Source organism: Ochotona princeps, chromosome 30, assembly GCF_030435755.1.
Source record: "Ochotona princeps isolate mOchPri1 chromosome 30, mOchPri1.hap1, whole genome shotgun sequence".
Classification (NCBI taxonomy): domain Eukaryota; kingdom Metazoa; phylum Chordata; class Mammalia; order Lagomorpha; family Ochotonidae; genus Ochotona; species Ochotona princeps.
Window position 1 is genome coordinate 19,173,711 of NC_080861.1, and position 286,259 is coordinate 19,459,969.

The window sequence follows — 286,259 nt, forward strand, 5'->3', positions numbered from 1 at the left end:
AGTCCTCGCCTTGAACGCGCCAGGATCCCATATGGGCGCCGGTTCTAATCCCGGCTGCTCCACTTCCCATCCAGCTCCCTGCTTGTGGCCTGGGAAAGCAGTCGAGGACGGCCCAAAGCCTTGGGACTCTACACACGTGGAAGACCTGGAGGAAGTTCCTGACTCCTGGCTTCAGATTGGCACAGCACTAGCCGTTGTGGTCACTTGGGGAGTAAATCATCAGACGGAAGATCTTTCTCTCTGTCTCTTCTCTCCATATATCTGACTTTGTAACAAAAATAAAATAAATCTTTAAAAAAAAGAAGCAACCTTTCAAAACCTGCTGCAATCTATGATTTAAAAAAGAAATCTATATTTATTTGAAAGGCAGAGTTACAGAGAGAGAGGTAGAAATCTTTCCTGGTGGATTCACGCCCCAAATAGCCACAGCTGTTGGAGCTGGGCCAATCTGAAGCCAGGAACCAGGAGCTGCTTCTGGGTTCCATGTGGGGCCAGGGGCCCAGGCATTTGGGTCATCCTCTGCTGCTTTCCCAGGCCACTCAGCAGAGAGCTGGATGGGAAGTGCAGCAGCTGGGACATGAACTGGTGCCCCTGGGGGATGCCAGTCCTGAAGACAGAAGCTGAGCCTACTACACTATGATTCGACCCTGCAATCTATGCCTTTTTATTTCCTAAGAATCACGCACACATTTGGACGTATAATTTAGGGAGAGTCTATTAGTTGTGTATTGCTGATGTAACAAACTATCACACATACAGGGCTTAAGATGACATTTGTTAGTTACAGTTACTGTGGGGGAGGGGTCAGCAAGTGGACTTGCATCTGAGCAGCTTACAATCACGGTGTTGTGGAGCGATGTGCTTTTCTGGGAACACTAGAGGGGTGTCGCCCATCGCAGTGTAGCTATATATTTTTCTGCCAAGGGTCATTTAGAGATTCACGGCATCATTTTTGGGCCATCCAACATGATCAACTTCAAAATGAGCCTGCGGTAGCACGATTGAATCCCAAGTTCCACCTGTGGCTGTCCCGGCAGGGCCAGATCAGATGGGATGCCCCCCAGTGCTGTAAAAGAAGCTACCATATTCGTTGACTCCTGGATTCCTTTTTCAACTTGGTTCCCAGCTTTCTGACTCCAGGCAGCAAAGGGATTCAGGCTGTGGTTCATGTTGGTGCCTGTAAGTGTTCCTGTGAGTGTGTGTGTGCGTGTGTGTGTGCGCGCGCGCGTGCGTATGTGTGCTGGGGCGAGGGGGTGGGGACGTCGTTCTGATATCCCCACGGGGCTCGGAGAAGCTCTGGACCTGCGCGCAGGGCAGCGGAGGCATTTGTTTCAGATTCCTCCCCGCAAGCTGGGTGTTGAATCCGCAAGGAATTCTCTTCCCTGCTGGGATGGAGGAAACCCTGGGAAAGCAGTCTCTGTTTCACGCTTTCTTTTTCTCACCGAGTGCGAGGTCCCAAGCAGGGCAGCCCACGCTGGGATGCTGACCGCTCCAGTCTCTGCTGTTCTCTCTGCTTGGCTTGAGCGCAGCGGCATCTCCACCCCTGACTTCGCGGTTCAGGCAAGAGGGCAAAGCGAGAAGGACCAAAATCAAGGACCGCTGAGTCCCTCTGGCTTTCACCGCACCCACCTCCAAGCCCCCATCCCTGCCCCAAGCCTCTTCTTCCCCAAACAACATACGCTGCTATTTCAGGTCCTGGTTGTGGTTCCTGGAGCATCCCAACTGCCTAAAGGCCGGGCGGGGGGCGGGGGGGAATCACAAGCATTTGCTATTGACATTGAAAGCAAGGCACATTGATGCTCCTAGTGTCCCGGGCTTGTGGGCTTGTTTGTATAGGGAATGGGAAGTGTACCTGTGGCTATTGGGCACACCTGGTGATCTCCCCCACCTGTATCCTAGAATGCAAATGAATCACTTCCCACCTGAACAGGTCCACAAACCAGAGGAGGCTAATTGTCTGTGTCAGAATCCCCCCTCTCCCACAGGTTTTCTTCAAGCCTTTCATTCATCATTTGGTGCCTGACCCTCTCCTCTGTGGGCTCTAGGGGATACCAAGCTAATGAGGGCACCCCTGTCCCCCAGAGTCTCACCTGGGGTTTTCGACCAGGGCCGTGGCAGCTCAGGAAAGGGGTGAACCGAGGGAGGCAGAATGGGAGAGATCTCGCCCTGAGGCTGGAAGATGAGAGTGGATGGGATTCCGCAGATCAGAGAAGGGGCAGGTGTTTGTGAAAGACAGAAAGGCCACGAAGAAGGGCCAGGTAGTGTTGGCAAACCATCTGTAGGCTCTTTGTGGCCAACCGCGCTGTAGGGTTTGGGGAAGGGAGGAGATGGCTGGAAGTGCAGATGGGGCCTCCCGGGCCTCCGCTTGCAGCCTGCCAAGGAGCCGAGGTTCCAACCCAAAGATCTACTTTGCAATACTAGCAATCTTTTGGTTTCTAAAAAAGGTTTAACTGTTTGGAAGGTAATGTAACAAAGAGGGGGGAGAGAGAAGAGAGAGATCTTTGTTCTGCTTATTCCCTCCCAGGATGCTCACAGAGCCAGGCCTGGGCCAGCCTGAAACCAGGAGCTTCTTCCGGGTCTCCCATGTGGGTGCTGGGGCCCAAGCACCTGGGGCCATCTTTCCCTGCTTCCCCAGTTGCACCTAAAGGAAGCTGGATGGGAGGACTGCGTTTCTGGCAAGGGCCCAGGTGAGTGTAAGACCACACCCCGGGAAGCCCTTGAATTAGTCCCAGGAGTAGTACTATCTATCACCAGCAAGAGTACTTGCCGCGGTGTGCGGAATGTCACCCCATCCCGCACCCAGGTCGGGGCCTCTGAAGCCCTGAGGTGCTGAGGGCGGGAGGAGGGGACTAGGTCATTGCTGCCATCCTAAGTTCCCAGGGGACTAGGTCACTCCTGCCATCCAAGCTCCATCCCCGTCCCCATAGCGCCCCTGCGGGTCCAGTCCTGCATCCGGGCGCTGCGCCGGGGGCGCGCGGCCGTCCGTAGGGGGCGCTGCCGCACCGTCCAGCCGGGGCCAGCCGGGCCGCCCACCCGGCGGGCGCGCCTCTCTCCTCAGTCCAGCGCCGCCCGGCCCGGGACCGCTCTGGCTCCGAGCCGCGCAGACTGCTCCGTGGGTCCCGGGACGCCGCCCGTGCTGCGAGCTTCCCGGGCGCTGAGCGCTCAGGCTCCCCGGTGCCGTCCGGTCCTCGGTGCCGGCCCGGCGCCCGCAGCGCGCCCACACACCCGAGCAGTGAGCTCCCTCCCGGGGAGCCTCCGGCCGTCGGCGGCCCGCGCGCGCTCGGCGCCCTGCTCGCGGGGCAGAAGGGGAGGCGGCGGCGGCTCGGCCGGGGATGGGCGGCCCGGCGGCGCGGAGGGGCGCCGGGGGGTTCCCCGCGCTGCTGCTGGCGCTGCTGGCCGCGGGCAGCCCCGCGGACGCCTACAACCTGGACCCGCAGCGTCCCGTGCACTTCCAGGGCCCCGCCGGCTCGTTCTTCGGTTACGCGGTGCTGGAACACTTCCACGACAACACGCGCTGGTGAGTGTCCCCCCGCGCCCCAGCGCGCTGCCGCCGTCGCCTTTCCGGCCTCTTCCGCGCCGCCGTCCCGAGGGGGCGATTTAAATGTCTTGGCGGCGCGCGGCTCGGCCGCCGGTCCCCGGGCCCCGCTGACGCCCCGCCGGCTTCGGCGGAGTCGGACACTTCCCCGGCGTCCAGCCCCGGAGGGAGGTCCTGGGGCGGTATCCTGGCTCGTCGGGCGGGACTCGGCTTCGCAGTGGTCGGCAGAGTTCCCCAGTCCCCCCGCTGGCCCCTCCTGCCTTCTTGGGGCGCGCCAGGGCTGGCCGGGTGAGCGGCCACAGCCTGCCCCGCGGCTCACCCCTGCCTGCTTGAGGGAAGCTGGGGTCGGAGAGCGCAGCTCCAGGGCTGGATGTGAAGGCTCCCCACAGGGTCTGCCTTGCTAGGGGAGTCCAGAAACCCTGGGATGCCTGGAAGGACCGCCAAGCCTCTGGGGCTCCGTTGTCTTCATCTCACCTTGGCCATCAGATCTGCACGCCCCAGGTGCCAGAAATTTAGAGGGAGCTGTTTCTGCAAAGGTCAGGGAGTCTGTTTGCCCCCCAAGAGACTTGAGGAGGGACGGACTCCCATACCCAACCTCAATCTATAGAGAAAGACATGGTCCATCAGAGAGAAGTTAGGATGTGGGTGTTCTCCCACATTCAGGGTCATGTCCCTGTCAGCCCCTGGTGACACTGAGCTGGAGGCTGTGGCATGATCATCATTGGGGTGCCAGGCTGGGAGATGGGGACCTGTGGTGCCCTGGTTTTCCTGGAGAGTCCTTGGCTGTGGATGGAACAGAGGCGGATGGAAAGGAGAGGTTTGTGCATCTCAGCATTCCAGGAGGTGGGAGTGTTAGCGATCCTGCTGCTTAGGATAAAGCTGCTTCTAAGAAGAGTACTGGGTTGTTGAGTCCTTGTGCAAAATCCTGTCTGTTCCTGAAGTTGCTGAGTTTAAGACCAGACCACCTCTTCCTGCCCTCGCCACTCTCTGCCCTCCCTCCATGAAACAAAAGCAGTGGGACTCCTGTCCTGGGTTCCCCCAGACTGTACTATGCTGGGCTCCTAGGCCGGGGGAACTTGGCACCCAGCATGGGCAAAGGGAGCTGCTGCAGAGAGGCAGGTCCCAGGCACCCATAGCCTCGGGTGGAGTTTTTTGGTGGCTAGAGGGAAAGCATCCATGCCTCGCCTGGTGGGTTTGGGTGGATGACGGGTCAGAGTGCCCCCCACCCCTCAGCTGGGAGTGAGGCTGACCAAGACAGGTGTTCTGCCTGCTTTGTTTTGATAAGTGGATGAGGAAGAGTTGTGTGCTGTGGATAGATTGGCCAAGGACAGGCAAAGGCAGACCACCTTCGGCTTGGCCCCCAGGGTCGTGAGGCACGCGTGGGGGCAATGGGCAAGTTGAGCTGGTCCTGGCAGTCGCTGCCTGAGTGTTTCCAGGGTGTGAGATGCTGGTCCCAAAGTGTCCCCTCTCGTTCTGCTCCGGAGGCTGCTGCGCGTGTCTCCCTGCAGTCCTCCAGCACTTGATAAGCCCGGATGCTTTTTCCGTGTGCAGATCTCTACCAAGACCTTGGCTCTTGCTGTTGTGTTGGTTTTCTTAAACTAGTTGCCCTGCATGGGTAAGCTTCAGACCATGTGGTCCTTCGTTCAGCACTGGAGTTGCTTAATTGTCTCAAAGACGGGTGCCTTTTCTCCCTTGTTAAAAACAAAGATTTATTTATTTGAAAGGCAGATTTGGAGATAATGTATCTTCCATTCACTGGGTCACTCCCCAAATGGCCACAGTGCTGGTGTTGGGGCTGATCGAAAGCCAGGAGCCTGGAGCCTTTTCCTGGTGTCTCAAGTGGGTGCAGGGTCCCAAGGGCTTGGACCATCTTCTGCTGTCTTCCCATTTACCTTAGCAGGGACCTTCAGCAGAAATGGAACAGCCGGAACTTAAACTGGTGCCCTCGTGGGATGCTGGTATCACAGAGGTACTAGCATGCCACAGTACTGGCCCCAGTTGTTGGCTTCTTCCTAGTTAGTCTCCGAGCCCAAAATCTTTGAAAGATTTGTCTATTTTTACTTGAGAGATAAATTTACAGAGATCAAGAAAGACAGAGAAGATCTTCCATTTACAGGTTCGCTCTTCAAATGACCACATGACCAGAGCTGAGCTAGTCTGAAGCTAGGTGCTGGGACCTTCCTCTGGATCTCCCATCTGAGTGCAGGGTGCCAAGAACTTGGGCCACTCCTCTGCTGCTTTCTCAGACCATAAGCAGAGAGCTGGATCAGAATTGAACTAGCAGGGACACAAACCGTTGCCCACATAGGATACCAGCAGCACAGGGTAGAGGATTAGCGTGTTGAGCCGTGGTGCCAGCCCCTGAGCATGGTCTTCCAGCTTCACTTGAGATTCACGCAGGTTTTCCGCACTTACTGATGATGATAAGGAACAGCATGGGTAAACATCCTCACAGCTAAGTCCTAGCGGACATCCTTGATTATTTCCTTAAAATAAATCTGAGTTTAGAGTTGCTGGGTCAGAGAGGATGGAGGTGAAAGACGTGCCCTGTTGGATTCGGCGAGTGCCAGCATTCGTCTCTCTAGCCGTGGGACTTGGCAGGAGTGTAGTGAAGGGTTGCCGTAACACAACGGAAGAACGTGGGCATTTCCACGGGGGTCACCCTAGCGGGTGGAAGTCTGAGTGGGCAAGGGAAGGGCAGTGGAACAGACCGCAAAAGGGACTGGGGTGTGGTGACGTTTTGAGAAGCTAATCAGGCCGATTGTTAAGCTTTGCATCTTTTTAAAATTGTTTACTCATTACATTTACCAGGAGGAGAGAGAGAGCGTGTAAGCAATTTATTTATTTATTTTGCAAATGCCACGACAGCTGGGGCTGGAGGCATCAGGGACCCATCCATGGGAGCTGTCCCCTGCTACCTCCCCCAAGCTGGAACTTCAGCTCCAACCCAGATTCTCTGCTGTGGAAGGTGGGCGTTTCTTAGGGGTGTCTCAACCACAGAACCCAACAGCAGCGCTTGTGTCCTTCTTGGAGGAATTCTTATAGCTTCTTCACGTGATCATTTGTGACTGGAGACATCTGCTTCCTGCTGCCCACCTGTTTTCCAGGTGATGAAGGGATGTGCAGGGAGGGGGGAGCCCAGATGCCAGGTGGCAGAGCTGTGGGTCCTGTGTGTGTCCACCTGCGTGCTGTGGACAGGCTCAATGCAGCAGAGCGTCCGGGGGGGACTCTGTCTCCGGTAATGTTTGTGTCAGTTTGTTTGCAAACACGCAAGTGACTCAGTTTCCTTTTGTATTTTTTTTTCTAATGACACCCAGAGGGTGTCTGTGTGCCCAGAGCTGGCTTCCTCTCCTGTGCCTCCCACCCCTGAATCCTTGGCATCATTTGAACAGCAACAGGAGTGCCAGGGACCGTGGACAAAGCCCATTTCTGTGCTCTTCTCTAAGACATGGACCAGTTGCTCAGCTTCAGGCCCCTGACTGTAGCATCCTGTGTTAGAAATAAGTGCAGCCAGCTTGCATTCCCCCCCCTTCTGCTTCCCTCCTCACAACCCCAGTCCCGCAGCCCACACCCCTGGTGTTCGGGAGTCCCACAGCGGCGGGGTGCACTGGCTTCCTCTCTGGCGCCATGTTTCCTGCCCCTTCTCCGGGGATGCGGCAGGATGCTGGTCCCTGAGCTCTCGGAAATGGAAAGATGCTCTTGGCCGTTTACTTTGTTGAGATTGTCAGAGCATCCTTCAGTGAGGCATAGGAGGCAATTGACGATTCAGAGCCAAGGAAACCAGGGCATTAAGGCTGAGGATGAAAAAGAACCAGGCAGACAGTGCTGGAGAGCTGCTCAAGGTCTTTGCCACCAAGCCAGATGTGTTGCTGTCTCAATGAAAATGCTGAACAAGTGGAGACTTCAGTCCCCCGAGTCCCCCTGGCCAGCGCTCAGCAGCTGCGTGTGGCAGTAGCTGTTGGATCAAGCTATACAGAGAGAGCTGTTGGAATATCCATCAGGAAACAGGAGTGCTTTGGTCTGATGAGAATGCCTGGACCACCCAAGGGGCTGCTTTCTCTTTTGCCCACAAGACCCTAGAGGGTTCCCATCTGTGTGCTGAGCTGAGGGGCAGGGATGCGGGAAGGTGATGTGTCTCCTCATCTGATGGCGGTGTGAGTCTGATGTCTCAGGACAGGTGTAAGACTTGGGCTGCCATCTGGAAGGCTTGTCCCCACGTGGGCAGGGGTGGAGGAGAGATTCCTGGCAAGGGAAAAAGGTACATTAAGGGGGCTTGCTGCCCTCCTCCCACCCCCCAGCCCTGCCAGGAAAGCCTCCAGGGAAGGTGGTGGCCGTCCTGCCTCCTTGTCATGGCTGTGGTGGGGAGTTTGGTGCCAGGTTGTAGGGAAGGCAGTGGGGGCAGCTCTGCTTTCGTGCCTGGATTTTGGATATGGGATTGGCAGAGCTTGCTCCCTGTGCATTCCGCATATCCCACACAGCCTACTTTCTCGGGTTGTTTGGGTGGGGGTAGTACATACTTGAGTTCCAGGCCTAAGGGAACCCAGAAGCGTTTTCTTGGGACTTGGGGGCATGGGGGCGGCTTCTGGTGTGGTGCTGTTTTCTGAGCTGGTGCTGAACTCTGGGGAGAACCTTCCAGGGCCAGAAGATAGACGCTCGTGAGCCTTGAGTGTGAGAGTGTGAAGGGCCAGCCCTTGGCCAGCTCTACTCCCTGGTGACAAGCTGCTGTACAGGAAGCTGTGTCCTTCTGATAACTTGTGTCCTGATTTGTCCCAGCAGAACGTGTCTTAAATTTAATAAAAGCAATCCCTGTGTTCTCAGAAAGCATTTACTTTCAAGGGATGTGGGTGTAACTGTTCACAATCAACATTAATTGCACGTGATGGAATCTGTTTGGTGTGTACCAGGGGCCAGATGCTTTCACAGGGGGTGATGTTCTTTAGTTGGAGCTTGATGACAACCTGGGTGTGTGGTTTCCAGATGGCTGGTGTGGAAACCGAGGTGTACACGTGTTCAAGCTCATTGCAGCCTGAGAGACTAGGACACACTTCTTGGTACTTGCTGAGACAGACCGGGAGCAGTTACAAGTGGTTGAAGTCTGTAACAGCAATAGGGGAAGAAGCAGGGTTGAATGGGAGAGTGTGGCTTTAGCTCCGCCCGCAGCAGCAGCGAGCGGAACCTGAAGGGGCCAGTCACCTGACTGCCTCTGCACAGCCTACTGGGAGGTAGGTGATGTCTTGCAGGTGTGATGGAGGCCGGCTGTGCCTTTGCTCCTGGCTCCTTGTGGGGCATTGGCCTTGCAGGTGGAACTGGGTCAGAAACAGCCCTGCTGATGTCTCTTGCTGGTGGGAGAATAACGATAGGGGAAGGAGCTTGCCTGAGGTGGAGTCCCCAGTTCTCTGATACCGCGGACCCTCATAGCTGAGTGAATTCGGTGGCTGACCGATACAGAGTAAGATGTTTTGTCGTGACCTTCCTTTTTGCCAGAGGGGGCCATGGACAGCGAAAGTAAATCCAAGATTGGGGAAAATCCAGGGGCCTGAAACCATCTGTCTCCATGGTCCCTGATACCTGCTTGTTAGGACTGTAGGCAGAACTTCTGCAGAATTTGTGGGGGTGATGGTGGCACAGCCGTGTGTGTGTGCGCGCTGGACACCTGCTGTCTGCTGTGTGCTCTTCTGTATGCTGTGCCCACATTGGCTCATTGACCAGGGCATCACAGTCCTTTCCAGCTGGAAAGGACAGGGGCTTTGGGGGGGGGCTTACACTGGGCAGAACTGGATTTCTCATGGTTCTGCACTCCAAGATGAAGGTGACTTCTGTGTGCTGTACACACCTGCATTTTGGCATGCAGGCGACACAACCTCTCTCCACTCTCCCATGAGGTACGTGGGCATTCTCTTTTTCCCCCAAGGGCACCTGTCCCATGCATGAGGCCTTCACAGGACCATCTCATTGCCCCCCCCCACAAAAGCCTGGTCTCCAGATCCTGTCACCTAAGAGTGGAGATGCAAATGTTTCATCTATGACTATTGGCAGAGACAAGCTGGGGTCCAGAGGTGCCATGGTCACATGGCTGTTGAGCAGTGGAGTGGGGCCCACATCTTTTTCTACCCAGCTCGACTGCCTGTCAGCAAGGTTGAACTTGTGCCCAGGCTTTGTTCTGTGAGGTTCTGCCCTGCCTGAATTTGCTGGACATGTTGCAGAATCCCAGTCATGGTGATTCCCCTCAGCTCCCTTGGGGAGACTTACCTGTGACCCACTTGCTACATTTTGGGGTTCTGTCTGCCGGAAATGTATGGTCATGGAGTGAAGGGGGACTCTATCATGATGCGTGGGATGGTGGAACAGTCTGCACTCATACCAAGTCCATCTGGCGTTATGGCAGAAGTGTTCATGGGAAGGTAGAACATTCTGGAATATCCCACGTGTCTACCCCACCTCCACGGGCTGCCTGCGTTACCATCCCCATTCCTCTTCTCCAATTTGCAGTGACAACTCCTAGCTTTCATCATTCACTTAGGAGAGCAGCCGAGGAAGGTAGCCAGGCTGGCCAGGGTCTGGGCTCCACTCAGAATCACACTGCCTGCACCAGTTGCCAGTAGGATATGAGAGGATGATTTTTATCCCCAAGCACAGGAATATAAATAAAAGCTTAAGACACCTGCATCCCAAGTCAAGGGTTTGATTCCTGGTGCTGGCTCCTGTCCATGCAGACCCGGGGAGGTCATGGTGAGGGCTCAGAGAGCTGATTCTCACTGTCCACAGTGGGAGTCCTGGATGGAATTCCTGGCTCCCAGCTTCTGCCTCCCTCTACCTTGTGCCATTGTGGGCATTTGGGGAGTGAACCAGCTGATGGGAGTTCTGTCTCTCTTTGCCTCTCAAATAAATAAATAAATGCTTACTTATTTGAAAAAGTTAGAAGGCGAAACATAGATCTTCCATTCATTGATTTACTCCCCAAATGGCTGCAGTAGCCAGAGCTGAGCTGACCTGAAGCTAGGAGCCAGAAGCTTCTTCTGGGTCTCCCAAGTGGGTGCAGGACCCCACACACTGGGACATCTTATAGTGATTTCCCAGGCACATTAGCAGGAAGCTGGATCAGAAGTGGAGCATCCAGGACTCCAGCTGGGATGCCAGGGTGTGCTAGCCCCATTTTTTAAAGGCATGAAACCAGGCTTTTCCCAGTTCATCCACAGCATGTCTCTCTCTCCAACCTCTTCCTAGCTGTGTAGTGTTGAAGTGTGACTAATACAAGCCCGAGGAAACTTAATGTGCCGGGCTTAAGAAGATAGAGCTGCGGATAGGGTCTTGGCAGCTCTTTTGCAGCAGACTGGGTGTGGGAGAATGCCTGGCTCCCTAGCCATGACCAGATCTTTGATTTCTGTGCCTAAGGGGAGGCTGCCAAGAAGGACAAGTCCCAGGGGCAAAAGGGGTGGCTCCAACACCAGCCCTGCCCTCGGACTGCTTAGCTGGTGCCCTCATGAGAGTTCTGTTATCTAAGCAGGTTGCTTCCTGCATTTGATCCTTAGTTTTCCCTTCTGTCTATTGACAACAGGACTCCCTTTGGGGGCAGGCAGTGTGATGGTTCTGCCAAGCCTAGCACAAGGCACAGGGAGCCTTGACGAGATAAGAGCGCTTGCTTCTGTTGTTGCCTTGGCTTCATTCCTTTTCATCCTTTAAAAAGATTAATGTATTATTTGAAAGGCAGAGTTACCAAATAAGAGAAAGAGACATGGAGAGATCTTCCATTCATTTACAATTCATTCCCTGAATAGCCAAGCAGAGAACCAGGAGCCTGGAACTCCAGCCAGGGCTTCCACATTGGTGCAGGGACCCAAGCACTTAGTCCATCCTTCTATGTTTTCCCAGGAGTTTTAGCATGGAGTTGGATCAGAAGTGGAGCAGCCAGGACTCTAGAGGGTACCCATATGGGATGCTGTAATGGCAGAGAGAGAGATAAAGAGAGAAGGGAGGAAGGGAGAGAGGGAGGAAGGGTGGGAAGGACAGATTTTCCATTCACTGGGGCTGGGCCAGGGTGAAATTGGATGCCTGGGATGCCATCCTAGTCTCCTACATGGGTGAAAGGGACCCAAGCACTCAGCTCTCATCTGTTGTCTCCCAGGTGCATTAGCAGGGAGCTGACTTAGTTGTAACAATTTTTGAACTAGGTACTCCAGGATGGGGTGCAGGTGGCTTACTCACCACTGCTTACTGCTTTGGTCTAATTTTTGATGCTGATGGTCTTTTAAAATTCGGATTGATACACCCAAAAGTTTTCTTGTTGTACATTTCTCGAATTTATTCATTCATTCATTCATCACATTTGGAGTACCAGTACTCAACACAGGAACCAGTGAGATGTTCTACACTTTTCAGGGGCCAGTGCTCCGGCGCAGTGGACAGAGCCACTGCCTGCAGTGCTGGCATTCTGTATAGGCACCATTTTGAGTCCTGATACTCTACTTTTGATCAAGTTCTCTGCTAACATGCTTGGGGAAACAGTGGAAGGTAGTTCAAATCCTTGGGACTCTGCACCCACATGAGATACCTATAAGAAACTCCTAACTCCTGAATTCAGATTGGCTCAGCACTGGCTGTTGCAGCCATTTTGGGAGTGAGCCAGAAAATGGAAGATCTTTCTCTCCCTTGTCTCTGTGTTACTATTCTTGCGCCTCAAAGAAAGTTTTTTTTTCCTTTGAAGAAACACTTTCCATCATTTGGTCATACTCTACGACTCTATGTAGGTCTGCATTTTCATGCATCTGTTGACACTCTGCCTGTTTCCTAAAAGGAGCTGGATAGCTCCTTTTCTTGGCAACCTGCTGGATTAGAAAGCCCATGGTCTTACAGGTATCCTTCTCCTCTCTTCTCTTGCAGAGCCAGGGAGCAGGTGAGAGACCACCCTGTTGTGGGGAGTCCTAGGTTCTAGACAAATGGTCTCCAGTTTGAGAGTGCAGAACTCACTGGCTTGCCCCATTTTTTCTCGAAGAGAACCATCACCAGCGGCCAACAAGAAGACAACAAGATTTCCAGTTGGACCTTCGTGAGGTCCGTGGCTAGGGTTTCATTGCTCACGCGGTGCTCCCAGTTCTCGTGGCTCCTTCAGCAATTGCCTCCACTCAGAATGTCTGTGAAGGCCCCTGCTGCAGGCCCAGGGCAGCTGCTGGAGGCTCCTTCACTTCCTGACAACCCCATCGTGGTTCATCGCCTGTGCTTCTGCTCTTGCCTGGTGTACATGGAGCCCACCTGCTGCATTCTCTTGACTTTGGCTTCTGCTGGGGATGGCACCTCTGCCATGCCTTTGTGGACTCAACCCAAGGGAATCCCAGGGGGTGAACTGGTGATTGTGGCCAGCCTTTTAGAAATACTTTCTGTGTGCTGAGGGTACTGTGCTCACAGCAACTGTGATGCAGTCGGGGTTGCTATTGAGAGACAGGGAGAAGCCACGGTTGACCAGCAGGGAAATGGCAGAACTAGAATTCGAACCCACATGGGCCTGATTTCAGGCTGAGCTGGCTGTTCCAGGGTCAGACTTGCTGCCAACCCTACCTTTGTCCCCTGTCCAGCATGTCACACATTCCTTTTTGCTGCTCTTGGCCTTGTAGACGAAAGACTGAAATGCAGACATCCTGGCCCCATTGCCGTTCTGCCATGTCCTTTTGTGCTTTAACCCTGCCCTGGAGTTACCATGCATTTGTTATTCTGTTTGTTTTAGAGATGAGGAAGAGGAAGGCCTAAGAGGCTGGGAGACTCATCTGAGGTCCTACAGCTGGAGTGGAGCCACCCTGCATAGGAGCATGACTCCCAGCACGCTCTTCAGGGATGTGTCTAACAGCCTCAAAACAGGGCCCTAAGTACAAGTTGGTGAACCTGGTTCATGATGAGATTCCTTTGAGGGATGGAAAGGAGATGAGGTAGCCAGAGAAGCCCTGGCCATTGTTCTCTGCTGCAGGATGGGTGATTGCTCTGGTTTCAGGAGCCAAGTGGTGGGTGATGGCCCAGTTCCTTTCAGAAGAGGCACGCCCTCTTTTGGTGACTTGGTGTATAGGATCCATCTGGTGTTGGATCTGTTACCATAAGGTCTCTACGAAGCAGCCCTAAAGTTTGTTGCTTCAACCAACCCCCATTTGTCAGTGTGCGATCCTGTGGTTGGCAGTTTAAGGTAGGCTCAATCAAGTGGTTCTTTTGTATCCAACTGGGCCTCACCATGTGGTCAACTTCTGGGTTGGCTGGTGGGTGTAGGCTGGCTCATCCCAGCTCACCTGGGCTGTGCCCATGGTGGCTGGGGAGGGTATCAAAAGGACAGTCAGGAGCAGTTGTAATCTCTTGAAGCCTTGGAAGCCAAACTCTTTTCTTTCCCATTCAATTGGTTAAAGTTACAGAGCCAGCACACACCAAGAGGAGCGGCCGGAAACCTGCACCTCTTGATAGGAGCTGGAGAGGGAGGGCAGGGATACACACAGGGTTGAGGTGGTGGCCACTTTTGTAATCTACTGTTGGATGGGACAGCATCCTGGTCACCCCTGGATTTTGGAGAACATATGAAGAACCTTATCCGAGGTCACAGAGTTTGTGACAGAGGTGGAGTTTGAACCCTTTGTTACTGCCCATGTTTCTTATGTTTCATTACCTAGGATCCTGCATTGCAGGTGTAACTGTGACTTGAAACCCCTTAGGAAAGATCCACTGCTTAAATACCTAATGTAAGAATAAGAGTTTTTAAGCTGTTCGGGGTCTCCAGCTCCATGGGGTAAATGTTCGTCCCTCTGGGAGTGAAGGGCTTGGTGTGGCTAGGGTGGCCCTCCTGTGTGCGAGTCTTGGCTGGTTTCTACCAAATGGGGAAGCAAGTCCCGGGGTTTCCCCACGGTGGACACACAGGGGTTGACGTCACCGTGGGTAACCAAGATGTGAGTGCCTGGGGGCAGCCCTGGCTTTGGAGGAAATGCACAAAGCAAACCTCAGGGGTTTCAAGGTTGTCATCCCCTGTTGCTGTCCTCGGTTGGGCTGTAATTTTGCCCTGTGGAATGGCTGTGGTGGCATTTGTGGGGGAAGGAGGGAGCCGTTTAAGATGCTGTCAGTCCCCACTCTTCCCCACCAAGGCAGCTGTGGTTCAGCGCTGCTTTGCTACCTGTTCTGCTGGGACTTGACCCACAGATTGTCCTCAGGTTGGGAGAGAGATTTAGCACCAGGAAGGCAGCAAGGGTGGGCATCAGAACAGAGCCCTTGTGGCGAGCCTGAGTTTGGATGTGGTGGTGGTAGTGGTGGGGTGCATGCCTTGGGACACAGACACCCTGAATTCCACCCCAGCTCTGTCACAGTCCAGCAGTGAACTCAACCCCTGATTGTAGAATACACAAAGGGGCTGCCTGTTAGGGTTGCCTGATGCAAGGAATCAAACTCTTGGGGGTGTGACTTCCCTGGCAGATGCACGGATGGGCCCACATGCCCCAGGCCAGCTATGTCCATGTTTTGGAAAAGCAGGCAGGTGATTGAAACTGACACCTTGGATCACTTGAGCTCCGAGGAGGGGCAAAAAGGCTTCCTTTATATCCAAGACCTCAGTCTGTGCTTGGGTGAGGGGCAGCTTCCAAGTCAGGATTCCACAGAACTGCAGTTGGGATTCCTCAGGCAAGGTCGCAGGTGTGAGCCACTGGCACTGGGACAGACAGTGGGCTCTGGGATCCTCTGGATTTCCTCTCTTTTCTGGCTTTAGAGGTGCATTGACCAAGGGCACTACTACAGGGCATGGCTCAGCTGAGGCTTTTAAGATGAACTGTGGGCTGGGACAAGTCCCATAACCACTTCTGCCCACCTGCTCCCCTAAGTGGGGATAATATTGGTCGTCTTTGATAGGATTGCTGAGGAAACTAAATTAGATTCTGCCCATAATGAACCTAGCCTGATACCTGCATGCTTCATGTGCCTGCTGGTGGCCTGATGAGAAGTCCAGAATCCTGAGTTAATCAACAGAAGTGATACAGCGTCCTTCACTGGGGATGGATTGGAGGAGTCAAGCATTTCAAGGGCAGTCTGTTCAGCATAGCTCCAAATGAATAGATTCTTGCTGTCAGGGCAAGTAGTTGTGTGATAGTACTAGAACATGGTAAAAAGCAATCTGACCAGTTTTGTAGCTCAGCCCCACATGGGCGAAATCTGGGCTTCCAAATGTGGCTATCTCTCCTCCCTGGGGTATTGTTGTGCCACCATGCTTTTGGGTAGAGCAGCCAAAGGCCAGCAGACCACCCCCTGTGGGAGAGTGGGGCCATGTGGTCTGTTGGGAAGTCTGTTACTGAGATTGCCAAGGGGTTGTGGGTGCCAGCCCTGCGTCTGCTTGGCAGCGGTGCAGCTGTGCCCACCATGGTGAGGCTGAGGGTTTGAGCTACCCAGCAGGAATCTGCAAAGAACTGCCCTGGACATTATGGGGGAGCTGCAGGGCAGCCTCTGTGTGTGTGTGTGTGTGTGTGTATGTGTGTATGTGTGTCCTCTAATGGGGGCGTGGCTCCTGTCATACTCCAGAAGAGTATCCTACCAAGACATCTTAGTGTCATTGCAATTGAGTGCCACATAGTCTTCGCCAAGCATAGGTGCTGGTCTCTGCTTGGTCCTGGGCAGGGCCCCCTTCCTGCATCACAACATGGGGAGGGTTTCACATGCAAGACGGAGCCAACCGCTAGCTCAGGTTTCTCCAGCATGGAGGCTCCAGCCTTGTGAATTCATCATTTTCTGATAAGCTCCCAAAGGCCCCACGTGCAAATCTCATTAACATGGGAGTTTGGGGAATAATGTTTCAGCACGTGGATTCTTGAGGTCACATAATTAGATTGTAGCAGTGCCCCCAAGGATGCTCTGGGAAGGGGTCCTCACAGAAGGCCTGACTTTCCTGGATGCTTTGTTTCCACAGAGGGTTTGAGAAGTTGAGCTCAGGGACAGTGGGGGGATTTCTTACAAAGATTTCTTTATTTGAAAGAATTGGGGAGAGAGAGAAAGAGAGAGAGAAGAGGAGAGACAGGAGAGATCTATCTTCTAGTTTACTCTATTGGCCAAGGCTGGGCCAGGCAAAAGCCAGGAGCTTCCTCCAGGTCACCCACATGAGGACAGGGGCCCGAGCACTGAGGCCATCCTTAGCTGCCATGCTAGGCACCCGAACAGGGGAGCTGGATTGAAAGTATCGTGGAAAAGGTGTCCTGTTCTAGGACCCATGGGAAATGGTCTGTTCTTGCAATGTATTACATTCCCTTATGGAGTGAATTCCATCTCCCATCTAGGCTGCTTGGGACGGGGAGCAGCCCGTGTGCTCATTGGGCAGTGGTTTGGAATTTTTCTCTTGGAACCTCCATGTGGATTTTGTTTAAAGTCTCCTTGTACCAGACCTTTCCACTTGGCTCCTGTCTCAGCACAGACCCTGCCTGATTAGTGTTGCTGTGTGTTCTCTGCTGTAGATCTTTGCTTGATGGCTTTCCAGAAACGGTGTAGGGCTGGAGAGTTCTTGAAGCATCTGGAAGGGACCCTGCTGCCATCACCTCCCCCCTCATCCCCTGTACTCCGCATCCCTTCGGGCCCAAAGCCTTCTTGGCATGTCTGGCTCTTGCCCTGTGGCCAGGGAAGGCACCTGCTCGGGGTGGGGCAGATACATGAGGCAGAGCTTCATCCTTGTCCCAAGACCAGCTCTAGCTCCATTTCTGCGTGGGGATGGATGTTGCTTGTGCTGTGGTGCTGCTGTGAATTTCCTGTTTTCTCATAAATGCACACATTGCGCGTGTCGTCTGGTGGGGTGTGATGATTAGAAGGGAAGTGGGAAGCAGAAGATACTTGGTGCCTCCAAATTTCCTCTTGAGATTGATTTATTCGGAAGGCATAGTGACACAGGGATTGATTCCATTCTCTGACTGACTTCCTAAATCATCCCAGCAGCCAGGTTTGGGCTAGGTGGAGGTCAGGAGCCAGAGACTCCATCTGGGTCTCTCATGCATGTCATGTGTCGGTCAGCTGCCATTTTTCCAGGCCAGGCGCAATAGCAGGAAGATGGATTGGAAATAGAGCAGCTGTGACAAATACTGGTACCACAATATAGAATGTGAGTGGCTGCTCAACCCACAACACTAGCCCCTAGATTTCCTGTGTGCATGGAAGTGAAGCACATATCCAGCGAAGTGCTCTTATCAGGTGGTTCAGTGGATTAGCGCAGATTCGGAGAAGCACCGCTCAGGTTGAAAGATGGCCCCTCCTTAGCCCTCTGAGGCTGGTTCTCCCTTGTTACGCTTCCTGCTCTTCCCAGCCGTACTTATGGTACAGGCCATTAACACCTGTTACTTTAGATGAATGGACCAGATAGCATAGTTTTCTCTTTGTGAGGTCTGTCTGTGTGATTAAAGGCGACTGGTGTTCACCGTATAGAGTTCTGCTGTGTTACTCTAAGGTTATATTAGGTTATTATAGGATTCTGTGTTGTTACTCTAGAGGTTTGTTATGTTGCTATAGAGTTCTGTTGTGTTACTAAAGGATTCTGTTGTATTATTATAGGGTTCTATAGGGTTTCTGCAAAGATTTACTTTGTTGCTATAGAATTCTGTTGTTGTTACCATAGGGTTCCATTGGGCTATTCTAGGGTTCTGAAGTGTTACTGTAGAAATTTGTTATTTGCTGTGGAGTTCTAGTGTGCTTACTGTGGAGTTCTATTGTATCGCTATATCCCACTTATCTACTCTACCACTGATAGGCCTTGGGGTTTCTTTTTGTTTTTGGCTTTTAATTGATTCAGCTGTGAGCAGTTGTGTATATTTCCTGGTAAATATCTGTGTGTTTCTGGTGGCTGTATTCCTAGAAATGGAATTACTGGGCCATGGGTAGGTAGGTATGTATGTGTGTAGCTTTATTAGAAAGCACTGCACAGCTTTCCAAAGTGGTTTTGACAGTTTATACTCTTAAGAGCGGTGGATGAGCTATACCCTGCCTCCTTGGCAGCACTTGGCATTCCCAGTCTTTTAAGTTTTGGAGTCCCTGTGAAGTGGTATCCGTTTGGATTTCTCAGATCACTGATGCACTTGAGTACTTTCTCATGGATGTGTTGGCCCTTTGGTCACCTTCCTTCTCAAAGTACTTAAGTTTTTGGCTCATTATTCTATTAGTTTTGGCTTTTTCTTATTGATTTGTTAGGAGTCCTTTACAGATTCTGGAGTGGAATCTGTGATAGGTTGTATGTTTTCCCAACCAGGTTTGGAACTTTGAATGTACTTGCAGATGATCTAACAGGTTCCGTGGAGGACCCCTTGCCGCCTCCTGGCAAATATTCACCTGGCCTGTCCATGGTTGGGTGAGGATTTAATGACTTGCCTCCTATTCCCTTGTGCTCGGTTGTCACAGATAATTCTTTCCTTTTGATGTGCAGGGTCCTTGTGGGTGCACCGAAGGCAGATTCCAAATACAGCACTGCAGTGAAGTCCCCTGGGGCTGTGTTCAAGTGTCGAGTCCACACCAACCCTGACCGGAGATGCACTGAACTGGACATGGCTCGAGGTGGGTGCTCAGTGCTGTCCAAGTGGCAGTGGCTTCTGTCCTCACACATCACTCCTTTGCTTCTCAGAGTGGCCTGATCCTGCTCATTTCTGTGCCCATCCATCCACCTGTCCATCCCTGCCATGCTCCCTCTGACATTAGTTTATGAAGCACTGGGGTGTAGCTGTGAATAAACACATTAGGAACCTGTTATCCTGGACCTTGACACTTGAGTGGGCAAGAGAGATATTCAGGCAGATAATTGAGTGGGAACAGGCCAGAGGGAAGCCAGGTATTTGATGTGATCTAGATTGCAAGGCCTGTCTGGGGACCTTGCTACAGGCCTGGAAAGATGCCTAGTAGTTAGCCCAGCAGGCCCAGAAAGTGGAGCATCCAAGCAGTGGTTTCCACTGGGAAGGCAGAATAGCCAGCAGTGGGCGGGGGGCAAGGAGCAGAGGAGGTTGGCCAGGTAGTCTGGGCTAACTAGGGGGAGGCGTTGGGGCCTTATTTTTTGCACGGTGGGGAAAGACCATTAAAATAGATGTTAGTTTTTGTATTGTAAATAGGGGACCACACGATCAGGTGAAGGGTTTCACTTTGGTCTGGGGGAAAGTACCTTCTGGTGAGTCAGCCCAGGTTCAGAGTGCAGCTGAGACATATCCAGAATGTCCCGCAACCTCCCGTGAAGTCCAGGTTGAGATTACCCACTGAGCAGGGACTGGCTAATGGGGGAGAGGCAGCTAATGGGGGACTGTGCTTTGGCCATAGTAGCTACTCAGTGAACAGGGGCTGTTTTTTACTGTTGTCACTTCAAGTCCTTGCTTCCTCCTGAGTCCTTGCACATGTAAATCTTTTAGTGACTATTTTAAGAGCAGGTCTGTTTATTTATTGGAAGGCAGAATTAAGAGAGCGAGTGAGTGAGCGCTGTTCCATTTGCTGGTTCACTCCCCATATGGCAACAGTGCCCGGAGCTGGACCAGGCAAAGCCAGGAGTCAGGAGCCAAGAGCTTCACCCAGATCACTCGCATGGGTAGTAGGGACCTGGCACTTGGGCCGTCTTTCGCTGCTTTCTCAACACATTACTGACATGGAGCTGCATCAGAAGCAGATGAGCCCAGACTCTGCACTGTCACAGATGGTGGCTTAACATGCTGTGCTATACCAATGGGCCCTAATAATTTTTTTCCTAAGATTAATTTATCTAAAAGTTAAGAGTTTGAGAGAAAGAGAGAGAGGCCTTCTACTGTTGGTTCACTGTGTAAGTGGCCACCCAGGCCAGCGCTGAGCCAAGTTAAAGCCAAGAGCTGGGAGCGTCATTGTGTCTCCCACATGAGTAGCAGGGGCCAAACACTTGGGCCATGTTCTGCTGTTTTTCCAGGCACATTGGCAGGGAGCTGGACTGAGAGTGGAGCAGCTGGGATTCACACCAGCCCCCCAAGGGATGCTGGTGTTGCAGGCGGCAGCTTTGCCCACTATGCCACAGTGCCAGTCCCTTAGTGGTTGTTTCTAAAGCAAAGATTTGTGTTAGTTCTTTGTAGCAGAAAAAGACAGGTGTCTGTGGTGTTCTCTGGTGCAGTTCAAAGTCTGGCTGGGAGCTGCCTGTCCCTGGAACCTTGCAAATGGAGGAACTGCAATAGAGCGTACACCCTTCTCAGAGGAAGTCTTGCTCCAAAACACACATGGTGCAGTCGGTGGCAGAGTGATTGATGTCTTGTGGCAGCCATTGGGGGCAGTGGGTCATCCTTGGCAAAGCAGTGAGCATCCTTTATCCACCTATGCCTGACTCTCCTCTTCTCCCTCCAGGAAAGAATCGAGGCACATCCTGTGGGAAGACGTGTCGGGAAGACCGGGATGAGGAGTGGATGGGCGTGAGCCTGGCCCGACAGCCCAAGGCTGATGGGCACGTGTTGGTAAGGCCCTGGGGTGCGCGGGGTGGGGTGGTGCTCTGAGAACCGATGACCAGGACCTGTAGGAACACTCAATGGCAGGGGAACAGTGTGGCTTTGGCACTGCTTAGGTGCACCTCCACTTAAAATCTGACACATGCTCATGCCTTCCCAGGGCACTGGGATATGACTGCTGAACCGTGACAAGTGATACATGCTTTGTGCATCTCATGTGTCGCATGCATGTTTTTGCCTTCTTTGTGTCAAGGAATAATTTATATCAGATACACAGATCTTCAGATTACAGTGTGTATTTTGACAGCTGTGCACACCTGCGTACACCCATATTTCCAGCATCCCAGTTCTTTTTGGCCCCTCCCCAGTCACCTCCTTATACTAGAGGAGGCCCATGTCGTAGTTCGTGTTGCCATCATGATTTTCCTGAAAGTTTTCCCTGAAAGTTCGTATCAGTGGCATCACACAGTGTGTGTGCTCGCTTGTGTAAGTCTGTTTTTCATTCAGAATTCTTTTGAGAGTAATCTGTAGTATGTGTTTCAAAAGTGCATTCCCACACATTCCTGTGCAATAGAATGCTTAATGGAATGTTTTTTGTTATTTTCTATTTGAGAGTATGCTTCTACCCACTGGCTCACTTCCTGCCTGGTTGGGCCAGTCCAAAGCCAGGAGCTTGGATCCCCATGCAGGTCTTCGCGTATGAGCTGCAGGGACCCAGTGAGTTGAGCCATGGCTTAGGATTTAATCAGCAGGAAGCTGGCTTAGGGAGTGGAGTCAGGAATTGCAGGCAGGTCCTTTGGGAGCCACGGGCATCTGAATTGCTGGGCTAACCACTCACTCTCAGTATGTTATTGTTAATTAGTCATTTGTCTGGCTTCTGAAGCATACGTGATGTGTCTGACCCATTGGGTGTTCTGAGGGAAAAACCAGGAACCAGAAGGGCTTGACTTGGAGGCTCTCACCAGCTTAGAGCTGTGCTACACACATCAGCAATGCAGATGAATTTGTTTCTCCATGTCAGCTACTTGAGCCATGCCCTGGGTTGGGGAGGCCGGGGCTCAGGAATCCGGGATGGTACTGGCTATTGTGCAGAAGGCACATGGAGGATGCTTTTGCCCTTGGCCTCAAGTGCAACCAAAGAGGCCTTTGTTACGGCTATTGCTAAAGTTTTGATTGTGTCATATTTTTTCATCTTCCTTGTAATTTCTTTTCTTTTACTCTAGCCCCAAAGTGATTAAGCAGGAGCAGCTGTATGGCTTGGTCGGCCTTCTCATATGTCCCCACCAGGCCCTTCCCTGGTCACAGCTCTGGGATAGTTCCTGTTGTGACTTCTTACACATTTGCTGCCTTTGACTTTCCTGGGAAGGTTTAGTTCCGAGAGAACGAGACCGAGAGAGGAGACTGGTGCTGGCTGCTCTGTCTTGGGTACTCTGTCTTGGGGCTGTTGTGAAGCTGAGTTTTCGTAGGTTCCATTCCCTGGACCTGGGGGCAGGTTTTCTGAAGCAATTCAGACCAAAGGTTGCTGTCCCCTCCCTGAGGGAGCTCGTGTTTGCATCCACTGACAAGTGTGCTGTCCCCTTTGGCCTCTGGGGTTCCTGAGGGGCCTTGTGAGGGGCCCTGGTGGCTGCCGGCCTTCAGGATGAAGAGCAGGGATATTTAAGTCCCAGCTGCTCTGCTTCTAATCCAACTCCCTGCTAATGCTGCTGGTAAAAGCAGCCGAAGACAATGCTTGGGGCCCTGCCACCCATGTGGGAGACCCAGTGGAAGCTCTGGGCTCTGGCTTCAGCCTGCCACAACCCTGGCTGTTGGGGCCATTTCAGGAGTGAACAAGCAGATGGAAGATTCTCTGTCATTCCTCTCTGTAGCTTTGACTCTCGAGTAAATCAATAAAAATTCTTAAAAAACAAAAACAAAATCAAAACAGGTGCAGTAGCCTGATGGCTAAAGTCTTTGCCATGCATGCACTGGAATCCCATATGGGTGTAGGTTCAAGTCCCAGCCGCCCCACTTCCCATCCAGTTCCTTGCTTGTGTCCTGGGAAAGCAGTTGAGGTTGGCCAGTTGGCCTGCCCAGGGCACTGGGAGCAGCAGTGAGTGGGCATACTCGGAGGAGGCAGAGGCCAAGCCAGTTGGCTCCCCTCTCCACAGTGATGACTGGTGGACGTGCAGACACATATAGGACAAGGGTGCCTGTCCTTCTTGTTGTCTGGGACACAGGGCAGAACCAGGTCTTATCCAGGCTGCCGTGGGCCTTGTGGTACTTCCTGCAGAGTTTGGCCCCTCGGGAGGAGAGGTCTGCCCTGCCCTGACTGGTACTAAACTCTTGCCCACCCCAGGGTGGCCTCTTCTCAGGGCTCTCCCTGTCAGGCATGGGGAAGTTGGCCACTTTGAGTGGGAAGGAAATGCGTCTTGCTAGGGGTTTGAAGATATGAGTCTGTGCATTTGCAAAGCTCAAGTCAGGCACTCCTTGAGATTGTGATGTTTGCTATCTATCAAGTTACTTCCAGAAAATAAAATAATAAAGTAAATAAGGAACTGTCAGGGTCTGGCCTTGTGGGACAGTGAGTTAGGCTGTTGCCTGTGACACCAGCATCCCAGATGGGAGCACTGGTTTGAGTCTGGTATTGTGGCTTGCAGGTCTGACTTTCCTACCTTGCATTCCTTTGTTCCTTTAGGCCTGTGCCCACCGCTGGAAGAACATCTACTATGAATCAGACCACATCTTGCCCCACGGCTTCTGCTACATCATCCCCTCCAACCTGCAGGGCAGAGGCAGGTCGCTAATCCCGTGCTATGAAGGTGAGTCTGGATGGAGGGGCCGTCACCCCCTACCTGCCTCACATCCTCCCTACATCACCACCTGCATGTTCCCTACTCCCCCAGCTTCCCAAGTGCCAAGAGTGGGTAGCACTGCCCACATCTGGATGGCCTTCTGACGTCCCTCCCAGACTCTGTTGAGCCGAGAGCAGGCACAAATGCGGTAGTGGATCCAGGCCTTTTCCAACTTTACCTGAGCCTGCCCCAGTGGTCAGGGGCCCTGCCAAGCTTTCTGAAGTCTTAAAGTACAATGTATTGAGCTTGAGGCTGCAGGTCTCCTGCCACTCTGGATGCCTAGTGGCTCTAGGAAACACACTTCTCCTCTTTGCAGCAGCATTTCCTTGCCTGACTGTCCTGGGGTTGGCCAGAGTGATCTCCACGGCTCCAGGCAGCTCCCTGTCTAAGGACAGGACTGTTCATTTTTAATTGCTTACGCCCACCCCAGTTAGTTTGGACAGAATGACCACTGTCCCATGTCCACGTTGCCTCAGCCTCCCTGGCTTCACATGCGGCCCCTGGAGTGCACTCTGAGCACTGCTGTTTGGACACTGCATTTTTCCTGGGGCCTCGGGTGGATTGAGCAGGGTACTGTGTGCCGTGACCCCGTGGCAGAATCCCTGCCAGCGGCACAAGCCTCTTCCTGTGGCTTGCTTTGTTCTGTCTATCAGCATTTGATCAGCTCTGGCTGGGCCGTGTGGGGAAATCCGACTGTGGGCTTTCTGTATCTCCATGTTGTTTCAGTCAGCAGAAAACCACCCCCATTGTCAAAACAGAGGATAGTACGAGGGCGCTCTCTGGAGTGTGGGGAGGAGGCTCCGTAGCTTGGTGCAAAACAGCTTTGAAGTCGGGTGTAGTTTTGCCTTAATGCACACATCTGAGAGATAACAGCTGTGTGTGCTTGATGGAGAGGAAAGGAGAGTGGGTTCCCAAGGTTCATGTCTGACTCACTCTAACCTTTTCCGCAGGAAGAGACGGGAAAAGACCTGGGCCGACACAGGGGTAGTTCATGGGGCTGAAGCAAGGGTGGTTCCCCATGCCAGTGGGGGGGGAGTGGCACATTGGATGGCCATGATCACTGACCCCAAACTAGGCCTGCAGTAGCCACAGGGTGGCCCGACTCACTGAACCCAAACCTGTCATCTAGTAGCCATAGGGTGATGAGGCTTACTGACCCCTAGCTTGACCTCCAGTTGCCATGGGGACACATAGCTCTCCTCTGTGACCTCGCTGCATACCCCGTAGGCATTGGAAAGCAAAGGACGGGCTCGGCAGAAGGTGCTCCTGTCTAGTGCTCGTGCTTCCGGTCCTGGCTGTGGCTTGTGCTGTTAAATGACCTTTATTGACCCCGTGTGGAATCCATAGTGGTCCAGTGTTGCAGTCTGGCAACTCTATCTTCTCATTTCACCATCATCACCCAACTCCAGCAAAGCAGATTTGGTTTTCCTGTGCATTTGGTTCCAAGAGCTTAGGTTAGAAGTTTTTCGGGAAGATACCCATGGGGCAGGGAGGAAGTGGGAAAGGGAAGGAGGGGGATCCCATGAAGGATGTGGGTGACTGAGACACAGTCCCTGTGGGCCTTGGTGGAGGCCAGAGTGGAAACCACCCCTCCCTCTGGAGCGTGGAGCTTGGGCTCTCTTCATTCCCACCCCACATCCTGTCCTGCCTTGACTTAGGCCTGGGAAGCCTCTGGGCGTAGAGCAGGTGGGGAAGGGTGGTGCACCCAAGGTAGTATCGCTGTTGGATTTGTATTGGTTCTTCCCTGGGGAGCTATAGCAGGGGCCAGCGCTTGATGCAGAAGTGGGGTTTGTGTAGCTCACGGGCGCTGGCAGCTGCTGGGGACTGGCAGTGCCCTTCTGTGTGCCTCATATTGTGGCATCTGGGGTGACGGGGGGAGCTATGGACAGATGGGAGCAGAAGGGGCTTTGTGGCTCTCACCAGGCAGAGCTGGGCGAGAGCTTTTTCGGGATGTGTGTTGCTGAGAGTCACTCATTCAGTGAGAGAGCTCGGAGTTGACATCTCCATCCCTGTGCCTCGATGGTGAGCAGTGATTTTTGTTAGTTTGTGTATTCAAACGAGAGTTCAATGCACGGTGGTCGGCGGCCCTTGGAAGGCAAGAAAGGGAGCTGAAATCTCAAATGTGAGTGTGAGTAGGTCAGGGCCAGCTGCCCGTATGGGGTGCTCTTCATGCAGCGTCAGCCCTGCTGTGCTGAGGTCTAACTCAGGTCCTTCTCGGTGGCTTCTGGCCGTGCAATGTGCCCATTGCAGCTCAGGGGCTCCAGAGAGCAGGTGCATGGAGCAGAACTTTGAACTGAACCCGTGGCCAGAGCCCAACACGGATCGGCTCCCCCCTGGCCCATTGTAAGTGCTAATGTTGGCTGTGGTGATTATGTGAACAGAGCCAGTGGCACAGGGCTGGTGTCAGGAACCCAGTTCTGTGGGTAGTGGTGGCCATTCCAGAGAGGGGGCACGGAGGGGGCGGGGGCCCTCAGGCCTCTTTGTTCTGATTGCACCCTAACTTTACAGTGATCCAATGCAGCCAGCAAGGAGATGAGCAAAGTGGTTGTGGCCTCACCTGCTGGTAGTTTGTTCCCTTCCCTCTGTGGACAGACACACTTGTACACACATTCCTCTCGCTGCTTCTCAAAAAATTCATTTTGGTGCAAAAATTTTGAAAAGGCATGCATGTTTTTTTATACCACACATTTTCTATGCCTCTTCTAATATTTCGTTTTTCAAAAATGTAATGGAAAGTTAGTGCGACAGAGTGTCGGGGGAGATAGTTCCATCCTTTGGCTCACTGGTCAAATGCCTGTAGGAGCTAGGACTGGGCCAGGTTGAAGCCAGGAGCTTAGTTTGGGCCTTCCTGCAGGCATTTATGTACTTGAGCCATCAAAGCTGCCTCCCAGGATATCCAGGAGCAGGAAGCTGGCTTGGAGAGCAGACTTGGAGCTTGATAAGGGCTGCAAAGAGTCTATTGTGGTGGTTTCATAACTGCAGCAAGGCCCACCTCCCCATGAACTTATGAAGACCCCCTTGTAGGCATAGATTTCATCGTTTTGCACCAGGAGAGTCTAAAGTACTCTGGTGTCTCTTGGGCACCAGGTAGACATAACCCCGGTGACATAGTCACCGTTGCTAAGAAGTTCCCCACCTACAGGGGGCAGCAGAGAGGAAGCAAGGGGCTTCCTGAGGGTGGGCTTGCTGTGTGGGGAGAAAATTGTCCCCTTTCGCGTGCACTAGCAGGGGGCCTCTTCCTGAGGAATCCCATTGGACGCCAGGACAAGGTTGCATTAAGGAGTTATTATAGTTGATAGTTCAACCTGTGGAGCCAGGATGTATGGAGCAGGGGAGAGTTGTAAAATCGCTGCATCAGTTCCAGCGATTTTTGTGCCACTGTTGTCCCTGGATGCACTTCCGGAGCATGGTGGAGAGCCTGTGGGAGGGGTCAAGCGAGGTGTGGCCTCAGCAGTGGTCTTTCTCCCTGGGACTGGGAACTCACTGGGACCCGCTGTGGGACAGATGTTGTAAGATGCCTCTGCATCTTACCTCTCTCTGAGCTACCCTGAGCAACTGGTGAGAAAGCTCAGGTGTGCATGTGCGGAAGGAACACCCATTCTGCGCTTGGAGTCTCCTTGGGGTCTCCATGGTGAGGGGATGCTCCAGGGCTGGGGTGCTCACCTGTCAGCAAGCTTGGCTGGGATGGATAAAAACTGTGAGCACCTTGCCAACCACACCTTTGGAATTCTTAAACAGCCATATATATATACACATATATGTATGTATATATATATATAAATCATATGAATTATATATATGTATATATATGTATATATATGAATGAGAATGTGGGAGCGACAGCTGGGTCAGGGCAGCTCAGGTGCTTCCTGTCTCTAACTGGGTGGGGAAGGCTACCAGAATTTCCTGTTGGAACCAGGAAATGAGGAGAGGATGGGGGTGGGGATAATAGGAGGTGGGCGGGCAGAGCACACCTTTCAGTCACACAACCCATCTCACTGTGCATCTGATGCGAGCATCACTCACAGCTCAGAGCGTGGAGAAAGAGAGCTTCAGAGACACGACTGGGTTGTTTGTAAATTGAAAATCATGTACCATTAAACCTTGGTTCCCACTACTGGCCACACCAGGGCAGTGGAGGACTCCCGACAGCTGGGTTTGTGTGGGCATGAATGCCCAGGACAGAGGTGGCTTTTGTCCTTCGTGCCTGAGCCTGGCTGAGCAGTAGGCAGTGAGTCCTCCTTGGATTGTGACAGAAAGAACTCTGGAGTGTAGGGTAACTTGGGAGCAGCTTGTTAAGGAAGTAAAAACACTTAAGAGGAAGCGCTGATGAAGAAATGCAGCGAGAAGTACCCACCTGGTACTGCAGACCTAACCAGAACGCGCCTCTGCACCTGCTCTTTCCTGCTTCCTGTGTTGATGACCTTCATCTTTAAGAGGAGCAGAGTAAGCCCTTCCTAAGAAGTGTTTGTCATCAGGAGCAGAAAGTGTCGACATAGTAGGCAGCTCGGAGTGTGTACCCAATAAATGGGAGTTTTTCAACAATCCCCTATTTATTTATGACATGGAAAGATCATCCACCGCTGGTTCACAGCCCAGATGACCTCAACAGCTGGGGCTGAGCCAGTCCAAAGCCAGGAGCCTGGGACTGCTTCTGGGTCTCCATTGTGGGTGGCAGGGATCCAAGCTCTAGGAACCATCTTCTGCTACCTTCCCAAGCTCCTTAGCAGTGAGCTGGATCAGAAGCCAAGTATCCAGGACTGGAAACTGCGCTCTAATATGGGCTGTTAGTGTTGTGGCCAGTGGCTTAACCCTCCAAGCCACAGCACTGACCCCAAATGTGAATTTTCTAATTAACTTTCTGGTAATAGCATTCCTAAACATTCCCGTAATGTGACTAACACATCCTGTTTTAGTAATAGATAATGGAGGGTAGAAAACCAAATATTATTAAGATGTATTTTAAGAGCTCCTTAAAAGATAATTTCTTGAATATCTTTGAAGGTCCTATTTACATCATTTATTTGCATGGGAAACTTGCCTTCCCTTTTTGGGAACATGATCTAAAGTTTAATTCCTGCTATGTTTAAAAGTTCTCCAGCTTGGAATTGTCCAGGCATGACTTGATTTGATTTTACTGTGCTTTAAAATTGCTGCATCAGTTTCCAGTGATTTCTGTACCCTTGGTGTTATTATCGAGGAATGGCTGGCTTTTTCTTTCCCATGTATTTTGCATGTCTTCTAACAGTGATCATTTCAAGGTATCATTCAAATGTGCAGATATGTTTTCCCCTTGTAATGTTGAAGACTCGGGCTCCACAGGGGATAAAAATCAATCTAGGTCCATTTCCAAATGAAAAGCAATAGAGGTTTTGTTGTGTTGTGTGTTTGCTTTGGAGAGAACCTTCAGAGGCCAAGATGATCTGTTTAAAGATTCACGAATAGACCTCATAACATTTTATTAAATAAAAACATCCACATTTGCATAGGACTTTATGGTTTCCAAAGAGCTTTCATAAACATTATCTCACTTGAGTAAAACACAGCACTTTACAAAGAGGATGTGGTTCTGGAGGTCCTGGCTGGGGGACAGAGGGAGAGTGGCCAAGGAGACAGCCGGGGGTGGGGGACAGTGTGGAAGGAGGAGAAGAGGGGGTGACTGCTGGTGGGGTCTCCCCTGGGCACTAGGAGCCGCATGGAGCCTTCCTTTTGGAAGCAAAGAATTGAGCCAAACTGTATTCTATGTTGCCTGCATGATTCCATGCATTGTGTAGAATTGCCAATGACTTAATGCTGTTTGCTGTTCTGATGTGTTCCTTAATCACGTCCTCTTCTGAAATGCTGTGTCTGTGTGATGTGTATCTCTTTAAGAACGAACAGACTCAGGGTACCCTAACAGAGCACCTCTCAGTGCTGTGCTAGGTACTTCACATCAAAGGCCTTCCTGAGTAATTGCATCATGTCAGGGCAAGCATCCTCATTCCTCTTGTTTGAATGAAAACAACTGGAGCCCTGGATGTGGGTGAAGGTCACCCGCCTGCTAGGCAGGAGTGAGGTTGGCGGGCCTCAGGTTCAGAGTAGCTTTCTGGGTAATTGACTATTCCGTTGGAATTTTCTGTGATTACTGGGGTGTACCCAACACAGAGAAAAATACCCTGTTTTTAATGTTAGAATTTTGGGGGCCATTTCAGTATAGGCTTTTAAAACCAGGTTAAAGCTTTACCCACAATACGGACAGGCCCTCGCGTGTCCAGGGGTAGACCTGGCCCCTTGGTCAATCAGCTGTAGCCAAGAGGTTGGTCTATTCTATGTCCCAGGTCTGTCCCTACTCCAGACATGTGGTTTTAATTTCTCAAAAGCAGTTTGTCCAGGTTTTCACACCAGTTTTGTTACAATATTGAATTCTACCCAAATCTGAACTGGAGTTTTTGCTGAAAAGTGGCTTTCCTGTGTCTCAGGTCACTTTGTTTATTTAGGAAGGACAGACTGACAGCGTGTATAGAATATGAAATATAAGGATGCCGTCTGCCTGCAGCATGGCTTGCTTTCATATCTGAAACAGAGTCGGCAAGATGGGTTGTTAGATTGTGGGTGGGAGGAAATTTTAAAAAAGATTTGTTTATTTCAGTGGAAAGGCAGATATACAGAGAGAGGAAGGGATACAGAGAAAGATCTCCTGTCTGCTGGTTCACTCCTGAAGTGGCTGCAACAGGCAGAACTGAGCTGATCCGAAGCCAGGAGCCAGGATCTCCCACATGGTGCAGGGTCCCAAGGCTTTGGTCCATCCTTGACTGCTTTCCCAGGCCAAAAGCAGGGAGTTGGAAAGGAGGTGGAGCAGCCGGGGCATGAATTGGTGCCCACATGGGATCCTGGTGTGTTCAAGGCAAGGACTTTAGCCACTAGACTATCACATCAGGCCTGGAAGGAATTTTTTAAGGATTGTATCACACACAATCTCTCTCGCATGCACACACACACACACACACACACTCTGTTCACTGGTTCACTTCCCAATTGTCCACAACCTCTGGAGCCCGGCTAAAGCCAGGATTCAGGAACTCCATATGGGCTCCCATGTGGGTGGCAGCTACGTCTCCAATATGGGATGCACTTGCTGCCAGCAACAACTGAACCACAGTGCTGGCCTCTTAAGATGCGTTTTACGATTGTAAAAGATGTATAGCGTTACATTGACCTTGCTAACTGTGCTAGGGATAGAGCTCTGTGGAGTTAACTACACTTGCGTTGTGCAACCTTTACCAGCATCGTCTGCCAATTTTTTCCCAGAACATTTTCTGATTTTCTATCACCCCAAACCTGAATTCTATACCCAATCAATAGTCACCTTCCTTCCCTGGACACCCCAGGGAAGTCTTACTTTCTGTCTCTGAGTTTTACCATCTTTACTCCCTTCATCCAAAAATCGAGGCAGACGGCAGGAGATGCCTGGGCACTGGCTGTGCGTGATATCTGGGTTGTAGCAGGTGTCAATGTTTCCTTCCGTTGTAAGACTGAATACTATTTCCTTGTCTGTGTTCCATCTTGTTTACCCATTCATTCCCCAATTGGAAGTGGCTTCTGAAGGACAAAGAACAAAGCTTAAAGGTATTTTAGGAAGTAGGATAGTGTGGCACAGTGTATGGGGACAGACCGGCCCTGCTCTGGGCCCCTTGGCCAGTGGTGTTGGGGAACCCTTGCTCTGTCAGGGACTGGAGTCCTCACCTGGGAAAGCAGTGGGTGGGTTAGACTTGTGACACCTTCTCGGAAGATCTGTTCCTCATCCAAAATTCTGTTTCCTTGCTTAATTAGATGGCGAATTTCTGGCTCTGTGCGCTTCTGCTTTTAAAATTCACCATGACTGAAGCGGACATTTAGATCAAATGTTCTACCTTTTCCTCTAGCCTAGCCATTTAGCTCATTCACTCTGCTTTCCTTTTTATTTATTTTTCATGTTACAATCCCCCACCCCCGGCTCCACTCAAATGTGGCCTATGTCAGGAATTCGTGTGTCATTCTTGCACAGGTGCCATGCTGATCATCCGGTGCCAGCCCAGTGTTAGCGTCTGTGCTGCGTGGCCACTTGGTGCGGTTTCCTGTTCTCTTCGTTGTTGCACAGCCACCTGCCCAAATGCATTGCCCTCTGAATAGCTGTTTGAGCATACAGTTTTCAGATTTATTTCATAATAACTGGAAAAAACATTTAAACCTCAACGAAACAGGCTGGGTTTGAAAGATGCAACTTTCTCCAGTGAGCAGTCACAAGAAAGATGATTAGGAAGGAAGTATGTTAGGCTGTGTGTAAACCTTGGTTTCCATGTGGCTTAGTTCCAGTCCAGCGTTTTTAGGAAGGGCAGAGGAAGTGGTCCCACCCAATCAGTGGCCACCTTGAACGCATTAAAACTTATTAGTGGAGTTGCAGATGGCAAACATTTGGAGACCAATACATTTTTTTTTCCTCTCTGAATTGCCTTCTGTTTAGAGAGGATTAAATAAAAGCAGTGACTACATCAAACATAATACTACCATTTTTAGAATGGAGGGGCCCTGTGACTTTATGAAATAACGTGTGGCGCAGGCCTCGTAATTCAAACCCACCCGTGACTGGGATCTCCCATCTCTGCCCAGTTCCTCCTGGTGGTCTCTGGGTGCTTCCTCTCCAGCCTTTGCTTCCAAGGATCCTGTCTGTGGATCAGAGTCAGGCGAGCCACAGCATGCCTAGGAGTTGTTACCCTACATCCTGGAGCGAGAGAGAGAGCCGGTGTGCTGTAGCTCTGTCTGCCTAATAGGTCCTGGCCTCTGTGGGGGCCATGGTCTTGTGAGCATTTGGGATCGTGAGTGGACAGGAGGCACTCATGGGCCTGGTCTCAAGGCCTTTGTATTTGCACAGGAAAAACGATTCCTGGGGATGTGGGAGGCTGGGTCCCTCCACCTTGCACCTCCTGACTTCTCTATGGAGGGAGGGCGAGTGATGCTGGAATCTGGGGATCGCTGTAGGGGCCGCCCCTGGCCTCTGTGCCTGCCTTGCTTCCTGCAGCTTTGTGGTTCAGGCTGCCTGACTGGCTCAGGTTGAGACTGTCAGCATCAAGGTGGTTTTAAGCCCCCTAAGTTTTTTTATAATCAAGTGTTTTAGGGTATAAGTGGTTAGGTTGACTGTGTGTGCAGTTGCTGCCCCCCAGTATCGGGGAGCTGTGGTAGGCAGTGTGATACGGCATGTTAATCTGCCACCTGGAATTGCCACATCCCAAATGGGAGAGCTGGTTCTTGTCCCGGATGGCTGATCCAGCTGCTTGTAATGGATCCTTGCAGGCAACGGGGGTGATTAAAATGCCAACACCCAGCGGGAGACCCGGGTTGTAGTTCCTGGCCCTTGGCCTTCAACCCCGTATGTGCCTGGCTGTTGAGCCGTTTGGGGAGTAAACCAGCAGATGGAAGATGTTTTTGCTCTCTCACTTTTCTCTGCTTTTTAAATTGATCGGTCTTATATGGTGTTGTAACACAGTTGGATAAACTGGAAGGTGAGCCAAGCGCTTGGGCTCCCGCGCCCATGTGGGAGACCTGGGAAAGCCTCCCAGGTCCTGGTTTCAGCCTAGACTTGGCATGGCCATCGTGAATGCCTGCGGAGTAAATCAGCAGATGGGAGGCTTTCTCTTTCTCTTTTTTCTGTGTGTGTGTGTGTGTGTGTGTGTGTGCACGAGCGCGCATTGCGCCTCCCTCTCTCTGAAGCTACCTTTCAAGGAAATCAGTAAATCTCAAAAAATAAGCCTTAAGGTGATATTTGCGTGGGAATTAGTTCCACGCTCGTTCTGCATTTACCCCAATCTGAGGATGCTCTGATTCTTCATGGGACTGGGCAGAATATTTGTGTAGGAGCTAGGTACACCCTCTCATGTATGTTCCATCATCTTGGGATGACTTGTCACACGTGAAATGCAGTGAGTGTGGACAGCCGTTCAGCTGCATTGATTAGGGAACCAGGTCAGGAACATGTGCGCCTGTCCCACACAGATGCGCTGTCTGCTCCCAGGTAAGGGATATGTACACCTGTCCAATGCGCATTGCTGTCTGCCCCCAGGTCAGGGATGTATGCACCTGTCTCACACAGATGCGCTTTCTGCTCCCAGAGTGTATACTGCATAGCTGGTTGAATTTGCAGATGTGGGGTACTGACTGTGTATGCCTTTGTGGGAGGAAAGGCTCATGTGTGGGCATCTTCCAGGTCTCCCACCGAGTACAGGGTCCCACACACTTGGGGAATGTTCTACTCTTTTTCCTAGGCTAGTAGCGGGAATGTGGATCAGAAACGAAGCAGCCAGGAGACAAACCTGTGCCCATTTGGGATGTGGACATTGTATGTGACAGCTTAACTCACTGTGTCACAATGCCCGCTCCAATTTTTATGTTTTTTTGTGGGGGGGGTGATATCATATTTACAATAGCAAGGGTGTCCCTAGCCCAGGGGATTAGCATTCAAAACTAAGAAATATGTATAGGGCCTGGGGGAATCTCTCAGTGTGTCTGGGAAAGCCCAGAGCTCTGGCCAGTCGTGGGTCAGTGTAGAAGCCCAGGGATTAGTTCACCTGTGGTGCCTTCCTCACTTTCCTCACTTTGGCTGACCGTTAACCCACTTGGTCAGGGTCAGTGGACATTGAGGGCACAGCACAGTGAGCATGGGTGTGTGTAGATGGTTGGTGTATGTGTGTGTGTGTGTGCATGCTTGCACGTGTGTGTGTAGATGGCTGGTATGTGTATGCATGCTTACACATTGTGTGTTTGTGTGTGTGTAGATAGCTGGTGGGTGTGGTGTGTGCCTATGTAGAGTTGTGTCTGTATGTCCCTGGTCCATGTGTTTGTAGATGACTGGTATGTGTGTGTCTGCATGTACACGTGTGTATGTGTCTGATGTGTGTGGTGTAGGCGCATGAGCGTGTGGTGTATGGAAGAGGAGAAGGCTCTCTGGGCTAGGAGCTGGGGTCTGGGCTGCTGTGGCTTGTGTGATGTCACCACAGGCTGAGGGTTATAGGGACGATGCTGCAGCACCATGCCGAGGAGGGCAGGCACTGAGGTCCCCGGCAGAAGTGCTGTCCCGGGGTTGGGCAGAGTCAGAGAGCCTCAGTGTGGATGCTCAGTGTTTCCCCTGCTCCAACCAGCCTATGTCAGGCCTCGACCACCCGGGAGGCCCATCCTGTGGGCTCTTGGTTTGTGCCATCATTCACACCTTAGGCCTCTGGGAGGTGCAGAACCCACAGCATGACTCTTTCATGCAGGGCTGGGATGGTGCTCAGGGAGCCTGCCAGACCTGAAGTGACACGACAGGGCTGGAAGGGTGGGGAGATGTGGGGGGGATCCCTGAGAGGAAGACCCTCCCCCTTGTGTGTGTGTGCTGAGTCGGCTCTGAGCGAGGAGGAGAGAGCGGCATTCGCCCTTACCTGCATGGTCTTCTGGATGAGAGGTTGAGCAGCTGAGTCTTCTTGGGGTAGAATATAGAGGGTGGGGGAGGTGGAGGAAGCAGAGCAGCTGCCTCCTGCTTCATGTGTAGGGGCTCATGACAGAATCATGAGGGGTTGCAACAGCCCTATCTTCCCACGGGGACGTGTAGGTGGTTGGTACCATCCAGGGACCCCACGTTGTTGGTGTGCTTGCCTGAGAATGCCCCAAGAGGGCACATGTGCACCTTGGCCTTAGAGAACACCAAGGCTTGGGATGGTGACCACTTCTCTGTGTGTCCCCCAGCACACAGCACAGCTCATGTGGGGGCATCCTGGCCGGGGCGGGCTGGGCCCCAAGTGGTGCTTCCTGCTGACCCAGGCAAGGGTGTCCGTAAGGGCCTTGAGCTTGGGCCAGCAGTGGAATGCTCCCCGCTCCCTAAAGAGGCTGTGGTTGCCACAAAGCTCCTTGATGCTGTTCCAAGGGTAATGGCCATGGCAGTTGGAGGAGGAAGAGGTTTGGAAAAGGCACTGGGGTTTGATGTCTTGAGTGTTTGGTCACCATGCACTAAGAGACCTTGAGATGGTTTGTTTAGAGTGGTTTTTAAAAAATTATTTTTAAATATTTCCTTCATCCCCCCTCCCTCCATCCCTCCCTGTTTTCCTTCCTTCTTTCCAAAGGCAGGGTGAGGGAGAAAAAGAGGATGTTTTCCATCTCCTGGTTTCCTCCCAAAGCAGCCACAATAGTCAAGTATGGCCAGGGGAGGAGCCTGGAGCTCCATCCAGGTCTCCCTTGTGGCTTCCAGGACCCAAGGACCTGGGCCATCTGCTGTCTCCGTGACACACTAGCAAGGTGTTGGATGGGGATCAGAGCATCTGGGACTCAAACTGGGGCTTAGAAACTGTGCTCAGATACGGGATACTGGTAGCGTTTAACCCACTGCACCATATCACCAACCCAGAGACTGTGTGCTTTAAAGATGGGAGTGCTACTGAATTCCTGTGAGGCTCGGTTGCTAAGGTGGCCCGGCATAGCCGTTTTATTCAGCTTTGGGGATCCGAATTTCTGATGTTAACGTTGTTCTAGAGAGGCAGTGGGATAGATGGGTTTTGTGCCAGACCTCCCAGGTCTAGTTTGTAGTTGTGTGTTGGGGTTGGGACAGTTTGATGCTCACAATCATGCAGTTTGATGTGGGAGGTTTATAAAATGGTTTATAAGCCCTCCCTTCCCCTCTCTCCAACCTACCCATCCCTTCCCACTGCTCTGCCCACTCCCCTGATCCCGCTCCACTCCCAGCCCTGGCATAAAACCTTGCAAGGCACAAATGAGTTCTGTTGGTCACTCACTGGGCTGCTTCAGGTAGGCAAGGAATTCTTAGAACACCAGAGTGGGGCTGGAGGGACTGAGTGCCCTCCCACGGAAGAGAACTCACCCGGTCGACATTCTGTTGTCATTCAGCGGCCAGCTAATGGCCACTTACTGGAACGTGTTACTAGGTCTGCGGGGAGTGTTGTTAGAAACTGAATTATCCTGCATCCCTAGGGCCCTCTCTCCCTCAGCCTGGAGTAGATTCTGAGCCGCAGGAAGTGGCGCTGTGTTGCAATTGCAGTTGCATTGTTCCTTTGTATTATTTATTTTGTGTTTCAAAAATAAACGTGTTGCCTTTGAAGGGCGCTATAGAGACTGGCCAGCAGCCCTGGGTGACTGAGTGACCCACACACCAGGGCGTCCTAGGGAGGAAGCTGTGCAGCCTTGAGCTGTACCTGTCACCTCACCAAGCCTCCCCATCCTCACCTTTTTTTTTTTCATTTTATTTTTTTATTTATTTATTATTTTTAATTCATTAATTACATTGTATTATGTGACACAGTTTCATAGGTACTTGGATTCTCCCCACCCCTCCCCAAACCCTCCCACCATGGTGGATTCCTCCACCTTGTTGCATAACCACAGTTCATCCTCACCTTTTAATCTGCGGATGGATGTGATTTCCCAGGCACAGGGATAGGATGCTGAATGAAATGGTATGTGTAGAAACACTTAACGCAGCGGCCAGCACTTGCTAACTTTTGTCACAAGCTTCCTGCTGCTTCTTGACCAACTTAAAAATAAACAGCAGTGACCCAACATGTCTGTGTGGTAGGCGGGAATGTTGAGAGTCAAGAGATGCTGGAAGAATGCAGTGGACCCCTTGTTTGCTTCTGGCCTTGGGACATCCTATCACCTTCCTCCCACACAAGAAGGAGGCATCAGCATGAGGCATGGCTGGGCAATGCCATCCCTTGTGCAGCCATGGGCTCCTGTCAGCCCGCCCACCTGCCCAGGCAGCCCTGCTTCTAAAGCTCTGATGAACAGTAGTACCCTTCTAGTTGGCCAGAGGAGGTATGGCACCTGTGACTGAGTCAGGTGTCTTCGGGGAGACAGCCACATCATTCCAGTTCTGCATCATGCTTGTAGCTCAATGGGCTCTATCCTTTCTGAAGTCAGTGACACAATTGTCCCCAGCCCTCCCGCTTAACTGCTGTGGCTGCCTCCCTTCCTCCCCTGCAGGATTGGAGAGTAAATGGGTCACCTGCCAGCCTCCCTTCCTGATGGCACTGGGGCCCTGGAGTTTAGAAGTCAATTGACTTCTTGACACTTCCCTTCCATGCTGCTCCCAGGCTGGACGACATCCTGCAGTGACCGTGGGGTGGTGGCCAGCTGCTCATGTGCGACTGGCACACACTGGCATGCTGAGGTTTGCTGTCTTTCCTCCCTCCCCTCTAGAGTACAAGAAGAAGTATGGAGAGGAACACGGCTCCTGCCAGGCGGGGATCGCGGGCTTCTGCACCGAGGTGGGTGCCAGCACTGTGGGTGCGTCTCTTCCCTTGGGGGTGCTTGTTTCCTGGCCTCGTGTGTTTTGGGCCAGCGTTGGAGATCTGGCTTCTGTTCTAGACACCCGAGACCTGAGTGGGCATATTGTGGTCCTCACACGTTGGGGAAAGTCGTTTATCCATGTGTGGGTTGGGTGATGGAGGGAGTAGGGGAACCAGCTGGCCAGAGACCACTGGGTAGAGTGGCCTGGGCCAGCTCATTGGGAGATTTCTATGGGGACATGGAAGGAGTTGAGCAAACGAGGGGCCCAGGTGAGCCTAATGCCTGGCTGTGGGCAGTGTGAACATGAAGCCTCACCCTGCTTTCTGTTCTTGCTCTGTGCCTCTGATCCAGTCCTATGTGCTGAAAACCTGTGCGGGCCCCTGCCCCTGTGCCTTGGCAGCAATAGCCTGGCCTTGAGTTGCACGGACATTTTTAAAATGTTTATTTCCCTCTGAAAGGCCTGTCCCAGGGAAGGGAAGGAGGGTTAGAGAGAGACAGAGAAGGAGAGAGATGGACTTTCCATTCATTGGTTTGCTGCCTAAATGCTTGCAACAAGCAGGGCTGAGCCAGGCCAGGCTGAAGCAAGGAGCCAAGAACTCCGTCTGGGTTTCTCACGTGAGTGGCAGGTGTTTAAGCACTGGAGTTTTCAGCTGCTGGCTTGCAGGCGGGTTAGCAAGGAGCTGGGTCACAGGTCAAGCAGCCAGGCCTGGAATAAGGGTTCTGATAGGGGAATGCTGCATCTCGAGCCGCAGCTTAGTTCACTGTGCCACAGTGCCCACCCTTGGAGAAGTCCCTTCCTTCCTGTCTTTCAAGATTCAGTTTATTCTTTTTATTTGAAAGGCAGAGTTACAGAGGGAGAGAGAGAGAGAGAGAGAGGTCTGCAGTTTGCTGGTTCATTTCCCCAATGCACCCATAAGGGCTACTGCTGGGACCAAGCTGCCCGTTGGGCATCAGAAATGCTGTCTAGGTTTCTCATGTGGGTGGCAGGTATTCGATCACTTGTGCCAGCACTGGCTGCCTTCCAAGGCCTACGTTAGCAGGGGGCTGGGATTGGGAGCTGAAGCTAGGTGTGCAGTGGGTGGCCTCTTCACCCAGATGCCCACCCAGGACTGCTGCCCTTCATTTCACCTGTCATTTCTTAAGATTTCTGTGACCCTTGCTGCATGCAAAGTGTCAGACTAGGCTTCTTGTGACACCAGCATCCATTTAATTATGCAGAACACAAGAAGATGCTGTTCACTCCTCCTCTAGTTCATCGGCAAAAAAAGAGAGGCTGCTTTGTTCCCCTGTTTTCAATTTTATTTGAAAGCCAGAGTTATAGAGAGAGAAGGAGAGACACACACACAGAGATCTTCCATCCATTGGTTTACTTCCAAAATGGCTGCAATGGCTGGAGTTTAGCCAGTTTTGAAGCCAGGAATCAGGAGCTTTTTCTGGGTCTTGCAACTGGGTGGAGGGTTCCAAGGACTTGGGTCATCCTCCACTGCCTTCCCAGGCCACAAGCTTGGAGCTGGATAGGAAGCAGAGTAGCCAAGACATGAACTAGCACCCATATGGGGTCTTGGCATTTGCAGGTGGAAGGTTACCTTTTTGATTCAAAACTGTGGCTCCTTAAAGTCTTTTTTTAAATAAAGATTTATGTATTTTTATTGGAAAGCCAGATTTACAGGCAGGAGAGACGGAGAGAAAGACCTTCCATCTGCTGGTTTACTCCCCAAGTGGCTACAATGATTGGAGCTGAGCTGATCTAAAGCCAGGAGTTAGGAGTCAGGAGCTTCTTCTGGGTCTCCCATATGGGTGTTGGGTCCCAAGGCTTTGGGCCATCCCTCACTGTCTTCCCAGGCCTCAAGCAGGGAGCTGGATGAGAAGTGGAGCACCCGAGACACAAAGTGGCAGTTGCAAGCCAAGGATGCAGCCGCTAGGCCATCACGCCAGGCCCTAAAGTCTTGTTTTTTAAACTTCCAAAACATATATCCCCCCACACCCTGTACCCAGCTTTTGTGACCTCATGACTTTGATTGTCAGCAGTCTTCTTCCAAAAAGGCTGTCATCATCAACATCATTATACACTGGTCCCCAGCCTGTCTCCTGTAGTCCATTTAAAAACAAAAACAAACAAAATGCGCTGATAGAACATGCCCCAGCGTGACTGTTTTATGGTGTGTGGCTCCGTGGTGTTCTGTGCAGACACAGCATGATTGCTGTCACCCCCGCACTGTTTCAGAATATTTTCATAATCAGCCATTCCTGACCCATGCGCCCATTCTTTGCCCTTGCGTCTTGTGCACCATAGCCTAAGAGATCTTCCAGCATCCCTCGTGTTACTCTGACCCCAAGCTTTCACAGTCCATGGACGATTAAAAGCCCCCACTCCGACAAGCCTCGGCCTTTGGGGCTGGCTCTCCAGGGTCACCGCTTGCATTCTCTGGTGTGAGCAGAGCAGAGGAGGGGCAGGGGCTCATGCCAAACAGTGAGCTGTTGTCCCAGCAGTACCTGGAGGATGCTACTGTCTGCCATTTAAGCTCAAGGAGGAGGAAGATGGTGGGTGGGTTCTCACAGTGTCTTCAGCAGCTGCAAGGAGAGGGTAGAAAGGAGACATTTGCCATCATTTACTTGCAAACCAAGGAGTGTGACAGACCTCCCTCTCAAGTGCGTCCCTCCCTATCAACCATTCTTACTGTTTCCATTCACTCCCAACTCATTTCTGTGACATTCCGCTCTGCTCAGAATTCCATGCCAGGCCCTGGACATGGCACCTCCTCTCATCCTCACTGTTGAGACCAAAACCTGACCCTTTGCCTGCCTTACTCTGCTGCCAGCACCCAGCAATCCAGTCCCCTATCCTGTACCCACCACACAAATTTTCTGTCCATGTCCTCTGCTACCCCACATGTCTCTGTCACATCATGCTGCCGCCAACCCATTGCAGAGTCCCTGTTGCTGCTTCCACCTTACTGGGTTGTGGACAGGTCCCGCGTGGTGGCCAGCAGCATCCCTGAGAAAATGAAAGTGAACTCAGGGCCCCTGTGACTTTCCATCCCACTGGGAGTAAAGGTTTGACACCTGCCCCGTCGCCTCGCAGGCTGTCCTACCTTTTCAGTCTCAGCTGTTTCCTGGCCTCGCCAACCCTGTCTGCTCACAGTCTCCAGTCCCCGTGACTCGGGGCTGCTTTTGGAACAAACTCATTGGAAAAGCTAGGGATAGAGTTGTGTGTCGGTTGGAGGGAGGACACATTATCTGCTGGTTCACTTCCCAAATGGCCTCACTGGGCAGGCCTGGGTCAGCCAGGAACCTGGAGCTCTGAGCACATCTCCCAGGGACCCATCTCCCTCCGCGTTCTGTGGCATGTTAGCAGGGGACTGGATCAGAAATGGGGCAGCCAGGACTTGGGCTGCTGCTGTGGTCCGGGAAGCTGGTGTGGTAGGTGGCATCTTAACTCCTCAGCTGAGGAGCTCTGAAGTTGGGGGGTTAGACCCCCCCCACTGGCAACTTGCATACCAGAGAGAGTTCCCACTTGGCGGTTTTCCAGTTCATCCATCGCGTGTTGTCTTATGACATGTTAACAGTTAGCTCTAATGTCCTACTCCCTGATTAATAGTATCGTCTAATATCCTTATCAACTGTTAGTCGTTTGTGTTTGGCTTTCTGGAAATTGCTTGCTTATGTTCTTAGCTTGTTGTAGTTTTGTGTTGTTGTTTCGTTGTTTTACTGATCTGTATTTTATATTCTGGTTTCATTTGTTTTTTAGCACTGGTCACTGACTCCTTATGTGTGTTACAGATTTTCCATTGGTGTATTTCTCGTCATTTAAGTTGTTCATGTCGTCTTTATGGTGCTGGTATGAAACCTTTTGGATTGGTTGAATCAGTCCTTTGGGATTCTAGAAACTTACTTGACTTAGGAAGGGTACTTTCTCCTTGACAACAAAATATTCACCTGTATTCAGTGGACGTCTGCAGACCCCATCACTTCTGGCCCTCAGCTCCTGCCGGCCTCTGCCATGCTGCCCAGCCCAGCCACACCTGCGCAGCATCAGCAGGGTTTCTCCCTAAGTGCTGTGCCTCTTTTCCTCTGTAGGGTTGGCCTGGGGGCTCCTCTGGCAGGTGGCAGTGGGGTTCTGGCCTCCCTGAGGCGACAGTCACCATCCAATCACTGAGGTGGGGCCGGCACAGTGAGGCCTGAGCTAGGGCGAAAAGAAAGCAGCCCACAGTGAAAAGGGCTCCAGGAGTCCAAGGGTAGAGGCACTCAATCCGTCCCGAGGGACTCCCCCAGCCCAGTCCAGTGATGGGAGGTGGGGGAGCAATCCGTAGGGTGCTTCTCTCTTGGAGCTCTTGGCCAGGACCGATCACTTTTTTAAAAAAAAAATTTGCATTGTTAATTCTTTTGGAATTTTTTTTTAACATTTAAAAAAAATATTTACTTATTTTTATCCGAAAGATTCACAGAAAGAGAGACAGAAATATCTTCTGTCAGCTGGTTCACTCCTCAAGTGGCTGCAACAGCTGGAGTTGAGCCAATCTGAAACAAGGAGCCAGGAGCTTCTTCCAGGTTTTTTACGTGGCTGCAGGGTCCCAAGGCTTTGGACCATCCTCTGCTGCTTTCCTAGGCCGCAGGCAGAAAGCTGATGGGGAGTGGAGCAGCTGGGACACAAACTGGCGCCCATATGGGAGGTGGTTCCTTGAAGGTACTTAGCCAGTTGGCCCCTAGACTTTTTAAAAATATATACTGTATGATGTAAAGTAACCTCATTGTTTCACTGGGTATCTAGCTGGGTGGTCAGGTGATTTTTTTCTTCTCATCATGGATTTGAAACTCCATTGGCCATGCGCAACATCTGCCTGGTTCCCTCTCAGGAAGAATCAGGTGGTATAACTGGTGCGGCTGTTGTTCCTGCTGTGGGAGCAGTGGCCCAGTGTGCCTGCAAGTGACTGATGTAGTGGACAGCAGTGTGGTTGGGAAGGCTTTTGAAGCTGAGCCTGCCTGGCACTTGGGGAAAGGGCCAGGCCAGATTGGAGGCTGTGCTGTGTCCCAGCCATGCACGTGGGCAGGCTAGGCTGATGCTTCAGGGACACCTGAATGATGGATGAGGGATCAGGAAAAAGGGGGCGGTGACTGGAGCTCTGGGGAGCAGGGGAAGCAGGCTGAGAGCCAGGTTTCTGGAGAGTGCTGGTTGCCTTGAGAAGGAGCTACAGGAAGGGATCTGCTGCAGAGTGCAAGATACCTGATACTGGAGACTTGGCCTTCTCTGAATGCGTCTTCTGAGTGCGGGAGCTTAGGGCTGACGCTTGCTGGAAGCTCTCAGAGGGGTATGTGCCTAGACAGGGCTGGGGGTGTGCATGTCTTTGGAAGGAGCAGAAGGTGGGCTCTCCGTAGAAATTGGGACTGAGAGGTACTGGTGACATAGCACCTGGGAGGGAGCTGTCACTGTGGCCCCAGCCCCTGGCAAGTCAGTGAGGCTGGCAGGAGGCTTGGAGGCATCGGGGAGGGGTGGTGTGTGTGTGCGCACGTGCACGTGTGTGTTGGAGGAGGGAAGCTCTGAGAGGTGCAAGGGGCCTGCTGGAACTCTAGCACCTAGCAGAGGTTTGGGGTATGCTGATGGGACCCTGTGGATGCAGAAGCCTAGGGCTAGGCTGGGGTGGGATAGGGTGGGAGGGGAGGCAGTTGGTAAGAAGGCAGCCCCTCGAACTGCTGCCCCATCGGTTGACCCCAGACCACTGTCTCCTGGCCCAAGTGGCTTTGGTCTCAGCTTTGGTTCCCAGGCTTTTGGCCTCCTTGAACTGGAGGTCTTTGAACTCGTTGTCTCCCTCCTCCCAATTCTAGGACTTCAGCTGAGCAGAAAATGTGGCTGCAGGGGTTGGGAGCCAAATGGGGGATGCTTCCCTCCCCCTTGCCCTCTAGCTGACTTCCTCTTATGGGCCTGCCTTTGCTGGGAGCCAGTCTGTCCATTCATCAGGCCATACAGTCATTGGCCTCTCTGACCTTCTGGCCATGACCATGTTGCCCCAGAGTGTTCTGGCATTGGGGAACTAGAAGGTCAGTGCCCCAAGGGTCTCAAATCTCTCTGGGTTGTGGGGAGCCCCAGGAGCAGGGCCAGTATCCGGGAGCTTTCTCTATCAGACTGGAAGGACAGAGTGATGTGGACACTGCTGCTGGCATTGGAGGAGCCTGGAGACCCCAAGGTGGACGCTGGGGGTTCACCACGGCCTAGGACCCCCACTGCCAACTCCCATCCACTCGCAGTACCTTGCTGAGGTGCCCCTGCTGTGCAAAGTCTGCTCTTAGGGAGAAGCCTTCCTGGTGACCGCTGGTGGGGACTTGGGTGGCGTGGTTGTGACTCCAGTTAGCATTTCTATGTGTGACATTTGGGCAGACGGGAATATGAGGTGGCCAAAGTTGGGAGCTTTCACAGGACTGAAAACAGATCGGAATTAAGATCTTCCATGGCCTTCGAGAGAGCATCTTTCAACTTTCGTTCTGCTCTAATCTGAATCCTCACACAGCAGCTTGTCTGTCAGCAGCCAGCCCACCTTGACCATGCCCCATGTCACCTGAGAAGCTGGGCAGAGCTGGGCCTGGCTGGTGCTGGGATTGATGAAGATGTCAGGGTTCCACATCTACGTCTTGCAGAGCCCTCGCTGTCCTGTTTAGGCTGAGGCTTGGAGCTGTGGCTTGTGGACAGTTGCAGGTGGAAACTGCTGGCCCCACGTACCACTGGTACTGGGTGCGGATGCTGTTGGTGTCCAGCAGGGCCCCTCATCTCTGCACCCTGACTGCAGAGTCCTCTCCAAGCTTAAACTTCTGAGGCACTGCTCACTGTCTTTGTCACACCCTTCCAGACACAGTGGTGTCCCTCACAGGTGACAGGAGAACAAATGAATGCCCACCCCCAAGGCTGTATGGCCTCCCTGTTTTGTCATTTCAACCCTTTGGGATAAAGCTATTTATGTCATAGTTTGCATACTCCCATGTCACCACACCCCAAGGATGTCACCCAAAGGAATGCTTTATCTCTGTCCCTATGGTCTCATACACAGTTGCAGGGTACGTTGTTGGGTGAAATATGAATGATTTTCATTAAACAAATGTTGATGCATTCTTTTTATTGCGCTTGGGGAAGGAGGCCCAGAAGCCTTGGCCAAAGACATTGAGCAGACCTGGGGGCTTTGTGGCCTGGGCCTGGTGGGGGTTTCCTTTCAGTGTTTGTGGGACATCAGCTTCACCAGCTGCTCTGCAGTTGTGAGATGATGTTCTCATTTGAATGCTGATTTTTTTTTTTTTTTAATAACAAGCTTGTTGAGGCAACGCAATGGCTCATCAGGTTGATCCTCTGCCTGGAGTGCTGGCATCTCATATAGGTGATGCTTCAAGTGACGGCGGCTCCTCCTCTGATGCAGCTCCTTGCTAATGGGCCGGGGAAGCTGTGAGAGCTGACCCAAGTGCTTGGGCCCCTGCACCCACATGCAAGCCCTAGGAGAAGTTCCTGCCTCCCAGCTCTGGGTCAACTCAGCTCTGGCCATTGAGATGATGTGGAGAGTGAATCAGAAAATGGAAAATCTCTCTCTGTCTCTGCCTCTGTGACTTTCAAGTAAAATAAATCATGTTTAAAAAAATCAACCATGTTACAGTCAGTAAGTCGTACAGTACAAGGCAGTATGTAGCATGCAGAGGTGGGTAAGCTTTGACAAATGTGTACACCTGTGTGACTGCAACCTCAGTCAAGACCAGGACATTCCAGTCATCACTCTAGAAAGTTCCTCACACCCCTTGGCTGGCAGTGCCCCCCTCTGAACCCCCAGAGAGCATGGTTCTGACTTCTGTCACCATAGATTCTTTTTACTCATTCTGGAATTTTGTATAAGCAGACTTGCCATATGTTCTCTTTTCCTCCGATGGCACTTTGTGTAAGATTCAGCTGAGTGTTGCAGATTGAGAAAAGATCACAGCGGCATCCAGTGTGGGGGCATTGCAGCGAGGGCACAGGGAGAGCGGAGTGTGCGTACAAAACTAGAGTCCGCTGAGAGGGTCGGGGGCGCAGTGGCAGGAAGGGAACTTTGTCTAGCTGGAAGAGTTGACATGTTGGGTTTTTGCCAGAGCCCTGTGCTCTTGGGAAACAATATGTTCTAGAATTGCAAAAAACACAAATAAAATAAACTTTGGGGGTAGGAAGCAGAAAGGATTCCTGTAATCCCATCATTCAGTGTGAGAAGCGCATCCATGCCATGGGATTTATCCTCCAGGTCTTTCTGTTCTCACTTTTTAAATAAGTGATTTATGTATTAGAAAGGCAGAGCTATGCAGAGAGAGCAGAGACAGGCAGAGAGAAAGATCTTCCATCTTTTGGTTTACTCCCTAAATGGCTGCTACAACCAGGGTTGGGCCAGACCACAGCTGGGAGCAAGGATGTGAATGCAGGGACCCAAACATTTGAACCTCTTTCTTCTGCTTTCTCAGGCACATTAGCAGGTAGCTGGGTTGTAAGTGCAGATGCCAGGACTCGAACCGGTGCCCATATGGGATACTGGTTTTGTAGGTGGCAGCTTTACCTGCAGCGTCACAGCACCAACCCCACATTTTTTCTTTTCTTTCACAAAACGTGATTGTAGCACCCATACTGCTTGGTATCCCTTTTGAACTTGAAAGCACTTTATGACTGTCCCTCAGTGCTGTGGATGGGCTGCAGAATTTTTGATGCTGCATGGATGCTGAGAGGGCTGTTTAGAAGCCCTGTTGTTGAGTCTTCAGGATGTTCTCAGCATCTCAGCTGTGAGTGAAGTCACGCACATGTCTGCGCCAACTACTTGAGTCATGAACTCCTGTGGGGGCATTTAGGGTTATCATGCCTGTGGTCATCGCATGGTTTGCAATGTAGTGTGCTTTCAGGCCTGTTGACCGTCTTGCCCACATGTAAACATGGAGGACCTTTGGTGACATTGAGGCTGCTTGTAAGAGTCCCGTCTTATAGCCCGTGATTTATTTTCATTTCATGGACCACTCTGGCCTCTGGACCTTTGTTCTGAGTCTGCAGTGGAGCAGGGAGCCCCTGAGCTGTGCTCTGGACCCAGGTTCCTGGAGGATGGTCCTGTGTGGACTGCAGGGCTTGCCCTGGTAGACTGTTTTGGCACCGCTGACTGTGCTCACTGGCTCCAACTTGCTGTGGGGTAGGCAGGTGTAGTTGCTGGGTGATAGCTCAGGTCCAGGCCATGGGGCATTTCCGCCTTTTTTTTTTTTTTTTTTGAGCATAGTTCCTTGGAGTTTTGATATTCTACAATGCCATGTGTTTTCCATTTCCTCTTTGATCCTGGTGTATAGTTGCAGCAGTGTAAGTAGGTGTGGCCTCTCTGGGTCAGAGAGGGAACCTGATGTGTCACCCTGCCACCTTGTTCAGTCCTTGTTGTATCCTCGGCATCAGTAATCCTGTTTGTGTAAGAGAGTCCATAAGAACCTGGTACGTTTGTTTTTGAATTCTTGCTTGGTGTAGTGTCTCTGCTTTTGTTCAGGGTTGGCTATGCCTGAGTTTCTCATTGCATCCTGCCTCTGCTTTTGTCCTTGTTAACCTTTGGGTTCCTTGTTTGGCAGGAGTTGGTGGTGATGGGTGCCCCGGGCTCCTTTTACTGGGCTGGGACAGTCAAAGTGCTGAACCTGACGGACAACACCTACTTCAAGCTGAATGATGAAGTCATCATGAGCAGGCGGTACACCTACCTGGGTGAGTACCAGGAGATGACAGGGAAGAAGTAAGGGAAGAGGAGCGAGTTTCTCCATATTCACAAATGAGTGCGTTGTTGGCGGAAGGAAGAGCTAGTTTTGCACCTCTTGTTCTACTTAGCAATGCGTTTGTCGTCTAGTCCCCCGACACATGGAAAGTAGAGGGGAAATCATCAGCTTTGGGATCATCTCAGATGAAGTTTCTTTGGAGATCCCTCCAACTGAGCTGCTGGTCTCAGAACCCCAACCATGAAGAGACTATGTCAGCCAGTGGATTCTGAATAGGTTTCATCGCGATTGGAATGGCAAGATTGACAGCAATTCAGAACTGTTGAACTATCAAAACTGCTTGAGCAGGACCCTCAGAGCAGGATCCTCAGAGTGTGCCTCGCATCGGGGACCTGGGATGGGTGGGAGGCTGGATGGGGCTTCTCCCTTTGTTTCTCTCCTGACCCCAGATACAGGGGGAAAAAAACTGATGATATTAGTATGAAAACAATGCCATTACCCACTTTCCTGTAGCCCTTGACCCTTTGTACCCCAAGTAACTAAGTAAGATTATTAAAAATAAATAAATGAAAGTAGAGGGGGAGTCATAGGAGGGAACCAAGTTAAAACTTGGAAGTTCAGTGAAACGTCCAACACTTACATCTCAAGAGACGCGAGCATTTTATTATTTCACTTCCTTATTTTAGCAGTTACTCAGGTTCACTAAAGGAATACAAGAAAACCCTGGCTTTTTGGGGGAGAGTGGGGGACAGGGTCTCTACTTCCTGGGTACAAGACTCATTATCCTAAGACTCGAAATTGTCAGGACAGAGGGCAATCTAACGGTGAAGTTGAAGGAACAGATCGGAAGGGCGGTGGTTTGGCCTAACATTTGAAGTCACTGGTCATGTACACCATATTGGACCTGAGTTCGATGCCCAACTCAGGTCCTTGGCTCTCGCTTCCTGCTAAGTCAGAATCTGGAAGGCATCCCTATTGGCTGCAGTATCTAAGTTCTTGCTGCTCATGTGGTTTCAGCCTGGCCGATCCTGGCTGTTGTGGGAGTTTGGGGAGTGAACTAACAGGTGAGAGCTCTCCTGGTTGCTTCTCTCTGTCCAAACACACACACACACTAAACATGGAAAGATTCCTCTAATTTTTCTCTACCTTTCCAAACTGCTAGAAAAAGGAAGACATAGTGTAGCAGTCCTTCCCAGTGGTGAGGCAGGGACCAGACACTGCCCATTTAAGAACAGAGATGAGCTGCCTTTGCTTGTGTCGGTAACGGAGCCTCACAAGAAGTTTCTAGTTAGGTGGTGGTAGGAAGTAGCTAACTTCCTTTGGCCTGTTCTGTGGGGCCCAGTCATGAGTCTTCCTGTGAATCTTTAGGGTGCTGGCTACTCCCCCAGCTCCTGCATGCTCGGATTTACTCAGCATCTGCCCTAGGTCAAGCTATGCATCTAAGCACAGTTCCTTTCACTTCCTGTGCCAGCCTTAGATTCACCTGTTGTACTTAAAGAGACTGACCCGGAAAGAAGCGTATCTTGCTGATGTTTCGTGGCTTGGTGGTGGCAGACGGTGGTCCAGAATCTGAAGTGTGGAGTTCCTCTCGACTGGAGGAACCACTGAGACAGCACCTGTGCCTGTGGCCCTGCCCCTCCCAAGGGTGGGTCTCACATTTCCAAGGCGTGGCGTGTAGTGGGAACTCCGCACATGCCCACTGAGTGGCAGTGAGGAGAAGGTAGGAGGAAGGTGATTTGAGTGACAGCATAAGACTCTGTGACCCAGCCTTCAGCCCTCCAGGCCAGTGGCTTCTCGCAGCATCATGGAGGCCACACTCTACTGTGGGGACTGCTGGCATCCTCTGAGCTTGGCTGAGGCTCTCCTTGCCTTCGGCACTGAGAGCTTTGGCCTGAGGGTGGTCACGGGCATGTGTTGTCATCCCAGCTTATCAACACAGCGTGGAGTGTGGGGAATGCGTGGCAGCCCGTCTAAGGCTGACAGGAGCAGAACTCCCAACAGGGTGCTTGAAAGCAGGAGGCATACAGATCAGGTGCTGCTTTTGCTTTTGTTTACGGATCTCTTTTGCCTTTAAAGCCTGTGGCTGGCAGTCTCTCTCTCCCCCTGCGCATCCAGCCATCCAAAGGCTTATTTGCTTGTTTATATTAGAAAGGCAGAGTTATAACAGAGAGAGGATAGACAGAGAAAGACAGGGATTTTCTGTTTGCTGGTTCACTCTCCAGCTGGGCACAATGGCCAGATCTGTGCTGGTCCAATGCAGAAGCCAAGAGCTTCTTCCAGGCTTCTCACATAGGTATAGGCTCCTAAGGACTTGAGCCAAGCTCTGCTGCTTTTCCAGGCCATCAGCAGAGATGCTGGATCAGAAATGGGGCAGCCTGGACATGAACCTGTACCTGTATGGGTTGCTGGCGCTACAGACGAAGACTTGGTGTGCTGTGCTGGCCCTTGTGTTCACCATTGCTTTAGAATGAGGATGAGAACATGGTTATCAGCCAGGGCTCTGGAGGGCCACTGGTTGGCTGTGAATCTGCTATGTGATTCTGGGCATGCTGCTTAACCATGTGTGGCTCTTCTAAATCTAGAAAAGAGGAGAATCAACCTCCTTTTTACAGCTGTTTGAGTGAAAGAGATACTGGCATACAAAGACTTGTGCATAGCAAGTTGACTCTTAGCCCTGGATTCCATGCAGCGTACCTGAGTGCCCAACAGCAGGAGACTAAATGCTGCACCATGGTTATCTCCTGGAGCACGCTCAGCAACAGTGACACCGACTGCTCAGCAGCATGGAGAAAAGCACAGATGTTGTGTTACAGTTCCAGCAATAGCAAACCTAACAAACAATAATAGAGATCATGATAATGGCCACCAGCATTGGTTGTGGCAGGAGGGAACCTTTAGGGATAGTGATTCTTTAGTTGCATCCCGAGGGGCCCCCCAGAAGGTGCTCTCTCCTGCCTCCGAGGCTTTCTCTGCAGCCGGAGAAGACGAACAGCTGCCCTTGGTTCCCCCAGGATGGGCGCAGCATCACTAGAGAGAAGGATACACTCAGACACTTCTTCCTCTGATGGATGTGTTTCTTCCCTGACTTTCTTTCCCATCCCTGGTTCCTGCCCATCCTGTTCAGGCTACGCGGTGACGGCTGGCCACTTCTCTCACCCATCCACAACCGACGTGGTAGGAGGTGCCCCGCAGGATGAAGGCGTGGGAAAGGTGAGGGCCAAGGGCTGTGGGGTGGCTGGTGGGGTTGGTCCCCATGGTAGAAGGTTGCTCAGTTTCTCCAGCCTTACCTTGCTGCCAGTGACTGCTAGAAAAGCGAGACCTGTCCAGGATGCTCTGCATGTAAATGCTGCTCACACTCTCCATTCTTGGCTGAAGTTCCTCACTGCTGACTCTGTGTGTGTGTGTGTGTGTGTGTGTGTGTGTGTGTGTGTGTGTGTGTGTGTGTGTTAGAGAGAGAGAGAGAGAGAGAGAGAGAGAGAGAGTCATTAGACTGACCCCTGGCATCATGGCACCCTTCAAGAGATTGATGTTTATCACAGTCCAGGTTCAAGGCCCTGTCATCTTCCAAGTCTTCCCCACATTTGGCTTTGTCTTCTTGGGGCCAAGTCAAGCCCAGAGAGCCTTAAGGACTGTAGTTATGGCCTCAGTTATTCTCACACTTATTTCTTCCAGATTTTCAGAAGGAACATTGGAATCCCAAGACTGGCTCAAGACTGGGCTGAACTGGGAATGTATGGTTGGGTTTTCCCTAGAGGAACCACTTGAGTATTGGACAGCCCTCATAGATCTATGGCCATCTGAGACCTTGCAGGGAGAGGGTCCTGGCCTCCAGCGGCTGGGGTGACAAAGAACCGTGACTACTGAGTTTTTATTTCAGCATTCAGGGGTTCAGAATGGGGTGGGCATGCACAGGCTAGGCATCTGTATTTTTAACAAAGTCTCTGGGTTGTCTGTTGGGAAGAGTCGAGCAGAGGGAAGTGCTTCAGGCCCAAGCTGGGAGGGATAGATGTGTTTTAGGGTCTGGCCATATCTCCCAGGGCTCACAGAAGTGAACTCTGGATTCTGGGGCAGCCTGGATGGCTGAGAGCACCATGAACTGGAACCATCAGGCAGGATGTAGGGATGATGAGGCAGCGAAGTGAGGCCTGTGCGTGAGGCCAGTGGGGCTCCCCCCAGACAGCTGTTGGGGTCTGCAGCCCACCCGTCTGCATGGAGCTGTGTGCATCTTCCTCCACGCTCTGGCAGGCTTTGTGAAACTAGAATCTTAGGAAATGAAGCCAGACAGGGAACTGAGCAGAGAGAGTTGGGGTGTGTGGGTTGTGCAGATGAACTCCAGGAACTTCAGGAACAAGGCAGGGGGTCCGAATCCTGGAAGACAGGGAGCCGAAGGCTGTCCCTACATTGGTGGTGTCATCCAGCACTCAGGGGAACTGTGTGTTTCTGGGCATGGCTCTGGCCCTGGCCAGAGTGCTTGGCTTGGTAGTTCCCAGCATGGCCAGGAGTCCCACCTGTACTCTTGTTTTCTGATGATTGAGCTGACTGTGTCACTGCTGTTGGTCTCAAGGCCAGAGGTGTGTCACTGACTGAGCAAACCCCAGGGGACCCTGAGTCCAGGTTTATCAAAGAACATGATGGGCAAGCCAGTGGCTCTGGGAATGTGGCCATCAGGAACTCCAGAGTGGAGAGTCCTCCTCCAGTTCTCAGGGGACCTTTTTCTGTAAGATGTTACTTGAAAAAGAACTTCTATGATCCAGTACATTCAGGAAGTGGAACACAAGTAGCCATTGGTGAAACAGAGAGTTTTAAGTTTGCACGTACTCAGTAGAGTGATGTGAAGACCCATAGCCAAGTGGCTTATCTGATGCTTACCTCCGTGTTTCCCAAACAAGTACACACCTTTCCATGTACTCCTCTACCAAGGGCAGAGGGTCATTTTGGAAAACCACTGTCCTATATTGTGATACCTGAGAAAGCTCTGCCTAGTGGGAATGAAGCAAAGAGTTCAAGGTTGAATTGTGCTAGTGTTGTGGAAGCATCCAAGGGTCTCCTTGTAGGTGGCTTCCATACAGGTTGTGATACAGGAGCAGGGGGCCCCAGCCTCAGGAGTGAAGGAAGGAGTTGGGAACATCAGACCAGGCTGCCTTTTGCCTTGTGTAGCAGCTGCAGTCCACACACCTGCCTTGTGCCTGGCTTGCACAGAACAAGCAAGAACAAGCTATTGTTGCCCATCTTGGCTTCCATCCTAACTGGATCTTTTTCTTCCTTCCCTAGGTTTATATCTTCAGAGCTGATCGAAGGTCTGGAACCCTAATCAAGATTTTTCAGGCGGCGGGCAAAAAGGTGAGCTTCTTGGGAGAAAAAGAAACTGGTTTTTGTTTGAGGGCTGGGACCAGGTGGGAGTCAGTTACCGCTTTCCCGGAGTTTGATGCAAAGGTTTCAGGTTGGTTTGGTGGTCTTGTCCGTGCCGACCTTCTCAGCAGTGTTTTGAAGTCTGCAGGTTTCCTGGGGTGCCTGCTTCTTTTATGAGGTGGTGTGTAGGAAGATGAGTCCTTGGACTATTCAGCCCCATCTTTATGGGCTTATCAGCCAGCTCGCAGTGGGTGTGAACCTCAGGATTGCTTGGCTGAAATTGCCTGGTCCTCCCTGCGTTGAGGTTTTCTGGTTTGTTGGGCAGGAGGGAGGACTTTGGATGCTTGTCTTAGTGGAGACCTCAGTGGGCTCTGGGAGGAAGCACAGGATGCTGACAGTGTGGAAGGAGCCCGAAGCAGACAGGAGAGTGCTGGGGGCTGCTTTGTCATGACACTGCCCTCAGACAGCAGGAGAGAGGCTGTTCCTTCCCCAGGCCCCCATCTGTCCCTGTCCGTGCATCGTTCCACGTATTCATGTTGGGTATGCCGAGTCACTCATAAATAGAGCTTTGAGCACTTTTCACATCCTTCATCTCTAGACTTTGTGGCTAACAATAGCACCCTTGGGAAACTCCTCTGTCGGGACACAGTCCCTACAGGTGAGCGCAAAAACCATGATAGGGAGCAACCCAGACCAGGCCAGAGGGAGAAACCCACTGGCATACATTTGGCATAGGTGGGGGGCAGAACAGGCTGAACCCATTCATATCACCCGCTGGGTGTCTAAAACCGTAGACCTTTCTCTAGAAGGTCATCAGTGGGTGAGTGTGTATGGTGTCAGCAAACTCCACTCCACAAATGTTTCCACAATGGGAGGTGTGAAGTGAAGGGTTCCTTACAAAGCACACACCTGCTGCTCCTTCCTGAGCATCTGTGTTTAGCTGCAGCTGTGCCTCCTAACCTCCATCTCCCTGCCTGTGCTGGGTTCAGCCCAGTTCATACCTCCTGGTGTCATTCACAAGGTGGACTTATTCCTTCTTGTCTTCTTAAGATCTGCTTGGTTTGAATACTCAATGTGTCTCCTGCCCTCCCCAACCCAGGCTGTTCAGGATCCGTGGTAATACATGGGAGAGAGGGTGATGTGGAGTGGTCGGGGGACCCTGGAACCTACCTGTCCCAGCTTCTTGTAGTTCCATGCCGGTGAGTGTCCGTGTTGGGGCAAGACACCGGGAGAGCCTAGCCATCTTATCAGGCTCCAAGGCCATGGGGCCTCTTCTTGGGGGTTCCCACCCCAACCTGAGGTCACCCTTTGTTTTTGCTTTTCCCTCATGACTTTCTCACTTGCAGGTCCTTCCCACAATGTCTCCCAGAGCACCCCCATACCCCGCCACCCCAACATCATCTTTCTGAAACAGGCCATTGTCTCACTTTCTGTTTCTGGTTCTGCTTTCCCCCGGGGGCGAGGGTGGAAGTGAGGCAGTCTGAGTTCTGACTTCTGTATTACCTCTTAGGGAGAGGACGTGAGATACTTCGGGTTACCAGGATGCCTTTGCTTGCCCTGTATCCGGGATGGCACACAGAAGGCAGAGTTTTAACTCAGCAACCCCCAACTTTCTACTGGTATTCATGTCGGCTTTCCTTTGGCTAGAATTTGGCCACATGATTCTGTATCCTGGTTTCCACCTAGGACAAAAAAAAAAAAAAAAAAAGAAAAAGAAAAAAGAAAAAGCCAACCAAATGCAAACTACCCAATTCTGAACTTTTCTGGTTGATGTCCTTCAAGCAGTGTATATGAGGGATCACCAGTACCTGTACCACTCCCACACTACCTCAGGCACACAGCCCATACTTCTAGGGTGGTCGTGGGGAGCTCTGACCAAGGCACCCTCTCCTAAGAGCAAGTTATTGCCATCCTGGGGTTTTATGGGATTAATGGGCTTCAAAAGCAAGATAGGAAGCTTCATGTTTGGGAAGTTTTGATTTAACATCACTAGTGATGCCAAGTTAAATAGCCCATTGGAAAGAAGCAAACAGTTCCACAATGCCCGGCCAGGGAGAGCAGCCATGGATTTGCTTTTAAGGACTTTGTGGTTATTTTTAATGAAAGCACCAATGTGGGTGAGGTTGACAGGGCCACTGAATGGGTGGCTGGCCACTGGGTTTGTGTCCTTCCTGGCCTTTGTGATGCCAAACCTTGCCCGTGCTCTTCTTGCGCGGGGCCGAGCAGCGGCTTTGGCACATGATGGGCAGCTCGGGGAGGAGTTCCGAGCTGCCCCTACAAAGCCCTTCTGTGCCAGGGTCCCTGCAGGAAACAGATTATAGCAGTCCCTGCCTCTCTCTGCGTCAGCAGCTAGCTCACTGCAACAATCAAAGACAAGCTTGTTCGTCTTCACAAAGCCAGAGCCCTCTTATCTGAAAAGATTTATTTTAAAAAGATAGCACTTAAGCATATTTAAAGAAAAATTAGAAATGGCAAAACTGGCGAAGATGGAGCCTGCAGCATGTTGCATGTGTCCTGTCAGTGACAGATATTAGCATTTAAAAACCAGGTACTTGCAATAACATGTTAGGTTTGGAGGTTCCCTGGGGAAGTGGGAGGATCGGCTGCCTCCTGTTTACTCTTCCCCTTGGGTACGGCTAGCTGAAGTTGGTTGTGCGGCACTGCTTGAGCAGGGCCTGTGAGCTGCCATTTGCCAGGATCTCTACCGTTCTCTGCTGTCACTCACGGTCCACCTGCAAGCACGCTTGCACCACTATTTCTTTTCTTACACCTGCTGTATCACTTGTTTGGCTGGAGACCCCAGATTCAAAAGAATGAGTGTGCCATAAGCTATGACGACAAAAGAACCAACACAGATGCTCCCTGTGTTGCCCATTGACCCATTGTACACTGCAAGTACTGGGAGGTCCAAGATGCATTTACTGTACATTATGTCCAAACGTGGGAGCTCACGAGCACAGCACACTGGAGCAAGCAGGCTTTCCCGGTGGCTGTGCCACCAGTTGGCATTGTGAGAGCTCCTAGCCGCTGTTCCTGGCCTGAGAATAGAGCGAGGTGCAGGGTGGCGTGTACGCTGCTACAAATCCATTTCACTTTTGCACCTTGATGAAGTGGAAGACTCAGGAGCTAACCCCTGTAGCTTGGAAAGCCTTGACATCCACCGGCTGTGAGACCTTCCCAGTTGTTTTCCTGTCCCTTCAGCTCCTGCCTCCTCAGACCGTCTTTAGCTGCTGTGCCCAGGCTCGGGAGAGAATCTGTTTCCTCCTGTAATGTTTATTTTCGTGTGTGTTACGTGAAGTTCCCTGTTACTGCTTGCTTGGCTGTGTCAGTCGTCAGATATGTGGTACACTTTCCTTACAGTTGTGACCTGTGTGTGCAACCTCAGCTTAGATGTTTAATAATAACGCCTCATTCTCTGGGGAAGGGATTTTTTTTAATCTTCCCCTGGAGGGAGCTCCAGGGATCAGGAGCCCTGAGCCAGTTAGCTTGGGTCTCAGGTTGGTTGGGGCCCTGCCTGCTGCTGGGGGCCCACCGAGGCTGGGTGTCTGCCTGGTTGCCCGGGCAGTGTTCCATATGGGGCTGGAGTCTAGATGTGGGGATGAAGGTGATGGGGAGAGGAACCGGAAGCTTGCTTGTGTGAGGGCACACACGGAACACTGTTGCGACTCAATTCTTTGCAGATGGGATCTTACTTCGGCTCCTCCTTATGCGCAGTTGACCTGAATGGGGACGGCCTCTCTGACCTGCTGGTGGGGGCCCCCATGTTTTCTGAGATCAGGGACGAGGGACAGGTCACCATCTACATCAACAGAGGAAATGTAAGTACGAAGCTGGGCAGAGTGGGCATGAGTGTGTGGGTGCGACAGGGCAAGCACGTTGGCCTGCACTGGGTATGCAACTGGGTGTGCAACTGGGTGGCCCGAGACTGGAAAGAACCAGGGAACACTGGAGCTGCTGAAGTCTGTAGGTTCGTCTGGAAGGTGGCTCTGAGACCTGGGAGGGAAGACACTTCTCTGTTCCTGTGGTGGTAACTCCTGGCACATGCACTCCAATTGACATTCCAGGAAACTGTGAGCAGGCAATGACAGAGGGAGGAATGAGGTCACCATGTAGCTAAGAGGGTTGGGCATTCAGTGTCTGCAGGAGGCTTGCATGGGTGCTGGACAGAGCAGTGTGTGAGTCAGGAGTGGACTTGGTGAGCACAATTCCCCAGACCCCCTCCATGGGCACAGTGCCCCTACACATTGTGCTTTCCTGACCAGCATGTCTTAGTGTTCAGTGCTTCCTGAAGGATGGGGGAGTCCTGGCCTGTTTGAACAATGATTGCAAGGCAGAGGAGAGGAATGGGAAAGCTGGGTAATTTTGGAGCTGGTTAGGAGCTTGAATCTTGGTGTCATGGGCTGATGAGAGCACTCTTGGTTCTTATCTCACGTTGAAGAATTTCCACGTGGGCAGAGACAGGGAGCAAAGCAAGATTTACTGAAAGCGAGAACCCTCCTTCCACTGCAGTCAGGAGGGGGGACTCCAAGGGAGGAGTTGCCAAAGAAGTTCACCAGTGCTGGCTCTTGTAGAAATACAGTGGCTCCCTCTGATTGGCCCCTTTCTGAAAAATGAGTTCAGTTTTAACCAATTAAGGGAAGGGGCAGAATAGCAACTAATCAGAAGGCAGGGATAACCACCAACCAGGGACCTGAAAGTGTGTGCAAATGAGACGGGCTGCATGAACCAATGAGGGAACCGACTTTGGAGTGGCCAGTTTGGCATGGGCGGGTGCGGAGTGCTCAGTTGAGTCGCTTTATTAGACTCAGCAACATCTGAAGCTTACACTGCCCCCACCCCCACCTGCTCCTGCTAACAGCTGTTTCCTCAGGGCACCCTTTTCTGTTTTCCTTCCCTTTCTAGGGGCCTCTGGAGTCCCTTTCAATGAGTTTGGCTTTTCCTAGTATGTCTGACATGAGAAGAGGGAAGAGTTGTGACAGCCCCCTTGTGGGCTCATGGTGGATTTTAAATGAGGAGATGGCCCTGCAGCACCTGCTGCGTAGGTATCAGCTGCAGGTCCCTCTTCTCTACTGTCACTGTCTCCGGTTTGTCTCCAGTCAAACATCCATAGGCACGGGTGCCCCATTTACAGATTCAGATATCTGTGGATTGAACATGTTCAGGGAAAGATTGCACCTGTTCTGAACCTGCACACTCACTGGTGTTCCTTAAGCCACCCAATGCCACTGGGGCTTAATGTGCCATTTATCTTGTGTTAGGCAGTATCCGTCACCTGGAGGTGACCAAAGGCATTCAGGAGATTGTGTCTAGGTTGTATACACATCCCGCAGCGTCTTGCCTAAGGGACGTGAGTATCTGCAATTTTGATACCCACAGGGGGTTCTAGAAGCAACTCCCTTCAGGTGCAGAGGCCACAGCATTTGTGTTTCAGAGGGGAGAGATTTCTTGACCCAAGAACCATCAAGTCAAGTTGCAAGCTAGGTTTATGGTGAGAAGGACTTGGTCCTAACAAAGCCAGACCCTCCTGGGGATGGCACAGACATTCTGTCTCAAAGCACCACCTTGCATTTTTGTGCCAGCTCTGGTGTTCACTCGTTGGTGATTTGGGGAGAGAGTGGGTATTCCCACTTGCTTCTCTGGTCCCCTTATGCCCTGGAAATTCAGATCTAAGCCAGGCGTGATAGGGCTCCACTCCAACCCCTGGCTGAAATGTTTTGAACCGATTCTATCAAAGGGACTAATACAAGGGTGTGTTAGAAGGTTCATGGAAAAATGGAGCTCAAAGATGAATTTATTTAGGGTGCAAACAAAAATTAAAACCCATGCAAACACGTTTTAAAACAGTACACATTTGCTTGAGTTTTTTGAAGACCCATTGATCATGTGCCTTGCAAAAGCATCTTCATGAATTTTTATCGTAAGGTGGAGGAGAGAAAAAGTAGAGAAATATGTGCCCCTTCAGAACAGCTTTGGGAAACCTGCTAGGCCATTGGGAGAGCAGAGGGGCTGATGAGACAGGAGAAGAGCTGGGTGGGCAGAACAAGGGGAGCTGTCCCCACGTGCTGCTGTGAGCATGCCACCTTCCAAGGTGCACCACTGGCTCTGGGGACTGACTGTTGCCAGTCAGGTGGAAGGAGTTGTTGGCCACCAGGAGAGGGAAGCTTGGGTGCCTCTGATGCCATCCAGGTGTTTCCTGGCAGAGGGAGTGCTCTCAGAAGGCATTGTTAGAGCTCGGGTTTTTAATTGTTATTTTTTGGTTTGTTCATTTGTTTTTCTTGCTTCCTTCCATCCTGTTTCCCAGGGAGCCCTGGAGGAGCAGCTGGCTCTGACCGGGGACAGCGCCTACAATGCACACTTTGGGGAGAGCATCAGCAGCTTAGGGGACCTGGATGACGATGGCTTCCCAGGTGAGCTGGCCTGCCAAGTTCAGCTGACTGCCCATATCACAGCCGGGTCCCTCCCACCTGACTGGTTCCTGGGTCTGCAGCTCACCCTGATGCCCATGTGTGTCCTGGGGAGAGGATGGCTCTTAGGGCTGAGCTGCATGCCCTCCGGCTTGCTCTCCTGTGGGAGCCCTGTTTCATCAGTTCAGTGTTCTCTGATAGTGACTGGCAGTGCAGGTGGGCTGGTCCCACCTTCCGCCCACCTACTCAGGTTCCTCAGCCTCTGAGGCTGAAGGAGACATTTTGCTTCTGACATTTTGCAGCATGCAGGTTGACTTAGTAAAATGAGATTTGTTATTCAAAAATTTTAATAGATAACAATTTGCATATGTATGGGGTACCATGTGATGGTTGGTTACATTTGTAGCTTGTATAATAATCCAGCCACGGTAAACACACTTATCCTTTCAAGCACTTAACATTTTTTTTGTTGTTGTTGATAAAAGCATCCAGCAGCCTGTCTCCTGAAATGTTTTATTGGAGAAATACAGTCACCCTGCTGTGCAGCAGCACCTCAGGACTTCTGCTGTACTGTTTTCTACCATGGCTGTAAATTTGCATCCCCAACGGTGTGCAAGGGTTTCCCTTTTCTCCATACCCTGGCCACCGCTTGTTAACTTTTGCCATTCTCCTACAAACCACTGAAGGATCACTCATTGTGGATTTGACTTTCATCTCCCTGATGGCTAATGGTGGTGTTGGCCATTGGTGGCCCCTTCCCTGGGAAATGTTTGTTTAGAACTATTGTTTGTTTTTCACTAGATTATTCCTTATTGAGTTTTATCCAGTATATTCTAGATGTTAACATAGTTATACTCAGACATTGACTTAAATTTGAATTTGGTAATAAACATTGTTTTTCGTACTTTACATATTAGCTATCACAAACCAGAGAAAACCTGATATTTGTATTTTTGGATTTCAGTTATTTTGGTGAGCTCAGTGGTTTCTAGTTGCATCCATTTTGTTGCAAAAGACAGGCTTTAATTCTCTATGGTAGAGTAATATTACATTGTGTATTTATATCACATTTTCTGTTTAAAGTTTTCACATGTTTTTATTGGAAGGGCAGATTTACAGAGAGAAGGATAACTAGAGAGAGGTCTTCCATTAGTTGGTTTACTCCCCAGATGTTTGCAACGGCCAAAGAATAGCTTATCTGAGGCCAGGAACCAGGAGCTGCTTTTGGGGCTGCCACATGGGCACAGGGTCCCAAGCCTTTGGACCATCCTCTACTCCTTTCTTGGGCCATAAACAGGGAGCTGGATGGGCAGTGGAGCAGCCAGGACATGAACCAGCATCCCATTGTGGCCATTTGGGGAGTGAACCAGCAGATGGAAGATCTTTTTGTCTCTTCTTATCTGTAAATCTGCCTAATAAAAAAAAGTCATTTTTTTCCGAGAAAGATCTGTTTATTCTGCTTTCTCTTTAACTCTGCCATTAAACACACACACACACACACACACACACACACACACACACACACACACACACTTCTGAGGACTATCCATAATCTTTGCCCCAGGTTGTATTCCTACCAACACTGTATTATGGTACATTTTGTTCTACATACTCTCCAGTATTCATTAAAAGAAAATTTTTTTTTGGACAAGAGCCATTCTAACTGGGTGAGGTGAAGCTCATAGTTTTTGTCTTTTCCTGATGGTGGGTGACCCTGATTGTCTTTTCATGCGTCTCTTGTATTTTATCGTCTGAAAAATGTTTGTGCTCTTTGTTTTTTCTTACTGGGTTGTTATGTTGCAGGTGAGTTCCTTGAACTGTGTAGCTTCCAAGGTTTTTCTTGTTATTGATTTCTAGCCTTTTTACATAGTGATCAGGAAAAAAAAATTTTTTGTTGTTGTGATTTCCATTCCTTTCAATGTGCTGTGGTTTGTTTGGGGACCTACTTGGAAAGTGTTCCATATACTGTTGGAAAGAGTGTGTATTCTGTAGTTGTTGGATGTTGTAGTATTGCAGCGGGTTAAGCTACCTCTTGATGTGCTGGCATCCCATATCAGTGTGCAAATTCAGCTTCCTGCTAATGTGCCTGGGAAAGACAGTGCAAGATACATCCGTGTTTGAGGGCCATGATTGCCATGTGGAAGACCCAGGGTGGGTGGTTTCATCTTGACATGATCCTGGCCATTGTAGCCATTTGGAGAGTGACCCAGTGGATGAAAGACACTTTTTCTCTCTGTTTCTCCCTCTCTGTCGCATTCGGTCCTGTGGATAGCAGTGTCTTTCCTACTTCTTGTCCCCTTCCTTTGGTCTGTGATCATCTTTCCTGCTATGATGCAGATCCTTAGAGCTGAAATGGGCCAATTCTTCCCAGGCTGATGACTTCTGCCAGCTGCCACAGAGGCCTTGTGAGAGAGAGAGAGAGAGAGAGAGAGAGAGAGAGAGAGAGAGAGAGAGAGAGAGGATTTGCTGCTGGCCCTTGGTCTCCTGTACATGCAGGATTCTATTAGAAACCAAGGGGAAAGGAATGATCCAGGCTTTGTTCCAAGAGTTGTCAGTTGGTGAGCGTGATGTCGACTTGGGAGTAGAGGGAAGCAAATGCCCTCTGAACATTTCCTGTGTCTGCAAGTGGACTTGACTTTCTCATTTCTGTGAGAACCGTGATCCATGGAATTTCCCTGTCTTGACTGAGATCAGGGTGGATAATTTATCTTTGTGCTTCTTCTGCTGGGTGATTTGGGGATTTTTTGTTCAAGGAGAATGGAGTAAACTCTTTGCAGTTTTTGTAACGTTCTGTGATTTTGTTGTTGTTGTTCAGTGTAATGCTTCGGCGGTCAGCAATCGGGAATGTCCGGTATCGGGAGACTCAGACATAACTAGGGAAGACAGTTACATCATGCCTTTTCTAACCCGTAGGTGTTTCTCTCCCCAGATGTGGCCATTGGTGCGCCCAAGGAGGATGATTATGCAGGTGCAGTCTACATCTACCATGGTGATGCTGGAGGGATAGTACCGCAGTACTCAATGGTAAGTGGCAGGACCACGGTGGGGCTTCTTCATGATTTCTTCAGCAGACAGGTGTGAATCCTCAGGATGCACCGTATCCAGAGAGCACAGGGAAGACATAATATTGCTCTTGCTCTCAGCCTGCCTGCCTTGCAGCAAAAGATACTGCATTCAGAGATGCCTTGTGCCTACACGAGATAATATGCCAGTTCTCACCCTGCAGGAGAACTCTTCCTATAGGAACAGAAGTGGCTGATTTCTTCCTTTGGGTCAGTCCTGCGTCAAACATGTGAGCTGAGCTGAGGGACCGTGTTGTCCCACATAATCTAGAAAGACCATGGTCCATGGAAGGGGGGCCTGAAGGCTGTCACAGGCTGTTGTTATCACAGTGCTGTCAGGAGCAGCATTGAAACCAGGAGCCTTGGACTGAGCCCCCAGCTTAGGGAAGGTGGAAGTGGAGAATTCTACTTTTTGCCTTATCAGCGTGCTGTTCAATCTTGCTGATGGAGTCCCGCCCAGCCCCTGGGAAAAAAGGAAGTCATGCTGTCAGTGAGAAGCAGTGTCAGGATGTTTGCGCGTGCTGCGACAGTGGCACTCGTCTCTCCCAGGGGGCTGGGACAGGAAAGGGCAGCATCCATGCAGCCAAACTTCCGATCTGCAAACATGGATTTGTAGAACACTTACTATGTGCTAGGCACTTCCTGCTCATGCGAGTGTGTGTGTGTGTGTGTGTGTGTGAGAGATTGTATTCTAGGTTTCAGAGGTGGTATGTAGACGCACACAGCAGGCTCATTGGTAATTGTTCTTGCCCCAGCAGATGCTGATGGACAAGTCGAGGGTTCAGGGCTTGCTGATGTCAGCTGAGGCTCAGGTTGTCGTCAGGTCAGAGGCTCAACTGTATGAGACAGGTGCCTGGGGAGATGGCTGGGTCAGAGGAGAACCAGGGCTTGACTGCCTGCCTGCCTGCCTGCCTGCCGTGTGTTTTCCTTCTCTCCAATGCTCATGACACCCGTGTGGGCTGGGGACCATTTGTCATCTACCTTTTGTCTACAAGGCGACTTCGGCTCAGCAAGGTCAGTGGCAGTATGGCTGTTCAGACTGCTTAGCTGAGTCTCAGGTGTTCTTTCATTTATAACCACTACCCTCCTTCTAGCTGCATGCTGCAAGAGGAAGCTAAATATGGAAACTCATTGGGCCAGCAGGGTGGGTGTATCCCACGTAGTACAACAGTGACCTCTTAGGTGATTCTGCAGGCCTAGCAGGAGGAAATTGGACAGTTGTGGTGCTGCATCCGGGTCACAAGGGCTGTGCTAGATGGAGCTGGAGGAAGCTGTGTGACAATGACAAACTGCAAGCAGGTCTCCACCCCCTGTGCCCCTCCTTGGGCAGGGAAGGGTCATTCCCCATGTATCCTCCTGGAAACTTGATCAGGGACCTCTGAGGCTAATCACACAGAGAGGCCACCTGTGAGAGACCCCTGCTTCCCCTCCCGGGGCCCCCACAGTGTTTTTGTTTGGTTGCTGGGTGGGTTCCCCTGCCCAGAGCCGCAGGGGACGCTTGCGGTTAGCTGCAGTCTGCCGGCTCCCGGGCTGCACAAGGAGAAGTGGTTTGGGGCTCTTAAAAAAAAAAAGTCAGAAACAGCTATGATTATACTTTTCTAAGCTGCTGATATGTGTATGAGAAGGTCAGTGATTTTTAAAGGGGGCGGGGGAAAGCCCAAATCCTCTAACGATGGATTCTTCCGGGCCCAGGTCCCGGACAGAGCGGGCATTGTGTGTGCGGAGCTGGGGGAAGAGATGGCTGTGGCCAACGGCATGGCTTTTCTTTGGCCCTGCTCTTTGTTATTTCTGCTGGCTACGCCATGAGCCCTGGGGCCCGAGGGCTTGCACGTGATTCTTTAACTCCTTCCTCCATTGCTGCTCCCATCCTGGCCAGCCTCCTCCCTCGCGAGCTTACTGCGGGCACAGGGCTGGCGGCCCCTCTGATCCTGCTGGCTGCTCGTAAACCCAGTCCAGCGGAGGGTCTCCGGCACTCCTGGCTTTCATTTAGGGTTATTAGCGCAGAGCGGACTTATCTTCCTGGCTTTGCAGTGTAATGGCCTGCAGATGTCTGTGGGATAGCGTAAGCCCGCTTTGCTCCCCGCCCCCAGCCCCCCAGAAGACCACCCGTTCTCTCCTACTAGCCGCCCTGTCTCAGCCGCAGCCTGCCTTCGAGAAGAGCAAAGCTGGGACGGGCTGCGCTGGGTACGCCTGCACTCACCACTAGGCTTTTTTGGAAAACGCACAGGCGCGTTCTGCATTTGTTTAGACAAAGCTGTGTAGATGGCGTGGCTCCGCTGTGTGAACAGGAAGCGATTCTCCCATGTCTGCTGTAGCAAATGCTCTGTCCTTGGGATGGCTGGAGTAGGGATGTCCCTGGAGTCTCTCTCTGTGGATCCTATGGAAATGCCCCCAACCCCACAGGGTGCTCCTGACTTCCCTGCAGGATGACTCTGTAAGGAAAATGATAGGGAAGGCAGATCCATGTGGTCCCATGGCAGCTGCTTTGGGCACGCAGATTTTGCTATGAGAGTTTGACTTGTTATTCCGCTAGGCATCTGTAGGGGAAACAGGCTCATGTGAGCTCCAGAGACTGGCACTGGTCTGGCTTAGGAATTCATGGTCCCTGTGAGGACTCACATGGCCCAAGGGGTCATGGCAACATTCAGTGTGACCAAGGTTGGGTATAGCCCAGATGTTCCTGAACCACTATCTCCGTGTCTACACAAGCAGTCAACTTGATGCTGAATGAAGAGTCAGAATTCCAGGTGCTGTAGGCTGCTGGGGCCCTGGGCTATGCCTGACTGGCTGAGGAAGGAGGCTTTGGATGGTTCTCGGAGAGTTCTGTCAGTTTCTAGAAGCTTCCACACCACAGAATGATTTGGCAAAACAGTCTCCTCTTGTCTTGGAAGCCCAGTGCATTATATGGAACAGGGTAGATAGGTTGGTAGAATTCCAGCCAGCCTTACCTCTGTGAGAAATGGACTTTATCAGTTTTGAACTTCAACTTCTCAAAACGTGATCACCCTGGTCTTGGTGCTTTTCTATTGATCTTGGTCTTAGAAAAAAAAAAATTAAAATGCTGACACCTGGCTGAAGCAAGCCATCCTAAAGGAGTGTGTGGCCTCCCAGTGCCTTCTCGGGAACCCCTGGTCAAGTTCTATGTCACTTTCCCCCCTTGTTTATGCCTGTGGTCCATTCCAGTAACTCCACTTCCCCATCATCTGTTTCAGAAACTGTCTGGACGGAAGATCAGTCCGATTCTGCGGATGTTTGGCCAGTCCATATCAGGAGGCGTTGATATGGATGGGAACGGCTACCCTGGTGAGTTGCCTTCCTCTAACGGAACATTTGATAAGCACAGATAAAACGGGGGTAGTGTAACTTCCAGCCTGCTTAGCAGTCATCTTAGCATTTAGACGGTTCACAGCAACAAATGGGGAGTTCGGTTTCTGAAATGGTATAGACATTTATGTGAGATTTTCTTTTTCAGAAACTTTTAGGTGAATCTTTTGAAAAAGGTTTATTTATTTTTAAATTGGAGTGGGGCCTGGCACAATGGCTACATGGCTAATTCCCCACCTTGCCAATACCAGGATCCCATGTGGGTGCCAGTTTGTGTCTAAATTCCTCTACTTCCCATCCAGCTGCCTGCTTAGGGCCTGGGAGGGCAGTGGAGGATGACCCAAAGCCTTGGGACCCTGTACCCGTGTGGGAGACCCAGAGCACGCTCCTGGCTGCTGGCTTCGGATTAGCTCAACTTTGGCCATTGCAATCATTTGGGGGAGTCTACCAGTAGATGGAAGATCTTTGTCTCTCCTTCTCTCTGTAAATCTGTCTTTCCAATAAAAATAAATAAATCTTAAAAAAAAAGAGAGAGTGGCGTGAATAGGGAGAAAGAGAGAAATCGAACACCTGCTATTTCACTCCCCAAGTAGCTACAATAGTTTGGATTGGGCGAGGACGAAACCAGGAACTCAATATGAGTCTCTTATGGTTGGCAGGGTCCCAAGTAATTGGGCTGTGCTTGGCTGCTTTTTCAGGTACAGTAGTAGGATCTGGATCAGAAGGAAGCCAGGACTCAAACCAGTGCTCTAATATGGGATGTGGGTATAGCACACAGTGGCTTAATACACTGTACTGCAACACTGTCCCCTAATTTGCACGTTTAGAATGAACTTCTCCAGGGGCCCGGCGGCATGGCCTAGAATTAACTTCTCTGATGGGTTTTATCACCAGAAAATTTTTTTAATAATAATTTCTGTAGCAAAAGTTCTTTCTAGTAAAGGAGAAAAGTTGCTATCCACATTTAAAATGTCCGGAGTAATGCCTAGAGCTTTGCTTGAGCCATCACCTTGGACAGGGAAGGGGGCAGCACCCTGCCTGCAAGCCAATGGTTGAGTGAAAGAAGGAGTGAGAAGAAAGCCATGTTTTCTTGCTGATAAAGACCCTTGCCACTGCAGATTGCCTGGCTGAGCCTCAGGCCTAATTAATGCCTGTGTCACTGAGGCTAATTGAATCAAACGTGCAACTCCAAGCTCCCACTCTGAGTGATACCGACTGGGTTAGAGCCAGTTTAGTAGACAGTGCATTATTAGTACTTTGGGTCTTTGAATATGGAAAGGAAGGAGATTAGGAAGTAAAGAATTTTAAAAAATCCAAAATTGTCTTGGAATTCAGAAAACGCTTGCATGTCTGTCTGGTTATTTTTCTTTCGAGAACATCTCTCTCTCCAGTTGACATCTGGGAAAGCCAATGTCATCCTTGTATGGGGCCACCAGACTTTGCCACTCTGGACACACAAGAGTTTTGAACATCCATCAAGAGGAGGAGTGGTAATGGGTAGAGAACAGGGTTGGAATAGAAGGTTTGATTGATCCTCAAGGGTCTTTTTGAGCCTGCAAAAGCAGTTCTTTTTGTTCTGGGACAACTACCATGAGTGCCTTCCATGAATGCCTTCCATAAGGTTAACACTTGAGGAATGCAAAATAATTTCACTTGCCATGTCAGTCTCCTAGGAACTGCTAAAGGTAGGGGTGGGAGTGCCCCCCTAGACACACACACTTTAGGACAATGGGTCGGAGCTTCAGGGAGAATGAGAGTGGAATCCTAGCTGCCTAGTGGTTCAGCTGTTTTTCTGTAAATGCTTGGTGTCTGCTGTGTTCACATGTCACGATGACAAATTGGCATCTGGACAATGTAAGAAGACCAGTGAAGATGAAGCAAGTGAAGCCACACACCTTTGTGCAAAGATTACAGGTGCTCTGCCTAAGTAAGGACCTGGTGTGGACGCTCTCAGTTGCTTATAGATAACAGCAGATGCTCCTAAGCCATATGCTTGCTCTGGGCAGTGGTAATGGGACCCCGAGGTTAGGGGGCTCACGTTAGGGGGAGAGGAAGGCAAAGCACTCCAGTGTTGAGTGGATCCTTCCTCCATTATTTAGGAGTAAACATTGCCAGCTAAACCGGAGCCTCAATCTGCTGTTTAGCAAGTTTTATCATGAATGTCTGACTTCAATATTTGGTTTAGCATATTGAAAGTGTTTGCGTACTTAACATTTATTATGTTTAACTCACTGATAACAGGAAACACTGGCAGCTTTTCCTTCTTGTTGAATTATTTAATTTTATTGGAAAGGCAGAGTGACAAAGAAAGAGAGACAGAAATTAGCCACCTGCTAGTTTATTCCCCAGATGGCTGCAATGGCTAGGACTGGGCCAGGCCAAAGCTGGGTGCCTGGAAAGTACATCTGTGCCATTTTCTCACGTGGGTGACAGGGATCCAAGTACTTGGCACATCATCTCTGCCTCCCCATGCACACTGGTAGGAAGGTGGGTCAGAAGTGGAGCAGCTGGAACTGCAGTGCTGTAACAGGATACTGTTGTTGCAAGCAGCAGCATAAGCCACTGTGCCACCATGCCTGGCCCCCTTTGGCCGCTGTTGAAGAAGGTGCTGTGGACAATGATTCTCATTTTACAGAGGATGCTCTGGCATGGGAATGTGGAGGATGCATCCCATGCTGGGTGACATTAAGGCATTCCCCAAGAGTTATTGGACCCTAGAGACCCCCATCTGCAGCTCACTGTTGCACAAACACGTTGTAAGGGGAACCACCTGTATAAGTGAAACTATTCTGATAACTGCATAAGATGGTTAAAAAGAAACAGCTAGGTTTCATTTTCAGCACGCTATGATTTCAACGAGAGAGAGCTCATGGTTTTTCTAGGTCCTTGAATGCTGGTGTGTCTTTTGCACTTGGAGCACACCTTGGTGCCAGGTATCCACATGTGGTCAGTGGCTGCCGTGGGGGGATGCTGTGGCTCTGTTACTTGCACAATCACTGCATGGCCCTTGTGACCAGTGGCTCGAGCATCGGCCCTGAAGACTGATGAGACCCCTGCCATTTTAGACCCTCGGCCGCTTTAAAAAAGTTGCTTTCCCCTAGGCTTCAGTTCCAATAAGTTTTGGTTTTGGTTTTCCTTATGTTTTGGTTTCAGTTTCATTTCTGTAAAGCTGGGGCTCTTTAGTTCCATACACTATTTTGTTCCCTGACAGCCCTGTCCATCAATCCCTTACAGCCCTGTAGCCCTGATCCCCTACCCCACTCTTGTGTGCCAATCCCCGTGACACTGTACTCCCGAAGTACCCACCATTATGCTATAAAAGCTGCTCCCTCCCATCCCCCCCGACTCCTGCTGCTTGGTACTGCCATTTTCCTTTGGGAAAATAAAGACCTCCTGTATAACTCACTGTGTCTGGTACCCTGACAGTGGGTGCCAGAGGCCCCTCCAACTTCAAGGCCAAGTGTCCAGGCACAGCCTCCCCTAAGTTTCTGAGCACTGTGTACTTGTTGTTTCAGATGTCACCATTGGAGCCTTCCTGTCAGACAGTGTGGTCCTGCTAAGGTGAGACTCGCACCTCGCATCCTCCGTGGCGGGAGGGGTGGGCTTGGGTGGGGGAGGTACAGGTGTATTTGTCACCATTGCCCAGCTGTACTGTCCATCCTGGTCCTTGCTGACAGAGCCCTTGCGCCCATGCTTCTTGCCTTCTGTCTCAGTGTTTCCTGCTGGGCTTTTAAGGGTGATGGCATCCCTGGCTCCTCAACAAGGTTTGGGATAACCTCACCCCTAAGCCCTAAAGACCTGGGTGAGTGTTCTCTATAAACTTTCATCTCCTGTGGGCGCAGTTAGGCTCCTAGGGCTGGGAGGCACTACCTGTCCTGTCCTCCCATCTCTGTGCCAAGAGGGGTCCTCACCTCTACTCAGTCCGCCCCCCCTTAGGGAACATGAGTTCAGACGCAGTGCTTCACAAAGCCCATGCAGGCTGCATCCCTCTCCCAAGGCCAGTGACCTGCTGTGCGTGAAGTGTGTCTGAGTATTTCTGCTGGATGAGTCACAGAAGGCAGGCCGAGTTACATCTGGAACGGGAGCCAACCCTTGGATTTGTTAATAACCTCTGATGGCAGAACTTTCTGAAATAGACCCGGAGGATCTGAGAGCTGGAAGGGGTCCCAGTGGCTGTGCAAGCCACACCGCACATTGCTCCCATTTAGCAGGGCCATCTGAGCCCTGACTTGGGGCCACCCAGCCTCTTCTCTGAGGAGACCGCCTGGAGGCCACCTGGCTGGGGGCTTCAGGAAGCTTTAGTGGAAGCTCCCCCAACTAAGCCTCTGGGTGAAGAAGCCCTGAGGTTGATTGTGAAGGTGGGCAGAGGAGGGTGCTGAGTTCAAAACCCCCCAACTCCACCCTTGCTGAGTGAGTTTCCTGGACGAGTCCCATGACCTTTCTGCTCCAGGATTCTCCTTTGTTAAAACACGATAAAGGACTTGAGAGAGTAACGGAGAAGTAGAATTCAAAGATTAGTGTCTTTTGGTACAAGCATTTTTGAAATCCATGCGTGTTTTTCTTAGAATACGCACTTTGAATAGCCCCTGTATGTGTGGATTTTGCTTCTGTTTCTTGCACCCGAATAAACTCATCTTTTTTTTTCAAGATTTTATATTTATTGGAATACAGACATATTTCACAGAGACCCAGAGAGAAAGATTTTCCATCCACTGGTTCGTTCTCCAAATGGCCACAATGCTTGAGATGAGCTGATCCAAAGCCAGGAGGAAGGAGCCCCTAGGAATTTCCCATGGGAGTGCAGGGTCCCAAGGCTTTGGGTCATCCCCTGCTGCTTTCCTAGGCCATGAGCCAGGGAGCTGTGTTGGAAATGGAGCAACCTGAACACACACTGGTACCCAAATGTGATGTTGGCACTTACAGGGCAGATTATCCAGTTGAGCCATTGCACTAGACCAGTAACTTATCTTTTAATTCCATTGTGCTTGAACTTTCAGAAAAAGCCCTTGTACTTATCTCAGTTGATTCCTGTAAGAACAAGGATCTGTGAAATGCTTTGTTTGGTTTAGTGATATAAATCGGGTTTTAAGTCTGCATCCCTATAATTCTTCCCCCTTCTGTCCTTGTATCTCGCACACAGCCCGAAGGCCACAGCTGGGTCTCCACCAGGGAGACAGCTGGAAGTTAAAACTTCCCTGGTTCCTTTTGTTGCACTTGAACTTTCTTCCTTACCCTCAGCCTCACTCTTTTGGGTTGATGGTTCTTCTCCTGGGGGGCTCCCAGTGACTTAGGACTGTGAAACCAGCAGCTCCCACTGGACCCTGCAGGATGGCATTGTGGCTTTCCTTCCCGCCTCAGCTTCCCAAGCAGCGAGCAGTGTCAAACTCCTTACCTTCTTCCAGATAGATGAGACAAACCTTGCAGGACTTGGCTTCCAGCACCTTGCAAGGCTGGCTGTCTGAGCCTTCTTGTGCTTGATTGTCTCTGGCTTGTTGATCCCTCTCCTTTTCGTGGTTTCCCTCCATGGGTAGGATGTGCAGCAAGGGCTTATGTGATGGGTGGAAGATCCCCAGGCTCCAGTGGAGGCTTGGACTGGGCAGGTGGTGACTTCACAGGACAGGCAGAAAGTCTCTTGATGAGAGTGTTAGGAGATCTCACAGAAGAGTGCTGGAAGGGAATCCCTGCTTGAGTGAGGAGACTGTGAGAGATGCCTCGGGGTCTGGTCGGCTCCTGCCACCCTGGTCACAGCTGGCCATCTGCTGACCACACTCCCAGCAGGTGTCGAGCCATTGGGTTTTCTCTTGGTCATCGTGGACCCTGTTCTTGGTGGGCAGTGGGGATGGGTGGTCACTGTACACGAGCGAGCCCAACTGTTCTAAGACCATAGATGCCCCCCTGAACCTTGGGATATCACTCGGTGGCATGATGGCTGTGGCTCTTTAGGGGCAAAATGGCCGCTATGGGTACAGGAGACTGTCAAGTCACAGCTTAGGTGAAGCTTCCCTGAGTGACGGCCAGGGCTGGGATTTGCCCCTGGTGTGATTCTCCCACATGTGAGAGGTCATCCATCCATGCTGGCTGCCCTCCCTGCCCCAACAAGAGGGGCATGGATGTGTGCATGAGGCCAGGAGAGTTCCACTGCCTGTGCTGGGACTCCATGCCTCAAGTTCTTGGAGAAAGAAAAAAAGCCTGCATGAACTGAAGCACGCAAAGTTGAGGGGGCAGGGTTTGAACCACTGGACGGGGCTGGAGCCTTGCGTGGCAGCTGTAAACGCTTTAGGGGGAAGGGGGTGGGGTGGGGCGGGCGCCGGACCCTGAGTGTGCATCTTGTTCTCAAATCCTTGTATATGCTACAGGAAGTTCTCTTAAGTATATCCGTGTCCCCCCAGTAAAATGGAAATTGGAAGTTAATTGGTGAAATTTTGAATAATCACCCGGCATCTGGTGGTGTGCTCAGGGCTTCCCCCAGATGTGCTTTATTAGCAATTATTAACTCACCCTTAGGACTGGGACGCTAACCATGAGCTTATGAGGAAGGGCGCACCTCCTGCAGCCAGAAAGCCCTCACAAGGCACCTGGGCCTCTCCCCCAGGCACTGCTGTGTTCTAATGAGGTGCTGGCTGCAAGCCCAGGGCTGCCCCATCCATCTGGACAGTGCTTGGTGGGTTTGGCTAACTCCCTGCCCCTTCCCCTTGCAGGGCGAGACCCGTGATCACCGTGGATGTCTCCATCTTCCTCCCAACTTCCATCAACATCACGGCGCCCCAGTGTCACGATGGGCAGCAACCTGTGAACTGCCTCAATGTTACCGCCTGCTTCCGCTTCCACGGCAAGCACGTCCCGGGAGACATAGGTAAAGACCCAGCCCCCAGCCTTTGTCTGTACCTTCCCCACCCCGATTGGGGCTCAGGGGTTTCACCTGAGCGTATGTGTATGGACTTTCGGGGTTACGGGCAGTGCCTGGGTGTCTTGGATGGTCCCTTTTAGCGGCTGGATCCCTTTGCTTCTGAGGTGGCTGCTCTTCTGTTGGGGACGGCCTGGGGGACCTGGCACAGTTATTCAGCTGGAGCCTGGCAGGTGGGACCTGGAGGTTTTGGCATCAGGCAGCTAGATGGCAGAGTGTTGGAGGCCGAGGATGGAGCTGAGTTGTACTAAGGTGTTGGTTTTCAGAAAATTGGCATGGGGAGGGGAGGGTACTTTGGCAACTCTTGGAATCGAAACAGGCAGGATTTTGGCTCCTGATGGTGGTCATCTTTGCTGGCATGTCTCTGACTGGGGAGGTCCACCCAGTAAGCCCAGCTCCAGAGAGCCAACCCAAGTGTGGGCCCGTGTTGAAGGAAATTGATCCCAAGTGTCATGCACATTAATGGAGCTTTTACTTTAAAAGCTGTCTGCATGCTAGAAGGTAAGATTGCCAGTAGACACATGGTACCACCCATGGAAATCTGGGCCCGTGTGCTGATATCACACGTGACTACAGGTATTGATCCTCAACTGGCCCGATCAGCGTCCCCTGGAATTTTGATAGAAATGTCGATTTTAGGCTCCAGTCTGGCCCATTCGGCCAGCATGTGCACAGCAGCAGGGTCCCTGTGGGAGTCATGTGCTGTGGGGCTTTGGAATGGCATGTCCACCTGTGCACATGGGCCCAGACATGCAGCCACGACCTGGTTCTGCACTCACTGGTTCACCTCGCCCTTGCATCTTGAATGTGCTGCCTTATTTAACAACACAGTAATCCTTCTCAGCTGGCTTGCTGGCTGCTTACCTTGATCTTCAAGTGGATTGAATAAACTCAGCTGTTAAATCTCAGACTTATTTATATAGCTTTTATTTTCTTTTAAAAAGAGCTTAGAAGTTTCAACAGGGAAGGTAACCGCATGATAAACTTGGGAGCTGGTTAGTGAGGGCGGATTAACAAAATTTTTGTGTGTAGTCCAGAGAGAGAGAAAGTTGTTCGAGAAGCCAGGGATTGGATTCTAATCAGATGACACTTAGTTTTGCTTCCCAAGAACTTTGGTTTTTTTTTTTTTTTTTTTTAAAGTTTGTGGATGTTTAAAATGGGCTTATTTTAATCTGTTTGAAAGGCAGATTAGCCCAGAGCCAAATCTCCCATCTATTGGTTCACTCCTGAAAGGCGTCCAACAGACAGAACTGGGGGCAGGCTAAAGCCAGTAGCCCCAGAACTTCATCTGGGTCTTTGAGCTGCATGGCAGGGGTCTGAGTAGGTGGGCCGTGTACTCAGCACGCAGTAGCAGAAGCCTAACCACAAGTGGAGGGGCCAGGACTCAAACACCAGCTCTCTGATATGGACTGTGTGCATCCCAGCTGTGGCTCAGCTTCCTGCACCACAGTGCCCACTGCCAACAGATGTTCTTTACCACCTTCCCAGCTCGTTCAGAAGGCACAGTCTTTAGGGGAAAGCTTTCTGATGTGTTGGAACCCCTCCCCCACTGATAACATGATCTGTCATTTAAATAAGAGCTCATGCTGCAATAAGATCACAGAGAGTTAAAGAATGGTTGAGTAAAAGATTTAAATTTTAGTGTGCATCAACAGATGCAGAACTGTTCTAGAACACGAGAGAAGCAATTATGGGATTCACATTGTGGCACAGCAGTTAAAGCCGCCACTCACAGCACTGGCATGCCATCTGGGTGCCACTTAGAGTCCTGGCTTCCGGATTTGCAATGCAGCTTCCTGCTAATGTGCCTAGGACAAGCAGCGGAGGATGGTCCAAGTGCTTGGGAAACCAGGAGCTTCTGTTCCTGGGTTTAGCCTGGCCCAGCATTGGCTGTTCTGGACATTTGGGAAGCAAATCAGCACATGGAAAATTTCTCTTTTTATCTCTCTCTCTGAATCTTTAATTCTGTCAGTATGTAAATGCTAAACAATGAAAATACAAGCAAGCAGTTGGTAGTCGGTGGTACGCTCCTGTGATGGAGCTGCTCGGGGCGTAGTGACGTCAGCTTGCCGTCATGGAACTACTCCTGCTTGGGTCCTTAAGCGGTGGATACCGGATCCTGTAGAGCCGAAGGAAGTGAGGTGGCAGCCACAGTGACGGGGGCATCTGCACTTGAGCAAGCACGGAGCACGCCTGCATCCTCTCTCTGTGAAGGTCTAGGCCAAGCCGTGGCAGGATGACCTGCCTGCCAGGAGCTGCCCACATCGCTCTCTTGTCTGTTTGGTTTCTGGCGCTCCACAGTGGGATCCCATGGGGGTCGCGCTTGCGTATGGAGAAGGGCTGCCGGTTTCCTGCGGTCTTAGCCTTGGGAAACTGCAGCTGCCACTGCTCTCTGGGGCTTTTCAAGGCTAGGGGGCAGGGAAAGGAGTGGCTCTGATGCCTTCTAGATGGAGGATCTGTGGGCTGTGAGCTGCTTTAAGACAGACCGCACCTGTTACTTTGACCGACAGGTTTGAATGTTGGGACTGGGTTCAGCAAGTCACGGGGAGCCCTGTGGTGATACACGAGCCAGTGCCAGCTCTCGGCGTGTACAGGTCGGTGTCCAAGTGTGAGCCCCCACCAACTGCATCGCCAACATGCCTTGTTGGAAGTGTGAATTCTATCTAAATTGGACTCAGTGGTGTTGTAACCAGGTCCCTATATAACCCTGGGCAGGGATATGTTCGGGGTGAGCACTTTAATGGGGGTATCAGAACCTGCAGGTTTGGAGAAGGGTCCCGTGAGGGCTGCTACCTAACCTGCCTAGCATGGATGGATTACTGGTCCATTGATGGGATGTAGTTGGGAGCAGAGATAGAAGCATGGACTTAACAGCTGTTGAGCTGGCTGACAGGGAGCAGGCAGCAGGCCGGAATGCACAGCCCCCAGTCGTGCCAGGCTCTCTATGTTGGCACACCCTTGTAGGATGCCCCCGGCAACACAGAAACAAGATATATAGGGATCCCATCCCTAGCACCACAGCAGGTGGAGAGGGGTGGATTTGTAGCACTCCAGGTGGCCAGTCCTGGGGAGTAACTCTCGGAGAGTAACTCCCTGGGCTGGCTAGCCAGCAGAGTAAGGAATTGTCTGCTAAATGCTAGACGTGGGCTCAGCCCCGGGTGCAGAGTTGGGGATAGGGCAGGCCTTGTCCTCATGGAGCAGGGAGACTGTATGGTTGGCTCCTGGGGCCATGTGCGGAGCCTCTCTCCCTCCTGGTACAGTTGGTGCCATGCTCAGCGCTGGGTTGTGAACATGCAGTGCTCACGTTAATGGAGCCTCCAAGAACAGACTTCCCATGTACTTCATCACATTGCGAGAGTGCTGCCCGTCCAGAAGGGGATCCGTCTTTGATCTTGGACTGGGGAGCAGTCTGGCCCCTAGCAACCTTCTTGCTGATGTAAGTGGAGGGCTCTGATCCTTGCCTTGCCCTGAGCATTTCTCACTGGGCATGCTCACTGGCCAGGCTGAAGCCTGCACCTGCTGACAATAGGACTGGCCAGTCTGGACTCTGTCCAGCATGCTAAACAACAGCCAAGAGGGGATGAACCCAAAACGGTGGCATTTTGTGCTCTGAGTCGATGTCCCTGTGTTTCTGTGGAGCTCAGGCAGAATGGCGGACTTGTGAACCTTAAGAGACAACTGCCGGGCCCGGCGGCGTGACCTAGTGGCTAAAGTCCTCGCCTTGAAAGCCCGGGCATCCTATATGGGCGCCGGTTCTAATCCCGGAAGCTCCACTTCCCATCCAGCTCCCTGCTTGTGGCCTGGGAAAGCAGTCGAGGACGGCCCAAAGCTTTGGGACCCTGCACCCACGTGGGAGACCCGGAAGAGGTTCCTGGTCCCAGCATCGGATTGGCACGTACCGGCCCGTTGCGGCTCACTTGGGGAGTGAAACATCGGATGGAAGATCTTCCTCTCTGTCTCTCCTCCTCTCTGTATATCCGGCTTTCCAATAATAATAAAATCTTAAAAAAAAAAAAGAGACAACTGCTCAACCCTCTCATCCCACACCTGAAACAGTGGAGCCCAGGTCCTGAGAGGTGGTGCTGAGGTCACCGGTGCTCAGAGCAGAAGCAGGGTTACAAGCAGACAGCATGTCTTTCCTTGCGTCCTTAGGGTGCAATTGTGTGGAGAGAGGTGTTTGCATGCAGAACATTCTCTGAGCTTCTTCAGTTCTCTTGGGAAGCTTGGTGATCAGACCGTTGGGCAGATCCCTACTGTGTGAGGAGTGGGGCAGGTAACCTCTAAGCATCCTTTGCCTTGAGGAGTGACAGAAGCCTTAGGACAGCTGGGGAAGTGGGAATGGTCCCTGTTTCCCTTGTTCCCTGGGGAGAATAGAGTAACTCTGGAAGGAGAGGATTTGTTGCATTTCCAAGCTGAAATCCTGTTGGAGAATGGGGATGAATCAGTGCTCTGCGAGAGACCAGAGGCAGCGCTGCTGTGAAACTGCTTGCCTTCCTCCTGGCCCAGGCCGGAGTAGGGCTCCGGGGAGCCAGCGGGGGGGCAGGGAGAGGGGGTGGCTGACTGCATCACTGAGGCCACTCAGCTTTTCCATCAACATGACATCATTCGACATGGCGTGAACATGCCTGCCAGCAGCCGAAATCTGAGGATGTGCAATGTGCCTTCTGAGCAGGCCCTAATCAGAACCAGCACCCTGCGGGGATGGGACGAGGGCTGGCCCTGCTGGCTTACATTAGGGGCCAGACACACCCACGCTCCTGAGGGTGGGGCTGGGCTGCCCAAGCGAGCAAGCCGATTGGCTGCTTGGCTGACACCCCCCCTCTGTTCCTAGGCGCTGGCTTTTCCAACGCACTTTTGGGGCGGATGCTGTTTAAAGAGCCTGAGAATGTTGTGTGTCTCTTCTGGCCACTCCACAGTCCGGGACATACCTCACTCAGGTGGACTTTGTCCTTGCTGACCTTGCTTTCTTCTAGAAGAGTGTGATACAAAGCTGACTGCTTTTTGAGTCATTGAAAACGTCAAAGTAAATTCGCAATCAAGCAGAAGCACTAAGTGGGCAATTGAAGAGATGAACTGCTTCCTTACTAATGATGCTCGCTGAGCCCTCTCTGATCATGGGCTCACACGGGCTAGGAAAGCCTGACAGGCGATGTGTTGGCACGCTGCCTGCAGGTCCTGGGAATACGAGTGATGGTGCCCCGATCTTGGGTCACAGGAGCGAGGCATGAGTTTGATTCTGCTGTGAGATGGGAGTCGGGGGACTGGAGCTGGTGTTTGTCATAGCACCTAGCACAGTGCTAGGCACACGTGCAGGACACAATCCACTCCTCTTAATTAACGCACTGTCTTTTTTTAAGTTTTATTTGTATTTGAAAGGCAGATTTTACAGAGAGGAGGAGAGACAGAAAGAGAACGTGCTTCCATCTGCTCTTTCACTCCCCTAATGACTTGAAACTATCCAAATTGAGCTGATCTGAAACCAGAAGCCAGGAGCTTTTTCTGAGTCCTAAAAATCTGGACCATCCTCTGCTGCCTTCCCAGAGGCATTAGCAGGTAGCTGGACGGGAAGTGGAACAGCTGGGACACAAGCTGGAAGCTGGTGTTTGCAGGTGGAGCATTAGCCCATTGAGCTAGCACGCCGGCCTCATGATGCATGATGCACTGTACTTAGTGGGTTTGCATTCTCTCAAACACAGCAGGAGTGAAGGATCCTCAGGTCCAGGGTTCATGGGTGAATCCAGGAAGCACTTGCTGAGAAGGTGAGGTGATGATGAGCGGTAGTGGTCAAGATTCTGTTGGTGGACGGGAGGGGGTGGAGTAAGGTTGGTTGTCTGTTTTCTCGGTGCTAAGACCCACGGGGGTCTGTCGTGTCTGTTGTGGCTCAAAGGCTGTCTACCAGCTCTGTTCCTTCCTTTTGGGGAATCCCTGCCTTTTGTTTTGTCTCTAAAGGCCGTCTCCATTTAAGATGAGTCCCATGCTTGTCACTAAGAGGTCATCTGCTTTGTGCAGGTGGCTGATGGCGGATTTGACCTTGGGGAGAACATTTGGCCTAGTGATTTACATGCTGGGTGGGATGCTCACTTTCCCCATGCAGGTGCCCAGGTTTGAGTCTCAGCTCAGCTTCTCATTGCAATTTTTTTTAACATTTAAAAAAATTTAATTGCAAAGTCAGATATACAGAGAGAAAAGACAGAGAGGAAGATCTTCCGTCCAATGATTCACTCCCCAGGTGGCCTCAACAGCTGGAGCTGTGCCAGTCCAAAGCCAGGAGCCCGAAACTTCTTCTGGGTGTCCCACGTGGGTGCAGGGTCCCAAGGCTTTGGGCTATCCTCGACTGCTTTCCCAGGCCACAAGCAGGGAGTTGGATGGGAAGCGGGGCAGCAGGAATTAGAACCGATGCAAGGCGAGGACTTGAGCTGCTAGGTTACCATGCTGGGCCTTCGTAGCAGTTTCTTAGTGCCATGTTCCTGGTGCTGATGGTTCAAGTGCCTTGGGTTCTTGGTACTCACTTTGCTGAAGTTCCAGCTCCTGGCTGTGACCTGATCTGGCTATTTCAGACATATGGAAGTGATCCAGAGGATGGGAGCTCTCCCTCTGCCTCTTGAAACAAACAAAAATAAATGTCATCTGAAAAATTCCTCCTCAGTGACATCTAGGTTGGTGCCTGGCCAAATATCTGGATGCTATGGTCCAGCCAGGGAGACATGTGGCGTGAGCCATCCCAGCAGCCAGATGGGGGCGGGGGCTGGAGGATGTTAATGAAGCCTAAACACCCCGGGGGAGGGACGGGGGAGACCTTGGGTGAATGAGAACATGCCTTAGGGTTATCCCTCCTAAAATCCTGCACTATGCACTATGGGAGTGCTGCCTTGAGCTCTGGGCCTCCCCTGCTTCAACCCCCTCTCCTGCAAGCACAGTGGGCATAGCCAAAAGGGTACAAGGCCTCAAGAGAAGGTGTGCAGGTTAGGCCAGACAGCAGAGAGGGCATGCCTGGGTGTATTGAGACCACCTGCTCTGTGGCTTTCTTATAGCTCGCTGGCTCCTCCAGGACGTGGTGGTGTCTCAGTCCTGCTGTCCCATTGTCAGCCTTGGGAAGGGCAGTAGCCGGGGCTGGCTCATGGAGGACAATCAGTAACTTAGCAGCCAGTACCCTGTTTCCCCGGTTTGGACCATATGACTGGTCTTCCAGCCATGCATGTCTTTAGCCAGACCCTTGCTGAATGTCAGTGGGGTGTGGGCACTCAATGCCATTGAAGCCTGGAGCCTTTGTTCCCGTTGTGCTGGGGAGATAAGATCAGCAGAGGGTACATGAACTGGAGTTCCATTCTAGGTCTCTGTATTTGTTTGCTTTTTTCTGTTTGCAAGTTCAAAAAGCAAGGGCTTTTCATTAGGAAAGGTTAGGGGGCAAAAGGTATTGAGAACCAGTGCCAGGTTAGGAGATTTCTTGATTCAGCTCTGGGTGGATGGCACTCTAGCCTGGAGCAAACACTTGTTGTCTTTGGGGGCCGGCCTCCCTTCCCTGTCAGTTGCTGGCAGTGTAAAGGACCAGCCCCTTTGTTGCTTTTTCCCCACTGGGACCAGTGTCCTCTAGTCCCCACTGGCACCCGTGTACCCTGTTGGCAGCATTTCCCCTTCAGACACTCTTCTGCTTAGTAATAATGTCTCCTGGGCTTATCTTGGTTCTGGCTCCATCCCAGAGACCCAGCCTTGCCTTGGGAGGGACAAGCCGGGGCAGACAGTAGGGTACTGTCCCTGCGGTGGCAGTGGCCCAGAGAGTCCATTAGCTGTCACACAAATAAGCCTGGGACAGCCTCACCAGGCCTGCCTGGATCAGCTGCTTCTGCCCTGTTGGGTCTCCCCCTACCCCTGGCAGCCATCCTTTTGATGTTATTAAAAGTCACACCCCATCCTGCTGCCTGACATTGCGTGCTTCATGCTAGCAGGTGTGGGGAAGATGGGCTCATCTCCCCACCGCTTAGCTTCCTTGTCTGGTCCTTCTAGGGACAGGCTGTCATCAAAATGCCATGTTCTCCTGAATCCACCAGCCAGTTAAAGCCTAAATAGGGTTGTGCAGGGGCCAGCCTCCAGCCTAGGAAGGTTTGGGGGAAGCACAGCTGGTGATACCAAAGCCACCAGGGAGGGGGCAAGGTCATGGCATCCTAGCAGGATGAGCCCTCTGCTTGCAGTGTTAGCATTTCATACAGATGCCAGTTTGAGTTCCAGCTGCTCCACTTTTGATCCAGTTCACTGCTTATGTGCCTGGGAAAGGCAGTGGAGGATGGCTTAAGTGCTTGGGTCCCTGCAGTCGTGTAGGGAGACCTGGAAGAAGCTCCTAGCTCAGCCACAACCATTTGCGGGATGAATCAGAGGATGGAATATCTCTCTCTCTCTCTCTCTCTCTCTCTCTGTCTCCCTATCTCTCTTTCAGATTATTGCCCAATAAAGCGTGTTGTTGTATATATATGTACAGTCTTGTAAACTACGGAAGTGGGGCTTTTCTGATTTATCCAGAATGGGTATTTTTAAGATTTGGTTATTTATATGGAATGAAGAGAGAGAGAGAGAGAGAGAGAGAAGTATCTTTCATCAGTTGATTGATACACCAGATGATCGCAGCATCTGAGGCTGGGCCGTGCCAAAGCCAGGAGCCACCATCTTCACCCAGGTCTCCTGTGTGGATGTCTGGTGTATAAGCATTGGAGACAACATCTGCTGCTTCCCAGGCACATTAACAGGGCCCTGGATTGGAAGTGAGGCAGCCTGGATTCAGACCAGCCTGCTCTACCACAACACTTCCCCCCACTGTGGAATGCATGTTCAACTCACACACGTGTCGCAGAGGATCTGTCATTGGGCACTACACATTTAGGTATCAGGGTGAAGGGAGTTTAGCCCAGGCCTCAGCAGAGTCACATTTTGCTGAGAGCACAGTGTTCACAGCAGTTGACTGCCTGGCAGTCTTGTGACCCATGTTTGTGCGGGCATAGGATGTGCCATGGTGGTAGAACAGAATGGCTGGAAGTACCACTTCTTCAAGGTGGGCATGAGTCAAAGTGCTTGATTAGAGTGAAGAATACAGGATGCCTTGCTGCTCTGCAGCTTGTGGCGGAGGTCCGCGGGTTTGCAGAGATGTGTGCTTGTCACAGCCCTGCCCTGTGCCGGGCGACAGCAGGTTGATACTGTGTGAGCAGGTGGATTTTGCCATCTATCGCAGAGAGAGCTGTGTCATGGGACACAGAGCAATGTTGTAAGGGCTGACGATGTCCTTGTCCCCTTGGATGCTGTGAGCTGGCAGCAGAGGTGTCTGGAGGAGGGTGTGCTCCGGGCCCTGAGGGGCTTGGCATAGTGTGCAGTGCGGCCCTGACACTGAGCTCATGTTTTGGCCTCTCGTATCTCCACAGGCCTGAATTATGTCCTGACTGCTGATGTGGCCAAGAAGGAGAAGGGTCAGCTGCCCAGGGTCTACTTTGTGCTGCCGGGGGAGACGGTGGGCCAGGTGGCAGAGAAGCTGCAGCTGGCGCACCTGGAGGAGGCGTGTCGCCACTACGTGGCCCATGTGAAGGTCAGTCCCCCACCCCCGTTCCCAGCTTCTGATCTCTGTCAGGTGTATGTTTGGAGCTGGGAGAAGTGTTTTTATCCATGTCTTTGTTGTTCATTTGCCTTATCTTACAGGTCTCAGCTTCTGAAAGGGGCTGGGGACCAGGGTTGGGCGCCGGCTTGCACGTGATTTGAGGGATAAGGTTTGGGGGAAGTTTCTCAGCCCTAAATGAGGCTCAGAGGTCCTTACAGGGTTAACTGAGTCACACTATTCCTGATGCCCGTCTCAGTGGCCCACCACACCTTAGCTGGTAGTCCCAGTTTAGGCATGTTAAAACTGGTTGGACTCGATTTTTTTTTTCCTATTTGATTATTTTGTTTATTTTAGGCATGCATTTTTTGGCCCCTTCTATCCCCTTTCTCTAAATAAACTTTCAAATGTTTTTCTCTTCTTGAAATTGTTTGTTAAATACACTTTGCTGCTAATTTGGGAGGCTGGGCTCTGAATAGCTACAGGGAGGGCCCCACTGTGGAGGAAAAATGCTGAAAGGGTTGAAGGCTGGAAGAGCCTGATGCTGCAGGAACACTGAACCCCCAGGCAGGGACCCTGAGCAAAGGAGGCCTCCATGAAGGCTGCACGATGCAGGCGATAGGTGGGTGCAATGAGCTGTGGGGTTTGGAATCCTACAGACCTTGGTGTGAACCAGTGTGTGGTTACTGTGTTCACTGTGTGTCTTGGTCTGAGTATCTCTAAAATGGACACAATACTATTGACCTTGAAAGGTGGTTGTGGGAATGAAACATTCTATGAGGAATGTAGAGGAACCGATATTTGATTGGACTGCACGTAACTCCCTACCGTGTAACATCTTTGACTTAGAGAAAGGATACATTCAGCCAGTGGATTTCTGACTGGTTGTAAAAATAGCATAATAAAACCATGGCTAGATGATGCCTTGTTGCTCAGTGAGTGCATCGTGCATGTCAGAACAGGAGTGTGACAGCTGCTGTTGGATGTTTCTGGGCTGTGAATAGGGGAATGGCCACACATCCACGAGCCTTGCGCAGCGCTCCGGAGTCGATATCTCAGAGATGCTTTCTAGTGGGGCTGGGCTGTGTCCTCTGCCAGGAGTCATGCCAGGGCCTGCCCAGCCCAGCTGCCCAGGGCTTGCGGGGTTGGCTCCTTATGCACTTCTCATGCTCCCATTAAGCCCCACCTGCCTCTTGGATTACATGGGCTCAGCAGTGTCACCGGGGCTGGGGAGGGGTCCTGGGCAGTCCCTGCCAGCACCTGTGTGTGGTGGTTGCACACTGGCTGGGGACAAGCCTCCCTGTTGGGTTCCTTTTGGCTCAGTCTATCCTGTAGATGCTTCAGTAGGGTCTTTTGTGACTTCCAGCTGTGGCTGGGAAGTTGTCTCTTGTTGGTCATTACCAGAGGTCCTTGCTGTGAGACAAGGGTCCCCAGGGGCCGGCAAGCCTTTACAGAGTGGGCCCATGCCAGTGGCATGACTGCTGCTATGCTGGTCAATGAGCAAGGCTGCCCATGGGATTGGTCCTGCTACCCCTGGATGTTCATGGTTGCTGGATTTAAGAAAGACTAGTAAGATTCCCAGTGAAATTTTGATTCTGGATGGATGAATCTTTTTTTTAGAATGAAAGAGAATTTGGTTTGGTATGAATGTGTGCCACATACATAGTATGGGATAGGGAGCCAGGCCTGTTTAATGGATAGAAACCTGCGGTGACTTGAAATTGCTTGGGCTTTTCTCCTATAACGAGATGGCTGGTGGTGTTGCCTGGGAGATTGAGAATTCTGAATCCTCCGGGGTTCAAGAGGTGATGTCACCTGCAAAAGGGGCTGATGACACTTTGGGACCTGTGTTGTGGATGGATAGATTATGCTGCTGCCTACGACACCAGCATCCCCCATGATTACTGGTTCAAGCACCGGCGGTTCCACTTCCTATCCAACTCCTTGCTAACACATCTGGGAAGGTAGCAAAAGGTGAGCTGGCTGCTTGGGCCCTTGCATCTGTGTAGGAGACATGGATGGGGTTTCAGGTTCCTGGCTTTGCCCTGGCTCAGCCCTGGCCATTGCAGCTGTTTGGGGAATGAACCAGTGGAAGGAAGAATTCTCTCTCTCTTTCTCTCTAACTCTTCAAAAACATACATGCAAGTTAAAAGAAGAATGTGGGGCCACTACATTCAGCAAAGCTGTTTGCTGTCCATGATTGTCCAGGCCATGGGTGAAGCCCTGGTGAGTGCCTGTAGGGTACTGTGAGAACCCTGGTGAGCTGGCCCCAGTGTGGTACTGTGACTGTGCACTGTGGGAAAACAGCCATGAATGCTGCAGTGGGTGTGGGGGCCCGGCTAGCAGCAGCCGTAGGGGAGGGAACTGGCAGATGGCTGCGGCGGGAGCCAGACGGGAGAGCACGCACAGCCTGTGTCTGGCCCGCATGATGCGTCTCTGGCCCGAGTGGAGCTTTTGCGCAGTCTGGCTCTGGGCTCCTTGGCCAAGTCATGGTAGACAAATAAGGGTGCTGTGGCTTATCACACACCAGATGGCCAGCAGACAGCGGGGGTTGCCACGGGGGGGCTGGTATGTTTTGTTTAGGCTATCTTTAGGTATTTTTCTTTCTTTCTCTCTTTAAACCTATTCCAATCTTTTTTTTTCCCCCTTTTTCCCTACAAGTTTTCATGCCATATATGGTGCTAAGTGTGTATATTGCAACAGGCTGCCTGGCTGACACCTGCCTTCAGCCTCACTCCTTTGGTCTGTGTCCATCCTGCACCCCAGCTGGATGTCCAGGAAGCATCATGGGCTTTGTGATGGGTCACACACCCCCGAGGGGCCAGGGTGTTCCCCAGGCCTCATTGTGCTAACAGGGCAGCTGCTTCCTCAAGTCCATGAACCCCAACCCACCTGCCTCCCCCTCTTCCATAACCCAGCCTACGGGTAAAGGATGGGCTGGAGAGCACTGCTGTCTCCAGGTTACCAGCCAAGACCTGGGCATATCCCCTTAGCCTCATGGCTGTCTGGGCCTTGGTCTCGGTGTCCCTTCTATCACGTGGTCACACTGGCCCTGGGCCTTGGCTCCTATCCGGAGTCTTTTCTGTCCTGGACCCTGCCTTACTGGGCCCTCAGGCTCACCCTGACGTCCCTGCTGCCTCGTTCATCAGAGCCCTGGTTTCTATCACATCTGGACTGAAACATGCACCACCTGCATGGGTTTTGCTGGAAAAAAAAATTAATGGTAGGCACATAACTCCTGCAGTATTTTATTGCATATTTGCTCTTCAAGTCAGCTGACTTCTAGCCACAAAGAAAACCACTGAACACACTTGGTATCCTCTTGTAAACAAAACCAGCAATACATGCCACAAACAGAAAGCAACCATAACAATAAATGCCAGAGACATGTTTACTCTGAGGACCCAGCAGTGACACTGAAGTCCAGCTGTGTTTCATCACTGGCCAGAGACTCTGGGGAAACCCCTGCCTGCGCTGTAGAGGACAGAGGGAAGTGGTGGTGGCTCCGGCCCTGCACTGGAACTTTCTCTGCACCAATCAGAAGGGCAGAACTGAGGCTGCTGCTGTGGCGTGTCTGGTAAAGCTGCCGGCCGTAATGTCATCATCCCATATGGGTGCTGGTTCAAGTCTGGGCTGTTCTACTTCTGATGCAGCTTCCTGCTTATGGCCTGGGAAAGCAGTGGAGGATGGCCCAAGTCCTTTGGCCCCTACATGTCCATGGCTCCTGGCTTTGGGCCATCCCAGTTCCAGCTGTTTTGAGCATTTGGAGAGTGAACCAGCTGAAGCAGGTTCCATCCCACCTGCTGAGGGCTCAGTTAGCCCCAGCACTTGGACCTCCTCAGTGCCTGCCCTGTCTAGGCCTTTCTTTGTGTCCCCCAGCCCAGCGCCTGCTCGCCTGCCATACAGCACTGTGTTGGAGCTGCTCGTTGAGTTGGCCACAGTGCAGGATCATTAATGCTTACGATCGAGCGTGGCCTACTCACTGTGGGGGAGTGAAGGTGTGGGATGTTGGAGGGGGTCTTGACGTGTGGCCTGGCGATGACTGTCCATTCACAAGTCCCATGTGGTACCCTGGGGACTTCTGTGTGATAGGCATAAGAGCTGCCTCCATGGAGGCTGGAATCCAGGGAGATAAGGAGTTTAAGGAAGGGGGTTCCCCTGCCCCCTGCCAAGCTGAGCTGGGGGCAGCGGGATGACTGCCCGCTCTGTGTCACAGACTCCTGCTCAAAAACTTCTGGAAGCCTTGGCTGAGCAGAATCTTGTGTTGTGATGCATGTTATAACACAAGCAGGTCAGCACTCTGATTCAGCCAGGGAATGCCCACACGGTGCTCATGAGGTTGTTCTTTGTCCTTCTGGAAGGCTCTTCAGGGGCATTGGAGTCTTCTGGTCCTGCAGCTTCTCCGTTATCTGTGTGGGACAGGTACACGTAGGTCCTGTCCTGGCCAGGGGCAAGGATTTGTGGCTTCTTGGACATCATGTCCTGGGCTCTCACCTCTGAGCAGAGGCCTGGGTGAATTCCCGGTGGGTGGGGGAACCCCCTGGCTGCCAGGTGTCCTGGCATTTTTTTCTGCCTTCTTTAAGTTTAAGAAGCAGATAGTCAAGGAAGGGAGACTTAAGCCAGCGTTCTTGTAAGAACTCCTTGTGAGAAAGGAAACCCACAACGCTTCTTTCCTTACGTGACAGATAGCACGCTGAGTCTCCTGGTTATCTTGATAACGTAAGAAGGTTGTGAGCTTTGACCAAAAGGGATGTGAACTTCAGATACTGGAGATAGTATGAACCACTCTTTTTTTTTTTTTAACTTTTAAAAAGTTAGTAGTGTAGGCTGTCCCTTCACTGCTGCCACCCAGGTGCACGTTAGCTGTGAGCTGAAACTGCAGCTGGAACCAGGACTGAGCCCAGGCACCGCAGAGCGGGGTGTAGGCAGCCTGAGCAGTTCCTCACCCACTGGGGCACATGCTCCAGCTCATGTCCTTTTCTAAAACGTGAGTTAATAGAAATACATGGAACAGTCACGGTGCTGACATGCTGATGGTTTTGTCTTGAGCTTCCTGATAGTTAAGAGGATGCAACATGGTGAACGGTTGTGGGCAAAACTTTTATTTTGGGAGGCATCTTGCTGTTCCTCTGAGATGATCTCCCAGTGCAGAACTCGTGCTCTTCCGTGCCTTAGAACATCAGCGTCCTTCAGAACCATGCAGTCACGTGCTCTTGTGTTGTTGGGGTTGTCATGATGTTTGAGGGCATGTATAAAGGGTTACAGAGTCAACGCACGTAGTCATTACAAGAGGGATTCTCTTCAAAGCAGTCTCCTTCTGGTCGTTTCTGTGTTGGAACCCCATCTTCATTTTACTTGTTCCTTTTTAGCTGTGGCATGTTTTTCATCTGTCGAAGCGCCGTTCGACCTGGGGAGCAGATTGATAATAGTGTGGGGAAAGTGGAGTGTGATAATGCTGGACAGACCTTGTTGTTCAAGGATTTAATAATTACCCACCCTCCTGTGGAAGAGGATTCTAAAAGAATTCTGGCATTTAGGGTGATACAGAAGCTGCTGACACTAACGAAGCTTCTAGTGTTTGTTGGTGAATGTTGGGTACTCCTGGTGGGAGAGTTGATATGTTCCCCCTCATTTTGCTCTTTGGAAACTATGACATAGAGTAACTTGCTCCTGCAGGTCTCCCTTGTGGATACAGGTGCCCAAGGACTTCAGCCATCCCCCACTGCTGTCCCAGGCCATCAGCGTGGAGCTGGATTAGAAGTGGGGCACCTGGGCCTTGAACTGGCGACCATGGAAGATGCTGGTGCCGTACATGGAGAATCAAATTGCTACACTACCACACCAGGCCCCTACCATAAGCATCTTTGAATCACATTTTTCATAAACATTTCAACCCTTGCAATCCAGTGGTAGTTTAAACTCCTGAGTATGGCTTCTCAGAGTTGGTTGCTATTCCCCAGTGAGGGATAGTGCTGGTTGTGGGAGGGCAGCTTGCTCTGCTGGTCCCTGGAGTTTAGCTCCTGGGAGAGTGGGTGTGTAGGTTGTGAGTACGGCTTTGAGTGCCAGCCCCTCTGCTAGATGCCACTGGAGCACTGCTTGGGGGCATGAGGGTGGGGCTGGGTGCCAGTGGCAGGGGCAGGGCAGGGGGGTGGGGATGTGATGATGCCAGGGACACATTTGTCAGCTGTGTTAGAACTCAATGTTGTTACTTCGGAGGGTGCCAGAGTGGATGAAGGCAGCAGGCCCGGTGGCTGTTGAGGGGCTTCCTGCCTTGAAGTCAGGGCAGAAGCATTTCCTGTGAGCCACAAATAATGCTCTCCACCTGTAGGGGATTCCTGGGAAGCAAAGCACTGGCCTGCCTTCACTCCCCCGCCCACAGCTGTTCTGCTGGCTGCCAGCCAACTTTTCCCCATTTCACAGCAGAGGACTGTGAGTGGGGGAGGGGCGCCAGGGATGATAACAGGCATATTTCAGCTCTGGTTCCCCCCCCCCACCTCACCTGCCCCCCAGCCCGTGGGACTCTTCCGCTGTGTCTGGCCACCCGTCTAGCCTGGCGTGGCCTCAGCCACCCGGAAGCCCTTCCTCCTCCTCCTCAGAAGTGCATCTCTGTGCCTCCCGCCCTCCCCTCCTGTCCCCTGCTCCACCCCCACTTCCTCCTCCCCCAGGGTTGGTGCCCCCCTCTCTCCTGGGGTCTCCAGTTTTGTTATTTCATCCAGCAGTCAGCCTCGCTTTTCTTCCTCCACAGCTGACCTTTCTAGACATTTCTCGTGCTTCCCCTTGCGTAAGGTTGGGAAAAGTCAGGGAGGAGATGTTCCCAGACAGCAAGGAAGACAGCGGAGACAAGGGAGATGAGGCAGCTGTTTGTTCTCCTTCCCGGTTGCCTGTTTGGCCCAGGTGGCTGCTGCAGTACCATCCCTTGGCTCTGCATCTGACCGTGATGTTCGTTCATGGTGCACCCCCTTATCTGGCATCTGCTGTTTCAGCCTCTGCTCCCCCTGGACCAGTGCCTCTCAATGTGAGGAGAGACGGGAACACTGGCCCCGAAGACTGCTAAGAGCCCTTGCGTTTTGGACTAGGCACCATTTTAAATATCTGCTTCCCTTAAGTCTTAAGGTTCACATCCTTGAAGTTTTGTTGTCCGCCAGTCTGCTGTAACCTCACAACCCTGTGTTCTCCACCGGTCTGCTGTAACTTTGTAATTCTGTTGCCACCAATCCACTGTAACCTCAGGCACTGTACCTGACGGCCCTACCCACCAATCCCTTGCAGCCCCACCCCAAGTACCATGTGGCCTGCCCACGGCCCTATCTGCCAATCCCTCATGGCCCCATGATACCCACCCCGGTCATAAAGGCTCTCCTGTGTGTGTGCTCTCTCTCTCTCTCCCTCCCTTGAAGCCCCCTCCTATCACTATGGCAGAGCAAGAGACCTCTCTCTCTCTTTCTTTTTCTCTCTTTCTGCGTTCACTCTCTTCATTGTGGCCACCTCTCCCTGCATTAAATAAAGACCTTCTGTGTGACTTGCTGCATCTGGCATCTTGTGTTAGTAGTAAAATTTCACAGCATTCATCCAACCAGGCTTGTTAGAGCAATTTTAACAGCAGGTAGATTGCCTCCTGACTTGATTAATGAATGAGTCCCAAGTCCCATGAATGTGGACTGCAGCCAAGGCAGCCCTGGAAAGCACTATGTCTGGAGTCGTAGAGGTTCAGGGTCATTTTGTAAGTGATCAAACCAACCAGGGCTTCCGGAAAGATCCTCAGATGCTGCTGTTTGTCTCCATTCTCCTAGCACCACACTGAGTGCTTCGCATTGTTCGATTGCCCATGAGTGTCCAAACGAGCTGGGACCTGTCCAAGAACACGTGCTCAAGGCATTTTGCTAGAAGTCCTTCATGCTAGCTCTGGATCAGCAGTACATTTCTCGTTAGCTTCTTTGTGTTATCCAAGCTATTCTTGAACGGTTGTGGGAAAACATATTGTTTACTATCATGAGCAGACTAATGCCTGTCAGATCACGCCATCTGCTCATCAGCTGGGAATACTCAGCTACCTGAGGACACTGTCCTATGTCTTAGAGCTGGCTGGCTTTGGAAGGCACCATGCTCTGAACTGGGGACTATCTTAGGGCCATCTGGGGGCACTGTTGGAGGTGGTCCTGAATCCACACTTAACTGCCCTGAAACGGGTGTGTGGCACAGCCAGCTGCATCCTCATTCTGGGTGTGCCAGCCCAGGCCCGCTTGGTCCCAGTTGTGAAATGTTGAAATTCTTAATGTCCCACTGCTCTGATGTGCAGTGAGCATCTTTGGGCACCTGAGTGTTGTCTCTGCAAGACAGGATCCCAGCCAAGGCATTGGCCAAGGCTTTGCTAGGCTCTTGTGGTGGCTGCTTGTGTTTCCTGGCATGCAGCTTCAGCCAGTGGTGCTGTTCTACTGCTTTGTCCCCAAATGAAGTCCTTCTTAGCTCCTCGCACCCCTTCTGTCAGTATGTGGAGCTTCGTCATCCCACGTGGCAGCTGCAGTTGCACCTGCTGGTCCTTTCCGTGGAGCAGGCCTTGGTGAGCCTCAGGTCCCTTGTTTTCTGCACTCAACAACACGAAGAGCATCATTCGTTGTGCTGGCATCTCCCAAGGTTGCATCACGGAGGATGATCACAAGTGCTACTTCAACAACAAAGCAAAGCTTGGTCCTGCACAAGCTTTGGCTCCTACTGCGTTTAGCAAGCTGCATTTAACTTTGGGAGATTTTCTTTACTACTGACCTCAGAGAACTTTAGAAGCTGAGGTGCACAAGCGGAACATGGTTTTTGTCATCTCCCTGGTGGACTTGACCTTTATTCTCTTGGTGTCTGGGAGATGTTGCTGCAGTGTGGACTGTGTTCTGTAAGTCACTTGGTTTTATGCTTTTTCTCTCTGTTTACACGTCAGTTGTTCTTTAGTTAAACATTGCAGTAGTGGAAGGACTTTGTGAAATTTCCTATCTAGAGGTTTTTTTTTTTTTTTCTCTTGAGAGCCTTCTCATTACTGAGACGTGCTAGAAGATATTGCAGGTTCTAACCCCAGTCTCCAGAGTCCCCACCGTTTATAAATTTTGACTTCCATCAGTCCTTTGCGACTGAGTTGTTCCGTTCTATTTGTTAGTGGCCTCCTACACCATGGAAGACTTTCTGAAAGACTGTATCATGCTAAATTTAGCTGGGTTTGTGGTAGCCTTGACCGACTGCTCATCTTAATGGAAGAAAATATGATCCTCTCTGTCCCACCCTCGTCATTACGTTATGACAGGTGTATGTCCAGATGAAGCGGCTACTGGATAAGTGAGTGTCTTTTTAAAACTGTGACCCGTCGTTGCGATGGATGTACTTGCTTCCATATGCAACAGGCTCATTTTGAGTGCTTGTACTTGCTGACAGTGAGCTGGGCTGGGCTCAGGCAGCAATGTAGCCACAACCAGCTGTATCTAGACTTAGGCGAATGGCGCTTAAAGGGGCCCGACGGGGTTAGCAAGCACCCTAGTGACAGGAATAGAAATGGGAGCTCCAGTGAAGGTAGAAGCGAGGTTGGCAGGTTGTAAGAGAATGGGCCTGACCTGAGGCCTATGGCTGCCCAGCAGAGTGCAGATGTGACTGAGGCATAATTCCACACCTGTGTTCCACAGCCAGACCCACGTGTACTTCTCACCTCCTGAATTTCTGTTTTCTGTGATGTTGAAGTGAGGGTTACTGGGATGGTTTATACAGAGTACCCCAGAGCTGTGCAGAGCCATGGCTGGGACTCTTTGTGAACCCCTTTATTTTGATTTACCTGGTTTCCTTGGGAGTCCCCCATGTTACCTTGACTGCGTGGTAAAGGCTGGGTTGGCAGGTGCAAGCAGGGACTTGTCTCATATTGCAGGCAGGAGTTACTGACAGATAAGACTGTAGAGGTGGAAGGTGGAGAAAACTGTTGTGTACCTTCTATGGCCAGTGAGTCTGCCCCGTGCCCCTGCTGTTGAGTGCATCCGGGGTAGGATCTGAGAATCTGCCATGTGCCATTGCTGTGGTCCCAGGTGACCACCCTGAGGCACCCCTTGCTGAATGGCCACGGGCTTGGTCTTGGCAGTGTTTTGGCAGGGAGTCCTGGAGACCCTTGGGCGGTGATGGAATTTGCTGTTGTATCTTAGTGTGTCTTCCAGGATTCAGGTCTGAATTGCTGAGGAGAGGAGTGAACCACAGAAGGCATCCCTGGTGGAGGGATGTGTGTGTGTGTGTGTGTGTGTGTGTGTGTGTAAGGGGGACATTCCAGGGAGAGAGGACAGCTCGTGCAAAGGTTCCTGGTATGGTCTTGGTCTTAGCTATCTAGGAGGCGTTGTGAGATAGCGGAATGACAGCTGGAAGATCTCTTGGGCCAAGCAGTGGCTGAACATGAAGCCAGGTGAGAAGTGGGTTCCAGCTCACTTCTACTGGTATCTGTCCAAGTGCGGGCACTGCCAAAGCTGCTTTGAGAGTGTGTGCGTATCTTAGGGTTGTGTCAGGACAGTTTTAAATTCTCTGAGGATCACATGGCCCTGGAGAACCACATGGAAGTCATGCTGCCCAGCAGCTGCCCTTATCCCTCAGGGCCCCAGCATTTCTTCTTGGGGTTGGGCCACCTGTGACCTTGGCTAACCTCCTTCTCAAAAGTGCAGCAGAGGGCCCAGGAGCATGCCCCTCGCAAGGGCTTGGCAACTTCGGCCAGCCAGCTTTAGAATCCAGTGGGCGGTTCTGGTTGTTTGCTATTCTTGACTGTGAGTGTGCATGGGTTGCATCAGTGGCACTCAGGCTGGCTGGGACCATCTGGATAGGAGTGTGTGTGTATGTGTTAATGCCTCTTTGAATCACAAAGGAGCTTGGGCATCAGGCTAGCTTGCAGGTGTGTGTGGCACCACAGGAGGCTTGGCACTTCTGAAAGAGGATGGATTTGGATAACTTCTGTCACAAAGCATCTGCCTTCCCTGGCCAGCGGCCTCCTTGTGTCATCCTCCAGGCTCACAGGCTGCCTCTGGGGCTGACCCCTGGGGACACGTGTGCCTCTCCACATCTGAGAATTTTCTCCCTGTCCAGCAATGCAGAGGCTTTACTGTAATGATCTTTTTAAAAAAACTGTTTAATTGCAAAGTGAAAATAATAATGATGGAGTAAATACAAGGAAGAGAGAGAGACAGAGACAGAGGAGCAGACATTAGGCAGAGTCCAGAATTATCTCTGAATGAGAGCCCAGGCTGTGGAACCTCCTCAATGAGAGGTGTCAAGAAATGAAAAGCTTTCGTGTCATGGCCCAGAGCAAGACTCAGATGAGGTTGCTTGCGTCATCCGCTTCTGACCTCTTGTTCATTGGTGCCGTCGCTTGCTGGTTGCTGGAGGGGCAGAAGCTCGTCGGAACCGAAGCTACGGCTTGGTTTTTCTGAGAAGGAGCTGTAGTCCGTGTGGGTGGTGACTGAAGCCCAGCGGGTCATCCCTGGCAGGGGTGGCCGTGGGACGTGGGTGGGAGGGAAGAACGGAGATGGTGTGAGCACAGCCTTGAAGCACCAGGTCAGCTGCTGTGGAGTGAGTGCGTTTGCTTCCTGTGTGCTGATGGAAGCCCTTGGTAACTCTTCCTGGTGTTTCCTTCCTGGATCCTGAGTGGGAAGACATGACTAAGAGCTCACTTTGAAGTTCCTGGAAATGAGATCCAGAAGCCAACAGAATGTGAGTCTGCATTTGGCCCCCTAGGAAGCAACCTTAGGGAGGCTTAAAAGGAACGAGGGACACGGGTTCAACCGCCTTTTGTCACCGCACCACCAGCAGGTCTTGAGCCAGGGTCCCCTATTCCCCAACTGCCGTCCTTCACTTTCCCCACCTGTTAGGTCAGACAGGGGCTGGTGGTTGGCCCGTGGCCAGGAGGCCTGCATCCCACCTCTGAGTGCCTCGGTTTGCTTCCCAACCCTGGTTGCTCTTTCCAGCCTCCTGCATGCTGTGTGTCCTGGGAGGCCATGCTGTTGACCCAGGTTACGGAGTCCTTGCCGGTCACATAGGAGACCCACATTGCATCCCTCAGTGCTGGCTGTAACAGGCCTGTGGGAGGTGAACCAGCCTAGGGGAGCATCTCTCTCTTTCCCTCTGTCTTGATCCCTTGTTGGCGCTCTTTCTGCCACTCCAGGAAATAAGGTAAATCAAGTTGGGAGAATCCTGGAACCTGTGTGATAGGATGCTCTGAGGATTTATAAGGTACTGCATCTTATGTGATTCCACTGGCCCCTGGCACTTAGGTCCACTGGAAACCTTAAGGTGATGGAAAATCTGTGAAGTCTGATGTTACAAATAGAAGCCTGCATTTTTCCAGCCAACCTAAGATTACATTGTGTGGAAGCTAAAAATGTGTATTCTAGAGAAAATCAACTTGAGCAAGCAAAAAAAAAAAAAAAAAAAAAAACCCAAAAAACGAAACAAAAGAGTCCTAAAACTTTTAAGTCTCATCAGGGTTTTTTTTTGTTTGTTTGTTTTTGGTTTTGATGGTTCATTGTCCATGCTCATTCCAGTTTTTCAATATGCATTAAAAAGCCTTATATAGTCATAAATGCATGTATTTAAGATGCCAGGGTATGGGCAGGAGTGGCTCAGAGGCTACTTGCAGCATCCACAGCCTGTATCTGAGTGCTTGGTTCAGTCCCAGTTCCCCTGTCAATTCTAGCTTCCTGCTTGTGTGCACCCTGAAAGGCATCTGTGGTAGCTGAAGTTGCTGGGGCCTTTGTCACCCACATGGAAGACCTGGAAGCAGTTCTGAGCTCCTTGCTTCAGTCTGGCCAGACCCCGGCCGTTGAAATATCAGGTGGAAGATCTCTCTCATTCTCTCTGCCTTTCAAATCAACAAAAATAAATAAAATGAAGAGGAATGTGATGTTGGAAGGACTCCACGCATGACCTCACACTTCTTTCCAAGGGCCCTGGTGTGTGCTGTCTCATTTGATTTGCACAGTGGCGTTACTGGATTCTGTGAGTGCCATTTATAGTGTGTGCAGTGATGTCATTGGCTGTCAGTGGACGAGGGAGCTGGGACGTTAGCCTCATTTCCTGCTTCTGCGCAGTGTGTATGCTACCCGGCTTTCCCGCTTTGGGTTCCTGTTCACATGGGTGATTCTATATTTTGGATGGGTGCTCTCTCAGTTACTATGTGCTTGCTGTATAACAAACCACCCCCTAGATCTTGGGGGTGAAAGCCACGGTTTTGTCTTGCTCATGGGTCTGTGGGTCTTGCACGTTGAGGGCGCATGCAGGGGGATGGCTGAGTGGTGTTTCCTGCAGCCGCATTCCTCTGGGGCGTCTACACTTCCGAGTGCACAGGACCAAGACCTCGGATGGGCTGGCGGCCAGAACACTTGCAATGGCCTGCCTGTGTGGTCTCTCTGCAGGGACTGGTGTGGGCTTCCCGTAGTGAGGGTCTCTGGAAAGCAAAGTGCAGAGTACGTGGCACCTCTGGTACTCATGGGGCCACCACAGGCTGTGTCCGTGTTCAAGGAGAAGGTATCCAGACCTTCCCACTGGGGATGGGTGTGATGCCTCTTTTTTGAAAGGAAGATGACTTTAGGATGGAGGGATATGCGTTCTCTACATTTGAAGGTGAGATGAGTGTACAGGGAGTTCAGTGGAGGATCTAGAATGGGGTGCCCGGTGAGGATGAGGGGACCAGTTGTTGATGAGCCCACAGGTGTTGATTTTACTTTGCCCTGTGTTGGTGGGGGGAGGGGGGCAGGCTAGTGGCCTGTGCAGAGCATCACTTTCTGTGGAAATCCCGGATGCTCTCCGTTTGGTTGAGAATCTGACCTGCCTAAAGGCAGCGCGAAGATGTATTTCGACTTACACAGGCCCTTGCAAGGTTCCATCCCCCAGCTAGAAAGTGAAAAGTTCATCTCAACCCGTGTCCTGTCTTGCTTCTATCTTAAGTCAGACGGGAAGGAGGCACTCGGCACCAGGAGAAGGTGGGCCGTCAGAGTTTATTTGCCAGCGAGGTGAAGTTTATTTTCAGTCCTGGGATTCTTCCTGGCCGGGGAGGGTTTTTCTTTTGAGGCTGTTCATCACGTGTTTCCTTTCCTTTTGCCATTCCCCACCGCCTGTGGGAGCACTGTCTTATTTTTGAGTGTCTCCGTCCTCAGAGTCTTATTTTAAATAATGACTGGAGAGACTCCAGGCTAAGTAGAGAGTAAATTCCTATCATGTTGTGACCTTTGGCGTTGGATCAAGTGTAGAGTAATAAAACACCAATCCCCAGAGTTACCTTTGCTATGTGTGTGTGTGTGTGTGTGTGTGTGTGTGTGTGTGTTCCTCCTCGTATTCTTTCCTGTTACTCCATATCCACACAAGATCTTGAAGCCAAGGATTGTTACATTAAGATCCAATCTGAAATCAAAACTTACGGTTTTCATCCATAAGACATAAAGCTGTGGATCTCCCCATGGGATGTAGTTACCTTTCCCTAAACTTCCTGAGCCCCACGCTTGACTTCTTATGAAGTCTTTGGAAAGTTCCCTGACGTTCCCCCTGCCATTTCCCCTCGGAGGAAGGGGGGATATTAACTGCACAAACCTCTGAAGGTCATAGACTCGCAGCTGCTTTCCTGCATTGCTGGAGGAGGGCTGTCTGGGTGGGGACTGCTTCCAGGTGGTGCTGGGGGAGTGCCACCGACTGCCTCCCAGGGGCATGCCTTAGCAGGAAACTGGAGTCTGGAGTGGAGTGGGGAGTTGAACCCAGGCACTCTGCTGTGGGATATGAGCACCTCAGCGAGCAAAGGCTAACTGACGGCAAAGGCTGTGCTGTTGACTTTCATTTCCTTCATGATGAGTAAAGTGGTTTTTCTTTCATCTACCTGTTAGGCCTTGTGTATCATTCTCTGGAAAAGAAAAAAGAAAGGGTGTTCAGATCCATCGCTCATTTTTTTAAAAAGATTTATTTATTTTTATTGGAAAGGCAGATATACAGAGAGGAGGAGAGACAGAGAGGACGATCTTCTGTCTCTTGGTCCACTTCCCAAGTGATTGCAACGGCTGGAATTGAGCCAGTCCGAAGCCAGGAGCTCTTCTGGGTCTCCCATGCGGGTGCAGGGTCCCAAAGCTTTGGGCTGTCCTCGACTGCTTTCCCAGGCCACAAGCAGGGAGTTGGATGGAAAGCAGGGCCACCGGCATCTGTATGGGATCCTGGCGCGTACAAGGCAAGGACTTTAACCACTACACGATCGCGCCCAGCTCCCATCATTCATTTTTAATGCATTTTTCTTCATTTCAGAGATACAGACAGCCTGAGAGTGCTCTGGATTTGAGCCTGTCATCAAGTGTATAGTTTGCAAATATTTTCTCCCATTCTGTAGGTTGTCTTCATGCTGTTGGTTGTTGCTTTTGTTCACAAAAGTGCTAGTTTGACAAAAATCCCATTTCTTTATTTTTGCTTTTGTTTTCTGCACTTATGAGGTCTGTCCTAAAAAAAAAAAAAAATCTTGTCCATTCCAATGGCCTGAAATGTTTATCCTGGTTTTTCTTCCTAATGTTCTCCTAGTTTTGAGTCTTTTTAAAGGACCTTTATTCATTTTGAAATTAGTGGTTTGTGGTGGGGTGGAGAAGGGAATCAAATTTCATTCTCTACACATGTATATCCAAATTTCCCAGAAAGTTTTGTTGGAAAAAAAAAAAACTGTCCTTTCTCCAGTATGCAAGCAAGCAAGCTTAGCAGCTTTGCCAGGAACTTGGACTTACCTCTAAGCTCGGAATTCTGTTCCATTGGTCTACATCTGTTTTGATGCCAGTACCATGCTGGTTTAGTTGCTGTCACTTTAAAAAATTTACATCTGGAAGGCAGAATCACAGAGATATGGAGAAAGATCTTCCATGCATTGGTTCCATCCCTAAATGGCCTCAACAACCAGGACTGGGCTAGTCCAAAGCCAGATATCCTCCAGGGTTTCTGACATGGCTGGCAGGAGCTCAGGAACTTGAGCCACCTGCTGTTTCTTTCCCAGGTGCATCAGTAGGGAGCTGGATTGGAAGTAAAGAGCAGCTTATACTGCTCTGCTAAGATGCTAGTCCCTGTTGTCACTTTATGGATTCTTTTATTAGAAAAAAAGACGTTAAAAGATTTATTTATTTTTAGCTGAGAGGGAGATTTACAGAGAAAGGAGGAGAGACTGAGAAAAAGATCTTTCATCTGCTGGTTCACTCCCCAAATGGCTGCAATGGCCAGAGCTGAGTCTACCCAAAGCCAGGAGCCAGGAACTTCTAGTTCCTTGTGTGAGTGCAGGGGTCCAAGAACTTGGGCCATTCTCCATTGCTTTTGGTATGCTGGCACCACAGGGCAAAAGATTAGCTTGCTGTGCCATTTGTTTATTTAAAAAAAAAAAGATTTATTTCTATTTGAGAGGTAGCTTTACAGAGAGAAGGAGAGAACCAAGAAGGAAAGATCTTCCATCTACTGCTTCACTCCCCAAATGGCTGCAGTGGCCAAAGCTGAACCAGTCTGAAGCTGGGAACCAGGAGCTTCTTCTGGGTTTCCCATGTGGGTGCAGGGTCTCAAGGACATGGAACATTCCCTGCTGATTTCCCAAGCTGCAAGCATGGAGCTGGATCAGAAGTGGAGTAGCCAGGACTCGAACCCACATGGGATACTGGCAGTTCAGGTGGAGAATTAGCCCGTGAGCCACCCTCCGCCCCCCAAACCCCTATAGCTTATTTTCCTAATGGCTTTGATAAGAATACTGACATCCTTCCTGAAGCTGTAATTCCTGTGAAGAAGGAATCCTTAATTATTTATTTTTTTGGACGAGACAAAGCTGGGTCTTGGATGAAGGATCCACACCTAGGTAGTGAGAACTTTACTTTGTCCCAGAAGTCGGATCAGGACATCACAACTGGGGGGGTCTTTGCCATTTAGACAGGTGCCATGGAGGGACTGGGGTGGGGAGGGGCCCCCAGGGAGCAGGAAGGCCCCAGGCATGATTTCCCTTCAAGAACTTGTGCGGCAGAAGTGGCAGTATGGAGTCAGTGGGGCGCCCGGAGTGCGGAACCCCAGTGCTGCCTGGATGTAGTTCAGAGGGACACAGGCTTGCCCTCACCCTGCCTGCTTTCGTGGGTACAGGCCAGGTACTGGTGGCCCAGTGGTAATGAAACAGGAAGAGTGGAGCACCGAGGGTCACCCAGAGAGGCCATTTCTTTGCTTACAGGACAGTGGAATCCCACACGCACCTGTACCCTGAACCATCCCACTGGGAATGCCTTGAACCTTGGTCGGTTGCTGCAAGTTACCCGTTTATTTGAAAGACAGAGTTAGAGAAAGAAAGGCAGAATTACGGATGAGCACAACAGCCATGGTTGGGCTGGTTTGAAACAGGGAGCCAGGAGCTTCATCCAAGTCTCCCACGCGAGTGGCAGGGGCTCAAGCCCTTGGGCCATCTCTTGCTGTTTTCTTAGTTCCGGAAGATGTCCTTGCTGGAGCCCAAGTGACTGCAGTCATAAAGCACAATGACACTGTTGGCTGCATCCACACTAAGTGGTGAGCTCATCCTTGTGACAGACAGCTCTGGTGGTGCTGGCGTAGTGTCCTTCAATGCTGAAACAGAGGAGTCCTGGGACCCCCCAGTGGGACTGATATACCCAACAAGTGGGTTTTACTTGCAAGTTTCTATTGGGTTTCTAACTTTAGAAGGATTTCAGAAGGGGCTGGAGTGATATAGAGTGTTAAGCTGCTGCTGTAGCATTGGCATCCCTTAAGACACTGGTTTGAGTCCAGGCTGCTCCACTTCTGATGCATCTTCCTGCTAATGTGCCTGGGAAATCATCAGAGAATGGTTCCAGGTACTTGGGCGCTTGCCATCCAGTTGGGAGACCCTAATAAACTCCTGGCTCTTGACTTTGGCCTGATCCAGCCCAGGCTGTTGCAGCTATCTGGGGGAGTGAATCAGTGGATGAAAGAGAGAGAGAGACAGAGAGAGAGATCTTTTCTCTCTGTAACTCTTTCAACAAACGTAAACCTGTGGAATAAAAGAGAAAGGGCTCACAGAAGTAGCAGAAGTAGGTTCCTTTAGTTTTGGAGTAACTACCCCCACAGCCTGGACCTGTTAGCAACTTCTCTTGAATAATCTTTTCCTTCTGTTATTAATTAGGTTGTGGCACAAGAGGAGAAATTAGGGAAGACTTGAGTTCCCACAGCTACGGGGATGCCCTCTCCATGCCTTCTCGCTGTGCATGGGGCCAAGGGCTTGGAATGCGGACATCTGAACAGCTGGGGCTGGTGGGGGAGGGGACACAGCGCTTTGGTCATCTGTATCACTCAGGCATCCGCCTCTCTCCCCAACCCCCCATCATGATTCTGAGCTGTATCTTCTCCCCCAGCAAGGGCCTCACAGCATCTTCTGCCGTCAGCTCTCCGTTGTATTGGAAAACTCAGATTCTTTTTCCCTGGGTCATGCTTTCCTTTCTACAAAGGCATGGAGTCCCAAGGAATTCTTGGTGTTCCATTGCAAGCCCAAACATGGTTGCCAGTGAGGAAAAGATATTTAATAAGTTTGGGTATTTTTAGTTCTAGAAAGTATTTTTTGGAGAGCTAGGATGGACTGGGCTGGGCTGCAGCTAACACGTAGGGAAAGATACTGTGACTCCGACTCCTTTTCATGGAAAAAAAAAAAGAGGTTTGGCTTTGGAGCTTGCTCATGTGCATGCTGGTGTTGCTAAATTTGATTCGGCTACTGAGACTTTGTGGGTGAGCTCAGTTCACAGAAGGCCACGTGCTGGGGTGGGGAGTAGGAACAACGCCCTCGTTCAGAGGGGCTCAAGTCATTTTGGGGGTTGTGGATGAACTGCTTCTTGGGGCAAGCGGGCTGGTTTTGGGGTACACTTGGAGGTCATCAGCTGCTGTGCCCCTTCGGCCTTGCCCTGGAGCTCTTCCCTGCCCAGCCTTCATCCCCTGGCCTCTGTCTTGCTTCCATGGGTTGCCCGCCAAGCTCAGCTGTTTGATTAGCCGAGCACCTGCTGCCCTGGACAGCTTCCTGGCCCACTCAGTTCTGTGTCAGGACATGAATTGTACTTGCTGTTCTTGATTCTTTAAGAATAAAATCAGGATGGGCCTGGCACAATGGCTCAATTGGCTAATCCTCCCCCTTCAAGTGCTGGGATCCTGTGTGAGCACTGGTTAGTGTCCTGGCTGCTCCACTTCCCATCCAGCTTCCTCCTTGAAGCCTGGGAAAGCAGCAGAGGATAATCCAAAGCCTTGGTACCCTGCACGCACATGGGAGACCCAGAAGAAGCTCCTGGCTCGTGGCTTCAGATCAGCTCAGCTGTGGCAAATTGCAGCAACTTGGAGAGTAAGCCGCCAGCAGATGAAAAATCTTTCTGACTCTCCTTCTCTGTTGATTTACCTTTCCTATAAAAAAAACCCACAAAAATTAAAAATAAAGTCAGGGGCTGGTGTTGGGGTACAGCAGGCAAAATCACAACGTGTGACTGTGACATCCCCTGTCAGGGCACCGGTTCAAGCCCAGCTTCCCCACTTCCCATTCAGCTCCCTGTTGATGTACCGGTGAAGGCAGCAGAAGATGGCCCTGGTACTTGGGTCCCTGTTAACTCACACAGCTGCCTGCTACTCCACAAGGGAGACCCAGATGGAGTTCCAGGCTCTTGGCTCTGGCCTGGCCCATCCCTGTTTGTGGCAGCTATTTAGGAAGTGAGCTAGTGGGTGGAAGATCTCAGCATGCCTCCCCATAGTCAAATGTGTAAATAAGACTTTATGATAATGATAATAATGATGATAATGAAAATGAACAGGGCTGAGAGGAACCTATCTCCCATAGTCTTTAATCTCCCTGATAAATCCCCACCTGTTTTGTTTGTTTGCAAAGTAAGATATACAGAGAGGAAGATCTTCTTTCCGATGATTCACTCCCCAAGTGACTGCATCAGCCAGAGCTGCGTCAATCTGAAGCCAGGAGCCTGGAGCCTCTTCTAGGTCTCCCAGGCGGGTGTCCTCTCACATGGGAACCCAAGGTTTTGGGCCGTCCTCAACTGCTTTCCCAGGCCACAAGCAGGGAGCTGGGTGGGAAGTGGAGTTGCCAGGATTAGAACTGACTCCCGTATGGGATCCCAGCACGTTCAAGGTGAGGATTTTAGCCACTAGGCCACCGTGCCAGGCCCCCCCCAACTTGTTCTTATGTCTGGGGATTAGGCAGGAGTCTTTTATAGGTGTGAGGGGTGAACAGAAGTGGAGGGAGGTGGTGGGAGGGCAGCTTTCTCCCTATTGCTCTTAAGGTGGAGCTCTGTTAAACAGATAAACAAAAAGGTGGAACTCTATGTGGCTTGTGCTGGGCTCTTAGGGTAGAGAAAAGGGAGTGAGCTGAGAGAGTATGAGAGGCAGGTGGGGGTTGGTTTGTAGCTGATGGAGGACCTTGTACCTGTTCAGCTTGGGAGCTCTACCCATGGCTCAGTATCATCGTCTCCGTCAACGTTCAGTAGCTCCTCTTTCCCGGGAGCAGTTCTCTGATAGGCAGTCCTCTGATTTCTGGGCGATGGCCACAGGAGCAACTTCGACTGACCCTTCTGGGCCCATCCTTTCCCATGCCTACATGTCCCACCGCTTGTCCAGACTGTGTGTAGCAGGAGACCCTGATAGGAAATTTACAGTATAGAGGATAGATTATCCTTCAGCAAAGTTGTTCAGAACTGCTCTGATGACTCCATGGTCCCCGTCTTCTGGCCGAGGATACTGGGAAATGTTGTTCTTTAACTGGCCACATGGCAAACTGGCATACGGCTGAGTTGGTTAAAGGGGCAAAGTGGAGTCTGAACGTTGGTTGGGCCAACAGCAGTCTCTGCTCATGAGATGAACCCAACAACTTCTACCAAGCATTCCAGTTGTTCTGTGACATCCCATCTCCCCAGCAGATCCAAGGCTGTATGCAGGCGGTGAGCTCACACCCTCTGCCCCACCTCTGCCTCGCCCACTGCCTTGTGCAGCCCATGACACCCACAGTGACCTCAAAGCTCAGCCTTACTGGATTGCATCAGACTCGGTTCCTGACACCGTCTCCACAAGGATCACTCTCTAAGCCTCTCGGAAAGTCCTTCCCAAAGAGCGTTTGTGTGTTGTCCATGGTGACGGTTGTATCGTTTCCCAGTAAAGCTGGAAAATGTAACCCTGGAGCATGAAAATCAGCAGCTTGGGAAGGGGCCGGGGTGCATGAAGACATTGTTACCTGATTCCAGATGTGTGGTGTGTGCTCATCCAAGGCCAGGCTGCCCCATGCCAGATGTTGGGGAGCAGACAGAAGGCATTCCCCGCTGCCCCCCTGCCACTTGTCCCTGGATCCTTAGGGGCAGTGATTCAAGGAGCATCTGTCAGCTTACCGTGTTTTTCTTGGCATTAAGAATTAACCATGCAGGGCGATCAGAGATGCCCAAGAGCAGGGAATCCAGCTGGGGATTTGGTGGCATAGATTTTAGTTCCACCATGGCCATGGGTGGGTGGTTTCCCCGGGGATCTGCAGGAGGGAAGGAAGGGCTGTCCCGAGTGTGCTTTGAGGCTGGAAAGTTTGACAGTGCCCCTGGCAGCCTAACGGAAACAGCCTCAGGCGAGCCCAGACCACGTGGCCAGCTGAGTCACTTGAGTCAGTGAGTCCCAGGAGAGGTGATGTAACGGGGGAAAGGGAGCCTTCGCTGCTGGCTGGCCTCTGCCTTGGGAAGTGAGGCTGAGCCCTGGTCAGAGGCAGCCAGTGGTGGCCGAGTGTGCTGTACTTCTGATGCTCTGGTCAGCAGGAGCATCTAGGGTTGCCTCCTCTTTCCCTTCCTCCTCCTTTTCCCTTCTTCCTTCCACGTGTGCCCTCTAGGATGGCCTGCTGTCCCCCAAACAATTCAGGGCTGACCTGTGTAGTTCCCTAGCCTGAAGTCCAGCCTCATGTTTGGTTAGCAGGAATAGGGGATTGAGATGGAGCAAGTTGAACTTCAGAGTCTAGCTGTACTGCTACTGACAGCTGTGTGACCCCAGGATAGTTACGTCACACCTCTCTATACTGAGGTTAGTGTTTATGGGGTCCTAGGAAGAATGTGTGGGATGATCTAGGAAGAAGAACCCGTTGTGGCACAGGGAGTTAAACTACTGCCCGAAACACCTGCATCCCATATGAATGCTGGCTCTGGGTCCCAGCCACTCTACCTGTGATCCAGTTCCTTGCTAACGCACCTGGGAAGGCAGCAGAGAATGGTCCAAGACCTTGGGCCCCTGCACCCACGTGGGAAAATCAGCTGAAGCTCCTGGCTCCAGCTGTTTTTGGCCATTTAGAGAGTGATCCAGCAGACAGAAGATCTCTCTGTGGCTCTTCTCTGTAACTCTGACTTATAAGTAAATAAAAATAAATCTGAAAAACTGAGAGAAGGAGGTGGAGGCCAGAGGGTGCTGGGCCTCAGACGCCATTGGGGTTTAATTGAGAAGCAGGCTGGGGATGTGAGAGAACCAGGCACTTTTGGAAGATTCCTCTGGCTCTGCAGAGACAGGGGTTGGCTAAGGGCCGGGCAGGATGGCACCAGAGTGGGCAGGAAGTCTGTGATTGCACTGGTGGGTCTGGGGATCTTTGGGAGGTAATAGTAGTGGGACAGTCAAACTGTTCTATATAGAAAGGGGCAGTGAACCAAAAACCAGCAGGAAACCTAGTCTGGGGCTTATGTGCATGGGGGACTTTGGTACCTGTTCAAGGGTGCCACCGAGGATCATGAATGCAGGTGTCATCACCTCTGGATGCCTGGCTGGCTGGATCTGAGTTCCTGCAGTCAAGAAGGGGGGTGCATGTTTGGGGATGTGTATAGTGGTTGCTGAACATGATAGGACAGGCTCCTTTCTGCTCCTGCTTTAAAAAGGTTATTATATGCCAATCACCCACCCTGGGTAGAGATGTAGTTTCCAGAATCAGGATGGGTTGTATTCAGCAAGGCTTGGGGAGCAACATCTGTGAGCTGTAGAGGTGTCTGACACCCACACTGTTAACCCCAGCAGGTGCTTCCTCCAGCTGCTGAGGTTAGCAGAACGACATGAACAATGCCAGCATTGGACTGGGTCTGGATTTGGGCATCTGAGCAATGCTCTCAAGATCTGCTTGCCAATCAGAATGCCAACCCCAGGCAATACCAATTGGCTCCATCTGGGAGGCAACGCCCTGGATCTCTGGGCCTTGGACCGTTTTGAGAAACGCTTCAGGGGGCCTTTCCACATGCCCCTGTCCTGCAGTGTTCCTCCCTCCTGTTCTTTTTTTAAGATTTATGTATTTTTTATTGGAAAGTCAGATATACAGAGAAGAGGAGAGATAGAGAGGAAGATCATCTGTCCGATGATTCACTCCCCAAGTGACTGCAACAGCCGGTGCTGCGCCAATCCGAAGCCAGGAGCCAGGAACTTCCTTCAGGTCTCCCACGCAGGTGCAGGGTCCCAAGGCTTTGGGCCGTCCGTGACTGCTTTCCCAGGTCACAAGCAGGGAGCTGGATAGGAAGCAGGGCCACCGATATTAGAACTGGTGCCCATATGGAATCCTGGCATGTTCAAGACGAGGACCTTAGCTGCTAGGCCACTGTGCCGGGCCCCCTCCTTCTTCTTTTTTGAAAAAGAAGCCATGATTGGTGGCAGCTCCCAATCCAGTCTTCAGTTGCATCTGGAGACTACCTCCTGTTCCTGAAAACAATGACCGATAGCAGCGTAGCTCTGCCATGGCGATGACTTTGTGCTCATAGAAGTATCTTCATGGACTGGAAGTCTAGATAAAAGACTCAGGCAAATCTATAAAGAATATTTCAGACCAAAAGCGAGGGGGAGGCCAGAATTTACAGGAGCTAAAAATAGCTGTTGAAGTGCAGCTGTGTTTAGCTTGTCAGAAAACCTGTTGAGTGCAGGCAGGCTGGGACTTTATTCCTCTGGCCATGAGGTCATTTGTCTTGTTTAAGAAGGGGCAGCAAACATTTCCAAATAGGGGTTGGTTGGAAGGGGAGGACGATGGTTGGATGTGCATGGTGTCCTGAGTTCTCCGCTCTCGCCGTCCCTGTTCCAAACTTCTTCTGGAGTTGGGGTTTCTTGGGAGGACACGGGGGAGCTGCCCAAGGAGTGTTGATGACGTTGCTTGTAGAAGGTGCCTGTCTGGAGAGGGGTGGTGCTCGTGTGGCCCTGTGGTCCCTGTGCATCCTGTAACAAGCTGTTGTTTTGGAAGGAAGCCCACGCTTGTGGAAGTAGTGGCATGATTTCTGTGAGATGGCGCGGCTGGTATGTCACGCCATCTATGTCCCATTTCCATGTAGGTGTCTGTCTTCTGCCTGCCCCTTGGGTAATGAGAGGGGAAGCGTCCCTTCTGCCTGTGAGCTAAGTCAGTCTCAGACCACTGTAGGCATGGTCCCTGACTTACTGGACGTGCCATTTCCAATTCCAGCACCACATGAGAGCAGTGCATGTCCAGTAGAAACTATGTTGCAAGGGTTGAAGTTTGAATTTGGATTTTTCCCATGCTAGCAGTATACGGTCCAGTCCCTCTTCTCCTGCTGGGCAGCATAGGGAGCCATGTGTGCAGTCATGCGTGAGGGCCACTGCCAGCCACACACCGTGTTGCTGAGCTGTTTCACAAATTAGATGTCACGGGTGCAGTATCAGCTGCTGGTGATGGGTTTTTCAGATGTAACCCTACCCTAAATCAAGGAGTACCTGTCCTGAGCCACGTTGGAGTGTCCGCGTCCCTGGATTCCACGTTGTAGGACTTCCATCCTCTTGTCCTTCCGTGTTTATTGCGGCTTTGGTTGATGAGTTCCATGGAGGCCAGTGTACCTGGAGGTTAGGCCATCCTTTGTTGTGGAGGTGGAAATGGAGGACTGGTACCCCCCCAGGGCCAAATTATCATCACAGTCGTGCTGTGCTTTCCTGTCCCAGGGAGTCCTGTACAGTGGACGAGAGTGATAAAACCGGAATATTTTGTCCAGAAATCATAGCCTGTGTTCCTGGAATGCCTGCACCTGCTCAAGCCCTGCGTCTTGTTTCTGTTTTTCATACTCAGAAGCACCTTTGCAGGCGGACGTGCCTTGGGGTTTCTTGAGCCCTGGTTTCACATGCCATGATTTTTCTGGTGTGTGTACTTTTTATGTTTTCCTTTTTCATTTGCTCCTTTCACCATGGCCTTTTGGAAAGGAGCCTTAAATCCTGTTGGAACAAGGCTGAGCGAAAGGAGGGAACAAGCAATGAAGGTGATCTTCTGAGAAGGAGGGGGTTATACAGTCCATGTGAACTGGCCACCGCATCAGGGCACGTTTCGTGCCTGAGCCTTGGGACTCAGCGTGGTCTCTTCCCACCTCCAGCTGCCCGCCGGACACTCCAGGACAGAGTTCTATCCCTTGTGCTCATTGTCTTTAATCTTCATAACTGTAGTTTTCATCACTGTGCTTACCTGAGTGCCCGGTGTATGAGACAGCTCTTGTGGCATCGCAAGCTGCTCCCAGAGCTCTGGGACACACAGCAGGAATCTTCTGTACTCCCAGGCACCTGTGCCAGACCCAGATCCTGGAAGCCTGGCAAGTTGGCTGCAGGAGTTCTTCTCTCTTGTCTCTCTTCTTTCTAGAACCTGCAAGCTCCTTGGGCAGATTCTTTCTCTGGTGATGGAAGAAGTACAGGGCAAGTGAGCAGAAACTTGAGGCCTCTTAGGACATGGCTTAGACCGAGCATGCTCACTCCTCCTCTTGTATGGCCCAGTCCAGTATCAGTGGGGTCTGAAGGAGTTTGCTGTTAGCAAGAGGCAGAGCAGAGGATGGCTGGCAGGAGTCGCAGGCAGGTGTAGGGGCTGCAGTGACTGCCTGTACTGTCCATCACAGACAGGGTATTTTCAGACTGACTTTGGACATGTTGCACATGTGGCTGGCTCTCGGTGTATTTGGCATTTTCCTCTTCTCTCTGTTCATTTTCACTGCCTCTGTACCCTGGGCATCTGACCCTCCTTGGGGCTTTAGGTTGGAGAAAAGAGGGCACAAGAGTGTCCAGCTGCAGGTGGGCATGGCCGTGAGTCTCTGCAGTAGGTCACTGCTTCTGGCAGAGCCCAGTGCTGACAACTTAGTGGCTATTCCCTGGAGACCTGGGCTAGCAAAGGCTCCCTGATCCTCCTCTTGGAAATACACCCTTTCTGTGAACTCTTCCCAGTCTGCCTCTTTGCAAGAGAAGCACCTGCTGTTGGCCATGGCCTTCGTAGGTGACCAGCAAACGCATGGTTGACTGCCAGGCCTTGTTCTTTATCTCCTTTGGCCTTTGTACCTCCAGCTTGTCATTTATAGCCTGAAAACCTCTTGGGATGTATACATCAGGCACCTGTTTCTTTCTTCCCATTGAACCTGAGGTGGGGCCTGGCAATCTGCATCCTGGGTTATTTGTGTTTAAACCATAAGGCAAGCCCTGGATGTGGCTAATGATTCGTGTGCCCCAGGTGCCCTATTGACGTAGAAGTCCAAAGGCAATGACAGCAATCATGATGGCCCGAGCAGAGTCACCGTCCAGGATGGTGAGATCCTGTACTGCCTTGGTCCTCTCAGGCATTGTTCTTGTCCGCTGCTCCCGGTCAGGGTTGCATGGTGGATCTGGCATCACGTCTCATGACTGAAACTAAAAGCCAAGAAGTGGACATGTTGTTCCTATGACAGCTGTGAGCACACAGCCCTTGCTTTGGGATATGTCCCTTGCTAAGAGTCGTTCAGCTCTGCTTTGTGCTTGGATCATGTAGGAGGTATTTCTAGAAGGTTCTCCCAAGGATTTTATTTGCCTGGCACATCTAGGCAAGGGGAAGCCACAGTGCATTGCCGTGTGGAGAGGAGCGTTGTGTTCCCTTGCAGAAAAGCCACGTGGAGCTTCTTCCTGCTTCGAGTGGTGGTGTCTCGCTTGGAGAATGCCGTGGTGTGTGTCCGTTTCACTTCTGCACATTGCTGTGCCTGGGAAGCTGGGATGCCTCTGCAACCTTCGACACCCAATGTGCCGTGACTGTGCCCTGGCAATCCTTGGAGAACGTCACAGTTGATCACTGAACATCTGGGGAACCATCTGTGTGATTGGATTTTTGCGGGGAGTTGCCAGGCTGCCCCGGCTGCCTGTTATCTCACAGCTCAGCTAGCTTTTGTATGGCCCAGAGAGGAACAGAGTGTCTTGCTGGCAGAGCTGAGCTCTTGGAGGGTGTTGCCTATTTTTCTGTTGCCCTGTACTTGCTGTGTGGTGACTCTTTGCTCCTTCATTTTTTTTCCATCCTGTCTACACCCTTTCTTCTGTTTTGTTTCTGTTTTTTGTTCGTTTTAGCAAAATCGGAGTCAGTATGGAATGTGTCCTGTGAGTTCAAGGTGTGACACAGTTTCCATGATGACCATGGGGCAGGCGTTTTCCCTTGCCCATAGGGCCGCCTTGGGGTGAGGATGCATTGCTTAGCATGCATTGTATGGCGTCTTCCAGGAGTGGGCCCAGAGCAGAGTGGGACGGAGCAGAATTTCTTTTTCTACTTCTAACAGACTCTTGTCTGGGCACCATGGGACACATTGGGGTGGAGAGAGAGATAGAGACAGAGAAACAGAGAGAGAGAGAGAGAGAGAGAGAGAGTGCGCACAAGCAATGCTCTCACCTTTCTGCTGATTCATCCAAATGGTTGTAACAGCCAGAGCTGGGCCTGTCCAAAGCCAGGAGCCAGGAGCTTCTTCCAGGTCTCCCATGTGGGTGCAGGAGCCCAAGCACTTGAGACAGCTTCAGCTGCTTTCCCAGGTGCCTTAGCAGGGAGTTGGATTGGAAACGGAGCAGCCGAGACTCTGGGATACTGGTTGTGCAAGCTGCATCTTAACTTGTTATGCCACAGTGCTGGCCTCAGGCTGTAATTGTGAATAGGACAGTCAGCGTGGGTCTCCCGAAGGAATTTTTGAGGAGGAGAGAGCCGTAGCATTCTGGCCTGTTGCTGCAGGCCAGCAGTGTGCAGCAGTGGCTGGAGTAGAGTGTGTGAGTGTGGATGTGTGTGTGTCTGAGGAGATGAGATCAGAGATGTGATAGGCCCTGCAGGCCCTTGAAAGGATGTAGCAGGCTGCTGCAGGTGCAGTGACAGGGCCTGTGCGTTTCTGCCCCAAGCTGCAGGTCCTCGGGCTGCCTCTGCGTCGTTAGGTGTCTGTACCATGGGTCTCTAGACCTCACCCATCACCTGACCTGTGTTGTGTGCCCTTCCCTGGTTCCAGCCTTAGCTCCCTCAGTCTGTTCCCTGGGATCTTCCATGTGGGTTATGGGGAGCTGCTTCTTTTTTTTTTTTTTTTAAGATTTATTTATTTTTACTGGAAAGTCAAATATACAAAGAGGAAAAGAGACAGAGAAGAAAATCCGTCTGTTGGTTCACTCCCCAAGAGGCCACAATGGCTGGAGCTGAGCCAATCCAAAGCCAGGAGTCAGGACCCTCTTCCACACAGCTTCAGGGTCTCAAGGCTTTGGACCATCCTCAACTGCTTTCCCAGGCCACAGGCAGGGAGCTGGATGGGAAGTGGGGCCACCAGAACATGAACTGAAGCCCGTATGGGATCCCGGCGCGTTCAAGGCGAGAACCTTAGCTACTAGGTTCCCATGCTGGCCCGGGGAGCCCCTTGTTTACAAGGCATGGCTGGTTGGGATTCAGAGATGGGGCAGGGCTCAGATGCCTGCTCTGTGTCCCAGAGGCTATCGGGGGCACCCTTTCGTGCCTTGCGTTTACTTCCCATGGAGCTCAGGGACCTGTCCTTAGGCTACCCCAGGGCTGGCTTTGTGTGTGGAGCAGTGACACCAGATAGGAAAGTGAGAGGCGGATGTTCCAGGGCTGGGTGGAGGCGCAGGGCGGAGTGCAGTATGAGGGTGCCTATTAGGAGCCAACAGGAAGGAGGGCTGGGCCTTGGCTCGCCAACTCGTTCCCGGCCCCAGCACTCCTGTGGAGTTGCCAGAGATGCTCGGCTGCTCAGTTCGCACCCCTGCCACCGCCTGCCAATCCCTGTTGTGTCTACATCCGAGATGCAGGCAATTCACATGGGACATCTGTGCTGTCTAATAATGTCAGCCAAGGCAACCTACCTTTCGGGCCAGGAGGCTCTCCTAGTCCTTGGCCAGAATGTCCTTGTCCCCTCTTGGCAGTCCGGGGCAGCAGGGAACGGAGATGGCCAAGGTCTGCCTCGTGACCCTGCCCAGGGTGGCCCTGGGTTAGAGCATTTCCTATTGAGTCAGAGCCTCCATGAGGCGTACCCTGCCCCTCCCCACAGAAAGGCAGAGCCCTGGAGCCCATTTAAGGAAGAGCTGGGTCCATGGAAACCCTGTGTGCGGCCCTGCCCCTTATCAGGGCGGCTCAGGTGCAGGACCTCCGGTACTGCCTTCCTCCTCTGCCCCAGCCAGCCCAGGACAGCTGCTTTTCCCCTCTCTGGCATTGCTAACCTCAAGGACATTTTACTGCTGCCCCTGGCCCTAGGGTGCTGGGTGCTGGAGGGAGGGACCAGGGACCCAGCTTTGCTAAGGAGTAGCTTTGTGGTCTGTGCAGAATATGCTTCTCTCTCTGTCCCTGTCTCTCTCTCTCTCTCCTTCCCTCCCTCCCTCTCCTACCTCTTTTCATCACGTCTGTGTGAAAGCAAAAGCTATTGTTTATTTAAAAGGGGCCATTTGCCTAATGCCCCTGGAATTTATTTTGCTGGAGTGCTTTCCATTTTCAGATTCACTCTAGCCCTTGGCTTTAGCCGGAGGTTGTGTAACCTGGGACGTAGGAGTGAGTGAGCCCGTTGGTATCTGGGGCCCCTGCTGCCCCCTCAGCGCTGAGGCACTCTTGCCAGGGGATGCCCTTCGGAGAGTCAGAACTGAAGGAGTTGCTAGGGGAAGTGGGCTGCAGTGAGGAACTTGGAACCTTGGGAGGGGATGTCGTGGCCACCTCCTTCTCCACCAGCTGTGGTTGTCCAAGCCTGAGGAGTGCAGTCCTTTAGTCATGTCCACAGCCTGGGCTCTCCTCTCTGTCTCTGGACCAGAGCATAAGCTGGAACTAGCTGTGTTGCTTAGGCCTTGGCAGAGTCTGGGGAGTGCTCTGGCGCTCTCCCTGTTGGCTGGCCCATGTGATCTGTCTGCACAATCCCCACCCAGCCCTGCTGTGCCGCCCCAGGAAGCCACACATGCACTGCTCACTCCCAGCCCCACGTCCATTGACTCTCCTGCTCTAAGTCCTCGTCAGCTTCTGTGAGGAGCTATTCTGTCTGGACTCAGGAGGGGCTGCTGGGTTTTAGCCCTCCCTGCAATGTCACAGAGGAGGCTTTGGGATTTAGGGGTTGAAGGAATGAGCAGTAGCCAGTCGCTTGTGGACAGCCGCCTGTTGCCATGTCTTCTTGAAGGGGGCTGGTGCATGGTGGGGCGGACAGTCTTCCTGCAAGGCAGCGTGAGGCTCCACTCTCATGAGCGCTTCAGGACTTGGTTTAGTGCACTGGTCACAGAAGCACCAGGATGCATGTGTTGCGCATCTGAGTGCCGGGGTGGGGGTTCCAGCTCTGCCTCTCGATGCAGCACCCCGGGAAGCGGTAGCAGATGGCTCACGTGTTTGCACCCTGCCACTCATGTAAGAGACGTGTCTTGAGTTCTGGGCTCCTGCTTTCAGTACCATCACAGTGAAGGCTGGGCTTTGGGGAACTCAGTTCAGTTGGCAGTAGTACTCAGCATGTCTCCCCAGAGACTGGGCCTGTCCGTGTCTCTCGGAGGCGGGCCTTTCGTGTTGTCCAGTGTCGCTGCATTGCCATTTGTGGCGGGTGAGCCCAGGCTTGAACTCAGATGAGGAGAACTGTGGGCAAGCGAAAGTTAGTCAGGGAGCCAGCCATGATCGAGAGATGAAGAGAGGAAGCTGCCTGAAGCCCGGTGGGTTGGAGGCAGCAGACAGTGCCTGGGGTGCACAGATAGGACCCTGGGGCAGGCTGCCTGTGCCTTAAAGGCTGAGCAAGGGTTGGAGGATGGGGGGAACAGAGCAGAAGGGGCTTGGGGTTTAGGGATGAGATGAGAAGATGTAGGAGCAGGAACACAGTTAGGTGGACGAAGAGTGCTTAGAGGAAGATTGCAAATGCGCACTTACTGCTTCAGGTCCTGTGCAGCACTAGACTGGAGCTCCCGTGCTGTATTGGTAAGTGATTCCCCAGGACACAGCTTTCAGCAGTCTTGCCAGTGTGGTAGGGTGATGCTAGAAGTTCTCTGCCGTATTTCAAAGATGGAAGACTTAAAATCTTTGTGTGTGTGTGTGTGTGTGTGTGCCTTTTATTTGAGAGACACAGAAATCTTTCACCTGCTGGTTTGTTCCCTAGATCCCCACCATGACTTGAGGTGGGGCAGGTAGGAAGCCAGGGAGCTGGCACTCAGGCTGGGTCTCCCATGTCAGTGTCAGGGTGCCAGGCACTTGAGTCATTGTGGCTGCTTCCCAGAGTGTGTGTTAGCAGCAAGCTGACACCAAGAGCAAAGTTGGGACTTAAGCCCAGGCACCTGGATGTGGATTGCAGGTGTCTTAATAGTGTCTTAGCAACCATAGTAAACACTCACCTCGGAGCTGCTGATGTGTGTCGTTCCTTAATTTTTATGTTGTTTGAAAAAGAGGGAGAAAGAGCAAGAGAGAGAACACTCCTGTCCCCTGCTTCACTCCCCAAGTGCCTTCAATGGCTGGGGTTGGGTCAGGCTTGTGCCAGGAACCAAGAGATTAATTCTGGTCTCCCACAAGGATGGTAGGAACTCAAGCCCTCGAGCCGTCTTCTGCTGAAGCAGCAGTCAGAAGTGGAGCTGGGACTCAAACCCAGGCACTCTGGCACAGGAATGCAGGCGTCCTAAGCAGAATCTTAGCTGCCGTGTCAAACACTTGCTTCCAAAGTTGGAAGGTTTCTGACATCAGGAAGAACACCTGCATCATCGCAACTCAGAAAAGGCTGAACTGGAAGGAGGGAGGCAGGCGGGCCTCTGGATGTGGGACTGGGAGGGTGGAGGGTGGCAGAACCCTGGGCTGAGGGGCCCAGGCTGCAGGGCAGCGCCAGCAGCCCTTCAAGCACCAGTTCCGCCTGTAGACAGTACCCTTGGCCACCCAAGGATCAGATTGGTGATGGATGGGGGAAGCGGGAAGCACAGTAAGGAAGGGCATGCCCATACGAGGAGCAGGTGGCAGGGAGTTCCAACAGTGACTCCTTAGCGTCTCGGACACTGCATAGTGGAAATTAAAAAAAAACAAAAAACAGCTCGAAAGGAAAGCAGACAGTGTGAGCTGAGAAACATGTTCCCAGCCTCTTGAATGTACAGACTGCAGAAAATGCCATGAAGCATGAACATGGCCAGACTCGACTCCATCTCTGAGCTGGGAATGCAGGTAGCAGTGGAGCCCGGCACTCTTGACCTCGCAGGGTTTGTGCTGCGTCTGAACAGCGTGTGAAGTCGGCCTTTCCATTCCTTTCCTGACTCAGGCCGCCCACTGGCCTCTGGGGCCCCTTGGGGGAGCACTCTCCTTGGTCCTGTGGGCGGCACTGGGAGCCTGGTCAAGTACAGGCGGCAACAGAAAGGCTCAGCTGGTGCATCTTCCATTCGTCCGTGGGTCCTTTGACTCATGCAGCAAGCAGTCGTTTCACGCCTACCGTGGTTGCGCTTCTCTCTTTTCCGTTTCTGCTTCTGAAGCGCAAAACATGATTGGTGAATGAATGTTTCCGAGTAAGGCGGAGTGAGGAAAAGAGGCCTTGGGTTTAGTTCAGTTACTTCAGCAGTCATGCTGTGCGAGCAGTTCACAACTCCAGCAACACAGAAGCATCTTCAGTTCTTGTGGTTTGGCTCAACGTGGCTGGCAAGGTTTGATGGCTTGTTCCAGTGGCCAGGGGTCAGCTGTGTGTTATCCTGTGCTCGGGTGACTTTGGCAGCCTTGCCCAGCTCCACACGTATCTCATTATCCAACAGGCTAGCATGGACGTGTTCTGCAGCAGAGGCGTGACAGTGGGACTGGGGTCATTGGTTCTAACACATGGTAAACATGAGTTTGAGTGCTTCCCACAGCACTCTGCAATTGTGCCAACCCTCAGTGTGTTCCTTCACATGTTGTGGCTTGATGTCTTTATCTGTAAGACGGGGTTAAGAAAATGTATCGCAGGACTAATGCTGGAGGGTATCAGGTTAAGCATCCCCTAAAGGGCACTGGTTTGAATCCTGGCTGCTCCACTTCCCGTCTGGTTCCCTGTTTGTGGTCTGGGAAAGCAGCAGAGGATGCTCCAAGTTCTTGGGCCCCTGTACCCACAGAAAAGACCCGGAAGAAGCTCCTGGCTGCCAACTTCAGTCTGGCATAGCTGGTTGTTGCAGGTGTTTGGGGAGTGAACTAGCAGATGGAAGATGTCTCCCTTTGTTTTTGTAACTCTTTAAATAAGTAAGTAAATCTTTAAATATGTGTGCGTGTATATATATATATTTCAAATATATACGAAAGGCAAATTTACAGAGATTTTTCTGTAATTTTGCCTTTCAAGATGAATCTTTTTTTAAAAAAATGTGTCACTGGGCAGTGAGTAGTAAATACTGGTAACAGTACCTCCTTTGTAGTATACTCATCACAGGCAAGTGATTCTGCTAATAATCAGACGTAGAAGTGGGGAAGATAATGAAAAGATGAAGAAGAGCTAAAGACTCCCCGTAAGATTAGGTGTTTGAGGGTATTGGGGTCCACACTTAGTGGACATTGTGTGGCGCATGCATAGAAGCATCGCACGGTGTTATGGACCTCACGTTTCTTCCTGGGCTCTTGCCTCTCACTTCAAAAGCATTTTAAGCACAGGCACCAATACGGCTTACAAAGTGAGGAATTCACAGATACGTATGTGCTGTGGCCAGGAAAGGAAAGGTGGGGGAGGCAGATCTACCTCCTGTCTGCTGTGTCCACGGGAGGAGAGAGAGAGAGAGAAGAGAGAACGAACCTTCCTTTTGCCAGGCTTCTTATGAGCTTAGAAAGGGGTGTGCCTGCATGTCATGACTCTTCGCCCCCTCTCCAGCAGCATACTCCCCCACCCTCAGTCCCAGGTAAGAGCCAGTCACTGCTTGGTCCCAGGTAAGAGCCAGTCATTGCAGGTAGACAGAGAAGTGTACATAGGGCAGGGGTGAGGATGTGGCTTCCAGCTCAGGAGATTAAACTAGCTAGCTCCCTACTCCATATTAATGGGACTTCCATATGTGAAGTACAGCTTTTATGTGTCAGGGAAGAAATGAAGAGAGCTCAGGAGAGAAGGGAGTCATAGGAGTCATGGGCAGAAAAATGCACAGTGAACCAAGGCAGGGTGGGATGTCTCTCTGGGCATTGGGGTCTCAGAAGGGAATGGTTTATTGAGCTCAGGAACCATTTGCTGGGTGCCTTCTATGGGCAAGATATGCTTCAAGATGTTGACAGTAAAACCACTATTCATGCTGGTCCAGTGGGAGAGAGAGCCAGGTGGAGCTTGACCCAGAAGGAGATCGGAGCGAGGGCCAGCCTGGTTGGCTGAGAGCTGCTACTACATGAGGTTTCCCTTCAGCCACAAGCACAGGCTCTTCTCTCAAGTTCAAGCCTGCAAGGAGCTCCTGCCAACAGTGGTCAGCTTCTCATGACCAAAGTAGGGTCGTCATGGTGGGCCAGGGAGGAAGCAACCACAGAAGTCTCTGGAATAGGACTGGTCTTCACTCCGGAAGCCATCCCGCCTGAACCCCAGTGCCTGGACCTCTTATTGGCATGTGGGTGTGTTCTTGGGCATGGCTGCTCCAGGGACCAGGGAAACACTGCGAAATGTGTGTTGTCTTGCTTGGTTCCTTAGGCCAACATCTGGGAAGAATTTGTTGGGGGTATAGCAGAGAAGGAAGTGAGGTGAAGGCAGATGTGTTGAGAGGCACCTTGAGACTGAGAAGCCAGCGTGAGTGGCTGATGCCAAGAAACTCATTCTCAAAGGATAGACCCAGCTCTGTCCCTGAGCAACAGAAATGTGCACCTGCATAGCCCAGAGTGTTGCATAGCATCCACTGAGTTCCCCACATCCCCCAGGCTGCGTGGCTTACATGACAGCATCCTACATCCCACCCAGACTGGCTGGGTGGCTCTTGGCTGGTCCGGAATGGGCTGTTGCATATGCTGCTCTCTGCTTCTGCTCTGGCATGAGGCTGGTGCACTTTCATGTTGGATTTGCTAGGGTGACAGGGGTGATAGAGCCACCATCTCTCATTACCCAAGCAAGCTAGCCTGGGTGACAGAAACCCTGATGGAGTCACTGATGTATAGCCATGCAAGTTGTCCATCAATCTCTCATCCAATAAAACCTTGTGCCATCATGTGTGTGAACTGTCTGTTTTATTGGATGACGAGATTGTATTTCAGATCTTAGAAAATTTAAATCCCTGCTTCAAGTGGCACACAAAAATACATTCTGCACAGATCAACGACCTAAGTGTGAAGGGTAGGGCTGCAAAATTCTTAAAAGAGAGCAACGAGTACCCAGCACGATGGCTCAATGGCTAGATCCTCGCCTTGCAAGCCCCAGGATCCCATATGGACACCAGATTGTGGCTTGATTGTCCTTTCTGCTCCCAGGCTTGTGGCATCCATGTCGTTCTGTGAGAACCAACCACTCACTCTGAATCTCTGAAGGGTTGGGGGTTACCAGCCTCCCTTGTAGGCGTTCACCCTGTAGCCCTCGTGGTGTGGTGACCCAGCTGTAGACCAAGTCGCTGTGACATACCCTGGCTGTCAGTCCACCCATCCACTTCAGTTAATGTTGCTCGGCATCACCCAGTGGAAGGACTCTTCAGGTCTTCTTGTAAGAGGGAAGTAGAGTGTGGGTTTCCTGAGAATACTGCGCTTTAGATACAGCTCACTTTCCTGGCTCAGCCTTGGCACACTGGATTAATGTATCACAGAGGATGTGTACAGCTGGCAGCATGAGGTGCCCATCTCAACTCCCACACCACTACCCTTGCTAGACCAGGAAACTCACTCAGCTGACGACACCCGAGAGCCCAGCTGACTCCCCCTGAATCCTACTGCTGCCATTTATTTGCTCTTGTTGGAGACAGGGAGAGCGCGAGGAGGGTGCCCACTGCCCGAGGGAAGGGCAGTTGGCATGCCCTGTTCCAGGGATGTCTGAGCCAGTCTTGGCCACTGAACTTCCTTAAGACCTTTGTGCTGGAAGGGAGTCAGATGACCCGCTTCAGCCATGGGACAAAAACACAGAAGGCGGCCTCATATCTGTAAGATGTGGGCCTTGACCTGAGCAGCAGAGATGGAGAGAAAGTAGCTGGGGTTGTAAAGTGTCTGAGGTTTCAACGGAAAAAGAGCAGGGAGGATCCAGTGGCTGAGGCTAGGGGTAGACAAGTGAAAGCTCTCATTTTTGTCTGGCAGAATTTTCTAGTTCTCCACACTTCCTAAGCTTGGTTTAATGCAGTGGAATACCAGAAGCAGTTTGCTCTCCAGGAAACCACACCTTGGGTGTGTGTGGGGAGCAAGCTATTTGTGTTGAGCCTCCTTTCCAGCTCCACCTGGAGGCAAGCCTTGCGGGTGAAACAGAGGCTTGTTCAGAGTGTGTCCACACTGCCGGCTTTGTGTCACTGTGGAAACTGTGCAGAGACCCCGTTGCCTGCTCTGCAGTTATGCTTCACCCCTCCCAAAAGGCCCCTCTTCCCTTCACTTGCTGTCGAACGGAAACTTCGGAAGATGTAGGTTTTGGCAGGCATCCTCGGGAGGTGGTAGCGTTTGTTGCTCCATCTCCAACTGTGCGAGGAGAGTTGGGGGGCAGTTAGACATTGAAAGAGGTGGCCTTGTCTGACCATCTCTCCATCCGTAGAAGTGCTTTCCGGCCCGAAAGCAGTGCAGGCAGGAGATGACACAAGCAGGGAGGATCCCGTTGGCTGGGGTACAGTGGGCCGTGACGGTTTCAGAAGCAGATTGGCCCAGTTCTTGTTGGGGGGAGACGGGGAGGGGCGAGGCACTCAAGAGAGCAAGCGGGGAGCAGGTAGCTTTGGCTGGTTCTACTCCAGCAGCCAGCTGTTCATCCAGAGTAAAATAGGGAGCAGTGCTTCTCTCATGTGGCTTCTTGAAGTAGTAAGTATTCATTCATCAAGTGCTCTATGGATTGGGCTATGTGCTTCTCTGAGCTTGGAAGGAGGTGGGCTCCTGCTATGCTCGAAAAGCCACCTAGCTGCCCCCACGCCAGCAGCAGTTCCTGACAAACCAAGGCTGACATGATGCTTTTGTGTCTTTACTGCCATCAGCGTGACTTTAGCAGAGGATGTCTGAGGGGGGTGGGGAAGGGCTGTCCTCAGAATCACTTAGTGTGGTCATTTCTATGCAGTCATTTCCTGGAGTCAGCACTTGGCATGGTGGGGCCCTTTTTTATTTCCTCTTTAAGCTTCCCACACCATCTGTGGGTGACATCCTGTGCAATGCAACATGCACATGTCTCTTTCTCTGAGTGTGACGGGAGCCCCATTGGGCAGACCCATCCACCTCTCCCTGGCAGGGACCGGTGTGCCTCTAGGGTCAGTTTGTGCCCTTGGGCATCTTCTTCCTTCCTCCAACCCTTTGCTGAACTCTTGGCCCCCCATCCCTTACCTCTGTTGTGGGTACAGTCCCAGAGTGCTCATTTGGGCTTTGAACCAAGCCACTTCCGTTGTTCATCCTGTGTGGGGGTCATTCAGAACAGAAGAGATCCTGTTAGTGATGCAGGCTCTACTGTGGCATGGAGCAGGTGCCAGAATTTGTTGCCCTGTCCCGTGAGAGTCTCAGGGTTTTCCCGAAGACCTGCTCACAGATGTTCACAGCAGTGGGACCGCAGTCAGTACAGGAACAGCTAGCTGCTGTGGCTACCAGCCAGCTGCTCAGGATGAGCTGGAACAAGGGAAGACATGACATTTAGATCATTTTAATTTGTTGCAATGGGCACATGTGGCTAATGGCCATCATGTGGAACAGAGTACTTTAGAAGAGTGTTCTCTGCTCCAAGCCTCAATGAGGACAGCCATCTTTGAGCTCACAGATGCCTTCCTCATGGCCACCAAGGCATTAAGGCTATTTCTGTGTTCCCATGTGTTGGCGAGGCTGCAGTACATGCTCTGTTCATGAAGGCATAGGGGCTTTCTTTGACTGTCGCAGCTCTTGGCATGGATAGAAGTGATGCTGAAAAGGCTGTCCACCTGGGGGCCCTTAGTATTGTGGTGACCACTTGGACTCCTGGGGAGCACAGGGTGGCTGGGGAGGGACAGCAGGTGCCCAGAGAGGTGTTTACTGCTGTCCCCTCAGGCACAGATGCTTGAAAGTCACTGCTTTCTGGATATGACCCTCTTTGGGATAGTCCTAGAGGAGCTGTGTCTGTGGGCTGGACTCACACAGCAGCAGGGCCTGTGGCTCCCCTTGAATTCCATAGAGGATCTGGAGTTTCCCGAGAGGCCTCTGATGAGCAACAGGCAGGTGGAGGGGCAAATAGTCTCCCGGGTCAGAGAGATTCCCGGTCAGGAATTGGGTAGCTATGGAGGGGTGACATGGAGCAGGACTCCAGTGCAGGTACAGAGTAACAAAAGGATGGAGTTGATGGGCTCAGGGAGGAAGGGAGGAGCAACCGAATCCTCACACCTGATGGTGGATGAGTGTTAATTGTGAGAGATGTCTCACTCTCTTCCCGCCTCCCACATCTGGGAAAGCCCCACCTCCCACATCTGGAAAAGCCCCGCCTCCCAGGTGCAGCTGTAGGCATTCAGCATGAGGGCGTGGCTCCACATTCAGCACAGGTGAGGGCTCTTGAAAACTAGCAGGTGGACACTCCATGACAAGTCTCTAAGAGGGGAGACGGGTCCAGATGTGTGGGCTGCCTGTCACAGCCTGCAGGTGACACTGTGGAGGTAGCTCTACTGACCACCCAGATAAGAGAAGTCAGAGAGACAGGGCAACTTGGATGTGTTTCTGTGGCAGAACCAAGGGGTCTTTGTAAAGAAAAAACATCAGGTTAATCAGGACTCGTCTTTCATTTAGGAGTGATTCTGTTCTCACCACGAATGGTCATTCCTTGGACCTATTTTTGTCCTGGCCAGGCCTGGATTTACAGGGGACTGTAAATTAAAGGGTTTATCCAAATTGCAGCTGGGGCTGCTTCTCAGTGGCACATTTTTTGTTCACACCGTGGACTTGAGCTGATCTCCCTACATAGGTTGCTTGGGGGGGGGGGTGCATGTAGTTTTCTGGGTACTTGTTCTGGCTCCTAGCTCCAAGATAATGCTTCCTAAAGTTTATGGTCACATTTCCCTCATTTGATAGAGTTTGGTGATTTGGCATAAAAGCCTTAATCATCCTTCTTATCCTTTCTGACGTTAGAATATGTTGTTAATTTGTATACTGCAAAGGTTAAGACAAGAGAGATCATGAATGCTGTTTCCTGAGCGTAAAATCCAGCTCTTCCCGGAGACAGAAGATGCTGATGTGGAAATGAAAACAGTGCAAGCACAGAGCTGCTGGAAATGGCTCAGCGCACGGAGACTTGGAAAGCAAACAGGATGGTTGGTGTTATCTCTGCATCCGGCCACATCGAGAAGGCTGGGTCATGGGCTCCAGAGGGTTCCTGGCCACTGTGCAGATCATTTTGGACAGGTTCACCTATGGGACCCAGGCCATCCAGTAGTATTTGTAAATCTAGATGACTTTGCCCTTGGTGCCAGTCATGTTGCGTTTAAAGTTTCTGGAGTCGCTAGCCTTTGCCAATAAAAGGCTTTCACTGGACTTTGCAGTGACGTGGTGCTGAAGACATAAATACTGTTTTATGTAGTGAACAGGACCAGGTCTTTTATAGTGTGTTTTACAAGTCTAGAGACTTTCTGTATTTTTTCTTCGAGGCTTTCTTTGAGCTGCCAGCTTTAGGTAGCATTGAAGCAGAGGTTGTATGTCTTTGGAGTTTTTCTGACTCTAGAAGGAAGAAAGATGGACCCCAGAACACCAGGGTCCTGCCCACCAAGCTTGGTATCTGGTGTTCTTTGCAGGGGCCTTTCCCCTCAAAGTCTTGTAGCATGAAGGTACAGCTCACCATCCCCCAAGTGTGTGGCTTCAGCAATGTGAATGTGTTGCACCCTGACTTACATCCACAACTGACAGCACACCACTTGTCCTTTCCCCAACCTTGCTGGGAGCTGGGAAGTGTGCCTGCTTCTTTCCGTGTGCAGTAGGAAAAGCCTCCTGCGTTTGCACTGGCTGCTCCCAACTCTGCCCCTCCTACCCCCCATCAACCGTTGAATTGGAGAGAGAAAAGTGTTTCTCCTTCCTGTGAATTTTCATGGTATCTGTTTAGGTTTGTATTGGCACTGTGGGAAAACAGGTCCTGCCTTACCTGAGCAGACATCAGAGCTTCCCCAATCCCCTGAGGCTAGAAGATACCCTCATCACTTTTATAAACTCACAGTCTGCCCCACTCAGAGTACATTCTAGAATGAATGAGAGTTGTTTTAGCACCACATCGTTGTGCCAAAAACTATTAACTAACGATACATTACAAACATGTGTCTTCTACTTACTTGAGGCCACAGCCCTTGCATCACACTTACAGATTCAATTGGCCAGCAATGGACAGGGCACAGGCCTGGACTCTGTTGTCCTGGGACCTCTGCTGGGTGCCTGGGATACTGGGCACTCAAAAACTCAAGCAGTACCTTGGTGGGAATGGCTGGGGAAGGCTGGGCTTGGCACCTGCAGCATGGAAGTCCCCTGAGGGGAGAGGACTCGACTACATTTCAGTGAGAGAAGTAGTAATATGGAGAAGGGGGTGGCTTGCATCCATTTTGGGAAGATGCAGTCTGCGACAATAAGGAAGTACTCAAAAGAGTGCCACCGACGGTGCTGTCTACTGGGGCGTGAAGAGGTACTTGGGGAAGCTGTCTTATAGGCGAGGACGCTTGCCTTATTCACCTTCAACTCTAGCATGTATAGGGGTGGGAGAGAGCCAAACAAGGTTCATGAGTAGGGATGAGCAGCTCTGTTTGGGGGAGGAGGGACAGGTCTGGAATTGAAAGGCTGGGTTGAAAGGCGTGTTTGTCTCATGCATTCAGTTTTAGGTTGTTGATTACAGGCCCATTTCATTCCATATTTTTTAAAAAAAAGAGTTTTTTTTTTTAAATTTGAAATGGAGAGAGAGAGAGAGAGAGAGAGAGAGAGAATATGAATGAATCTGCCATCTAGTTGGAAGTAGATCAGCTGGGGCTCATACCAGCACCCGTATGGAATGCCCTCACTGCGGGCAGAAGATTAACTGGCTACACAATGCCATCAGCCCCTTTAATGCCTTATTTATTTGAAGGGAAGACAGCTTTTTCTTTCACCCTGTAAATTAATTAAAAATCACATTTTATCTTAAGCTTGCACAGTTTGTGTCTTGTGGCCAGTTAGGGAAGAAAACAAAATTTACTAAATACAAGAGGGAGAAATTAGATTGAGACATGAAGAATAATTTATATTTCCTTTATTATGTTCTTGCAAAAATTCCAAAATGGAATGAGAGTTTATAATATTGCTCGATGAGTCCTATGATTCCTCTAATATCCTCCTGGGATCGTATCAGTAAGCATAAAATGATGCAAATATAGTTCATGTGTTTTAGTCGAAATGTCACCAACAGATACACATATGTTGAGGTGATACCAGATAACCTGTTGAAGTGTGTGTGTGTGTGTGTGTGTGTGTGTGTGTGAGAGAGAGAGAGAGAGAGAGAGAGAGATTGATTGATTGATCAAGGTTGTCTGGACCCAGGATGCTCTGTCAAGGCGGTGGATGTGGCAAGCAGTGAAACAGTGATCCACGGCCCAGTTCTTCAATCCTGGGGGGCACTGGGATGGCTCTGAGCCCAGTCCTGGAGCCTGTCATAATGGGCAGTATTACATTTTGTGAGGATTGAAGCACTGTGGTGCTGAGGCATACTGGGATGCCTTCTCATTGTCCTTTCTTTGTGGGACAATTCTTAACCGTTTCTGTACAGGGACCCTTTGACAGTTGGGAGCTGTAAATGGATTCTTCCCAGACTGATGGGTTTAGGGACACACTGTGAAATATAGCTGTAAGCATCTTTCTTATAAGCTACATTTGTGATAGGGCAATATCCCTGCTTTGTTTGTTTGTTTGTTTGTTTGCATTTATTTTATTGGTTAGTGTATCTTTTTTTTTTTTTAATGCCAGGACCACGTTGTTTTAGTTACAATATCTTTACAGTATGTGTTGGATGCTGAGTGTAATGCCTCCAACTTTGTTTGTTCTCCCCCCCAAGATTGCATTATTTGTCTCCCTTCTTATTTTGAAGTTATTTCTATACACATTTTATCTTCATAATTTGAGTGGTAAGCTTCTTGAGGTCAAAGCCTGTATAGATGAGTCTTTTCTTCTCATTATGCCCAGCATAGCCCCTTTCATGTAGTAGCTCTCCATAAAACTTTGTTGAAGGAGTTTGTAAGCTAATTGAGGGCAGTTAGGTTGCCTTTAAAAAGTAGTCATCTTTAAACAGATACATGAAGGGACTGATAATATATGTAAATCTTATAACGTTAGTAATGTTGAGTTCATGTTTTCTTAACAAAGGGATACTGTTTTATTGCACTGTTTAAAATTTTTTGTCCATTTCAGTGGCATTGACTCACAGAGAATATCCCTGCTTTTTATTGATGCCTTACATACTGAGATCTGCTGAAATGTTGACATACTGATCAATTTCAACTACAGGATATGAGCGTATTTCAGCTCTTTATTGGTGAGAGTTGTGGGTCTTCCTAATATTTCTGTCTGCATTTATAATGGAAGAAAAATGTTTCATCTCAGCATTTAATAGAAATGAAATGTAAAATTGTTTTCCCTGGTCAAGCTCACAGAGCCCTGAATTCTCTGTGGGGTTCAGAACTTCTGGTTTAAAATATAATTTGGGGGCAGCCATTTTGCCTGGTTGTTAACCTGCCAGTTAGGATATCTGCATCCCATATTGGGGGATTCACTTTGGATTACTGGCTCCAGCTTCCTGCTAGTACTCACCCTATGAGGTACTTGTATTTGGTCCCTGCCGCTTGCATGGCAGGTCTGGATTGAGTTCTTGGCTTCAGCCTCAGGCCACTGTGGGCATTTGGGAAGTGAACACAAACTTAATTGATTTGTGATGACACTAGATCACTCAGAGGGTTAAGGACCTCAGTTTTAATTTTGTGGCTCTTCCAACTTAGGGCCTTTTTCTTGCAGAGTTTTTATTTTTAGTTTTTTTTAAAAAAGACTTGTTTATATTTATTTGAAATATAGTTACAGAATGATGGACGGAGAGAGAGAGAGAGAGAGCGTGCACTTCCATCTGTTGGTTCACTTCCCAAGTGGCCACAACAGCCAGGGTTGTGTCTGTCTGAAGCCAGGAACCAGGACCTTCTTCCAGGTCTTTCACGTGAGTGTGGCTCCCAAAGATTTGGGCCACCCTCTGCTGCCTTCCCAGGCACATCAGCAGGGAATGGAATCAGAAGTGGAGCCGCCAGGACTTGAAAGGGCACCTGTGGGATGCTGATGCCACAGGTGAGCGCTGAGCCAGGGGCTCATCTGTATCAGTACGCTGCTCCCTGTGACTGAAGACCCTATGCATAGAGACCTGACTCTGCTCTTTGGAGAGTAATGAGAAAGGCAGTGCCAGCCTGTGGGTAAAAGCCGCGGCCAGCAAAGGCAAGTGTGAACATTGCATGTCATCCCCACTCTTGTCCAGTAGGGCTGTGGAGCTCCTGGTATTTTGGGCCAGATGTGAGCTCTTGACCACCTTCACACTGGCTCCAGCTTTTTCTCATCTCTTTAAAGAGTATTTAAGCCCACACTCAGTCTCAGTTTGTCACTCTGTGTCTGACATCTGTGCCCCAGAAGCTGATTTGGAGAGCTGGAGAATTTTTGTCTGGGATTTGCTAGGCAAGTGCTGGCAGAAGTGAGGGCACAGAACTGGGCAGGAAAAGGAGTAGAGAAGGGATGCGGTCACAGGAGAAGCCTCACCTGCACCTAATCACAACCAAACATGTCCTCAGAGCTCAACTGCAGGAATGACTGCCCAGTGGCCCACTTTGAGGCCCCCTTGGGGTTGGCCTGGGGAAGGGCAGGTGTCTAACTTAGTTGATGTGGCTACCATTTTGTCAAGTCACTGCACTGCAGAAGAGGCAGTTGTGTGCTCATGGTACCCACCATGTGGCTGTGTGGTGGTGGGGACAGTTAGGGTGGAGCAACTCTGCACAGAACCTGCCCTCCTGTCCCTTCTCCCACCCCATCAGTCCTGAGTTCTTCGCCTGAATGAATGAAGTTCATGGTGGTTCTCACTGTCACAGTATGGGAGGTCTGCTCCTCCTCACTGGTTGCTGAGACCCGGAGACCCAGTTCCTCCCTACCCCTCCTCCTGTGGACCTGCCTCCCAGCCCTCTTCCCAGGTGAGGTGATGATGTTGGTGATGTCCACCACGAGGTTTGTCCAGCTTGGAGCTGTCCAAGGTGCTTGCCATCCATTGTCTCTAACCCTCCCCTCACTCTGCAAGGTTGGTTCTCACAGCCCATTGTGCATCTGGCAGGTGCAGAGAGGTTATGAAATGGCCATTGTAACATGGTTTGCAAACCTGGAAGCTGGAACTTTCTCAGACTTTGGCTGCTGACATTGGAATCCTTGTTCTGCCCCTGTCCCTCAGAGGGGAGCTGTCAGACCACTTTGCCACCTTTCCTAATTCCATGGTGGCCCTCCTCACCATTCCCACAGCTGTCTACTGCAGGACCCCCTCCTCTCCAGGGTCCCTGATGCTCCTGCCCCTTTGTCCTCTGTGTCAGGAGCGACTCCTTCCTCTCCAGAAAACTCATTCTTCATCTGGGCCCCTGCTCACACTCTCTTTCTTTCTTTCTGGTTCTCTTATATCGTGAATGGTACCCAGCCCTGACCTGTCCAACAACAGCTTTCTCAGTATGACTGGGGAGCCTGAGGCAGGGCTAAGATCCAGCCTGGCTCACAGGCTCTAATACATTTGTAGGCCATTTCCCAAGTGTTCAGCTGGTTGCTATTAGATAAAGCAAGGCATCCATTGCAAGCTTAGGTGGCTGTGACTGTGATAAGACATTGTGTCCAAGTCATGCATGGTCCTAATTAAATCTCAGATCTCATTAAGAAGCTTTCAGTTTGCTCCCATTGACCCCTGCTACCATGATGGGACTCCAGAGCTGAGCTGTGCCTGGGAGCCATCAGGGTCTGCCCAGTGTTTGTAACTGGGAGCCATCAGGGTCTGCCCGGTGTTGTAACTGGGGGCCATCAGGGTCTGCCCAGTGTTTGTAACTGGGAGCCATCAGGATCTGCCTGGTGTTGTAACTGGGGGCCATCAGGGTCTGCCCAGTGTTTGTAACTGGGAGCCATCAGGATCTGCCTGGTGTTGTAACTGGGGGCCAGCAGGGTCTGCCCAGTGTTTGTAACTGGGCACATGGGGCACAATTGGAGAGCAGCCTTAGCATCTTCTTTCCCCCAGGAGCCCTTGTCTTGTAGTCAGCTGTGTTTTTTAAAATAGAGTTTCGTTTCAAGTGATTTCTAGAATTGTCTGCCTTGGTTTAGTTGCAGTTTTTGCTTGTTTCCTTTTCAATGTGCCAGGCTAGAAATAAAACCACACTTGGCTCCAGTTTATTGTCTTAGAAAATGGGAAAGAGCTTCTAGCTACACCGGTGGAGTTTTTTCAGTTACCAGGCAGTTTGGACAGACTTTCAAAGCAGAATTGCTATTTCAGAGTGATGGTAAAGATAGTGATGGTTCCCAGTCATTGTGCCAGATACGTGCTGCAATTGTGAACATTATTTATAATGTTAAGGCATGAGATGTTTCATATATGTATATTTTAAAGATTTTATTTATTGGAAGGCAGATTTATGGAGCGAAGGAGATACAGAGAAAAGGATCTTCCGTCTGCCGGTTCACTCCCCAAGTGGCTGCAATGACCAGGGCTGAGCCCTTTTGAAGCCAGAAGCTTATTCTGGGTCTCCCATGCAGGTGCAGGATCTCAAGGCTTTGAGCCGTCCTCGACTGCTTTCCCAGGCCACAGGCAGGGAGCTGGATGGGAAGTGGAGCAGCTGAGACACAAACCAGCACCCACATGGGATCCCAGTGCACGTAAGGCGAGGACTTAGCCACTAGGCTACCTCGCCAGCCCGGTGTGTTTCTCCATTCTTTTTCTTCTGTCTTCCCTCTGGGCATTTCCTGTAGATCTTTGGAGTTGTTCTTCTTTTCTGCATATCCAGTCTCTACTTTAAACATATTTTACCCCCCTGGGAGTGTTGATCCCAGTGCTTAAGATGCTGCATTGGGGAACCTGGGTTCAACTCCCTGCTCTGGCTCCTGACTATAGCTTCCCTCTAGTGCAGACCTGTCAAGCGGCAGGTGGTGACATAAGTACTTGGGTCCCTGCCACTCCCCTGGGGCATCTGTGCTCCTGATTCTCTTCCCAACCAAGCCCAGTGTCGGTGGGGTTTGGGGAGTGAAGCAGTGGATAGGAGCCCTCTGCCTTTGTGACCATTCGCTTTTCTTCTTGCCGCCCTAACCACTGGCTCCTGCCTGATCTCTGAGCCTCAGTAGCCCAATACACCTGTGGAACCTGCTGATGCCCTTGAGGATGGGGACATGATGCCCACGGTGCAGTTCACCTCCCGAGTCTGCACAGTGTCCTGTGGTTATTGCAAGTTGAGCTTAGAAACTAACGCTTGGCTTCAGCCACCACTTCCTGATAGCAGAGCCGCTCATCCCACCACTGCCTACGAGTCTGGGAATACTTCCGGGGCTGTGTGCCATTACCTCTGGAGGTTTTCTCTGTGCCCACTTCTTATGCCCATGACCCCAGACTGTGAAAAGCTGGCTGTCTTCACAGTCCCCTGATGCCCTGAAAGAGGTGTGTGTGTGTGTGCGCGCGTGCGTGCATGCTCACGCATACGCGTATGCATGTCTCCAGCATTTGTGTTGTTGATGGGTAGGTAGATCTTCCACAAGTTTCTGTGTTCTTACTGCACATGCATACTCTTTAGTTTAACTCTCAAAAAAAAATCTTCCAGCTTGACACTTTGACAGTGGCAAATTTTATCTTCCCTGCTGTGCTAGTGATTCCTAGCAGAGGAACGAGAAAAAGGCCTCCATTCCAGAAGAGCCTTCAAGGTCACCGTAGGCCAAAACCGGGCCAGGTGCACAGAAGCACGGGGTCCAGGCAGGACAGGAGCTGAAGAGCACGTGTTTGGACAAAGACGAAGTAAAGAGGCTTGCTTCAAATAAGCTCCTAGGGTTTTTCTAAAACCAGCGAGTTGAATGCATGCGAACTGCTTGTTTGCTGGTCTGTGTTACTTGCAAATTTAAAGTGAGCCTAACCCTTCCTGTTTTCATTTAGTTTGCCGCTGTAGGTTCTGGAAAAACAACTAGGAGGTAGATTTCTCTGTCACGAGATGGGTGAGGGCTTCCACAGTGCTTAGGTCCAGCTGATTTCGCATCAGGAAAATGAGCTCCCCCACCACCTAAGCACATCTTTTTCCCAGCCCGTGATGCTTGCCTTGCATGGGTTGGCCAGCTGGATCCCCTTCTCTCTCCCTAGTTCGGGCCCCTTGTCTTCCCCTGACCCCCTGTGGAAGCTTCTTCCTGTCCTGCCTCCCTCCGCCTATGTCCACCTATTTCATCCAGGCCTTCCGTAACTTCTGATCCAGGCAGCAAGAGGGCTGTTCCGCAACACAGCCTGTAGCGCTAGTGACACTTGGAGGATGACCCGCACCCATGCCACAGGCCCCTTGGACTTGACTTCAGCATAAGCCTCCACCCTGCCCCTGGCGGTCACTACCTGCACCTCACACACACCCCCTACATTCTCCACTTGTGCACTTCCTGTGGGAAGCCCACCGGCTTTCATTGCAAATCCTGCATCCTTCCCTTGTAGCTCTGGTGCATGGCACACAGTGTCAGCAGTACTTGCCCCTTGCTCCTCCCAGCCCTGCCCACTCATTGTCCCCCAGAGGTCTTTGCATCTGTCTCCCAGGGGCACAGCACATTGCCTGGCATAAAGTAAGCACCCAATAAATTGCAGACAGAACACATGTTGGGTTCCCTTTCAAAGCCTCAGCCGCGGCAGGCTCTGCTGCCAGTCTGGGGTCCTGGCCCCTGGGGGCGTGTTCTCTTTTCAGAAACTGCCGATCCCTAGGGCTTCCAGCAGAAGGCAAAGTCAGCCTCGCTAGCCTGGCCCAGTCCACGTGTGTCCTCCTTCTAGAAGCTTGGCTCATAGTGATGCTTTTCTTCTTTCACTCAGTGACGTCTCACCGACTGTGGTCCACACGGGAATCTCTGTCTGCCTCGCCACTGCAGAACTGAGCTCTGGGAAGCTGTACTTTTACAACTGCAAAGGAAACTTCTAGGGTCCTGCTATACTTGCTTTGCCATGCAGAGAAAGCCAGGGCTCCTGAGTACAGCCCCTCCCTCCCTGGGGTGTGGGTGCCTCCCACCCAGAGCTACTAATACAAAGCAGCTTTTCAAAGTTCTTACTTCAAACATGCCCATGTGGTCGTGGCCGGAGAGCAGCACCCATTTCCTCAGTGTCGAAATGGGTTACTCATCCCCAGTGAGCTCAGTGTGGGCTGCCCTTCTCGGCAGCCAGGGCTGCACGTTTAGAAACAGCTGTCCCTTGGAGCCCCGCTCTCCTGGTTGCTTGTCAACTGTTTGCAGCCCTAGTGCCCGGGACACCCCTCCTGTTTCTTGGGATGCTCTACAGAAAAGCAGTCATCCTTTGGGGCGGAGGTTGAGGGGTGGGTGGGTCACCAGAACCGACTGTGGCTGGGCTTTTGAGTGTCTGTGGACCTCCAGGAAAGCAATTTTGCTTCTGGCTCTAGGTGTGAGTGTGGGTCACCTACACAGCTAAGGAAGGTGTGAAGGTTGCTTGAGCTCTAGGGCATCTGTTGTGGCCTCTGTAGGGGGGCAGTAACTCCTCAGACTCCTCAGCACAGGTGTGGCAAAGATGGCAGCAAAGTACTTGGAAAGAGCTTGGTCCTGGGCTAGGGGATTCATGTATTCTAGAATATTCTTGCTTGTCTGGTAACTTGCATCTCCATAACAACTTGAATTCATGCAATGGGAGGCATTTAAATCCAAAACTTCAAGGCTTTCAGCCTTAAGGAAACACAGAGGAATTTTTGTGTAAACATGCTAAGTTTACATGTGTTCGTGAGTTTCTATGCCATCAACAATCATGAGCTTTTGGTTTTTGGTTTTTTTTTTTTTGATGAGGCAGAGTGAGAAAAGAAAATCAGTATATTTTAATCCTCTAGTTTATCCAACAAATGCTTGCAAGCCCAGGGGCCAATGCTGGGACCTGGGAGCTGGGCTCTCGGGGTTGCTGTCACACACGGATGGCAGGAACTCAACAACCACTTGCAGTGTCAGCTTCAGCAGAAAGCAGGAGCCGGAGCTGGGAAGTGAAGCGAAGTAGTCCAGGATGGGCTGTGGATGTCTTCACTGCCCAGTTGAATGCCTTCCCTCACCCACAGCCTTAACTTTCTGGTGAGTGGAGTCTGCAGGCGGGGAACATCTGGACCCCAGGTGTGCAACTCATTCCCAGAAAAGACATGGATATGGAAGATCTGTTCCTGAAATACTGAGTTTCAGAGGATCTGCTGGAAACGGTCTCTCTGCTGTGTCCCACACCTTCCCTCTGTACAAGTGTACAAGTGACTGAGTCTGCTCCCAGCTGAATGCTTTATGACACACAAGTAAAAATCATCTGCCTGTCGTGCAACCTGCCCCCTCCAGGCATCTCACCCTGCACCCCAGTATAGCAACTGCAAGGTGCAGCCATCTCTACCTCCCTGGCCCTTGCCACCTTTCTCCTTTCCTGGGCACAGCTATAGCAGATTCTTGACCTGCTCACTGGTATCTCTCATTGTATCCCCCTCCAATAACCTGCACCCTAGGGGAACGTTAACTCAGAAAGCATGAGGCATTGCCCTTTTCTGGGAGGCACTAACGTTAAAAAGAGTAACCAGGAACTAGTACGGTGTTATAGCCAGCTATCTTCCATCTCCTGTACTGGTATCCCAAATGGACATCAGTTTATGTCACAGCTGCTCCACTTCTGCCCCAGCTTCCTGTTTATGTCCTGGAAAAACCCAAGTCATTGGGCCCCAGCACCTTCTGGTTGGCTCAGCTCTGGCCATTGTGGCCGTCTGGGGAGTGAACCAGCAGGTGGAAGATCTCTTGCCCTGTCTTTCCATCTCTCTCTATAACTCTGCCTTTCAAATAAAAATAAATTCGTAAAAAATAAGTAACTGTAGAATGTTGACTAGGGGGTCCTCCCCCCCTCTTCATCACAACCTCGTTGTTATTAACACCTCTCTCTTCTCCGGTCTGCCTGAGCCTCACAAGGGGGAGCCCATGACACTCTCAGCTGTGTACCCACAGCCCTGAAGCTGGCCTCTGCCTGCCGACGCAGCCTTTTCCACTCCTTGGTGGAACCCCTCCTGCTCACCTGTACCCCTCTCTTTACCTATTCTAACTCATACAGGACCTGGAGTCCCTGAAAGTCAGTAGTGCTCTGTGTAGAAAGGTCAAGACCTGTAGAGGCAAGCAGGTGCAATTCAAACTCCTAGGGCCCTCGGACCACAGTCCCATGCTTCCCTTGTCCTTTGCTGTCATATCCTCTCCTGCGTGGCTCTCAGACGGCCATTCCCTTGGTTCTTGATGTTTTCAGGTATCCCAGTCCAAGCCCTCCCTATTGCATGCAACACCGGGTCCCCTGCTATGTTTGGGTCCCATTGCTATAACATGGAAATCTGTGTTTGTCTCAATACTAAGAGCTCATGCCATTAAAACACCATGGATACAAAGGGTTAATTAGCAGTGTGAGTGCAGACAGACGCTCCTCCACCTGCCAGCTGGCTTCTCAGAATATCTGGAACATGAGAAAAAGTAATGGCTTCCAGATGCTGAAGAGATGATAGCGTTGTGCAAGGTAGAGTGCAGAGACCGCCCCCCCCCACAGAGTGGCCTGGGACCAAGCCCTGCAGCCTGCCCTGGGGCTGGCTGACCCACGCAGGGTGCTTTGAAGGTCATGTGTGGACGAGGTGCCCATGGGGCAGGACCTTGTACATCATAGTAGAATCCGAAATTCACACCTAGTTCTGTTTCTCATTGCAGCGAAGGGTGCAGGACGTCATCAGCCCCATCGTGTTTGAGGCAGCCTACAGCCTGGGCGAGCACATCACCGGTGAGGAGGAGCGGGAGCTGCCAGCCCTGACACCTGTGCTCCGCTGGAAGAAGGGACAAAAGATTGCCCAGAAGAATCAGGTCAGAACCTGCGTGTCCATGGCTGAGACCCAGTGGGACTGGGACCCAACGGGGCAGGGCTAGTGGCCCAGCATGAGGGCCTACAGGCACCTCCTCTTGAGCTGCAAAATGGCATATGGGGTGGTTTTCATGGTTGGTTCTGATCACTGCAATCTTCAGGCACATTGAAACTGTTTTCAGTGGTTAGAAAACCATCATCTTCCAGAGCCCCAGCCTGTGTGTAGAGCTTAGTCTGGTGTGTCTCCCATGTGCTCCGTGCATGTTCTGGTGTTGGAGGAGTATGGTGAAGAGGCAAAAACTGCAGTGGCCCAGTTGGTGGTTCCGCTGAAAATGCCCAGCCCAAGCACCCCTGTGAAAGCCCCAGCATGCTTGTTGAGGGGAACTCAGACCATCCTCAGATTCTAGGCTTCCGGTTGGACTTCTGAGGGATGTGGAGTATAAGCCACAGGAGAGAAGAGCAAGCCTGTGCCTTAATGGTGGGCTGCAGGTGCTGTGTGCGCTGAGCTGTGCGTGGGCTGTGCATCACAAAGCGCATTGCACTCCATTGCAGGGAGTTCACGACCCCAGACTGTTTGCTTTTTTGAGATTTATTTATTTACTTATCTGGAATTCTCCGAGAGAGAGAGAGAGAGAGAGAGAGAGAGAGAGAGGAAAGAGACAGAGAGAGATCTTTCATCTACCAATTTACCCCCTCAGTGGCTACAATGGCCAGGGGTAGGCCAGGCTGAGGCCAGGAGCCAGGAACTTCTTCCAGATCTCTCATGTTGATTGCAGGGGCCCAAGCATTCTTGTACCACCTTCCATTGTTTTGCAAGGCACAATAGCAGGGAGCTGAATTGCACGTGTAACAGCTGGGACTTGAACTGGTACCCAGAAGGGGTGTTACTGGCATTGTGTGTGGTAGTTTTACCTGTTATGTCATAACGCTGGCCCCATGACTCCCAATCATTCCTCGAGAGCCCAGATCATCCCTCGATCAAGGGTGGTTGGGCTGGTCAGGAAAGGCTCTTTTCCTACTGAGCAAGATCCCTGCACATGGGTGAGGCAAAGCTGCAGACCACCTGTGGCCTCCACCCTACACCTCTGTTCTGATGACTGCGTGGTCTCGCCTTATGGATGAGAGTCATGGATGGAAGTGCAGTTAACTCTTCAGGGTCGGAGCAAAGAGTGAGATCCTTATCATTCTCACCTAGACTTCTTCCCACTTGGTCTTGGGTCAAGTTCCCCTAGAGATGGGCGTTGGAGACTCATGGTACAGTGAGGCTGTGCTCTTGTAGGGGACTGTAAGGGGAAGGGTGTGGTCTCAGCATGCCCAGTGGCCTGGCCTTTGGTACTCATATTCTGGCCTCTGGTGGACCGTGGGTAGAGAAGTTGCTCTCCTTGGAGAAGGATCCCCAAGTGACCGCAACAGCCAGTGCTGCGCCAATCCAAAGCCAGGATACAGGAGCCAAGAGCTCTTCCGGGTCTCCCATGTGGGTGCAGGGTCCCAAGGCTTTGGGCTGTCCTCAACTGCTTTCCCAGTCCACAAGCTGGGAGATGGATGGGAAGCAGAGTTGCCGGTATTCGAACCAGTGCCCATATGGGATCCTGGTGGGTTCAAGGCGAGGACGTTAGCCACTAGGCCACCATGCCAGGCCCTTCTCTTATTCTTTTAATGTGAGTCAAGTGACATTCTAAAATTTGTTGAAATAGCAAATAGTTGTTTACATCCTTAAAACTGCAGAGCTCACCAGTAACACAAAGATTCTTGGCCCATGAACTAGCAGATGAGCTGCTTTGAACGCTCATGGGAATGGATGGTTTGTCAAAATGAGGGAAGAAGAGATCTTTGTGTGTGGGTGAGATAAGTTCTTCTCTGTTACAACAGGCTTAAGATAAGATTTCAATCTTAGGAAATCAGAGAGGGGGAGGAGCAGCATGTGTTGTAGAGATAGACAAAACCACCCCAGACACCCATGATGGTGACAGGGCTCAGGGATGCGAGGGGTGCAGAAAAAAATGAAGACTGTTTTTCTTAGGTTGGGAAAATTGTTCAGGAGCTGGAGAAACATTCCAGGAGAATGAGAGACAATCCCTTCCGCAATGGTAGGGATGTGAGGGGTAATTTAGTGCTCAGGTTCCCTGCAGGAAAAGGAGTTTGACCCTGTGCCAGAGTACGCCAGGGCATTCCCAGAGCAGCTCGCAGGAAGCAGTAAACTCAGCATCACGGTTTGGGTTGTGCTGACCAGTTCCACAGGGGCATAGCTGTAGTCCATGCCTGAGTTCTTTTGTGGAAGGGCACCTGTGGGTCAGTTCAGGGTGATCATTGAGACATGAGCTGTATCACAGTGTTAGAGTGAAATGGCCCTGCTGACCGCCTGTGTCACAGGGAGACTGATAGGAACTTGTTCTGTACAAGCCAGCTAGGGAGTCAATGTCTTCTGTAGTGGGCTGGGAGAGTGCCATGCGTGTAGGGGCCATGCGCTTCTCTGCCATGTGAACAGCACTAGGAGAAGCAGAGGCTCCATGCCAGCTTTTGGTTGAGGCTGTGTGAGTGGAGAACAGGATCTAGAGGATGGGCTGCCTGGGGGACACATATTTCATCTTAGAAATGTGAGGAAGTGCTCTGATGTGGTAAGTAGAGCCACAGCCTGCAAAGCCAGCATCCCATATAGGTGCTGGTTCAAGTTCCAGATGCTCTGCTCCAGCTCCCTGCTAATGTTCCTGGGGAAACAGCAGAAGATGCCCTGAGTTCTTAGGCCCTTGTACCCATGCGAGAAACCTGGAGGAATTTTCTGGCTCCTGGCTTTGGCCTGGTCATTGTGGCCATCTGGGGAGTGAACCAGCAGATGGAAGATCCTTCTCTATCTCTCCCTCTCTCTCTCTGTAACTCTGCCTTTCGAATATATAAATGAACCTTTTTTAAAATGTGAGCAAAGTAAAGCTATGCTCCTCTGTCTTTATAGGAAAGCGAACACCAGTCTCCTGTATTCATTAACCAGGAGGCAAGGCCTGTAAATCTAGGAGCAGTTCCATCAGTTGTGTTCCCACTCCACCTTGGTGAATAGGTGAAGATGGAATGGGGCATTGGCCGGAGTCTGAAGGGAGACAAGGAGGGTTTGGATGTGACGGGTTTTGGGGGAGTTTGGGGACAGCTGGCTGCTGAAGCTCTTCCATGTGATTGAATGCCCAATGAGAGGGAGGGGGCTGGGCTTCAGACCTAAACCCATGCCCTGTGGGACCCCTCGGTCACTGATCAGTGAGTTGGGCTATAGTGCTCAGGCCGCCAGGAGGGCTTTGGGAGCTTGGCAGTAGCAGAGGCATTGGTCTGCCTGTGTGTTTAGGGCAGCCAGGAAGGGCTCATGGCAGTCTCCTGGAAAGGGTTTACAGGCCAGTCCTTGAAGGTTCTGTCTGCCCTGCCGGAGAGGTGATTTGTTCTTAGCTACTAATTGGTCTCAGCTCCTGAAACAGAAAGAATGGGACTAGCTGAAAGGGTCACACGAGCCCCCAAGCTGGTCGGTGTATGTGTCAGGAAGGGAGAAAGGCTGTCATTGAGAGGCCACCAGAGAACCCTTCTCTTTCCTCTGTTCCTGCAGGATGGACTGCTGGCTATGACCGAGGCTGTGTAGACAGAGCAGAGCTTTGAATGTTACTGTCCTTGTGCTGCCTCAGGAGGCCACCAAGAGACCCAGCCAGGGCTTGACTTCAAGGTCATTCAGAGATGCAGGCAGGACGGCCCCCAAACAGGGCCACACCCTAGTTCCCCGATGCCTGTGATTGCAACAGTCCCCTGGTATAGGGACTTTGTAGGGATCTCGGGGAACAGTAGCTCAATACACAATCCCTGTTAGGGGGACTGTTCTCTGCCTAGAGGCAAGAGGTTACATGGGAGGTTAGAGGAAGCAAGATGGGAAACATTTCCTGCTGGCTCTCAGGATGGAGGGCACAGCGGGACAAAGAGTACAGGACTGAGAGAGGATCCTGAGTGTGTGCCAGCCAGCAGGTGCTGAGCCCTGCATTCCTGGCTTCTGCCAACAGCCTGGGCAAGGCCCAAAGCAGGTTGTCCCCTGGGGCCTCCAATTGAGAGCTCAGACTCGGCCACGTGCTGAGACAGCCTGGAGCAAACACGCGCACTGCACCCACAGAGATGTTTGATTTGGGTTGTCCCAAGCTGCTGAGTTCATGCTGATTTTCTACTGCAGAGGTAGAGGTCCCTTGGCCTGCTTTTTTTCCCCACTGGTGTCTCTGGGGAAGGGGCGCAGGCTTGGGAGTGAGAAGATCTGGGTCCCAGCCCCAGGTAGCATGTGCTCATCCACTTGATATGGGCCATGACCATGTTCATTTCCAGCCCTGGATTCTTGTCTCTTACGGGGGCACCAAGCACTAAGCAGAGCCTAGTGTCATGAGCAAATAGGAACATGAGTTATCTAGCAGGGAGGGAATAAACATGGAGAGCTCTCTTGCACCCTCATGAGGAAGGGAGTGGTACAGCCAGAGCAGCGGGGAGAGGGTCTGAACATGTATGCCCAGGTCCCAGATGGGACAGATGCGTCCCAGGAAGGTGAGCACGTCCAATTGATCATTACAGAGAAAGTGCCAGTTTACAATGGGGCAAGCATCGCAGCCTGTCCTAGTCGGTACCTCAATCACCTAAAGCCTCTGCCTCTGTTGCTCAGGCTTGCCTGCCCATGTGGTGTGGGATTATAGGCAATAATGCAAGAGAAATGTGCCAGTGGTACTTCAACACTGGCTTCTCCTCCTGGGCAGCTGGCTTGGTGGCATTGTGAGGGGACGGTGAGGTGGCCCATGGGACCGAGCATAACCCAGGCAGGTGTCTGACGGGCACTCTTACCCTCTAAAGGTGTGCTGATTCTCAGCTGTCTGAAGGTGGCTTCCTGGGAAGGAGGCCTCCAGGCTGCCAGGGGCTGATCTCTGTCCCGAAGTGCCCCATTGAATCTGCAGATTTCCTTTTTTGGTACCGTGTTTGATCTTTTCTTTTTTAAAAAAATGTAGCAGCAATTCATTTTCATTTCTGAGGTCACATATTTCTCATGGACATGATAGTTATGGGCTCCACTCAATGAAGAGTTCAGCAGATAAAAAGTCAGAAGACCAGAGTCCAGATGGAAAATAGGCCAAGGCCGTAAACAATAACCAGAGGAAAGGATGTCCAGTTTCACTCCCAGAGAGTAAATTTGAGGTCAACCCAGAATCATTGAAATGATAAAAGACTATCATTCCTGCCCATTGGTATGACAAAGATTAAACACGAAGTTGGACAAAGTTCTGAGTTTGCTGCGAACCTGTTCTACTCGGGCCTTTCTCTTTTTCAGTCTTTGTAAACGTGTTCTAGTCTTTGAGATACTTCTCAGAAGACAACGTTTTTCCCACCATGCTGTCACCTGCCTGTTGCGTTTTCTCTCCTGTCACCCTGTCTTACTGAAATACGTCTCACAGGTTGTGGGCCATGTGTGTGTCAACAGTGAGAGGACGGGTCTCTGGCTGGGGGTAGCACCAGCTTATTGCTCTCAGCTCCTATGATGACTTAGGAAATCCAATGTGAGCCGTTTGCTAGCTGCAGTTAAGCCTGGGACCTTCTGTAGGGCGTGCTTCTGAGCAGCTGCAAGAGATCTTGTTGGGGCCCTTGGAAATCTGGGGCCATCCTTCTTACTCTGGCCTTTAGAAACATGGTCTGCCTGCTCTCACCTTTTCTCTGGCAGCATTGGCCTCCATGTTTGACCTTCTTGACTCTGTGCCGGGCCATTTGTTATAGCAGTGAGAAAATCTTTGAGACTGAGTAATGGGTAAAGAAAGAAGGTTTATATTGGCTGGTGGTGTTGGAGGCTAAACATGCAAAACAGCATGGCAGTGGCTCCATGGCTGCATCACAGGAGGGATGACATGACATAATGACAGGAGCAGGTGTGAGCAGGAGCAGGCACACAGCGAAACAGGATGCTAGAGGCCAGGGTGGGCCATACCAGCTCATTTACAGCAGCTCTGATGAGAGCCAATCAGGAGCCTGCAAGGTCTGCACAAGGGTGATGCCACACTGGCCCAGTCGCCTTACACTGGTCTTACCTCTCAACATTCCCAAACAGAGCAAGCTTCCAGCACAAGAACCACATCCAAACCATAGCTTTCTGCCTTTGCTCGGGATTTGCGGTGACTTTTTTCCCCCCTTTCTCCCATAAAATGGAATGTGAAAGATTCTAAGATGAAAAAAGCAAAGAGGTTTTCCAGCCTCAGGAGGTAGAAGGTCCTTAGAAAAAAAGTCGATGGTGGATGTAAAAGGCTATAGAGGGACAGAGCTTGGAAGGGCACTGGGCTGGCATGGCATGTGCACCAGGGCTCCTGGTTCATTCCCCAAATGCTCAGAGTGGACAGAGCTGAGCCAATCCAACACCAGGAGCCTCTTCCAGATCTCCCATGTGAGCACAGGGGCCCAAGGCTTTGGGACATTCTCTACTGCTTTCCCACAAGCAAGGAGGTGAATGGGAGGTAGAGCAGCTGGGACATGAACTGGTGCCCATACAAAATGCTGGTGCTTCAAGGTGGAGGTTTAGCCTGCTGAGCCATCATGCCAGTCCTGAGATACATTTATTTTTATTTGAAAGACAGAGTTAGATAGAATGAGACACAGACGGAAAGAGAACTTCCATCTGCTGATTCACTCCCCAGTAGCTGCAATGGCTAGAGCTGAGCCACTCCAAAGCCAGGAGCCAGGACCCTCTTCTGAGTCTCCCGTGTGGGTGCAGTCTTCCTAGGCCATTAGCAGGGAGTTAGAAGGGAAGTAATTAAGCTTGGACTTGAACCTGTGTCCTGATGGGATGCTGGCAGCCACAATCAGAGGCTTAGCATACTACGCCACAGTACTGGAAGAAGTAACTAATACGGAAATATTCTAGAACAGGATTCAGTAAACTGTAGTCCATGGTAACAAATCCGGCTATTGCTGGTATTTGCAAATAAAGTTTTATTGTCATCCATCCACACACAGTCCTCTGCGTGTTGTCTTCAGCAGCCAAATTGAGTGGGCGCCATGAAGATTGTGCTGCTCACAAGCTCGAAGTAGCCTCTGTCTCCTTTCAGGCAGAGTTTGCCCACCTTGCTCTAAAAGACATCGAGGAGGCATTTGGTGAGAAACTAAGGAACGCATTTTCACTCTCCAGGAATACCTCGGTAAAGGCCAGGATGAAGAAGGAAGCAGGCCTTAGCTCCCCAAAGCTTGCGATGGGAAGCCATTGTCTACCAAGAGCAAGATTCCCTTATGCAGGGTACGGTGAGGGATGATGGCTTCTTAGGCCCATGGGTGTGGGCTGCGAGGGATGTGAGTGGATAAGCTCCTGGAGGCTGATGGCGGGGGAGAGGCTGCTTCGAGCTGGGTTTGGCTCTGTCTGATTCCAGCGGCCAAGCTGGTCCTCCACACCCGGAGGACAGAGGGGTGCATTGGGTGAAAGCAGTTGGTGATGCTGAATGTTGGAGTGGCCAGGACCGTTTCCTGAGAGGTCCGTCTGGGCATTGTCCTGGCATCATGGGTCAGAGAAGTCACCCTGCCTTGCCCCTGGGAACTCTGGGTTATTGTCCTGTGTTCTGAGTCTCTTCTGGCTGTTCCGCCTCCTTCTTTAGACACACTTGTCAGTTCCTTGGCAAACCGGCAGGTCAGAGATACCTGTGCAGATATAGAACCTGGGGGTTCCAGTTTCCAGCCACCCAAGGCTCAGTAGGGTCCCATGACTGCCACTTCCTTGGGGTGTTGCCTGTCATTCCCTGCCTGAAGGCAGTCTTGGTTGACCTAGAGATTTACCAGGGTTTGGCATGAACAGCCCATTTTAGTCCATTGCATTGCCTGAGTTAGCGAAGGCAGAGGATTCTGACAGCCTGTTGAGGGTTAACAAAGCACCCAAAATTGCAGTGAATTGGAATAGCCACAGCTGTTGACTTTGTGAATTTTTTATTGTACATATTTGATGTGTACAACATGCTTTAATGTAAATTTGCATAGCGAAACAATTATCATACATAACCCCCAGGATTCTGCTCCCTGTTTCTGCATGTTTCGTTTTCTCAGATTCCACACATAAGTGAGATCAGGCTGTGTTTTTCTTCCTGTGTCTGGTTTATTTCACTTTGCATAATGTCTTCCATGTTCATCCGTGTGGTCTGGATTGGTGAACTCTTTGTGTTCCAAGACTAGAGGCTGAATAATATTTCATCGTGAAGAGTGTGCAGCGCAGGTCCGTTGCCCACTCACCTGTGGGCAGACAACTTAGGTTCTTTCTGGATCGTGGCTATAGGGGCTAGAGCTGCATGAAGATAGGTATGCAGATGTCTGCCTCCCTTTCTGCTGGTGGGTCCTCACAAGAGATGGGTTGCTGGTTCTTACGGTAGTTCTGAGTTTGATTTTTTGAGACACCTCCTTCTGAAAAGTTTGCCATAATGACGCTACCAGTTTATAGCCCCATCCATCCACGGGTAGTCTTTCTTCCATATCCATGCCAATACTTGTCATCTCTGCTCTTGTTAAGAAAAACCATCCTGGTAGGTTTGAGTTGGCAGCTTACTGTGGGTTGTTTGGGTTGCTGCATTTTCCTGTTGATTAGGGATAGGCATTTTTTTTTTCAACAGAAGCCTTGTGGGTCAGAATGATGCTCTCAGGATGATAAGGGAAGAAAACATTGCCAACCAAGAATATTCTACCCAGCAAACTCCTCCTTCCCTGCATAAGGGGAAAGATGTTCTCAGATTAACCATAAGCAAGGGATTTGTCACCACCAGACCTGCCGTAGAAGAAAAACTCAAGGAAGTTAAAAAAAGAAAAACAAGAGGGAATCAGAACATGTAAAAACAAAGCAATGAAAAGGAAAAATACACAAGAAAAGAGAAAGAGGGGAAAAGCCAGGAGAAGTACAAGACCAACAGAGAGCAGCTGAGAGAGCTCAGCACAGCCTGCCCAGGCAACACTCAGTCTAAGTGGAAATGGAGCAAACTTGCAAATAAAAAGGGTCCATAGTGTCTGAATTATGAACCAAAGCGAACAAGAAAAAGCCAACAGAAAACCACAAGATCAAACTGCAAGAAGCTCATGAACAGATCCAAAGGTACAGGTAGCGATGGACAAAGATGATATTCCAGTTAACTAGGAACAAGTAAATAAATAACTAAACACATGAGTAACAGTATTATACCCGACAGTATAGACTTAGAACACAGACTGTCTCAACAGGAGCTGAAGGTGAATGAAGTCTGTCAGACCAGAAGATACAGCAGTTGCTACACATATACCCACCCAACAGCAGAGCTTCTGAGTGAATAGACAGTTAGTGGCAGATCTGAAAGGAGAAAAGTCACACTTATATAATACTAGCAGATTTCAACAACCTCTTTCTAGGATGAATGCAATACTTGGAGAGAGAGATCAAATCTGTGCAGGAGCAGTAGACTTGAACAACTCTGCCAAGGGCATCTGGGTATTTAGAACATCATCCGTGGGCTGTATGAGATGACCAGCTGAAAAATCGTCTGCTATAGTTTCATGGAGTTTCTAGCCCCACCTTCAGTTGCTTTGGATAAGCGTCGTCTGGTTCCTCTGTGGATCTTATTTACCCTGACGGCTGGACATTATCCATTCCTGCATAGGCTAACACATACACAGAAATTTCCACTCCACCACAGCAGAATATCCATCCTCAAATGCATGTGAAACCTTTTCCAGGATATCTTACATGAGTTCCCCACACAGACCTGTACAAATTTAAGATGATAAAAGTTGTACCAAGTGGAAAAATCTAGAAATCAGTAATAGCAAGTAAACGGAGTTATGCTTTGTGAATCCATTTGTGAATGGACAGTATTGGGGTGGCTGAGAGGGGTATGGTCAGAAGGGCCCATCTCTATTCCAAGCAGTATCTGCCAGCTGGGTCATCTCTTGGGCACTGGCATACCACACTGAGGGCTCCCGGGGACTGGCTCACCTGCACATTAATGTTGGGTCTGCTCTTACCTCACCATCAGTCCTAACTGATGGTACATCACGGTGCTCACTCCTCTGCACCCTTGATGCCACTCATGGTTGCCAGTGCAAGCACTGAGGCATGGTGTTCAAAACAGAAACAGCATTAGAGCTGCAGGCTCCTACTCCTGGCTCAGTGCTCACCCGCATCCTCACAACAGGCTGAGGAAAACAGCCTTGCAGAGGGAACAAGCACATTTTCCTAATGGAACAGAGTGAAACTGGGGGGTTGGACTTTGATTTCCTATCTAGTGTTTTATCTATTCAATCGAGGTCCTCTTCATTTTACTATTTATTTATTTTTGTTTATTTATTTAGAAGGCAAAAAGGCCAGCACTGTGGCACAGCCTGACACTGAGCCATCTCTTGTGACAGTCACACCCCATATTGGAGTACAGGTTCAACTCCCAGACACTTCCCATCCAATACAGCTTTTCAGCCTGGGAAAGCAGTGGCAGGCAGCCCTAGTATCTGTGCTCCTGCCATCCATATGGGAGACCAGGGTGAAGTTTCTGGGTCTTGGATTGAGCCTGACCCAGGCCTGGCTGCTGTGACCATTGGGAGATAAGCAGAAAATCAACCTGACACCTCTCTTTTTTTCTCTCTCTCTCTCTCTCTTTCTCCCTTTTTGTATTTCAAATAAATAAGTGAAAACAAATTCAATAAAGACAGAGAGTGGAGATGTTTCAGCTGCTGTTTCACTCCCCAAGTGCCCTTCTCAAGCTTCAGTATAGGACTTGGTTGCCACAGGAACCCTAATAAATAATGTCTAATCTGTGTTAGTACTTTTTTTAAGCAAATAGTGTCAAGTTCAAGAAACTAACACCCTCCCCTCCAGCCAGGTCTGCATCAGACTGAAAGCAGGATCCAGGAGCTTCATCTGTCTCGCACATGGGTGCCAGGGACCTAAGTACTTGAGCCACCACCTGTTGGTTCCCAGGGTGTATGTTGCAGGAAGCTGGGATTGGGAGTGGAGCCAGACTCAAAACACAGATGTTCTGATATAGGATGCAACTATCCCGTCTTAACCACTACAGTGTTGCCTGTCCCATGCTTCATTTGAGCTTGTCATTGTAAGTCTTATAACTCACACATTTGGTATGCATATACATGTGTGGGGTATATCTGTGTATACCTGTGTACACCTGTGTGTGGCAGATTCAAGTGCTTGCTTTTGGAGTGTGGGAAGTCAGAAGCACTCGAAGACTTAGGTGGTGCAAAAGCAGTTTCTGGAGCCTGGCGGCGTGGCCTAGCAGCTAAAGTCCTCGCCTTGAAAGCCCCGGGATCCCATATGGGCGCTGGTTCTAATCCCGGCAGCTCCGCTTCCCATCCAGCTCTCTGCTTGTGGCCTGGGAAAGCAGTTGAGGAAGGCCCAATGCATTGGGACCCTGCACCCGCGTGGGAGACCCAGAAGAGGTTCCTGGCTCCCGGCATCGGATTGGCGCGCACCAGCCCGTTGCGGCTCACTTGGGGAGTGAAACATCGGATGGAAGATCTTCCTCTCTGTCTCTCCTCCTTTCTGTATATCCGGCTTCCCAATAACAATAAAAATTAAAAAAAAAAAAAAAAACAGTTTCTGGAACACAAAGTGGAGAGTAGAGTTCAAGGGGAAACTGGGAAAATGCACTTGAAAATGCAGCCTGTTGCTCACTGGGGGGGAGGCTGTGATGGTCCTGGCTGAGAGATAGATGCTGTGGTCAGGGCTACTGCTTTGGGTCTGATGTGGTTTCCCAAAGCTGAGGTCTCCACATGGCTTCGCCATCTGAGATGTTACCCCTGTCCCAAAGCTTGCGTGGTCTTTCAGTGTTATGTCGATACCCATGAGCCTCATCCTTGGGGGAGACAGACCTGGACCATGTACTCACGGTTGGGATGACAGGAGGGATTAGAACATGAGACCTAGAGCTTCTAACAGGGGCCTGAGCCTGTGGAAGCCTCAGCCATGGTGCCTTGGCTTTGCTCAGTGAATGATGGGAGATCAAGTCCTGGGTGAACTGTGTGAAGATACCTTGAGGTTGCTTGTTGGGAGGGGGAGATTGGGATAGGAAATTGTAAGGCCATTCCAACAGACAGCTGGCACAAGAGAGCCAGGCTTGCAGAGATGGGCAGCTGGTTACAGAACCTGGTTTAGGTTCCGTTCCATTCTTCAGCCCTTACCCTCACTCTGCCCTCCGGCTTCCCACCCAATCCTAATCTTAACCCCCCAGAGCCCCGGATGTCAGCATCTCTTACCTGTGAAATGGGAAAGGCATTGTCCAAGAGAGACTGACAGGCATACGTGAACTGGGCTTTGTGGAGCCTGAAGCTCACATACTCAGAGCTGGGTGCAGGCCTTTGGTCTGGCCAGATCAGAGAAAGAAACTTCAAGGTTGAGTTTGATGAGCTTGCCAAGGAAGTTACCTGGCATGCCTTTGTCCTGTTCCAGAACTCACAGAGCCCCTCTTCTCATCTGGACGGAGACACCCATGTGCCCTTGCACCCCCCTGCCTCTTGCTTTCTTGGCTAAGAAGTCAAAGAAAGCACCAATGTCTTATGCTAAGAGTGCCTGGAAATTTGACTGCCTCTGTGCCTCCAGTGGTGTCCAAAGGAACATGGGAATTTCCTCTTTTTTGCCCGCCACCTCCAAGACTTCCCGCCCCGTAATCAAGGAAGAGAATGTTGGCCAAGTCTCTTTAATTCTTTTGGAACTATGGCCAAGGAATATGAATTTCCATAGGCAGCGTTACTCTGTCTGGTTGAGTCTAGACTGTTGGCCAACAAGGCTGCCTGAGTCCACACTTGGTGCTCCAAGAGACTGCCTGGACTTAACGTGTGGGGTGAGATCAGATCACCTGGAACAAGGCTGTGTGCACTGAGAAACTCACAAACCGAGAGCAAGTTTAGCCATGAATGGATTACAGCAAATTGGCAACAACGCGCTTCTCCAGATCTCACTCCAAAGCCATCAAACCCTAGAGAAGAGAACAGGAGGATCAGGCTGCCGTCCATAAGGGACACCAGAGGTGGGACCCAGGGAAAGACCAACAAGCCCTCTGTGAACCACAGAGAGAGAAGAAAGCTCTAATGCCTTTGCAAAGCTGCTCCATAGATGAGCTCTCTGGACGGATGTGAGTTTGTCATCAAGCCCCCAGTACTGGAGTGGGGATCGGGAAGGGGGCAATGTTCCTGATTAGAGGCAAGTCCGTGTGTCCCTCCTGAGAGGTGACTGCCCAATCAAGAAGCTAGAAACCACTTTCACTCTGGGGTGGGTAGGCCCTATTGCTTTTGACTTTTTCCTTTTTACTGAACATTGTTCAGTGGGAGAAAGCTATCTCGCATGTTCTGCCTTCCTGCGAAAGTCAGGTGCCAGCTGGTATCTTAAGAAAGTATTGCCAGTTTGCATGGCTCTACCTATGCACTGGAACACACTGAAGACACCAAGGACACCTGTTATGGAAACCACTGCTCATAGAAGCTCTGTGGTAGACCAAGAGATTAACCCAAGAAGAGTATGGTTATGAAACTCCACCTAGTGATGATTTGGGCCCCCAGAGGCCTCAACAGTGCCAGGGAGCTGGCTTTGTGGTGCGGGGAGCATCAGGTTTGAAGGGCCCAGGAGAACTCATGCCATTTTTGGGTAAGGGAATTGGCTGTTGTTTGCTGTTTGGCCATCTAGTGCTCTTCCAACCTTCCTGTTGTTGTCTCCCCCGTTCTCTCTCTCAGACTGTGTTTGAAAGAAACTGCCACTCCGAGGACTGTGCCGCTGACTTGCAGCTTCGGGGCAAGCTGTTGCTATCAAGGTATGTGATGTGCCTGTCCATGTGCTGCTCTGGGAAGCCCCCTTGTCTAGACGACCCCATTGAGACCTGAGGGTCAGCAGAGCTAGTGGTGGTGATGATGTTCTGTGATTTAAAAATGCAACAAAGGAAAAAACAAACTGTACTATGAAGTCATGTACAGCAGCTTTTGCTCTGGTGGGATAGTTTGGCTTTGTATTTCACATGTCTTACCATTTAGCTTTGATTTCCAGTTTCTGTGAGTACTTGTGTGTACATATTTTGTGTTTGTACATTGCAGTCAGTTGGACCATGTGAGACTGTCACTGTTTGGCCTGAGCTTATAAGATCTGTCCTTCCTCGCCACTACACAGGGATGCCTGCCCTAACAGGTCAAGTGGCTGTGTGAGCCCCCAGGGTCCTGGGTGGAGTGGCTGCCCTGAATCCAAGCCTGGTGAACACACAGCCTGTCTGTTATTCCAGGACTTCCTCCCACAGCCCACGATCTCCTCCCCAGGGGCTAACGGTGAGCTGTGGGAGCCTGCTGGCTGGAGGACAAGACCACAGGGCTCAGGGCGATTGCCTTTTGAAACAGTTCTGAAAGATGACTGTAGCATTGGGCCAGAAACTCAAGCTCAATTGCTATTGCTCAAAACCAGTCATCCCTTTTGATCATTATTCTCAAAAATGCATCACACCTGTGATTTATAATAATGAGAGTTTTGTTTTGGTGGAATACCAGATATAATCCATCATGAACAAGTGACGACGCCAGGGTATCTATCCTTGCAATGAAAATAATCTTTTATTCATCAAACGAGAGTAACTCGAGGATACTTTTTCTAAAATGTGTTTATTTTTACTTGAAAGATTTTGCGAAGAGAGAGATCTTATTTCACTCCCCTAATAGCTGAAATGGTTCAGAAATGAGCCAGGAACTTCTTATTGGTCTCCCACATGTGTGCAGAGGCCCAAGCATTTGAGCCATTCTCCACTACTTTTCCAGGTCATATGTAGGGCGCTGGATTGAAAGTGGAGCATCTGGGGCCCAGCGTGATAACCTAGCTGCTAGAGTCCTCAACTTGTACGCACTGGGATCCTGTATGGGCACCGGTTCTAATCCCGGCAGCCCCACTTCCCATCCAGCTCTCTGCTTGTGGCCTGGGAAAGCAGTCGAGGACGGCCCAAAGCCTTGGGGCCCTGCACCTGCATGGGAGACCCAGAAGAGGCTCCGGGCTTCTGGCTTCTGGCTTCTGACTTTGGATCAGCTCGGCTCAGCTCAGCTCCAGCCAGTGAGGCCGCTTGGGGAGTGAATCAACAGATGGAAGATCTTCCTCTCTGTTTCTCCTTCTCTCTGTATATCTGCCTTTCCAATAAAAAAAAAAAATAGATAAATCTTTAAAAAGAAAGTGGGGCATCTGGATCACAAACGGGCATCCATATGGGATGCTGACAGTGCAGAAGTTGAATTGGTCTGCTACAGCAACTTCTGGGCCCTAAGGGTCTTTTCTGTTTGAGTTTATTGGAAGAAAGTGCCATACCCTCTCTTTGACACAAAAACACATCAAGCTATTCAAAATATTAAGCAGGATTACTTTTATACTTTTTACCTGAAGTAGCTGATATTTCACCAAACTTAGAAAAATCACTTAAAACTCTTGGGGAGGGCATTGGACTAATTTCATATTAGTCAGAAGGACCTCCTGGGCTTATGAAAGAAATGCATAATGAATAAGGTTTATAAAGGACCAGATCATTACTTATTTAAATTAGTCTTTCAAAACATGCTGTAGGAGAAAAAGCACCAAGAAATAGAAATACATGGATTTTTTTTTTTTTGTCTTGAGGCAGACTTTCAGTACTGGGAATTTATTTTGGACTCAGAAATCTTCATGTGGTGGGAAAATATTCAGTTGGTGCAAGGTTAAGTATTGAATTACGAAAATCCTGGTGTCTTGCTACCCATTAGCAGCTGGTCAGCTTGCTTCTGCTGAATTGTGTTTTGTGTATATTATGATGTACAGTTCAGACCTGGCCTTTCAAAGACTGTGGGCAGGTTTGCCCTGGGGGCCAGCAGTCAGTAATGTTAGAACAACTGGTGTGGTGGCCAAGGTCCGTTGCCACCAAAATGGGCAAAGGTCCTCAATAGACTGTTCTCAAAAAGAGAGCTGCAGATGGCCAACAGGTGTGTGAGAAAACGCGCTCAGGTAAAGGCAGATCAAAACCACAGTGAGTTATCACCTCACCCCTATCAGATTGGTTAGTATCAAAAAGGCAAATTAACAAATGCTGGTGAGGATGGAGATAAAAGGGAACTTAATAAAGATTTATTTACTTAGGAGTTAAAGTTACAGAAAGGGAGAAAGAAGAACAGAGAAATGGAGATTTTCCATTGGTTGGTTCCCTTCCTAGATGACTTCATTAGGCCAGCCTGAAGCCAGGAGTCAGCAGCCCCATCTGGTCACTCATGTAGGTGACAGGGGCCCAAACACTTGGGCTGTGTTCCACTGCTTTTTGGCAGGCCATTGACAGGGAGCTGGATCAGAAGTGGAGCAGTTGGGACATGAACCAACACCCATATGGGATGCAGGTGTCATAGGCACCAGCTTCATTTGCTGTACCATAATGCTAGCCCCAAAGGGTGGAAATGTGAATTGATACAGCCACTAGGGAAAACAGGATGGAGATTTGAAAAAAAAAAAAAAGTTGAAACAGAGCTGCTGTATGAACTGTAAAGCCGACCACTGGGTATATATCCTAAAGACATTAAATCAGTGCATTGAACAGACCCCTGTTCTGTGTTATTTATTGCAGGACTGTCCATAATAGCTAAGGAATGGACTTGACAAAGATGCCCATCGTCAGGTGAACATACAAAAGGTTTCTCACACACATACACACACACACACACACACACACACACACACAATGGAATATTATTGAGTCATAAAAATGAACAGAATCCTGCTCATTGCTGGACAACAAATGGAACCAGAAATCATCATATTAAGTGAAATAAACGAGACACAAAGAAAATACTGCTTGTTCTCTCATCTATAGAAGCTAGAAATTTCTGAACACAGAATAGTGACTACTGCAGGTTGGGGAGTGAGAGGAGTTTGGAGGGAGTGAGAGGAATTTAAAGGGAGTTTGAATCATGAGCAGAAAGCCAGAGTTAGATTTAAGGAATCAGCTGCTAATGTTGTGTAACATAGTTGCGTAATGCTAGATCACCATTACCTGGAATGTATTTTACGAGTGGGTAGAAGAGAACTTCAAAGCTGTAATTCAAAAAAAGGAAATGTTAGTTACTCTGGTTGGAATGTTACACAATGTATAAATGTATTGAAATTTCACACCATAGCTCATAAATAGGTACAGTTATTAGTCAAAATAATGATTTTAAAATCACGCCAAAACTCGGTGGTATAAAATAATAGGATGTGCAGTTCAGCTCTGGTTGGCTGATCCAGGCTCAAGTCTGCGGGTTCTTGGCTGACTTGTAGGTTCCAGGTTTGGATGGGTCAGTTCTGCTCTGCACCGTGTGTCTGTCACTGTCCCACTGTGACCCATGGACCAGCATGGGCAAGTTCCAGATGTTGTAGCATCTGGAATGTAGAGAACACAGGCAGAAACATGTGGAGATCCTCAAGGCCCAGGCTTAGAACTGGGCATGCTTGGTGGCCATAGCAAGTCACATGGCCAAAGTCATAGGAGCGGGAGATGCTCTGGACCTTTTGTGCAAGAGAAGCTGCAGAGTCACCCAGCAAGGTGGCATGAGCATCAGGAGAGGTGAGAACTGGGGCCAGGGACGTGTTCAGATACCCACCACGAAGAGGATGACACTTAGGGTTGTCAGTGCTGTTTTTAGCCTGGTAACCTCACTTTCTTAGATCTGGAAGACTAGGGTTACCCAAGACCTAGAGACTAGGGGTGGACAGGTGCTGAATCTTGTTAGCAATGTCCTTGGACCAAAGGCCGGAGCCTCAACTTAGCATGAATCCTCTCCCAAGAGGACCCTGGTATCTCAAAATAGCCTTTTGGCTGCAGGTTCCAAAGAAGCTTTCATTATAATTTGGGTCCATAGCTTTTCCCCCCAGGAGCCATTAAGGAAATGTTAAGCCTATCAATTAGCAGGTGTAGCCAAAACTGCAGTTTCATTCACACCAAATTTTCTAGAACATCAAGTACCTGGCTTCTTCAGAGGCAGTACAATAGGCATGCAGGGGGTTGGCATGGTCTGGAAGCCCACAAAGGAAACCAGGGTCGGTTTGGTCACCTGAGGCTCCATGGTTTTGAACCAGATGCAAATCACATTGGCTGTCACTAAAGTCTGGATTTCTTGTTGCCTGGTTTGGGATGAACGGTCTTCCTTTTTGTGACCGAGGAAAGCCTTGGGTACCATGTTGTCAAAATGAACAATGGTGGTGGTGATGGGAGGGCTCCCCTGGGGTGCAGTTGAGGTGGTAGTAACTGGGTGGTGATGGTGGTGGTACCAGCTTGTGTGGTCTAAAAGACAGGTGTCTGGGCTGTGTGTGGCTGGCCATGGAGGTGTAGCCTCCAGAGCTGTCCCCCCCCCCCCCCACTGCTCCAACCCCAGGCACTCTGGGTAGAGAGAGATTGGAAGCAGATGTGTGGACAGGTGGACTCTGTAAAGAACCCAAGTGTCCAAGTGAAGGGGATGGTCAGGAGAAAGAGTAGCTGGGCTGACACACCGGGGAGTGTAGGTCTCCTCTGCAGCCAATGCAGTCCAACAGAGGTTCATGTGACGTGCTCAGCATGCAACTGAGCATGCGCCCAAGGAGAATGTGGCAGTAATGTGGGCTGTGCTGCCTGCTGCACTGACTGGGTAGGTCCCAGCTAGAACTCCGAGCCTGTTCTTACCCCTTCCTCTCAGTTTTTGTTTTCTTGGATAGTGGCTTGAGGTGCAGTGGCCCTTCATCTTAAGTTTTAGACACACTGGAAGTTCTTCTGTACAGCTAATTCCATAGCCAAGTCCTCTTTTCATGGTTAGTTTTCTGTGAGCTGAAATACCAGACGCAGTGAGGTGTTAAGGGGTCCTTTATTTCAGCAGCGTAGGAAAGGGAGCAGGGGTGGAGGGGGAGAAAGCTGGAAGGGAAACACCTCCCGCCTTGGTGACAGGATGGGGAGCTGCCAGGGCAGGGGAAGGGGGCAAGATGGAGGACAGGGAGAGCCAGGTGAAAAGGGCAGGGGAAGAGAGAGGGAGGGAGCATGCATGGAAGCTCATCTATACAAAACAGGTGAGCCTGTAAGGTGTGGGGGGGGCATGGGGAGTTGGTTGGAGGAGGTGCTGTGGCAGGCCCCAAGGGATTGGTGACTGAGATTATCTGAGCCATAGGTAGATAGGTGGGTGGGCACTAGGGGGAGGGGCTGCAAGAGATTAGGGGTGGGATTCTCAGGTCAGAGGCCATGAGGTTACATCTCATTGGTGGACAACCAGAACGGCGTGAATTTCACGAGCAGTGGGAAAGGACAAGCAGGAAGTGGAAGTGGCACGCTGGGTCCAAGATGTGATGTTCCAATCACTGGCTCCTCACACTTCATCTCAGGGCAAGGAGCATGCTTGGAGAGGGTTGGGCTTCAGGAAGATGTCAGTCTCCCCCAGAGGCCTCCCCCAAGGAATTCACAAGAGCCTTTTGTATATAGTCTTTACTTCTTGTATTCTCTATTGTCTGTGACTATACCTTAAGAAAAGCCCACATCAACAATTGGCGCAAATGTAGTGGCTAGGAGCAGCTTGATGCTCATCACACTGGGAAACTTCTGCCTTTTAAAATAATGGAAAGATTATCTATTTTTATTGGAAAAACATATTCAACAGAAAGATGGAGACAGAGAGAGAGAGAGAAAGAGAAAGAGAAAGAGAAAGAGAAAGATCTTCCAATAGCTGGTTCATTTCTCAAATGGCTACAGTGGCTGAAGCCAGGAGCCAGGAGCTTTTTCCAGGTCTCCCACAGGAATGCAAGGTTCCAAGGCTTTAGACCATTCTCCAATGCTTTCCCAGGCCACACAGAGTTGGACCAGAATTGGAGTGTCTGGGACACAAACTGGTGCTCCTGTGAAATACTGGTACTTTCGACAGAGGATTAGCAAGTTGAACCAGCACAGTGGACCCAGAGCTTCGGTCTTAAGAAGACCGAATGACTCTGGGGAATGATTGAGGCACCCAGAGTGACCGAGAGTCAAGTCTTGCTAATTATAGCAACAGTGTTTCTCTCTGTGTGTCACACACTCTTCCTGTCTTCCTCTCCTCCCCCAGATAGCGTGAATTCTGGAAGACTTCTCATCTTTCCCATTAGAAATCCATTATTCCATTATCTTCACTGGGCTCGAGCCTCGCTCTGAAACTTGCCATTTCCCAAATGCCCAGGAATTGGATAAAGCTCTTTAAAAACAGGGCTGGAGACTCCATTTGCTAAGAATCCAACTGTGTCTGTCAGAGTATGTCAGAGAACACCACATGTGGTTAAGATAAGGCAAAAGAAAAACAGGCTATGGTAATAGAGCTTCCAAACATTATTTGGAAGCATCCCATCAGAGATCAGTGGGACATTTCAGGACCTCCTGGTTGGCAGGCTGCCATGAAACAAAGAACTTCTAAGGGAGGTAGAAGGGCAGTGGTGTGTATATGAAGTGAGAAGAACCATCTAGTGGCCGCATATTTGTTCCATGGCTGTTGTCTTGGCGTAATTGGTTGGAATACACAGGGACATACTAGTGCAAGGAGTGTCGTATTCCGCAGTCATTGTCATGAGGGGACTGTGAGGTGGTTCCCTGGAAGTACCGCCTTCTGTGACCTGAGATGGAATCCTGGGAGCAATTCCTGAGATCATGGTTTGTGTAGAAATAATTTACATGAAAGTGTAAGTCACCAAGGTGTGGGGGAGAAAGTAATTGGGAAAGCCTACCGGTCAGGCCGCAGTATGATGCTAGTACAGCAGGTGGTTACTGCTGTGTAACAAAAGCCCCGGAAGTGAATGCCTAGTAATACCCACCGTCTGTTTAGTTCCTGAGTCTTTGATTCAGCTGTGTGGCTCTTCTGTTCTCTCTCTCTCTCTCTCTTTTTTTTAGATTTCATTTTGTGACACAGTTTCAAAGGCTCTGGGATTGCCCCAACCCCTCCCCGGGCCCTTCCCCCATGGTGGATTCCTCCACCTTGTTGCAGTAGTACAGTTCAAACCCAGTCATGATTCCTTCATTGCAAGCATGTACCATGCATAGAGTCCAGACATGTTTTTTAAATATGCTTGGTCGTGCTCACCCTGGTATGGAAGAAGACAGAGTTGACATCCTGAGCCAAGGAGACACTTACACCCCTGCTCAGCCCCACCCAGGTTTGTTCCGATGCTGAGGGGCGTGACGGAAATGAGTGGCATTAGCCACAGTCGCTGTGTCTCCTTGTACACCTTCCACTCTGCACCGTAGCCTTCCTTTCCAGGAACTCGCAGGCCTGTAGGAGGGACTTCTCAGCCTGGGGTCCAGGCCCCTCTGGGCCTTGTGGATTTGGACAGGAAAAGCGTTGCATCTTTATTTTCACCAATTTCACACTGAAACTTTGCGTTTTATTTAATGACATGTGCAGGAAGCAGATTACATTGGCTTTAGTGAGAGCAGTGATTCTGTTACAGGAATCCCTGACTTTCAAGTCAAGTTAGAGTATTTGCAGATATTTCAAAATATCATGTGCATTTATTCGTGCATCAGATTTGTCAGTTGTCATTAGATCCACCACTAGATCTTATTCTTTAATCAGATATTAAAGAAAACAGATTGCCAGGCAAGGCGCTGTGGCCTAGCGGCTAAAGTCCTCACCTTGAATGCCCCGGGATCCCATATAGGTGCCAGTTCTAATCCCGGCAGCTCCATTTCCCATCCAGCTCCCTGCTTGTGGTCTGGGAAAACAGCCAAGGACGGCCCAAAGCCTTGGGTTCCTGCACCTGCTTGGGAGACCCGGAGGAATTTCCTGGCTCCTGGCTCCTGGCTCCTGGCTTTGGATTGGCGCAGCACCGGCTGTTGCGGCTCACTTGGGGAGTGAATCATCAGACGGAATATCTTCCTCTCTGTCTCTCCTCCTCTCTGTATATCTGACTTTGCAATAAAAATAAATAATTCTTTAAAAAAATGATGCCAAACCACACGTCTGTTCAATATAATTATCACTGTTCCTTTGTATAATTAATTGCTTTGTAATCCTAGTTTTTGTCTTATGCGTTATTTTAAGTTTTTTGTTTGTTTTTTACATTTTGAAGCGTTCAAACTTTCTAAAAAAGATTTAATTATTTTCACTGGAAAGTCAAATTTACAGAGAGAAGGAGAGACAGAGAGAAAGATCTCCCATCCACTGGTTCACTCCCCACATGGCTGCCGCCTCGGAGCTGAGCCGATCCGAAGCCAAGAGCCTCTTCCAGGTCTCCCACACAGGTGTAGGTTCCCAAGGCCCTGGGCAGTCCTCTACTACCTTCCCAGGCCATAAGCAGGGAGCTGGAAGGGGAGTAGAGCAACCAGGGCACGAACCGTTGCCCACATGGGATCCTGGAGCGTGCAAGGCAAGGACTTTAGCCGCTAGGCTACTGCGCTGGGCCCTTATGCATATTTTGAGACAGAATTTATCTGCTCCGCTACCCTGGCAAGGGTGTCTGGTGTCACAAACGCAGGTTAAAGGGCTGGCATTGTGTGATGGTGTGTTATCACTGCTTGTGATGCCAGCATCTCACAATAGATACTGCTGCAAGTCCACTTCTAATACATCTCCCTGCCCGTGTGCTAGGGAAATCAGCAAAGGATGGTCTTGGGCCCCTGCCATCCATGTGGGAAACCTGGATGGAATTTGGGGCTCCTGTCTTTGGCCTGGCCCAGCCCCAGCCATTGCAGCCATCTGGAGAGTGTACCAGTGGATGGAAGCCCTTTCCCTGTGTCTTTGTCTCTCTCTCTCTCTCTCTCTCTCCCTACCTCTCTCTCTCTCTGTTATTCTGCCTTTCAAATAAAAAGAAATCGGTCTTTAAAAAAAACATAAATACCTGTGTTCTCACAACGCTCGTTCAGTATTGGAAAACACGTGTGAGAAGCCGTTGTGTGTTCTGCCAGCTGGGGAAGACAAAATCCCACTGTCAGGATACACAGAACTGGGGCTTCCCCTGTCGGTCACTGCCATCTGCCTCGTTGTTTGTCCCCACTTAGATGCTGCTGGAGGGAGCGTTTCCTAGACCCGCTGCCTCTTGCCCTCTGCAGTAGCGCTGGTTGGGAAATACATGCTCTTTTCCATTAGAGACACACATCCTGGCTTTAATGAGCTCAGGAACCCAGGGCTTCACCGTGGGCCACAATGGGGTTTCAGGGCAAGCAGGAAAATCTCATGGCTATGGCCAACTGCATTGCCAGCTTCCCGGAAGTACAGGTGGGTGTCTTGCACATGGAAGGCTGGAGGCATAGGGGGCGATGTGGAGAGCCTAGCACGGTGGCTGGGTCATCCCTGTGTTAGACCTTCAGGCTGCCTAAGAGCCCAAAGATCTGGGGATTTCCTCTGCCTCCCAGAGCATTCTTTGTCCTTAATCCAGTTGTTGCCACAGATAAACTTGATTTCTTCCAGATGCCCCAGAGGGAGTGATTGTGGAAGCTGCTTTTGCAGGTAGGCTCGCTCACGCAAGGCTCTGCAATCCTCCATGAGCTGGGAACTAACTCTCCCTTTCACACACAGGGCCCAGGAGGGAGGCCAGCTGCTGTAGGGGCCAGGAAGGGATCAACTCTTTGGCTGAGTTTGCCTAATTAGAATCAAGAGGCTTGGCTTCTAACTCCACAAGCCATTGGATGGCCTAGGGTTGCAATCAGGTCAGTAGGAACATAGGCAGGATACTTGGGCTGGTAACGCTGGTTAGCCCTATTGTACTATTCATAGTCAGAAGAGTTTACTGTCTGGATTCCCAACTGCTAACAGTCAGATATAAGCCACATATACAATTTTGGAAGTCTCTGATAGCCACATTGAATAAGGAAAGTGAAAGTGTTAATCTGTATTTTATTTAATCTAATATACCAAAAATGTCATTATTTAAACTTCACATCATAGTAAGTCAAATCACTGTGTGTGTGCGTGTCTTTAAAATTGAGACCAGTCACATTCTAAGCAGTTAGCATGGATAAATCCAGACCTGGAACTTTGAGCCGTCCCACCTGATGGGTGCACAGGAGCTGGGGCAATTCTTCACTGGCTCCTGTTTATCTTGGTTGAGGTCTGTTGCAGGGCAGGCCTGGGGTTAATTCTTGGACACTTTGCTGACCTGCAGCCCTCCTGTCGAATGGACTTGATGTCTCAGGGGACAGCTGGAGCCACGTGCTGCCTGTAACAAGTTTTAATCACTTCTTTTGGTGTCTTCTTGATAACAAATCACCTGCTGTTGTACCTCTCGTCAGTGAGCCAAGATGACCTGGTGGACATTGACTGACCTCAGAGATGAATCCCAAACCCTCTCATTTAAGACCCAAGGGATGCTGGAGGCTCCCCACCTGTTTCGCTTTCCTCCTGCTGGTCTTACTGCACAATCCTGTGTGATTTCTTACTCCCAGCCCTCCTGTTCATGTTTGTTACCTTTCCTCCTGGAATGCTCTGTTTCTCTGCCTGCCCATTTGCGCTTCATTCTGTAAGAGGGCTCACTCCTCAAGGAGCTGCCTAGGCTATCTGTAGGCTTTGGCAGGTATCTCTGTCTTATTCCCCTGAGGGCATTCTCATCTTCCAGCATGCATTTAGGAGGTGCCTGAGAGACCCTGCTCTTGTCTGCATGGATTTCAAAAGCCTGTTTTGCAATAAAATAAACTTAGCTTAATTCCCAAAATGGGCTTGCTGGATCCAGGGAATCATCTATTTCCACTTCTTTGAGGAACTTTCCTGCTGTTTTCTGAGCAGCTGGTCTACCTCCCACTCTTACCAGAAGTGGGCCAGGGTTGTGGTATCTCCATATCCTTATAAACTCTTGTTATTCTTTTCTTTGTTTCAAAATAGGAATCATTCTATGGGCAATAAAGTGGGAAATAGTGGTTTTATTAAAAATTACAATTAGGGGCCAGCATTGTGGCACAGTGCTCTAAGATGCTACCTGTGATGCTGAAATCCTATATTGAATGTGGTTCCACTCCTGGCCACTTCTCCTTCCAGTCCAGCTACTGCTCCTGGGAAGGCAGTGGAGGATGGCCCAAGTATTTGGGTCTCTGTCACCCACACGGGATACCCAGATGGAGTTCCTGGTTCTTGGTTCTCTCTGCCTTTCAAGTAAATAAATCTCTCTCTTTTTTATAAAAAAAAAATGCAAATAGATAAATAAATCTGTGACTCAAATGAGGGAGGGCCAGAGGAATTAGATGAGGAAAGGAAAGAGGGAAGGCTTTGGTTGTCCTGCAGTTTTGTTCTAGTTGTCATTAGGAACACAGTTGTGCTTGCCAAGGAACACAGATGATGGGGTCAGAAGTTTGTGTGCCAACACCCTTGACCAGCATTAGCATTCTTTATTCCAGCTAGATTTATGTTAGCAGTGAAAGAAAACAAATTTTTATTTTTATATTTAAGATTCCAACGTATGACTTTCAGATGGAAGGAAAAATCTGTTTTGGTCAGATGGACAAGTTTTTAAGCACCTTACAGCTACTTTGGTTTCTTCCTGTAGATTCTTCACATATGCAAAAAAAACGAAGTCGGCTGGCTGGCTGAAAGGGGAACATGTTGCTTTTATTGACTGATAAGAAAGTGCCTTCAGCCAGTACAGGTCCTTGAATGGTGATGCTGGTGATGAATGGGTTTAGAGAACAAGTTCTCCAGAGGGTCCCAAGGATACAGCCAGCTCATCTGATGTTTTTTTTTATTAATTATTTTGCATTATGTTACAGTTTCATAGGCTCTGGGAATCCCCCGCCACGCCCATCCCCCCTGGTGGCTTCCTCCACCTTGATGCAGTATTACAGTTCAAATTCAATCAAGATTCTTTCCTTGCAAACATATACCAAGTATAAAGTCCAGCTATTTAATGTCCAGATGGGTTGAACAGACTCTTGGGGAGACCATTTCTGGTCCGTTGTTAGAGCTGGCTCATCTGATGTTTAAAGTGGTGATTGTATTGGTGCTCAGCCTAAGTCCCCGCACAGTGACAGTTCAGACAACAGCTGCTGGGACGTGCATGAATGTAGATGTTTGGATCCCAGAGTAGCAGTATGGCTGTAGCAGGCTCCATATGCATGCTAAGATAAGCCTTGCTGAGACAGCACAGCTTGGGTCCAATCCTTCCTGATGCTTTCCATGTCCAGCAAGATGACTCCTGTACAAAGCAATAGGATCCACTTAAAAAGACGACACAAGCAAATTAGAATTAATGGGGACATTTCTAAGGGAGTTGCATTCCTTGAAAATTAAAAAGATTGTTCTTCAATAAATAAACGAGCACCGTGGAATGTCTGGCCTAGAACTCCGGTGCCTAATAGTTTTCATCTTTTGGTAGGGTTGCTGGGGGTGCTGTCAGGCCCTTCTCTTTGCAGATGTCATGAAAAGACTTGAGCCAGAGCCCTTCCAGACTGAGGTGGGATTTATTCTCAAGACCCCTTCATGGCAAAAGAAGTTCAGTGCTGGCTCCAGCCCAGTCCCTGCTCATTCATGTGTAGGACATGACTGAATAGGTTGTCTTCCGCAGGCCCTTCCACTGTAAAATGCACAGGTTCAACTCATGGCCTGTGGTAGCACTGATGATAACATTAATGTCCACTCATTCATTCATTCATTCATTCATTCATTTATTCATTCATTCATCCATTCTGCAGGGCTTCATTGTATACCTACTGTGAATGATGTATCTCGGGACAGTTCTGCTGGAAGACAAACGATTAAACCCATTATTGCACAGGGACTCACTGAGGTATTGGAGAATCATCTCTGATCTCCCTGGAGAAAGCTTCGTATCAGGCACACTTCTGCCTCTGGGATTGCAGAGATGCATAAAGCCCAAGGATGTGTAAAACCTGATCTGAGTTCCTGCCTGCTGCTGTTCAGATCTAGGGCCGAACAGAGAAGGAGTTCTTAAGTAACCACACCAAGAGATGTACATCCACAGCCTTGGTGCGATTGCCTTGAGGGGCTGATGGAGCACAGGGCCGGCCAGCTAACAGGGATTTATCTCACCTCAGTGAGGCAAAGGTGTGAGCCTCCTGGCACCCTGACAGGCAGGGGGCAGTGGGCAGTGATCGGGAGGAATGGCCGTGAGGCTGGGGAGGCACTGGACACCCCATTCTGGCACTTCCTTGCTGGCTCACCATAAGCCTCTGCAGTTAGATCAATTAGATGACTGCATCTCTACAAACAGGCCTCTAGTCCAGGCGCTTTCCAGGTCTACGAGGTTTCATCCTGTTTTCGTTTCATTTCTAGGAATAGTTTTGGAAGCAGAAGTGTGCTGTTTTGGTTATTGACATTTAAACATTAGAGGGAGCATGAAGACAACTTTGTGGACTGTATTGTAGCATGTGGGTTTACAATCTGCCCTGTAAGGTATTGGCTCTCCTTCGTCCCAGAGACCTCCAAATTGCTGTGTGATCAGGTGTCAGAGTTTGGGGGTGGTAGGGGCTTAGATGTTCCTGGCCTGATCCCCTCTTGTTGACACCCAGGAAGAGGAGGTTGTGAATCCATGAACAGCCCTGGAATGAACAGAGTTCCATGTTGTCTGCTTGCCACTTAGTGGGAATCGTGGTTCCCTCTACAAGATACCTGGACCGCTTGGGAATGCTTCTGCATTGCTTTTGGAGGTGAAACTATTAACTCCCTCACAATCCCAAGCCTGAGGATTCCTCTTGGATTCTTACAAAAGCAAACACGAGGACAGAAATAAACCGCTGACTGTTGAGAATGACAGTGGCCAACAATAATAAATCATGGCCACACTCACCCAGGGTCAGGGTCTTCATTTGTTGGAGATCATTCAAGAATTTGAAACGCAGAGCCCTGAGTTCATTTTTCACATCTCCATTAAAGCTCTCATTTCCAAAGGCTGGCCCTCCACTGGCTCACTGCACATGTTATTCTTGCTGGTGTGCCAGACGTGCAGGAGGCCAAGGGCCTCACTTCGTGGGTGGGTAATGGTGATGTTCCCTCCCAAGTTCCTATTTCAAAGTACCATGGCCTGTTGTGATCTGGTGATAATTCTCTTTCATGCTGTACTAGCTGCGTTAATGGTTGCAAACAACAAAAGCATATGCTAGCTAATTCATGTACAAAAGGCAGTTTATCGGGAGGATATCGGCTGGTTCAAGAAGTAGCTCAGACTGGACACACTGGTCACACCAGACAGTGTTACCTCAGGGCTCTCATTGCCTCTACAGCAACCTTGTGCGATCTTAGGACAACTGTGGCTTTGGACAGCCCTCAAAGTTCATAAACATAGGCGGAGAACATTTGTCAGCATGATGACGCCACCTCAACGCCCAGAGATCACATGTTGTAGTGAATCAGAGCCCACACTGTAATGACCTATCAAGAGGAACAGGGTTAGGGTTGACACTTTCTGCTTCTGCTGCCAGTTTTCAGAGTTCCAGGACAGGATAAGGTCAAGATACTGGGCAGCCAGAAGTCACCACGGCCCATTTCACAGACCCTGCTGTGCTGATCCCATCTTACATCCACTGCTTCAGTCGGCCAATGACGTGGACTTGGCTGTCCACAGCACACAGTCACCATCCGTCTCATGCACTGACCAACAGTGTCAACCTTAGCTTTGTGCTATCCTGCCAGCCTGCCAGCTGCCTCATTGGCTCACCATCCTGCTCCTGCACCCCTCAGTCTTTGGCCCTCCTGTTTCACGTTGCAGATATGACAAACATGGCTGCAGTGCCAGCTCCTCCCCTCTTGTCATTGTTCCCCAGGCCTGACCCTGCAGGTGTTTTCCAGTCCTGTCTCCATGGCCTCCTCTCCTGTGAATCCTTCCCAATAGCATGCACCTGCCCTCTGAGAATAATCATCTTTTACAAATAATAGTTCTCCAGGCCCAGTGTGATGGCTCAGTGGCTAAATCCTTACCTTACAAGCACCAGGATCCCATACGGGCTCTAGTTCGTGTCCCGGCTACTCCACTTCCCATCCAGCTTCCTGCTTGTGGCCTGGGAAAGGAATAAAGAAGGGCCCATGCTTTTGGGACCCTGCACCCATGTGGGAGACCCAAAGGAGACTCCTGGCTCCTGATTTCAGATTGGCTTGGCTCTGGCCACTGCAGCCACTTGGGGAAGTGAACCAGCAGATGGAAGATCTTTCTGTCTCTCCTAACCCTAACCTTTACAGTAAAAATAATCTTTTAAAAAATGCTCCTTTGAGCTGTAATTGCACCACCCACCCCATTCCTCTGTAATTCAGCTGCTCCTCTCCGTAGAAAAGCTCTCCTGAGTAGTTTCCTCCTACATCTCTAGAAGCTTCTTCCATGAGGTTCATCATGCTGCTTGAGCATTCTTACCAAGGACATCAGGGAACTCGAAGGCTGTTTCTGCTAGAGCAGAATCTGTTCTAATCCCTCCTCCTGTGTTTGACCACCTGCTGGTGGGACAGACTGACCGTGCCAGGTGATAGTATCTCTCTTGGTCTTCTGTCCCACCGGCCACTCGCGCTCAGTGTCTGTGCCTGCCTCCTCCACATCTTCTATCCCTCAACCAGAGACTTCTCTCTGTTCCCTGGCAACCATACCTATTCCTCACAAAGATGTGTCTGGCCCAGATCTGCCTGCCTTAGTACCTCCAGCATCTCCTGCGATCACCGAGGCAGGCAGCATAGGGTTGTTCTAACCCTTCTTGGCCCACGGTGTCTCCCATTTTATCCAGTAATGGCTCTGTTGTTCCACTTTACTCAATCCCAAAGCCCAGGACTCCTCATTTTCTAACTTCCTGGTCAAGCCTTAAGTGAATGCTGCCAGTACAACTTCTGGAATAGCTTTAGCATGTGCTTCCTTCTCAATGCCTTGACTCCCTTCTCATCTGCCTGGCCTGTGCTTTCACCTGCTGTGCCTGCATCCTGCAGGAGCATCCTCCTAGCCTTGCTCCCTGCTTCTCCATTAAGCATTGGTTATGTTATTCACCCAGGTGGCCATGTGAGCCCCTCTCTCAAATGAGAGAGCTAAGCTAATGATGGCCATCAAAGCCTGCCTGGCCTGCCAACCCCCAGGCCTTTGATCTCCCAACATTCCCTTCTCATCCCCTCTCCTTTCCAGCCTCATTGGCCCTTTGGACACCAGGGACATGCTTGCCTCTGGGACTTTGCTGCTGTCACCCACATACCTCACCCCTTTCTTTTTTCCAGGTTTCTGCTGAGAGGTCCCTCATCGGAGAGGCTCTCCTCACTATTTACAATTGCATCCCAATCCCACCCATCAAAATATGGCACTTTGGAAGTGGAAGCCAGTCTGCATGTGGGTAAAAACCAAGCTCATATGCAGGACATGGTGGGCATGTGGCACAAAACTGGGTTTTGCAGAAACAGCCAAGTCAGGTGAAGAGAAGACTGCTAAGGATAAGAAAGGGGATAAGGGAATACTGACTGTAAGAACTCAGGAAGTTCCTGAGATTGTAATAGTGCAGAAGTTAACCAGTACATACTAGCCTCTGTATCCCACCCTGTCCACACTGGCTTGCCCCCATCATTGCTGAACATAGCTCATGCAACTGTCTGGGCCCAGTCATTATGGAGTGACCTATACTGGTGCCCCCTAGAGTAAAGTAAAGGCTGCTTCCTTTCCACAGGTGGCTATCAAGTCTCTGGTGGTCAATTTCCCTAACATTTTCTCTCTCTTACATGTTATAAGTTTTCTCCATAGCTGCTCTTACTCCGGTGTGCTTCTTCATGTAAATGGTTCCTCACTTCATGAAGCTACAAGAACTCTGTGGTTTTCTTGGCATGTAAGGCAGTGACTGGCATATAGCAGGTGCTCAAAGAGAATCAAGACCAAAAACTCATTTGCCCGTGAATTCCGTGGACAGGCTGTTGAGTGTGTATGAGTTTTCTAAGTGGGTGTCCAAGTCATGTGAGCCATGTAGCAAGTCCACTTGGTGAGACAAAACTCTGTGAGTCAAGGAAGCTGAGGCCTCCTGGAGCCAAGTGCTCGCTGGGGAGACATGGCTAGTTGAGGGGTTTCCTGGACCTTGAGGTTATGACCCCGATTTCTTTCCACAATTCCCAGCCATCCCTGATGCCTCGTGTAAATGTCGGTGTGTTTCAGGGCATTAAGTGCTGCTTGCTTCCCATTACAGTGTTGATGAGAAGACCCCGTATCTCGCTCTGGGAGCAGTGAAGAACATCTCCCTAAACATCTCCATCTCCAACCTGGGAGACGACGCCTATGATGCCACTGTGTCCTTCAACGTGTCCCGGGAGCTCTTCTTCATCAACATGTGGCAGAAGGTAAGGAGGGCAGCCTGGGGAGAACCTTCTGGGGTCATTTGGTGACCTCACTCTCGCTTGTAGGCTAGAACAGTGATTTGCCTCCGGAGTTATCGGGATTTTATTTTTGCAATCCTGGACTTCAAAAGTAAATTGGTACGGCCCAAGAAAATATGATGTTCTAGAGAGTTCTGCCTTTAGATCAGTAATTGTAGTGTCCTCTGTTGGGTGTAGAGGGCAAGAGATATAACAAAAGGGCATGGTGGAGAATGTGGAAAAATGGAAGGTTCCAGCTCACATCTCACTCACAGGAACACGCAGGGAGGGTACATGCTGCCAGATTCCTTGTTTTTCAAGAAAAACAGAAATCCTCCTTTTTGTGTGACCTCTCGTGACTTTGGAGCTAACTAAAATGTTTTCTGAGCCTTGCGGGAGCCAAACAAAACATGTCCACTAACTGCACCCGGCCTGTAGGCCACCAGCCCGTGACCTCCAGCCTAGCTGTTTCTGATGATCCAGCCTTAATTTCTTGCCTGCCTGCTCTAGCTGGCTCTGGGTTTGTGCTAGGGCTGGTTTTCTCCTGCATCTCACATCCTGTCCTTGGTGACAGATAGGCTAGCCAAAGAGGTGGGAATTGGGCAACCAGGCATGTGAGTGGGGCATGTAGGAGGCCTTCACGTGCTGTCTGTGGGGTTCCTGAAACTCGAAGTTTTGAACACTGTTTGTGGGAAGGTTTGTAACTGGGCCATGATTGTAAGGGGCGGCTAAGCTGTTCTAGAAGTAAAGCATGAAGCGGATGGGATGTGTGGCTGTGCTGCCAGCCACGGCAGAGTTGAGACTACGGTTGCTTCCCACAGTCATGGTGACCTGGGCACCAACCAGGGTCCTTTCTGTGCAGCTCAGTCCCTGACTCAGAGGACTGTGCTGAGCACTCCATGAACCTGGACCTAGTGTCCCCACCTTGGTGGCCCCAACGACAGACTTCCTAGATAATGAATGGCGCTCAGCAGGTGCCCATACAGCCCCGGCTCATCAGGTTGAAACTTTACAATGGAGTGTAAGCTTTCCACACTCAGCATCAACCTCAGACTAGTGAATTCTGCATTTGGACCTAGTGATATGTACGATTGCTCCCTGGAAAAGCAGGCGGGAGCAGCAGTGAGCACAGTTCTGGGATCACAGGGTCAGAGCGGAGCTCCGCTGTGTGCCATGGGGCTGAGCGCCGTGTTCGGCAGGTTAAGAGGTAGTGTGCGGCTGCTATGTAAGAGCTTTTCACTGTCTGCTGGGTTTATCAAGGCATGACATTGTCAAAAGTTTAGGCACATCTGTGTGTTGATCGAACTTAACTGCTGAGGTGAAAGGAGAAGAAGGTAAGACTGTAAGACATGATGTAAGATGTTAACTTTTAAGCCCAAGAGTCAAGATTCATGGTCTTCATAAATATATATTAATATATAAATATTTATATATTATATATGTTTACATACTTATAGAGTCTCTCCATACCATTGAAAAGTAGAGACAGTTTTGAAGTGAACTTATTTTTGTATTCAATGGCTTGCCTTTATTTTTAAAAATAAAGTGACATGAGAAGGTATACAAAAGCTTAGCGAATTCCAGTAAATGCAAAAGGCTCCTGGGAAAGTGGAATTAAGGGATAATGCAAATGTCCTTGAACGTTTCAAGCCCTGACATTTTCAGTTAACTACATGGTTGCGTTGCCTTTTGTTGCTTAGAAATCAGAGCTTGCGGATATTGCCTTATTAAAAGCATCCTATTTATTTGAGAGGCAGAGAGAGCCTCCAGGGGCTGGGTCTCTCCCCAGTTTCCAACAATTGACCGTGCAGAGTAGAAGCCAGAAGCTGGAGATGCGATCCAGGTCTTCCATGTGGCTGTCAGCAGCCCAGGACTTGAGCCCTCACCACTCTTCCTGGGATCTGTATCAGCCATAAGCTGGAGTCTGGCATCAAAGGCAGGAATCAAACCCAGGCAGTCTAATGGGATGTGAGCATCTTCACTGCTGAGCTAAACACCCCCAGTTCCCAGATGGACTTTTTCTCTTCCAAAAAATGATTTTCTTTTATTTGAAAGGACAGAGAAAGAGAGAGAGAAATCTTCCATCCACTGGTTCACTCCCTAAATGTCTTCAGTGGCCAGAGCTGAGCCAATCTGAAGCCAGGAGCCAGGAGTCAGGAGCCAGGAGCTTCTTCTTGACCTCCCACATGATTGCAGCGGCCCAAGGACTTGAACCATCCTCTGCTGCTTTCCCAGGCCATAATCAGGGAGCTGGATGGGAAGTGAAGTACCTGGAACACAAGTCAGGGTGCTGGTGCTTCCAGGTTGAGGATGATGAGCCTGTTGAGCCATGGCAGCGGCCAAAAGAGATGGACTTTTTAGAATCCAAATCTATGGGTGCATGCAGTGAACACCCTGGGAATCAGGAGAATGGTTTGAGGGCTTGGCTGTGAGCCTTGCAGTCTAGGTAGGAAGTCACTGACCCAGTGGTTTTGCAGAGCAGACAGGCTAGAAACCCTACCAGTTATTATTATTATTCAGGAAGAGATCATGAAATGTTCTTGGGTTGGGAAAATGAGACTCTGGACCAAGGAAACAGACAAGCAAGGATATAGGGATGAGCCAAGAAACAGAGTAAACAGGCCAGTCTCAGTCGGTCAGTGTGGGATTTCCAGGAGAGAGATGATCAGGTTAGCTGGCAGGAAGAGCACAACACCTCCCCACAGGATGTGCTGTGAGAGTCCCAGAGCCCCCAGGAAGTGGAGTTCATTCTGGAAACCCACTGGTTGTGAGCCTTGGGGCCTGGCCCAGGATTCGTGCTTCATCGCCACCCTCCTGTGGCACATGAAGCTACGCCTGCAACACCGCCATCCCATACAGATGCTGGTTTGAGGCCTGGCTGCAGCACTTCTGATCCATCTCCCTACTTAGGGGCTGGGAAAGCAATGGAGGCTGGTCCAAGTGCTTGAGGCCCATATCCCGGGCTTGTGATTCAGGCTGCCCTAACCTTGGTCATTGTAAGCATCTAAGGTGAAGCAGCAGATGCAAGAAATCTCTCTCTCTCTCTCTCTCTCTCTCTCTCTCTCTCTCTCTCTCTCTCTCCCACCAACTCTGCCTTTTAAATAATTAGTTTTTTGAAAAAGTAGTGTGATGGAGGGCAGGACCTTCCCATGGCCAGGCCAGCTCTGCTTCTTATTTCCGCTGCTTCAGAAAGGAACTGGACTCCAATTGGAGATGCCAATTGGGAGCGTGGGGATGCCAAGCTCCAGGATATCTTTCTGGGGCCCACTTCTGATGCCAGATGGCTCCAAGGGCACAACTGTTTGTGTTTCTCATGAAGTGTGCCTGCCTGTCCTTGTGTCCTGTAGCTTAGATGGGGCAGTCTCCAGTCTCAGGAGTCTACTCCTTTCTAGGCATCCTGTCTGCTCAGGGTGGTCCCAGGTGTGATAAGGACGCACTGTGCAATCCGAGTGGACTCAGAAGGGCTGGCACAGGCAGCAACTATGTACCTTGACCTTTGAGGGCGTGCCTGGATGGTGCAGTTTCTATGCCGAAACTGCACCTGTGCCTGCAGGCAATGCCAAACGCATTGACAGAGACAGAAAGTCCAGACGGATGGAGCATGAGGCTGTGCAGGCAGAAGCGTCTGCCCCTTGGCCCTCCCCAGGAGTGTGAGCACAGCACAGACAGCCTGCCTGCTCCCTGCGTTGCATGCCAGCAACCACCTTTCCTTGAGTTTCAAGTTCATGGCAGCCCTGAGTGAAATGCAAGCCTTAGATGTTTATAGTTGGTTCTCCGCAGCCGTTAGGATGATGAATGGACAGCCCTGAGGGTGGATGTCAGAGCGTAGAAGATCATCAGTGTCTTCCGCCCCTTTTCTGCCTTTAATCCAGTGCTCCAAGCTCCCTGGTGACCTTCCCCTGAACTTCCGGCGGCAATGGCAGAGTGCCAGGCAGACCGCCCTCACCTGGCTGGCAGCCCAGTGTTGTCCTGTTAACACTGGCGAGCTCTTTCCGCAGGTCTGGAGTGATTCTCCCAGATTCTCCTATTCCCTGGCAGTCCCTGTAGTATCTGTGAGCTGACTTTCCTACTTGAGCGGCAGGTACCCTGAGGTGCCAACCTGTGTTGACCCCTGTGGTGTTTTTTATGGCTCATCACCAATCAGAGATCCTAGCCCAAGGAGTACAGCCGGACCATTCCTTCCCAGGGGGTGGTGAGCAGTGAGAAAGTGCTGGAAAAGCCCCACCGCCTAGTGTGGCCTAGAAGCCCAGGGAAAGCTCAGTTTCCCTGTGTGTGAAAAGCTCCGTTTTTGCATTCTCTGCATTGGAGCCAGAAATGTTAACAGAGTGGCCGCTACAAGTCAGTTGAGCCTAGTTCCCAGAGCCATGGAACCCATCATCTGGGAGGGGATTTCAGAAAGCCTGTTAAAAATCCAGAGTTTGCAAGTGTGTCATTCAGGTCCACAGCAGATGGGTAGGTAACTGGACAGAGAACGGTAGAACGACTAGTGTGATTCCCGTATCATTTTCCTTTTTCCACAGTGGTTTCAGGCTCTACGTTATTCTATTAGGATTTAAAAATATATATATATTTTTTCCCAAGTTCCCACATGGTGCACTTACCCTGAGGACTGAGCTCTCTTGGGTCCTGGATGAGGCCGAGGACTCGTTCACTGCCTTGCGGCAGTGTCTTTGGCGTGAGCCCCCAGCATTGGGTCCGACCCGGCAGGGGCACCCCCCACAGCCGCCACACTGTGAGGAGCGGCAGTTGCCCCCGAATCCCAAGGCCCGAACCCCTCCCAGACTCACCTAGCTGCCAGATATTAGCGGCTGGGTGGAGCTAGGAATTTTAAGCCAGTTCCCAAGTTCCCACATGGTGCACTTACCCTGAGGACTGAGCTCTCTTGGGTCCTGGATGAGGCCGAGGACTCGTTCACTGCCTTGCGGCAGTGTCTTTGGCGTGAGCCCCCAGCATTGGGTCCGACCCGGCAGGGGCACCCCCCACAGCCGCCACACTGTGAGGAGCGGCAGTTGCCCCCGAATCCCAAGGCCCGAACCCCTCCCAGACTCACCTAGCTGCCAGATATTAGCGGCTGGGTGGAGCTAGGAATTTTAAGCCAGTTCCCAAGTTCCCACATGGTGCACTTACCCTGAGGACTGAGCTCTCTTGGGTCCTGGATGAGGCCGAGGACTCGTTCACTGCCTTGCGGCAGTGTCTTTGGCGTGAGCCCCCAGCATTGGGTCCGACCCGGCAGGGGCACCCCCCACAGCCGCCACACTGTGAGGAGCGGCAGTTGCCCCCGAATCCCAAGGCCCGAACCCCTCCCAGACTCACCTAGCTGCCAGATATTAGCGGCTGGGTGGAGCTAGGAATTTTAAGCCAGTTCCCAAGTTCCCACATGGTGCACTTACCCTGAGGACTGAGCTCTCTTGGGTCCTGGATGAGGCCGAGGACTCGTTCACTGCCTTGCGGCAGTGTCTTTGGCGTGAGCCCCCAGCATTGGGTCCGACCCGGCAGGGGCACCCCCCACAGCCGCCACACTGTGAGGAGCGGCAGTTGCCCCCGAATCCCAAGGCCCGAACCCCTCCCAGACTCACCTAGCTGCCAGATATTAGCGGCTGGGTGGAGCTAGGAATTTTAAGCCAGTTCCCAAGTTCCCACATGGTGCACTTACCCTGAGGACTGAGCTCTCTTGGGTCCTGGATGAGGCCGAGGACTCGTTCACTGCCTTGCGGCAGTGTCTTTGGCGTGAGCCCCCAGCATTGGGTCCGACCCGGCAGGGGCACCCCCCACAGCCGCCACACTGTGAGGAGCGGCAGTTGCCCCCGAATCCCAAGGCCCGAACCCCTCCCAGACTCACCTAGCTGCCAGATATTAGCGGCTGGGTGGAGCTAGGAATTTTAAGCCAGTTCCCAAGTTCCCACATGGTGCACTTACCCTGAGGACTGAGCTCTCTTGGGTCCTGGATGAGGCCGAGGACTCGTTCACTGCCTTGCGGCAGTGTCTTTGGCGTGAGCCCCCAGCATTGGGTCCGACCCGGCAGGGGCACCCCCCACAGCCGCCACACTGTGAGGAGCGGCAGTTGCATTATGGCATTATGGAATGCCAGGGCGTGGTTGCCTGTACTGGATATGAATGCAGCACCCAACCAGCACACATGAGATCCAGGAAGGAAGGGAGGGGCAGAACTGGCGGGGGGATTAAGGGGCTGGTTCCCTCGCCGGACAGCTACTCCCAATGGAGAGCGTGGGCTGGGATAGAGACAGACTAGACTATGCAAGGCTACAACACCTGTGCGCTGCATGTGGACCAGATCAGGGAAAAGCCAGGCTGGGCTGATTATTCCTGCTGGTGCAAGCATAAATTAGAGTGGGTGAGGGATGTTTGGGCATAGCCGCAGAAGCTGGCACTGGGGACTAATTCTGTCAAGTCAAATCACAGAACCACCTAAAGAGTGCATAAACCGGGACAGAGAGACCTGGGAGGGAAAAAGTGGGTTCCCCCTTCTTGGGTCACTATTCCCGTGGGAGGGCATGAAGACTGGGACGGGGGCTGGGATGGCTAGATAGAGAGGCACTCAACAACACCCGTGAGGGCTGGATGGTTGAGTTGGTTAGATAGAACTAAGCTTCAATACCCATTGACACGTACAAGAGCCAAATGGGATGAGGGACAGACTGGTCTTCTGCTACACATACTAGCAAACCAGGGTAGGGGGCGGGCCTGGTGGGGGTTATTGTGGGTCGCCCCGACTAGGCTGCAGCTCCCACTGGTTTGTGTGAGGGCCAAGTACGTGCTGGGCAGAACCAGACTGGACTGCAACACCCATTGGTTCCAGTGCAACTCGGGACTGAAAACAGAACCAACCCAGCAATTGCAACCACCAGCTGATCAGGGTGATGGACTGTGCCGGGCCCTGTGCTTGCTAGAGCATACAAGAAACTAGTCTGGGAATACCTCAAAGTTTCTTTGGAGATCTCCCTAATCGAACTGCTGGACTCAGAACTCTAATCAAGAAAAGACAGAAGACAGAGCAAATCAATCATTCATCTCAGCTATATGTTGGCAGCGATATATGGGGCAAACGGAGACTTTATGATGGACCATATCAATCAGTGGACGACCTCATCGAGCGAAACTGGCAGCGATTCATAACCGGAGAACTATTAACACCACTCGAGCACATATCTCAGAGCATGCCCCACATCCGGGACTCGGGGTGGGCGGGAAACTGGGTGGGGCTTCCCCCTCAATATCCCCCTTTACCTCAGATACAAGATGGAAACAATGTGGACATAATAGTATTACCCACTTCCCTATCCCCCTGAACCTTTTTTTTTTTCTTTTCTTTTTCTTTCTTTAACTGTAATTAACTATGTAAAGATTGTCAACAACACAATAAAATAGATTATAAAAAAAAAAAAAAATATATATATATATATTTTTTGTAACCAAAAACTATCCTCCTGGAGCTGGCGTCTTGCAGTGGGTTGAACCACTGCTTGAGACTCTGGCATCCCACATCAGAGTTCCATTGTGAGTCTTGACTGTTCCGCTTCCAATCCTGATTCCTGCATGTGTGCTTGGGTCATGGAGGTCCCTTCCTAGAGATAAGGAAGATGATGGAGACAGTGGGATTGGGTCTGTGTTCAGATAAAGAAGGAGGAGCACTCTTGGTCCAGAGACTAGCCTGTGTTTGAGACAAGCTCTGGGACTAACAGGTAAGGTGCAGGCAAGAACTACCTCCACTTGCCTGGGTCCACTGGTCATCCACCTGCCTGGGTCCACTGGTCAGCTTCTCTGTGGAACTGTCAGCAACTGTTAGCTGCTAGTTAGTTACTTCCTTAGCATGTTGCCTGTGTTGAAGTGTACTTCATCCACAGTAAAATGCACACATTGTTAAGTGCCCCTGCTGTCATCGCCCACATCAGGGAGCAGAAAATCTCCAACAAGTATTAAAGACAGGTAGGCATTTCCCAGGCATCACTCCATACGTGGATTTTTCTGTTTTTCAATTTCATATAAAATCAAACCATAGGAAATACGTGCCTGTTTTGGTCTGGCTTCCCTCCCTCAACACATTGATAGAGCAGTGTGTTTGTGGCTATGTGGAATTCCATTATATGACTGTGCCACACGATGTCTTACTATCCTAGTGACAGGCTGTAGAGCCATTGCTGGTTTCGTTGATTTTGAATGAAGAAGCTAAGAAGATCCTTCCAGGTCAGTGTGGATTTCTTTTCGTGTCTCTTGGGCATATATCTACTAGTCATCCATCCTGTCTGGTCAGTTCTCTGCTTCCTTTGTTGGGTCCTCTTTGTCTTTCCAACCTTCATGGCCGAGTCCCCATAGGGAAGAACCCTTGGGATCCTGTTTTTTCTCCATTGTCTCCTGCTTGAGCTTGTACCGTGGGTGAACTCATCATCTGTATGGCGACAACTTGTAAATTCCCCCTGTCAAGCCTCGTGGTCACCCCTTCCTTCCGTCCTTGACTGTCTAGCAGGCATCTCATATTTGGGATGTCTGATGAAATGGGGGACTGTTCAGCCCAAACCTGTTCCATTGTGGAAAACAGCAGCTCCACCTTGGGACTCAGCTCTTTCACACTCTGCCAAGTCTGGTGTAAAGCTGTAAGCCAGTGGTCTCTCCTCCGCATCCTTGCTCCCATCCCGTCACCTTTTACCCTCTTCATAATTGATCTCCTTGCTCCTATACGCATCCATGCTCTGAGCCCTCCAGTGGCTTCTCCTCTCATTGTAAAGCCTAATTCTTTACCTAGAAGGTTTATACGATCTGGCCCCTTTGCTCTGTTTAGGAATATATGCCCTGTCTCTCTTCCACTTCCCATCTGCTCTGTAGCCATAGTGGTCCCCTCGCTGTGCCTTACAAGGTACCAGTCTTGTTCTTGCCTCAAGAACTACCCCCAAACACTGACTGTACCACAAAGTACACACCTGGTCCACTCCCTCACTTCCTTGTCTGCTCAAATACCTCCTCGCCAAAAACACCTGCTGTTCCAAGTACTCCCACCTCGTCCTTTTCATGCTTTCCTCCATAGAACTATCATCCAGCATACTGTTTATTGCTGAGTGTCTTAGTCTTCCAACCAGAGTATAAATTCCACTGAAGGACATTGTATTCACTGACTCACGTCTGGGAGCTACAGTGACTGGAGTGTAGTGGGGTCTCTATGTGGAATGAAAAATGAGTGGATAGTCAGTGGACATAGTGATAGATGATAAAGGTTCCTATCTTTCCTGCCTGCTACAGTTAAGATTCCAGTTATCATCGAGTTTGTATGGCACTGATAGTTGTCAAGGCCAAGTCAAGTGTTCTTTTTAAGAAGTTGATAGTGTAGGGGAGCATACTAATATCTTAGCTCCCTGGAGACCTGTGTCCCCATCTGGTGATGGAGTTTTGTTAGAAAGAAGCAGTCCTGGGGCCCAGTTAAATATTTTGATACAAACCCCAGGCCTTTCAGAAAAATGATTCATTTATTTGAAAGGAAAGTTACAGAAAGAAAAGAACAGGGAGAGGAGAAGGAGACAAATTCATTTTCCATCTGCTGGTTCACTCCCAAAATGGCTGCAAAGGCCAGAACTAGGCAGGGCTGAAACGAGGAGCCTGGAACCCCATCTGGGTCTCCTACATGAGTGGCAGTGGCCCAAGCAGTGGGGTCATCCTGTTCTGCTTTTCAAGATGCATTAGGAAGGAGCTGGATCAGAAGTGGAGCAGCCACTTCAGGAGCAATGCTTCTCTGATATGGGCTGCCAGAATTGCAGCTAGCTTGACCAGCTCAATGACAATGCCCAGCCCCCAAATACAGCCTGTATGTCTGCCTTCCAGTGGCTGCTGAGCCAGACGAAGAACTAAACTCTCTTCCTCATCTGGAGCCAGCTTTCCCTCCTGGCATAACAATGTGGATTTCCTCAGCATCCCTGGGGTTTCTAAGCCCTGGCTACAGCTGGGACCTGAGCTATGGGTCATGTGGGCTCATGGCTGATACTGACTGTTAAAATGAACTCCTCATAGCATCCATGTGTTAGGTTTTCCCCAGTAATAAACTTGGAAGTGGGAAATGAATTGTAAGTCATTTGAGTGGGAAGTGAGGATCGGGGAATATGGAAGAGAAAGAGAAAGCAGCTGAGAAAGACACTAGCCAGGCACTATTGTGTGCAAACTGGATTCACCCCACTGGGGAGCTATGGGTCTGCAAAGCAAGCACCTTGGGGTTCTCCTAAACCCAAGGGTGAGGCACAGGTGTCTCACCCACCAACTCCTGGCACACCCACCCCCGCCAGTGATGAGGGGCTGCTCCTTTGCATGGCTCAGAGCAATTGTGTCCCTAGAGCAAGCCCTCAGGTGGAAAACTGCAGGTGTTGGAACCTGGAGTGTCAAGATTCTGGAGTGATAGATGGGACAACCACAGCAGTGGCCTGTGAAACTGGTTTACCAGCTTGTTAGCAACCAGGCCACAGCTCAGTTCCATGCACGGTGCTCCTGGTCCTCGGTAAGGCAGAGGGAGAGGTATTGAGGTGCAGGCTGTGGGTTTTAGATTCGACTAAATCAGTGCCTCAGGCCGCACAGGCCATCTGGAAGGTTGTGGAGATCATCTTGCTTTGAGGGAGCGCATGAAGTCCTCAGGTGCACCCGGCCAAGAAGGGTGCCTACTTTTAACAAAAGCTGCCAGTACAGTTAAGTCTTAACTGGGAGAGGGGAGGTGCAGGCTGCTGATGAAACCAGGGGTGAGGCGTAGTGTTACAGGTGCCTGCCAGAGGCTCACAGTGACCCATGTTAAAACAGCAGGGCATTAGGGCTCCAAACGCTTTGCTTAGCTTCAGGATGAGGCAGCTGGGAAGGACCATTGCTGGGATCATAGCCCAGGCTGTCCAATGCCAGGCCTGCATTTTGTCCGCTGTGCATCTGTACTGCTCCCAGAAGAAGTCGGCAGGGGTAGCCAGAGCCCCTCATAAGCTCAGACTGACAAGACAGGACCTGGAGGTAGTGTGTCCATGGAGCCCCTTTTTCCTTGGGAGAGTAATAGCAGAGCCAGTGACGTCAGAAGGGAGAGCTTCCTTCTGCTGTCATGACCTCCTGTCTGCAGACAGAAAGCATGAACAGAGCCGGGATAAGCAATCTAGAGCTGTCGATGTCTGGACTGAGCCAACACAGCCAGCCAGCAGAAGGGGCAGGGCCAACTGGAGTGCGTGCAAGTGGCCCCAGGAACCTCACGCAGGTTTGAGAGAGGAGCTGCTGAGCCTCTTCTGAGCTCACTCCAGGAACCCAGCCCTCCACTGGACAAGAGTGTGATAGCCCATAGCATGTAGGGGATGCTCATCCATGTGGCCGGAGACCCGGGACCCCAAAGTAGAGCAGATGCTGGTCCTTCCTCCCGAGGAGCACAGAGCAGAGGCCCTGCTCCTGGAAGGCTTTTGGGTGTGGGGTGAAGAGGTTTGCTGACCACCCTTAACTAGGGAAGGGTGCACATCTGCTGAGACTCCACAGCCCAGAGGTCACTGCTACGATGCTTGCCCCAAATTTCTTCTTGTTTCTTGATCTATCGACATGTAGCTGGGTGCGTGTGTATATTCTTTTAAGAGACACGTGGAGTATTAAGTGCACATCATACCAGAACAGTAGTAATCCTTTGCCTGTTTGGCATTTTCGCTTGATTTACAGTCCTTTGCTCCACAGGAGCCTAACTGCTGCAGACAAGTTCATCTGTCTTTTCCCTCGCACGTCATGTCTGCCTGTGGTGTTGGCTTAGAAACTCGTCCCCATCTCCCAGGAATCTACAGAAACATTTATCAAATAGCGTGTGGTTTTCTTATTTTTTTCACACTTTAGATTTTCCATCTTTTTTTAAAAAAGTAGATTTCCTTTTGGTCTAATGAGAAAAAGACAAAGTTGCAAACTTCTTTTCTCTAAATAGAACATTTCTTAACTCTGCATCAGCTTCCTGCACCAGTGCTGACCTGAACTTGCTGAAATGCTCTGCCACCCAAGGTGGAGTCGATGGGTCCCCCTGGTCTGTGTCCCCCAGGGTCAGGGAGGTAATGGCTCTAAGTCCCGGAGCAACTCGGTTGTCCCTGGAAGAAGTTTCTCCCAGAGCACCTGCCGTTTTTAAACTTTTTTACCGTGTATCCCATCTGCTCCTGCAGACACAGCCTTGGAATGATCCTGGATGCCACGTTTTAAGTTTGGAAGACTAATTTTCGAGTTTTGCATCCAGCAGTCTTCCCTGTGCCTTCGAAAGGGGTCATTGTTGTCTTCACTTGGGCCTGAATGTTTTTGGTGTGTGTGCCTCAGGATCAAGGCTGTGAATTGAATCTTTTTCCATTACATGTTTATAACTGGCTATGATGTATATGTATGCAGAGTTTTCAAGTTTAGCCTAGATTTAGTCAGCTCAGTTTATTTATCCTAATTTTTCAGTTTTATTAATTCCAGCCTTTTTTTTTTTTTTTTAGCTGGAACATCATCTCCTAAGCAAATCATGATTTTAGTTTTTCTTCTCTGTGAGTAAGCCCTAACTCCATTTTTCCCGAATGAAGCATCGTTGCCTCACTTTCAGGCAGTGTTGAGCAGCGGGCATGGTGACATCTCTTCCACTCTGGGTGGATACAACTGGTTCTCATTTAACAAGTGCTTGGCCAGGGATGGGTGGAGATGCCTGGTCACAAGTCAGCTTTTAATCTCTGGGATAGTACCTTTCTCTTCTAAGGAGTTCTTGAGCCTGAAAAGAAGTGATCACTACAATTCATGTCATTTCCAATGCCTTTCTCATTTATTTTGGAACAATTGCCGTTTTCTAAGTTCTCCACTGCCGTTTTATAAGTAAGGACTTAAAAACAGATTCAGGAAGTATAGGCTGTACCATATGAAAGCGATGCTATTCTATATCAAGGATTACCAGATATTGGTAAATTCATGTGGATCAAATGGTTTTTCCTCTTTTGTCATTGGACACCAGCCATGTCATTGGCCTTTTTCACAGCCTCCGCCTGTCTTGCCTGCATTCAGTACCTTAAAAAGCAAACCCGCAGCGCCTCATCAGTAGGCTAATGCTGAAAACTCCACAAATGCCAAGGGATTTCCATTTCTTCATTTTCTGTGGTCTGATTCTCATTTTGACCTTGATTCTGATTTCTTTCTGGAACTACATGTATATTAACGTACCCAGAATTCGGGTTAACTCCTTATCCCAAGGTAGGGGTCAGCAGCGCAGACACACAACTTGGCCCTAGGCCATGATGAGTCTACTCTAGTCCGTTGCACTGTAACCAGTATGGCCAGCAGTGTTGGCTTTCTGCCCTAGGACCCATCCCTTCTGTCTGCACACATGCGCATGTACACACACACACACACACACACACACACACACACACCCATCCCATCCCATCCCACCCCACCCACCCCCAGTTTGTTTTTCTGGCAACACTCAACACCTGGGATTCATCTTTGGCAAGCTGACCTCAGGTGACTGGATTCCATTTATTTACCCGTGGTCGTGATCTGCACAGCCTTGCCCGATGATGGTCTGGCCAGTGCAGATGCCCGTGAGATGCCCTCACCCCACCCCAGGATAACAGCCCGGAGGTGTGACTCCCACTCCAAAGCCCCTCTTCCTTGTGGAAGCAGGGCCACTGTTAGGGACCTTTGCTGGGCATCTCCCATGCTGGGCCTCCGCCCCCACCTGCGCTGTTTCCTCCTCTCCCTCTCAGGGTTCCCTGGGAAGCTCAGACTCTGTACATTTAGGAATCCTCATTTCAGGGCCACTTTCCAGGTACCCGGATTTGAAACAGGCAAGCATCCTATTTTAGCATTAAGTTTGGTTCATCAAGGTTAAAAATCTTCCAGATTTCTGACCTAACTAATCAGATAATTGTTATTTTGTTTGTGACCAGAATCTTTCAAATGACCCTTTGGAAGTTTCTTGTCTGTTTTCTTGGCAATATAGCTCATATGAATCTACTTTGCATTTGTTCTGAGAAACTGCTTATTCTGAATGAAGACCCATCCAATTCAGTTAATGTTTTAAGGTCATCTGGGTCAATGAAACAGCAAGCTTTCTTATATTGACTGTTAATTTATACAATATTGGGGTAGGCATTTGGTATGTAGTTCAAGGTGCTGCATGGATTGCCTATACTCCCATATCTAAGTTCCTGCATTTGAGTCCCAGCTCCAATCTGCAGTCCAGGTCCTGCTGATACACATTCTGCATATTGGCCCAGATAGTTGGGTCCCTTCCGCCCACACGAGAGACCCGTATTGAGGTCCTGCCTCCTGGTTTTGACCTGTCCTAACCCTGGCAGTTGTTGCATTTGAGGAATGAGTCCATAGCTGGGAGATCTCCATCCTGCGTCTTTGTCTCTGTGCCTTACAAATAAATAAAACTAAGAAGCTAATAGCTAAAAAACAAGCATTTACACACTAAGCTGTTCCTATTATTTCTCGGTTTTAGTCTTAATAAGATTAAGTATATGCAAGTTCCACCTTCTACTTGGCCATTGTGTATCACCCTTCGAAGGTGTTGTTGGACTCCGCTGACCTCGCTTGGTTTGACAGCCTTCCTCAGCATTCAGGAGACTCAGAACAGGCATGGTCTCAGCTACAGGTGGCCGGGCTAACCTGACTACTTGTTTGAGTGTCAGACACCAAGCCCAGCACTTAACTTAGATGAATGCATTTAATGCTCCCAGCAACCCAACTAGGTGTGCATGGTTATGTCCCGTCTTCCTGATGAGGAAGCCAAAGTGTAGCAAGGTGAAGGAAGTGGCACTGTGGATCCGATGCAGCCAGGCTGCCTCCAGGGCATGCCAGTGCAATTCCTTTGCCCAGAGAGGCATGCTCACATATCTGGTGGGTTGTGCTGGCTGCGTGGGACCCTGACCTGCCAGGTGCTTCAAAAATTGGTTCTTTCTCATGACTTCATCATCAGGTTTTGTTTGTTGTGGTACAAGGATGTATCAATAGTTTCTGAGTAGGCTGTGATTTTATGTGAACAAGGCTGTTTTGGGGAGACCACGCCATACCCCCAATAAGGATGCTGGCCCAGCAGTCTCAACTGTTGACCAGGTTCCTGCCAGGCTGAGTTTGCCTGTGTGCCCCTTGGGGGTCCACACAAGACCCTGGGAAGCAGGCAGCAGCCTCGCCCTTGGGTTTTCCTTTCTGGAACTGATATGTCCCTAGGTGAACTCAAACCAGAGGAAAATCACGCAGGAGAGCCCTGGGTAGGTGGGGCTAGCATGGCCCATCCTGTTTTCACATCCGCCTGTTGAGCGCTGAATGGCTGGAAGAGGGTCAGGAGATGATCACACATCCTCTGTGGGTCATGTGGCTTGGACTATCTGTGTGTTCACTCCCTAACTCACCACCCTCGTCCCAGCTTGGGCCCAAATGTCGCAAAGCATCAGGTTTGTGAAGGAGGCACAGCACTGCTAGCCTTGTGCTTTTGGGACTGACGCTCTTGTGGACAGTGAGGACCACAACAGAGTCTGGAATTCTTGAAGCTGTCACATTACAGCCAGGATCCGGATGAACTGTGTACTGGGGGTGCTGAGGCTGGGTTTGCAAGGCTTCTGAGATTGTAATGTATATCAATACAACATTGAGATTGTATTTTTGTCTTGTTCTAATAAGTTGAAGGCAATTTCTACCATCAAGAAGCTGGGTCACACAGAGCCCATTGTTGCATGGTCCAGAAGCAGTGGACAAGAAGGTATTTTACCTGTATTACAAGGACTTCAGTACTTCTGTGAATGTCACTCTGCTTAGACAGGTGAAAACCTCAGGTGGGGGAATCTTGAGTAGTATTACAAATGCTATTCATTCATCCACAGCAGGTGTAAACTTCACATTTAACTTCTTTAAAAAAAATATTTTTTTGGAAAGGCAGATTTATAAAAAGAAGAGACAAAGAAGAAGATTCTCCATCCATTGGTTCACTCCAAATGGCTGCAACAACTGGAAATGAGCTGATCTGCAGCCAGGAGCCAGGAGCTTCTGGGTCTCCCACAGAGGGGCAGGGTCCAAAGGCTTTGACCTATCCTCATCCTGTGCTGCTCTCTTAGGCCACAACCAGGGAGCTGGACAGGAAATGGAGCAGCCAGGAAACAAACAGGTGCCCATATAGGATGCCAGCTTGAAAGAATATTAACCAATTGCATCAGGCCCATCATGTTTAACTTTTCTTCAGCACAGGAAATCCATGGGTAAAACAGACATAGACTTTTGTCTGCAGAGAGCAAGTCTTTCCCCTGGGCACGGCTGGACCAACGGCTGGAGAACTCTCCAGAAATGGATTGTGTCTGGGGGCAAATGCAGCATACCCAAGACCCGTGGTGCATGTAGGAGGCATCCTGGTTGCAGGAAAATGCTGGAACTGGAAGGACCACATGCCACAGCAGGGCAAGACAGGGTAGCTGCAATGCAGCAAGAGGGTGGGACTGACCAGGAAGGGCGAGAGTTGAGACATCACAGGTGCTCACTGCAGAGGACCACAGGAAGAGGCCCTCCATGGTCAACCACGAGGAAGAATGACACGTGTTCTGATAACCCCCACTGGGCCTTAATAGTGGGGCCTCCGCTGTGTTCACCAAAGGCCCAAAGATAGTTGGGCCTCTCCATTGTCATCACACAGGAACTCTTTTCACTGTGGGTAACAGCTGGTGATATTGATGGGTAGGTGCCAGTGTTAGCTGTGGACCTTGTACCACAGGCTGGAAATCATAGCTGACAAACTCCAAAAGATAGCCTTTTTGGAGGGTAGTAGCCTTGCCGAGATCCCAAAATCAAGTGGCAGCACGGTTTTGACCCTGGCTAGGAAAACCATGTCTGGGTTCAGAATAGCTGTGAGTCTAGGGTACTGATGTGACACAGCGTGTGCCTTGTGCACAGGGCAAGGAGAGGAAAGAACTGTACAAATTGAGCATCTAGGCTCCTTCAGAGCCATGCTTCACTCAGCTTCGCCTCACTGGCTCGCTGCTGACAGCTCTGGAAGGCTGGAGTGTCCCAGCAGGGCCAAGTGCTCTGTGGGAAGGAGCTTTGTCTGGTGTCATCTGGTTCTCTTCCCAATGGGGACATCGGGGTGGAGGTGGTAGATGGTAGAGCAACTTCCAGGTAGTCCGTTCATGTCCAGGGGAAGGACTTGCTCTCTGCAGTAAAGTGGAGATGCAACCAGAAGGAGTTTGGCTTTGAAGGACCAGGGTGCAGGCAAGCTCACTGCTTACTCTGGCTCTTTTTGCCCCCATCCCACACACATCTTGCCCTGCCAGCTTTGTGCTGTTGACATAGATGGTCCTTTTGGCCATGAGAATCTTCCAAGCCAGCCCCTCAAGCCAGCAGGATGGCCCCTTTTCAGCCTCTCCCCAAGAACTCTCTCTCAGTCCCCGCTGGGTTTTTTTGACTCAACTTCTCCCACAAGTGCTGTTGTTCAGAGCATTCTTTTTCCTGAAAGCTATAGACACATGGGCACATGGCGGCCTGCTAGTTGCAAAGCCTGAAATGAACTTGTCAGTGCAGGCAGCTTATTAGAACAGTGGTCCCAGGAAGCAGAAAAAAAAGGGCTAGGCCAGGCCACAAGCCAGGATATAGCTCATCCGGATCTGCCATGTGGAATGGCAGGGACTCAAGTACTAATGTTTTTATCTGCTGCTATCCCAGGTGCCTTAACGGGGAACTGGATCCAAAGTACAGTACCTGTTGCAGGCATTGTTGCTCAGCAGGTTGAGCCACCCCTTGGAATGCCGGCATCCCATATTGGAATGCGGGTTTGAGTCGTAACTGGTCTACTTTCAATCCAGCTGCCTGCCAATGTGCCTGAGAAAGCAGCAGAAGATGGCTGGAGTCCTTGGGTCCCTGTATCCATGTAGAAGACCCAGATGGAATTGCAGGCTCTTGTTTTTATCCTGACCCAAATCTAGCTATTGCAGCCATTTGGGGAGCTAATCAGCAGATGAAAAGATCTCTCCTTCTGTCTGTTGCTCTTCCATCACTCTGGCTTTCAAACAAATAAGTAAAACTTTTTGAAATGTTAGAAAAAAATAAGTTTTCAAAGGATTTAGAGCTGTTGGAACTCAGCTCAGCACACCCGTAAGGGGGTTGTGGGCATCCCAGGTGGTGGTTTAACCCACTGTGCCACATGCCAGTTCCAGGGTATTGTTCTTGAGATCAATGATGTTGGTACCAGGAAAGTCATCCTGAAACATTGACCAAGGAGACCAGATCATTCGTTGGCCCAAGTGCACAAGGACTGCCCCCAAGGTGAGGTACAGTCCTGCTGGGGCTTCGGGAGAAAGCTATATGAGTGCCACTAGTACTATCTGACATCAGCGCTGAGCCAGAAGGCAATGACAGGGACAGGGCCACCTGAGGCATGCCAAACGCCATTTCTGGCCCAGACCACCAATGGGCTTTTCCTGCAGCCATGCTCAGTTCACGGAGTCCCTTAAAGCCCCTGTAGCTCACAGCCTGCATTCCACGTGGCCGCGAGCAGGTGGGAGTTTGCACACTAGAAGGAAGTGGGAGGATTTCAAGTTGGGACCTGGGCTCTTCCCGACACTGACTGTCAGTCAAGGAAAATTTTAAATGTGGAAAATGTCTACTAAAAAGTTACGGAATATATACAATCCCAGAAATACTGAGCTCAACAAATGAAGTAAAACCCAGCCGTTCCAAAAAGTAGGGAAGGAATTGACTGACTTTCATCCTTCTGCTTACAAAATGATTCACTGACGCTTTCTTAAAAAAAAAAAATTCTTCATGGTGTTGAGTGCAATTCAAATAAAAATTAAAAGTGCTTCAAGGACTTACAAATATTTGGTTAAGAAGCAGTTTCAGCCGCAGACTCCTCTTGGTTTAAGTGGATTTTTGGGGGGAGACACCCACCTTCCTCCAGCAAGGAAAGAATTTATGTGAAAGAGTTTATGAAACACCTCCCTTGTTTCCGCAATGTTTTTGCTCTTTGTATGTGCTCACCCTCCAGTGCTTTGAAGGTCTGGGGACGATGAGTTAAAGGGACCTTGTTGTCATCTGTCTTTTGAGCTGGCACGCTGTGTTTCAGGTTCATTCATCAGCCCCCAGGGGGCGAGACAGAGCAATGTTAGGGCTCCCAGAACATTCCTGGCTGCAGCTGGCCCCGTCTTCCCTCCCTTCTGGGACTTGGACTCACACACAAGCTCTCACTACTCAGAGCTGTGCTAGCATTCCCCGGTTGTTTGCTATCTGCCCCTTGCCCAGTGTTCTTACTTGAAGATACCAGGTTTTGTTTGTTTGTTGATTAATTAATTTATTTGAAAGAATTACAGGCAGCCAGAGGGAGAAACAGGGAGAAAGATAAGAGATCTTCCATGTACTGATTCATTACCCAAGTGGCAGAGCTGGGCCAGTCCAAAGCCAGGAGTTTCTTCTGGGTCTCCTATATGGATGCAGGAGCGCAAGTACTTGGACCATCTGCTGCTGTTCCAGACACATTAGCGGGAGTTGGATGGGAAGTAGAGCAGTTAGGACTCAAACTGGTGCTTATAGGAGATGCTGGCTCTCTATACAGCAGCTTTACCTGCTATGCCATAGCTCCAATCCCCTGGGGATACCACTGTTCTGCTTCTCCTTGGAGCATTAGCCAAGAAAGGAAAGTGTGGCTTAGCTTCTTGGAGAGTGGAGCTTGTGCAGGTTAGGGATTGCTTGCCTGGCATTCTTACACAGGTTCCTGCAGCATCCTGTATGTTCCTCTCTGAGGGTGATCCACAGGATGCTGGTGCCTAGAAAGCTCCAGTGTGCTCTTGTGTGCTCTTCCCATCAACACAGTACCCTGTCATACAGCAAACCATCCCTGCACATTTACCGGCCCCCTGCCGCCATTTAGTATTGATCATGCGCTAAGAGTTAGTCGAGCAGCCTTTCGGCCTTGGGCCAGGCTTGGACACTCTTGGCTGACCGTGATCATGCATCTGCGGTTAGCTGGCTCATCAGCTGGAGCCCAGCTGTTGTCTGGGGCTGCAAGAGAGTCGGTGAGGCCGGGGGAGGGGCAGGGAAGGAGCGGTGGCTGAGCTATGAGCTATGTGGCTGTCAACTTTCAGATTGTTAGCTCCCATGGCTCCAAGTGGTCTCAGAAGAAGCAAATAGGCCCAAGGCCTCTTGACTCCTAGGCTTGGAACAGGATAGTGTCAGTTGTGCTGCTGCTTTTTACAGCAAGGCAAGAACTGTTTTGATGGTAGCACCTGCCAGGTCAAACTGCAAAGGGATGTGGATACAGAGGCAGGGGGGATGGTGACCAGTTTGACAACAAAATCCCTGCCTCTAGGCATGAGTCTGATCGTATCAGTGTTTCTCAATCAGGGGTGACTGATGAAGACAATTGGGGTTGTTACAGATACGTGGGGTGCACACTACAAAGGAGCTGCAGCGCCCAGGCCAGCCCTTCACACACAAGAATGGCCCAGCCCAGAATCCGTGGAGTGCACTATCTCTGCCTTACTCATTTGGATATGTCAGACACCGTTAACCAGGCTGTCCTTGGAACAAAATCCTGTCTTGAAGCAGACAAGGCCAAACAAAGAAGGGACCCCCAGGTTTAGGGGGCTAAAGATCCTGCCAGTTAGGAAGTAACTGTGAAGCCGTGCATGTAATGACAGAGGTGGGGCTCTGTCACCAAGCTTCCTGCTGCTGGAATCCCTGTCAAATGCAGGATTGTACTGCCCTGGCCTCAATTTCCTACCAGCTTGTGTTTAATGCTCATAGAACCCACTTTGAACCGTTGCTGGGACACAGCAGGTGCCAGTTCTTGCCTAAGTCTTCATGCCCCGGTGCAAGACCCTGCCCACTAATGCAGACCCTGGAAGGCAACAGTGCTGGCTCAGGTGATGGCAATCCTGCCAGCTACACCAAGAGCCCTGGGTTGAGTTCTTAACTGAACAGTGGCAACCCTAGCTTACTGATGGACGGGAGCTCACTTTCTGCAGGGAGCTGGGTTGGAGGCAGAACAGCTGAAACTTGAACTGGCACCAGTTTAGGATGCACTGTGGTCAGAGATGACAATGTGTATTGCGTAAATCATATTAACTCACAATAGCAAAGATACAGAATCAACCCAGATGGTGTCATCTTATAATAGGGTCAAGAGGTTGTATTTATACTCAATGAAATATTCAGCCATAAAAGGGGAAAAAAGCTGGGAGTCAGCCCTGTGGTGTAGCAGGAAAAGCTACTGCCAGTGGCATCAGCTTCCCATAAGAGCAGCACCCGTGGGGGCAGGAATCGCTGTCCATGCCATGGGAGGGAGTTGTGGGTGGCATCACTTAGTGCGTGAAAGGGCCAAGACCTGGCTTCAAGTCTGTGTATAAAGCATGACCATGTAGTCCCTTCTGCTAGGGTTCTGCCCTAATGCCCCAGAGCCTGATATGGGCCAGATGGGACGCACCCTTCTGAAAGTGAAACACTTAGCGAAGATAATTAATGGAGTCTGCCTTGAACAGCACTGGAGTGGATTAAAATCAGTATGAAAGCCATCATGGCCGATGTCTTTCACGTGTGGGGGATAAAGTTCTGTGTGTGGTGGAGCCGGTTGTAGCCCTGGAGACGGTGGTGCTTCTGAGAGCTGAAAGTGCCCCTGCTGGGGAGGGAAGCATCTCACATCTTAGACTGAGCTCCTTGAAACAAAATCCAGTAAGTGTCCTGCCACGAGATACACAGGGAGGGACAACTAGCAAAGTCCTGAGGAGGGAGAGAGAAGGGTACTTGCCTTGGCCCAGTCCCAGGTTTAGATGAACACTCCCAGGGGCTCTAGGCAGAAACATATGGCCCATGTGGACACCAGTTTGAGTCCTAGCTGCTCCACTTCCAATTCAGTTCCCTGCTAATGTGCCTGGGAAAGTAACAGAAGATGGCCATGTCCTTGGACCCCTGCACCCATGTAGGAGACCCTGAGGAGGCTCCTGGGTCTTTTGTTTCAGACTGGCTCAGCTCTGACTATTGGCCATTTGGAATGTGAACCAGTGGTTGAAAAATTCTCTCTCTCTCCCTCCTTCCCTCCTTCCCTCCTTCTTCTCTCTTTCACTTGCTCGTCCTGTCTTCCAAATAAAAAATGCATAAATAAATCTTTTTATAAACACGTTTAAAAGGAGGAAAAAGAATGAGCACAGTGGTCCTGCGGAGGGGAGGTGTGTAAGAGTGACACTCAGACAGCACATGCTCAAGCATTGATTACAGCCAAGGTCAGATCATGGGAAGACACAAATGCGTGTGTCCACCCCCACGCTGCACCAGTGCCTGACCGCATCCCCACAGGTGAGCGAATCCACCAAGTTCTGAACAGCCTGGGGCCCAAGCAGCCTCCTGGCCCTGCAGACTCTTGCCTCAAAGACACAGGGCAAAATCATTCACTTCCAATGAAGTAACTCCAGTAACATTGTTTGCCTTCTTACATATACATTTATTGATTTTTAAATGTTTGTTATATATGTGAGGGTGTTGTAGACCCAAGCAGGTCAGGTTTCTGTGTGGGATGGGCATGGGAAAGTTGGATGAAGAAAAAAAAAACCCAGTCCTCCCTCCTGTGGTGGTGGGGTAGAGGGTGACAGGGAGGTGTTGTGCCACTCCTTGCTGTCACATCACTTGAGAAGTGGGCCCTCAGCTAGGCAATGCCATTCACGTACAGTACTGTATTGTTGCTGACATCTGCAATAGCTTTTTTTTTTTCTTTAAAAGATTTATTTATTTGAAATGCAGAGTTAGAGTTCTTCCATCTGCTGGTTCGCTCCCAATGGCTGCACCAGCCAGAGATGAGATGATCTAAAGCCAGGAGCCCAGAGCTGCTTCTGGGACTCCCACATGGATGCATGGGTCCAAGGATTTGGACCATCTTCTGCTGCTTTCCCAGCCCAATAGCAGGGAGCTGGATCAGAAATGGAACAACTGGGACTTGAATGAGCATCAGTATCGGATGCTGGCACTGTACACAGCAGCATCACCACAGTTCCAGCCCCTCCAGTAGCTTTGGATGTAGCATTTGAAGAATGAGTTGATTTTGTAAACAGCTTAAGCACTGATGTGACTCAGTTAGATGGCTGTATACGGCTTTGGATTGTATTAAAAAATAGATTTTGTTTATTTTCATGTTTGAAAGGCAGACAGTTCTTCCATCTGCTAGTTCCTGCCCAATATACCTACAAAAGCTGAGCTGGGTCAGGCCAGGGACAGTGGCCTGGAAATCAATCTGGGTCTCCCATAGAGTGACTGTAGCCCAGTTCAAGGAGCCATCACTTGCTACTTAGAGGAGTTCCAGATTGCTCCACTCAGAGCCAGTAGTTGTGGGGGACTTCAAAAACTTGGTGGAAAATGAAATTATCATGTAAATTCCTTTTAGTGCAAAAAATAATTGAAATCTATGCATAGGTCCCGGCATGGTAGCCTGGTGACTGAAATCCTCACCTTGCATGCTCAAGGATCCCATATGGGCACTGGTTCATGTCCCAGCCGCTCCACTTCTCATCCAGCATTCTGTCTGTGGCCTGGGAAAGCAGTAGAGAATGGTCCGAAGCCTTGAAATTCTGCAACTACGCTCCTGGCTTCAGATGGACTCAGCTCTGGCCATTATGACCACTTGGGAAATGAGCCAGTGGACAGAAGAGCTTTCTTTTTGTTTCCCCTTCTCTCTGTAAATCTGTATTTCCAATCAAAATACATAAATATTTTAAAACTGGAAGTTCATACATCACTGAAAAGATCTTAAAAGTGTTGAGAAAATGAATATTATGAAAAATTCTGCATAAGTTTCATAGGATGATTGTCCGCAGTTGACAGGTTCCTGTGAGAGCTGGAACACGGGGCAGACTTCAGACTGCTCCTGGCACTCAGTTTTTGGCTTCTGCAGCACTGTGTTGGTGGTCACATAAGGCCCTCCTCCAGGCAGAAACCCAGTGCCCGAGTGACGGGAGGTGGGGAGGTGGTTGGAGGCCAGAAACTTGCACACTTCATTACCTGATCCAAGCACCACATGTTACACACCGGACCTGAGCCTGGCTCTCCTGACTCCCCCCTCTCCCGCCCCCATCTCAGGGCTGGGACAGGCGAGGTATGTCTGGAAAAGGGTCGAACTTTGCCAAGGCAAGCATCTCTCGATGCCAGGCAGTCCCTTCATCCACATCCGCACTTGCCAAGCCTCATTCATGTAATTGTACCAACCCAAGCATTGCCATATGCCAGGTGGCTGTAAGTACCAAGGGAACTGGGTATACCAAGGATGCTTTCCATCATTGTGTTGGAAAGATGCTCATTGATGACTTCCTGATCCTTGAGTCACTTACACTCTACAGGGAGAGGCCCTGGTGGTACTTCATGACACTAGAGGGCCTTCCTAGCTGAGGAGAAGTGGGCCTGGGGAGACAAGGCCAGAATCTTTCTGCCTCCCAGCCCAAAAAAATCAGTCAACTAGTTTGTTTTGAAAATTTTGATTGGGACAGTGCTTGAAAAGAGAAGCAAAAAAATTGGGGAGAGAGGTCTGTTTGTTTATTTACTTGGGGAAAAAAGAATGAGAAAGGACTGTTTTATCCACTGGTTCATTCCCCAATGTCCTCAAGAGTCAGAGATGAGCCAGGCTGGCAGCAGTAAACAGAAATTCTGTCTGGATCTCTTATGTGGGCAGCAGAGTACTGGGCCATTACCCCCTGATTCTCCGGTAAATTCACAGGAAGCTGAATTGGAAGCAGAAACAAGACTTGATCCCAGGCACTCCGATGTAGGATGCAGGCATCCCAAGCAGGTGTGATATCATGAATCTGCCCTTATTTTATCCTACCTGTCATGCTGCTTTCAGTGTGATTATCCAAGATATCTTAGACCCCAGGCAAAAGCTTCTTCATTAGCCTCTTTAAAATAACAGTCCTCCTGGCAAGTGTTATGACACAGTAGTAGGTTAAACCACACCCTGGGTGTCAGTATCCCGCGTGAGCACAGGTTCGAGTCTGAGCTGCTCCACTTTTGATCCAGCTCGTTGCTAATGGGCCTCAGAATGCAACAGAAAATGACCCAAGAACCTGGGCCCCTGTTATCCATGTGGGAGACCAGGATGAGATTTCAGAATCCTGGCTGCAGCCTGGCCGAGCCCTGGCCAATGTGGCCCTTTAGGGAGTGACCAGCAGGCATAAGATCTGTTTCTCTAAAACTTTTCCTTTCAAATAGATAAATCTATTTTTAAGATAATTAAAAATATAACAGTGTTCTGATTTCTGAAATCAAAGGAGTTGCTTGCCCCAGTGGGCAGCTTTTCAATGTGGGTTTCTCTGCTGTTTCTCAACATGATGTACTTTGCATCATATTTTTTTTATTTAAGCATTCAGCAGTCACGAAAGGATCATTTTTCTAATAGCCTAATTTCTCCAAGAACCTCTCTATTGCATTGTCTTTGTTTTCTGACTCATCTTTTTATACTTTTAATTCACATTTATTTTATGCTGAATTTATTTCTAGTCCGTACTATATATATATAGTGTCTGGGATACCTTTTGCTTCTGTGTCACATTGTCTCCTGGTCTAGGAACCACATGTTCCATTGGGTTAATCCGACATCACCTCCACCGACGTCATGTGCAGCAAGGTTTTAGTTTGGAATATATTTCAATCAGATAAGCGAGTCTACACTGCCTAGCAACCAGGTACACTGATGCATAGCTAGTTCACTAGTCTCCATGAGTCACTGTTAGCTTTGCCAAAATGCTCAGGCTGGCCCTGGTGCTGTGGTGTAGCGGGTAAAGCTACCATCTGCAGTGCCTGCATCTCTCGGGTGCCATTGGAGTGGCAGCTATTCCACTTCTGTTTTAAAGATTTATTTACTTCTATTGGAAAGGCAGATGTACAGAGAGAGTAAGAGAGACAGAGGGAAAGAGCCATCCGGTGGTGTTCTCTCTCTCTCTCTTTCTTGCTCTGCCCCTGGAACTCAGACTTTCCACGTAAAACAAATAAACCTAACAAGACAAAAAAAAAAGTACATGCTCTGATAGGTCCTTTCACCCTATGAAAATCACAGCTACAGAAGGGAGGGGCCATGAAAGACATGGTCAGGCCACAGGCTTGGCTGCTGGAGTGCCATGTGGGGACGCAAGGTGGCTGAAGAAAGGCCAGCAGCCTGTAAGCCAAGAGTGGTGAACTTGGCTCTTGCCTTTCCAGAAATGTCTCCAGTTTTCTTTCTCCCATTTTGTTTGTCCTCACCAAGATTTCACCAGAATTGTGATGTTTTTCTTTGAGCAGGATAGAAGAGCGAGCTGGGATAATGAAAGAAATGCTGGCTTAAATATTAGTTCCTGGAAAAAAAAAAAAAAAGTATTTCCTAGCATTTGGAGGATCCGCAGAAATAAACAGTGGTTTTTGAATACTAGAAATCAGCGCTCGGCAAGGCTGAGCAAACTGAGGTTCTTTCCAGTTCCACAGTAAATTCTTGAAGCCCTTGTCATTCCTTCACACTCACGTAAAAGCTGAAGTCATCCTTGCACCATCAATCTTCACTAGCAAGTAAACAATATTGCCTTCGCGTCCCTTAGCTAGGATTGGAGTCCCTGCAGATAAATGGACTAGCTCCGGAATAGCGTGAGTCCTTTGCAGGCATTGCTTCTGGCAGGAGGGATATGGGAAAGCAGTTGGTGGCGAGGGACCACGGAGAGTGAATCATCCGTACCAGTCTTTGGGCCATGCAGGACTGGAGTTGGCATCTGAGAAACCATTCTCTGGTTTTCCTTGTTGATGTTGCCAATGCCTGTGTTCGGGTTCCAAGAGCAGCCCTCACACTCGCTGTCACACTGCCATGACAGTGCTTGTTACGCTGCTGGGAGGTCTACCAGCTGTCTACTTTCAGACACACACACCCCCGCCCCCGCCCCATGTTGTCGGTTACACCTGACCTGGGCTGGGCTGACTCGGCTCTCCAGCAGATATTCAGAGTCCATTCTGAATCCTGAGTTCTGGCCATATGAACTGTGTGAACTTGCACGTGTGACTGTTTGAGAGCAGGGCAGCCTTGGAAGAAGGGCTATGGCCAGGTGACCTTGACACCCCAGCTGAGCGGGAGCAATGTGGGGGTGATACAGCCAAGGAAGGTTTGCAGAGTGGTAGTGTGCATCACGGGGCAAGGGTGAAGACCAAAAAACAGGAAAACATGGGCAAAAATGGGTGCCCAGATAAGAGTTTTATTTTTTGTGCTATCTGTGGCGGAGAGAGGCTTTCGGGATCATTCATCACTTGACATTCATGGAAGACACTTGTTCCAGTCCAACAGCCCCCTTTTTGGCTCAGACACGATGCTGTCTGTGGACTGTACCGGGGAATCTGCATTTTTCACAGTGTGCCCGAGGCGGTGCTAATGCAGATGGTGACCCTGGGTCTCCACAGAGAGACACTGCCCTGGGGCACATGGGGCACCAAGATCCACCATTTCTGAGACTGGAAGCTAATCAGGCCTCAGATTTTTCTTTTATATTCAGGTAATCCCATTACTTGTCCTCTCGCATTGGGTTTTTTTTTTTAATGTTTTGTTTTATGGCTGTTTTGAGGCAAATCATTTTGAGGCTTGCGTAACAGTGTCTGTAAGAGCCCAGGCCGGTACGGTTTTACAAAGTGATCATAGCTACGCAACCAGCAGCCAAATCCAGAGAGCATCTGCACGCAGCCCAGGAACCCCTTCCGTCTAGCTCCTCCCCAAGTGCTGTCTTCATCTGAAACCTTGTGTAGTGTTAACCTTTTCATTTCTCTTCATTTTAGAATGTCCATCATACATTAGAATTATAGGCTATGTATATAATTTTAAAAGATGAATTGTGAATGCCCACTATTTTTAAATAATGCATTCCACCTGTTGAAAGAACTGGCTGTGTTGATCTGAGCTAAGCTATGATCTTGGAAATCGGAGAGAGTGTGTGGGTGGTGTTTCAAACTGGAATCTGCCTGCTGGCTGCTTTCCGTTGTGTTGTGTTGGCTGGCCTCACTCACTGGGGTTTAAGGGCTGTGCAAATGGGAAGGAGACAAGTTTGAGAGTCAACCAAGTCTGGATGAAGATTCTGGCTTTGTCCTCGTCAGCTGAAGGATCTTGAGGAAGCCCCAGGTCTCGTGGAATTTGAGGGTCCCTGGCTTGTAACAGAGGGTGAACCCAGTGTGAGTTTGTGTTCCTGGTCCTCCCCCAGGAGCTGCTGGCATCCCCAGATTGTCCCTCCTTGGTAGTGTTGACTGGGCCTCAGTGACTCAGAGGCCTTCTGGTTACCAAGAGCCCTCCCGATGCTCTGATGCTGTTGTATGGAAATCCTGTCCCAGCAGAAGCACAGCTGTTGCTCCTGGCTCTCTTCGGGCCCCCATGTGCAAAGCCCAGCCTGAGCTGACCACTGGCCTCACTGCTGCACCTGATTTACAGGGGCTGGCTCAGACTAGAGAGAGAAGCCATCATTTGGTGTTGTTGCTGCTAATTCCTTAGGGCTTGACTTTCTTGGTGAGGTCTTGGAGGCTCAGATTTAGGACGTGGAATGAGTCAAATGGGACTTGGAAGGCAGCCAGCTCCACTCTCTATCTGAATCCCAGAAGCCTTGAAACTCTGGGGCATCTAGCTTGGTTCCCCAGCATAGGCCCCGGGGCTTGGGTCCAAAGCACAGAATGGAGAGTGGCTGTGAGCCTGCACCTGTCTTCCCAGGGAAGCAGTGGCAAAGGTGGACAGCCAGCAGAGGGCTGGGGTTTGGTCCAGTCACCGCCAGCCGTGTCACAGCAAATGGTTCTACAGGACTCCCCAGGCCTCACTGAGGCCACCACACAGCTGTCTTCCTGCAGCTGGCCCATTTGTTGGGTCTGTTCTCTTTCAGGAGGAAATGGGTATTTCCTGTGAGCTGTTGGAATCGGACTTCCTCAAGTGTAGCGTGGGATTTCCTTTCATGAGGTCAAAGTCTAAGGTAAGAGGCATTGATGAGCCGGAGCCCTTCCCACCAGGCGTGGATGTTGCAGCTTCCTCTCTGAAGTGCCCATGTGCAAACGTGCCTGTGTGTACACACACACACACACACACACACACACACACACACACACACACACACACACACACACACACACACACCTGCTTCCCTCAGCGGCTGTGGGGGCCACTCTCCCACTCCCAGAGGAGCTGCAATTACACAGTCCCTCTCTCTGGTCCTCGTGTTACACCGCCAAGTGTGGGAGAGTCTTCATCGCCTCTGTACTTTGGCAGGTAGCCCTGATTAGCCTCACAACAGTCTGTCTCCCAGAACATTCCATACCCCAAGACAACACAGGAGAAGACATGGTCTGGGCTGGTGGCCCAAAGTCTGTGGCTCCCAGTTTCTGGAAGAGATGGCCAAAAACTCCAGAAGCATCGGGAACAATGCTCTAGTTTGATTCTTCAAAAGTCAAAGACAGTACAGTGCTGTCGCCTTATCTTTACAAGGGGACAAGTTTTCTTCACTCTGGTGGTTATGCAATGCAGTACATCCAGATGTTTACAACGCAGTTGGGTTTCCTCATTATAAGGAGTGGGTAGAAACCAGACTCCAAAAGGCCAAATCTGTCCTTTGAAATGGAAGGTCTTTCCCCACTGTGATGTGAAGGAGACTTCATGCTACTTCGTCTGCTTTCTGCCCCCGCCATGCCACTGCCTGGGTCACAGAATCAGATCAGATTCCTCGCTATGGCTTTGAGGGCCCCTCCCCCCGGTTCCGTGGCACTGTCCCATGAACGGGTGTTGAGCCTGTTACAGTGACAATGGAGACAGTAGCCTTCTTTCTCTCAAGCCCCTTGAAATCGTCGGCCCCAATGGTACCTGCTGCGAATTGTGCCTAAGAACAACCTTCATTCCTCTGCTCTGTGCACATTCACCCCACAAGAATAGAACCCTCAAGAAGTGGCTCTCAGGGCCAATGTTGGGGCAGAGCAGGTGACCTGTCTTGCCGGCATCCCACACGGGCACCAGTTAGAGTCCAGGCTGCTGGACTTCTGACCCAGGTCCCTGCTAATGGCTGAAGATGGCCCAAATGCTTGGGTTCCTGTCACCTCCATGGAAGACCCAGAAGAAACCCCTAGCTCCTGGCCTTGGCTTGGTCCAGTTGTAGCCATGGCAGCCTTCTAGGGTGTGATCCAACAGATGGAAGAGCTTTGTCTGACTTTCATACAAATAACTTAGTCTAAATTTTAAAAATGAAATGGCTCCACTTATAGAAGGATTGCATGTAGCAGGCAGGAAATGGGCCAAGTCCTGCTAGACTGCAGGTGAGGGTAGAAGAAAAGAGAAGGAGGCCCTGACCGTGGGCACCATCATCTGCAGTTATGACTATAGTCCCTCCATATCTATGTCTGGCTGAAAGCTTTGGAGTAACAGAAAAATAGACTTCTTTGAAAAACTTCATTAGTCAGCATTTCATGATGAACTTTGTGGTTTAAAGTCACAAAGCAAAACTAAGCTGCATCTTGCTATCTTTAATGGAGTTCTTAAACTTTGCCCAAATCTGTTAACTTTCAAAAATAGTCACGGAGCCACCAGAAGAATGACTGTTAAGCTAACTTTCCAGTGGTGGTGCTGCTGTTTCTCTTCCCTGTCCACAAGTCGACTGGGGGTCTCCACGTTCCAGATCACCTGCTCAGACAACGCGAGACACCTCCCTTAGGATGTCCAGTTGTTCCTGTCTCCCGGACCAGCATGTGCAGGGATTTTTAGTTTGTAAGATTTGTTTATTTGAGAGAGAGAGAGAGAGAAACTGAAACTGATGGCTGGTTCATTCTTCAAACAGCTCCAACAGTTGGGTCTTGGCCATGCCGAAGCCAGGAGCCTGAAACCAATGCGGTAGGTTGCATGGGGCCACATACTTGGGCCATCTTCTGCTGCTTTTTCAGGCTTATTAGTAAGGAGCTGGGTAGGAGGCAGCACAGCTGGGACTCAAACAGTGCTCTGCTGTGGGATGCCATCTTCCAATGCTTTTCCTGGCCATAAGCAGGGAGCTGGATCAGAAGTGAGGCAGCTGGGACTCGAATACACCCAAGTGGGATGCTGACCATGCAGGCAGAGACTTAGCCCACTATGCCACAGTACAGACCCCCATCAAATAATAAAATACATCTTTAAAAATGTTAATCCTTAAGAAAATAGCAAGTAAATGTCTCAAGTGACATGATATTCAGATGTGGCAAAAATCAGAAATATGCTGTACCAGTGAAATTTGGAAAGTTACTTCCTACAGAGAACTGCCTGGGGGATGGGATGACCTCCCTGCTGACCCTTAACCTGTGTGCTGGCCTGGCCGGGAAGATGCACACATAAAGTCCAGCCAGCCACGCAGGTGGACCCCCAGAGGTCGTGAACTTCAGCAGCCTGCAGGAATCTCGCTGCCTGGTGCTGGTACCAAAGGATGCCTTCTCTCCCCATAGTATGACTTCAGCATGATCTTTGACACGAGCCACCTGTCTGGAGAGGAGCCACTGCTCAGCTTCATTGTCACTGCTCAGAGGTAAGAGGGAGAGAGCCATTTGTTTTCCAAAGATGAAGGATGTAGGGGCCAGAAAGCGACCTGCCCTACTTCCGCCTCGAGGATCCCCCTTGCCTGGCCAGGTTGCCTAGGAGGGGACCACAGCTGCTCAGACTCGAGGCTGCCAGCTGCTAAGTGGAGTGAGGGATCTCCTGGAGAGTGGGGAGTGGTTGGCCAAGCCCTGCCGGCTGTGGGGGCTGACTGGGATGCCACAGCCAGTTCCATGGCTGCAGAGTGCCAGGCCCAGAGAGCCCAGGGTCTGTCTAAAGCCAAGAGCTGGTCAGTTTCTGTGTGAACCCTCCTTGGTCAGACGTCTTCTGAAGCTTGTCAGGCAACATTAGGAGCTTGTTGCAGACCTGCCGTTGCCCCTGTGATGTTAAGAGCAATCCCCTCAGAGGATGCTCTTTGAGAGGGGGCTCGTCCTACTGCCATGGATGGTTAGGGAAGGGGATAGTGTGGCACAATGATGACTTCTGCTTCTGGAATGTGCACCTGCCGCTCTTCAGTACCACCATGGGTGGTGTCCAAAGGAGCCTTTAGGGAGTCCTGGATATCACGAGCCTGAATCCACAAATACCTGAGAGTCACATCTGGGGAGCCAGCGGTTCGGGGGGAGGGAGAGAGCCTTGCGTAGGTGAACAGGAGGAGCCAGCTATGACGGGGGACAGTCAGCCATGTCCTTCTGTTGTGAGAATGGTACAAGGAGCTCCCGTAACCCTTGCTCTCCAAGGCACCCCATCCTTCTTCTGCCGTCTTTGTTCTGTTGTGCTATGTGGTATTTTTTTCTTACACATCTGAAAGTTGTGGAAATCATACCCCCTGAACTGCAGGCACTGTCGTGTGCATTTCCTGGGAACAAAGCCTCTCTCTGAAATGGCCCCAATCTCATGATCAAGTTTAGGAGCTAAGATTTTGACACAGTAACATTATCCAGTTTACCGCTCGTCTGCCATTATGCCTTTGTTGTTGTCGCCAATAATGCCTTTGTCTCCACTTTCTCACTTGGCCATTTTGGTTCATGTTATGTTCAAGATCACGTGAATAATGTTCATATAAAACACCCGAGATGTAATTGGAACGTGTATAGAGGGTGGAACTCGTTCCCAGAAGGGCTGCACTGGGCGGGGGCTGGCACTGAAACAGAGGAGTTGGCTGCCAGGCTGGAGCAACACATCTTAGCAGAGAGGGGGCCCATGGGCCACACCTTGGAGGTGATGGGCAGGGGCACCCACGTCGTAGTAGGAGGCCACACACCTAGGCAGTGAAAGATGGGGCTGAGGGGGTCTGGGGAGGCAGGGCCAGGAACACTCTATCCCCAAGATGGGAAAGGGCTGGGGCCTGGGGCAGATCTGTCTGTGTGTTGCCTTCATCTTTTAACACCTGCCACCTTCATGTTCCCAATGTTCCCAGGAAGGAAAGTGCCACAGGGATTGTGTCTGCTTCCCCAGTGCCTGTAGGGCTTTGAGAAATCAGGATTCATGATAGCAGGATGAGGAGGGGCTCTCTCTTCTGCCGGAATATTGCACCCACAGGCATGTGGTCCTCTGGTCTCAGGCACACACCACAACCACCCAGGAGAGCTGTGGAAAACCACTGATCCCTGGCCCAGCCTCAAGGATTCCCTTTGAACGGGATGAGGATGAGAGCTGGGTATTGGGGTCTTAGAAGAGACTCCTTGTGAGCTTCTAGCAAGCAGCCCAGGTGAGAACCACCATGTGCAGCCCCTCACTCTGTACCAGGCAAACATTTCCACTCAGTGAACATCTAGTAGGCACCTACTGCTTACCAATTGCTCTGCTAACAGGTGGGGGCATCTAAGATTTCCTACTTCTTGAAACCACCCATGTCCAGGAGGCCTCGTTCTTGGTACACATTCAACAGATCTGTTGTAGAGCTGAGGGGAAAGCTGGTCCTCCTACCCCTAGAGGCCCCTCAGAACACTTGACTCCCTGCTGTGATGGGGAGAGCTCCTCCAAACACCTTATCACCACCCTTTGAAGGTCTGTCGCCTACACATAGACTTGGGAGGACATTAAGTTGAGCCTGGGCAGTTTCCCAAGACCAAGTCCACTCTTGCTTTCAGCCAAGCCCTGGAAGGCATCCCAGCTCACGAGTTGGCAGAAGGACTGGGAGCCTTTTGATGTTGAGCTTTTTTATCTCAACTTTTCAGCCTGGCTCATTCTGAAGCCATTGCCCGATGACGGATGACCTGAGCTGCCAGCAGCCACAGGTGGCTGGACTGATGGCAGAATAGGGTGTGGCTCTGCCATCAGGAACCGATTACTCAGAGCTGCCTGGCAGGGTGTTGGGGAGGGAAGGGAGCAGGCCAGGGTGCTGTTGTAGACAGATGAATGACCCAAGGCTTTTATCGGACCCCCGCCCTGCTTTGGAGAGTAAGAACAAACACATTCAGCGGCCTGGCCACCTGACCCCATGCTCCTACACACATTGTGGCCGCCCCATGAAGGACTGATGTCATCCCATGTGCGGAAGACAGATGAGGGGCCAGGGGGCAGTGGCTGTGGCCCTGGCGGGCCAGGGTCCCAGAGTGCCTTTGTTTCAGAACAAAAGGAGAGCAAAGGTGAGGGGTGTGAGCTTGAGTAAGCCCCGGTGCCACTCACCACTTGCAAAGCGGGGGTGGGGGGAGAGGAGAGGAAGGTGGAGGGCCAAGACTTGGAAGGGGCAGAGGGAGGGCATGGGGTGGAAAGGGACTCTGCAGATGCTCAGGGAAGGATGGGGTGGAGTGGGGTGGGAGTGGTGAGAACACACAGTGATTAAACCCCTCTAGGTCTGGAGAACTCTGTGGTTCTACCCCGAGAAGGTGAACTGGGCTTCCCTCTGGGACTCCCCGTTTCATGAGCAGTCAGTGCCAGGTTCAGCAAGCTGCACCTAACAGGGGGGCTTTTCCCAAACCAGTCCTAAGCACAACAGTTCACGCCTGAGCTGGCACGGGTAAACCAAGTCATTTCCTGCCTCTCCTTCTCTTCGGTGCCTGCTCCTAGGTCTCACCCTCCTTTCCCTATCCCCTAATCTGGTATCCATAGGAGGAACCGCTATGAGAAGGGCTCCAATTAGGAGTCTCAGCTGAGCTGGTTGGAGTCCCATCTCTGTCCAGTTTGCACTGGGCCACAGACAGGTGACCCAACCTGCCTAACCACTCACCAGTACCAGACCCCTGGGGTTATGGTTCCACACCCCACAACAGTCCTCCTCCTCTGCCTTCACACCCAGCAGGTGCAGCAGCCTGTCTCCATAGCAAGAGGTCCTGATGACATTGGTCATGACAAGGGTGCGCCAGGCCTCACTCCTGTTCCTGGCTGTCCACAGATGAGGGGTGAAGCCTTTGAATGACAGATTCCCATCAGTCTCACACCCCCTTCCGGGGTGCCCTGATTTCACTACACTGGTGTTAATAGTGGGACCGGCACTTGCACAAGTCATGTGTGCCCTGGGTGCCATTACTTATGGATCTCTCTCCCCTCTTCCCCATACCCACTGTTCACTTTCCACCACTCCCCACCTGCCTCCTCTGAGGCTTTAAAAAAAAAAGATTTATTTATTTTTACTTAAAAGAGAGCTTTACAGAGAGACAGGGAAAAAAATCTTCCATTCTCATGTTCACTCCCCAGATGGTTGTAACAGACAAAGCTACTCTCAGGAGCCTCCGCCAAGTGTCCCACATGAGTACCAGGGCCCAGGACTTGAGCCTTCCTCCACTGTTCCCACGCCACAGCAGGGACCTGAATTGGAAGTGTAGCAGCCAGGACATGAACTGGCACCATATGGGATCCTGGCACTTGATCAAGCATGCCATCCCCACTGCTGAGGCTTTCTCCAGTCAGTGTCCAGTCTGGGGGACAGGACCAAGGCCACAGAACTCAAGGGCCATTAGCAGAAGGTCAGTGCCCATGTCCGCAAGTGGAGGGATGTTGCAGTGTTCTCTGAGTCTGTCAACAAGGGAGAAGCCCAGCAGCCTCCAGCTTGACCCTCCCTGACCATCTCGTCACTCTTACCTGCCTCCCTCTGCACTTCCCTGTGGACAGCTTCTGGGACTGCCTTCCAAACAGGCAACTGGCCCTCCCACTTGGCACAGGTGGGGAATCAGACCAGAAGTGGCGCCAGCCAAATCCAAGTGCAAGCTACCCTCAGAGGATGGGCAGTCCCAGCACCAGGGTGGGGGGCTGAAGGAGCCTGCTGCCTGATGGCTGGTGTGGCCAAAGGTCACTCCTACCTCTGTCCCAATGCAGTGGTAACGTGGAGCGCTCCAACTCCCTGCATGACAACAGCCTCACGCTGACGGTGCCGCTGGTGCACGAGGTGGACACGTCCATCACTGGGTGAGTAACCTGGGACTCGGGGACACCCTCTGGGGTCTCTCCTCCAGGAGAAGCAGGGCTGGTGCTCCCCCTTCCCCCTACCCTTGTCTGCATCCCAACTGATCACATGAGAAGTGTGGGACTCCTAGTGTAGTCCAGGGACTTCACTGCACACGTGTTCCCAGCCCTGTCACCACCTGCACACGTAAGGTGGCAGGGCAGGCAGCATGGTTCTTGGATTTCAGACCTCAGTCAGCGGCTGCTGGACCTGACGTTACAGCCACATGGGTGCCAAGGGCTGCCTCTCTGCTTAGCAGCACAGTTGGCCTTGGCTGTTTGTGCATGTGCATGGCTCCACCTGACATCTAATGATCTAATGGATAAGGGCCCATCTGGCTGACTGGGTTAAGCCACTGCAATTGTTGGAAAACAAGGCTGTGGTCAAGGGGCTCATGTACCCAAAACACCCAAGTCAGTATTTAAGCCCGAAGCTCTGACCTGGAAAAATGAGAACCTGATTCCCATTTCTGACTTCAGAAAACAGCATGTCTGACCCTCTTTGGGAGAGAAGTGGGAAGATGTGGGCCAGCAGCGTCCACAATACAAGGACCTGTAAGTGCACTGAGCTTTCTGGAGGTTCCCAGCATTGCACTGTTCAGTCCTCCAGTACTCTGGCCATAGCCTGGACTCAAAGTGGCCATGTTGCCACATCATGGGAGGTGCCATGACCACATGCCTCAGCTTACTGGGCCCGACTAGACAGGCAATATGTAACCAGTCTGGGGTGTTCCTGCTTCTGGATCCCTGGATGTTGTTATCACATCCCATTTTTGAGTCGTGAGGTACTGATGGAATACATTTGCAAATTAGCAGCTGTTTGCTTCTGTTTACAGCTCTGCTTTTAACCAGTCTATTTGTCCTATTAGAAGCACATAGCCTGTATATACTGAACTAGTCATCAGGGACGAAGAAAAAACACCTCCCATCCCAAACCACGCACAATTGATCATGCTGTCAGGACATAGGCAGCCTCATCATTGGCTGTTAGCAGCCCCTGATGAATTTGTCTGTTAAACTAACTGGTCTACCTCTGAGCTATCCAGGAAGACAAAGGCAATGGGTTCCAATAAGCCACTTCTTACCATTTGACAACATTGGAGACTCAGACTTTTGCTAAAATAATGTGCTTATACCGCACAGGGGTGCGTGGCTGTCTTCTTGGCCACGGTCCCCACATCTCACGTGGCTCTGTCTGGCAGAGTAAGCCGCGACTAGCGTCTGGAGCTTATGTTGGCTCTGGCAGCATTGGCATGAGCCGTGTTCTTCTCGGGAGCTTGTTGACACAGCCGTGTTCAAAGTATTGTTCCAATCCCAGCTGGAATGTTTGTCTCCTACATTGCCACTGTGTGGTTCTGAGAGGCTTATCCTATCACTGAACTCACTGAGCTTCCAAGACCCTGGTTGCTTCTAGTCACTGTAGCACTCTGCCCAAATTAGGCTTTTACCTTTTTATTTATTCTTAAGCATTGGAGAGGCAGGCAGAGAGCGTGTATGCTCCCGTCCAGATTCCCTCTCCAGATTCCTGCAGCAGCCAGGACTGTGCCATGCCAAGCTAGGAGCAGAAGCTCCACCCAGGTCTCCCACTTGGGTGGCAGCAAGCACCCAATCACTGAGCCATCACCCCTGCCTCCCAGGGTCTGCATGAGCAGGAAGCCTGAGACAGAGGTAAAGACTGAGCCCAGGATCTCTGTGATATGGGTGTCTAGGCTAAATGCTCACGCATTAGGGCATTTAAGTATATTTGTCACAGAGGAAATTTGCAAATGAGAAATATTCATTCCCATTTATTTGATTTTTTTTATTTGTGCCTGGCACAGTAGCCTAGCAGCTAAACTCCTCACCTTGCATGCACCAGGATCCCATATAGATGCCGGTTCTAATCCCAGCTGCCCCGCTTCCCATCCAGCTCTCTGCTTGTGGCCTGGGAAGCCAGCTGAGGACGGCCCAAAGCGTAGGGACCCTTCACCCACATTGGAGGCCCAGAGGAGGCTCCTAGCTTCAGATTGGCTCAGCTCCAGTCATTACAGCTACTTGGGGAATGAATCAGCAGATGGAAGATCTTCCTTTCCGTATCTCTTCCTCTCTGTATAAGACTTGCCAATAAAAATAAATAAATCTTTAAAATTTTTAATGTATTTCTATTGCAAAGACAGTTTTACAGAGAGAGGGAGAGACAGAAGTAGTCCTTCCATCTGCTGGCTCACTCCCCAAATGGTCACAGTGGCTCCTGCCGAGTTAGCCAGAGCCACGAGCTATTAGCTTCCTCCAGGTGTGTTGTGCAGAGCTGCAGGGTCCCACGCCTTTCAGCCATCCTTTGCTGCTTTCCCAGGCCATTAGTAGAGACTGGGATTTCTAAATAGGGCAGCTGGGACGTGAACCAGCATGCATATGGAATGCTGGTGCTACAAGGTGAAGAATTAGCCACGTTAAGCCATTGCCCCCTTTCCCATTTATTTTTTTTAAAGATTTATTCATTTTATTACAGCCAGATATACACAGAGGAGGAGAGACAGAGAGGAAGATCTTCTGTCCGATGATTCACTCCCCAAGTGAGCCGCAACGGGCCGATGCACGCCAATCCGAAGCCGGGAACCTGGAACCTCTTCCGGGTCTCTCACGTGGGTGCAGGGTCCCAATGCATTGGGCCGTCCTCAACTGCTTTCCCAGGCCACAAGCAGGGAGCTGGATGGGAAGTGGAGCTGCCGGGATTAGAACCGGCGCCCATATGGGATCCCATTTATTTTTAAAAATTTGTTTTCTCACATGATATAGACCTAAGATGTCTAATGGGATCATCAAGTGTTTGAGCGACAAAGCTCTCATAGTTTTCCTCCCCACTTCAGAAACAGAACCCCATGGTGTGCATGTTCTTGTGTGTGTCTCATGCCTGGGACCCCCAGTTGGTTTTAGAGAGGATAGACATAACAGCTACAGATGGAAGCATTTTGTGGGAGCCCCTGGAGTAAGCAGAGACAGTGGTGACCCAGGGTACGTGGCCACGGCTCAGGATGACAGACCCCCTTGCCTTCTGCTTTCAGAATCACGTCCCCAACCTCCTTCGTGTACGGCGAGTCTGTGGACCCTGCCAGCGTCATCCAGCTCGGCGACCTGGAATGCCAGTTTCAAGCACTCAATGTCACCCTTCAGGTACCCACCTGTGTCAGGGGAATGATCCCAAGGACCCATGTGACGTGTCTCCTACTGGACATCAGTGGCAGGGCTGGACTGTCCAAAAGAAGCCATCCCAGCTGTGTGTGTGTGTGTGTGTGTGTGTCCACACACGTCTTCAAGATGGATGGGGAATTGCACACACTGATGAATATCAGTAATAGGCCCAGGATGGCAGAGGCCTACACTAGTGTCCTTGGCCAGGTAGTCCCCTGAAGGCCCCTCAAGTGTCCCCCTTGGCTTTCTACTTCCATGCAGGGGTGTGCCCTGGAGGGCTCGTAGCCTCCCTGTCCTCCTGGGCTTGCCGTGTGACTGCCACCCCCTCCCCAAGCAGCACAGTTGTGTAGGAGCATGGCAGAACATGCACACACACTACCCACTCCTGCCTGAATTGTGGCTTACTTGCCTCGATCACAGAACTGTCACCTCCAGCAGCTGCACACTGTGTGTCCTCTACACACGCGATCAAAGCCAAGGGCACGGTTCCTTCTCTTGGTTTTTTGTTTTTTAACTCAAAGGACAGATTTTACAGAGAAAAGGAAAGAGAGATTTTCTCTCTGTTGGTTTACTCCCCAAGGGGCCACAGCAGCCGGAGCTGAGCCAAATCAGAAGGCAGGAGGCAGGAGCCAGGGGCCTGCTCCACATGTCCGGTGTGCGTGCAGGAGCACAAGCACTTTCCTAGGCTGAATCAGAAATGGAGCAGCTGGGACTTGAACCGGCGTCCATATGGGATGTTGGCGCCACAGGCAGAGGATTGGTGTGCTTTGTCACCACACCAGCCCCGTCTATTCCCTCTCTTAACTGGGAAGAGGGGAGATCAGCAGACCAACTTTTTTTTTTCCCAGAAAGAACCAGGAAGATACAGGCTCTGGGGCTCCCATGGTCCCTGTGGTGTGTTCAGCTCTGCTTACCGCAGGCGCAATGGCCAAAAACAAAATGCTAGGCTTTTTTTTTCTTTCCCCCGCAACCCTAACTATGTAAACCTGTGGCCATTCTTAGCCCTCAGGCTGGACAGCAGCATGCATGACAGGCAGACCGCACTGCAGGTCAGAGGTCACGGACCTCTTCTTCAAAGCAGGAATTCCCAGACCATCTGCCAGCTCCATGTGGTTATCCATAGAGGTAACGCAAGCAGGACCACAGTAACTTTCAGTCCATCCTCAATGGGCAAACACGGGGAGGTGGAGGCCCGACAGAGAGAGCATGAGTAGGCACTCCCCATGCTGCCAGGGGCTGGGCTGAGGACCAGGACATGGCAGACACTGTGCAGACCCCCGTGGGGCCTGGCCCCCTTCCAGGAGCTATGCCTCAGGTGACAGAGGAAGAAGGCTGCCTGCCTGTTATACCCCAGAGTCCCGGCTCCCTGCTTCTAGGGGTCTTCCTGCCTCTCCCTCCTTGTCTTAGCGTATGTGGCTGTGGCCAAATCCTAATGATGTTTGCCTGTGGCTTCCCCTCGGTGCACTAGGGGCATGATTAATAGCCCTGGGTTGAGGAGCCAGAGGAGGAGGCAGTAAAGCATTTGTGAGCTGTCGCAGACAGAGGTCTTCCTCTTTCCACAGTGTCCCCCAGGCAGAGACCCCGAAACCATGATGGATAACACATGTCCCCGCTCGGAGAGATTGAGCCTTTCTGATCCGCAAGGCCCCCAGCTGTCACCCCCTACCCTTAATTTACAGGGAAGGGAGGGGGACGATGGCGCAGCAGCTTGGAGACAGTAGGGAGAGGGCTGGGATAACACTACTGTCTTTCCCAGTTGCTTCCAGGGGTTAGCCAAGGTTTTTTGTTTGTTTTTTTCTTTCCTTTGCATTTTGGTAGTCGGGTAGAAAGCAGATAACGAGGAGATGGAGTGATCTCATTTTAATGGTCTCAACTCTCATCTCTTCTTAATAGTGTTGAAGGTATCCTGCAGTAAAAGATGGAGTCAAGGAAATGATGTCGAGGGGTTCGAATAACAGACCCTACGAAAGAGGTTGGGTGCTGAAAGAGCTGCAATTATACCAAAGAGAATGGGCGCTCTTATCACCATCTGTTATAACAAGAGAGACATCTAAGAGCCTGCAGTTTACCCTAGCAATTGTTTCCCTTAAGGCGTCTTTTGGAGAGAGCTTAGACTTGGGATTCAGACAGATAGCTTTCTTGAAATAGGACCCAGGTGGGAGAAGCCTGCCCTGGGGAATTAGTGACTGGCAACAGTCCCCGTAGCTGGCTGAGCCACTATGGGGCATTCCTCTGGGCTGGGACAATGGCTGTCCTGGAAGACAGACGGTGCATGCCTGGCCTGCTAGGGGACCCTTGCTCCCTTAGGAGGTCACTGCAAGCTGGATTGCTGGTGTAGTTGTCATCCCAGTGGTCAACTTGCGGGAAAGGGAGAGAAATGTGGAGAAGGCACTGCAGTTTTCCTGCTCCAGTAATATTCCTGAAGAATACAAGGCTCTCCGTGTGAGTGGATGTGTCTGTGTTTTCAGACTGTGATGCAATAAGCTACATCATGATTATAAGACTACTGCAAATGCTGACGGAAGAAAGATAAACTTGTCTTGGCCTTGCTCACTGGGTTTTTCTTTCAGTTTTTGTAATTTGAGAGAGTTGCAGAGGAAAGGAGGAGAGGAGAGAGAGAGAGAAAGAGAGAGAGATCTTCCATTCACTGATTGACCCCATAAATGGCCACAGTGTCCAGGGCTGGGCCAGACCTAGGGTGGGAACCGGGAAATTCTTCTGAGTCTCTCACATGGGTGGCAGGAGCCCAGGCAGTCGAGCTATCCTCCACTGCTTTTCCAGGAGCATTAACAGGAAGCTGGGTCAGAAGTGGCACAGCAAGGAATCAAACCAGTGCCCATATGGGATGCTGGTACTGCAAGTAGCGGCTTAATCCTGTGTGTCACACCAGCAGACCCTGTCTGTGTTTAAGAGAGAGAGAAATAAAGAGAGATCTTCTCAAAAAGCTGCGAGGAAGCCTTAGCCAGGAAGACACCAGGAGCCTAGAATGCCACCCAGGTGTCCCAGGTGGGTGGCAGGGGCCCAGCTGTTTGAGCCTCACCTACTGCCTTTCAGGGTGTGCGTTAACAGGAAGCTGGAGCCAACCCAGAGCTGAACCTTGAACTCAGACACTCCAGAATGGGTAGCTGATCTCCCAAGGGCTGGTGTGCCTTAACCACCACAGTGAACACTGTACCCTGTTGTTTTTTGTTTGTTTGTTTGTTTGTTTGTTTTGTTAGAGACATGATCATCTGTCAGTTCTTGGGAGAATTTTGTTGTTTTAATTTTGGCATCGAGAGTCAAAATAGTATCCCACTTGGAAAACTAGGGAGAACTAACGTGGGTGCTGTGCGCGAACCTCTGCAGAGAATCCAACGGTTCTGACGTGTGTTAAAAATAAACACAGTTGATTGGGAGGACTCTCCCACCCACAGGAAACGGTGCAAATGAGAATCCTTCCTTCCTCGCACATCCTCATGTGTGCTGCAAGTGGGAGCTCCCAGCTGTGCTGGCAGCTTGCCTTCCAGGCTGAGCTCTCGCATTTCACTTGGCAGTCACTGTTTCGCTGGTGGTGGGACGCCCCTTCCTTTTAGTTGTTTTTAGTGAATTCTGTTCTTCCTAATCAAGACTTGGCAGGAACCAATCACCAGCTCTATCTCTTTTTATATATTTATTCTTTGAAGCAGAACCAGCTAGAGCAAAATAAATAAAGGCCCGGTTGTCTAGAGAAGGACTCCTGGAGCTCAGTGCTCCCACGTTCTGCCCCGGGTCAGAGTCTGGTGGGATTTCCTGGCCCTACTGACCTCAGCAGTGCCTGGAGTCCTTGAATTCCTTCTCTAAGCCCCAGGCTGCTAAGTGACATTTTCTCTTTCCTTTTTCCTACCCACTTCCTATTCGTCTTTCATAAAAATTCATTATTCAACGGACAAAAATTCGGTTTTTTAACAGAGCATCATGATGAAGCTCACCCACTTAAAGTATCCAGGCCGATGGCTGACTGTATGTTTACAAAGTCGCACTGCCATTGCCAGCAATTAATTCTAGAACATTCCATTACCTCCATGATGACTCCGGTATCCATCAGCCACTTCCTTACACACCTACCTTGAAGGTACCACAGCCTCCACAATGAAGCCACTGGACCCTTCAATTCAGTCTCCTAAATGATCCCTTCTCCCTCAGGTAACACTCACATGTTCCCACAGAAGAGGATGTGGCCATCTTTGGGACCCTGCTGTTATGCCAGACACGTTCCCTAGTCTCAGTCCCCAAGTCCTAAGCAACTGTTGATCTACTTCCTGTCCCTTTGAATTCTCCATCATAGTCCAGTTCTACCTTGCTTTCTGTTCAGACTCTGTCTCCTCATTCTCACCCAGTTTCTTGGGGCCACCATCTTGCCCACTCATTTCGTGGGAGACAAGGACCGCTAGAGACAGGAGGTGAAGAGGAGGTTGACGGGGGAGTTAGGAGGAGCCCAGTTTTGCAGGGACAGGCGGGAACACAGCTGTCTGCCAGCACCGTCAGCAAGTGAATGGCTGCCATTTGCCCGGTCTTCCCCAGCCCCTACCCAGTCAGCCAGCTCATGTCATTTCCTCAGTGGGACCATTTGCTTTAGGAATGGCTCACTTGGTGTTTGAAGGTCCCAGCTATCTTGGACTTACTATGAGAGAAGGAGGTTATATCACATTAGTGGTTCTCAAGCAGCAGGTACTGAGCCAGCCAAATCCACCCAGACTCACTGCTGCCCAAACCCCCAGGCATGCTCCCTCCCAACCACACCATCTGGGAGCTAACTCATCCTTAGAGGCAGTCCCAATGCTGTGCACTGGGCCATTCTGAGCAGTAGTAGAATTGTGTGATAGTCTATGAGGACATTTTCAGGCATGCGTAAAGAACCATGGTTTTTTGGTAGGAAGAGGATCAGAAAGGGAAGTGGGTCCTTTGACAACCTGAAGTTTTTAGGTACATATCGAAAGCATTTCTGTGTCATTGAAATTTCCCACCCTTCGCCATTTCATTGTCATTGCAGGTCTTGTAGACAACACACCCCGCTCCTGCCACTGATCCAACCCCCAACATTTCCGTGCATGAGCTGGTAATGCAAAGTGCCTGATAATGACCGTGAACTGAAGGTCCATGCTTTCCATTACCACAGGTGTACAACGCCGGCCCCAGCACGCTTCCGGCATCGTCTGTCACCATCTCTCTCCCCAACCGACTGTCGCCTGGTGGCGCAGAGATGTTTCACGTCCAGGACATGGTGGTGAGTAATCTGTGGCTGTCACCATTGCTTTACGTTTTGTCTTCCACTCGCTGTCCCTGACCGTGATGCACGCTGGAGGGCCCAGAAAAATGGAGCCCATTTGGAGGCACGTTCTGGGGCAGGTAGGGCACCTGTGGTCACTTAACTTTGTCCAGTGAGCCAATTGCATTAATACTATAGAAGACAGCCTTTGGGGATGTGGGAGGGGTGGCTAGGCATGAGCCCATGTGGTAGGCCTATCTGTGTGAATGTCTGTAGTCTTGTGTGTGTGTGTGTACACGTACGTATGTGGGTGTATTTCTCTGAGAAGATCCCCACCATTCAATATTCTCAAAAGGGTTCTGATGCTTACAGGATGATGGCCAAGTGCATCAACATGGATTGAAATTGAAGTTCTTGCACAGACTATGCCAGTCTTCCTGGTCTTGATTTGGTTGGAGACCCTCTTGTCTCCAGGAAGCTTACTAAAGCATGTGTGATCATTGTCACCTCTCGGGTGTTCTCCTTGGCCTCCAGGATATCACTCTCCCGGTGTCACCTTACTCCTCATCTCCCCAGCTTCCTATATCCTGCCCCCGGTGTCTGCAGTCTTGCCCAGATTAGTGGTTTTCAATCCCATCTGTGATGTCACCAAACCTCTCCTGCCAAGATCAGTCCCATGAATTTCAGACTCTGACAGTTGACTGCCTCCAGCCTGTTTCACGCCAGGTGACTATAGCAGGGGTCTCGGTTGTCTCCTAAGCAGAGTCCCTGATGGTACCCTTCCAAACCTGTTCCTCCTGTCAGTCTTGCTTGCCTCAGAAAATGCCACTCTGCCTTGCCTTTGCTCGGGTCAGAACCATGGGGCCCTCCCTCTTGCTTCTGTTCTTCCCATACGCTGCAACAAGCTTCCAGCAAGCCTGAGGTCGCCGGCTTCACAACAAATTCACAAAGTTACCACTTTTCACCCCTCCACTGCCAGAGCCCTGGGCCTGGGCACCCTCCCTGGTATCCCTGCTTCTGCCCATGCCCAGTCACAGTCTGCCAGCAGAACAGTCCTCCAAGAGCCAAAGTCAGGCCCCTCTTCTTAAAACCTGCCTATGTCTTGTCTTCTCTCTACATTCTTCCAGCTGGCCCCACAGTCTGCCCCCAGCCTTCTCCATCCTCCTGCTTTAATCATCTTCTCTCCTTCTTCTCCTCCCCCTCTGGACACGCTGCCTCCTAGCTGTTCCTGCAGCGTGGATTATTGACAAGGACCTAGGAGCATTGCTGTCTGAGTGAGACATCCTCCCCTGCCTAGCATAGACACCTCTGAGCCCAGAACCCAAGTACACATGAGGCCCTCAGGATGCTGCCTCTGGGAGCATTGTGTGATGCTGACCATGGCGTCTGGCATTGGTGTCCTCCCGGGTAACATGAACTGTAAAATCTTTCTGAGCCACTTGCTTGCTGACTTGCGCACCTTGTGATCTCCCATTCATGTTCTCTGGTCAGTGGGCTTTACTGAACCAGCAGAGGAAAAGTTTCTGGTATTTTGTAGCAAGGTTGTGAAGTTAACAAACCATGTGCACACCCGTCTACCCTCTTAGACTGTGCTGATCAGACTGCCTAGCGAGCCTTCTCCCTGATGGTGTTGAGATGTTGTACAGCTGTAAGAGCTATGCAGAGCTGGAGAGAGATTGTAGACCCATAGGCAGAGTTACTCATTGGCCAAAACAGAGCATTGCAGTTGTTTGGATTTTGAAGCTCTCTCAGAGCCAAGCACACCCTGCATTCCTCTTTTGCTGCCCCTCAGGCCTGGGCAGAGCCAGTGGGGCTGGGGAATGGAGGAGACAGGGGGAGACTGGAAGCACCTTCCAGTAGAACTGGCCTGGGCAGAAGAGTTTTTGGAGTGGGTTTCCCGGACATTGACATCCCTGGTCTGTTCGCCAAGCTCAGTGGACCACAGTGCATCTGAGGGCTGGGAGCTGGCTGTGTTCCATTTTCAGAAGCAAGCCAGCACCTGAGCACACTCACTGGGTCGGATGTGGCTGAGAGCTCATGGCATTCTTCCCTGGGTCCTCTGGCACTTTGAATGGAGCCAGGCTTCCTTTTGGGGGTTTGGATGGTTGACACAACTCACTCCTTACAAGAGAAACAAACACTCATTCTTTGTTGCACTAGGGGATGACCTTATTAGGGTGGCTGGCGCAGTCTCACCCAACCCCTGCTCACAGCTGCTATCCTTCCCCAGCCTGCAACAGGGACCATGGCCAGCTGGCTGAAGCCAGGGACAGGTTATAGGCCTGGAAGGAGGGCCCGTATGCCGTTCCTCCTCACATGCCATGGGTCCCCCAGGTGGTTTCTCTCCCTGTAACAGTGCCCTTGGCATTCACCGGGCCTGTAGCCATCAGGATGCTGGGCAAGGTAGAGGCTTGCTGCTCTTGTGGGCCCCGGGCTGCCTCCCGCCCACAGGCCTCAGTCTGGCATAGTTTGTTGCTCTAGAATTCAGTAAGAAGTCTCTGGGCTATCCTAGGCATTCCTGAACAGAACCTGCTGACTTCACGTCTCAACAAAAGGCCTTCTCTGCTTGCCTGAAGGGTTTCCGGGGGGTCCAGGTGCCTGTGCAGATGGCGTGGGGGAGATTGCATAAGGGAGATTTTTGCAGGGAGCCTAGCTCCATGCTCCCAGCCTTGGTTTGTGCTTGGCTTTCCTTGAAGCTGATTCTCCAAGTACCTTGGCTTCATTTACTGTTTTATCTAGAAACGCGGCCATGGTGGCAAGTGGACTGCCACTGTGGGAAGAATATGAGCTTCTACTGGATCCTACAATACAGAAAAATGCACAAGCCATGGTGGTCCTGTTGTCTACCAGGATAGCCATAACATAGCACAGAGCCAGGTAGGAGAAGCGATTGACCTTGCCAGTACTATGAGATTTCAAAAACCCAGGGAAATGGAGTTAAAATGCAAGCTCAGGGGAGGTGCGTGTTGTGGTATGGCAAGTTAAGCTGCTGCGCAATGCCTGCATGCCACATCAGGATGCTTCGGGTTGAGTCTCACCTCCACTTCTGATCCAGCTTCCTGTTAATGCACACCCCTGGGAGGGAGCTGATGGTGGCTCAAGTACTTGGGTCCCTGCCACCCGCATGGGAGACTCAGAATGAGTTCCTGATTCTGGGCCAGGGATAAAGCTTTGAAGCCAGGATTGTGCTCTAGGTCTCCCAAATGGGTGCCAGGGACCCACTTGGTTGAGCCATCACTGCTTCTTCCCAGGCCCTGTATTGGCAGGAAGCTGTAGTCAGGCGCTGGAGCCAGGAATCAAAGCCAAGCACTCTGATGTGGGCTGCGGGCATCTGAACACTCAAGTCAGTGCTCACTGTGCTGCAAAAGAATTTCAAACCCAAGCATATGAGGGATCTTCAAAAACTTAATAGAAAATGGCATTGTAAAACAAAGAAATTATGCATGGATTTCAAAATGTTTGGCACCAAAATAAAATTATCCTAAAATTCAATTCCTCAAAGACTTTTAAAATACCCTCTTGCATTTCAATAGTATTATTACCAATGACAAGTCATTCATTTTTTTCTAATAAATTTATTTTATTTTTGATGATGTTTACATAGCTAAGAAGGTTGCATGCCCTTGTGGACCACATGGGTGGGGAGGATTAAGGAATGGGGGGAAGTGGAGAGGAAAGAGGAGGGGGCCGCTTCTAGCAGCCCAACCACGTAAATACCCAGGGATGGGGAATGGCCACTTGATGTTTCCCAGGGTCCCCAGTGTGGAGCATGTTCCAAAGGCACTGCTTAGGTGGTTTTAATAGTTCTAAGTTGCTGTTCATTTCATTGCTACAAGGTTGGGGAAATGCTTCCAAGGTCAGTTGGGTGACATAGTCCACCTTAGAGTCTCCACTCACTTAAATACTACTCGCTGTCAAAGTTTGACCAGGAGACCTGTATAATTTGTTCTGTCCTCCATGGTACTAGATGTCCTCTGCAAGCCTCAATGAATTGGTTGTCATGTCCTCCAGGTGCATCTTGGCATGCCATCTGCCGCACAAGCTTCAACAACAAGTTCTGACACATGCACTCCACAGTCAGACCACAGAGCCTGTGACTGTCCCCATGGTTGGAGTTTGAGTCCAGTGGTCCAGTTGGGGGGGGGGTCCCTAAAAAGAACCTTACCAGAGATGACCCCAGACCTGATTCCTGTGTGTGCCAGCCGGTGTGAGATCTGACTCAGTCCATCATCCACGTCATTCTACACACAACTGGTGGTTGTAGTCACCCGGTCAGTTCTGTCCCCAGCCCCATCTCATTTGCAAACCAATGGATGCTGCAGTTCAGCCCATCCCTGCCCACCACCCACTTGGCCCTCATGCACGCCAATGAGAACTACAACCTAATCAGACACCCCCCAGACACCCTCACCAGGCCTGTTCCCAGTCCCGGTTCCTGCACATGCCAGTGTGCAGCAGACTGGGCCATTTATCCTGCATCCCATTAAGCTCTCGTTCACGTCAGTGGGTTTTGGAGCCAGGCTCAGCCTGACCAACCCCACTATCCAGCCCACACACATGCCAGCAGGTACCACTGTCTGTCCAGCAGATCCTCCCAAGCCCTGGTTCCCATGCTTACTGGTGGGAGCTGCAACCTATCAGGGAAGTGCCCTTTTGCACTCACTCCCAGCTCCAGATCTTGACCTTTCCAGATGTTTCTATGGTCCAGCTTGACAGGACATGCCCCTCCCCACCTAGTCTTCCTACCTGCTAGCTGATGCTGCAAAGCCCAAGCAGCCTGGACTTACTCTGACTCATGCATGCACTTGTGAATATGGTTGCTTAGCCCAGCCTGGATTTCCCCTAACACAGCTCATATGTAGGCCAACAGGAGCTGGCCCTGCCCAGCCTGGTCTGCCCCCAGTCCCAGCTTTCATACTCACCAGCAGGAACAATGACCCCGCAAATGAGTCCTTGCAACCCCGCTACCTGGCTCACCACCCCTGAGTCTTACATATGCTGCTGGGAGCTGTGGCCTAGTCTGGCATGCCTTGCCTCACTTTGGCATTCACCTACAGATGCTATAACCTGGCTTGGCTTGGCCTGTCCCCAGTCCCAACTCATGTTGGTGGGTGCTGCAGCCTAGTCCAACCCAGCCAGTCCCCAGTCCCAACCTAATGTGAACTGATGGGCGTTGCAGCCCAATCCAGAAATCCTGTACCCTGTCCTGGTTCTTTAATCTTCCAGCGAGTGTTATGAACTGGTCAAGCCTGGCCTGCCCCCAGATATGACCCACACATATAGCAGCAGGCACTGTAATCTGGCCTGGTTTGGGATGCTCCCAGACTTGGTTCTTGCATATATCCTGACAGAAGAATTCCCCAAGGTTTTCTGTCAGATTACCTCTAAGTCGCATATTTTTTGCACACCAGCGGGTTCTTGGCCAAACCTGACTTGGCCCACCTCCTGTCCCGGCAGGTACAGTGGCCTTGCCCAACTAGCCCACACCCATCTGGCTCTTACTGTTAGATGCTACAGCCTAACCCTGCCTGGCCCACCCCCAGATCCAGCTCTCGCTTGATTGAGCTGGTGCAGAAATCTAGCCCAACCTGTCCTGGCTCTTATGAAATGATGGTTAATGCTAAATTTGTGTTAACTATACCAGTGTGCCAGCATAGTTGCCTGTCTGTCTGTCTATCTATAAGAGCCACTCTGGCTCTTATGAACACGAGTGGGTGCTGGAGCCTAGCTCAGTCTTACACACTCCAGACCCAGTCCATAGCTCTGCCAAGGAGTGCTATAGCTGTGTCCAGCCCAGTTCTTCAGCCTCGTTCCATCTGTTGCACTCACTAATAGTAACCACAGCCCAGCCACAGCATCCCCTTAGCTTTCTGACCAAGCCCGCTCCCAGCCACAGAACTTGAACCTGCCATGGTTGCTCCAACCCAGCCCAGCTTAACCCATCACCCAGCTTACCCTTTACCTTTGATGCTGCAGTCTAGCCTGGCCCGGCCCACCCCAGTCTCAACTTTCACTGTTAGGTGTTACATCCTAGCCCCGCCCAGCCTGCCTCCATCCTTGGCTTTCTCGCAAACCATTGTGTTACCCTGGCTCCCATGCGTGCTAATGTGCTATAGTTTGGCCTAGCCCTGCAGAGCCAACTCACTGCCAACAAGTGAAGCATCCCTGCCTGGCCTGACCAACACCCAGCCAATTCACATGTCCACCAGTGGGAGCTACAGCCCACCAAAGGAGTTCTTCAAGTTCCCCTAGCATGCCCACTCACAGACCCAGATCTCACGCATGCCAGCAGTGCTAGGACTTTACTGGGAAGTCTGCCCCCCAGTGTTGGCCTTTGTGTGTGCAGGTGGATGTTGCAGCCAGGCCCACCCCACACCCAATTTTTGGATGTGCCTACGGCTGCTGCAGCCTGGAAATGCCCTGCCTGTTCCCAACCCCAATACAATACCCGTGAGTATTGGTGAGTTCTATGATTATGCTTAGCTTGGCCTGTCACACTCTCAGCCCTTGAACACAACTGGTATGGTAGGCCCACAAATCCCCCACAGAATCTCCTCCCAGACCCAGCTCTCACACCTACTGGCTAATGTTATTGCCCAGCCTGATGTGGTCTACCCCCTGCCCTGACACTAACTGGTGGGTACATAGTTGAGCCCTACCTGGCAGGCCCCCCCCCCCAGCCAGGCTTTTGTGTGCGCTGATAGGTGGTGGTTGATGCTAACAAGTCCAGCTCAGGACTCCCATGTGGGTGGATGTATTCATCTGTTCCTGAAAGTTCGTCCGATTTCCCTCTCAGCCCCCTCCTTACCTACAAGGGAAGTAGCCATGTTGGTAAAGTTGCCCAGAAGTTACTCCTCACCTATTATATTCTCCCTCAGCATTCCTCCCTCCCACACACCTCCAGACCCACGTCCCTGAGCAATCCACAGCCCCCCATGCCCACGAGCATGCAGATCCCATGCCCAGTACTCTGGCAGTGTGTCATGCCACCCTGAGGCCTTGCCTGCCTGCCTAGGTCACACACACACTTGGACATAGGTCCCTAGACCCCTTCTGCCAGTGTGTCCCCCACATATCTTAAAAATAGATAGATGGATAGATAGATAGACAGGCAGCTAGGCTGGCACATTGGTATAGTTAACACAAATTTAGCATTAACCATCATCTTTCCCAGCAGCGTGACCCTTGCCTAGGTACAGTGCAGCCTAGGCAGTTGCCTACTGCTGGAGAACGAGTCATCCTTGATATATATTGTAAAAACACAGGCTGAGCAAGCTGTTACATGTGAAGCTCAGAAACAAGGCACACTGCTGTCCTAGAAATATATCCTTGCAGGAGACACATCCACAAAACAGGCATAATGCCTTGCCCCGGGAGATGGCAAGGAAATGCCTCATGCCACTGGGCCTCTGAGTCAGGGCTGAGACACAGCGGGAGTTCACCATGGGAACGGGTGAAGAGAACGTTCCAGATAGAGGGCACAGACACTAAGAGGCAGTGTCTGCTGAGGCCAGAGCTAATTCTTCTCTATTCTCCCTGCCTTGCTCTGGAATGTTCCGTGGGCCTCCTTCAGACTACAGAGGATTGGCAAGAGCGCTCGGCTCTTCAATGGCAATGATGGTCCTTGCCATGGGAGCAGGGTGGCAGTTTTTTTTATCCATGCATTCGTTGATTGAACAAATATGAAGGGACTTCCAAGGGTTTGTGGGAAAACAGAATTCTGTTAGGTTTATTTTGGTGCAAAAAAAAAATAATAATGAAAGCCATGGAGATTTTTTTCCCATCACTTGTGTTCATCTGTGAATATGGAAATGGTGTCAGTTTTTTATACCCAATGTATGCCAAGCATCAGGTCACTACCGAGCAGAAAACAGACGCCAAGTCATCGAGTCGGCTGTCATGTAGTTTATATTCTGAGGGAACAGTGACAGTGGCCATTGGGGACAAACGGAGGCCAGGGTAGGGTGGTGCCAAAGGCTGTAGTTGCGGATAGGGTAGCCCGGGAACGGAAGGTGGTGAAGCTGTCCCACAGAAGTGGGTCCTGAGTTTCTTGGGCAGGAACCCATTGCCAAGTCCATGTTTCCTGGGAAACCCCACCCTTGACCTCAGCCCTGCTTGATTTCTCTCCACACCCTGGGATTTTCTCCCTAGACACTGGTAATATGTATTGTATGCGTGTGCGTGGGCACACGCATGCTCACTGGCATTCCCCATGCAGGATGTTCTGCCATAACGTGAATTACTGGTGACTGTGACATGGATATCACAAGCTGGCACGTGTTGCTTGGGAGAAGAGTCCAGGGCTCTGTGACTGAGCCACGTGGGCAGGATCACCACGCCCCTTACAGCTGACATGGTGGAGGTGCCAGGCTGGGCATCTCAGAGGCAGCCACCAGGGTAGAATTGAGCAGCCAGTGCCTGCCAGGAGCACACTGGTTCCCCTGTCTTCGCTCTTGCTTTTGTCTGTAGAGATCCAAGGGGTTTGGTCAGCAGCAGACCTGCTGTTTGAGCCACTGCTTCTGATGGGGGACTTCCAGCCTCAGCGCCCCTATCTGGCAAGAAAGAGCCAGAGAGCCCAACAGTGCTAGGGAGTGAGGGTCATGGGACCCCACCTCCAGGGCTGCAGGAAACACTGTCAAGTTTTCTTCCCAGCACAGCAAACCAGGTTCCAGCAAGTTCTTGCTAAGCCACCCTAGTGCTCTTCAAATCCCACTGTTACGACTATCTTCAATTCTCCAAGCTCTCCTTCCCCTGCCCATACCTCCCCCATCCACTTCTTGCCAGCTCAACTGCGAAACAGTTGCCTCCTTCGCTCCTGGAGAGAAGTTGAGCTATTACTTAATCATTCTCACCCTTGCTTTTCAAAAAGATTAGTGTCACTTTTGATCCTTTGTTCCTGGCTGCGTGGCTCGCCCCATAGTCTGTAAATTCCTAAAAACTCAACAGTGGATGTGAAAGACCACGCCTCTTTATCTACCTCTGCCAAGTACAGACTGCCTTTTCCCAGGTGGCAGGGACCCGGCTTACCACCCGTGAAATCTGGCCCTGGTGATTGCTTCGTGTGGCTCTCAGAAGCATCCCCGGCCCCCAAGTTCCTCTGTCAGAAGCAGCCACAAGGGAGTCACACTGGCCCAAACCACATGGGGTCTGGAGCCCTGCCCACTCTCCAGGGCCCTTGTGCCACGCCTCCCGCCCCCATCCTTACCCCTCATTTGTCTTACTGCCACTCTTGACCGGCCAGGCTGCTGCACACACACTGCATGGGTGTGCAACCTCTTGGCCTTGCCCGTGGCTTCTGCTTTCTCTCCGGCTATGGAAAGTCCATGCATAGCTCAAGACCCAATCCACCTGCCTTCTCTTCCAGCAAAAACTTCCACCTTTAACCCTGCTGCTACCAAGGAAAACCATCCCCCTCAGCTGTTCGTGAAGGTGTGTGCCCCTCTCTTAATCCTAAATTCACCTTCTCAATGAGTCCTCCCTGGCCACTGAACCTGAAGCTTGAAGCTGCAAACCTGCTCACTCTCTGTTCCATGTCCCCTAATAGCAAACTTCATCCCTGTAAACTCTGGCTACAGCAGTTGCGAAAGTATGCTTCTGGGGTCTGGCATTGTGGTGCAGTGGTTTAAGCCACCAGCTGCCATACTGGCACCGCTGGGTATGGGTGTCACTTAGAGATTTGGCTGTTTGGCTTCCCATCCAGCTCCCTGCTAATCCCCATGGGAAGGCAGTGGGAAATGACCCAGGTGATTGGTTCCCTGCCACCCATGTAAGGAACTGGAAGGAAACTCTAAGCTCCCAGCCTCATTCTGGTCCAGCCCACACCATTGTAGCCATTTCAAGGTATGAACTCGTGGGTCAAAGATTGATTCATATATTCTCTTTCTTTCTCTCTCTCTGCCTCTCCCTCCCCCCCGCCTGTCAATTAAATAAACCTTTAAGAAAAAATGAAATGTATGTGTTCTGTCCCCATCCCCGGCTCCCACACCTGTGTGCTCATCTCAGCAGCATCCCCTTATCTCTGCTCGGGTGTGAGGATGAGCCACCGTGGAGCCAAGTTCCTGAAATGGATCAGGATGGGAATTTACATTTTTTTCTCCACAAAAGCCAGGCAGTTACAAGAGGGAAGATGGAAGGTTGAATTCCGGAGCAGGGTTACGTCCCTGGGCTGTGGTTAGTTTAAGCTCAGCCGAGGGAGTAAGCATGTGCGCGTGTATGAGCGTGTGTGCACGTGTGTTGTGAGTACATGTGTGTGAGTGTATACATATGTGTAAGTACATGAGTGTGAGTGTGTGTGTAAGAGAAGGAGAGAGAGAGGGAGAGACCCTGGGCTCACACCCTCTGAAAGGCAGAGTGAGCATGGGCTGCCTGAGGAGCCCCGCCTGCTCCAACAGCTGCTCTTTAACCCTGTGCACACAGAATCAGTCAGGGCCACCGTGTTGTCCCCTGCTGACTGAGGCTGCCCGGGCTGGTGGGGGTGCCTTGGTGGCCTGTGCTCACAGCTGCCATGACATCTGGAAGTGTTAAGGCCTCATGGCTAGCGTGGGGAACAGCTGAAGTGCCAATCTGTCGGTGCCTGGTCTGTTTTCCGGGTCTCCCTGTTTTCCGACTTGATAGCAGCACGTCCTGGAGATGACAGGGTAGCGCCGTGAACCCTCTCTTATACTTTGCACCGAGACAAGGAACCAGCGCTTTGCCAAACGAATGCATTGCTCAGGGCCTGTGTCGTGTCTCGGGAAGGGAAAATCAGCAAATCGTTCCACGTCCGAAACATGTTAGCCAAGGAAGGAAAACATTTTCGACATGCACAGTCAGTGTTCACATAACTTATTTATGTCTCGTCCTTTCACAAAGGAGAATCTGACCACATCTGGAGAAACTGTTCCCCATCTGTATGGCTTTTCCTGTGCTTGAGAAATGGCTGCTGGGGGCGGGGAGGGTCCCGTGTTCCTGTGATAGGAGGAGACCTTATTAGTGCAGTTATCGGGGATTCGTGGCCAACACCTGCAGAAGCCAGATTTGTAGGCTAGATGGCGCTCTCCTGTTCCCCAGGAACCCTGGCTTATTCTGCCTGCCACCCCTGATCAGGTGGCTGCCTCCCTAAGAGGAGGGGCTGGGGCACAGCAGGACCGATTTCAGAGGGAGCCATGAGAAGCCACCCGGAGTGCAAGTTTGCATCTCTGTAGGAGTTTGAAGGTCCCTCTCTATTTTTCTTTCTGGATTGAAGGAGGTTGGGTCATCTTCCACCCTCTTGCTGCCCCTGAGCCATCCCACTCTGCAGGTCTGCAGTGAGCTCCTCCCTCGCATGCCTCCCTGTGCCCTTCTCCCTGGGGAGCCACAGCAACGCCCTCTGTATTTATTGGGTGCTCCCTGTAGCCCTCGAGGCTGGAGGGTCCCCCCAGAGCTGGAGCCTCATGTTTGTTTGTGTGGCTGTGGTGCCCGTGGGGATTTGATCTGTGTGTAAGAACATGTCAGAGCCTCCAACCACACATGAAGGTTGATTGGAGAAAACCAAAATTCATCAGACTGATCCACAAGCAGGCTCTTTTGGCAAAGCAGGTGGGTCTGTGGGGCTCCAGAAGGTTCTTTGACAACCCTGCTCTGTTACCTTTATCCACACGTGTGTGCGTGCACACACACATACACGAGTTGTGTTCTCAGCCTTTGGTTACAACTAGGCGTATTTACCGTAAGCAGCTATGCAAGACCCCTGCAGACTTCTGTGGTCCCCTGTTAATGATGTCATTGTCAGGGAAAGGAGATGGAGTCAGTGCTACTCTCCTCATCCACCCTCTAAGGTTCCTTGGGGCCTACAGCGGGAACGAGACTTGACATGGATGCTGATAAGGAAAGCATTTTTCCTGCATTTATGATGATGAATATTGTGCTCTTGTTTGGAACATGCGCAGAAGCACTCAATGGTCATAGCTACATGATTCGGTATGTTGTAACAGGACGGGTGGGTGTCTGGCTTAGCGGTTGATACACTCGTATCAGGGAACTTGGCTTTGGTTCCCGGTCCTGTCTGACTCCAGTTTCCTGCTAAAGTGTGTGCAGGGAGGCCACGGTGATGGCACAGCTGCTGGATCCTTGCCCCGACATAGAAGACTTGGATTGAGTTCTGTGGCCCTGTCCCAGCCACAGCCATTGTGGACATTTGGGGAATGAACCATAGGCTGGGAGAGTGCTCTTATGTACTCGCTCGCTCTCTCAAATGATTTTTTTAAATAGTTGGTTGTTTTTAATCTGAGAGAAGGATAGACAGAATTGGAGAAGGATTTTCCATCCGCTGGTTTGCTCCCCAAATGGCCACAGTAGCCAGGACTGACCCATTCCAAAGCCAGGAACCATGAGCTTCTGGGTCTCCCACGTGGCTACAGGGGCCTAGGGAGTCGAGTGAACCTCTGCTGCTTTCCCAGCCATAAGCAGAAAGCTGAATAGAGAGTGCAGCACCGGGACTCCATCAGGCACCTATGTGGGCTGCTGGCACTGCAGGGTGGAGGATTGGCATACCGTGCCACTGCACTGGCCCCAAATGAATGAATTTTTTTTGAAGTATAATAGGAAGGACATGATGAAGGTGAAATGTAACTGAATCTCAATCTGTTTTACTATATGCAAACTATGACACATTCGCCTTTGCCCCTGTAGCTGTTGACATTTTAGCTTGACCTCATTCAGCAGTCGGTATCACCTCTCCATCATGTGGCGGACCCCACATTTCAGATATGGTCCTTGCCTCACCCCCACATGCATATTTCAGACCCCAGACTCCTAGAATGAAAGCATGCACAACCACCATGATCCGTGCTCAGCCTCCCGTGGCAGGATAGGGATGAATTGTCTTCCCATGCCTCGGGACTCCTCGGTGGCACCAGTAATTGAATTAGCAGAGTGGACATTTGACACATTCTTGGGGTTTTCAGACGAGGAGGGTGTGAGAAGCCCGAGGACTGGGTGGTAAGTCGGGGGATTGGCCGTGTTTACCCAGTTGCCGTCAGCTGTGCCCCATGTAACACGATACAGCACTGAGACCCAGGGATGTCAAGGAGGACAGAAGGGCATTGGTTAACAGAGACGCGGAGTTAACGCAAAACACATGTAGCTCGCGCGTGACCCCATGTCCCCTTTCATCCTCATGGGGCCAGCAGGCAGCTCTTAGATCAGACTTCACCCCAGAGGCACACAGGGGGCACCTCCAGGCGAGCTCACGGGAGGACACTAGCCATCAGGCGATGGAGAGGCACCACACCATCCAGAGGACAGCCCACAGGGATGCTTGGGGGACCTTCCCATCCCTGGTGTGTGGTCATGAGGTGGGGCCAGAGGATGTCCCTACCACAGACTGTCACAAGTACATGCCCAAGGTGAGGTTGGTTCTTTAGTTTTTGAGACATGGTACTTGCATGGATCAGGTATGAATGTGGCAAAACCATCCCTAGATAACCATTCTCGCTTGCCTACCCCTCTTCTGAGGTTTCCCACATGGGCACATGTCTGCCCAGGCCCATTCTCCCACCTCACTTCCCATTGCTGCTAATGTTGTCATTTATCCGCCTCCGGACCCATGTTGAGCCCTGGGCTCTGCAGCCTCAGTCTGCTGTGTGCTGTCCCAATGCTTTTGCACCTGCTGTTTCTCCCCAGCAGGAGTTCCCTTTCTGCAGCCCCTCCAACCACTACTCTCTTAACTTCCCGGAAGCTCTCTCTATCCCAAAGACCCCCTGGAAGTGCCACCTCCCCTGGGTCAGGAGCACAGATCAAGGCCAACTTCCCAGGGGCAGCAGATAAAATCTGTGATTCTGCAGGAGCCCTCCTCTGAGTACTGGGAAGGGAATCGCAAGGCGGTGGCTGTGTAGCATGGTGCGTGGAGGATGGGGAGGAGCTTAGCACACAGTCAGAGCTTAGCAGTTCATGGCAAGTGATACAACCTCTCAGGCCTCAGCTTGCTCCTGTAAAATGGGATTGAGCAGGAAGGAGCCCAGATGTCACAGTTTGCCTGGTGTGTCCATGTGGTGGACTTCCCAGCCACCCCGGATGTGTCCCAGTTGAAGCGGACGGATTACATGCTCACCCCCATGACTGGTAGAACCCCCCACAAATGGGCGTTGCTGGCCCTAAGAAGGGTGCCGCCATAGCTCTTGGCACCTGCATATGGTGCCTTTAATTCCCATCCAGATCTGAAATCAGTACCCACACGGGGTTATAAGCAGCTAGCATTGGATCTCAGGGTGATTGATGTGCTTGGCACACGAGACTTAGGAAAGCAAGACAAGGACCTCTGCTTGCAGAGTCTTCAGCCCCCAATTAGGGACTATGTGAGTGTGCCCCGATCTCTGGAGACCTGGGCATGCTTGTGCTGTGTCCCTCTCACTCGGCTCTTGAGGGGCCTCGTCTAGCCTCTTCCTCCCCACCACCCCCAGCCACAAAGATGGGCCTGAGCCCAGGCCCTGTGACCAAGTGCTGTCCACCCCTTGGGTTCCCACAGTCCGGTCTTCTGACGCTGTCCCAGGTCACCGCTATCCTTTGGTTTCCAGCTTGTGCAATGCTTCACTGGGGCCAAGGAAGTGGCAGGACTTTACAGCTCCCTTGGTGGAGTGTGGGCCCCCTGAGGTCATGTCCTACATCTCCTCATCCTTGCCTGCATGCTCAGTGACACCCTTCTGTCCAAATTCCAACAGACTCGGCCCGCCTCCCAGGCCCTGGAGGTCCTGGAAGATTGCAGCCTTGTTGGATGGGTGGTTATGGTGGTGGGGATGATGCAAGGACCTCAGGCAGTCTGGGGACAAGGGGGGGAATTGAGCGGGCAGAGATGACCAGGGGTCCGGGGACTGTCAGGCTGTCAGTCAACCGAAGAGGTGCCACTGGATGAGACGTGGGCTGCCTGCCACTCACAAGGAATACGGTGCTTAGGTAGTAGAAAATTTTAGAGATCCCCATTGCACTCCAGTGCCTTGTGTTACACACGAGGCAGCTGAGACCCTCAGAGCCCCAAGTTGACCCAGCTGTTAGATGGCAGAGCATGGACTGCAGCCAGAGACCATGGGGTGTTCATCCAAAGCTGAGAGTCCATGCCAGCAGCCAACCATGTGACCTCTGGCAAGTCACTGAACCCAGCAGCCTGTGGCTCCTTATCAGCTGAGGCCACAGGACCGCGTGAGCTTGCAGCCTGCCTTCCAGAAACAACATTCCAGGGCTCTCTGCTCCCCATGCAGCCCACGGGGTAGTATAGGGTCGTTCAACCTACCCCGCCAGCAGGCACTGGTGCTTTCTCATGGTCTGGGCTGGAGTTGGGGTTTTGGCCCTAGTGACAACCGTGGGTCAGCATGGAGGGTTTCTGGGGGTCTCCAGGTATCTAAGCTTGAGGTTCCTTCTGCACAATCATGAAGAGGAGGATGAGGTGACATTTTTCCCTCCTGCTCCCCACCAGCCCCCTCCTCAGCCTCCTACCCAAAGGCTTTTCAGGGTCGTGGGGAGTCCCCATGGCACATCTGTGAGCTGAGTGGTCCCCGTGCCCCAGCCCAGCTCTGTAACCCCGGTGGTGGAGGGGACAGGGGACTGTAGCATCCTGTGGCTCTGCTCGCCTCTCGGTTTCTCCATCCGTAATGTGGGAGTAGAGGGTAAGAGCTCTGGGCTCACGGTGCTGTCAAAAGGCCTGACCATGAGAATGTGACAAGCCCGGCCCCCAGGAAGCACTGTATGAACGCAGCGTGTCTCCAAAGCGCTGTCTTTGTCCACACTTTGGGCTCTGGGTGACGCGCCCGTCAGATGCACAATGAGCTGGGCTGTGCGACTGAAGTGTGTGCTCTGCCCGCTTGCCTCCGTTGATCCCTGCCTCCATTCTCTCCTCATTTCCTGGTTCCAAGAGAAAATTCTGGTAGCCTTCCCCACCCAGTTAGAGACAGAAAGCGTCTGAACACTCATGAGCTCACTTTCTGTCTCTCTGTCTCTCTCGGGGACTCGGTAAGAAGCAGTGGCGACGCTGACGACCCCGGCTGTGCCCCCATGCATCTCAGCAGACCTGACTCCTTGGTTCTTTGTGGCTTGACATGGGTCTCAGGGTCCACATCCCCACAGTGTTAATGTTCTCACAGGGGTCGGCTCTAGGGATGTTCGTAAGTGTGCTCCACAGACTATGCAGGCCAAAGTTGACGTGGTGTCTGAGATCTTTCTGTCCTGTCTCATCTATGTACTGCGCCTCACCTTCCCTGCATTACTCAGGATCCTAAAATCTACATCTTCTGACCTTTGGACCCGTTGCTATGGCAACATCCACCTCTCAGCATCTCGCTCTAACGCCCTCTGGTGGATGGAGCAGGTAGTAGGAACGGCGCACAGGTAGGTACTTTGGCTGGGATCCACCGTGGGCACTGACCACGTCACCTGGCCTCTTTGCCCTTACAGGTGAGCCAGGAGAAAGGAAACTGCTCTTTCCAGAAGAGTCCAACCCCTTGTGTCATCCCTCAAGAACAAGAAAACATCTTCCACACTATATTCGCTTTTTTCACCAAGTCTGGAAGGAAGGTCTTGGTAAGGAGTGGCTGGAGTGGCAGGGGTGGGCTTCCCTGGGAAGGCATGTCTGGAATCAGAGCCCAGTGCTGTCTGGTGGTTTTAATCTGTGGACAAGGACTGTGACCCACTCTAAGTGCTCAGTGTGCGGTTGTCCTCAGGGTTAGCTTTACATTCCAGGTTCCTGGCAGAGGGGACCATTTGCCACCACCACCACCAACCCCTTCACCATCTTGTCACAGCTGAGAGCATTCTTGAGTAGCCACCAACTGGAAGTCCTTAGTCCACACACTGGAATACCACACAGCAATGAAAAGTCACACATAATAGATAACATGGAGTAAAAACAGCTAAAGACAGAAGGATCCTTATTGGAGTGTTTGCTTTATATGAGTTCAGAAGTAACAAAAGCTAATCAGCAGCCATAGATTATTCTGGAAGGATTACTGGTCAGGTAGGGCCTGAGGGAGCCTGCTTAGCTGGCCAAGGGCTGGTTCTTGGGGGAAAGCACACGTGAGGTGGGTTGTATTTACTGAATACGCCCATTTTCTCCAGAGTTTAGAAAGTGAAGACATTGAAAATGGAATCATTGTATGCTTCTAAAGTCGCCTGTCCCACGTGTCTTTGGTTCCGTTTCTTGGGCTCCTTATTTCGGACTAGAAAGGTGCCCGTTGAACTCTTTCCTCCTCTCTTCCATGGTAGGGGGTGCAGCTCCTTGCCTGTAGAGTTTGGGATTTGCTTTTCGCTTCTGTAGAAATTATAATGTATTGTTTTAGGTTCTCGCTTGCCATAACGAGTCCTTGATATAGATGATTTTGTCTGAAAACTTTCCCCCACACTGAAGCGTGAAGAAGGTACATGTTGCAGGTCCTGCCATACAAAAGAAGGAAAATACCCATTCATGAGTTGGAGTTTACGTTTTAGTTGGTTAACTTGTGTGTTTTCTTGAGTAAGCCCTGTTTCTTCTCTAACTTAACATACATAGACAGCAGGTATGAAGTCCATTTGCCACCACAGGCAGAGATGAGGTGATTAACAAAGACATCTTGTCTTCCAAACCCGTAAGAGTGCTTTCAGAATTTGTCCATGTGTTTGCTTGAGCAAGCATCGATTTCTCCTGCGAGACCGTTGTGGGAGAATCCGTAGCCTTTGCCTGCGCAGTTGCTTTGCTTGAATCCTAGCGGGTGGGAGAGCTCTGGAATGCCCTCTAGTGGCAGGAAGGAGCTGGTGCTCTCTGTCGACATCCTCAGCTCTTAACATTAGCCGTTGCTCTTAATACATCAACCGAGTCTCTGGTTTGTCTTCCCAGGACTGTGAGAAACCAGGAATCCCTTGCCTGACGATGCACTGTAACCTCGGTGCCCTTGCGAGAGAAGAAAGCCGTACCATAGACATTTACCTGCTGTTGAACACAGAGATACTGAAGAAGGTAAATTCAAGTGCTGGAGTGGGCCACCTAGGGGATACCCTGGCTGTTCCTTTTCAGCTTTTACTGCAAGGGCCATGGGGAATTCTGGGGCTGGGACAGGGGTGGACATTCCAGACCTCAGGGACTCCTGGAGTGGTCCCGCAAGCAGCAGCACGGGCATGAGTCTCTTGGGAACATCTTGGGCACCGGCCTGGACTTACTCCAATTCTTCCTCTTAGCAAGCTCTCCACATAGCTAGTTTGCACACTTATACTTCTGTACTATAGTTTGCATCTAATTAAGCTAAAAATCTTAATGAGACAAGCTCCCTGGACTTGTGGGGCCAGCCATACTACAGGCTGCCAGGCTGCCAGGTGAAGCCAGTACCACTGGTCTTGACTGCACACCAAATCAGGAGTTGGCAAGCTTTTCCTGTAAGAAGCCTGTGGGGACCTGTAGGGAATCTTTCAGGCTGCGTAGTGTCCTGTAGCCGCCAGCCTCTGCAATTGTATTCTGAAGGCAGCCCCAGATCACACTCAAGTCAATGGCCATGTTTCAATAAAAGTTTGTTTATAAAAACAGGTGGAGGGCCAGATTTAATCCACTTATCCAATTTGCTGGCCTTGCTTATTATCTTGAAGATTCATTTATTTTTATTTGAAATGCAGATTTCACACTCAGAGAGTAGGAGAGCTAGAAAGTCCTCTGTCCAATGGTTCACTCCCCAAATGGTTGCAACACACAGAGCTGAGCTGAGCTGAGCTGAAACCAGGAGCCAGGAGCTTCTTCCGGGTCTCCCACATGGGTTCAAGGACCCAAGGCTTTGGGCCATACCCCACTGCATTCCTGGCCCATAAACAGCAAGCTGGATTGGAAGTGGAGCAGCCAGGAAAAAAAAAACTGGCACCCATATGGGATGCCAGTAGCACAGGCAAAGAGTTAGCATACTATGCCAGCCTCAATTTATTATCATTTTCATCAGAGAAGTTCAAAACTTTTGAACTCAGGTCACTTTTTTTTTATTGCAAGTTTATAAGGAGTACCTTGTTTAAAAAAAATACATAAATAAAATACCTCCATCAGTAGGCTGGCAGTCCCAGAAGAATCACACAGATTCCCTGGCATTCATTGGCAGACCAGAACTGCTGGGTTCGAGGGGCCCCTTTCCCACAGGATGCCATAAAAATAATCACACATGAGGATAAAGTATGCACATTAACCACAGAGATTCCCCTGGCCTGTTCCCCCTTGGAGAGACTGTTCCCCCTTGTGTGCGACTGCATGTCCTGAGCAGAATGCCTTCCCAAGGGTTTTTCCTGCCGGAAACAGCAGTCACATGCCGAAATGACAAGTGGCAGGCATGGGGGGTCAGCTCTGTGCGCAGCTGTTACAGCTCCTGCCCCCCCGGAGAGAGGCAGTGCCCAGCTCTGGGCACCCTGGCTTGCCCTGGAGGGAAAAGGGCTTGGGGCAGTCTGGGCTCACACTCAGCAAACTTCACTGCCAAGCAGAGGAACCAGGAGCGCCACCCATATTGCCTGCTTCCCCGCTACACACACACACACACACACACACACACACACGTCCTCGCCTCCTCCCCACCTCCAGGGGTTAGGGCCAGCCTTACAGTGTGGGAGTCTGCAGTCCTGTTTTGTTTGTTTGTTTGTTTTCCTTTTTGACTTCAGGGTCTGGCCCCAAGCAAGGGAATTTGAGGTTTTACTGTCTTGACCTGAAGTAGTATTTTGTAAGTTCTGATTTTTGAAGTCATCAGAGCATTTCAGTTTCCTTCACAGCTGACAGCTTGCTTGCTGATTTTGTGGCCTCTGGTAGGGTAGCCTTGGCAGGTGCCATCATTGTCATGGTTAGGGTTGTTGTCATTATTAATAACCAACATGATGACCATGCTGGTGACTCCAGATTCCACACACACAGGGCACTCTCACAGTGAAACCACAAAGTCTTGAACATGTGTTTTATGGGTTTTTTAACGTCATATTTCTTTTTATTTGAAAGAGTTACACAGAGAGGAGAGACAGAGAGATCTTCCATCTTCTGGCTCACTCCCCAAATGGCCACAATAGCCAAACCCGTCAGTCTGAAACAAGGAGCCAGGAGCCTCCTCCATGTTTCCCACATGGGTGCAGGGGTTCAAGAACTTGGGTCATCCTTTGCTGCTTTCTCGGGTCATCAGCAGGGAGATGGATCAGAAATGGAGCAGCCAGGACTTGAACCAATGCCCATATGGGTTGCCAGCAATGCAGGCAGAGGTTTATTCTACTACGCCACTCTCCGGGCCCCTATGATTATTTCTGCAAGAAAACAATAACTTGTGCGGTACTGTTAGGTGAGATACATTGAACAGGGGACCCTGGGTGCTGTTTTCTCTGGGAGAGTCTCCGTGGTCTCTCTGACAGATGTGGAAAAAGGGCCCCCTGGGAGCTGTCTGGGAAACCATCCCTTCTCTTACCTGTTTGTAGGCTTCCAACCTGACTGGAGACTGTGAGCCTCACTCAGTCTCCGGCCACCTGCTATTGCCATGACAACATACTGGTGACTGGGTCTTTGTAAAAGAAGGAAGTGTGTTTGGCTCTCATGGTCCTGCAGGCTGGCAGGCCCAGGAGCATGGTGCCCACATCTGCCCTCCCTCTGTGCTGCAGCATGATATGGCAAGGGTTTCACATGCCAGGCAGAGCAGGTGTATAGAGAGATGCTTTCTACCACCTCTTCATAAAGCTGCTCATCCCACCCTGGCGGCCCCACCCACATGGCCTTTTCTAACCCCAGGAATCTCCCAGAGCCTCATCTCCATATTCCATTCACTTAGAACATGGAGGGCTCACTTTCTAACAGGTAGATTCCTGGAGACTTTCCTGCACTGTAGGGTCGGCTGATACCTGGCACCCCACAGGGAGAGGGCATGATGCCACCAACCCAATTCTCTGTCACCCTGCCCACCTGCATGCAGAGGCCAGGCCCGCTCCACTCCACAGTGAGCGTGTTCCCTGCACCATCCACCATCTTGGCTCTGCCCTGGGCCTCAGCTCTGCCGCTCCTGGTCTTCCTCCAAAGGCCTTCTCTGTCTTTGCTGCTGCGCACCTGTGTTCTCGTTATCTGGAGCGATGGCTTTGAGTCAGAGCCCCAGCAAGGCTGCTGCAGGCCTCTGGTTGTTGAGCCATTCCAGAAGCTTCCATGGCCCCCAGGCCCCCTCTCTCCTTAGGCCTAATGTAGAAGACAGATGTTTTCTCATTTCTCATCTCTCTGTCAGTACCCTCTTTCAATCCTAAATGGCCTTGTCTTCAAAACAATTTCATTTAAGAGCGACAAAAGAGGGGCCTATGGTATGTTGCAGCCAGTAAGGCTGCTGACATCCTATATAAGTACCAGTTCATGTCCCGGCTGCTCCCTTTCCAATCCAGCTCCCCGCATAGGTGCCTGGGAAAGCAGCGGAGAATGGCCCAAGTATTTGGGCCCCTGTACCCACATGAGAAATCCAAATGAAGCTATTGGCTTTAGCCTGTCCCAGCACTAGCCAGTGAAGCCATCTGGCTGTCTCTCTTCTCTGTTTTTCCTTCCCTGTAACACCAACTTTGGAGTAAAAGAAATGATACTTTTAAAATCTAAAGAAAAAGCAAGGCAAGAGTTAAAACTGAACTTCATGGGGAAGGCTTGCGGGCTTGATGGGGGTGGGTCGGCGGATGCCTTCAAAATGTGATTCAGCTGCTGTCTGTGATGTGTCGGGCCTGCGTTTGCGGTACACAATTCAATAGCTCGCCTCATCCACAGCGCTCTGTGATCATGTCAGTATCCATAGCCAGATACGTGGCTCTCACCACTTGGAAAGCACGGCGGGCGAGTTCGTGTGTGTGACTTGCCAGCATCCTCTGTAGTTCTGAGCAGCCACTGGGGTCTGAAAGAATTCTCGAGAAATTCTACCAGTCTGTGTTTGTGTGGCTGCTGGGCTGGGAGGGTTTGTGTGTGTGTGTGTGCATGTATGTATGTGTGTGGTCTGTGTGAATCTGGGTATTTTCCTTGAGGGGTGTGCTTCGTAGAGGCACAGCCAGTGCCCGCCGTGCAGGGGGCCAACATGGAGTCGTGTGGTTTCTTCTCGCAGGACAGTTCCTCGGTCATCCAGTTCATGGCTCCGGCCAAGGTGAAAGTGGTAGATCCTGCCCTCCGAGTGGTGGAACTGGCCAATGGAAACCCAGAAGAGATGACGGTGAGTCAGCCACTCCAGAGGGGGCAGGATAGGGAGGCTGGCTGGAAACGGGGAGCTGGAATTTGAGGCCCACTGCTGGGCCGAGATGTGGGATGCTGGTGGACCCCAGACTGCATTGGCTCCCCCCCCCCCCCTGCACCCTGAAGAGTATCTGTGGTTTTTTGCACCCTGAAGAGTGTCTGTGGTTTTTACCTGGTACAATGGCCTTGTACCATCATATGTAGATGGTTCCTGCTACAGTCGACCCCAAGGACAGATCATCTAGAAGCATCGGCCAGACTTGGCGTTCCACTCGAAAGCCAGAACTATTTTTGTCTTTCTTAGCCTTTTCCCTCCAGTGTGCCTTCCCAGACACAGTGCTCCACAGATAAACACCAGGATGTCGTAAAAACAAGTTGTTTGGCTCACTTGAAGAGGCCACATCAGCAGCCGCCAAAGACTTAGAGATTTCTCTTCCATTCGCCGCCCACTCTCTTGGACTTCCAGAAAGTGCAATTGGCACCCAGAGCCCCGGACACCCAGAGAGGGCCTGAGGGGCCAGCACCACGGCAGAGCTTCCAGGTCTCCCTGGTCAGAAGTCCGGAATTGGGAGCCAGAATGAGATGCTAAGCGCAGGCGCTGTGGCGTGGGGCACCTGACACCCCAAGCACTGGTTTTAGTAATAGAAACTGATCAGAAAGGTGCCAAATGCTTTGCCAATTCGGGTCAGTTTTTCTGGTGGGTTTTTTGCCTTTACCTGACAGCTTTCTGGCCATGTAACTGCTAATCCAGACATTGCTGTGGCCTTAGACGTTAGAAAAGCCATAGGAATGTGTGGGGCCGTGCAAATGAGGGTAGAGGGAGTGGGACTAGGAAGGGGCACTGAGTTGCCTGGGCTGGAGCTCCTCAGTTTACTCCCTTGCAGGGCCTCTCTGCCTGCTCAAGGATGCTGTGGTGGGTTTTCCTCTGCTGTGCTTCTAGAAGCCCAGAGAATGACCAGCTCTGTTGAAAGTAGGGAGGTGGGACAGGCTGAAACCAGGAACCCAGAGCTAAAGCCAGGTTTCCTACATGGATAACATAGACCCACCTGCTCATACCATCATCCACTGCCTCTCAAAGTGCATGTTAGCAGGAGGTTGGAACGCAGAGAGGAGTCAGGCTCTGCACCTGAGTGGAGTCCCAGCGTTCCGCACCAAGCACCTGCTCCTGAGTGTAAAAAAAAAAAAAAAAAATCTGAGAAGTATGAAGTAGAAAAGAGAGGGGAAAAAAATCCCATAATCTCAAAAGGTACCTACTTACTTTTTTTAAGTTTCCGTTTTTCTGTGAAGATGATGCCTTGGGTATATTAAATGGTATTATTCTTTCACTTAGTATCTATAACATTGGCTATATTCCCCACATTATTGCCGTGTTTTTGAAATCACTGAAAGCTCAGTTGTCAGACAAGGAGGGGAGATGTGATGTTCTTTGTGCCTTGTGTTGGAGCAGAGGCCCAGCCCTTGTGGACGAAGTAGCCTGTGGGCCAGCAGCATGCAGGGAAAGCTTGTTGGGACCATGGGATCTTAGGTGGCAAGGAGACCCCAGATGCTCAGCCTAAAGGCAGGCAGGCAGTGGCCGGAGCTGAGAAGTGACAGGTGAAACTGGTGTTCTAGAAAGACCTGACAACAGATAGACACTGCCAAAGAGCAAAGACAAGGCCTAACCAGGGATTCTCACACCCTGGGATCACAGAACAGACGCTTACGGGGCCTTAGAGCTATGGCTAGGCCCTCCAGGCTTGTTAGAAGTGGCAACAGCAGAACCTGAACTTTAGGACTTTTTGATGCCACGTGGGGCCCCTGCTGTTTCTTCCTTTAGAGTCTCTCTTCTTTGTTGTTTTGAAAGATGGAAGATGTGGCGTGTGGGCACTGCAGGCCACTCAGATCACCACCCACAGATGAGTTTATTGAAATGGTGATGGCAGCGGAGTGGCCCTTCTCATCACAGGGCACGTATCCAAGAGGACGATCCTCCTCTCCCAGACGGACAGGGCGTGCTTGTGGAACGTGCCAGACTAAACTATAGCAGTGACTCCATCTGGGTGTCCACAAGAGCAGACCTCCAATGTGGCCTTACTGGGTCAGCCTGTCCCACTGGCGGTTTTACAGACTCTGGTGACATGGGCCAGATGCCAGCCCCTGGCTCAGAGCCCATCGTGTCCTCGTAGACTCTTACCCACACAGGGGGAGCAAGCAGGGCATGGGAGAGCAGGGGCAGAAAGACAAGTATGGTGGCATTTTCTTTGCTTAGCAACTGAGAAAAGATGGTAGCTGGCCCCAGGTGGCCAACAGGTGGCCTTTAAAAATCTATTGTCAGGCAGACAGGCATGCAATGTTGTGGAGTGACAAGCTCAGATTTGAGGACTTGGGGCTGGCTGACACTTAAGTTTGAATCTTACCCTTGCACTTGAGCTGTGTGACCCAGAATATATCACTTGTCCTCACTGAGTCTGAGTGTTTCCTTCTGTGAGATGAGCGTTGGAGACCTCATGGGGCAAGTTGCAGGAATTAGACAAGAAAGTGCAAGCAAAGTGCCAAGCTAGACTAGAAGGGCACTGGCTAAGTGACAGAGAGATGTGAGCCAGGCCTGAGAGAGACATGGGAAGTGGTGCTGGGCCCAGCCACCTTGGGCTTCCCAAGGGGACCCAGCAACTCAGCCCCAAGGAGAGCTTGGGCGTGTGAGCTGATAGACCTCTAACAAGAGTTCCCTGATGGGAAGGCGGGAGCTCCAATTTGTTTGCCAGGACCCTGAAGTGGAAATGCCCCCACCAAGGCCAGGTTCCAGCTACTGTCGCTGGGTCACAAGATGGCAAAGTCAGGAAGGGACACCCAGCAGGTTCTGATGAGCAAATATCAGCCAGTTCCAGCGTTTGGCTGCGTTTTTAGGGGTGACGCTTGCCTCGCTGTCACAAGGACTGTAGGTGTACCACAGTCTAGCATCCCCAGTCACCCAGCTCAGACCACGGCCTGCCCCTTGTGGAGCCCACGGTCTATAGGGAAAGCTGGCATTCATCCAGAAAATGGCTGAACTGAATGCAGAACAATGCAGTCTTCCGTGGGGAACACCCTGCCTTCTGTTGCAGAACAAAAGTGAATATAGGATGCCATCTGTCTTGAACAGAGGCCCTGGTGCGTACTCTTGTGTCTCGCCCGGGTTTGCTCACATGTTGCAATCAGAGCTGTTAGCATTGCAACTCTTTCAGGTGCTGGTGAAAACTCCGTGGGTCTCCAGCTGTGGAAGCACTTAGCAAAGTGGCCACTTGAGGTTCTGAATGCTGTGGCCTTCTAGCTTTCTCCAAAGGTCAAGCCCGGGACAGGTGTCCCACGCCCTGGCCCGTTTCCCATCCCTCGAGGGGAGTTTTCACTTATATGTCTTCCATCCCCAGGTGGTGTTTGAGGCCCTGCACAGTCTGGAGCCCCGGGGCTATGTCGTGGGCTGGATCATCGCCATCAGTCTGCTGGTGGGCATCCTTATCTTCCTGCTGCTGGCCGTGCTGCTGTGGAAGGTGAGTGCGCCATGTTCCCCTGCCTCTAGCACCTTCGCGGAAAACTGCTTTGCTGCTGCGGACCTAGGCAGGGGAGGGACTCCCGGCTCCTGTGGAGCACATGCTGCAGCTGAGGCCACGCTGCAGGGCGAGCAGAGGTCTCAGTGCCTTGTTTCCACGCCTACCTTAACACAGTTCCACCCTGTCCTCACAAAGAGCGGCAGGAAGCAGCAACCGAGAGTGGGCTGCTTGCAAGAGAGAAAGATACAAGGCTCTGTTCTTGTCTTCCATGGAAGATAAATAGCAAAAGGATTCCTGCCCAGAAGCCTGGGGGAACTGAGATGGGCCACTGGGCCGGAGAACTGGTTTTACTGAGAAGTTCTCCCAGCACTGCCAGTGGTTGCTGGTGGGCGCTCCAACCCCTTCCCCCCCAATATCAGCTAAATATGTCATGGTCAGGCTGGCAAGGCTATGCATTAACCTTGCCACATAGAAAGAAGCCTCTGGAAGAAGCCAGAGGGCTTTACATGAATAAGGGTGTTTGGTTTGAGTTTTCCAGGCAGTGAGGAAGGGACAGGCAAAGGGAAGATGGGGTGAGAAAAGCAAACGGTTTTGTGGCGAGCAGCTGGCCAGGTGTGTCATGGAGGCCAGCTGCCAGGGTGGTGCAGGCCCTGCTGGCCAAGACAAAGGGGCACATGGGAGGGCTATCCACAAAGCAGAGGCGTGGCTGGCCCTGTGTCGAGAGAGCTCTGTGTCCACCTGGGAGTGAGGGCCACCAACCCAGATGGCCGAGGTGGGATGCAGTTAGAGCAAACCAGGGTTGGGTGACAGGTGGACTGGGAAGGTCGAAAAGCAACCAGAGGGGCCTGGCTTGGTAGCCTAGTGGCAAAATTCCTCACCTTGAACATGCCACAGTCCCATAGGGTGCTGGTTCATATTCCGGCTGCTCCACTTCCCTTCTTTCCCACTTGTGACCTGGGACAGTAGAGGACAGCCTTGGGATCTTGGGGACCCTGCACCCACTTGGGAGACCTGGAGGAAGCTCCTGGCTCCTGGCTTCGGGTTGGCTCAGCTCCAGCCATTACGGCCACTTGGGGAGTGAACCAGAGGATATAAGATCTTTCTCTCCGTTTCTCCTTTTCTCTGTAAATCTCTAATTAAAAAAGAAGCAGCAGAAACCAGAGGCACTGTTTGTCCTGGCCCTTAGCTCAGTCGCCACCCCAGAGATCCTGATGTGCTGTCCTGGGTGCTGAGGGATGGACCCTTGCTGGGTGCTGGGATTTCCACTCCACGGGCCAGGAATCCCAGGAGCTGGCAGGACAAGAGCTGAAAGTGTGGATCTTCTCAGGGGAGACCGCCTAGCAAGTCCCCTTAGGTGGCTTCTTCACGCCTCTTCCACACAGTCCTGTTCCTGCGGTAAACAGGAAGCGGCCAGGGGTGTGACCGGGACTGTGGCCACTTATGGTTCACACCTCTAAGAGCCCTCACTACAACATCTGGGTCACCTGGGACGGGATGAGCAGACACCCAGGTGTTTCCGGTGTGAAGGAACACCCCTGTCCTCTCCCCATCCAGGCTCCCTGGCCCCTTCCACCTGTTCAGAGGTTTGAGGCCTTATGAGGGCGGTACCCCTGGCCTCCTTTTCTGCTGCTCTCAGCCTGTGACCCCCTCCTTCCTTTGCTGGCTCTTCTGCTTGAACATCTGTGAGCCCAGATGACCAGGAGCACGGGCTGGTCTCCCGGAAGCCTGGGAGGTGGGGCTTGGGGAGGAGGGTCAGAGGGGGAGGCTTACTGAATTCTGAGAGGGCGTGGAGAGGCAAGCCACCCTGGGAGAAGGGTTGCTGAGCTGTGCCAAGCGCGAGGGCCCCAGGAGCTTTGTCTGAGAGTTGGCTTGGACCCTCCCTCAGAAACCACTTGGTCCATCACCGAAAGCTGCCAACTGGCTCTGAGAATGTGCCCGTCCCTGTGTTTATATCTAGGGTGCCCCCCCAGCCCACCTCCATGCCAATCTGTGAGACACCACCCTGACTGATCTCTTGGAGGGACGGAAGATACCCACAACAGTTGGTTATATGCACACACTCACACACACCCAGGCTCCGCTTCCCACAGCTTTGATCAGAACCACGGGCCATGGACACCGAGTGGGCTGTGTTTATGTTGGGAAGTAAACATCGGGCTGGCCTCACACTGTCTGTGTTTCCAGACAGAAACGTGCTATGTAAATATCCAGGGGCTCGAGACGTGGGCTTGTGCAGTGACCAGCGTGCCAATGGCCAGGGTCCTTGAATCACTTCCCCAGAACACAGCCCAGAGGCCAGGGGAGGTGAGTTGGAAGCCCCCTGCCAGGCCTGAGTGGTTTGGGAAGGAGGAGGCCTGTGCCCTAGGCCTGAGCCCCCCACCCATCTCTTCTGAGGCTCTCAGCTGCGCACAGCTCATTCCAGGGGCCCTGCTGTTTGCCTGGAGGGATCTGACAGCCTTACGGTGATGACACACATATACAGCATGAGTGTGCTGGGTCAGGGTAGGGGCCTCCCTCCCTGGGAGGGACTAGCAGCAGGCACCCTCCCTGAAAGTGAAGAGGTAGATTCCCACGGCCTGCAGCAGCAGAAGCGTGGCTGGGGTCTCCTGGCTGTCACGGGCAGCACACTCACAAACAAGCTGCTTCCGGGATGGTATGACAGCAGATTGGTGTGACAACCCCTTCGAGGCTTGCCTGCTTTCTTCATGGATGAAATTGAGATTAAAACCCTAATATTTGGGACCAGCATTGTGCCATGGTGAGTAAGCAGCGCCTGTGATGCCAGCGTCTCGTATGGGTGCCCGTTCAAGGCGATCCAGTTCCCTGCTAGTACACCTGGGAAAGCCACAGAAGATGGTCGGAGTGCGTACTTAGGTCTCTGTCAATCTTATGGTAGATCTGGTTAAAACACCTGTCTCTTGGCTTTGCCTGGCCCAGCCCTGGCCCAGCCCTGGCCACTGTGGTCATCTAGGGAGTGAACCAATGAATAGAAGACCCCTCTCTGTCTCTCCCTCCCTCCCTCTCTGTGACTCTTGACTTTAAAGTCAAGAAATAAATTATTTAAAAAAATGCCTTAACTTGAAATATTGTCAATGTTTCAAGAGCATACATAATCGCCTGTATTTTATGAAATCAGAAGTCTCACAATCATTTAACAATATTTCTAAACTGTGTATGACTGGTTTCATTCACAATTTACAGCAGTTGGAAATGTTCTGGAAATTCCCCAAAGCTCTTTGAGAAACACTGAATACTGCTTCAGGATCTTGCCTCGGGTTGGCATGAGTCCTGGGTCTGTGGCTTCGGGCCATGAGTTTTCTTTGAGGATCCATCAGGCTTCAGGGCCTGCCGGGGCTATAATTTGGGGGCTTCCTGCTGTCTGTGTGTGGACTCTGTTTCCAAAGCCAAAACAACGCTTTGAATAGAGACATGAAAGTGACACCCTCCTTTTCTGGAGTAGACTTCCCTTGTTCCTTGAAGAAGCAATGTCAGTGTGACGGGGCAGCACTAGGCCATGTGGCATGTTCATCTAAGCCAACGGCACTTCATCAAGACCCTTTACTTTCATCCGACAGAAAATTCAGAAACATCTACGGATTCAAGCAAGACACTCTGCTGCCATCTCTTGGAAAGCAGTTGTAATAACTGTGTATGTGGTGTCTGTGATGTGGGTGGCAACCTGCACACATTGTACCTGGCCCTATAGCCATGCAGTACATGGTGTCTTAAATGCTCTTTGACCTCCAAAGAAGACACGACTATTGGCAGCTTCCATCCTACAGGCTAGCCCCAAGTGGCCTGGGTATGGAGCAGCTGAACCCCTGGAGTATTGTAGACAGGTGTGGACTTTACAGAACTCTCCAGGATCTGCCTGCTGGTGGGAGAGCGGTGGCGAGTGAGAGATGTTCAGGCCTTACATCACTCACAGAAAAGCTTGCAGGAAATGACGGTGCTTTTATGTTGCTGGTGCCAGGGTGGCATCCGTTCAGAGCATGAGCGTGTACTGCCCTGAGGGAGAATAAGTTTGGCAACTCTGGATCCCTTCTCGACTGTTTGCACACTCTCTATGTGCAAAAGATGGTTAGGAGAAGTGAGCCAGCCTTGGCCTTGCTAGTCGAGTGTAGCCCCTTGATGCGCTCCAGGGCAGGGCCCCGCCCTAGAATTTGGACTGAGCTCAGCCAGGCGGTTCTTGGGAGTCTCAGATGGACCAACACATGCTGGCTGGTCTGACCTGCTGGCAAGGAGGCAGTGTAAGGTTCTCACACAGTAACCAGAACCCATGGGGCCTCAGTGTGGGCTGGACCCAGCGTCACCGTCCTCACATCCAATCCTCAAAGACAGTCTTAACTAGAGAAGGAGACTGTATCTCGTGATGGCAAGAACTGTAATGTCCCTAAGCACGGGGGTTTGGGTTGGGGGGGTGGGGAGTGGTTTGTCTCTATGTCAAGTGCAGGTGAGACACCGAGTGCTGGGGACAGGAAGCGCTGAAGTCCTGAAACAGGAGCAGGCCATTCAAGGCTTGTCTGGCAGCTCTGCAGTCACAGGATGGTGACACGCCTTGCTGATGGCACTCACTGTGCATGCTCCTGAGTGAACAGAGCGAGTCGATGGTTCTCATCTCCCTTCTAGGCCACTGGTACACTTGCCGGGAGGGTGTTTAGATACTGTGGCAGCATAAGCCCTGCCATTTCTCTGCTTCCCCTCTCTCTGGAGGGGCTCATGAGCTCAGGGTGACCCTCAGGCACCTGGCTCATAATTGAGAATCAGTAGATGGGCCTTCCTGACAGCAAAGATAAACATGTGTCCAGGAGGGCGGGACACATTCTACGCTTCCGGAGAACATGGCTTGTGTGTGCGCTCGTGGTTGGCTGCAGGCTGCAGAGGGTGCCAGTCCCCAGGGTCCTCATGGGACTGAGGGAATGACATGCAGGTCCACCAGTGAAGGCTCAGGTGCGTGTCTCTGCAGGGCCCGGTTCAAGGGGATTGAAGCCACGTGTGGGTGCACTTAGTTGAGGTGGGAGGAGAGAAGTGAGTTAGAACAAGGCTGTTACCAGCTGGTTCCCTCTGCGGCAGAGTTCCACTAGGAGCCTCAGGTGGAAAAGGCATGCCCCTGAGGGTTACTCCTCCCAAGGATAGAGTGAGCTGGGATAGGATGTGTTCAAGACCCCAGAAATAGAGGCCGCCGGTGAGAAAAGGAGGAAAGATGCCAGGACCCCCAGGGTTTCACACAGCAGGTACTCTCTGTGGTACCAGAAGTCGCTTACGTGTTTGGTGGTAGTGCTATAGTGACTTGTGACAGCCACCAGAAACTTGTTGTACGGGGTGGGGCAAAATGTCAGAGGCTAGGGCAAGGTTTTTTGGAAACACCTGCCATCTGGGAGCAGGATGGCAGCCAGTGCTAGATGAGTCCACGCTTCGAAGTGCGTGTGGCGCACAGACAGCAGGAATTCCACAGGTAAGAGAGAGGAGGGTGCAGGAAGTGGCAGGTAGAAGCCCAGCAGGGGAGAACGGATTTATTGAATTTGTCACAGGCGCTTGAGATCTCCCTGGCGATTAACACGTTTATTCAAAGCCCGAGAAGAGTAGATGTGTCAGGCCCTGGGTTTCTTCCCCAGCTAAGCTAGTTGAGAGCCTCAACTGTTCTGTTCACGGCAGAGGTCTAGACCACGGCTGGATAAGATTGATCCTGTGGGCTGTTCGAACTGCCACAAAATCACATATTAGGGCCCTACAAAGGCAACCACAGGCAGGACTTGAAATTGGGGGGAAAAAATCTGTAGCAGGTTAATTCTAAGTTAACTGTTTTTGGAAGACCCACGGATGGTGTTGTAAGTATTCAAATGGCCCTGGGCACCCCCCCCCCCAAAAAAAAATCCTCAACCCTGCTTAAGAGGAAGAAATGAGTGCAGCATTTCCCAAGCACATCGCTAACCTGGCCTTCCCTCTCCCTGCCTTCCAGTTGGGCTTCTTCCGCCGAAGATACAAGGAGATCATCGAGGCGGAGAAGAACCGGAAAGAGAATGACGAGAGCTGGGACTGGGTGCAGAAAAACCAGTGACCCGCCACACCAGTCACGACCCCGTCACCTGCCTGTCATCCTGGGTCTTTCTATCTTCCATATTTGGAAGAGAAAAAAAAAAAATCTCCAGATTTTTCGGAGGCCCCACTGATCTGTTCTTGTCCTCACTCAGAAGCCCAGGTGCTGGCCTGGGGCAGCAGCCACTGCGGCCAGGTCCCTGGACCGGAGCCACCACCACCGCCTTCTCACCATGAACTCAGACCCGTGGAGAGCGAGCTGCCTGCTCCAGCAATATTTATGGATGCAAACCTGCGTGATCAACCCTCAGGGGAAAACTGTTACCTAAAAAGTATTTTTTATAAATCTAAGCCTTTTCTATGGATTACGTGTTTATATTTGTATCGAGGTTTTATGATTTCTATTACATAGCTCTATGATTCACTCCGGCACTGATCTCTGGCCTCGGAAGTCTTGGACACTACGCAGGCACAGACGCCTAAGCGGAGTGGATTGGATCATGCTTCTACTTGTGGTGAAGGACTTGCCAGCCCGATAAGCTGAGGAAGGCTCGAGCGCCAAGCTCACCAAGCTGGTGGTGGCGTGTGCCGACAGGGGGCGCTGTAGCAGACCCTCGGAGACTGCACGCTTCTGCCTTTCCTTGGAAGATTTCCGGCAGGAGTTTGGGTGAAAAGACACGATTCCTAATGCCAAGTCTGCTCTGTGTTACCTGTGTCCACCTGTATCCTCCCTCCTACTCACATTGATGGAAAGCTTGACAGAATTCAACTGTCTTCTGGTCAACCTCAGAATGCTGTCTCATCCGGGACATCTTACATCACAGGGCACCAGGACTAAATTGGTGCCCCCTGCTGCCACCATCCACCCAAGCAAAGACTCATGTGTGCCTGCGGTGAGGCACACCTGTCCATAGTCATTTGCATTCAGAGGTGTCCATCTCCCCTGCCACACTTGTCCCAGCAAGGGGTCATTACACACTCCTTCCACAATAGCTGTTCAACTCATCTTTTTTTTTTTTTTTCAAGTCACTTAGGTAGAAAGTCCCCAAAAGCAGAGCCTGACACAGGATTGGTGTGCAAGTAACTTATTCAGGAAGTGTTCTCAGGGGTACCAGTGATGGGGTTGGGGGAAGCAGGAAGCCGGGGAAGTCCCATGGACAGGGGAGAGGTGGCTTCTTTATAATCAGGGCTGCTCTGCAGGGTGAATTGATCCTCCGACTTGGCCCGGCCTGCAGCAGGGGTGCTGCGCCCAAGGGAGCTGTAAGTTTGCTGCTCCCAGTCCCTGCTGCTGAAATGGCTCCAGTGTCTTGGAGGTGGTACCCCAAAAGGACAGCTGCAGGTGTGTGCCCTGCCTGGGCACCCAGCACAGCACTGACAGCTTCCCATGCCGGAACTCCCAGTGGGTGGTGCCACCCAGGTCTCAGCACAGTGTGATTGTCCACAAGGGCAGTGAGGGGATGGGTGTGTGCAGGTGCCCAGGAGCAGTTGGTAGTCACGGGCACTATTCCTGCTGCCAGATGACCATCCAGAAGGACAGAAAACGAGGGGACACAAGCAGGGCTGGCAGTGTGTGTGAATGGCTAATGAAAGCCCCGGCTCCATACAGATGACATTGCTTGGGAGTGAGTGAAGCCATTTACAAGAATAAGACGGCATCTTCCAGGGTCTCCCTTACTGGAAACAGACACGCTGGGAGTCTACGCATGTTGCTGAAAAGACTCAGAATTGAGCATCCGGGGGTGGGGGACAGGTTTTTTATCCACATCCTCTCCTGGCACTGGCCAACATGTCTGAACTTCTGGCAGAAGTTGGGAGAGTGCTGAGCAGGTGTGAGGCTGGTGCAAGTGTGCGTGTGTCCTTGGTTTGTAATGATCACATGACTCCTGCAGCAACACCACAAACGGGCCGTGGTGAACTTGGGGAAAGACAGCCAAATGCCATGAACTACACTGATCCTAGCAGCCAGGGCAGTAGCTTCTCTCTCTAGAGGGCAAGATCGAGCAAAGAGCCTGGCACACACTCAGGATTTGCTCATGTGTTTTATTAAAGCAATAAGAAGAGATCTGGGGTTAGGTTTAGTCATTCATTGAGCAGCCATGCAGAACCTTTGCTGCATGGCTGCCACGACACCAGGCACTGGAGGTTCCCCCGCAGTAGACCCCAGGAGCACCATGCTATGGCCAAGTCGTTGGCTCCTACGTGGGACTTGTGGAGAGGAATGGCTTATTTGGGGGAACCGGAAAGGCATGATGGCCAAGTGGGTACAGTTATGGCTGAATTCTACCTGCAGTGTGTACCTGGTGAGGCATGGGCCCAGGTAGAACTCCCCCAGCCTGCCATGGTGCCACCAGAGTTTGGTATTGGGAGGAAATGGCTTTCAGCAGATACAAGGCAAGCAGGGATAAGTCAGGTGTGTTGGTGCCTGCGGTAGTGACATCTGCAGTGGACAGTGCTTGCTAGACCAAAGAAGGGCTGGAGGGAGGATGCAGAGCCAGGAGGACCAACAGGAGCCCCGGTGACTTCTGATTCTTGGGCTCATAAGGGGAAGGTGGGCGCACTCGCCAACCAGCCACAATGCTGTTCCACACGGTGATCTCAGTTCCCAGCTCTGTGAAGGGCAGTCCTGTTTTTGCTTTCTTTCGGTTTTCATTGTGTGCACGGTGTGGCTAGCAGCGTGAACCTGAGAGCTTGGTGAGTGAAGAAGTGCATGGCAAGCCCCGCCCATCCATCACTCTGCACCCAAGAGATGCTTCTGTTGAGGGATTTGGGTGGTGTGAGTGAGCCTCATCACAATATCACGTGTATTTGAGTCTTCTGCAAGTCACTTCTGATTCACCTGCACTGTTTGGGGGAAATGCCAGGTTCACCAAAATACATGTTTGGAATAAAAAAAAAAACATGGCTGTGGATGATCCAGGAGTTTGTGACTGTTGTTGTTATTAATATTTGGCTGAAAAGAACTGGTTAAAGTATTAAAGATAGGGTTTCGGTGTAAACCAACATGAGCCTGAAAGAATGTCATGGTCCCACCAGTTGTACCTGACTAACCCACTTGCTGTAGTGAAACTGTCCCTCATCTTTGCCCTCTCTGCTGGGGACCGCCACCACGGTACTCCTTCCCCCACCTGCCTCACTCGGGAGGGAACTTCCCTTTGTGCCCCTGGTGAGTGAGTGACTTCCTCCTCATTGGAGGAGCCCTTCCACGTGTGTGCATCCATCACTCAGCACACATTGATGAAGGTTGTATTGGCCTAAACTTTTAATCCTCTCCTTATTTCTTATCCCACATGTGCCTTGGTGGTTCTGATCGTTTCAGAACCAAAGATCCACTGACATTTTGGCCTTTTTCAAAAATAAGGCTTTGATTATGCCAATCAAGTCTACTGATTTCTGCTTTCTTTGGCAGTTAATACTGCTTTTTAAAAAAGGTTTATTTATTACATATAGTCATATACGAAGAGGAGGAGAGACAGAGAAAAAGATCTTCCATCTGATGGTTCACTTCCCAAGCGGCTGTAACAGCCAGAGATGAGCTGATCTGAAGCCAAGAACCAGGAGCTTCTTCCAGGTCTCCCATGTGGGTGCAGGGTCCCAAGGCCTTGGACCATCCTTGACTGCTTTCCCAGGCCACAAGCAGGGAGCTGGATGGGAAGCAGGGCTGCCAGGACAGGAACTGGCACCCATATGAGATCCTGGCACATGCAAGGCCAGGGTGTTAGCCACTAGGCTCCGCACGAGGTCCTGTTTTTCCAGCTTCTTAAATTCTTAATTCAGCCATCTGAAGAAGCCTTGTGTGTGTGTGTGTGTTCACAAGCTATGTTTAAGGCTACACAGAAATATTTTTCTATTGTTGTGCTCCCTTAATTTGAACATGCATGTTATCATTACTGTGCTGTTCTAAATATTCTGTTTTCTCGATTTCTTCTTTAGTCCTTGAGTTATTGAGAAGTATGGGGGTTGGCATGGTGACATTGTAAGCGAAACCTATTCCTGTGGCACTTGGCATCCCATCAAGTTTTAGCTGCTCCATTGATCTAACTCCCTGCTTATGATCTGGGAAAGCAGCAGAGGCTAGCTCAAGGTCTTGGGCCCTTGCACCCAAGGAAAAGGCTCCTCAATCCTGCTTCAGACTGGTCCAACCCCGACCACTGTGTCCATTTGGCACATGAGCCAGTAAATGGAAGACCCGTCTCTCCTTCCTTAACTCTGCCTTTCCAAAAAATAAATAAATAAATAAATATTTTTTTAAAGCATGCTGCTTAATTTCCAGACTTGATATTTTCCCTGTTTCCTACTTGCTGTTGATTTTATTTCACACACTGTAGTCAGAGATGATTCAATCATTTCAAGTCACAATAACTAAGAAATGGAATCAACCCATCACCTCGTAACAGGGTAAAGAAGCAATGGCATGGATAGGGGCTGCAAAGCTACTCAGCCATGAAAGAAAGAGAATGACATCCTGGGGCCTGCCCTGCCTGTAGCGTAGCAGGAAAATCCACCCCAGTGGCACCGGCATCTGCTATGGGTAACCAGTTCAAGTCCCAGCTGCCTCACTTCCCATCCTGCTCCCTGCTAATGCACGTGGGAAAGCAGCAGAAGATGGTTCAAGGGTGTGGGTCCTTGCCCACACACGTGGGACACCTAGAAGAATCTCCTAGCTCCTGACTCCTGGCTTTAGATTGACCCACAAAACTTGGGCCATTCTGATCATTTGGGAGTGAATCAACATATGATGGGTTGCTGGCACTCTCTCTCTCTTTCCCTCCCTCTCTCTGTAACATTGCCTGTCAAATAAAGACAGATATGCTAAAAGAATGAAATCTTGGGGCCTGGTACAGTAGCCTAACAGCTAAAGTCCTCGCCTTGCACATGTTGGCATCGCATATGAGCACCGGTTCCAACCCTGGCTGCCGCAATCCCCATCCAGCTCCCCGCTTGTGGTCTGGGAAAGCAGCTGTAGCTGTCCCAAGGCCTTGGAACCCTGCACCTGCATGGCAGACCCCAAGGAGGCTCCAGGCTCCTGGCTTCAGAACGGCTTGGCTCCGGCAGTTGTGGCCACTTGGAGAGTGAATCTTTGGATGGAAGATCTTTCTCTGTACGTCTGACTTTCCAATTAAAAAAAAAAATGAAATCTGTCTTGCAATAAAATGGATGCAACTGCAGATCTTTATGCTTAGTGAAATAAGCTAACCCCAGAGAAACAAATACATTAACCCTGATCTGTGGAACTACTACACAGAGTACAAGAAAAAAAATGCAATGTGTATGAGCCAACTTGGCGTTTGAGGTTTGGTTACTGTTTATAGTCCCTGTCTGAACTCTGAAGGAACAGTAGTTTTCTGGTCGCTACTTGTTCGACTCTTCATTTAGTGGAAGGTTAAGCTTATGATGATAAAATAAATTGAAAATATGTCATTTAAAAAATTAAAAGAAATATAAGGAAGGAAGCAGTATGGGGGGTGGGAGGAAGAGACTAAGAGAAGGTGGGGTGAGAAGTATCATACTCTGAAAACTTTATGTATAAAATACTTGAAATTTTCTCCCTTTATGTAAATACAAAGGAAAATTGATTAAGCCAGCTCTATGGCCCAATACACAGTCAATTTGCATTTTGATTCCTTATGGAGTTAGGAAAACTATGAACTCTGTGTCTGCTTGCAAGTTGCCTCCTTCTGTGTCATTTACACCAATTAACTGCACCTGTTACCTTCTCCAGAGAAAACGGAGTATCCAATGTGAATATGGCTGTCAGGCACCGAACCTCTCTCACGGCAGCCATACAAGGGCAGTTTGACATGTCTATGGAAAACACACTTAAAAGACAAGTGACCTCTTGCACTTAACTGTCCAGGCAGCTTTCAGGACTGGGATACTTGTGCCAGGAGCCAGGGCCTCAGGGTCACTGATAATAACACTGATGACATCGAGAAAGAATGCACCTGCAATTGCTTAATCTCATCAATGACACCTTTAGCTGCAGCAGTATGCATAGCATACAAGTGGACCGGTCAATTGGCTTCCCCTGCCTCAGGGATGTTGATAGTAACACAGGGGAAATGAAGCAAGAACAGACCTGTGATTGGTTAGATACCACATTAAGAACACTTTGAGCTGTGGGAGTGCATACAGCATAAAAGTGCACTGGCAGATGGCATCACAGGAAATGACAATAGCACAGAGGTGCTGGAGGAAGAACAGTGCTGTGATTGGATGGATTTTCCCCATCCCCACTGAGGATACTTTGTCTCGGGGTTTAGTCCTGCCAGCAGGTCCCGGGGTCACGGAGGATGAGGTGACAGCGTTCTTCAGCCAAGGAACCTCCGGAGAAAAGCTGGTGAGGAATGTCTGTTTATTCAGCACAAATTCCAGGGTTTAAAAGATGAAGGAAGTGGAGGGCAGGAGGACATCTTCCGGCAGTACTCCCTCCTCACCGAATCGTGGCACTGTAATTGGCTAAAAGTACGTTTATTACCTTGACTTTTCTGTCATGTCAGAGGTCATGTTCCACACCCAGAGTTGAAAGCTGTGCCTCAGGTCATGGGCAGGTAAGCTTTGACCATGCCCACCGGGTAACAGGCAGAAACCCAGGAGCAATTGCTCACATCTCCCAGTCTGCTCTAGGAACAAATGCTACAAAAAAAAAACTTCACCAAATGGGCAATCTTTTGTCCTGTAATTCTAAGATGTTGGAACAGACATTGTAGGGCAAAATTTAACATAATAACATCACCTGCTATAGCATCACACTGCAGGCAGAATGCCTGTCACAACAATGTTAAGTGTCTTTGACGTAAGTCCAATTTCTGTTGGAAAGCTGGTACAATGGGTCTATAAGTAATTGGCCTAATTTTGAGTCCCTTGGGCATAGGTGGCCAGCATGGTTATGGTAATTACAATCATACAGTCCAGATGGTGGGTCAAGGAAAGCATAGACATTGCAGCAGCAGCCACCATGCTCACAAAGGAGATAGCAGCAGTGATGGTGAGGCCAGGTGCACACTGTGTCTGGTGCAGGATGGAAGACAGGATACCATCATGTGTTTCTGAAGAACCTGGAAATTTTCTGCCTTTTGTGATTCCGCCTTAATGGCTTGACTGGGGGCTGTGTGAGCTCCAGCCCTGATAGCCTACCTGACACCCAGCAGGACATGTGGCAGGTCACGTAGGCAGACCACTCCTCAGGAAGGAGGTACCTGGTGTTTGATAAGGTCCACCACCCTATAGCTCATCGATTTGTACTTTTTAAAAGTTGCTAGTTTCAAACCCACCAATAGAAGCCTGCTAGATCATGACTGTATAATTAATAGCCTGAAATGTATAAAAACTGGGGAGCTTGGGCTCGTGGGCTCTCTCACTCTGGCTTTCTCGGGTGCTCGAGCTGCGGATCCTGCAGCGGCTGCCCCTCCCCCGCCCAGCCATGCTGGGCTGGGGGGAGGTGGCTGGGAGACCTAGGTTAGTTTGAATAAACCACCTTTTTGCCTTAGCACTGACTTCAGGCTTGATGATTATCTGGGGATTTCAGAAACCGGCACAACATTTCCTTTCAGGATCCCTTCTATTTGGCATTCAGCCAGACTGAAATCCAAGGTGCTAGCATTGTTCTTTTTTTTTTTTTCTTTCAACTATTTTTATTGGAAAGTCAGATATACAGAGAGGAGGAGAGACAGAGAGGAAGATCTTCCATCTGATGATTCATTCCCCAAGTGACTGCAACAGCCAGTACTATGCTGATCTGAATCCAGGAGCCAGGAACTTTTTCCAGGTCTTCTACACGGTTGCAGAGTCCCAAGGCTTTGGGCTGTCCTTGACTGCTTTCCCAGGCCACAAGCAGGGAGCTGGATGGGAAGTGGAGCTGCCAGGATTAGAATCAGTGTCCACATGGGATTCTGGCACATTCAAGGTGAGGACTTTAGCCGCTGGGCCCTGGCATTATTCTTGTAATAAAGGTTTTAAGATGTATTAAGCCACATGTAATTAAATAACACAAGCAGTGAGATGCAAAATGAAAATATCACTGATTTCAGATGCATAAGTGGTGACTTTAAACCGCATATAGAGCCAAGGAGGACACACGCTGTGGAAATTAAGTGGTAACTTCACCAGGGACTAGAGACCCTAACTGCCTATTATCCTGTCTGACTCCTCACATCTTCCTCACCCCCAACCCCCACCCCTGGAGAATGGACCCTAGTTGCTGTTAGGAACAGGGACTGATGACCGCTCTGGCTACTTCATGCTGAAAGGGGGCGTTGAAAGGCCAGGGACAGCAACAAGGCATTCTCCAGGGGGTTGATCTAGAGGTCCCTGATAGAAGGTAGAAGTCACCATATATCTTCAGTACTGATTGAAGCTTAGAGGCCTTCTTTGTTGAAGTCTAGATAACAAAATGTAACACAGTTATAAGTTCTTCCAAGCTAGTATGTCTTTAGAGCTCCGGTTTAAACTTTGTCAGAGTAAACATTAGACCTGGGAACACTAGGTTAAGATTTATGAACAAATAACTCAATAAAAGCAACAAAACACATGAAGCATTCCTGAACTGTGCAGGGTTGTAACCTAGATCATTTAAGAGGCAGAGAAACAATGAAAGGATTAATATTAGCAATGGGCTATAAGTCCATCACATAGAATAGTTACATGCAAGTTTAATTTCAAAGTTTCCACGAAGTCACTTTTTATCTAGCATTAACAGTTTTGAATTTAGGAAAAAATCTTTTGGGAGAAGATAAAGAATTTTAACCCTTAGTCAATTAAACATACTTGAACTTTAAAAAGGCTAAAGCCATTTTGTATCTAGGTAGGAAATAGGCAAATGTTAGATTCTGTAAAACAATTATACTTTAAAAAAATTTTTTAAACATAGCAGTTTATGGCATTTAAGCAAGATTTTACAGAACTTCGTGCATTCTAGGGCAATCAAAGCAATCTTATAACTTTAACAAGCCATATATTAACAATTGAAGAGTAGAACAGTCTTAGGCAGGTGAGCAGAGAAATCCCTAACAACTTAGCATATGAGGAATAACTGAACTCTACATTCTACCTAGTGAGGTCTAGCAAAAACCAAATCAGAGCCTGACCAGTAAGGTACAGGCTGAGCAAATACAGGCTAGCTGACTTCTTCCTGTTTGTTCAAAACTTTTTGTATTAGTCTCTCTGTGTCTATCACAGCTAATTTTGGGGCTCCTGAGCGACGCTAATAGTCAGTAAAAGAGAGGATGGGGGAGCCAAAGCTGGAACTAAGTAAGGACCAGAAAAAGCTCCTGTCCTGAATCCAGAAGGAAATTTACAATTCTTTTATCTCTGAGAACCACGTGGGGCTCCTGGCTGTTGTTGCGATGTCATCAGACCCTATGTGGATTGTTCTGGGCTGCTTCAATCCCGTGTGGGAAATCCAACAGGAACTGACTGGCCTCAGAGTTCTCAGCCTACAAGGGCACTCAATTTTCCTGTGATCTCCTTGGTAGTCGGGATATAGTCCTTGGTGTTCATACTGACAATCCTTGATGACGTATCCACTGCTTCTGTGTAAAAGCACTTGGGAGGCCTCCAGAGGTCTCACTGGGACTAGGATACAGATCTGTTACCCTCCTGCTCCGCTCTGGGATCCCCTCCTGCTCCACTCTGGGATCCCCTCCTGCTCTGTGCACTTGACCTGTTAAGAGGCTGTCAGGGTTGCTCTTGGATCCCACTGCAACTCTCTAGTTTTTGCTAAAATTGAATGCATTTAAGAATCTGTTATCTATAAGCAACCTGTTACAATCTTAATAGATTACACTTAAAATCTTCCTCACACAATCTAAGAAGCTAGAAGATTTCTCTTGCCCTCCCAACCTGTTGTGGAACAAAAGGGATATTAAAAGCATATCAGGAAAAACAATTATACTTTATCCATTTTGTAAATCCTAAAATCTCAGAAAAATATTTATCCTAGGAGATAAAGCACAACAACGAAGCACTTGTTATAAAGATATAAATTATATATGAATCATATACTAGTTGGGAAAAGATCTAAAACTAGTTTTGATCCAATAGTTTATAGCACTCTAGAAAGGCTTTACAGAACTTATTATATACTTATGGCAGAGACAAGCAATTAAATAGTTGTATAGTTCTAACAAGCCATATATTAACAATTAGGGAACAGAAGAGTCTTAGATGAGCAGAGAAATCCTCAATAAGTTAACAAACAAGGAAGTCAAGAATTCTGCATCAGAGCAGTGAGGGTGTCCTATCTCAGTGGAGTCTTGCAAAATTTAAAAAGGAGATTGGTAACTAGCCCTATAGGGGGCCTGGCTGATGGTATAGGCTAGTAGTAATAGGCCAGCCAACTTTCCTGGATGAGCTAATCTTTTATATTAGTTTCTATATCTGTTCTAAATAAAAACAGCTGTCTTTATCTGAGCTAAGCTAGGGCTCCTGAAAGACCCGTATGGTCACTCTAAGAGGAAAGGGTACCAAAGATAGAGCTAAGGATAGCGAAAGTTGCTCTCCCATGTCCAGAATGAAACTAATAAGTTTCCTTCACCATGAGAATCATCCGGGGCCCCTGAGCGCTGATCGGGTGTGGCACCAGAGTCTGTGGAGAAATCTGGGCTGCTTCACTCCCACGTGGGAGACCCAGTGGGAAATGACTGACCCCAAAGTTCTTGGCCTTCGAGGGCAGTCAAGTCTCCATTGATCTCATTGGTTGTTGGGACACAATATTGGGTGTCCTTTTGACAGCCCTTGGCAAACAGTCTACTGCCTCTGCAGCAAAAGCTCTTGGGAGGCCTCTGAGGGCCTCACTGGGACCAAGATCACGAACATCCTCTTATCCTCCTGCTCTGCTAAGGGATCTCCTCCTGGTCTGCGATCAAAGACCATGTGACCATCTTTAAGATGCTGTCAGATTGTTCTCAGGTCCCATTGTAAGTCTCTATAGCTTTTTTCTTAACGTCCAGAGCATTAAGAATCTGCCATTTATAAATCACTTGTTTCTCACAGAGCTTGGGTCTCAGGGTTTTTCTAAAATCTTCTTCAAACATGCCAAAGTAGGAGATTTCTCTGTGGCCATAATCTAATAGGGATTTATTTAATTCAGGAGGTCAGGGACAGTCACTGGACCAGATCCACCAATCCCTTAAGATTCCCCCATGTCACCCTGTATTGGGAGGAGCTGGGTTCTTCCTTTTCCATTGTCTGCTTGAGAGTGGATTTTCCAAGACCAGATTCTGAAGTTATCTTTTTGGAGGAGTATCATCTGGTAGGGGGCATCCGGGGCTAGGCATCATGGGCAGGCAACAACATAGGTTGTCTTCTGAAAAAACACAAACAGACCCTCTCCCCACAGTTAGTAAGGGGTTGGGCCTTTCCACCTTTTGAGTGGCTGAATTCTCTCATAGAACTGAAGGCATGTGCATTGTGCCAGCAAGGGGCTGCCAGCTGATGTACTGGTCGTGGGTTGCTGGTAGAAGAAATCTGAAGAGAATTTAGGGTGAATACAGAGAGAAATTAATGTGTTCACAGAGGCTAGGTAGTATACTCTCCCCTCTGTCTTTGAAGCATAATTTTAAATTTTGGGTGTTTCTTTTTAACTAGGTCGTGACCTTGAGGATTAAGGGGAGGCTGCAAATCTGAGTCAACAGGTTATTTACTCTCAGGAACATATAAAGTCAAATAATAGCCTTAGAAAACATTTATCCAAAGGTCTATAGACTGTTATAATTTTCAGACAAAAGTACAGGTTAATAATTAAGCTACATTGTAAATTTGTTCAATCGGTAAACTTAAATATAGATGTATCAATGACAATATATTTTAAAGACAGCGTATTAGTAATTTACATTACATGGATCAAAGAAGTTTGTGCTAATGTAGTAAGGTAGTAATTTTACTCAGGACAAACTAACAAATGAGTTTAGCAACAGTTTAAAATCTTTAGACACCTTTAAAAATTATGACTAATTAATTAGAATTATTTCCTCTCCCTGGCAACATATGTCTACCATGTTTTTTCAGATGGCTTACACATGAAGGAAGAATAGAGAATAAAATTATGGGTTATAAGAAAAAAATTTCAAGCATTGAAATCTCGAGTAATCATGGCTGAAATCATAACTCATTAACAGGAGGCAGCTGCTTACTTCACGTGGTATTTAAAGAAAGCCAAATAATTTTTACCTTTGCTCAATCTGTATTCATTAAGTATAGGAGGACTTATTAGATCTGCAAGAAAACAATTGATTAGAGAAAAGACACTGGGAAGTCTTGCCAGTGTGAGGCCAGGTTCTGCTTACAGTCCTGTCAAAAAGCCCCAGGACAAATTAATCAACTACCCCAGCCATGTGCTGGCAGTGAAAATCTGGGCAGAGACTCCAAGGAGGACTATGTCAGCCAGTGGATTCTGGAGAGATTTCATCATGCTTGGAATGGCGAGACTGGCAGCAATTCAGAACAGTTGAACTATCAAAACCACTTGAGCAGGACCCTCAGAGCATCCCCCACGTTGGGGACCCTGGGATGGTCTGAGGGATGGGTGGGGCTTCTCCCTTTATCTCCCCCTTACCCCAAATACAGAAAAAAAAAAGAGAGAGAGAGAATGTGGAAACAAAGTCTTACCCACTTTCCTGTGGTCCTTGACCCTTTGTGCCCTCATCAACTATGTAAGATTATCAAAATAAAATAATAATTTTTTTTAAAGCCCCAGGAATGGTTGTAGAATGCAGGAAATGCCACCACCCCAAGCCATATCTTGCTGTTGATATGCAAATGCTGTGTGCTGTGGCTGCCACTGGCCAGGCAGCAAATAATTCAGTGTATCAAGATGATCTTAGGGTACACACCCCCTTTTAAAATAACATTTGTTACAAGAACTCTAAATGTTAGTTCACAAAAGCTGAAATATTTTCTGACCAGTAAACAGAAATAGTAACAAACGATAATGATTTTAAACAACTGTATGAAAGAGAAACATTAAAAGACAAACATGTAGCCTCACATACACACACACTTTCCAAAGTAAAAAATTATTATCAACCAAGCTTGGCAGTATTAGTCTTTACTTGAAATTAGTAAGCAAAAAGTTATGTTAACCCAGTCTTGAGTCAAAACCCAGAGCAAAAAAAAAAAAAAAAAAAAAAAAAAAAGTTACTGCTGTAAGATCTTTCCATTAAACTGAAATTTAAAATTTAAATTTTCCCAGTAATATAAATCATCCTAAAAATATGTGGTGAACAACTAAATACATCTGTAAAACCAAACTGTTACAAGTACACAAATTAAATTTGGACTTTTGCAACTCAATGGATGTTTGTTGCAATAGTATTTTAATATGACAAAATCCTACCCCACTTGGCATCTGGCAATATCCTTAACATAATCCAATTAGCCTGATTATCTCTGAAAAAGATGGGAGATAAATTCTTTGGTATTTCCAGGAGGCCTCACTGGAAATAACAAAATCGTAGAATTCAAAAGTTAAGAATTTTTGGATTTTTTTTTAAAGATAGCAAGAGAGCAAAGGTATATGAAACAGGATTTTTTGAGGGGGCATAACACAATATAGATTTGACTCAGTTATGGACATAAAATCATCACTCAAATATCTTTAGAACAAGTACATAATCTTTATCAACACAAAGCAATGAAATACTTGATGAATGACTGAAAGCACAAACACTACCTTAATATATAAAAATACTTTGTGGACAATGAATAGTGATGGTTGCATTGGTTACAAGCGGAGGGCAAAGCTTGCTTCAAACCTGGTATATCACTCTGACCTCAGACTGGAGCCCAGAAAGGACAACAAAATTCCTGCATGCCCCTGAGGCAGCAAAGTCACTGCGGGACCCATCCTGGACACAAGCCAACATTCCTTACCTAGTAAGAACAGAAGCGACACCCCCTTCAACTTCCGTGTCAAGAAGGATCTAGCAACACCCCTGCGCGTCTGTTTCTTTGCCTTTCTGTTCCTTTGCAGCCCCCTTCTCCACATCTGTGTCTCTACTGCAAGAGAGAAAGGTCTGAGAATGGGGTTTCCCCGAGTAAAGGTCTTCTATATTCTTTTCGATACTCAGCTGAGGTGTTCCTTCATGGATGGTTGACAAATCTAACAAATAGCATATTAATTTAACTCATACCTTGAGATCATTTGACAGTGGGTTAGAGCTTAACTGTATACCAAGGCATTTTCTGTCATATCTTACAAGTTACAAAAAGCCACAATTCTTTTTTTTTTTGTTAACCTCCAAACTTTCAGTGTAGGTTGCCCTGGATGTGCAGATAAAGTCAGCCTGTTCAGCATTCATCCCAACAAGAAGCCTACCAATTTTCAAAATGAGAAGTTGCCAAGAAAGTATTACAAGAAGGTTTTTTTTTCCTTTTTCTTTTATAGAAAAACATTCCAGGGAAAGGGTTTTTGTGAAGAGTTTGGCCACAGCCTGAGAACAGTATTGTGACCTGAGTGGGAGAATGGTCCCCAGGGGACAACCAGAGGTGGCCCGTGGCTGGCAGTAGGCAGCCAGCTTAACAAAACCAGCATCCTGAGAACTGCCCCCAGAACTGAGAACACAGCTCAACTCCCAGTGGGTGGGATCTCACCTCTCTCCTATTCAAATTCAAAATGGGAGTCTGCTTACTGCCCTCTGAGTAATTTGTCTCCAAGGCGGATTTTCTTCTACCCAGGTATAGTGAACCACAAGTGATCTGAACCCTCGAACCAAAACTGCCCACCACCAGGCAAATCCTTTGTTTATCCTTTCAAACCAAAGCAAGAACCTTGCAGAATCTATATTTAGCCCTTTAATCCAATCTTAACCCACTGCTGGGTCGAATCCTTTAGCCTACACACCCAGGTAACAACATTAGCCTACTCCCAGGGGTGCAAACCTTTAGCCTACACATCGAAGCGAAAATCTTAGCCCACTGCCAGGGCAAGAGGGGTCTCACCCAAGTTTACAAGTCCCTTTTTTGAGATGCCAGTTCTTGGGGTTTAATCTTGCAGCAGGCCCCGAGGTCACCGAGGGTGAAGTGGCGATGCTCCACAGCCAAGGAACCTCAGGAGAAAAGCTGGGGAGGAATATCCATTTATTCAGCACAAATTCAAGGGTTTTAAAGATTAAGGAAGGCGCGGGCAGGAGGGCATCTTGCGGCAGTCTCCCCACTCCACCGCACAATAATTGACTAAAAGTACGTCTATTGCCCTTGACCTTCCAGTCATGTCAGAAAGTCATGTGGCACACCCATTGCTAAAAGCTGTGCCTCAGGTCAAGCTGTGCTGAGCAGGTAAGTTGTGACCATGACCACCAGATAGCAAGCACAGACCAAGAAGCCACTAAACACAACTCTGAGCTCTGGGAGGGCGCATAGCCTAGAAGTACACTGAGAACATGGAGAAGCATAGGGGTGTGATGGGATGGATAATCCCATTGAGGACACCATGAGCTGTTAGAGTGCACACTGCATAGAAGTGCACCAGTGCAATGGTGTCCCCCATCTCTGGGTCTCTGACTTGGGACACCTTGAGTTGTGGCCATGCACACAGCATGGAAATGCACCAGCTGTTGGAGTCACATGTCTCAGGGCCACTGACAATCACAGTAGTGTGAAACGCAGAAGGAACGGCCCTGCGATTAGCTAGATATTGCCATTGAGGACATGTGGAACTGTGGGGTGCACGCAGAATACATATGTGCAGGTCTATTGTGGTCACCTACCTCAGGATCACTAACTTTAGCACAGCCCAGGGGAAATTACGAAGAACAGTCCTGTGATTTCTATGATAATACCACGGAGAATAACGTGAGCTGTAGGATTCCAGAAAGCACATATGTGTATGATCTGTGGGCATCACCTGTCTCAGGAAAACTGACGATAACATCAGGAAGATACAGAAAGAATGGCATTGTGGTTGGTTAGATGGACCCATTCAGGACACCTTGACCTGTAGGATTGGACATGGCGCACAAATACACAGACCGGTGGCCCTCCCTGCATCAGGACAATTGGGAACAGCATAAGGGTGATGCAGAAGGAATGGCCCTGCAATTGATTAGATACTCCCTAGAGGGACGCCTTGAGCTGTGGGAGTGCACAGCCACACAGGTGCACCAGTCGGTTGTCATCTCCTGCCACAGGGAAACTGAGGATAACAGGAGATGATGAAGAAAGAAAAGCCCTGGGGTGGGATAGATAACCCCATTGAGGACAGCTTGAGGTTGGGGAGTGCACAGAGCATACAAGTGCACCAGTTTATGGGCATCACCTGGTGGCTCAGGGCCATTGTCAGTAGCAACCTGATATGGAGAAAGAAAAACCTTCCATTTGGTTAGACGTAAACCCTGAAGGAGCACGCCTTCAGATGTGTGAATGCGCAAAGCATACAAGTGCAGCTGTCACTGGACATCACTACACTCAGGGCAACTTACAACAGCAGTGGGAAACTGGAGGAAAAAGCAGTCCTGTGATAGGTGAGCTACCCCAGTGAAAACGCCTTGGGCTCTGAGAGTTCACACAGCACACAAGTGTGCGCACTCCTGCTCAGCCAGCATCTCCTGCGTCGGGGCCTCTGACAATGTTACACGGGAGATGGAGGAAGAATGCTCTTGTGATTGGTCAGATAGCACCACCAAGGACACACTGAGCTGTGAGTGTGCGAAGGACATGCAAACGCTCTGGCCAGTGCGTGTCTCAGCACACAGGACCACTGCACAACAGCAGCTGGAGGATGGAGAAAGAGCAACTTTGTGTGGTAAGAGAGTGCCATGAGGACACCTCGAGCTGTGGGGGTGCACACAGAAGAGAGTGCACTGGCCATTCGGCATCACAAGGAGCTTCCCACTGAGATTGTGCTCGTTGACTCTGGAAGATGGCTCTGGGTTTGGTGATGAGAACCACAAACCAGGTTGCAGTGAGTCCATTCCAGAGGGAAGCAGCAGGTGACCTCCCAGCATCCTCTCCTGTGCTCCTCTCCCCACACTGTGACCCTCCCAAAGGATAGGTTCTTCCTGATTTGTGTGAGTAAATCATGTTTTTGGATGTCACTGGCTTGCTTATTAAAGAAAAAATGTTAAAATTCCCATTTGTGTGGGCATTTTTAGTGTAGACTGAGATCAAGCATTCTAGCCTTATCCTGGCTGGGTGTGGCATGCAGTGCCCCACCTTGGAAGGATCCAAGAGAGTCTGTAATTATTGAACATTTAAATTACTTGGATGTTTCACGCTGCTTCCAGGCATCTCTCTACTAAATGGTCTTCCTTGAGGATAAACCATTGAGACACGTGGCAGTGACACTCATTGCTAGGTTGCTCAGTTCTGCTCCATCTTTACTGCATTTAACTTCAAGGATGACAGCATTTTCTGAGATGCCTTAGTGCCCCACTCCAGGGCCACCACACTCTTGCCTCAACTCCCTCTCCATAGTCATGTGGATTTGGGACCAGGCTTGCACCTTTGGCCTTGGGTGTCTTCTGCTGCAGCCCCACCGACAGCCTAGAATGTGGCAGCACACGCCCCTCATTGTGAGCTGTCCTGAAGACATTCCGTAAAGGCCATAAGCCCAGCAGTGGACTGGAAGAGAGCCTAGCCAACACACTGAGCACAGCTACCTAGCCAAAATGGCAACCGTGTTCTTCCCACAGGTAAGAATGTGGCTACGGAAGGATCTAAACCCAGGGTTTTTAGGACGGAACCAAACCTGCAGCTGAAACTGAAACTATCCCTGAACCCGTGCTCATGGTGGAGCCTAGCCTCCTTCATAAGCCTGCCTGCCAATCCACCTCTATTCCTACTGCCTCCTGCACCTACATCTGTACCTCTAAAGTCTCTATGGCTGCCCAGGTTAACTCAAGGGTTCGTAAGGCCGGAGCTAAGCTGAAGCTGAAACTGAAACTAGTCCTGATCTTGTCCTCATGATGGAGCATGTCTAAGCCAGCCTAAGCCTGCCTGCCCCTCCAACACTCTACCTACTGCTGCCTGCATCTGCACCTCTAACCCTCCCAAGGCTCCCAAGGCTAACCCCAGCATTCCTAAGGACAAAGATAACATCTACCTGTCTGAAACCATTTTCACGCTGGAGCCCAACCTCCTCTCTAAGCCTGTCTGCTCCTCCATCCTTGTGTCTACCACTACCTCATCCTGCAGCATTACCACAACGCAAAATCCCTGGGAGCTTCCTCAGTCCTTCAGCTTCATGAACGAATTCCTAGCTGACTTCCCAGGAAGAGCTTCTCCAAAGAGCAAGACGCAGGGCAGCCAACCTTGATGTTTCTGGCCTTTGTGTTCCAAGATGGCCAATAGGAATGTCCAGGTAGTCATGATGATTTTACCATCTCCAATTCCAAATAATACCACAGTGCTCAGGACTGACCATGTGCTACAGATGGAGGAGAAAGACAAGGCAAGACAATGTGAGGAGGAGGAACTGAGCACCAGCACCTTTCCCCTGGATGAGGAAGCAGCTGGCAGTGTGCTGGCCGAGGTCCAGTTCAGCTTCTCTGCCTCCCAGAGAACCTGTCCTTTTCTGGAAGAATCTTGGCAGCTCAAGAAGAATCAAGACAGCTCAGGGCTTTGGCAACGACATCTATTGCCCTGCAACTGGGGAGATATCCCCATCCAAGACCCCTTGAGCTGGGGAGCGCACACAGCATACAAGTGTACACGTCATTCTGCCTCACTCGTCTCTTGTCCACTCAAAGCAGATATTCGGAACATGAAGAAAGAATAGTCCTGCAATTGCTTAGAAAACGTGAGTGAGGACACCTTCAGCTGTGACCGTGTACACAGCTTACAAGCACACTTCTCTATTGGCTATACCAGACGCAGGGGACACTGACTTGAACAGAGTGGGATCAAGAAAGAATGGCTCTGAAATTGGTTAGATCCTTAACTTGGGACACCTTGAGCTGTGGCTATGCACACAGCATGGAAGAACACCAGCTGTTGGAGTCACGTGTCTCAGGGCCACTGACAATGATAGTACTGCAAAATGCAGAAAAAACAACCCTGCGATTGCTTAGATACTCCCACTGAGGAAACCTGGAACTGTGGGGGTGCACACAGAATACATGTGCACAGAGTCACATCGGGATCACTAATTTTAGCACAGGGGAAATTACAAAGAGTAGTCAGTCCTGTGATTGTTCAGGGATGCCCTCTGAGAACAACGTGAGCTGTGGGATTCCAGAAAACACACATGTGCCTTATCAGTGGGCACCACCAGCTTAGGGAAACTGACAACAACAACAGGCAGATACAGAAAGAATGGCACTGTGATTGATTAGATACACCCGTTCAGGACACCTTCTCCTGTGGGAGTGAAAACAGCATACAAGGACACAGTTCACTTGGTGTCATCTGCCTCGGTGACTCTGAATATAGCACAAAAGTGATGGAGGTAGAACAGTCCTATGATGGGACACCAACTCCCCTTGAGGACATGTGGAAATGTAGGAGTGCAAGCAGCGTGCAAGTGTACATGGCAGTGAGATTTCATAGATAACCCACTCAGTGCAATTTGAGCTGTGCGACTAGGCTCAGGAAGCAGGTGCACTGGCAGTAAGCATCATGGTGGCTGAAGAAAGCCAGTGGAGACAGAGGCAGAATGGCTCTGCAACTGAATAGATACACCCATGGAGGACACCTTGAGCTGTGGGAGTACACACAGAAGACAAGTGCGCCGGTCATCCTTGTCACCTGCATGAGGGCCACGGAGAAGAATACCAGTGGGAAGATACAGACAGTACGGCAACGTGCTTTGTTAGGTAGCCCCCAGTTGAGGACACCAGGAGTTGTGGGAGTGCATCAGTGTATAAGTGCACAGGACAATCTGATTCACATGTCTCAGGGACACTCACAATAGCACAGAGATATAGAAGAATGACCTGATTTCATTAGATACAGCCATGAGGACAACTTGAGCTGTGCTAGTGCACACAGCATTCAAAAGCACCACTCAGTACGCATCACCTACCTACAGGTCACAGACAATCATAGCACTGCAGAAAGAACATTCATGCAATTGGTTAGATCCCCAAGTGAGGAATACCATGCCCTGCGGCCAGGCATGCAGCCCAGAAGTACAAGAGTGTGTCAGCATCCCTGGCCTCTGGTCAACTGAGAAAAAGAGTAGCAGGAAGATGCAGAAAGAATGGCCCTGTGTTTGGGTAGACACCCCAATTGGGAACAACTTGACTGTGAGATTCCAGACATTATACAAATGTCCAATCAGTGGGTGTCACTGGACTCAGGGAAACTGACAATAACAACAGGAAGATGTAGAAGAATGGCTCTGAATATTGTTAAATGTCACCATTGAGGACACCTAGACCTCTGGGAGTGCACAGAGAGTACAACTGCAATGGTCACTTGGCGTCAGCAGCCTCAGGTCCAAGGACAGGAACAGCAGCATGAAGACGGAGAAAAACACTAATGAATCTGTTAGATACTCCCATTGAAGACACCTTGACATGAGGGACAGCACGTAACATACATTGTACAGGTCAAACCGAGTCACATGTCTCAGGGCAACTGACAATAGCACAACAGGGGAGATGGAGGCAGAATGGTACTGGGTTGGTTAGATACCCCAATTGAGGACAATTTGACTTGTGGGAGTACACACAGCATACAAGGTCAACAGTCAGTTGGTATCATCCTGCTTCAGGTCCACTGATAACAGTAGTAGGAAGATGGAGAAACAAGGCCCTGCAATTGGTTAGACACCCCATTGAAGACATTCTGAGCTGTTGGAGTGTACACAGCATACAGGTACCCCAGTTATTAGGCATTGCCTACCTTAGGAAAACAGACAGTAGCCTGTTGTGATGTGGGCTGAATGACCCTCCCATTGGTAAGCTATTCCTAGGGAGGACACCTTGAGCTCTGCAAGTGCACACAGCATACAAGATCACAGGACATCAGTGTCACCTACCTCATGACCAATGACAATATTAGCACAAGACAGGTGGAGAGAGAAAGGAGCAGTGATGGGTTAGATACCCCCACCCCGGATACCTTGATTTGTGGGAGTACATAGTACATACAAAGGACACCAATCAGTTGGTATCTCTTCACACAGGGACAGTGATATATATGCGGGAAGATGGACAAAGAATGGGTCTGTGATTGGCTAGATGAGCCCATTGAGGTAATTTTGAATGTGGGATTGCGCACATCATACATGCGCACCAGGTAGTTGGCATCTCCTGCCTCAGCGCACTTGAGTATAACAGGAAATGATGCAGATGATGGAGAAAGCCCTGAGGTTGGTTAGATACCCGAATTGAGGACAGCTTGAGGTTGGGGAGTGCACAGAGACAGAACTGCACCTATAGCAACATCACGAGGAGGCTCAGGGCCATTGTCAATAGCAGCCTGATATGGAGAAAGAATAGCCTTCCCTTTGGTTAGACATACAACAGGAATGAGCACGCCTTCAGGTGTGTGAATGCACAAGGCATACATTTGCAACTGTCACTGGGCATCACCACACTCAGGGCAACTTACAACAACAGCAGTGGGAAACTGGAGCAAAAAGAGTCCTGTGATAGGTGAGCTACCCCAGTGAAAATGCCTTGGGCTTTGAGAGTTCACACAGCACACAAGTGTGTCACTCCTGCTCAGCCAGCATCTCCTGCGTCAGGGCCTCTGACAATGTTACACGGAAGAGGGAGGAAGAACACTCTTGTGATTGGTCAGGTAGAACCACTGAGCACACCCTGAGCTGTGAGTGTCCACAGAGCATACAAATGCTCTGGCCAGTGCGTGTCTCAGCACACAGGACCACTGAACAACAGCAGCTGGAGGATGAAGAAAGAGCAACTTTGTTTGGTTAGAGAGTGCCATGAGGACACCTCGAGCTGTGGGGGTGCACACAGAAGAGAGTGCACTGGCCATTCGGCATCACAAGGAGCTTCCCACTGAGATTGTGCTCGTTGACTCTGGAAGATGGCTCTGGGTTTGGTGATGAGAACCACAAACCAGGTTGCAGTGAGTCCATCCCAGAGGGAGGCAGCAGGTGACCTCCCCAGCATCCTCTCCTGTGCTCCTCTCCCCACACCATGACCCTCCCTAAGATAGGTTCTTCCTGATTTCTGTGAGCAAATCATGTTTTTGTGTGTCACTTGCACATTTACCAAAGAAAAAAAGTTAAAATTCCCATTTGTGTGTGCCTTTTTAGTGCAGACCGAGACCAAGCATTCTATCCTTTTCCCAGCTGGGTGTGGCATCCAATACCTCACCTTGGAAGAAACCAAGAGAGGAGGAACCATGCCTAGTCTGTAATTACTGTCCTGAGTTAGCTACATCATGCTGCTTCCAAGCATCTCTCTACTAAATGGTCTTCCTTGAGGATAAACCACTGAGACACGTGGCAGTGGCACCCAGTGCTAGATCACTCAGTTCTGCTCCATCTTTACTGCATTTAACCTCAAGGATGACAGCCTTTTCTGAGATGCCTTAATGCCCCACCCCAGGGCCACCACACTCTTGCCTCAACTCCCTCTCCATAATCAACTGGACTTGGGACCAGGCTTGCACCTCTGGCCTTGGGTGTCTTCGGTTGCCTCCTCACCTGTAACCTACAATTTGTCAGCACACCCCTCATTGTGAGCTGTCCTAAGGACACTTCATAAAGGCTCTAAGCCCAGCAGTGGACTGGGAGACAGCCTAGCAGACACACCTTGCACAACCCTCTTGCAAAACAGGAAGCAGGTTCTTCCTACCGGTGAAGAAGTAGCTCCTGATTAGATTAACCGCAGGGTTCTTAAGGCCAAACCAAACCTGAAGCTGAAACTTTAACTAGACCTGAACCTTTCCTCATGGTGGAGTCCAGACTCTTTAATAAGCCCAGCCTCTTCTCTAGGCCTGCCTGCTCCTCCATCCTTGTGTCTATCATTACCTGATCCTGAACCTTTGTCCCAAAGCAAAATCCCTGGGAGCTTCCTAAGTCCCAAGGATTTGTGAATGAATTAGTGGCTGACTTGCACAGGAAGTGCTTCTCCAAAGAGCCAAGATGCAGGGCCAGCTAAACCTGATGTTGCCGAACTTTGTGTTCCAGAATGGCCAACAGGAGTGTCCAGGAAGCCATGTGGATTTTACCACTTCAAATATCAAGGCATACCACATTGGTCAGGGCTGACCATGTGCTACAGATGGAGGAGAAAGACAACACAAACAGTGTGAGGGGGAGGAACTGAACCCAGCACATCTCACCTGGGTGAAGAGGCAGCTGGCAGTCATGTAGCCAAACTCCCGTTCATCTTCTCTGCCTCCCAGAGAACCGATCCTCTTCTGGATGAATCTTGGCAACTTTACCAAGACAAGTCAGGGCTTTGGCAAGGACATCTATTGCCCTGCAGTGCGGAGATATCAACATGCTAGACCCATTCAGCTGTGACCGTGCACACAGCATACAAGCACACTGCTCTGTTGGCCATACCAGACTCGGGGACACTGACTTGAACAGAGTGGAGTCAAGAAAGAATGGCTCTGATATTGGTTAGATCCTTAACTTGGGACACCTTGAACTGAGGCTATGCACACAGCATGGAAGAACACCAGCTGTTGGAGTCATGTGTCTCAGGGCCACTGACAATAATAGTACTGCAAAATGCAGAAAGAACAGCCCTGCGATTGGTTAGATACTCCTATTGAGGAAACCTGGAACTGCAGGAGTGCACACACAACACCAGTGCACAGAGTCACCTACGTCTGGGACACTAAACATAGCACGGGGGAAATTACAAACAGTCCTGTTCAATATGTTCAATAATCCCACTGAGGACAACTTGAGCTGTGGGATTCCAGAAAACACACATGTGCCTTATCAGTGGGCACCACCAGCTTAGGGAAACTGACAACAACAACAGGCAGATACAGAAAGAATGGCACTGTGATTGATTAGATACACCCGTTCAGGACACCTTCTCCTGTGGGAGTGAAAACAGCATACAAGGACACAGTTCACTTGGTGTCACCTGCCTCGGTGACTCTGAATATAGCACAAAAGTGATGGAGGTAGAACAGTCCTATGATGGGACACCAACTCCCCTTGAGGACCTGTGGAAAGGTAGGAGTGCAAGCAGCGTGCAAGTGTACATGGCAGTGAGATTTCATAGATAACCCACTCAGTGCAATTTGAGCTGTGCGACTAGGCTCAGGAAGCAGGTGCACTGGCAGTAAGCATCATGCTGGCTGAAGAAAGCCAGTGGAGACAGAGGCAGAATGGCTCTGCAACTGAATAGATACACCCATGGAGGACACCTTGAGCTGTGGGAGTACACACAGAAGACAAGTGCACTGTTGATCCTTGTCACCTGCCTGAGGACCATGGACAAGAATAGAAGTGGGAAGATATAGAATGGCAACGTGCTTTGTTAGGTAGCCCCCAGTTGAGGACACTGGGAGTTGTGGGAGTGCATCAGTGTACAATTGCACAGGATAATCTGAGTCACATGTGTCAAGGACACTCAGTATAGCGCAGGAGAGGCTATACCTTGGGGCTACTGATGGAAGCATGGGGTGATGTGGGCTGAATGACCCTCCCATTGGTAAGCTATTCCTAGGGAGGACACCTTGAGCTCTGCAAGTGCACACAGCATACAAGATCACGGAACATCAGTGTCACTTAGCTCATGGCCAATGACAATATTAGCACAAGACAGGTGGAGAGAGAAAGGAGCAGTGATGGGTTAGATACCCCCACCCCGGATACCTTGATTTGTGGGAGTACATAGTACATACAAAGGACACCAATCAGTTGGTATCTCTTGACACAGGGACAGTGATATATAAGTGGGAAGATGGACAAAGAATGAGTCTGTGATTCGCTAGATGAGCCCATTGAGGTAATTTTGAATGTGGGATTGCGCACATCATACATGCTCACCACTCCATCGATATTAGCTGAAGCAGAGAAATGAGGATAAGAGGAGATGATGGAGAGAGTCATACCGTTGGTTAGATACCCGAATTGAGGACAGCTTGAGGTTGGGGAGTGCACAGAGACAGAACTGCACCTATAGCAACATCACGAGGAGGCTCAGGGCCATTGTCAATAGCAGCCTGATATGGAGAAAGAATAGCCTTCCCTTTGGTTAGACGTACAACAGAAATGAGCACACCTTCAGGTGTGTGAATGCACAAGGCCTACAAGTGCAACTGTCACTGGGCATCACCACACTCAGGGCAACTTACAACAACAGCAGTGGGAAACTGGAGCAAAAAGAGTCCTGTGATAGGTGAGATACAACATTGAAAATGCCTTGGGCTCTGGGAGTTCACGTAGCACACAAGTGTGTCACTCCTGCTCAGCCAGCATCTCCTGCGTCAGGGAAATGGAGGAAGAACGCTCTTGTGATTGGTCAGGTAGAACCACTGAGGACACCCTGAGCTGTGAGTGTGCAAAGGGCATGCAAACGCTCTGGCCAGTGCGTGTCTCAGCGCACAGGACCACTGCACAACAGCAGCTGGAGGATGGAGAAAGAGCAACTTTGTTTGGTTAGAGAGTGCCATGAGGACACCTCGAGCTGTGGGGGTGCACACAGAAGAGAGTGCACTGGCCATCTGGCATGTACAAGGAGCTTCCCACTGAGATTGTGCTTGCTGACTCTGGATCTTCCAGAGCCATCTGGCTCTGGGTATGGTGATGAGAACCACACCTCTGGGTTTGGTTGCAGTGAGTCCCAGAGGGAAGGAAATGAACATGTAACCTCCAAGCATTCTCCCCTGTGCTCCTCTCCCCATACCATGACCCTCCCTAAGATAGGTTCTTCCTGATTTGTGTGAGCAAATCATGTTTTTGGATGTCGCTGGCTTGCTTATTAAAGAAAAAAAAGCTAAAACTCACATTTGTGTGAGCATTTTTAAATCAGATTGAGACCAAGCATTCTACGCTTTCCCTGGCTGCATGTGGTATCCAATACCTCACCTTGGAAGAAACCAAGAGAGGAGGAGTCATGCTGAGTCTGTAATTACTGAACATATATCTTACTTTCATACATCATGCTGCTTCCAAGCATCTCTCTACTAAATGGTCTTCCTTGAGGATAAACCACTGAGACGCGTGGCAGTGGCACCCAGTGCTAGATCACTCAGTTCTGCTCCATCTTTACTGCATTTAACCTCAAGGATGACAGCCTTCTGAGACACCCAAGAGCCCCACCCCAGGGCCCTCAAGACTGTTGCCTCAACTCCCTCTCCATAATCAACTGGACTTGGGACCAGGCTTGCACCTCTGGCCTTGGGTGTCTTCCGTTGCCTCCTCACCTGTAACCTACAATTTGTCAGCACACCCCTCGTTGTGAGCTGTCCTGAGGACACTTCATAAAGGCTCTAAGCCCAGCAGTGGACTGGGAGACAGCCTAGCCAGCACACTGAACACAGCCCTCTTTCAAAAACCACAACTAGGTGCTTCCCACAGGTGAGGATGTGGCTTATGAGGGGCCTAACCCCAGGGTTTTGAAGACCAAATCAAACCTGAAGCTGAAATTGAAACTAGACCTGAACCTGTCCTCATGATGGAGCCCATCCTCCAGCCTTAGGTAGCCTGCCAGTCACCTCTATTCCTACTGCCTCCTGCACCTGCAGCTGCACCTTGAATCTCTCCAAGGCTCCCCAGGCTAACTCAAGGGATCTTAAGGCCAAAGCTAAGCTGAAGCTGAAACTGAATCTAGGCCTGATCCTGTCCTTGTGCTAGAGCCTGCTTAGGTCTGCCTAAGTCTGCCTGCTCCCCCAACACTTATACCTACTACTACATGAGTCTGCACCTCTAACCCCAAGGTTAACCCCAGCATTCTTAAGAACAAAGTTAAGTTTGAAGCCGTCTTCATACTGGAGCCCAGCTCCTCTCTAAGCCTGCCTGCTCCTCCATCCTTGTGTCTACCACCACCTCATCCTGCAACATTACCCCAACGCAAAATCCCTGAAAATTTCCACTGTGCTTCTACTTCATGCATGAATTCCTGGATGACTTCCACAGGAAGAGCTTCCCCAAAGAGCCAAGACACAGGGCCATCAAACCCTGAAGCTGCCGACAATTGTTGTCCAGGATGGCCAACAGGACTGTACTGGCAGCCATGTCGACTTTACCGTCTCTAACCCCATTGGCAAGGCATGCAGCCAAGAAGTACAACAGTGTGTCAGCATCCCTGGCCTCAGGTCAACTGACAATAAGAGTAGTGGGAAGATACAGAAAGAATGGCCCTGTGTTTGGTTAGACACCCCTACTGGGAACAACTTGACCTGTGGGATTCCAGACAATACAGAAGTGCACTGTCAGTGGGTGTCACCAAACTCAAGGAAATCATATAACCAACAGGAAGATGCAGAAAGAATGGCACTATGTATCATTAAATACCAGCATTGAAAACACCCAGAACTCTGAGAGTGCACACAGCATAGAAATGCAGTGGTCCATTGGGATGACCTGCCTTCAGGACCATAGAGAATAGCACAGGGGTGATGGAGAAAGAATGGCCCTACAATTGGTTAGATGCTCCCTATAAGGGCACTTTGAGCTGCGGCAGTGCACAGAGTACAACTGCACTGGTCAGTCTGTCACATGTTCAAGACAACTGACAGGAGCACTGGGGAAACGGAGGCAGAATGGCACTTTGATTGGTTAGATACCCCAATGATGATAACATGTCCACATTGAGACACGTGGCAGTGATGCGCAATGCCACGTCACTCAGACTTGCTCCATCGTCACTACATTTAACCTCAAGGATGACAGCATTTTCTGAGATGCCTTAGTGCCCCACTCCAGGGCCACCACACTCTTGCCTCAACTCCCTCTCCATAGTTAATAAGACTTGGGGCCAGGCTTGCTCCTCTGGCTTTGGGTGTCTTCTGTTGCATCCACCACTAGACTAGAATGTGGCAGCACACGCCCCTCATTGTGAGCTGTCCTGAGGACACTTCACAAAGGTTCTAAACCGAGCAGTAGACTGGGAGACAGCCTAGCCAGCACACTGAGCACAGCCCTGTTTCAAAAACCACAACTGGGTGCTTCCTACAGGTGAGGACATAGCTCCTGAGATTAACCCGAGGGTTTTTAAGACCAAACCAAACCTGAAGCTGAAGCTATTTCTGAATCGATCCTCATGGTGGATTCCATCCTCCTTCATAAGCCTGCCTGCCCATCCGCCTCTATTCCTACTACCTCCTGCACCTCTAATCTCTCCAAGGCTCCCCAGGCTACCTCATGGGTTCTTCAGACGAAACCCAACGTGAAGAAGAAACTGAAACTAGTCCTGACCTTATCCTCGTGATGGAGCCTGCTAGGGCTGCCTGAGCCTCCAACACTGTTACTACTGCTACCTGAATCTGCACCTCTAAGCCCTCCAAGAATCCCAAGGCTAACCCCAGCGTTCTTAAGGCAAAAGCCAAATGTAACCCGCCTGAAACCGTCTTCACACTGGAACCATGCCCCCTCGGTAAGCCTGCCTGCACCTCCATCCTTGTGTCTACCACTACCTCATCCTGCAACATTACCACAACGCAAAATCCCTGGGAGCTTCCTCAGCCTTTCAGCTTCTTGTATGAATTCCTAGCTGACTTGCACAGGAAGAGCTTCTCCAAAGAGCAAGATGCAGGGCCAGCCAACCTTGATGTTTCTGGCCTTTGTGTTCCAAGATGGCCAATAGGAGTGTCCAGGTAGTGATGATTATTTTTTACCATCTCAAAATTCCAAGGAATACCACACCGGTCAGGGATGACCATGTGCTGCAGATGGAGGAGAAAGACAAAACAAGACAGTGTGAGGAAGAGGAACTGACCACCAGCGCCTCTTTCTCAGGTGAGGAGGCAGCTGGCATTCTGGTGGCCAGGTCTAATTTCAGCTTCTATCTCTCCCAGAACACTCCTCCTCTTCTGCAAGAATCTTGGCAGCATTAGCAAGACAGGACAGTTCTTTGGCAACGACATCTATTGCCCTGCAACTGGGGAGATATCCCCATCCAAGACCCCTTGAGCTGGGGGAGTGCACACAGCATACAAGTGTACAGGTCATTCTGCCTCACTTGTCTCTTGTCCACTCAAGCAGTTATTCGGAACATGAAGAAAGAACAGTCCAGCCATTGGTTAGATAGCATAAGTGAGTACACCCTGAGCTGTGACTGTGCACACAGCATACAAGCACACTGCTCTGTTAGCCATCTTGGCCTCAGGGACACTGACTTGAACAGAGTGGGATCAAGAAAGAATGGCTCTGATATTGGTTAGATCCTTAACTTGGGACACCTTGAACTGAGGCTATGCACACAGCATGGAAGTACACCAGTTGTTGGAGTCACGTGTCTCAGGGCCACTGACAATGATAGTACTGCAAAATGCAGAAAGAACAGCCCTGCGATTGGTTAGATACTCCTATTGAGGAAACCTGGAACTGTGGGAGTGCACACACAACACCAGTGCACAGAGTCACCTACGTCGGGGACACTAAACATAGCACGGGGGAAATTACGAACAGTCCTGTTCAATATGTTCAATAATCCCACTGAGGACAACTTGAGCTGTGGGATTCCAGAAAACACACATGTGCCTTATCAGTGGGCACCACCAGCTTAGGGAAACTGACAACAACAACAGGCAGATACAGAAAGAATGGCACTGTGATTGATTAGATACACCCGTTTAGGACACTTTCTCCTGTGGGAGTGAAAATAGCATACAAGGACACAGTTCACTTGGTGTCACCTGCCTCGGTGACTCTGAATATAGCACAAAAGTGATGGAGGTAGAACAGTCCTATGATGGGACACCAACTCCCCTTGAGGACATGTGGAAATGTAGGAGTGCAAGCAGCGTGCAAGTGTACATGGCAGTGAGATTTCATAGATAACCCACTCAGTGCAATTTGAGCTGTGCGATTAGGCTCAGGAAGCAGGTGCACTGGCAGTAAGCATCATGGTGGCTGAAGAAAGCCAGTGGAGACAGAGGCAGAATGGCTCTGCAACTGAATAGATACACCCATAGAGGACACCTTGAGCTGTGGGAGTACACACAGAAGACAAGTGCACTGTTGATCCTTGTCACCTGCCTGAGGACCATGGACAAGAATAGCAGTGGGAAGATATAGAATGGCAACGTGCTTTGTTAGGTAGCCCCCAGTTGAGGACACCGGGAGTTGTGGGAGTGCATCAGTGTACAATTGCACAGGATAATCTGAGTCACATGTGTCAAGGACACTCAGTATAGCGCAGGAGAGGCTATACCTTGGGGCTACTGATGGAAGCATGGGGTGATGTGGGCTGAATGACCCTCCCATTGGTAAGCTATTCCTAGGGAGGACATCTTGAGCTCTGCAAGTGCACACAGCATACAGGTACACAGTATATCAGTGTCACCTACCTCATAGCCAATGACAATATTAGCACAAGACAGGTGGAGAGAGAAAGGAGCAGTGATGGGTTAGATACCCCCAGTGTGGATACCATGATTTGTGGGAGTAACGGGTCACACAAAGGACACCAATCGGTTGACATCTTTAACCAGAAGGAAACTGATACATAAACGTAAAAAAGGAGAAATAATGGACGCTTGATTGGCTAGATGAGCCCATAGAGGTAATCCTGAGATGTGGGAGTGCACACACAGGTATGTACACTGGTCCATCGAAATCTCCTGCCGCAGGAACTGAGGATAACAGGAGATGATGGAGAAAGTCCAGGTGGCTTAGATACCCAAATTGAGGACAGCTTGAGGTTGAGTCGTGCACAGAGCATACAAGTACACAGGTTTATCAGCATGATGTGGTGACGCAGGGCTACAGTTTGGTTAGACATACACCATGAATAAGCACACCATGAATTGTGTGAATGCACAAAGCATACAAGTGCAACTGTCACTGGGCATCACCACACTCAGGGCAACATACAGCAACAGCAATGGGAAGCTGGAGGAAAACAGTCCTGTGATAGGTGAGCTACCCCATTGAAACTGCCTTGCACTGTGAGAGTTCACACAGCACAAATACTGATCAATCAGCATTTCCTGCGTGAGGGCCTCTGGCAATGTTACAGGGGAGAAGGAGGAAGAACACTCTTGTGATTGGTTAGATAGCACCACCGAGGACACACTGAGCTGTGAGTGTCCACAGAGCATACAAATGCTCTGGCCAGTGTGTGTCTCAGCACACAGGACCACTGAACAACAACAGCTGGAGGATGGAGAAAGAGCAACTTTGTGTGGTAAGAGACTGCCATGAGGACACCTCGAGCTGTGGGGGTGCACACAGAAGAGAGTACACTGGCCATTCGGCATCACAAGGAGCTTCCCACTGAGATTGTGCTCGTTGACTCTGGAAGATGGCTCTGGGTTTGGTGATGAGAACCACAAACCAGGTTGCAGAGAGTCCATCCCAGAGGGAGGCAGCAGGTGACCTCCCCAGCATTCTCCCCTGTGCTCCTCTCCCCACACCGTGACCCTCCCTAAGATAGGTTCTTCCTGATTTCTGTGAGTAAATCATGTTTTTGGATGTCGCTGGCTTGCTTATTAAAGAAAAAAAGTTAAAATTCCCATTTGTGTGTGCCTTTTTAGTGCAGACCGAGACCAAGCATTCTAGCCTTTTCCCAGCTGGGTGTGGCAAGCAGTGCCCCACACTGGAAGGAACCAAGAGAGGAGGAGCCATGCCGAGTCTGTAGTTACTGTTCATTTATCTTACTTCCATACATCACGCTGCTTCCAGGCATCTTTCTACTAAATGGTCTTCCTTGAGGACAACCCATTGAGACACGTGGCAGTGGCGCCCAGTGGTAGATTGCTCAGTTCTGTTCCATCTTCATTACATATAACCTCAAAGATTATTGTCTTCTCTGTGATTCTAAAATATACCACTCCAGGGCCCTCAAGACTCATGCAACAACCTCGTCTCCATAGTCAGCTGGACCTGGGAGCAGGCTTGCACCTCTGGCCTTGTGTGTCTTCTGTTGAATCCTCACCAGCAGCCTAGAATGCGGCAAGCCCCTCATTGTGAACTGTCCTGAAGACACTTCATAAAGGCTCTAAGCCCAGCAGTAGACTGGGAGACAATCTAACCAGCACACCGAGCACAGCCCCCTTGTAAAAAAGCAACCGTGTTCTTTCCAAAGGTGAAGATGTGGCTCCTGAAGTGTCTAAACCCAGGGTTCTTAAGACCAAACCAAACCTGAAGCTGAAACTGAAACTATCTTTAACTCGTTCTCATGGTGGAACCCACACTCCTGCCTTAGCCTGACTTCCTGTCCACCTCTATTCGTACTGCCAGCTGCACCTACATCTGCACCTCTAACCTCTCTGAAGTTACGCAGGCTAAATCAAGGGTTCTTAAGGCCAAAGCTAAGCTGAAGCTGAAAATGAAATCAGTCCTGATCCAGTCACTGAGCAGGAGCCTGCCAAAGCCTGCCCAAGGCTGCCTGCCCCTCCAATGTATACCTGCTGCTACCTGAATCTGCACCTCAAACATCTCCATGACTCCCAAGGCTAACCCCAGGGTTCTTAAGGACAAAGCCAAGCTTACCCGCCTGAAGCCCTCTTCATGCTGGAGCCCAGCTTCTTCTCTAGGCCTGCCTGCTCCTCCATCCTTGTGTCTACCACTACCTCATCCTGCAACATTACCACAACGCAAAATCCCTGGGAGCTTCCTCAGTCCTTCAGCTTCATGAACGAATTCCTAGCTGACTTCCCAGGAAGAGCTTCTCCAAAGAGCAAGACGCAGGGCAGCCAACCTTGATATTGCCAAACTTTGTGTTCCAGGATGACCAAAGGAGTATCCAGGTAGTCATGATGATACTACCATTGCAAACAAAAAATAATACCACCCCACTCAGGGCTGTCCATGTGCTGCAGATGGGGGAGAAAGACAAGACAGTGTGGGAAGGAGGAACTGAACACCATCACCTCTCTCCTGGAGGATGAGGCAGCTGGCAGTCATGTAGCCCAACTCTCGCTCAGCTTCTCTGCCTCCCAGAGAACCTGTCCTTGTCTGGAGAAATCTTGGCAGCATTAGCAAGACAGGACAGTTCTTCAGCAACGACATCTATTGCCCTGCAACTGGGGAGATATCCCCATCCAAGACCCCTTGAGTTGTGGAAGTGCACACAGCATACAAGTGTACAGGTCATTCTGCCTCACTTGTCTCTTGTCCACTCAAGCAGTTATTCGGAACATGAAGAAAGAACAGTCCAGCCATTGGTTAGATAGCATAAGTGAGTACACCCTGAGCTGTGACTGTGCACACAGCATACAAGCACACTGCTCTGTTGGCCATCCTGGCCTCAGGGACACTAACTTGAACAGAGTGGGATCAAGAAAGAATGGCTCTACAATTGGTTAGATCCTTAACTTGGGACACCTTGAACTGAGGCTATGCACACAGCATGGAAGTACACCAGTTGTCAGAGTCATGTATCTCAGGGCCACTGACAATAATAGTACTGCAAAATGCAGAAAGAACAGCCCTGCGATTGCTTAGATACTCCCATGGAGGAAACCTGGAACTGCAGGAGTGCACACACAACACCAGTGCACAGAGTCACCTACGTCGGGGACACTAAACATAGTATGGGGGAAATTATGAACAGTCCTGTGATATGTTCAATAATCCCACTGAGGACAACTTGAGCTGTGGGATTCCAGAAAACACACATGTGCCTGAATAGTGGGCACCACCAGCTTAGGGAAACTGAAAGGCAGATACAGAAAGAATGGCACTGTGATTGGTTAGAAAGACCTGTTCAGGACACCTTGACCTGAGGGAGTGAAAACAGCATACAAGGATACCAATTCCTTGATGTCACCTGCGTCAGGGCCTCTGAAAATAGCACACAAGTGATGGAGGTAGAACAGTCCTGTGATGGGATACAAAGATCATTGAGGACCTGTGGAAATGTAGGAGTGCATGCAGCGTGCAAGTGTATATGGATAGAAACCCCACTCAGTGCAATTTGAGCTGTGTGACTAGACTCAGCAAGCAACAGCACTGGTTCTCAGCATCCGGGAAACTGACGACAGCCATTGGAGACAGGGGAAGATTAGCTCGGTAACTGAATAGATACACCCATGGAGGACACCTTGAGCTGTGGGAGTACACACAGAAGACAAGTGCACCAGTCATCGTTGTCACCTGCCTGAGGGCCCCGGACAACAATAGCAACGGGAAGACACAGACAGTACAGCAACAAGCTTTGTTCAGAGCCCCCAGTTGAGGACACCAGGAATTGTGGGAGTGCATCAGTGTATAAGTGCACAGGACAGTGCAATCTGATGTTACAGCGACACTCACAATATACACAGGAGAGATATAGAAATGGCCTGATTTCATTAGATACAGCCATGAGGACAACTTGAGCTGTGCTAGTGCACACAGATTTCAAGTGCAACCCTCAGTACGCATCACCTGCCTACAGGTCACAGACAATCATAGCACTGCAAAATGCAGAAAGAACAGCCATGAGATTGGTTAGAACCTCAAGTGAGGAATACCATGCCCTGTGGTCAGGCATGCAGCCCAGAAGTACAACAGTGTGTCAGCATCCCTGGCCTCAGGTCAACTGACAATAAGAGTGGAAGGAAGATACAGAAGGAATGGCTCTGTGCTTCGTTAAATACCCCTACTGGGAACAACTTGACCTGTGGGATTCCAGACAATACACACGTTCCCAATCCGTGGGTGTCACCGGACTCAGGTCATCTGACAATAACAACAGGAAGATGCAGAAATAATGGCACTGTGAATTGTTAAATACCATGATTGAGGAAACCTAGACCTCTGGGAGTGCACACAGAGTACACTGCACTGATCACTCAGTGTCACCAGCCTCAGGGCCACAGTGAAAAGGACAGGGATGATGGAGAAAGAATGGCCCTGCAATTGATTAGATACTACATATAAGGACATCTGGAGCTGTGTGAGTACTCAGAGAGTACAACTGCACTGGTCAGTCATTGTCACCTGCCTCAGGGCCATGGACAATAATAACCAGTGGGAAGATGGAGATCAAATACAATGCAATTCGTTAAGATGCTCCCATTGAAGACACCTTGACATGAGGGAAAGAACACAGCATACCTTGCACAGGTCAAACTGAGTCACATGTCTCAGGGCAACAGACAGTAGCACAGGGAAGATGGAGGCAGAATAGCACTGGCATTGGTTAGATACCCCCACTGAAGACAATTTGACTTGTGGGAGTACACACAGCATACAAGGTCAACAGTCAGTTGGTATCATCCTGCTTCAGGTCCACTGATAACAGTAGTAGGAAGATGGAGAAACAAGGCCCTGCAATTGGTTAGACACCCCATTGAAGACATTCTGAGCTGTTGGAGTGTACACAGCATACAGGTACCCCAGTCATTAGGCATTGCCTACCTTAGGGAAACAGACAGTAGCCTGTTGTGATGTGGGCTGAATGACCCTCCCATTGGTAAGCTATTCCTAGGGAGGACACCTTGAGCTCTGCAAGTGCACACAGCAAACAAGTGCACAGGACATCAGACCATAGAAGTACACTGGTATAATGACATCACATGATGGCTCAGGGCCATTGTCAGTAGCAGCCTGATATGGAGAAAGAATATACAGCTTTCCATTTGGTTAGACATTCCACCCGAACAAGCACACCTGGAGTATGTGTGAATACACAAAGCATGCATTTGCAACTGTCACTGGGCATCACCACACTCAGAGCAACTTACAACAACAGCAGTGGAAAACTGGAGGAAAACAGTCCTGTGATAGGTGAGATACCTCAGTGAAAATGCCTTGGGCTCTGAGAGTTCACACAGCACACAAGTGTGTCACTCCTGCTCAGCCAGCATCTCCTGCGTCTGACAACAATACACGGGAGATGGAGGAAGAACACTCTTGTGATTGGTTAGATAGCACCACTGAGCACACCCTGAGCTGTGAGTGTCCACAGAGCATGCAAACGCTCTGGCCAGTGCATGTCTCAGCACACAGGACCACTGCACAACAACAGCTGGAAGAGGGAGAAAGAACGATTTTGTTTGGTTAGAGAGTGCCATGAGGACACCTTGAGCTGTGGGGGTGCACACAGAAGAGAAGTGCACTGGCCATTCGGCATCACAAGGAGCTTCCCATTGAGATTGTGCATGCTGACTCTGGAAGATGGCTCTGGGTTTGGTGATGAGAACCACAAACCAGGTTGCAGTGAGTCCATCCCAGAGGGAGGCAGCAGGTGACCTCCCCAGCATCCTCTCCTGTGCTCCTCTCCCCACACCGTGACCCTCCCTAAGGATAGGTTCTTCCTGATTTCTGTGAGTAAATCATGTTTTTGGATGTCACTGGCTTGCTTATTAAAGAAAAAAGTTAAAATTCCCATTTGTGTGTGCCTTTTTAGTGCAGACCGAGACCAAGCATTCTAGCCTTATCCTGGCTGGGTGTGGCATGCAGTGCCCCACATTGGAAGGAACAAGAGAGGAGGAGCCATGCCGAGTCTGTAGTTACTGTTCATTTATCTTACTTCCATACATCACGCTGCTTCCAGGCATCTTTCTACTAAACGGTCTTCCTTGAGGACAACCCATTGAGACATGTGGCAGTGGCGCCCAGTGGTAGATTGCTCATTTCTGCTCCATCTTTACTACATATAACTTCAAGGATGACAGCCTTTTCTAAGACCCCTAAGTGCCCCATCCCAGGGCCACCACACTCTTGCCACAACTTCCTCTCCATAGTCAGCTGGACCTGGGAGCAGGCTTGCACCTCTGGCCTTGGGTGTCTTCCGTTGCATCCCAACCCACAGCTTAGAATGTGGCAGCACTCCCGTCATTTGGAACTGTGTTGAGGACACTTCATAAAGGCTCTAAGCCCAGCAGTGGACTGGGAGACAGCCTAGCCAGCACGCTGCACTTAGCCCTCTTTCAAAAATCACAACTGAGTGCTTCTCACAGGTGAGGACATAGCTCCTGAGGAGCCTAACCCCAAGCTTCTTAAGAACCAATCCAAAATGACCAAAGCTGCATTTAACATTGAACCCGTCCTCATGATGGAGCCCACCTTGCTGCCTAAGCCTGCCTTTCTGCCCCTCCATCACTATTCCAACTGTTAGCTGGACCTGCACCTCTAACACCTCCAAGAATCCCAAGGCTAACCCCAGGGTTCTTAAAGCCAAAGCCAAGCTTACCCGCCTGAAGCCCTCTTCATGCTGGAGCCCAGCCTCTTCTCTAGGCCTGCCTGCTCCTCCATCCTTGTGTCTACCACTACCTCATCCTGCAACATTACCACAACGCAAAATCCCTGGGAGCTTCCTCAGCCTTTCAGCTTCATGTATGAATTCCTAGCTGACTTGCACAGGAAGAGCTTCTCCAAAGAGCAAGACGCAGGGCCAGCCAACCCTGATGCTGCCGACCTTTGTGTTCCAGGATGCCCAACAGGAGTGTCCAGGTAGTGATGATGATTTTATCATCTCAAATTCCAAATAATACCACACCGGTCAGGTCTGAACATGTGCTGCAGATGGAGGAGAAAGACAAAACAAGACAGTGTGAGGAAGAGGAACTGACCACCAGCGCCTCTTTCCCAGGTGAGGAGGCAGTTGCCAGTCTGATAGCAACAGTCCCATTCAGCTTCTCTCCCACCCACAGCACTCCTCTTCTGGAGGAATCTTGGTAGCATTAGCAAGACAGGACAGTTCTTTGGCAACGACATCTATTGCCCTGCCATTGGGGAGATATCCCCATCCAAGACCCCTTGAGCTGTGGGAATGCTCACAGCATACAAGTGTACAGGTCATTCTGCCTCACTTGTCTCTTGTCCACTCAAGCAGTTATTCGGAACATGAAGAAAGAACAGTCCAGCCATTGGTTAGATAGCATAAGTGAGTACACCCTGAGCTGTGACCGTGCACACAGCTTACAAGCACACTGCTCTGTTGGCCATCCTGGCCTCAGGGACACTGACTTGAACAGAGTGGAGTCAAGAAAGAATGGCGCTGCAATTGGTTAGATCCTTAACTTGGAACACTTGGAGCTGAGGCTATGCACACAGCATAGAAGTACACCAGCTGTTGGAGTCACGTGTCTCAGGGCCACTGACAATAATAGTACTGTAAAATGCAGAAAGAACAGCCCTGCGATTGGTTAGATACTCCCATTGAGGACATGAGGTACTGGGGGGTGCACACAGAATAAACTTGTGCCGATCTGTTTTGGCCACCTACCTCAGGACCACTGAGAACAACTTGACCTGTGGGAATCCAGAAAACACACATGTGCCTGCTCTGTGGCTCTCACCTGCCTCAGGGAAACTGACGATAACAACAGACAGATACAGAAAGAATGGGACTGTGATTGGTTAGATACACCTGTTCAGGACACCTTGACCTTTGTTGGGGGGATTGAAAATGGAACACAAGTAACCTGATCCGTTGGCCTCACTTGCAGCAGAGGGGTGATGGAGCAGGAATGGCCCTGCACTTGATTAGGTACTAACTACTAGGACACCTTGAGCTGTGGGAGTGCACATGCCACACGTTTGGACCATTCAAGGGGATAAAGCCAACAAATAAAGTTTGGAAACTTGGATATTCATGTGCAAAAGAATAAAGTTCACCTCTTATTATCATTTTGTAAAAACAAACTCAAAATGGATCAGAGATGTAAGTACAGAACCTAAAACAATAGAACTCTTAGAACATTCAGAGAAAAACCTTAAAATAATAGATTGGGCAAGGGTTTCTTGAGTATGACATCAAAGATGGAAATATATATATAAATATATACTCAACAAATTTACAATTTTTGGGATTGTTTGGTCTAGTGGTTAGAAAACTCCTTTGCACACTTGCTTCCTAAATCAAACTGCCTGGCTTCCAGACTCGGCTCCATTCCCAATTCTAGCTCCCTGCTGATGCTCACACACCCTCCAAGGCAACAGGTGATGGCTCAGGTAGCTGGGTCGGTCCCTACCACCTGCATGGGAGACTGGATTAAGTTCTTGCCTCCCAGTTTGGGCCTGCCCTGGCCCCCAGACATTGAACGTATTTGAGGAAATGAGCCAGTGGATGGGAAGATGTGTGCTCTCTTTCAAATAAATGGTAAAGAAAATTTTGGTCCATCCAAAGACAGAGTCAAACAGTATAAAAAGGCAATCCACAGGAGAAAATATTTGTAAGTCACGTATTTGATAGGAGAGCAATGTCAGGAATAAATGGAGGACATCAAAACCTCACAACAACAACAAAACCTGATTGCAAACAGCACAAAGGAGTTGGGCAGATACTTCTCTAAGGAAGATACATGATAAAAGTACCCGTAAAGACGCTTGGTATCACTGATCATTAGGAAAATGTAAACCAAAAGTGCGTCATACCAATCACAAGGGATTCTAGCAAAACATATCACGTGTGGGTGAGGATACAGAGAAATTAGGAACTCTACACACTGCTGAAGGGAATGTAAAATGGTGCAGCCACTGTGGACGCAATGTGGCTGCTCCCTAAGAAGTGCGAGTGCAATTACCAGATGATTTAGTGACTTATGATCTAGCACTTCCGGCTTTACGTAGACAGCTAAAAGAACCAGAAGCAAAGACAGTTTCAGAGAGAAATTTGTACACCTGTGCTTCCTAGCAGTGTTCCTCACAACAGCTAAAACAAGTACAGGAGCAGACCGATCGTTTGGCTAGGAATTAAAAGACAAGCAAAATGCAGTAATATTCATACAATACAACGTGATTCAGAAAGGGGGGAAATTGCACAATAGGCTACAGCATGGATGAAACAGAAGGACATCCTGCTAAATGAACTAAGCCAGTCACACCAAGACAAAAACTCTTAAGATCCACCTCACACAGGGTCCTTGGGGTAGTCAAAATCAGAGAAGCCAAAGTGGAGCAGGAGGAGCTGCGGGAAGGCAGAATCGGGAGGGTGGGACATGGCGCTTCAGTCGTTAACGATGAAGAGAGCTCGGACGCAGTGCCGGCTGAACAACATCACTAATGGGTTAATGCCATGCAACTGTATGTGCACTTACATGTGGGGACGCGGCCAGCTGGGTGTGTATTTTACCATAACTGAGAGGAGAGAGAGAAACAGAGAGAGAGGAGAAAACAAAGAGGAAAGGCAGCAAATGAGGAAAGGCTCTAAGCTGCCCCGCGAGTTGAGATGGGCAGGTACTGTGAATGCAGGCCTCACCTTCATTGGTGGGTACTTATGATAAGGAGCTGCCCCCGTGGCCAGTTCAATGGCTGTGATTCCAAAACTCCAGATATCAGCTTTGAAATCATAACCTCGGACCTGCAAAGAACAGAGAAATGTGTCTGATTACTCCTACCAGCATGAAAGCACTTCTGAATTATAATTACACGCCCGGTGCGGTAGCCTAGTGGTTAAAATCCTCCCGTCCCACATGCCAGGATCCCATATGGGCACTGGTTCTAATCCCGGCAGCCCCACTTCCCACCCAGCTCTCTGCTTGTGGCCTGGGAAAGCAGTGGAGCATGACCCAAAGCTTTGGGACGCTACACCCGTGTGGGAGACCTGGAAGAGGCTCCAGGCTCCTGGATTCAGATGAGTTCAGCTCCAGCCATTGCGGCCACTTGGGGAGTGAATCATCGGACAGATCTTCTCTGTCTCTCCTCCTCTCTATATATCTGACTTTCCAATAAAAAAGTTAAAATAAATCATTTTTTTAAAAAGATAGTTTCTAAGATATATCCAAGACCACTGAAAGTGCCTGTAACTTTAATCTATATTTGTTTCAGGGAGTAAAAGCAATGTGAACGCTTCCCAATAATCTCTAAAATGAAAAAAGCTACAAAGGGTGTGAATATTTCTATGAAGCTATTAACAGAAATGTATTGGCAAATTCACCTCCTTCTATACAACCAAACAGTATATGCTTACAGATTTTAATCTTCTTTGCAAAGCCATATAGGAAAAATTGGCTTGGGCATATTAAGACCTAAAATTACAGCTCAATATTATGTGCTGCCCTGCCAGCTGGTAAAATAGGAGGACATCTGGGCCTGGTGCAGTGGCTGAGCAGCTAAAGTCCTCACCTTGAACATGCCGGGATCCCATATGGGCTCCGGTTCTAATCCCAGCGCCCCATTTCCCATCCAGCTCCCTGCTTGTGGCCTGGGAAAGCAGTTGAGGACGACCCAAACCCTTGGGACACTGCAGCCTTGTGGGAGACCTGGAAGAGGTTCCTGGTTCCTGGCTTCGGATCGGTGCGCACCGGCCATCGCGCTCACTTGGGGACTTTGTAATAAAAAAAAAAATAAATAGATAAAAAGAAAATCAGATATACAGAGAGGAGGAGAGACAGAGAGGAAGATCTCCAGTCTGATGACTCATTCCCCAAGTGACTGCGATGGCCGGAGCTCTGCCAATCCGTAGCCAGGAGCCAGGAGCCTCTTCCGGGTCTCCCATGCAGGTGTAGGGTCCCAAGGCGTTGGGCCATCATTGACTGCTTTCCCAAGCCACAAGCAGGGAGCTGGATGGGAAGTGGAGCTGCCGGGATTAGAACCGGTGCCCATATGGGATCCCGGTGCATTCAAGGCGAGGACTTTAGCCGCTAGGCCATGCTGCTGGGCCCTATATCTGACTTTCTAATAAAAATAAAATAAATATTTAAAAAAAAATAGGAGGGCATCTAAAGCTGTCAGCGTAACTTCTCCTCCCCACTCTGCTCCTGTAGATAAAGTCCTGCAGCCCAGCAAGCCTCGGTCACACAGACCAGGAGCAGTTCTGTTTCTCCCTGTATCGTCCTCAGTCACAGCACCCAAAGGACAGTCGGGGAAGGGAGGGAGGGCTCACTGTTTCTCCTGTAACCTCAGGTGGCCCTGCAGCGTACACAGTGTCACCCAACCTTGGACTGGGCAGATGTGTGACTGATAAAATGCCATCAGTCTCATCTGCCTACCACAGGTATGGGGTATTTCAGCATCTCCATCATCATCACTGACATAGTGGACACAAGTGATAAAAACAGTGAGAAATGAATTCAAGTCTTCACACCCTGAGTCTGCTACACCTGTAAGACATGTATGTAAAGCATCCTTAGAGGACCGGAAATGCAAGCCCTCCCTGGGTGGCGCCTTGGGAAACATCCCTGGGTGAACGCAGTTCAGAAACCATTAGTAAGCAGAAACGCAGGCTGGGGCACTGAGGCAGGTGGTGAGGCTGGAAGAGCAAAGGGCCAAGGACAGAGTCCTGGGAGGAGTGCCATTCAGGAGTGGGATGGCCAGGAACAGAGAGGCTGCGGGAGGAGACGAGGAGGCAAACGGAGCCAGCAGGCAGACACCACGCGGGTGTGGGCAGTTTCACACACACCAAGAGGACAACTGGTCAGAAATAACAAAGAAGCACTGGGTTACATCTGAGAACTAGCAGGTTCCTTAATGTGACGGCATGAGTCACACCGAACGACCGCCATCAGGAGAAGGCCATTCCAGAAACAGCAATGCAAGCTGGATGCGAAGCCATGAGGTCATGTCAGCTGTGCTAAAGAAGGTGTGAGAGCCATCTTGATCACCGTACCCATCAGGCTGTCTCTGGCATACATAAATCCCAAGCTTCATATGCGCTTTTTTTTTAAAGTCAGATATACAAAGAGGAGGAGAGAAAGATCTATTCATTGATTCACTCCCCAAGTGGCTGCAACAGCCGGAGCTATGCTAATCCAAACCTAGGAGCCTGGAGCCTCCTCCGGGTCTCCCAAATGGATGCAGCGTCCCAAGGCTTTGGTTATCTTTCACTGCTTTCCCAGGCCACAAGCAGGGAGCTGAATGAAAAGCAGGATGGCCGGGATTAGAACCAGTGCCCTTATGGGATCCTAGCACGTGCAAGACGAGGACTTTAGCCACTAGGCTACCACACCAGGCCCTCATATGCACTAAAATGCTTTGTTTTCTTCTATTGGGGCGGGAGGCTCCTGGGATTTCTACCTGCCTGATCTCTGTTCCTCATGTTTTTTCCTATTTCACGCTCTTGTGCTTTCCTCCTTGGTCATTATTTAATTTCAAATATGCTTCTTGTGAGCTTCCCCAAATGCTTTTCACAACAACACAAGGGTGGGGGAGGGCAGGACTGGACTAAGGAAATGCACAGCCACGCGATGGCTCAGGTGGGGCCCATTCCAGGGGAGGGAGTTCTAGTCATGGGAGCACTCTGGGCACAAGGAATCTTAACCTGGGATGCAGGAAGGGCCTAGGAAAAATCGCGAGAGACAGAATACAGAATCGTGGGCGATGGTCCTTTTATTCCCCTAGGTCCACAACTTGCAGGTTACCAAACACTGCTCAATGGTTCCACCACAGAAAACCGAGAACCTTGCCACTTCAGGGGGTGCAAGGAAAGGGAGAATTCACCAGAGCCAAGTCAGCCCTAAGTCAGTACCCATGCGCGTGAATGCTGTCTCTTACCCATGCTGGGCTCTGGCATCACATGAACCCACCACTTGGACAGGTGAGCGCCTGCTGTGGCTGTTCACTTTGCTTGCTTTGGTCGCTGGAGAGATGCTGGTTAAAGCAGGGCCTGTGGCTTCGACGGTGCTTGCTACTTGCTGCTGCTGCTATATGCCAGGCAACATCTGTTTCCCCTGGACTGCGTGCGAGCTGCAGGGTAGGCTAGATTCTGAGCTTGCAGCCAATGCAGCTGGAATGCAAGGGTCTTCTGTTGGGCTGCCCTGTGGCCTGCAACTCTCCCTGGATGAGGGGTCCTGGCTGGCGTGATGGCATCTGGGTTTGGGGCTGGAGACATACTCTGGGGCTCCCATTGGAGATGGGTGTTGTGACATGTAACCTGAAATGAAACAGACAAGGTTTCCCTCCATGACCGTGAAGGACATGCATTCCCAAATACTCTGACAATTTGCTAGGACAGCACAACACAACAGGGATTTCATCGATATTTAACAGTCATAAAGAGTGTGAAAATTGAATACAGGGATCAGCATTGGGGTACACTGAGTTGCCCAACTTGCTACCTGCAACGCCAGCACCCCACATGAGGGTACCCAGTTGAGTCCCAGCTGCTCCACTTCCAAAGTGAGCCTCTGCCTTGCCCCATAACTGCCTTTCAAATAAATGTCAATCTTCTAAAAAAAAAAATCAATACATTATATTTTGTATATACACATACAATGTAAGACTTTCTAGTAACTACATTGAACAAGAAACAGGCAAAATTAACTTTGGTACATTTTCCTGAAAACAACATATCTAAAATATTTGCATTCCAACATATAAAAACTATTGATCGGGATAGTTTACATTCTTTATCTCATGCTAATCTGTGAAACCCAGCAGGTTTTAACCCTTGCAGTGCATCTTGACTCAGACGGGTCACATGTCCAGCTTTCAACAGTCGCCAGCATTCTAGGGGACAGGCAGTGGGGGATGTATAGCCACAGGACAGGCACCGAGGGACAGGGTTGTATTCCCTCAAAGGAGACCTGGCACGGAGAACTAGACCTGAACACAATCAGTGTGCCACAGTGCATGGGCAATGAAGAGCATCCTGTGTTGTGGCTTATTGGGTGTGTGTTGACTTGCAGGCACAATGGGCTTAGCATTGTATATGCTGTCTCACTTGCGTTATCTCCAGCAGCAGTGACTGCTCTATGGAGTGGTCATAGATATTTTCTATGGGAGTCAGCAGGGACAGCAGCAGTGGGTATGGGCAGGTGATCAGGTGATGCCCGGAGGGGAAGGCAACCAAAAACACATTATTAAAAACAGTCTCCACCCTGGGTGCTGGCAGGTGAACATGAGGTGAACAACTGACCACTGGATCATCCAAGAAAGAGGTGAAGAAGCTGGGCTGCTTAGACTGATGGGCATCTATCTGTCCTTAGGAGTTCTGTTTGGGGTGGAGGAACAGGGTGTACCGGTCTCCTGACACTGTTATGTGTGTAGGCACAACCAATGTCAGTGATTGGTAGACAAACCTAGACGGTGGTTCTGGTTGAGACATCGAAGCAGACCCAGGAGAGATGGGTAGACCAGAGGACACGTGACTTCTTCGATCATCACAACAACCCTTGAGGATTTTTGTGAAATAAGGAAATGGGCTCGATAGTGAGTGAGTTGCCCCAAGAGACACAATCCAATCTTGACAGCCCCTACATCCAACCTAAGGTCTGATTCCAACCAGTATGCCTATCTTGTGATCTAATGCAATGCTAATTGAAAGTGGGGGAAAAGTGATGGACTTCATGTTCTGAAACATTGTTGCAAACACAACCTGCAGAAACCTAAGTACGGATTTTTGCTGAGGTCTCACTGGGAAATTAAAAAAAAAAAAAAAAAGGAGAACTGAAACGCACACAGAACTCCTCCGCAGAGAGGACCTATAAGGTCCGGTCCACAGACTCCCTGGAAACACCCGGGACTAAGGGGAAGCCAAGAACAGACAAGGGAGAAAGGATGGGGTCGTGACCATCACCAGAGGACACCACCTAGGAAGCAGTCTGTGGGGTAGCTCCCAGATGTCTGGACCACCCAAGCCTGAAAAGAGCTCAGCTTGCCTATGCAGAATCAGAGGCTCAAGAATGTGTGAATGCCACCCCTT

At 50.3% G+C, this 286,259-nt stretch overlaps 1 protein-coding gene across 1 annotated transcript; it reads left to right on the forward strand.

The window, feature by feature from the left end:
- Positions 1-3,049: 3,049 nt before the first annotated feature.
- Positions 3,050-241,262, forward strand: ITGA9 (integrin subunit alpha 9). The gene is made up of 28 exons (XM_058657132.1): positions 3,050-3,517; positions 18,921-19,048; positions 20,831-20,937; positions 23,603-23,726; positions 37,950-38,017; positions 47,616-47,745; positions 50,878-50,963; positions 53,025-53,093; positions 56,783-56,920; positions 59,404-59,509; positions 62,436-62,530; positions 65,781-65,871; positions 69,408-69,453; positions 72,591-72,745; positions 82,198-82,358; positions 133,510-133,659; positions 147,353-147,429; positions 164,671-164,821; positions 193,645-193,731; positions 196,211-196,290; positions 200,556-200,645; positions 203,723-203,831; positions 208,984-209,091; positions 225,472-225,597; positions 226,886-227,005; positions 231,093-231,197; positions 234,601-234,720; positions 240,680-241,262. The coding sequence occupies exons 1-28, from the start codon at positions 3,333-3,335 to the stop codon at positions 240,776-240,778; spliced, it is 3,111 nt and encodes a 1,036-aa protein (XP_058513115.1). The 5' UTR covers positions 3,050-3,332; the 3' UTR covers positions 240,779-241,262.
- Positions 241,263-286,259: the final 44,997 nt, after the last annotated feature.

Bases quoted from the DNA above. Each gene is read 5' to 3' on its own strand.
- ITGA9 (XM_058657132.1), top strand. From the start codon at position 3,333: ATGGGCGGCCCGGCGGCGCGGAGGGGCGCCGGGGGGTTCCCCGCGCTG. The intron at 47,746-50,877 runs GTGAGTACCAGG...CATCCTGTTCAG, and splicing joins CAGGCGGTACACCTACCTGG to GCTACGCGGTGACGGCTGGC. The intron at 164,822-193,644 runs GTAAGGAGGGCA...GTTCTCTTTCAG, and splicing joins TCATCAACATGTGGCAGAAG to GAGGAAATGGGTATTTCCTG.